Source organism: Trichosurus vulpecula, chromosome 5, assembly GCF_011100635.1.
Source record: "Trichosurus vulpecula isolate mTriVul1 chromosome 5, mTriVul1.pri, whole genome shotgun sequence".
Taxonomy (NCBI): domain Eukaryota; kingdom Metazoa; phylum Chordata; class Mammalia; order Diprotodontia; family Phalangeridae; genus Trichosurus; species Trichosurus vulpecula.
This window is the reverse complement of record NC_050577.1, coordinates 188810881-189077165: the sequence shown is the minus strand read 5'-3', so window position 1 is coordinate 189077165 and position 266285 is coordinate 188810881. Positions and strand designations below refer to the sequence as shown.

General features: G+C 37.8%; 2 protein-coding genes across 2 annotated transcripts; both read left to right on the top strand.

Moving 5' to 3' along the window:
• Positions 1-152: 152 nt before the first annotated feature.
• LOC118851450 (serine/threonine kinase receptor associated protein) lies at positions 153-20477 on the top strand. Its single transcript, XM_036760908.1, has 10 exons — positions 153-636; positions 2266-2401; positions 10769-10850; positions 11809-11881; positions 13148-13244; positions 14203-14340; positions 15146-15282; positions 18069-18218; positions 19150-19215; positions 19915-20477. The coding sequence occupies exons 1-10, from the start codon at positions 525-527 to the stop codon at positions 19974-19976; spliced, it is 1053 nt and encodes a 350-aa protein (XP_036616803.1). The 5' UTR covers positions 153-524; the 3' UTR covers positions 19977-20477.
• Positions 20478-32653: 12176 nt separating this feature from the next.
• Positions 32654-162195, top strand: DERA (deoxyribose-phosphate aldolase). The gene is made up of 9 exons (XM_036761980.1): positions 32654-32816; positions 66252-66349; positions 68176-68323; positions 79667-79762; positions 81456-81590; positions 104604-104732; positions 157953-158065; positions 160866-161015; positions 161536-162195. The coding sequence occupies exons 1-9, from the start codon at positions 32786-32788 to the stop codon at positions 161590-161592; spliced, it is 957 nt and encodes a 318-aa protein (XP_036617875.1). The 5' UTR covers positions 32654-32785; the 3' UTR covers positions 161593-162195.
• Positions 162196-266285: the final 104090 nt, after the last annotated feature.

The following is a 266285-nucleotide window of genomic DNA, read 5'->3' as shown; positions in this document are numbered from 1 at the left end:
AGACAAACCGCCAGGCTTACCGAAGCATTCACCCACTTATTCTCTCTGGTAGATAGATAAAGGAGGGCCAGGGGGTGCGGCCAGAGGCGAGGCCTGAAAGAGCCAAGGCCACGCCCTTTCCACCTCGTCATTTCCAGCGACCCCTCCACGTCATCCATCGTCGTCACTTCCTGCCAGCGCCGGAGTGGACGGTGCTGGCGGCGCCCGGCTCGGCGCTCCCCTCTCCTTTTCTCCCTCCCTCCCTCCCTCCCTTCTCCTCCTCCTTTTCCTCTCCCTCCCTCGGCGGCTAGAGCCCACCCCACGGTGACCCCCCCACCCCCACCCACCGGAGGCCGCTCCCGATCTCAGCGCCGCCGGGCCAGCTTCCTGCCCTTCCCCTCCGCCCAGCCCCTGTGTCGGGAGCAGGGCCTTCTTGGAGCGGTTGGAGCCTCCGCCGCCCCGCGGGAGCAGCCTCGGAAGGACATCAGCGACCCCACCGCCTCCCTGCAGCCGCCCGCTGAGGAGGAGCCGCCGCCCCCGCCGCCATGGCGATGAGGCAGACTCCGCTTACCTGCTCGGGGCACACGCGGCCTGTGGTGGATCTGGCCTTCAGCGGCATCACCCCTTACGGCTATTTCCTGATCAGCGCCTGCAAAGGTGAGCGAGGTTCCGGGCCCGGATTTGGCGTTCCTTGGCCTGGAGGCGGAGAGGAAGGATACAGGCTGTGTTCTGGGCCTCTCCGTGGCCTTGCCCGCTTCCGGGGACCCCGGGCTTAGCCGTGGCCTCATCTTGGGAGGCGGGCCCAGCCACTGCGGCCTGGAAAGGCTGGAAATGATTCCAAGGTTTGGGGGAGGGGAGCCCGTGTGGGGCCCTTCCAGGGAGGCCCTAGAGAGCAGGGTCCGTGCTGCCAGGTGGGGAGCAAAAGAAGCCTTGAGGTGGATTGGAGAGGACCTCGTCTGCTCTGGGCACATGGCTAAGAATCGGCGGGCCAAACTCCCTCCTCTTTCTTCCCAAGTTACTTGGAATAAGTTTGCAATTTAGGTTTTTTTTATTTTATCTTTTATGATCTTGCCCTCATTTCAAGATTACAACTTGTCTATTAGTCATTGGCTAAACTTTAAATACTCTTCTCAAAAGTAAAAGCCCCCCCCCCTTTTTTTTTCTATTTTAGTGTATTCACAAACTGTTAAGGAAATGCCATGACAAACACAATTCGTGGAGTCCTAGACATAGAACCAAGGAATCCATTTATCATGGGGGAATACTCCCTTCATCACAACTGGCATATTGAGCCCTTCCATGCCTCTTCAGAGATTTACCACCTGGTATGGCCAATCTGGTCTCTTAAATGTAATATTGGGCTATTAAAGGCCAAGTTAGATCTAGTGTAGATGGATCCACACTTTCTCTTTTGTCATAGTCTCAGAATGTCAAAAGTTATCTCCACATCAGTATGAGGCATTAGAGGAAGACATGTAACAGTTGCCCCAATTTAAAATACATAGCATGAAAGCTTCTGGAAATTGTTTGAAATATAATTGCCAATTTTCTGTTGAATATTTTTCAGGTTTAAAATATTTTTTCAGTTATCCAATTTTCAAGCTTTCTTTATGGTTGATAATTCTTTTCATAAGCAGTTATGTCTTAAAATACTCCGTAGGTCTATATAGAAATACAACTACTTTGTGACTTTTGGTTGTTTGCTATGTTATAATTTTATCACCTCAGATGTTATGTTTGAATTAGGTATAACAAATTAATAGTTAACTATATCATACCTTTTATGTTCACCTGATGACAAAAATCTTGTAATTAACTTTTTTCCCAAGCTTTTACTCTGAGAGCACCTTTTGGAGATTTGCTGGGTTTCTCATATGACTTTACCTAGCTCTTATGTTTAATTGTGAGATTGGTAAATTATTTCCAGTTACATTTTTTTTCTTATGAGACCTATTTTTCCAGAATAGAGAGTTCCCAGGTAAAGAACTTGTTTACCAATGCAAATTTGGTAGCTTCTTTGTCTTAGAAAGTTGCTGCCTGAGATACTGTAGTGATTTTCCCAGAAACACTTAAGTTCTCAGTTCCTCACACAGCACTAAAATTAGATTATAGAGCAGTTTTTTCTTTCTCTGGGAGTTCATTATGCCGATGAAATCATATGTTCAGACAGAAAAGATATTTACAGCTTCAGCAGAGTTAGTGTTTGAGAACTTTTAACTCCTGAATTTTTAGTAATGTAACACTGATTACTGAAACATAATAATCACTTTTTAAAAATTTGTTTAGATGGTAAACCTATGCTACGCCAAGGAGATACAGGAGACTGGATTGGAACATTTTTGGGTCATAAAGGTGCTGTATGGGGTGCTACATTGAATAAAGATGCTACAAAAGCAGCTACAGCAGCTGCAGATTTTACAGCGTAAGTATAGGCATCTTTTCTCTCTTTTAACTTTATACTTGTGAAATATATTGTGAAATATCCAGAACATTAACAAGTCATACTTTTTAATCATTCAGCAAATAATTATTGGATCTTCTTACATTCAAGGCATTGACATGTAGCATTCATTGGTTTAAAAAAAATTTGCAAGAGAAGTGATTGGATCTGGCTTTTACTGTTTTAAAGTAGCAAGACTGCTTACTATAGTGTCAATAAAATATCAATGTGTTTAAAGTATTAAAGACAAAAGTGGAAAGGTCCCTGCCTACGATTAGCTTAAATTTTTACTAAAATAAGTAAAATATGAACACAGATAAGTATAACTCAATTCAAGAAACATTTGTTAAGTGCCTCCTTAATGGAAAGACATAATTAAAGTCTCTGCCTTCAAGGAGCTTCTGTTCTATTGGAATGTCAAAATGTACATAAATAAAGTGGAACTAATTTCTAAAGTTAAAAAGTGGTTATAACTTCTGATTGGGAGGTGGGAGGGGCCAGGTGTCGGAAAATGACTTGTGGAGGAGGTATAGAGCCTGAGCTGTGTTTGGCAGAGAGATTCTACAAGCGAAAGAATGTAGTTTAGACATCAGAGGAGAGCATATGTGCAAAACTTCAGAAGGGGGGGTGGAATAGCATGTATGGGTATTGGCTAATGAGCTAGTTAGGATGATCAGAATGGAGGATGTAGAAGGACAGGTAATGGGGAATGAGTCTGGAAAGGTGGAAGGGGCCAGTTTCTCTAGGGCATTAAATTCCAGCCTGGGGAATTTGTATTTTATCCTAAAAACAACAGGGAGCCATGGAAGATTTTTGAGTAGGGCAGAGACTTATTAAGGTCACTGAATCATCTTGACAGCTGTGAGGAAGATACATTGGAGAAGGCAGAGAGACCAATTAAGAGGCTATCGCAGTAGTCCAGGTGAGGTAATGAGAAGGCAGTGAGAGACTGAGGGTAAAGAAAATGTGATTACCAAATACACCTGTGAAATGTTGCTACCCATTGTCTTGAAGAAGACAGACTGAGAGATGTTGATACTATTTAATTCAACACAGTTTTTAACTCATAAAGTTCATAGTCTTTTTATTAGGAATTCTAGGTGTGTGTTTATACACACACACAAGCACATATACTCTTATGTCTAAAATCTGTGGTTTTATTGTAGGGGAATACAAATTTATCTTTGATTTAGTAGATGTCGTAGAAAAAGTTACTTGAGATTGAGGTTAGGTAACTTGACCCATGGTCACATAGCTGTTGTCCGGAACAGGATTTGAACCCAAGTCTTCCAGGATAATCCACTATGACACACTGCTTCTAATATATACTTCTAATATGTCTATATGCCTCTAATACATACATGCATATAGATAGATATAAATCTATACACTCACTGAAATAGGGAACTGATGAAGTTTATGTAATTTGAAATCCTTAATTTCATGGTAATAATTGATGCAGTGCTATACATACTCATTTGAGTTTCACAACAACTCTGTAAATGTCAAAGATTGTATCTAAACCTAGGTCTTATTGAACCCCACATTACTTCACATTGACTCTTTTATTTAATACTGTTAATCCCTCTTGAACTTTAATGTTCTTTATTGTGTATGCTCCTCTCCCTGATCCTTATTGGTTCCTCTTTCTATGTGGCAGTGAAGCTTTGGTTTTATAAAGGCATTAGGAATACTATTCATTTTACATCCAGCTTTGGTAGAAGAGCTCATATGGTAAAGAATTGTTTTTCAGCAACCTAAATATGATCAATAAGGTATTGTCTTTTTAACAAATTATCAGTAAATTTGTTAATGTCAGAAACATAAGTATAGACCATGGTGTATTGTAGGCATTCATTACTGTCTGGCAAGGATTGCCAGACAAAAGTTTGAGAACAGCTTGTCTGGAGCTGTGTTCACCTCCTTTTTGGCTAGATTATATTACCCTATCTCTACGCACAGTGATGTCTTTGCCTGCTGCCAGTCAAGTGCAGATGATGTCCACTTGTGCAGAAATTTTATTCTGGTCCTGAAGGAAGCCCATTTCAGCTGTAAAATCCATAGAAAGATTTAGATGCATAAATTTGACTATATTATCAGCTCTTGAGAGGTGTACTGTAAGAGATGGCAATGTCATTATGGGGTTAAGTTGAAGTGGAGGTGTGGAAGAAGAATATGGGGCATATACTAACAAAAAGTATTACAAATACTAATCAGTGTTGAATCATTATCCTTGTGTAGATTTCTGCTTTGAGAGTCAGTATATGCCCTTTTTTGGTTAAATGATTATTATGTTGTTTCCAGTTCATCTAAAATGAGAGAAGAAAATGTGTATGTTTTGAAACATGTTGTTTGTCCCTCATTCTCGAAGAGGACCATGACATGAGGGAGGTGATGTCATGACATGCATGCAGGTGAATTGGATTTAAGCGAGGGAGGGCTGTGCAAAGTCACCAGCCTCACTTTGTCCTCCAGAGTCATCTAGGTCCAGTGGCCAGATACACATCAGACCAACTGTAGATGGCTCCAGATGCAGTGGAAAACCTTGGCCTTTTAAAGCTAAGTTCTTTATCAGGTCTCAGTTTGACTGAGGCAAAGCCCATTAAATGATTAAAAGGCTAGGTAAAAAAATGAGGCAAAGAATGGCCTCTTTCACCTAGTCTGACCCATCTGGGGGTTGTTGACCTGGGACCTATGGTTGGCCAATCAGTGAGAGCCAGAATGATTTGGGTTTAAGGCAAGATCCTTAAGAAAGAAATCTAGCCTGTAAACCCCAAGATATCTTTTGACATTTGAAACCTGTATGTCATCATGAAAATCAGTTTGACATGGGAATTAGACTGAATTTGGATAGTAAGAAAAATATTCTTGTAGCATTTGGTGCACATTTATTAAGTTACCTGTTGTCTTATTCTCTTTTTGAGTTTTGTGCTGACTCCAGCTACAGTTTTAGGACCTGTTGAGATACTTGAGCAAAGTGTAGAAGCTAGATGTCTGTATTTCAGGAAATCTATGTGAAACAGGGCAAGGAGAGTGGTCATTTAATACAATCTGTTGTGCCTCTAAGTTTATCTAATTTTCAAAGTTAGACCAATTTTTCTAGGGTCAGCAGTTGGGTGTGGATATTGGAGGGGCAGCAGTAACTTCAAGGTCACTTAACTTTTGAGTAATCAGATTGCTTTGCCTGTTGAAATTAATATTGGTGTGGTAACTTTTCAAGGAAACTAGCCAAGGTTCTCCCACCTGAACTATATTCATCACAAAAAGCAATTGATGGTTGAGTATTTTGAAGGATAGTTTCTGGTTGTTTTTGTTGTTGAGAAAGTTTATTTGGCAAATCAGTTTTTCAGGACAAAGTTAAAATGTAACATCGAGTTGTGCCAAATTTCAGCTAGGTCTGGTTGTTATTTAGTCACCAGGCATTTTCTGGGTACTCACTATGTGCTAGGCACTGTGCTAAGTGCTGGAGTTAAACGGAAAGGTAAAAGACAGTCTTTACTCTCAGAGTATTGAATGGGTGTGTGTATATTTAAGACATAGTCAGACTTGTAAAGAAGATCAATGTGACAGCTGACTGGAGGATGGACTGGAATGGGGAGAGCCTTGAGGCTAGGCCACCAACCCTAAGCTACACTGCAATAGTCCAGGTATGAGGTGATGAGTGGTGGTAGTGTCATATCAGAGAAGAAGCATATAGAAGAGATATATGAAGGTAAAATTGGCAAGACTTGGCAACAGATTGGATGTGGGGGAGGGGTATGAGAGTTAGGAATTGAGGATGACACTTAGGTTGTAAGCCTGGGCAGCTGGGAGTATTGTCTGTCCTCAGTAGTAATAAGGAAATTAGGAAGAGGGGAAGGTTTAGGGAGAAAAATAATGAATATGTTGAATTTAAGATGCCTATAGAAGATCCAGTTCAAGATATCTAATATAGGTCATTGGAGGTGCTAGTCTGGTAGGGCTGGGTAAGGTTATGTAAGAATCATTAGCACATATGTGGTAGTTGAATTCATGGGAGCTGATGAGATCACTAAGTGAAATAATAGATCTATACTGACCTCTTTCCAGGCATGGAAAGATCTATGCTGATCCAGGCACGAGGAGTGGTCGGTTGGGTGGAAGGAGAACCAGGAGAGAGTAGTGTCATGAAAATCTAGTGAGAAGAGAGTATTGATGAGAAGATGATGGATAATATCAAAGGCTAGTGGTATTGTCCTTGAACATATAAAATAACTACAATGTATGCCACTTGTTCAATCTGACTTTTTCAGTAGGATTGTTAAAATGGAGTGATGAGGGTGTGAAGTGGTTTTCAGTGAGTGGAAAAACTAAGGGGGAACATCCTTAGATTTTGTCATCAACTCAAGTTAGAAGATATAACATTCTTAAAGAACTACTTTCTTATAACAAGTTGTAATGCATGATCCATAGTTAAGATCTTTTTTTTTTTTGAGGGGGGAAGGCAGGGCAATTGGGGTTATGTGACTTGCCCAAGGTCACACAGCTAGTAAGTCTGAGGCCAGATTTGAACTAGGGTCCTCCCGACTCCAGGGCCAGTGCTCTACTCACTGTGCCACCTAGCTGTCCCAATCTTTTTCTTTTTTTAAATGAAGTTGTTACTTTGAACAAAATCATTTGCAATCCCAATGGTAAGAGTGCTGAAATTAGTGTGTGATGACTTGGGTTATTATTCCTGTTCTGCCGCTTACAGCTTGTATGACTTTCAACAAAGCACATCTCTGGGACTCATTTCTCTCTTCTGTAAAATTAGAAGATTGGACTAAATGACCTCTAAGTTTCCTTCCCTATCTTCTAAATCAACAATCCTATGATCCTTCTCATCATCTTACTGTATTTTAAGTTTCTTAAGGATAGAGCCTATACCTTATTTATCTTTGTATTTCTCCCAGTGTCTGGCACAGTTCATAGCAAATACTCATTGCATCATACTTTTTGAACGGATGGATCTTTTTCTTAATAGACTTTGAGGCTTTTATGTACAATAATCTTGCATCTTAGGCCTCTATCTCACAGTTGAAAAGAGAAGTTAAGCAATCTACTCAATTCACCATTTATGTAAGTGCTTACTATGTTGTATGGAAGGCGATATGCTTTAAGACAAAAGTCAAACATGCTGTATTGCGGCCTGCAACACTCCTGAGTGCAGCCCAAACCAAATTAAAACATAATTGGGAAATATTTAACAAAAATAAAACAGAACATAGATAATGTTAGTATGTGGTTTTCTAAGTCAGTATGCAGGAATAGGGATCTTTAGGCTGTAGGTTCCCTTTTGTATAGTGTTTCTTTTTGCTTTAAGGCATCACTTTTTTTTTATTTGAGATATTTTATTTTTTCTGATTACATGTAAAGACAATTTTTGACATTCATTTTTTTATAAGATTTTGAGTTCCAAATTTTTTTCCCCTCCCCAGGAAGGCAAGCAATCATGTAAAACATTTCCACGTTAGTCATGTTGTGAAAGAAGAAACAGAACAAAAGGAAAAAACCACCCAAAAACCCCATATTGAAAATAGCATGCTTTGATCCGCATTCACACTTCATCAGTTCTTTCTCTGGATATAGATAGCTTTTTCTGTCATGAGTCTTTTGGAATTGTTTTGGGTCATTGTATTGCTGAGAAGAGCTAAGTCAATCATAGTTGATCATCACACAGTGTTGCTGTTAGTATGTGCAGTGTTCTCCTGGTTCTGCTGATTTCACTTTGTATCAGTTCGTGTAAGTCTTTCCCAGCTTGCTTTTTTTTTTTTTTTTTTTGAAACCATCCTGATCATCCTTTCTTATAGCACAGTAGTATTCCATTACATTCATATACCACAACTTCTTCAGCCATTCGCCAACTGATGAGCATCCTCTCAATTTCCAAATCTTTGCTATCATAAAAAGAGCTCCTATAAATGTTTTTACACTTACAGGTATTTTTGCCCCTTGTTATGATTTCTCCAGAATATAAATCTTGTAGTGATATTGCTGGATCAAAAGCTATACACAGTTTGATTGCCCTTTGGGCACAGTTGCAAATTGCTCTCCAGAATGGTTGGATCAGTTTACAATTCCACCAAGTGCCCTAGTGTCCCAATTTTCCCATGTCCTCTCCAGCATTTTCTTTTTCTGTCATATGAGCCAATCTGCTGGGTGTGAAGTGGTACCTCAGAGTTGGCTTTAATTTTCATTTCTCTACTCAATAGTGATTTAGAGCATTTTTTCATATGATTGTAGATAGCTTTGATTTCTTCTTCTGAAAACTGCCTGTTCATATCCTTTGACTATTTATCAGTTGGGGAATAACTTGTAGTGTAACAAATTTGATTTGGTTCTCTATATATTTGAGAAATGAGGCCTTTATTAGAGACACTTATACAAATTGTTTCCCAGATTTCTGCTTTCCTTCTAATCTTAGTTTTGTTTGTGCAAAACCTTTTCAATTCAATATAATCAAAATATCCATTTTGCTTTTTGTAATGCTCTCTATCTCTTGTTTGGTGATAAATTCTTCCCTTTTCCACAGATCTGACAGGTAAACTATTCCTTGCTCTCCTAATTTCCTTATGGTATCATCCTTTAAAGACATCATTTTTTTTAAAAGGACTGTTCTAGGGAATGAGATTACTTGACATTTGCATTCCATTACTATTTTAAAGAAAGATAACTTTCTATTAGATAATGAACTGAGTTCTAATTTATTAAAATCTTATTAGGCTAGTTATGTTTGCTTCCTCATTAACAGCAAACATCATGAGTATCTACAGAGTACAAAGTGCTGTGCTAGGCACTTCTATTACAGAATGACATGAGAGGATGGTCTTTTAGAATGGTACAGTGCAGTTGAGGAGACAAAAACTTTGCTTAAATTGAATTAAAAAAACCTCAACTCACAGTAACCTTTATTTTTTGCCTTTTGTCAAATTCTGCTTTGATAAAGTAATTTGTGTACATTTCTCATTTCCAGTATTAGTTAATAAGTTTGAGGTAACAGTAGTGATCTTTCCTTTGCTAGCATTTAAAGAGTCATTGATTTTGTAGATTTTTAAAATTTCAAGGGGTCTTTAGATATTGCGTAGCCTGGTCTCACTTAAAAATGAGACAATGAGTCACTTAGTAATTAAGTGATCTTCCTAGCTTAACTATTACTAGAACACAAAGGTCCCTTGACTTGTAATAGAGTGATTTTACCATATTCCTTCTCAGTAAAGGAGTTAAGTAGCATGGACAATTTAAATATTATTTGTAGTTGACTTTAAATGGTTAAGTCATGGAATTTTATAGCCAGAAGAGACCCATTAATCAAGTATTTACTTAATACCTTCAAATAGGTTCTGTAGGAATATATAAAGGGATCTGGAGTTGGAATCAAACTGGGTTTGGATCCCAGATCTGCCACTTATTTGTGTAATAACTAGGCAGGATGCTTAAAATATCTGGGCATTGGTTTCTTCATCTGTAATATTAAGGGATTTTCCTGAATGATCTCCAAGACACCCTCATCTCTAAACTCTTAAGGAATCAGTTCTCTGGGGCTCAGTTTTTGTTTGTTTATTTTTCCTTAGTAAAATAGGAATCACTAAGGTTATAGATTTAGAGCTAGAAGGAATCTTAAGAAGTTCAACCTCTTATTTTCCTTGAAGTTGGGCTAGATGACATCCAAGGACTCTTCTAATTTATAATCCTAAGTGCAATGAAACTCCCATTCTAATTGGGGAAAAACTAAGGTGCAAAATTTAGAGCACATCAGTCAGCAACATCCTATTATGTCAGGTACTGTAGTGGACATTAGGGATACAAAGGAAAAAAAATTATACAGTCTCTGCCTTGAAGGAGCTTACCTGTTGCTCATAGGTATATTTGGCTATGCCTGAAATTCAGAGTTCAGAGCAAATAATAAAAGCATTTCTGTAATGACTTATTTAGGAAGAATTTGAACTCCAATGACTAACTCATTCAGTGAACTTCTCTCAAATTAGCTATAGTGCCAATCTAAACTGATTTGTTCTCTTTTAAAAATTTAAGTTCATTTGTATGGCTTGCTTGTGTTTCCTCTGCTTGTTCTAGAAGGTCTTAGTTGAACAGAAAAGGTGATAAAGTTCACAGAGGAATTAAAATCAATGTCTTTCATCTCAACCCTATCCATATCTGTGGATATGTGGGTACTTTGGGAGGCCAGTAAAAATCCATAGTGCTAATAAAGTGCTATTATGGTTGTGTTGAACCATATGTATCATGTGTTAGCTTGATGCCTTTTTATTTTATCTTCATTTCACATTCATATCAGTTTATATAGTTAATCATCAAATTTATTCTATCATACAGTTTATCTTTTTATTTTTAAAGCAAAGTGTGGGATGCTGTTTCAGGAGATGAACTGATGACCTTGGCTCATAAACACATTGTTAAGAGTGTGGATTTCACTCAGGTATGTTAATTTAGTTTTGTTATAAGGACTTAGATAGCCACTATTAGAGTAGATCATTAATTTGTCTTTAGTATAAAACATTTTTAAAGGACCAAGTTGCATTTTTTTGGAGGCAGTTGGGCTTAAGTGACTTGCTTAAGGTCACACAATTAGTTAAGTGTCTGAGGTCAGATTTAAACTGGGGTTCTCCTGCCTCCAGGGCTGGTGCTCTGTTCATTGTACCACCTAGCTACCCTGTTTTTCTGCATAAATGGTTAAATAAAGACATTTAATCTGAATCTTAAGAAAGAAAGGAAGGGGGTATATTAAATTTAACATGACATGCCAAAACTGCCATGTGTATCTATTGTCGTTGCAATTTTTTTTTGTTTTCAGTATTTAGTTTTTTCCTTTGTTCTTTTTTGTGTTTTATCACTCACCAGCTCTTCCCTTATAACTCCCTTCTCCCCAACTCCCTTTCCTTTCTTACATCTCCAACCCATTCCCCCAGACCTGGCCAATTAGAAACCCTCCCTTATAACAAGTATAGTCAAAACAAAAACTAAACATCACCTGGGTCAAATATTTGTTTTTAAAACTTTTTTTTTAAACTGGTGATTTTCTTGAGATGCCCTTGAACGTCAAATCTCTAGCAAAACCATAATGCTCAGAGGAACTGGCCTGAGTGTTTTTGAAATTTAAAGTGACAGAAATTTGGAGCCAGAGTAAAAGGGTGTTGAGAGGGAGCCAAGGTCAAGGCCAACAATAAAGGTTTCATATGGTACTTTGGGAAAGGGAACATAACTGGAATTCACGGGAGAAAGTTAAAAGAACAGCACTGTTGACATTATTCCTGTTGATTTGGGCATCAGCTGCAGCCATGTCTGACTTTTGTGACTTTTTATTTTGAGAAGCTTAGTGTTACTTACATGGTGAATCTTAAAAATCCATTAATATTTTACTTGTATTTTTTTTCCAGGATAGCAACTATCTATTGACAGGTGGACAGGATAAACTGTTACGCATATATGATTTGAACAAATCTGAAGCAGGTAAATCTTCTTTTGAAGTGAACTTGATAGCAACTAAAACCAGGAAGAATTTGGTCTAATCGTGTGCTTAATTCATTCAGGAACAATGGGCCTCTTTAAATGTTCCTCTAGCAGTGGAGCCTAACCTATTTCCAGCAGTTAACATTGTTGTTAGGCACTTAATAAATGTTTATTGAATCAACCGGAAATGATTGGGGGATAGGATGGTCTTTGGTCTTCAAATACTTGAAGGACTGTTAAAAAAAAATATCCCTCTTCTGCTAGGCTTTGGTATATAGAACTAGAACTAGTGGTGTGAGTTAAGGGCCTCCACTTGGAATAAGCCCCTGTAAGATAAGGGAAAAGTTTCCTGATAATGGAATATGCGAGTTTGGTGGTCTAGAATTCCCTAGGCCTAGGCTTAATATACTAGTTGTTAAGGTTGTTGTAGGTGGAAGTCATGCTTTGGTCAGGTAACTAATCAACCTCGGTAATTCTGTGATCTTAGTAGCAGTCAGAACTTGTCACAAGAATGAGTAAAACATAGCCCATAAAACTATGTAGTTTTTCTCTGGGCATGCATGTGCCTGAGATTTCATTGGGGTTGAAAAATTCTGATGAAGTTCCCTTTATCAATGGAAATAGACATCTGTTCTGTGATTTAGAGTCTTAAACATTATGCTTTAGTGGCAGGACTCAAATCCACAGAGACTGGATATTTGCTGTCTTTTACTCTGTGTGTGTGTGTGTGTGTGTGTGTGTGTGTGTAACATTTTGAGAACCTAATGAAATTAAAGGATTGCAGATTTAGGGCCAAAAGGGACCTTAGAGGTCATCAAATACAACCTCCTCATTTTATAAATGAGGAAATGGACATAAGACAAAGTGAATTCCCCAGAGTCATGTAGTTATTAATTCCCTCAGGTGAAACTTGAGTCCAGTGGTTCTTCCTGACTCCAAGGCCAGTACTCTCTTTACCATACCACTCTTCCTCAAATAGTCATCATAGTATAGTGAAGACACTTAGTGTTACTAAGCTTATGAGTTACTAGCTATAGATTAATTTAGAAAGTATTAGTAGCATGGCCCATGTAGTCTATATGAATACTATTATTGTAACTCTAGAGAAGTTGCTTAACTTTTCTCTAAGCCTGAAGATGTGATACTTATACTAGCTACCTCATAGGTTATTTTGAGAAGTATTTTACAAATAATAAGGCTATATAAATGTGTATTCACAGAAATATCAACTCCTTTTCCTAAACATTTCTTCTTTATTATTTTAAGAACCTAAGGAAATCAGTGGTCACACCTCTGGTATTAAAAAGGCTTTATGGTGCAGGGATGATACACAGATTCTTTCAGCTGATGACAAAACTGTCCGGTAAGTAATCTATTGAAAGGCAGGGATTCTTAACCTAGAGTCTGTTAATTTAAAAGTAAAATTATATTTGTGTATATATACATATCTCTTTCACAATAGTTTTTCCTTTGTAATCTTTTGTTTTATTATGTGCATTTAAAAACATTTTAACAATAAGGTCTGTACCTTCACCAGAGTGTCTGAGGGATCTGTGTGAGTCCATAAAAAGAGTTAAGAAACTGCCCCCTGTAAAGAATTAGGTATTTTTCATGGTTTGATTTCTTTTGTGTTTAAATTCATACAGACCTCATATTCTATTTAATACTTTTGTTTGACTTTTATGTCTTTAGCTCTACTATATAGATAGAGCCGGGGTGGAGAACCTGAGGCCTTGAGGCCATATGTGGCCTTCTAGGTCCTTGGGTTCAGCCTTTTGACTGAGTCCAAGTTTTACAGAACAAATCCTTTTGTTGAGGAGATTTGTTCTGTGATGTTTGGATTCAATCAAAGGGCAGCACTTAAAGACCTAGAGGGCTACATGTGGCCTTGAGGCCACAGGTTTCCCACACCTGATTGTAGACTATAAAGAAAGGCAAAGTATAGGGAAATTTATGTTCAGAATTTTTTACTTATTATATTTGAGTAATTGGATAGAGAAGTTTCTCATCAGGTTTGAGAACAATATTGCTTTTCTTTTTTTAGTAACTGAATAATAAAGCTTAGCTTTTTAGTTTCTTGGTCAGTCATTTGAAAACTTAAGGATTCAGTTGCATTGGCAGGATTGTAGGTTAGTTCGCTTTACCAAAAGATTAATAAACTATATGAGATGGTAATGCTGATTTGGTATTTGTAAGGAATGTTACACTAGGGGTTATGATTGTACCTTACTGATAACTTTGGTCTGGTTTTATAAACTTTCCTGAGCTTTCTCTCACCTCTTCTCTTCCCCGCCCCTCCCCCCCTTTTTTCCCCTTTATAGCCTCTGGGATAGAGCGACAATGACAGAAGTAAAGTCTCTAAATTTTAGTATGTCAGTTAGCAGTATGGAATATATTCCTGAAGGAGAGATTCTGGTAATAACCTATGGGAGATCTATTGCTTTTCATAGTGCAGCAAGGTATGTCACATTAGTAATGCTTTTTTGTATTTTGTATTTTCCTTTAAAGAAATTGGGTTACTTGGAATTGTGATTTTTATTTAAAATTTCAAAATAATATATTTTCAAAGTGAGCAACTTGGTTTCATTTTACACCTTTTTTGCCTTCACATGCAATCTTAGGGGTACATTTCTTATTGAAACATGGCTCGTGTTCCTCATTTTTAAAAAATGAGTACTTTTTATTTAAATTTAATTTCTAGCTATCATTCTTAGTTATTGTTTGATAGATACTGTGTTAGTTACCATTGTGAACATGTTCTTTACTTTATTTAAATCTTTTGTGATTTTAAAAACTTAGCTGTGATTTTACTTCATTTGCATAAACTTCTTTTAAACACACCAAGTGTCACTATCAAATTTATTTGGATATTTTATATTCTTCTGTTTCTTGTATTTTTCTATTAACAATGAAACAATATGCATGTACTAATCACAACTGCCAGGCTAAGGCTGACTAGCCAGCTTTGAAAGTTTTGATACAGCAAGGTTGTTTCAATACTCATTCTATGATTATGCCTCTGCTGTTTCCACAAGTCAGCAGGAAAATCCATGCCAAAACTGTATAGTTATACTTTATGGAGATTTCCATTTGGTTTTGCTTTTTAGACCATAGAACTCAAGTTTTTATTTTACAGTTTTGATTCTTATATGCTAGTACAATCTTTTCTTGGCCTTGCACTTTGGTATGGGTAATAATTTTTCTGTTGTTTTTTGTTTTTTAAATCAAGAACGGTTGATTTAAACTTTTTTCTCTCCTTTTTAGTCTGGAGCCAATTAAATCCTTTGAAGCTCCTGCTCCCATCAATTCTGCATCTCTTCATCCTGAGAAAGAATTTCTTGTTGCAGGTGGTGAAGATTTTAAGCTTTATAAATATGATTATAATAGTGGAGAAGAGTTAGGTGAGTAAATTTTTTTAAAAAAAATATTAGGGTTATCTTGTATTTTTTAAATATGCATTTGTGGATAGAGTGCCAGACCTGGAGTCAGGAAGAACTGAGTTAGTATCTGGCCTCAGACACTGACTTTATGACCCTGGGCAAGTCACTTAATCCTCTTTGCCTCAGTTTCCTCATCTGTAAAATGAGCCGGAGGAGAAAATGGCAAACCATTACTTTGCCAAGTATCTTTGCCGAGAAAACCCCAAATAGCTTCACGAAGAGTTGGACACAATCGAAATGACTGAACAACAACAAAAATAAATATATGAACAAATGCATATATATAAAACTAATTTATCCAGAGTTGTAATTAGTTGAAAACACACATAGAGATGATATTGCCAGGTAAGTCAAGCTTACTTTTTAAAATGCCAGTGCATTTTTAATTTTTGCCATTTTGAATAAAATTTTTATGAAATAGATGGCATATTTTCTTAAATTAATAGTGCAGCTTTCTTAAATAGAATATGCCAAACATAATTTCACCCTTTTTTAACTCAGAATTAAAAGTGGCAGCATATTATAGTGGAGAGAGCTGTAGACTTGGAGTCAGAAATTACTTGATTGAATCCCTCCTCTAGTAATAGTTATATAAGTCCTTAACCTGGCTGAGGCGCAGTTCTCTCACGATTAAAATGGGGGCAGAAGCAGGTTGCGCTCAGTGGCCTGAAAGGTCCTGTTCTATCCTGTGACCATCATTATGAACATTGTACCATGTTGTGCAATGCCATGTCTTTATGGTCCGTTCCAGTGTGTAGGTGGCAGTGGGGGTGGGGGGACAGGGCGCAGGGATGGGCAGTAGGTTTAAACCTGTCCTAAAGGGCTCTAAATCACATTGCTTTTTTCAGCTGTTAGAATTTTTTTTTCTGTTGAACTGTAACTTCTTGGTGCTGTCAGTGCATCTTTTTCTAGTACTCCATTCACCTCATCAAACTTGTTACAATTGCATATAAAATAAGAGTAAGTGGATTATAGGAGCTTTTCTGTGAATGTGGTGTGGGAGGTCTAGTGGGTAGGTATTAGAATCCTTTTTTGTGCTTCTTAATTTCAGGTGGTTTAGGGTATTTACGTACATAAAGTATTTAACATGTTACCACACAGACTTTTAGTTAGCATCACCTTGTGAGCTAGGAACTCTTAAAATAGGTTTTTTAGATGCTGGTGTCACTTATTTTGGACAGCACATCAATTAAAAATGGAGGTAGTAGAATTTTCTCAAATGTGGGACCAAATTGGATGTGACTTTGAAAGTTCCATCTCAGATTAAGTTTTTCATGTACTTTAAAAAATTTAGCTGATATATCCAGTTTTGAATCCCATATTGTTCCGGAGACTTAAAGTCACAAGAGTCTAAGAAGTCATAACTGTGTGCTATTAACTTTTTTTGTGTTTTTCTTCACTTAGGAACTTTATTCAGTATGGACTGATTTTGTGTCATTATTACCTTGCATGTCTTTCTTTGACTTCAGTTATAAAGGTGGACATAGAACAGGGAAAAATGCAAATTAATGATTGGGCTTTCTATTCTAATTCTGGAGTGTAGGTATCACAGAATTTTAGGGTTATAAGTTGACCCCCATTTTTCCTTTCCTGTATTATATTATGATTGCTGTGGGAAAAGTTCATATGGCATTTAGTTGTTTTACCATTGATTTTTATTTTCTTGAATTTATATAATGGCTTTTGCTTCTATTTTTCACTTTATCTCAGGGTATAGATTAAGAAATGAAGTCACTGAAAGGTTTTGTCTTGTCCAAGTAGGTCTCAACTCTGAGCCTTTATTTCCATGTTCCCCCTGACTGCTATTTACTTACCGCTGTACTGTAATTAAAGAATTCAGGGGACCCATTTGGTTCTGAGTATTTATATGGCTGGATCAACACTTTGTGAATATAAAAATTCATTCAGCAATCATGAGTGCTCTTTACAAAGTACCATGCCAGATTATAGTTGAATAGGACTCTCGGTCCTAAAATAATACGTAAATTGGTATGGATTGTGTACTTGCTATTGCATTGGTGCGATCAGTAAGGGTAAAAGAGGGTTCTTAAGTCTTTGAAATTGAGCAAACCAAGGGCAGGAACATCAGCATAAATACGAAGTTAGGAAAGGGTCTGTGGTAGGAAGTAAATGGAACTTCTTTGTACTTCAGTAATTGACTGAAAATGGTGACATTACTAGATTACATACTTGATTTATTTCTTGTTAGCTGTTTCCTCACTAGACTTGGTGACTAAAGTAGAGGACTAATCCTAATTTTTGTTAGAAGAGACCTAGAGTTGATAGTCTTGAAATGAGAAGATTGAAGCCTTTCCCTTTGGATCGTTGTTAGAATTTGTTTCCTTGTGCCAAGATGGTAATCTGAAAGATCAGAAATAGGGAGCTCCTAGAAGTGGAACTGTTCACACCTAGATCCACATTCTTACCTATCAAATATTGTTACCCACTCCCCTGTGGGAGATGGAACTACATGTTTCGTTTTTGGTTAGGGTTAGTCAGAAGCAAGATTTCCAGGCCGTCTCTAGCCTGAAATAAGCATCTTCAAAAAGAGGAACTTTGGAAGGAAACAGTGTACAATTATCAGCAGCTTTGTTTGCAGAGTATAATAATAGTATTTGTAGATTTTTAAATTGGCTTAATGTTCCCCTCCCCTGCCGTTGACTTATATAAGCTTCTCTCCCTAGATCATCAATTATTGTCTTTTGATTTAACTGTTAAATTATCTAACCAAATGTTTCTTCTTGCAGAATCCTACAAAGGGCACTTTGGTCCTATTCACTGTGTGAGGTTTAGTGCTGATGGAGAACTATATGCTAGTGGTTCTGAGGATGGGACATTGAGATTGTGGCAGACTGTGGTAGGGAAAACATATGGCCTTTGGAAATGTGTGCTTCCTGGTAAGAATTTTATTTGAAATTTTTGACATTAAATGTCCCAGCTTTTTGTAGTAAAATAGGTTATTAGAATAGAACTAATAAAGCTTAATTATTTTTAAAAAGTAAATGAGGATAAAGAACCTCCCACTTGTTCTAACCTATTTTTGTACACTTTTCTATAATTAACCACATAGTGGTGTAAAGTAGGATAGAGAATTAAAAATTGGTCACTTAACAATATATTTTTTAGTTGCTGTACTCTAGGAGCATATAAATATGTTTAGTTATACATATGTACATAGATGTCTGTGTGTGTAAAATTTACCAGTGCTATTTTAGTATGTTGCTATCCAAAGTTACTCTAATTGAATATTGGGTATACATAAGATTCTTTTGGACTCAGAAAAATTGACCATCAGTGTCAAGATGCTTAATTACTGCTCCCCAAATAGTTGTCATCGGACAGCTAGGTGGTGCAGTGGGTAAAGTGCCAGGCCTGGAGTCAGGAAGACTCATATTCCTGAGTTCAAATCTGACTTCAGATATTGACACTAGGCAATTTGTGTAGGCAATTTGTTGTGTGACACTAGGCAAGTCACTTAACCCTGTTTGCCTCAGTTCCTCATCTGTAAAATGAGCTGGAGAAGGAAATGGCAAACTACTCTAATACCTTTGCCAAGAAAACCCCAAATGGGATCACAAAGCGTTGGACATAACTGAAAAACAACTAAACAGCAAAAATAGTTGTCTGAGCCTAAATGATATTTTTGGAGGGGAAGGCATCATATACTGTTTTTAATTTTTCGGTAACAAGAACTTTTCAGTAACATTTCATTACAAAGTTTTCTAGGGCACAGTCTGTCTAATGTTTTTGTTCAAAAGGTAATAGAAAATTCTGGTGACCAAGAATCAATTTTAGTATTATTTAATACTTAAAATTTTGTTTCCACAGAAGAAGAGGGTGGAGAGCTAGCAAAACCGAAGATCAGTTTTCCAGAGACAACGGAAGAGGAACTAGGTATCATTTTAATTTACTTTCATTGAATCAGATGCTTTATTAGAGTCAGTAAGATGTTGAACATCACTGAAGCCGTGTGATTGAAGTTCATAATTAGATGGAGAATCTTGAGGATCGAACATTAAAATTTACATTAAACCTTTAACTTTTAAATGTCTTAGAGCAGCATTCCTTGCTTGTATGTAACTGCTGTTTGTTTTTGTTGCGTAAAATGAGTATATGAACATTATTAACTGGATGATTAGCTGAGTGGGTTTATGGACTGACTTAAGGTTAGGATAGGTGTCATGCTGGACAGAAATATTGATTGAGGTACCTAAGTGTGCTCTGTCTTCAGTCCTGTTCAGCGTCTTTATCATTAACTTGGATGAAGACATATAGAGAACATGCTTATCAAATTTGCAAATGGTACTAAGCTTGGTGGTTAACTAAAATGTTGAATGACTAAATTGAGATTCACAAAGATCTTGGCAAACTAGAGTAGTGAGCTGAATCTTAATAAGATGAAATTTAATAGCAACAAACATGAAATCCCATGTTTTGGTTTGTGTACCAAGATATTGGATTAGATGCCTTTCAAGTCCCCTCTTGAATTCTAAAATTCTTATGATTCTAAGTGAATTTAAATGACTTGTATGAACTTGTGTATATGATATTAAGAACTTCTGTACATGAGTTATTGTTTCTCTTTCGTTGCAGAAGATCTTGGCTCAGAAAACTCAGATTCCATCTATAGTTCAACTCCTGAAGTGAAGGCCTGAGCACCTGGCATATGCCACAGATGTTATGCCACATGTGGACTAAAACAAAGCAGCAATTAGCAGAAGCCTTACAGAGTTACCCTCTACATAAGGCAAACATGGGCAGTAAAATGATGGGGAATGTGATAGCTCCATTGTTGGAACTAGCTTGGTGTTGTCTCTAAGTGAAAACTATGAGAATATCAAAAAAAAAAATGGCGGATAGAATTGTGCTCATTTAGTCCACTATCCTACTGCCTTTTTGAATGAACATGTGCAAGCCAACATCTAATTTCTCCTATTTCAATTAGATTTCTTGTAGCCATTTTACTCTATTATGGAGAAAAAAAAATGTAATGGCCTATTTTACTTTTTTTTTTCTGAAGGCAGAAAGACTTTTGCTTTAGTTGTAAAGAAGGGAGTACATGATAAAGTATTCGGTTTGATTTCTCTTTCATTGTACACTGCTTCTGAACATCTAATTGTTTTCAGTTGTCTAAATAAAATGCCTCTACAATGGTCTCATGTTTTGGTTATTGTGGGGGGAAATATAAAATGAATAAAGTTGTTATCCATTTCTCTTTAGTGTATTTAAAATACATTTCTGTTTAACCAGGATAAAAGTAGTGGTTATGTGTTTTTCAAATTTTTGACAACATGACTTTTTATTTAGTGGGGTTTTTTTTTTGTGCAAGTTATTGATAAAAAGGTTTGAATGGAACAAACTTTTATAGCATAAGTTTTATGTACCATTTTGGGTGAAGGAACAAAGCTTCATCCTCAAGGGCTACATTAAACCTATTCACAGATGACGAAAATAAAGGCTCCTTCATAGAAAATGATGATGTTTTATATAAGGAGTGTAGGTTGAGAGGTAGAAGAGACCTTGGAGGTCATGTAGCCCAACTCCTTATTTTATGGATGAGGATGAGGCCCAGAGAAGTGAATTTGATTCAGTAAAATGAAGTCTTAAAAGATCTTCTGCAGTAGGGTGTTTCATATATGCTAAGATAATGCAAAATGCCTCAGTAAACACAGCTAAAAGGGACACTTAAAGCTGTGAGGTGTGAGACGATGTAGGAAATATACGTCTTTTCCACAGGGGTTGGTCCTGGAGAGTGCTCCACACACAAGGTCTAAATGGAAGGAGCCTCTATATATGGATGCTACAACATATTTTTCTTAGAGGATTTTGTGCTGAGTTCAAGCCCTCAAGTAGAAGACCATGATTATTAAAAAGCAATTGGCCCAGTAATCTGTACGTGAAATGTTAAATGGAAGAAAGATGGCTATTAGCTATTGAAATAGCAGAATCTCAGGAGAGACTTGGCTTAAGTCTGACCCATAGCTTAATGAAAATCTTCAAACTTCCTCTCTGAGTGATTATCCAGATTTTGTTTTGAAATTCTTTCATGAAGGAGAATCCCATCAGCATGAGGTATGCCCCTGTGTCTTTGACTTCCTCTAATTTTTATGTTTTAATAGTGCAGTGGAAAGTACTATAGATACGGAGTCAGGAGACCTGGGTTTGAATCTTTCATATTTCCTTGTGTGACCTGGGTTGTCAGTTAAGGAAATGAGCCTTAAGAGATTATAAATATAGCTAAGTAAAAGTCCAACCCCACCCAAATCTTATGTTTATGATAAGACCACAGATAAGCAGTGCATTTGTGTTTGCCTCTTTCCATGTTTGTCCATTTTGGTTCTTATTTCTCGGACAAGCAAATAAAGCCAAGGATCTGCAAGTTTTCTCTAGGAGAAACATTCCAAGTTTCTCCAATAGAATCTTGTATGATATTATCTTGAGACCCTTTGACGTCTTTGTCACTCAGGTTTGCATAGTCTCCAGCTTGTCAGTGTTTTTCCTAAAAATGAACATAATGCTCCAGATATCTTGATTAGGGCAGAATTCATCATGGATTTTGTCTACCAGTCCTGGCCATTATGTTCCTTACACAGTTGTAGATTTTTTTTCGTGTTTTGCTACTACATCAGACAGATTATTCTTTGGAAGAAACCTTAGCTGTTACCTAGTACAATTTCATTTTACAGAGGAAATGGGAATTTGAGTGACTTTCCCACAGTCACAAGGAAGCAGTAAAGGCTTAGCCTCAGAGGCAGAAATACCTTGCTTCTGGATATGGCTTATGTAACTGAGTAGTCAAATATGGTTAACCTTTTAGTGCTCCAGAATTCTCTTAAGACTAAAGTAAGACATAAGTTAACCTATCCATGGGAGTTTCCACATGAGGAGTCCTCTTGATTACTCCCGCCAGTCCCACAATGAAATAAGTAGTCTGGGGTTTGGGGATGGGAAATCAAATAATTGATTCTTATTTAAGCTCAGACATTCCTGTCTAGTATTTGAGAAATTCAATTTTGGACCCAATGTAGTGTTTCTATCAAATCTCAAGATTGAGTCCAAAGTTACCTTACCTTCTGAGATCTTATTGTATCCTGAATCTAATATATTAGCTTTTCTTCCCAGCTTTGATATATGCCATGTTATTGGTAACACAGATTTGTGAGTTGTTCTACAGGAGACTTCCAAGTGACTGAACCATTACATAAATTGATTAATGGTAGGAACTATAGATGTGTATCTTGGTAAACTTCTAGAAGACTTAGGGGTGACAATATTTTTATTCAAATATCAAATGTCACATGAAGATGTTGCATTGCTACAGAGAAGCAGTGAGTGGAAATTGTAAAGGAATTTTATTTGATGTGAGGACAAACATCCCAACATTTAGAGTTGTCCAAAAGTGAATCTGGCCAGATTAGGAGGTGGTTGGCTTCCTTTCACTGGAGATCTTCATGCAAAATCTGGGTATATGATTTAATTGTGTTCTTCCCTTTTGTTTTCCTTTGTGCTTTTGCTTTGATGAGTATCTGGAAGCTGAAAAAAAAGTTGGGGAAAATGATGAAAAACTTACCACTTTTCTCTGCCTTTTGGTCTCATCAGAGATTACAGTGGCTTCCCATTATTTCCTGAATTACGTGTAAAATCCCCTCTTCGGTTTTTAAAGTGCTCATAACCTGGTCCTTTTATTATTTGTTGTTTTTTGTCAATTGATTTTATTTCCAGTTATGTTATTGAAGCTACTGTCTAAATTGGTTTCTTTCCTGATTATCTGGGATTTTCTTTTTAAATTCTTAAGATTTTGTACCAATTACATGGAAAAACAATTTTTAACATTAACTTTTTAAAATTTTGAATTCCTAATTCCTTCCCTTTTTCCTCTGCCCCCTCCCCACCATAAGCTGGCAAGCAATCTGATATAGGTTATATATGTGCAATCATACAAAAAGTTTCCATATTAGTCATGTAGTGAAAGAAAACCGGCCAAAAACCAAAAAATAGTGTGCTTCAGTCTGCATTCAGATTTCATCAGTTCTCTCTTTGGAGGTACATAGCATTTTTTCTTTTTTTCTTTAGCTAGTTTTAATTTCCACATTTCTATAATATTTTGAGTTCTAAATTTTCCTCCCCCCTCCCCATGATGGTGTGCAACCTGAGAGCGGCTATACATGTACAATCATATTAAACACATTTCCACATTAGTCATATTGTAGAGAAGAATTAAAATCAAAGGGAAAAACCACAAGAAAGAAGAAACAAAAAGAGAAAATAGTCTGCTTCAATCTGCATTCAGACTCCATAGTTCTGTTTCTCTGGATGTGGATAGAATTTCCCATCATGAGCCTTTTGGAATTGTCTTAGATCCTTGCATTGCTGAGAAGAGCCGAGTCTATCAAAGTTGGTCATCGCACTATGTTGCTGTTGCACGATGTTCTGGTTCTGCTCACTTTACCCAGCATCAGTTCATGTAAGTCTTTCCAGGTTTTTCTGAAGTCTTCCTGCTCATCATTTCTTATTTCTTATTCTATTACATTTGTATACCACAAGTTGTTCAGCCATGCCTCAGTTGATGGGCATCCCTTCGATTTCCAATTCTTTGCCACCACAAAAAGAGCTCCTATAACTTTTTGTATATGTGGGGCCTTTTCCCATTTTTATGATCTCTTTAGGATACAGACTTGGAAGTGGTATTGCTGGGTCGAAGGGTATGCAGTTTTATACCCCTTTGGGCATAGTTCCAAATTGTTCTCCAGAATGGTTGGATCAGTTTACAACTCCACGAACAATGTATTAGTGTTCCAATTTTCCCAAATCTCCAACGTTTATCATTTTCCTGTTTTGTCATGCTAGCCAACATGATAGGTGTGATGTGGTGCCTCAGAGTTGTTTTAATTTGTATTTCTCTAATCAATAGTGTTTAGAGCATTTTTTCTTATGACTATAGATAGCTTTAATTTCTTCCTCTGAAAACTGCTTCTTTATATCCTTTGACCATATATCAACTGGGGAATGACTTGTATTCTTATAGATTTGGCTCAATCCTCCATATATTTTAGAAATGAGGCCTTTATCAGAGACACTGATGATAAAAATTGTTTCCCAACTTTCTGCTTTCTTTCTAATCTTGGTTGCATTGTCTTTGCGCAAAACCTTTTTAATTTAATGTAATGATAATTATCCATTTTGCATTTCATAGTGTTCTCTATCTCTTATTTGGTTATAAATTCTTCTGTTCTCCATAGATCTGACAGGTGAACTATTCCTTACTCTCCTAATTTGCCTATAATATAACCTTTTATATCTAAATTGTATACCCATTTTGACTTTATTTTGGTTTAGGGTATAAGATGTTGGGGTATGTCTAGTTTCTGCCATACCATTTTCCAGTTTTCCCAGCAGTTTTTGTCAAATCCTGAGTTCTTATCCCAGAAGCTGGAGTCTTTGGGTTTATCAAATAGTAGATTACTATAGTCATTAACTCTTGTGTCTTACGTATCTAATCTATTCTGCTGAGATGGATAGCATTTTTCATCATAAGTCCTTCAGAATTGTCTTGGATCTTTGTATTGCTGAGAATAGCTAAGCCATTCTCAGTTGAATATCATACAATATTGATGTTACTGTGTACAGTGTTTTCCTGGCTCTGCTCATTTCACTTTGCATTGGTTCATCTAAGTCCAGGTTTTTCAGAAATCATCCTGCTTATCATTTCTTATAGCACAATAGTATGACATTACAATCATATTCCATGACTTGTTCAACAGTTCCTCAGTTGAAGGGCATCCCCTCAATTCCCAATTCTTTGCCACCACTGAAAGAACTGCTATAAATATTTTTGTATGTATACGTCCTTTTCCATTTTAAAAAAAAATCTCTTTGGTATACAGATCTAGTTGTGGTATTGCTGGATCAAAGGGTATGTATTTTGATATCCCTTTTGGCATAGTTCCAAATTGCTCTCAGAATGTTTGGATCAGTTCACAACTCCACCAACAGTGCATTAGTGTCCCAGTTTTTCCACATTTCCTCCAATTGTCATTTTCCTTTTCCATTGTATTTGCCAATCTAATAGGTACGAGGTGGTAATTCAGTTGTTTTAATTTGTATTTAATCAATAGTGATTTAGAGTATTTTTATATGACTACAGATATCTTTAATTTCTTCATCCGAAAACTGTTTGACCATTTATCAATTGGGGAATGACTTGTATTCTTATAAAGTTGACTGAGTTTTCTCTATTTGAGAAATGAGGCCTTTATCAGAGACACTATGTAAAATTCTGTGGCCCCCTGCTACCTTCCCTCTTTCCCCCGTTTTTTGCTTTCCTTCTAATTTTGATTGCATTTGTTTGGGCAAAATCATTCTAATTTAATGTAATAAAAATTATTCATTGTATGTCTCATAATTCTCTCTGTCTTTTGTTTGGTCATAAATTCTTATCCATATATCTGATAGATAACAGATAAACTATTTCATGTTCCCCTAATTTGCTTATGGTGCCACCCTTTATGTCTAAATCAGTTACCTATTTTGACCTTATCTTGACATATATAGCATGAGAGGTTGGTCTATGGCTAGTTTCTACCAAATTGCTTTCTAATCTTTCCAGTAATTTTTGTCATAGTGAGTTCTTGTCCCAAAAGCTGGAATCGTGTTTTTCAAACACTATATTAATATAGTAATTACTGGGTATTGTGTACCCAATCTATTCCATTGATCTGCCACTCTATCTCTTAGCTAATACCAGATAGTTTTGTTGATTGCTGATTTTCCCCATTAATTCCCTTGATATTCTTGACCTTTTGTTCTTCCAGATGAATTTTGTTGTTATTTTTCCTAGCTCTATAAAATAATTTTTTGCTAGCTTGATCGATATGGCACTGAATAAGTAAATTAGGTAGAATTATCATTTTTATTATATTGGCTTGGCCTACCCATGAACAGTTAATATTTCTGACTTTATTAATATGAAAGAATGTTTTTAAATTGTGTTCATATATTTCCTGGGTTTGTCTTGGCAGGTAGGCTCCCAAGTATTTTGTATTGTCTACATTTATTTTAAATACAGTTTCTTTCTCTTGCTGCTATACTTTGTTGGTAAAATGTTAATGATTTATATGGATTCATTTTATATCCTGCAACTTTGCTAAAGTTGTTAATTATTTCAACTAAATTTTTAGTAGATTATCTAGGATTCCTCAAGCATAACATCTGCAAAAAATGATAGTTTTGTTTCCTCATTGCCTAATCCATTTCCTTCAATTTCTTTTTCTTTTCTTATTGCTATGGCTATTAAATGATGATGGTGAAAATGGACATCCTTGTTTCACCTCTGATCTTACTGGGAAGGCTTCTAGCTTTTACCATTACAGATAATACTTGCTGATGGTTTTAGATAATACTACTTCTCATTTCAAGGAAAGCTTCATTTATTCCTATGCTTTCTAATGTTGTATTGAGTATTGCATTTTGTTAAAAAGCCTTTTCTGCATGCATTGAGGTAATCATAATATTTCTGTTGGTTTTGTTATTGATATGGTCAATTATACACATAGTTTTCTGTGGTTCTTTCTAATCAGTCTCCTTGCACTTTATTGCCCTACATAAATGATACAATCTAGTGACACTGGTCTCTTTGCCCACAACACCCTGTCTCCCATAATACAGTTTTATTTGCTATACTTCATGCCTGAAATGCTCTCTCCCTCCTCATCTCTGCCTCCTACCTTCCCTACCATCGATTGTTTCCTTCAAATGGCAGATAAGAGCTCATCTTCTAAAAAAAGATGTGATTTCTGATCTCCCTTAATGCTAATGCCTTCCCTCTGAGATTATCTCCGTTTTATCCTGTCTGTTATCATCCTGTCTACATAGTTGTCTGCATGTTATCTTCCTCATAGATTGTGAGCTTCTTGAGGGCAAAGACTGTTTTTTGCCTTTCTTTGAATACCCGATGCTTAGCATGGTCTTTGTCACATAATAAATAATTAGTAAATGGTTGCTTACTTGAACTTATTTTCAGGCTTTTTTCCAGATTTCTCAGCCAATAACTTCCAAGGCCCTTAGCTGCCTTGTTTGGTAGAGTCATCCATAATATTTTCCAACTTATATGCATAAAGTTTGTATGAATGTGATTTAAGGAAAAAGAAATTTACTGTGAGTTACAGGCATCTGGCAGCCCAATGGATACAGTGCTGAGCCTAGAGTCAGAGAGAACTGAGTTCAGATTTGACCTCAGTAACTTACTAGCTGTGTGATCCTGGGCAAGTCATTTAACCTTTCTATGCCTCAGTTTTCTCAACTGTAAAATAATGATAATACTAGCACCTACCTCACAGGGTTGTAAGGATCTAATGAATTAATATTTATAAAAAGCACATAGCAAAGTGCACTATATTACTACCTGTACTTAGTAGGTGCTATATAAATGCTTATTCTCTCCCCACTCCCCCAATCACTCTCTCCAAATTCCCTCTTCCCTTCTCCATTCTTTAAGGTACTTGAGTTCCGCTCTGAGCTCTGCCCCTAACTAGCCATGCAGTCTTAGACAAGTCACTACCTTTCTGGATCCAGGCTTCCTCATCTGTAAAATCAGGTATTAGAATAGATCTCCAAGGTCCCTCCTAATCCTGCCCTTCTTTCTATTCACTATCTGGAAAATGGAGATAGATGGATAAAGCATTTATTTATTAAGTGCTCCTGTGTGCCAGACATTGTGCTAAGCTCTGGGCATACAAGTAGAAGCAAAAAAAGTTCCTGCCCTCTAGAAACTTACTGGAGAAAGATAACACGGAGAGGAGGACTGGAAAGACACTGAAGGATATGGGGAGAAATGGTCTTATGGGGGCAAGGTTGCTGGGGTGGAAGTAGCAGTCTGAAGAGTGAGGGGTAGAGCTGGAAGTGAAATGAGCATGACCTGGGCATCTGATGAAATAGTGGTCCAGGCCAAGGACTTGCCACTCAGAACTCTTACTGAGCACATACCTTCCCCACAGTAGTTGTTCATGCCCCCAGCCACTGCCAAAATCCTGTTTCAGCAGTTGACCTCATTTACTGTATTGAGAAAGTCAAAGCCAAGCGACCTGATGTGAGCTCTGTTAACTGTCTTCATCTGCACCTCAAAACCCAACTCAGATCTTTCCCTTTGGCTCTGATTTTGACTTTGTGTACTTTGGCATCATAGCTTAGTGTCTATCTTACCCTAGAATTTCCCTCAAGTCTCATCTAGAGAAACCGACTTCCCCCTGTGGCCTTCTCACCATGGAACATCCCTCTGCTGTGCAGGCCCCTTGGTGAATGCCTCCTGGGGCCCCCATTTTGGGGATAGGCTCAGTCAAGGTCACCTTCATTGCCTGCCTGGCTTTGCTTCTAGTTTTCTGGTAGCTCTTCCCATCATTTCCCTTTTCATTTGTTGTTGTCTTCTCCCATTAGAATTTAACCTCCTTGAGGGAAGGGATTGTCTTTTGCCTGTGTTTTTATCCCCAGTGCTTAGCATAGTACCTGACACATGGGGAAGTGCTTAATCTGTGCTTGTTGCCATACTTGCCTGCTGCCTACAAATTCCAATCATGGGAACCTGGCTTCCCCAAGGAGACATTTTATCCCTAGCCAGACTTTCCAATACTGAATGCACTTCTGAATTGCTGATTGATTTGTGGAATTATGAAATGGGGCAGGTATGCCTGGTTCTCTGGGTGCTTGTCAGAAAAGACCACAATGGCAGTCGGAAGTAAGGCTGCAATCATGCTTTATAAAGGCACAGAGGTTTGCTGGGGCAAATGGCACAGAAAATAGAAAGACAAGTGGAAGAAGAGGGGCAGAGAAATGAGGGGGTGGAGGAAGACAGGCAGTATAGGGAAGAAAATGGGGAGGGGAGAAGTCACAGAGAATAACTCGTGTAATCATGGGTCAGAATTGGGTGCACTTGGAAGCATAGACCCAGATAGAAATGGAAGAGTGCTCAGCTGTGGGTTGGAGAGAGGACAGGAATTTGGGGTCTTATTTTCATAGGGTTTTGGTGAGGGGGAGACTAACTTTTATCCATGCCACCACGAGGTTAGTTCATTAACACATCCACATCCTCTCAAAGTTGTCAATAAAACTTTAAAGTTAGCATGTGCACATCATGTATGTGGATGTCTGGAGCTTATCTGAGGTTTATATATCATGGAATCAAAAGTCCCTTACAGCAAGACCTAAATGGCTTTCCTTGATTTAGCACATATTCTTTGTGCCTTTATAAAGCATGATTGCAGCCTTACTTCCCACTGCCACTGTGGTCTTTTCTGTGATTTTTGGTCAATACATGATACAGTTAGCACATTATGCTTCTTTGACCTTTGGGACAGTATATGTGACTTCTAGGTTCCTCTTTACAGTCTTACTTCCTGATGTTGTTACTTTAAACTGGTTACTTTTAAACTTACTTACTACGCTGATTTAGAAAGGACCAGGGTGGCAGAAGGACCAGAACAAGATACAATTTTAACGCAACTTTTTGCCCTCTAATACTTAGCTGAAACTTCCAAAGATAGCCATAGTTCCATCATCTTTAAACAACCGTCATTAGACAATGGTATATGTATTTTTTTCTTTCTCTCTTTCCTTATGTACGTAATACTCTGTGTGTATCTATATGGAATAGTATTATATATATATATATATATGTATATATATATATAATCAAAATTACATAGAAAAAAGGGGGAGACTACATATATCATTATCTAATAAAGGTTGTTTAAGAATGGGGGAGATCTAGATGCGCTTCGTCGTGAAAAGTAGGTGAAAAGCCAGGGAATGCTGAAATTGAAAACTGGTGAGAAGGAAGATGACTGAAAGGGCCTGGTATTGGTGACTTGAAGACAGAAGAAGAGTAGGTTTGGAACAGATGCTGTAGAGAGTGTGACAGAGAGGGTCAGTCAGGGAAGAGTGGAAGAATTAGTGTGCAGTAAAGAGGATCCAGTTAGCCATTAGATAACATAAACTTGTAGTGGATCTAGTCAACTTAGTAGCATAACCTTCTCTAGTTGGCATTAGCAGCTCCTGAGTGCTGAATGGGAGTAGGGAAGTAGGAGTAGGAGTGGTACATACATACATACATACATATATATGTATACATAATGAGAGAGACAGACACAGAGATTCAGACAGAGACAGAGGGATCCAGTTTAGAGATAAATATGGCACTCCATGAAATATACATTTTAAGAAAGTTAATGGACATGCATAGAAGGAGGTTCTAAATTAGATGGTTAAATATTTTTCTGAAATTAGTCATTGTTAATATGCTAATATACATATTATCAAAGAGTAACAATCAACAGAGAGAAAAATAATAGTTTTAACATTTATTTCACAATGCAATTCTGTATCTCCAATATGTGTTTGTATATGTGTATGTGGGTATGTGTATAAACTTAGATATGTATGTGCTGTTAACTCCAAAAGAAGATAAACTTCTTGAGGGCAGGAATTGTTTCATTTCTTGTCTTTGTATCTCCAGCACTGAGAACCATGCTTAGCATATAGTATGTATGTAATAGGTATTGTCGAATTGGTATTGAAACATGATGAATTATATTCATCCCTCCATAAGCCTTCTCTTGAATATTCCACTTCCTTGAGCTACTGTTGCATTTGTCCTTCCCTTTCACCCAGATCCTCCATTGCTTTATTACTCACTTGCTTTCCACAAAATCCAGTCTTGAAGGTTACTTCTGGCCCCCATTTATCTTTTCTCAGTAGTACTGGTCCTTCTTTATTTTCTGTATATTTGCCATGCCTTTTTAACATGACACTCTTGGTCTCTTAACTGCTTTTTCCACCCCATGCCCAGGATCCTCTTCCTTCTTTTATCCCTCAAAAGAAGACAATCCCCAAGGTGGTGTTGTCAGTCCTTTTCTCTCTTTACAATTTTCCATGTTGATCTCATTCGCTTCCACACCTTTTAAGTGTCACTTCTTTGTGAATAACTCCCAAATTTATGTTTCCACCCCTGACCACTTTCCTCACTCCCAGACTTGCTTTTGGAACTGTTTACTAGATATCTCTCAAAGGGAGGGTCTACTGCTATCTCTGACTCACTGTTCAAAACAAACTTTATCTTTCTCTGAATGCTAATATTTGCTCTCTATCTCACTTGGTGGGTGTGAAGATCGATTCAGTGATATATTCAAAGTGTCCAGGATGCCTGCAAATCCAGTTTGGGTTATCTATCCCCTCAGAGTCATTAAATCCCACGGGGATATCTTGTATTGGAACTATGGGATCCAGGATAATTTGGACCAGTTTTCCTAGTCCTGCTAATAAACAAGGCAATCTGAATGGAATCCTTATGAACTCTAGCCTGGAACTGCATTACTGTTCTGTGGGGTCCTTAATGCTAGTTTTTTTTTTTTTTATTCTTTGTTCAGAGAGGAAAAAAGAAAGTTATAGATCACCGCTAGCGACACTTTATATAGTACTGCATCATCCTTCAGTTATGTAATGTAAGGAAAACTGCCTTTCCAGGTTTGTGTATGATTATACATAATAATATTAGAATTTATGTGGCACTTTAAAGGTTTGCAAAGTGCCTATAATATCTCATTTGATCTGCACAATAACCTAGTGAGGTTATCATCCCTGCTTTACAGATGAGGAAAATAGACTAAGTAACTTTCCCAGGGTCAAACAGCTAATAAAGGTTTCAGTCAGGATTCAAAGGCAGGTCCATTCTGAGTACACAACCACTAGTCCTGATCTATATCTCTGGAGGAGAGAGTGACTTTGGTGACTTTGCACAGCCCTCTCTCACATCCAATTCACTTGTAGGTCATGACATCACCTTCCTCATGTCATAGTCCTCTTCAAGAATGAAGGACAAACCAACAATAAACAAATAAACTCCAAATAATTTAGAAAAAGAAATTCTAAGCAAGACATTTTTGGTAAAGACATCCTTATTCTCTTCTTCCTCATCTCATCAACTTAAACTGTTTTCAGTTGTTTTCATTCTTTGCCCTGAGCAGAATTTTTAAAGCAAATGCTGGTGTACCCTGATGAAGGCAGGTGGAAAATCTAGAAAATAGGTTATCAGTGATTTTCGGATTAGGAGGAATTCTTGAAGAATTGATCATGTTCAGCCAAAAAGGCAGTTACAAAGAAATTGAGAGGAGAAAAGATATGTGACCCACTGAGGGATTTTACTTCAAGAGATGGCTAGGGCTTTTTTTGTTTGTTTGTTTATTTGTTTTTAAAGTTTTTCTCCTAGAGAAGACTGAATACAGCTACTATGCTCCGCCTCCAATGTGGGTGGGAGGAAAGTGTAATGTACAAATGGGGAGTGTAGTTTGATGACACGTGGAAGAGGAGAGGAAGAAGGAAGTGCTAGACCAGAAAGCGGGGCATTAATTTAAGCTGCTGCTCCTTCTCTTGGTGCTGCGGTTTACGGTGCTGCTGCTTAAGGTGCTGCTCCCGTTTGATTATGTCTGCCAACAATCAAGGCACAGAATTTGGTAAGGGACCCAGGGCCTGCCTTATTTACAGCCATTGCTTGTCTGCTCCCACCTTCCATCTCTTCCCATGGGCTCCTCCCTTTGGAAATTAGCGAGATTAGCCCCTGTCGGGGAGTCGGGGAGCCCCTTCAAGTCTTACATTCGGGTCTGTCTTTTCCAGGCTCCAATTCCTGTGTCTTAAAGCAAGTCAGCAAATGAGCGATGGGATCTTTTATCTGGGAGCTCTCAGGTCTGTGCACGGTATCCTCTGTGCCAGAGTGTCTCAGAACACCGGCAGGACAATTCACCCTTTTGGACGCTGGAGCCCTAGGGGTATTGCTTCTCTTTGGGGTGTATTGTGGCGAGCATTTTCATCCTTCTCACTTCGGTTAAAACTGTTTCCTCTGAGAAAGCTTAATTCGTGGTGTTTAATCAGTTTTTCTCATTGGTGGAGAATGGTGGTAACTGAGAAAAGGATGCGTTCCCTATCTTAGGTTCCCCTCCCCCATATTAATATTTTAGAATCATTGTCTGTAATACCTGTAAGTAATAACAGCAGCCCACATTATATGAGGCTTTATCTAGTTGATGTCATTTAACCCTTTCAATAATGTGGGAAGTTTTTTACGTTTTACAAGCAGGAAATTGAGACTCAAGATTTAGTGACTTCCCAAGAGCACATCGCTTTCTAAGTGACAGCTGTACCTTGAGTCCCAGGTCTTTTGCCTCCAAGTTCCATGTGCATTCCATTATTTTCAGCCTTTCCTTCCTCTCTTTCAGTTCCCTTGTGGTAAAAGAAACAAACAAATGAACAAAAACAAACCAGTATGGAAAAATCTTAGCCTTCTTTGTCAGGGCTACTCTTGAAGAGAGTATATTTCCAAAGAAGCCAAAGTTAGTGGAAAGGCAGATAGTTTCCTGGACTCTGAAGTTCAACATAGTAAGAGCTGTGTATAACTAATTGTAAAAAAAAAATTGAGCTACATCTCTAGTAATTTTTTTTCCAAAATATAATTTATCTTAGTTTGGTGTGGAAAACATGGGTGACATAAGAATTTAAGTGCAGATTTCCTAAGAATTTTGAAACTAAAATTCAGCAAAACTGCTTGAGCTATAGCTCCACTGTCTTTATATACAATGGTGTTATATTGTAGCAGGTTACTTTTTATAATGGGCTACATGGGTTCAAACGGATTAAAGTCTAGTCTTTAATGCTTAAGAATTTCTGGGAGCAGTCAGAGTCTATTTACTTTGTAAATCCTGCTGCTTTATACGCTATACTTCTTTAACCGTTGCTTCTTAGCATGTTGTATGGTTTTTGAAAACATCAGTCTTATTTCTGAATATTTGACTTTAGCAGATACTTTAAATAGCTTTTAAAGGAGAAATTTTACTGTGAAGGATAGAGTTGGGGTATACTTAATGAGTAGTTGGGAAAGCTTCATTTCCCTCCACCCCCTCTGTCCTTCATGTTTTGACACCTAATATCTGTCTATTTCAAAGGCTTTTGGAGGAAAATTTTCTATTTTATTTTTAGCTGTTTTAGATTTTTAAGTATTTGTTCCTGGCAGAACAAAAGTGGCTTCCTATAGGCCACTCTAAATTACTTTTGGATTATTTGTGTCAATGTTTGGTGATTAATATTATTTCTGATAACTTCATATTATTTAAAATGTTAACCTCTGGCCTTCATCAGACGTACCATAAAACTAAACTTTACTTCTCTTTCTTCTAGGTTTATTGAACAAAAAAGAGCATGTCACTAATTTTCTGTAGAATCAGCAGCTTTCATCTTTTTTTGCTTTAATCTTATTTAATATTTTATTTTTTTCCAAATTACATGTAAAAACAATTTTGCCATTCTTTTTTCCCCAAAATTTTGAGTTCCAAATTCTTTCCCTCCTACCTCTCCTCTCCAGCCCCGCTCCCCACCCCCCATCATTGAGAAGGCAAGCAATTTGATGTAGGTTATATGTGTGTAGTCATGCAAAACACATTTCCATGTAAATCATTCTGTGAAAGAAAATACAGAGTACCCCACCCCCCACCAAGAAAAATAAAGAAAAAGTGTCTTTGATCTGCAGGCAGACTCTGCCAGTTCTTTTTCTGGAGATGGATAGTACCTTTCTTAAGTCATACAGAACTGTTTTAGATCATTGTATTGCTGAGAATAGCTAAGTTATTCGTAGTAGATCATCACACAATATTGCTGTTACTATGCACAGTGTTCTCCTGGTTCTGCTCATTTCTCTTTGTATCAATTCATGTAAGTCTTTCCATGTTTTTCTGAGACCATCCTGCTCTTCATTTCTTTTTTTTTATCTTTTTTTATTATTTAATATTTTTGGTTTTCAGCATTGATTTCCACTAGATTTTGAATTACAAATTTTCTCCTCATTTCTACCCTCCCCCACACTCCAAGATGGCATATATTCTGATTGCCCCATTCCCCAGTCAACCCTCCCTTCTGTCACCCCACTTCCCTTTTCCCTTGCTTTCTTGTAGGGCAAGGTAGATTTCTATGCCCCATTGCCTGTATATCTTATTTCCCAGTTGCATGCAAAAACTTTTTTTTTGAACATCAATTTTTAAAACTTTGAGTTCCAAGTTCTCTCCCCTCTTCCCTCCCCACCCACCCTCCCTAAGAAGGCAAGCAATTCAACATAGGGCACACGTGTATAATTATGCAGAACCCTTCCACAGTACTCATGTTGTGAAAGACTAACTATATTTTGCTCACTCCTATCCATCCTGTCCCCCTTTATTCAATTTTCTCCGTTGACCCTGTCCCTTTTCAAAAGTGTTTGCTTTTGATTACCTCCTCCCCTAACCTGCCCTCCCTTCTATCGTACCCCCTTTTTTGTCCCATTCCTCCTTTCCTGTGGGGTAAGATACCCAATTGAGTGTGTATGTTATTCCCTCCTCAAGTTGAATCTGATGAGAGCAAGATTCACTCATTCCCTCTCACCTGCCCCTTCTTCCGTTCCAACAGAACTGATTTTCCTTGCCACTTTTATGCAAGATAATTTACCCCATTCTATCTCTCCCTTTCTCCTTCTCTCAATATGTTCCTCTCTTATCCCTTAATTTGATTTTTTTTTTAGATATCATCCCTTCATATTCAATTAACCCTGTGCCCTCTGTCTCTGTATATATGTACATTCCCTTCAACTACCCTAATACTGAGAAAGGTCTTGTGATTTGCACACATCTTCTTTCCATGTAGGAATGTAAACAAAACAGTTCAACTTTAGTAAGTCCCTTGGATGATTTCTCTTTCTTGTTTACCTTTTCATGCTTCTCTTGATTCTTGTGTTTAAAAGTCAGATTTTCTATTCAGCTCTGGTCTTTTCAATGAGAAAGCTTGAAAGTCCTCTATTTTATTGAAAGTCCTCGGAGCATTATACTCAGTTTTGCTGGGTAGGTGACTCTTGGTTTTAATCCTAGCTCCATTGACCTCTGAAATATCATATTCCAAGCCCCTTTGATCCCTTAATGTGGAAGCTGCTAGATCTTGTGTTATCCTGGTTGTGTTTCCACAATACTCAAATTGTTTCTTTCTGGCTGCTTGCAGTATTTCCTCCTCGATCTGGGAGCTCTGGAATTTGGTGACGATGTTCCTAGGAGTTTTCTTTTTGGGATCTTTTCCAGGAGGTGATCAGTGGATTCTTTCAATTTCTATTTTACTCTCTGGCTCTAGAATATCAGGGCAGTTTTCCTTGATAATTTCTTGAAAGATGCTATCTAGGCTCTTTTTTTGATCATGGCTTTCAGGTAGTCCAACAATTTTTAAATTGTCTCTCCTGGATCTATTTTCCAGGTCAGTGGTTTTTCCACTGTTTTTTGTTTCCACTGGTTTTTCACATTGTCTTCCACTTTTTTCATTCCTTTGGTTCTGTTTTACAATATCTTGATTTCTCATAAAGTCACTAGCTTCCACTTGCTCCAATCTAATTTCTAAGGTAATACTTTCTTCAGTGGTCTTTTGGACCTCCTTTTCCATTTGGCTAATTCTGCCTTTCAAGGCATTCTTCTCCTCATTGGCTTTTTGGAGCTCTTTTGCTATTTGATTTAGTCTATTTTTTAAGGTGTTATTTTCTTTAGTATTTTTTTGGGTCTCCTTTAGCAAGTCATTGACTTGTTTTTCATGGTTTTCTTGCATCACTCTCATTTTTCTTCCCAATTTTTCCTCTACTTCTCTAACTTGCTTTTCCAAATGCTTTTTGAGCTCTTCCATGGCCTGAGACCAATTCACATTTTTCTTGGAGGCTTTTGATGTAGGTTCTTTGGGTTTGTTGACTTCTTCTGGCTGTATATTTTGGTCTTCTTTGTCACCAAAAAAAGATTCCAAATTCTGAGTCTGAATCTGAGACTGTTTTTGCTGCCTGGCCATGTTCCCAGCCAGCCACTTGACCCTTGAGCTTTTTGTAGGGGTATGACTGCTTGTAGAGAGTGCTTTGTCCCAAGCTTGAGGGGCTGTGCTGCTGTTTTCACAGCTACTTCTACACAGCAAGCTCTGCCATACCAGTGCTCCTTCTCCCCCAAGAATCACCAACCAGGATTGCCACCCAGATCCAGGTAGGGCAAAGCAGGCTTTGTACTCTCGCTCTAATCTGCTGCTTAATTCCTCCCACCAGGTGGGCCTGGGACCAGAAGCAATTGCAGTTGTAGCTCTGGAAGCAGCCTCATTGCTGCACGACTTCTGCTGCCCCTGGGGTGGTGGCCAACTGCGAACTCCTTTCACTCTCTCCCAGAAGTCTTTCCCACTAATCTGCTCTGTTGTCTTTGGTGTTTGTGGGTTGAGAAGTTGTGGGTTGAGAAGTCGGGTAACTGCCACAGCTCACTGATTCAAGGCGCTAGGGCCTGTTCTGCCCGACTCCAGGTCTGGTTGGTCCAGGCGTGGCTCATGCTGGGCTCCGCTCTACTCCGCTCCCAGTTCTGGGTGATAGACCTTACCATATGACCATCCAGGCTGTCCTGGGCAGGAGCCCTGCTTCCCTCTGCTATTTCGTGGGTTCTTCAGCTGTAGAATTTGTTCAGAGCCATTTTTTACAGGTGTTTGGAGGGACCTGGGGGAGAGCTTAAGCAAGTCCCTGCTTTCCAGCCGCCATCTTGGCTCTGCCCTTTCACCTATTTTTTATTAGCCTTGGGGCTGTGTTTGATTCCTTCCTCTTTGTTTCCTCTTCTGTCTCATCCTTTACCAGGCCCTGTTGCTTTCATGCACCTAACATTTCTCAAATCCATTTCTGTCTCTAGTCTACCCCACCACGACCAGTGGTACAGGCTGATTTGGCTTAGACTATCGCAACTTTATAGGTCTTTCTGTCTCCACCTTCTTTCCCTTCTAAACTATATGTTTTATTCCATTGGAGCATAGATCTGGTTATATCCTTACTCTTTCTGGATCCTCTAAAGCTATCATCCTATAATTTTCTTCCCTTTTATAACCAAACTCCTAGCAAAAAAATCTTCTACATTTCCGTTCTATTACTTGCTTCTCAATCCTTTGCATTTTGGCTTCAAACTTCATCACTTAACTGAAATTGCCCTCTCTAAAATTACCAATGAACTTAAAAAAAGTTTTTATTGATGTTTTTTACATCATCATAATTATTCCAGGTGTCCTTTTTCCTCTCCTACCTGGAAAGTCATCCCATACAACAAATTATATTTTTTAAAGAGGAAAAAAAATCAACACAATTGGATCAATACATTGAAAAAGTGAGAAAAAGTGTAATGTGCCAACATTTGTACACCTCCAAAGGGGTGGGCTGGGGGTGTCCTCTCACAGCTCTTCAATGAAAACATTCTTTATTTTTATAATTTTGTTACATTCACTTTTGATTTTTTGGTATGCAGTTCTTTCCATTTACATGTTTGTAGTCATTGTGTATACTGTTTACTTGAATCTGCTTACTTCACTCTGAATCTGTTTCTGTAGATTTTCCACGCTTCTCTGTATTCCTCATATACATCATTTCTGACAGCATGGTGATATTCCATTACATTCCTGTTTAGTCATTCCTCAATTGATGGATATCTATTTTGTTTTTAATTCTCTCCTATTATAAAAGTGCTGCTGTTTGGAAACTTTATTCTTGTTGATGGCTTCCTTGAGGTATAAGCCCAGGGATGGAGTGTCTGGTTCAAAAGCTATGGACATGTTACTATAATTCCAAATTGCCTTCCAAAATGGTTACACAATTTCACAGCTCTACCAACAATGTATTAGTGTATTATCATTCCACATTCCATATTCATTGTATTATCATTCCACAACACCTCCAAAATTGGCTATTGTCATTTTTCATAATCTTTGCAATTTGCAGGGTGTGAAGTGAAACCTCATGATTGTTTTGATTTGCTAATTATTAGTGATTTTAAGCAGTCATTCATGTGGTTGTGAATATTTTGCAATACTTCTTTTGAGAACTGTTCCTATCCTTTGGCTACTTATTAATTGGGAAATAGTTTATATACACATGTGTGTACATACACATATACAAAATAACAAACTCTTAGAGAAATTTGATACGAAGATTTTTTCCCCATTTGACCACTTTCTTAGACTAAGTACATTACTTTTGTCTGTGTAGAAGCTTTTCAATTTCCTATAATCAAAGTTATCTGTTTTATCTTTCGTAATTGCCTCTATTTATGTATAGTTACGAATGCTTCTCCTACCTGCAGCTATCAGATATATATGAGCTTCTTTTCTAATTTTTAAAAATAGAGTATGTTCTGGGGCAGCTAGGTGGCACAGTGAGTAGAGCACAGGCCCCGGAGTCAGGAGGACCTGAGTTCAAGTCCAGCCTCAGACATTTGACGTACTTACTAGCTGTGTGACCTTGGACGAGTCACTTAACCCCAATTGCCCCGACTCCCCTCCCCCCCAAACAAAAACAAAAACTCCTACATAAATATAGCATGTTCTTTAGTGAATGCTTGGTGGCACAGTAGATAGAGCGCTGGGCCTGAGGTAAAAAAAAATTCCCAAGTTCAAATGTGGCCTCAGACACTTACTAGCTGTGTGACCATAGGCAAGTCATTTAACCCTGTTTGCCTCAGTTCTCTCATCTGTAAAATGAGCTGGAGAAGGAACTGGCCAACCACTCCACTATCTTTTCCAAGAAAACCCCAGATGGGGTCACAAAGAGTCAAATTTGTGTGGAAAACAGCTGAATGATAACATGATCTTTAATATTAAAGTTGCATATCCATTTAGAATATGGTATAAGTCAGTCTAAACCTAATTTCTCCACACTGCTTTACAGTTTTCCTAGTTTTTTTTAATCAAATAAGGAGTTTTTTCCTAGGTGATTTATGTTTTCCACTTCATCAGTCACTGTTAGTGAATTCTGTTGATTTTGATTCTCTCTCATCTAGTTAGTCCTATTAATCTATTGACTGCTGCTTTATAATATAGTTTAGGGTCTGGAAGTGGTATTTCACATTCATTCCTATATCTTTTCATTATCTCCTTTGATTGTCTATGTCTTTTGTTTTTCCAAATGGATTTTGTTATTATTTTGCCAAGTTCTATAGGGTATCCCCTTGGTAATTTTATTGTTATATAGAATTACAAGTTTAAATTAACTTTGGAGTATTATTATTTTTACTATATTGGCACTGCCTATCTGTGAACAGTGAATATTCCTCTAGCTATTTAAGTTGACCAATGATCTTTAATTTTTGAATCTGATTGACTTTTCTCAATCTTGGATCTTCTCAACAACTCTTTAGCATTTGATGCTCAACCTCCTCTTCTTGGTTACTTTCTTCTCTCTGGTTTTGGTTTTGTATACACATGGCTCTCTCTCAGTTTTCTTTCTATGTGTATATTCATTCTTTCTCCATCTTCTCAGTTCTTCTCTCTATATTCTGCTACCATTTGACCTCTTCATATCCCATGAGTTTAATTATCTTTATTCAGACGATCCCCAAATCTGCCTGTCTAGTCCAAATCTCTCTTCTGACCTCTCTACTCACACATCTTCCACTACCTACTGGACATTTTCAAAGTATATATCTGATAAATATCTTAGGTCCCTACATCCAGAACAGAATTCTTAACTTTCTCCCCCAAATCTCTCCAGCTCTTGAACTTTCTTGTTGCTGTCAATGGCACTGCTGCCCTTGTAGTCACCAAGATTCACAATTGTGGCATTATCCTCACCTCTTCACTTTCTCACCCCACATGTCCAATCATATCCAGATCTTGTCTTTGTACTTCCAATTCATCTCTCACATTCATTCACATGGCCACCAACTTTCCTGATTCAGGTCCTTATCTCCTCTTGATTAGACCATTCCTATAGCCTTTTCAATGGTCTTCCTCCCTTAAGACTCTTCCTACTCCAGTGGATCACAGATACTAAATTGATTTTTCTAAAGTTCAGGCCTGACAGTGTCACTCCTTTAGTCTGTAAACTCCATTGACCCCCTGTTGCCTGTAATATTGTTTGGCTTTTAGAACCCTTTACAACCTGGTCCCAACCTACTTCTCCAGTCTTTTTCCACATTACTTTCCTTCACACACTCTATGGTTTAGTCAAACTGGCCTTTTTTGTTGTGCCTCACAAATGATACTCTTCTTGCCTTTGAACTGACTGTCACCTATGTCTGGAATGCTCTTCCTTCTCACTGCTTTACCTCTGCCTTTTAGAATCCCTCATTTATAAGGTCCTTAAAGGCAAGGACTGATTCAATCAATGTCTTTGTAAATATACAGCTTTTAGCACAGTGCCTGGCATGTACTGGGCACTTAATAAATGCTTATTGATTGATAACTCTCCTCCACTCAAAATATTCAACGATTCCCCATTGCCTTCCTAATAAAGGTCAGACTTTTCTGCCTGGCATTGGCAACCCTTCCACAAGTGAGGGCTACCACACATTTTTAGCCTTATCTCATATTATGCCTCTCTGGACTTGATGCTTCTGCTAAATCAGCTCTTTGTGCTTCAAATATGAAATGTACTCTCACTCCTCCTTTCCCCAGAATATCCTCTTTTTGCCTGTTAAACTTTTATTATCCTTTAAAAGCCCAACTGCAAATCTACTTTGTCCAGAAAGCCTTTCCTGGTTCCAATCTACCCCCACCACACTGGGAATGACCTTCTCCCTCAAACCTTTTAGGGCTTTGCTTTGTAACTCTAATACACTTACCATGTAATATTATGGATTATGGGTATGTGTTAGTATCCTTTTGCCTGACTAGATCATAAGTTCCTCTAGGGCAGTGACTTGTGTTGTCCTTAAACTTTATGTCTTTTCAGTTCCTAGTACAGTGTTCTGAAATCTAGTAAGCCCTTAATAAATGTTTGTTGCATTTTATAGTGTTAAAAAGCTCCATCAAACACTGGTGTTGGCCCTGCCACCAACTACCTATCATTTAGCCTTTTCAGGCCTCAGTTTCCTTATCTGCAAAATAAGAGGGTTGGGCAAGATGATGATTATTGAGGTCCCATTTACCTCCAAAATGTCATCATGCTTTAATGGACTTTTGAGATCATCAACATGAGTCCTCCCTATAACAATGCTAATTGCCACTTATGCATGCCCTCTCATCCTGTATGACTATTGTTCAAATCCTCCTGTTAAATACACCACAAAGGGCCCACCCAACATTCTGGAAGCTTTGCAGTTCTTTTGATGAGATGGGGTTATTACTGGAGCAAGAGGGCTGTCCATCTTGTCAGATGACCAAGCCACCTTCTTTTCTGTCTACGTATCTCTCTGATGATACTGCAGAGCCTTCTAAGTGAGATCCATAGTCACTTATAAGAGTTAGGTCTTAATTATCTATGGTAGGAAAAAAACAAAAACAAAACCAAAGGGATAAAACACGTCTATTGTCCAGACTTTGACAGGCAACCTTTAGAAAAGGCCCAACATTATTTATGTTAGACAGTGACTGCTTATGGACAGTAAGCTGGGCTCACCATTAAACAAGAGGAGAATAGGTGGGCTTGCCTTTGGGGACATGCCTGCTGCTTTTAGATTCTTCCCTGAAACATATACCCATCTTTTGAGCAATGGTATTCTTCTAGTGACACCATGTGGCTGCTTTTCATGGAATACCACACTCAACTAAAGAATTATAGGTTCCTCCAAGAGGTGCAGAGTTGGGGGTGAATAGGCTGCAGCATGCTACCAATCAAGAATTGTATAAATGAAGTGGAATAAAAGTTGTCATCACAGAGATCTGTTAGCAGAAGATGCTATGTTGTTTCTGAAGTGGATTGATATGTTTCTTCCTAGTACACTTTGAAAATAAATATCTCCCCTTTGTGGATGACATTGTATTGATTCTAACAAATCTGCTAGATGAACTGCATAATCTAAAAAGTCCTTTGTAGCTATCTAAATAGGAAAAACAAAGTGGGTTTTGAAAAACCAAATGCTTTTTGAGCTTGAAATGAACAATGAAGCGGGCCCAGAATTGACTAGGAGGTGGAGGGAGCAGGCTGGATTGCCTTTGGTAAAGTGAACAGATCTTTTCCTGATCTCAATCTTCTTCCTGAAATAAAGGACCATCATTTTCCTCAGATGGCACAGTGGATAGGATGCTGGGCCTGAAGTCAGGAAGACCTGAGTTCAAATCCAACCTTGAACACCTACGAGCTATGTGATCCTGGGAAGTCACTTAACTTCTGTCTGCCTCAGTTTGCTCAACTGTAAAATGGAGATGATAATAATAGCACCTACCTCCTAGGGTTGTTGTGAGGATCATATGAGATAATATTTATAAGTGCATAGCACTTATGTTCCTGGCACATAGTAGGTACTTAATAAATGCTTGTTTACTTTCCTTTTTTTTATATCAATAATGTTCTTCTACTGACACTGTATGGCTACAAATCATGGAATACTACTGTCCTCAAAGTATTGAAATTGAGGCTCACCCAAAGGGCAACGGAGAGGCATGTGGTGGATGTGAGCAAGCTGTAACACATCACATAAAAAAAACCATGGAGGAGAAACCATATGAGAGAATGAAATCAGAAATTTCACCTTATTAGATCTGGCCCAACCTACTAGCTTGTGCACATCTTTTTGGATCCTGCCTGTTATTCAGTATGTTTTCTCTTCCTTTCAATTTTGTGTTGTCTGCAGATTTGATAAAGATGCTGTCTTTTACTTTTCTCTCTAAGACGTTGGTAAAAAGGTTAACCACACAGGGCTAAGCACGGATCTCTGTGATATTACCCTAGAGACCTTCTTTCAAAGTGGTATCAAATCAGCTTGAATTAATGACTGCTTTTGGATTCTAGAATTTAACCAATTACTAATGTATTGAATTGTACTATCATTTAGTCCACCTTTCTTTGTCTTTTCCACAAGAATTGTATGACATATTTTATTAAATGTTTCCCCCAAATGTAGATAAACCAATTCTACAGCATCCCTCTGATCTTTTAGTTTTGTCTGTCCAAAAAGGAAATAAGGTTAGTTTGAAATGACCTGTTATGGATGAAGCCATGCTGGCTCTTTGTGAACACCTCTTCTTTTCTAGGGAGCATTTATTGTTAATAGAATTAAAACAAGTAGATGAATAAACATCCCCTCCCCAGCCCCTCTTTTTTTTTTTTTTTTGCCTTGGAGCCATGTAGATTTTAATTGTTTGGAATTTTTCCAAACAATTTTAGATGGCTTTTCCACTAAAAATGTAATGCCTTTGACAGAAGGGAAAAGTGAATAAAAGTGACAGCTGGCAGACCCCTTGAGAATGTGATGTAAGCATGTCACTAGAAATTATTTAAGTGGAAAGCACTGTCCCTTTAAAAACATGGTCACTGGAGAATTGGTGTACTGAAATATATCCTCTTTGAGTTAAAAGCATGAAAGGGGACTTTGAAAATTTTCAGTTAACTCCACAATATGTACCTTACCTTTGCAGTAATAGTCTGTTTCATAGGAAGTTATGTGGATTCAAGACTAGGATCAGTGTTTAATTTTAGCATTAGGATATAGTAGAGATCTTTTGTAATCTTGAAAAACCTAGGAAATAACCTTGGTTCTGTTGCCGCAGAAGCCAAAGGCTATTTATTTCCCTAAAAGGTTCCATTTATATGATTCCTCAGTCATTTTTGCTTTTGAAAGTATAGAAAAGTAATAGAAATAAATACCAGGCCTTTTTTAATTCAAGTTTCAGATAAGTTTTTCAATAGAGACACCTAGTGGACAAATTTTTTCCTGAGGTTTTGAGACCATTGTATTCTTTCTGAGAATAGAGGGTTGCTTTTCCCATCTTTTTTTTTTTTTGGGCAGGGAGAGAAGAGGAATCATATTAATTCCATTTATCAAAATATGTTGAATTATTGAATAAGGGTAAAGTGCTTTATAGACTTCAAATAAGACAACATTTGTAAAGCACTTTGCAAACCTTAAAGCGCCATGTAAATAATAGCTTTATTATTAGTAGTATTATAGACTTCGAAACAATATAAATATACCAACTATTATTATTACTACTACTTCTAGTACTGTTATCGTAGTTCCGTACATTTAAAATTGGAACATTGATTGGTGATTTTAAGTTAATAGTGTTATCAGAAGCCACGTATTTGCATTTGATAGACTTTCTGTAAAGGACACTGTAGAGAAAAAAGATTTTCATTTTTTGACATAAGGACATGCAGAAGTGTTAAAAGTAAATCTTTTGGTAACTATATATATATTTTTCTTAATACAGATTTCTAAAAATTCAATAGGATTATGTACTTCTCAACCTGAATTTACAAAATCCCGAAATGAATTTGAAAAGGACCCAGTTTTATGAGAGATGTACCATGCCTTCTGGATCTGCATCATCAAATATTTTGTTAAGACTTAGAACTGTGCTCTTTGGCAGCGTGTATTTTAGAGAAGCAGTGTGGTATAGCTGGTTGTAGAGCTAGGAAGATCTGTGTTCAAATTTCTCCTCTGAAATGTACTGTCTGTGTCATTTAGTTGTATGTACTGGCTGTATGTATGTATGCAAGTCATTTAACTTCATGGTGTGTAAGCAACTCTTTACAGAAAAGAGGCTAACTAACAGTGGTAGTGAGGGTATTCTCATCAGGGCATCCCCTATACCAATGAAATAACAGGTCTAGTCCTTATTCCTCATTTGTATTTTTGAGAGTAATTAAAAGTATAGTACTTTGTTCATTGGCACAAAATAGATTTCTTTAATACTTGATATAGTTTTCAGTATAGAAAACGAAAGTAAGGAAAATCTTTTTTAGTCTTGCCTCCATTTGAGCAGAGGCAGTCATAGGAAACTTTTTTTATGCAAATATCTATTCACTTATTTAGAAATAAAAAAAATTAAATATAATTTTGTACTCAATTTATCAATTCTTTTTCTGGAGGTAAATTGCATTTTTCATCATGGGTGCTTTGGAATTGTCTTGATTGTTGTATTGCTCAGAGTAGCTAAGTCTTTCACAATTGGTCATCATTATAATATTACTGTTACTGTTTATAGTTGTCTCCTCATTCAGTACACTTTACCCTGCATCAGTTCATATAGGTTTTCCCAGGTTTTTCTGAAACTGTGCTGCTTGTCATTTCTTATAGCACAATAGTACGCCATTTCAATCATATATTTCAGCTTGTTAGCCATCCCCCAATTAATGGACATCCCCTCAATTTCAAATTCTTGGTCACCACCAAAAGAGCTGCTATGAGTATTTTTGTACAAATAGGTCCTTTTCCATTTTTCTCTGATCTCTTTGGGATATAGACGGAGTAGTGGTATTTATGGGTCAAAGGGTATGCATAATTCTATAGCTCTTTGGGCATGGCTCCAAATTGTTCTCTAGAATAGTTGGATCAGTTCACAACTCCAGTAGTAGTGCATTAGTGTCCCTACTTTCCCACATCCCCTCTAGCATTTGTTGTTTTCCTTTTCTGTCGTATTAGCCAATCTGATAGGTGTGAGGTGGTACCTTAAGCTTGTTTTAATTTGCATTTCTCTAATCAATAGTGGTTTAGAGCATTTCTCCATATGATTATAGATAGCTTTGACCTTGTGCCTTTTCCTTGACCATTTATCAGTTGGGGAATGGATCAAATTTTTATAAATTTGACTCAATTCCCTATCTATTTGAAAGATGACACCTTTATCGGAGAAACTTGCTATAAATTTTTAAAAGTTTACTTCATTGTCTACAGTACCTTTTTTCAAAATATTATTTCCTTTATTATCTCTTTTAATTAGGTATGCTTTTGTCTTTGCTTTGCCTGAGATCATGCTTGCTACCCCTGCTTTTTTTCTTTTTATTTCAGTTGAAGTATAGCAGATGCTGCATTAGCCTCTTATTTTAACTGTCTCTGTGCTCTCTCTCTCTTCTCTCTCTCTCTCTCTCTCTTTTTATTTTCAAGTGTATTTCTTGTAAATAATATATTGTTGGATTCTGTTTTTTAATCCATTCTGCTATCCACTTCTGTTTTATGGGTAAGTTTATCCCATTCACATTCACAGTTATGATTACAATGTATTTCTGTGTCTTCTCTTTTCTTCTATTTATCCTTCTCTCTCTCTTTTTATCCTGTCCCTTTTCAAAATTCTCTTTTGCTTCTGATCATTGCCTCCTTGAATCTGCCCTCCCTTTTATCACTTCCCCCTTTTCTCCTACATCCTTCCCCTCCTACTTCCTTGTTGGGTAAGATAAGTTTCTCTTTTTTCCTCCACTTAATAGTATTTTATTTTTTCCAATTATATGTAAAGATAGTTTTCGACATTCACTTTTATAAGTGAATTAATGAATTATGTTATTTGAATTCCAAATTTTTTTCTACCTCTCCCCACTTTTTCCCCCAAGACAACAAGCAATCTGATTTAGGCTACACATGTACAATCATATTAAACATATTTCCACATTAGTCATGTTATGAAAGAGGAATCAGAACAAGAGGGGAAAACTGTGAGAAAGAAAAAAAAATGAAAATAGTATGCTTCAATCTGCATTCAGACTCTATTTCTTTCTCTGCATGTGGATAGCATTTTCCATCATGAGTCTTCTGGAATTTTTTTAGATCATTGTATTGCTGAGAAGAGCTAAGTCAAAGTTCGTCATTGCACAATGTTGCTGTTACTGTGTACAATGTTCTTCTGGTTCTGCTGACTTCAGTCAGCATCAGTTCACATAAGTCTTTCCACGTTTTTCTGAAATCTGCCTGCTCATCATTTCTTATAGTACAATAGTATTCTATTACATTCATATGCCACAACCTGTTCAGCCATTCCCCAATTGATGGGCATCTCCTCAATTTCCAGTTCTTTGCCATCACAAAAGGAGCTGCTCTAAATATTTTTGTACATGTGGGTCTTTTTCCCTTTTTAATGATCTGTAAGGTACATTTCTCTACCCAACTGAGTGTGTCTTGAACTGAGTGTTCAAAGAATGTTCCTTCTTTGAACCAATTCCAGTAAGAGTGAGGCGTAAGCATTGCCTGCCATACTGCCCTCTCCTTTACCCCTCCACTGTAATACCTCTTCCTTGTGTGCCTCTTCTCCCTTCTCCCTTTTCCCAGTGCATGCCTCTTTCTCACCCCTTCATTTTTTTTTTGAGATCATCCCAACATAACTGACTCCCATTCCTACCCTCTGTCTATGTAGATTACTTCTAACTGCCATAATGTTAAAGTTCTTAGGGGTTACACTAATCATCTTCCTATATAGGAATGTAAAGAGTTTAACTTTATTGATTTCCATTATAATTTCTCTTTTCTATTTACCTTTTTATGCTTCTCCCAAGTCTTGTGTTTAAATGTCAAATTTTCTATTCATGTCTTATCTTTTCATCAACAAATACTTGGAAGTCTTCTATTTCGTTAAATATCCATTTTTTTTCACCCTGAAGGATTACATTTAGCTTTGCTAGGTAGGTTATTCTGGGTCGTAATCATAGGAAACTTTCAAGAATGAAATACTGAAGACAAAGAAAAGCAATTCTGATAGGGAAAAAGGGGAGTAATCTACAGAACCTGGCATGGATGCACAGAGAATTCATCTACTACCTTAGCTTTTAAAAACACATATACAGAGGATGGATGTGAGGGCAAGTGATGAAGTACAAATATGAAAGCATGGCCCGATGTTGTCTGACTACTGGGAGTACTGAAGCTTAAAATGAGCTGAGGCTTGCAAGAAAACCCAAGGACAAAAAAGATTGGCTTAAAAAGATACTGTACAGCTGTTTTAGTAGTAGAGGAAAAAGAGAAAGATTAAAGAAAGAATAGGATGGGATGAGAGAGAGAAGTTGGAGTTGTTCAGCTCTAATTTTGCTTTTGTTTTCTCTGCCAAGGAGAATGGTCTTTGGATTGGAATGGATAGAACAAAAAGTGACAGTCTTTTTGATAGAAAAGACAATTAGGGAGATGCTAAGAGCATCCTCTAATACTTTAATAAAATGAGAGGTGTGAATCCTGAGCCGCTGTTAGTGATCTCTGAATGACTGTGGAGAATGGGAGAGATGTCAGAGTACTGGAGACAAATGTTGGACTCATGGTAAAATTCTAGAAAGTGTTGCAGGCATAGTTATTGAGCATCTAGAAAAGAAAGGAATGATCACAGAGAATTGTCATGGCTTCATCAAGGACACACCATGCCAGACTAACCTCTTTGCCTTTTTTGATAGGTTGGCTAGACTGTTCAAAGGAATTCTGTTTTCAAAGGAATACAGTTGATAGAATCTGTCTGGATTTTAGCAAAACAAAGTCTCTCACACTAATCTTGTGGAAAAGATAGAAATATGTGGGTTGGATCATAATACAGTCAGGTGGATTCTGAACTGATTGAAGAGAAAGTAGTCATTACCAGTTTGATGTTAACTCCAAAGGAGGTAGTGGTAGTTTAGTAGAGTGCCCCAGGGATTTGGGCTTAGCTCTGTCTCTGTCTCTTCCCCCCCCCCCATTTGTAATGGCTTGGATAATGGAATAGAAGACCTTTCATTTATTCATTCATTCATTCATTCATTCATTCATTCATTCATTTATTTATTTATTCATTTATTTATTTATTTATGCCTGTGTTTAAGTGGACTTCAAGCTCAGTGTGATTACACTGGTGTGACTACTAGGGAAACTAGGTGTTGAAGTGGATAGAGAGCCAGATCCAGAGTCAAGAAGACCTGAGTTCAGTCTGGCCTCAGACACTTACTAGCTGTGTGACCCTGGGTAAGTCACTTTACGCTGTTTGCCTCTGTTTCCTCATCTATAAAATGAGCTGGAGAAGGAAATGGCAAACCACTCCAGTATCTTTGGCCAAGAAAACTCCAAATAGAGTCATGAAGAGTCAGACACAACTGCAGTGTCTGAACAACAATAAGGGTGGTTACAGTAGTCAGTGTGCTCTTGGATCAACTTTAGTGCCATTGCACCCTGACTAGGGAGATTATATTCTTTTTGTGCTCTGCTCATGTCAGACTATATCAGGAGTATTGTGTTTTCTTCAGGGTGCCACAATTTTAGATGGATTTTGCTAAACTGGAGAGCATCTAGAGGGAGTTATAGTACATATGTGTATGCATGTAAATGTTTGTGTATGTATATGTACATAAACACAGTGCATCTATATAATACATATACAAATTGCATATATGTGTGTATATGTAGGCAGTGTGTGCATGTATGTATGCATGTTTTTATATAAATTCTCTTTGGGTCCTGATTAGCCACTGGTAGTGAGGCGGCACAAGAGACAGACACATGGGAAAAATTGCAGTTTATTCACTCAGAGTGAAATACACTCTACCAGTAAATGATGGGCGTCTGTCTGTTATAATTCAGTAGGTGACATTTATATAACTCTACCCTTCACATTATGTTAGGCTGAGTAAGGCAGAGGAGATGGTGGTAGAGCTACAACAAAAGAGGATACTTATCATTAGTTACAAAGGAAGGAATGTGTTCTGCTTAGCGTAGCCATTCCCACTAGATCAAAGTGAACCTTACATCAATAATAAAAACCTTTTGTAGAAATCAGAGGTAGAAAGGAAACTGATCCTGTAGGACAGGCTGAGGTAATATGTAGCAAAAATGATGAACACAGAACAAGATGGAGTTGTTATGTCAACCCCTGACATATTAGTCTTAGCTCTTAAAAATATACACACATATGCATATAAAATATAGTTATATAGAGTATGAAGAGTTATATAGTATACACACATATACACACATACACATATGCATATAAAAATATAATTATATATAGTTATATAGAGTATAAAGAGTTAGTATACACACATATACATACATGCACACATATGCATATAAAATATAGTTATATATAGTTATATAGAGTAAAGAGTTATATAGTATACACACATATACACACATACACACATATGCATATAAAATATAGTTATATAGAGTATAAAGAGTTATGTAGCATACACATATATACACACATATGCATATAAAATATAGTTATATATAGTTATATAGAGTATAAAGAGTTATATAGTGTACACACACATATACACACTTACAATTCTCTGTCTCTGACTCTGTCTTTCTCTCTCTATTTATATATGTACATAGAACATTTAGGTGATCCTGGGTTCTTGACTGAGACTTCTAGGTCTATGCTAGCAGCTTTAAATCTGAGTCCAGCAAAGGCTTGTATATCTGCCATCTGAGGACTAGCTGTGCAAAGTATTGAGAGATTCTTTTTCAGAAGGCTGGCAATCAGGAGATAAATTGAGATAATAAATAATGTCTCATAAATTGAGATAATATTTGTAAAGTGCTTTGCAAACCTTAAAGTGCCATGTAAATGCTAGCTATTATTAATTATAATATATAAATTGTTATTAATATAGTACAGGTTTTCCAACCTCTATCAGTCTCCCCCCGACACTACTTAATCACTGAAAATAAAGGACTGGGAACAGCCTTTTGATATGTTAATAAAGAGCAGAGACCTTTGAAACCCTGATATCTTTTTATGAAGTATGAAAAAAAATTTCTATTTAATGGAATTAGGGGCCCACTGCTATGCCTAGCCCTATCATTCTTTTTTGAAATGTGAAGTTTTCCTTGATTGAATTGTAAGAGGCAATCCGTTAGCTGGATGAAGGTTAGTGATACCCGATGTCTCTGAGCTCACTAGCCCTAAGGCCGTTGGGTGGGGAGAAGCTTTGTGGATTGTGACTGTTATGCCTATGGGGGAGGGAATTATTTTTCCTTGACTGCTTCCGGATCATATCCATCAAGGACCATAGATGTACACCCCAGAGACATCTACATTTGGACAGACATAGACATTGAAATGTAAATGCTCGAGACTTATCAGAGACACAAAGATTACACACATATACATACATATATGTATATACACACATATATAATTATATGTTATATATAATATATATTATAATCCTTAATTAAAGAATTTGTTCTGTGAAGTTTGCATTTAGTCAAAGAGCTACACTTGAGGACCTAGAGGACCACATATGGCCTTGAAGCTGCAGGTTCCCCACCCCTGTAGGAGATCAGGGATGGGGGAGTAACATAATTCCACAAGACAAAGGACTTTATGGTCCTGAATACTGGAGGAATGATTTACTTTGACCATGTATGTTTCTTACATGTGAGCTTCACTACCATTGTGTTCTGCTTGTGTCCATGAGTGCCGTGGGAGAGACTGAGGCTTATTGAGAGGGAAAATGTTTTGTACCTACCATTCTTACTCTGCCATCTTTGTAAATTTCTTTGCTTTGAGTCAATTTTGTCTACTGGTTGTTTGTTAAAGGGAAGCTCGCTGTTAAGGGATGAACTATCATTCAGAGTGCAGACTCCCAGAATGCCCCCGAACCTTGGAGTAGCAGCTGCCCTATGGAGACAAGTTGAGGGAATATCCCAGAGGGAGTGCTACAAATATAAAATGCTCTGAGATCAGATGCACGCTATTAACTAGGATCAGAGAAGGCATCTTAATTCTTTATTCCCATACCTTTTTTATTGGACCCCAAAGACACAAATAGGCTGAGGACAAGGCTCAGATACATACTTCAGAAAGCTATCTTAGTATTATAGTTTCCAGAAAGTTAATATTAGCTTAGTGAAATTGCCTGGCAAGAAGTTTCTTTTCATGTAATACACCATAGATGGAGGTGTTTCTCTGAAAAAAAATCATTCCCACTGAGCAATAGTTCTAGAGATAACTTAGACTGCCTTCTGAGTTGGCACGTTATGATCTTATTAAAATACAGTTAAGTTTTTGATGACTTGTTGCAAATCATCTAAAAGTAAAGGAAAAAAAAAGTTCTTCCCGGTTGAGTCATAAAACATGCCACTAAAAATCATTTAAAAGGCACCCCCCACACAGACACTTTAAAAAACTAACCTCTAAATCCTCTATTCTGAAACCTTCCCTAAGGAGCAACTGCACAAGAGAAACAGGTGTTGGAAGCTATGTTTTGAATCTGCACTCAGCAGGTGGTAATTTTCACTCTAATTCAGTGTTTGACAGATATTCCGAGATTGCCTGGCAATCACTGTGCTTCATAATGTGGCATAGGGGTTTGGTGTGTTTGTTTGTTTTGGGAGGACATATAACCTGAAGTCCTGACTGCCTATAGTTAAAGATATTTTAGCATATTAGATGCCTGCTGCTTATGGAGTACACATTTTCCCAGACACTTCTCTCAAAAAAAAAATTACCAGTGAGCCTGAGATTATGGCAGTCAGGGAACAATAGTAGAAAGTATGGAAACAGGTGTGTGAGACAACATGGGTCCATCTCACACTGCTCTCAAACAGAAGACTCCCCAGTGCATTGGGATGGCTACTGCTCACGGGTATCAGGAAGATGCTGGTGAGGTCTTTCTTCTACAGCCTCATTTTCTGATACCTCTAACATGATATGGGCAGGCAGCCATTAAAAATGAAAAGTTATTTTATTTGAGGTGGAATGGGCACTGGACTAAAAGCTTGGATAACTGGGTTCTAGTCCTGGATCTGCCACTAAGTAAAAATCATTTAACTGTTCATTCTCTGTTTATGTAGCTGCAAATGAGAGGGTTGGACCAGAAGATATGTAATGTCTCTTCTAGCTCTAAAATTCCATATTTGCGAGGATTGTGTATGTCTAGGTAATTACAACCAGATTTTTTTTTCCATTTTTGCTTGATGAAGTTGTAACATTAATCTAACTTTTTAGCAGTCACTCTTGGTTTCATTACCATTTTGGGACACACACCTTTTATCTAGATAGAACATAGGATACTACCTGAGGAAGGAGCTTGGTAGGGTTCCCAAGTGGAAATCCCAAGGCAACATGAGGCTGAAAGGGGACATAACTGAAATTTGCAAAATGATGATTATTAATCAAAGTAGGATCGCTGTTGGACCAAAAAAATGTTTATTCAAGCTTGCAAATGTGCTAGTATGCCCCCAAAACATTCTCAGTATTTGGTTGGGGCATGAACTTTGTAACTACAAAAGAAAAATTGGGGGCAGCTAGGTGGCACAGTGAGTAGACCACTGGCCCTGGAGTCAGGAGGGTCTGAGTTCAAATCCAGCATCAGACACTTGACACATTTACTAGCTGTGTGACCTTGGGCAAGTCACTTAACCCCAGTTGACCTGTCTTCCTCCCTCCAAAAGAAAGAGAAAAGAAAAATTGGTCCGAATAACGAGGACTACAAAGGAAGGGGGCTCTGGGGCTTAAAATTATGTAGCAATTAATATCAGCATGAAGGTTAATCTGAGTTGATAGCTAGAAATGAAGAACCAGCTTTATCTGTGGTTAGTAGGTTCGGTTCAGACTATTTGTTGTTGTTTAGACTTTTGCAGTTGTGTCTAATTTTTGTGACCCCATTTTGGGGTTTTCTTGGCAAAGACACTGGAGTGGTTTTCCATTTCCTTCTCCAGCTCATTTTACAGATGAGGAAACTGAGGCAAACAAGGTTAAGTGACTTGCCCCTGGTTACACAGCTATTAAGTATCTGAGGCTAAATTTGAATTTAGGTCTTCTGATTCCAGTCCTGCTCTCTGTCGTTGTGCCACCTAACTGCCATCAGACTACTTATTTGGACATAAACTGGGATCCAGAGATTAATATGTTCAGAATGGCATTGATTCAGTTTGGGACCTTGACAGCATTCTAGGAGGGCAGCATATAACAGCTTAGTGGTGACTTTTTCAGGGGTCACATCCGATCCCCCAAGACAGCAGCCCTTTAGCTTGAGGGTAGGGAAGCTGATACATTAGGAAAGATACAGTTACTAATGTGCAAGATTTAGCCTTGTTACTGTATCAAAGGCTACAGAGAGATCTACGGGTATTACAGTATAAAAAAAAGGCCATTGGATCTGGGGCTTAGTGACCTTGGAGAAAGCCATTTCAATCAATCAACATTTATTAAGCACCTACTATATGCCAGACTGTGTTAAGCTCACACATAGGGATAGAAGCCAGATTGCAGGGAGTAAGTGCGTGGTGAAGAAGTGGCAGCTACGAGTTTACACTACTCTTTCTAGGAATTTGGCAAGTAAGTAGAGAGAGGTAGGACAGTAAGCTTAGTGAGGTGAATGGCTCAAGGAAGGATTTTTTAAAAAATATTTGCAGCCAAGGGGAATACATGGGTGAAAAAGCATTTATTAAGAGCCTATTACATACAAAATACATACAATTTATAAAGCACAGGGAATACAAATTGCAAACCAAGACTGTCTTTGCTCTTAAAGAGCTCATAGGTGAAGAGCTTTTAGGTGAAGGCAACATATATAGGTGGTTTCAGCTGCAGGGCAGCTGGGAAGACCCAGTGGTCCCTAGGATGAAGTGGCAAAGATTACCTCGTGGAAGGTACCTTGTGGTTGTGGAATAAAACCACTTTTCTTTATGCAAAATTTGTTCAGAGTTTTTATTAAAAAGTTTGCCAAGCTGGGAGATACCATTTCTTAGCAAGCGACTCTTGGCTTTTAATAGGTCACAGTGCCTCATATAGATTGATAGATGGGGGCAGGGGTGGGGTGGAGGTGAGGAAGACACAAAACAAAACCCAAATAGCTTTATGTCTTGTATTGTTTAAGATGCAGATTTTCTTCCCCATAAAGTCTACATTTAAATATCCTGCCATAAAATAGAGACTAAGGAAGGACATAAAGTTAACGGTTACCTAAGGGTCATTTTGGTTAGGCTGATTTTAACAGCTGGACAACAACTTTTAGGGCATAGGAATTTGTGGGAAAAGGGGGAAAGAAAGAGAAAACAAAGATATATGTGTGTATATCTATATATCTATATCTATATATCTTTATATATATATGCACGTATAGGACAATTTAAAAATGGAAGTAGTTAAGCTAGCTTCTACAGTCTTCTTTAGTGTTACTTCACTGGTGAAATCATAGCTTTTTCTGACGTTGAACTATTTGGTAGAACCAACACCTTCAGTAGCCCTGGCTTCTGTGGATGTAGAGACTATAGTAAGGGAAGAAGCAGTTAATATTTTATAAGCATTGACCTTGTGTTTCAGCAATCTGGCTAGCAGCTGTTGTGGGGGTGAAAAACCAACACAAGCCCAACAACAAGCATGCTATCTGCATGTTGCAAAAGCCCAGGTTCTTTTGATCTGCTTTAGTAAGGAAAGCAGTGCTAAGGGGTTGACAAGTTCACCTTTAATTTAGCATACAGATATCATTCACTTAGTTCAGGGGAAAAAAGCCAGTACCCTGAACTTCAAAGGAAAATACAAACAAATTACAAACATCGACAGACAGACCCAATACAGTTCATAGTTACCAACATCTAGGTTCAGCCCTGGAGCTCATAACAAGGGCTGGCCCAGAGTCATGCGTGTCACCGTGGTTGTGGGCAAGAGCTCTGAAAAATAGAAAGCCAACCCCTGGTTTTATATCTTTTTCAGGGTCAAGGGTGAGTCACACATGGGACTCACCCATGTGACCTAAAATCATTACAGTGACTCACCCACGTGACCTAGAATCATCACAAAGAGGCGACTTAAACTTATGTGGTCTAAAAGCCTCTGATGTCCCAAACATGTCACTCAAACTCATGTGTAAACTAGGCCCTCCCCTGAGGCAAGGAGGTCACCCAGGACTGCCAAATCTAATCAAGGAAACATAGGCCAAACTCTTCAGGGGCACTTGGTTGAACTGAGTGCTAAGAGCCCATTTTGTTTACCAACACACCTTGTGCAAAGTTCTGGGGATACAAAAAGGCAAAAGACAGTCCCTTCTCTCAAGGAACCCACAGTCTAATTGGGACGACAACAGGTGAACAATACCTCTTCTCCCTTACTTTGAATCTTCTTCATATGTATTGTGCATATTGTTACATATGGACATGTTATCTTTTTCATTAGATGGTAAATACCTTGAGGGCAAGAAACTTTTCACTTTCTTTTCTGTAGTTCCCAGAAACCAGCACAGTGCAGGCACGTACTAAAAACTTGTTGGTTGATTGATTGAAATCATTGGCCACATTTGAAAGTGTATGTTTCATTCATGCAAATGAGATATTATTTGTAAAGCACTTAGCATATAGAAGACTTAATACATGTTTACTGACTGATAAAATGTTAACTCTTAATTTTGTTTCTGGATTATTTGTTTCAGGTTCATTATGTGTAGGTCTGTGTTGATGACTACCCTAGCATATAAGTACCTATGGAGAGAGTAACTAATTTGGTTCTATAATATTAGCTAGCATTTGGCATGTGAGTCAGAAAAGCAGCAAGACAATCTGGATTTAGGCAAGTCCTTCAGTCTTATGATGTCTTATCAAGAAGAGTTAAATGGGTTTTCCCTCAGGCACTTGGCTCCTGGAATAATTGATCAAATCTTCCAAAGGGACTGAAAGGTTGGACCTGTACCCAACAGGGGGCTAAAGTTATTTGGCTTCTTAATGAATTTCACTCAAGTATAATGATTCTTCCTGAACACTTGGCACATATGGAGGCTCAGAGAAACACTTTCATCAGATAGTTTTCTGCCTGTATGTCTTGTTGAAAGACTGTGTAATAGTTCACGAAATCAAGATGTCGTTCAGGGATTCTTTTGGGGTATCTCCTCATGAAAGTCTGTCAGTAACACTGGCATCTTGGTAATGAAGTTCTTGTGGTCTAGGAAATTTCTTCCTTTTAAAAGTGTGCTTAAAGTATTGATTTGGCTGAAAATTTTGAAACAGAAAATTTTTAAAGGGGGGATGTTCAAGAGAGTGGCCATTTCAAGCATGCAGGCTGTCACATTTTCCATTTCATTGTGGGAATGGTGACATAGTGAAAAGATTTTGGATTACAAGTCAGAGGACCTGAGTTTATGTCTTGGTTATGCCAGTTATTATCTTTGTGAACTTGGACAAAGCAGCTAACCTCTCTGGGCCTCAGTTTTCTCATCTCTGTAAATTGAGAGGGTTAGACTAGATGATTTTTAAGGTCTCTTCTTGCTCTGAAACAATGATTCACTGGCTCTAAGTATTAAAATACAAAAGTCAATTGGATGTCCCTTCCTGAATTCGCTGTGGGCATTAAAAAAAAAAAAACAACTTTTTTCTCTATACCTGTCAAAAAGATAATGCCCTTGAGATGCAGTGTGATTTTCTGTTTCAGTGTGAACCTTAATCTTTAAGAAAGAGGTGGCCTAACTTTCTCAAGAGAAAAAAACAAACATTTTCTAAGTCAATTCTTTAAAAAAAAAAAGGTTGTAAGATTATAGAGTTAGAGCTGGAAGCTTAAAGTTTATCTCATTTTGAAGCTAAGAAAACTGAGGCCCAGAAGAGTCAAACAACTTGCCCATTGTGGCATAGGTAGAAATTGGCAGAGCCAGAATTTAAATCCAGGTCTTTTGATTCCAAATACAAAATTCTTTCTGCTGTGTGCCATGTTGAAAAAGGTGGGATGATGGAACTAAAGAAATTGTTAAAAGTGGGATGGTGGAACTAAAGAAATTGTTAAAGATGATTAATAATGGAGCAGCTAGGTGGCACAGTGAGTAGAGCACCAGCCCTGGAGTCAGGAGGACCTGAGTTCAAATCCAGCCTCAGACACTTGACACACTTACTAGCTGTGCGACCTTGGGCAACTCACTTAACCCCAATTGCCCTGCCTTCCCCCAGCCAAAAAAAATGATTAATAACGATAACATATACATATATATGGTTTGAATAATATAATGACATGCATCCTCTCATTTGAGCCTCATAACAATCCTATGAGGTAGGGTACTATTGATATTATTATCTCTGTTTTATAGATAAGTAAACTGAGGCTTGAAGATGTTAAGTGAAAAGGTTTAGAGAAAGGATAAGTTTACCCCAGAACATCTTTCTAAAGCACACATCTGACCCAGTCACTTTCTGCTTAAGAACCTTCAATGGTTCCCTATGGCCTTTAGGACAGGAGTTCTTTTTTTTGTGTCATGGATCTCTTTTGCTGTCTGGTGAAGCCTAAGGATCCGTTTCCAGAATGTTTTTAAATGTATAAAATAATAGGATTACAAAGGAAAGCCAGTTGTATTTACATAAAATTATCAAAATGTTACAAAAGAAGTTCAAGACCCTATATTAAAAACCCCTAAAATACAAAACTCCTTAGCTTGGTATTTCAAGTCCTTCACCCTTCACAGTCTGGCTGAAACTGAGATTATTTTACATTACTCCTTTTCATACACTCACGTTTCTGCTAAGTGGACTGCTTGTTCTTCCTTGAACTTCATTTCTCATTGACTTTGCATTGGTTTCCCCCATATTGGAGGGCACACGATTTCTCATCTCTGCCTCTGCTCAGATTCTTTCAAGGAGGACTAGAGGGAACATACCACAGAAATCCTTTTCTCTCACTCTAACCTACCACCTGCCCAGGACCACTGGGATCTCTCCTCCCCACCTCCAACCCATTGTCATCACTCCTTCTATCCCCACCTCTAGTGGGAGAGAGCTCAGTGCCTGCTTTACTCTAACCTTGGGGCCTACTCCTTCCTTCCTACTAGTTGGGAGTTTGGCTACTTCACCCCACCCTAGCTGTGAGATAGACTTGGCTCCTCAACACTTTGAGCAGGAAGTTAACTATAGTCCTAGCAAGACGGAGGACCATTGGGCATTACCATCTGATGCCACCCCCTCCCCCCCCCTCCCCATGCCCTAAGGACTTCCAGACCTTTCCATCTGCCCTTCCATTGTGCCCTAATGACCTATGCCTCTGCATCTGACTGCCTAATGGACATTACCAGAAGTTTTTTTTCTTCACCCTATAGCTTAATCTATTTTATCCACTGATTAGAATTTGAATTCTTAAGAGTAAGGCCCATATCATTAATCTGTTTTTGTCTCCAACAATTACTAGCTGGCAAATAGTAAGCACTTAATGAATGCTTTTTCATTCATTCAAGGCTCAGTTCACAATGCCACCTCCTATGGGAAAGCCTTTCCTGATCCCTAATTGTTACTATTCTTTCCATCTTAATCATGTATATGCTTATCTATTTACATGTTGATCCCATGAGTATAACGTAAGTTTCTTGTATTTATTTTTTCTTACTGAGTTTAATACCTGGCTCACAGTCTCACTCTCCACCCCAATTCTTTTTCTAATCCTAGAAAATTTCATTATATGTATTTACTTATATGTACATATGTTGAGTTCCTCATTCGAATGTAAACTCCTTGAAGATAAGAACTGATTCATTTCTGTTTTTGTATCCCTAGTGCAAGGTGCCTGGAATATAGGAGGCACTTAATAAATTGGTAGTTGATTAAGTCAGTTGTACAGTTAATTGGGTTCATAACTGGTTGACTAGATGCAAGGAGTTTTTAAATGGGTGAATGTCATCTTAGAGGGCAGTCTCCAGTGGAGTGCCCCAGGGATTTCTTCTTGGCCTCATGGTGCTTAGTATTTTTATCATCGATTTGAATTAAGACATAGAAAGTATTTTTTTTTCAACTTTGCAGATAACACAAAGCTGAAAAAAATAGCTAACAGGTTGGATGAGGGAGTCAGGTTCTATCTGTATGGACTGGGACAATTGGACATATAGAATTTAATGAAATTTTTGAAGGCTGAATGTAAAATTCCACACTTTCAATTTCCTAAGTACAAAATGGGAGAGGATCTCTTGCTGTAAAATTTCAACTCTTTTAACTTTTACTAATAGATTCATATTTTCCAGCCCATTGGTCACACTCCTGTGGATTTGCTTGCTACAGCTTTATAATTACCTTACTGTGTTTCAATATATCACATGGTCATTAAAAAGTAAATTATGTAAGTCCCAAGAATTAGGTCAATTTATCATGAATAAGGTTAGATCTTCAAAACAAGAATGGGGGCTAGAGAATAGAAATAAGGGATTTATATATTTTTTAGAAATTCTGGAGCACATTATTTTCTCCCAGTTCATTTCAATTGTATTATTTTGTTATAAACTTACCACCCCCTTCCTCCCGGGAGCATTTCCATATACATAGAATAAAAAGAGAGAATTGTATATGGAACTATGAATCTTTATTTTATTCCATTTGCCCTTTTAAAAAAGTATATAGTATATTCTACACATTACTTTCAAGACTGTCCTACTTTTCTGTGCTTCTTTCTGAACTTCCTTCTGTCCTATGAATTTAAAATGTTTCAGTGGCCTTTTTAGGAGGGTATCACTCTTATGGGCAGCTAAGTGGCATTGTGGATAGAGTGCCAGGCTTGGAGTCAGGAAGACTCCTCTTCCTGAGTTCAAATCTGGCTTCAGACATTTATTAGCTGTGTGACCCTGGGCAAGCCACTTAATCCTATTTGTTTCCATTTCATCATCTGGAGAAGAGCCGGAGAAATGGCACTCCAGTATCTTTGCCAAGAAAACCCCCCATGGGTTCACGAAGAGTTGGATACAACTGAAAAATAACCAAACAATTACTCTCACTAACACATATTCTGTTTCTCACCCCCTGCCTCCCAATTAAAATCTGAGAACAAAAACATAAACAAAAGCTTACCTTATAACAAATAAGCATAGTCAAACAAAACATCCACACAATGCTCATGTCCAAAAATTTGTGTCCCTTTCTGTATGTTGAATCCATTGCCTGTCTGTCAGGAAGAGAGTAACATGCTTCACCCAAAAGCTCTGTGTGTGTGTGTGTGTGTGTGTGTGTGTGTGTGATCCTCCCTTTATCTGGTTGCTATAAGTGACGTTTATCTGATGCCTGCTCCCCCTACCATGTTTGTATACTCTTCTTCTCATGCTCCCCTGTTAAAGATCAAGTTCTACCACTTTTTTCCTCCTTTCTACAGACTGGTGTATTCCTATTAATTTGCCTCCTTTTCCCCCTTTTTAAAACTCTCTGGGGAAAAAATACTCCTTCTGACTTCTGTTTTTCTTACTTAAGTAAATACCTTTAGAAGATATCAAGGTTCTGGAGGAATACTTGTTTCTTCTCCTGTTAGAATGTCAGAACTGCATCATACAGTTCCTTCCATTTGCTCAAATCTGTTTTTCTAAGATTTTCTTGGCTTGCATTTGCATTTCAAAGTGACTACTCAACTCTGTTCCTTTCATTAGAAATGCCTAAAAGTCTTCTGTTTCATCAAAGATCCATTTTCCCCTCTTCTAGGATTATATTCATATTTGCAGAGTAAGTTATTTTTGGTTGGAAGCCTATCTTTTTTGCCTTTTGGAATATTGTATTTCAATTTTATTTGTATATTGTATTTTTCTCATTTATAGTAGAAGTTTCCAGGTCTTGTATAATCCTGTTTATGATTTCTTGGTACTTGAATTGCTTCTTTATAAATGCTTGCAGTATTTTTCCTTTGATGGAGGAGTTCAGGATTTTGGATATGACATTCCTGGGATTTTTCCTTTTGAGATTCCCTTCAGAAGGTGATAGGTGGATTATTTTTCTGTCTTTTATTTCTTTGTCCTAATAGATATGGAAGTTTTCATATATAATTTCAGTAAATATAGTATCCAGACATTTTTTGTCTTTTTTTGATCATGTTTTTAGAGAGTTTTGTGATTCTTTTAAAAAATATTTATTTAATTTTTGATATACGGGAAAAAAAACAAGCATTTCCATAACATAGTATAATAAAAAAGAATTGCACATGAAACTGTAAATCTAGTCTATATAACTTGCTATTCCTTTTAAATATATAGTAAAATTATTATGTCAATTTCTTTTTTTTTTCTTCCCTCCTGCCCTAGAGATGGCTACCATTAGACATAAATGTGTGTCTATATGTGTATCTATAAAATCATTCTATGCATACTCCTCTTTATTAGTTCTTTCTCTGGATGCAGGTAGTGTCTTCTGTCATATGTCCTTTGCTGTTAATTTGGTTATTTATAATAATCAAAATGACTTCTTTGCCCAAAGTCATTCTTAAAACAATATTGCTGTTACTACACACGATGTTCTCTTGGTTGTGCTTATTTCACTCTTCAGTATTTCATGCAAGTCTGTCCATGTTTTTCTAAAAATCATTGAGTTCAGCATTTCTTATAGCACAGTAGTATTCTATCACAATCATATACCACGGCTTGTTCAGCTGTTCCCCAATTGATGGGCATTTCTGCAATTTTCAGTTCTTTGCCACAACAAAGAGTTGCTGTAAAAATTTTAGAACATATAGATTCCTTTCCTGTTTCCTTAATCATCTTTGAAAATAGATCTAGTAGTATATTGCTAGGTCAGAAGGTATAGGCAGTTTAATAACTCTTTGGGTATAATTCCAGACTGCTTTCCAAAATCATTGAATCAGTTCACAATTCCACCAGCAATGAATTATCCATGATCCAACAATCAATGTCCCAGTTTTTCCACATCCTCTCAACATTTGTCACTTTCCCCTTCAATCATTTTAGCCAGTCTCATAAGAATAAAATGGTATCTCAAGATCTTGCATTTCTCTAATCAATAACCATTTAGAGCATTTTTATATGACAATAAATTGTTTTTATTTCTTCATCAGAAAACTGCCTGTTTATATCCTCTGACCATTTATTAATTGGGGAATGACTCTTATTGTTATCGATTTTACAAAGTTCTTTATGTATTTGAGATATGAGACCTTTATCCAGAAACTGTTTATAAAATTTTTTACCCACTTTTTTGCTTTCCTTCTGATCTTGGCTACATTTGTTTTATTTGTACAAACCTCTTTTAATTTAATGTAATCAAATTATTCATCTTACACCTTACTCTGCTCTCTATCTCTTGTTCATAAATTATTCACCTACCCAGAAGTCTGATAAGTAATGTGTTCCAAGTTCTTCAAATTTTCTTGTAATATCTCTCTTTATATCTAGGTCATGTATCCATTTTGACCTTATCTTGGTAAATGGTGTAAGATATTGGTCTGTTCCCAATTTCTGCCATACTGCTTTCTAGTTTCCCTAACAATTTTTACCAAATAATGAATTTTCATCCCCAAATCTCAAGTCTTTACACTTGTCAAATACAAGGTTATTGTATTTATTTGCTGCTGTAAATTGTATGTCTACTCTGTTTCACTGATCTACTTTTCCAATTCTTATCCAGAACCAGATAGTTTTGATAATTACTGCCTTATAATATAGTTTAAGATCTGGTACTGCTAAACCTCCTTCCTTTACAGGTTTTTTCCCATTTTTCCTTTGATACTCTTGATTTTTTGGTGTTCCAAATGAATTTTGTTTTTATTTTTTCTAATTCAGTAAAATAAATGTTTTGGGTAATTTAATTGGGATGGCATTGAATATATAAATTAGTTTAGGTAAAATTGTCATTCAGTGATTTTTAAATTATGTCCTCTTGATCTCTTTTCCAGGTCGGTTATTTTTGATATCAAATGCCTTAAATTTTCCTTTATTTTTTTTCTGTGTTTTGATTTTATTCTAATATTTTTTGTTGTCTCATAGGCTCATTGATTTCTGTTTGCTCTTTTCTAATTTTTAAGGAGTCCGTTATTTGGATAAGGCTTACTACTTTCTCTTCTAAGCTACTGATTTTCCTTCTAACTCTTTCCTGCAGAGATTTTATTCTTTATCTCTTGATTAATTTCTTTTAGATAATCATATAGTCCTTATAGAAAGTTCACTTTTTCATTTGAGTCTCCAGTTGTTGTGGAGTTAATCTCTTCTAGGTTTTTTGGGGGCAGGAGGGGAAATATTTTTAGATCTATGATAATTTTTCATAGATTCTATATCTTTAGCTTGTTTGTCCCTCCAGCCTTAGTTTATTAATTAGGGATTTGTGCCAGGGTTAGGCTCCACACCTTCCCCCTCCTACTATACTTTTTTGGGGGGTGGGTTCATCAGGGGTGGGGAACCTGTGGCCTTGAGGCCACAAGTGGTCCTCAAGTGCATCCCTTTGACTGAATCCAAAATTCACAGAACAAATCTTCTACTCATGAAGAGCAGTGTATTTTAGCATTTGCTGAAATACCATTCCTGGGTAGGTCTTGTAGACTTCTAATCAGGAATAGTTTTGAGGAGGTTCTGACCCAGACTTTGTTCATCACTGGTCTAGAGAAACACTGGAATATCAGGCTGATTCCAAGATCAAATGGAATTGGAATTAATACTTGATTATGCACAGTGAGACTTCAGAGCAGGAAGTTGGAAAGGTGTGAGTACAGTGTGCTAAGATGTATTCTAGGTTCCTGGGCCTGATCTAGAGTCAACATAATTAGGCCTAGAATAGCCTAGGGTCCTCTTGTATAGAGGAAGGTCCTAGAGACTTTAGGGAAATCTGAACCAGTGTTTTCTCTTGTGGTGGTGAGGATGACCAGTTGGTTGGGGAGAAGATAGTTGTCATTGCTTGACTTATGCCTTCTCTCTGATGCTGACTTAAAGAACAATGAGATGACTTCTCTAAAGCCCTTGTCTGAAGAACTAATGTTAAAAATATCTTTTAGCTTCCCTGATAAGTGATTTTAAAATCTCAAATCATTTAATCAGTAAAATCTCTGCAAGCAGCTATTGCAGAGTTCAGCTAAAGACAGGTATATAAATAAGAATTTTTTTATAAGCACTTAAACCTTAGATTAACTTTGAGATTTCTATATCATTGATATTTTTAAAGACAACAGAAATCAACTAAAACTACTTTAATAAAAATTGATTTTCTTTGTGGTTGATTTAGAAACATTTGTATTTTATTGGTTTAGATGACACACCATCCACTATGGGACAGATAGTTTCTCCTACCTTAAGGAATCATTTGTAATATTTTGAAAAGCCTGGAAACTGCCTTTTGGCTACATATCATGGGATTTTCTTGGACAGTTTTGTGGAGGCAGTCTAACTTATCAAAAAACCCTGCACATCTGATGGATTTTTGTGGGAGTATCCTTTGAACAATGAATAAATCATTTCAGGTTGTTGCCTAGTTTTAGCCTATTCATGAAGTGGTACAATGAATATATTTAAAAACTGAGTTTTTAAGAAGTCATACATAATATATATGTCACATATATACATATTTGCATGCACATATATATCTCTATATTTTTCCCCTCTTCAGACCTTAGCTGGATTTCTAAAGTGCAAGTGAACCAGCCAGCAGTTTTAAGGCGTGCAGAACAAATCCAAACTCGAAGACCTGTGAAAAAGGATTGGCAAGTAAGTGTTGTTGAACATTCTACTTTTTTTGTCTTAAAATACTTAGACTTTTCCTTTAAGGTCAGGATATTGAATTTTACTCAATATTTATTCTGAAGCTAAAACATATGTATATATTGAATTTTACTCAATATTTATTCTGAAGCTAAAATATATGTGTATATATATATATATACATACATATGTGTATATATGTGTGTGTGTGTGTGTGTAGTTATCCATGACTCATTAGTTAAGAGGAGAGTCCTGGAGACTTTAGAAGAATCTGAACCAGTCTTCTTTCTTGTACTCTTGAGGATTACCTCTTCTTGGTCTGTGATGTTTGGTTTGGAGAAAAAATGATTGGATTAGAACTAGTGTATTTTTACAAAGTAAACATTTTTTACTCTTCAGTGGCCAAGCTGCAAATGACTTTGTGATATCTTCATCACAAATTGTATTTTTTCCAAACATACATCCTTTGACTGTTTTGTATTTTAATTACATAGCAGTAAATTCTGAATCTAAGTCTGGTTACTGTTGTGGCTTTTAGGTATAAGGATTGACTTCCTTTGACCATCTTTGTTTCTTCTTAAGCATCTTAAGCACATGTGCTTGTTTTACTTGCTCTTTTTCCACAAATAATTCTTGTAATTCAAAGAGCTCAGTTTCATGAATAATGAAAAAATAATTGGTTAACCACTCCTATTGGGTGCTAGGCCCAGATAATGTAGACTTAATTTCATGAGATGTACACAGTATTTGACCCTTAGGAAGTTTGTGTTTGAGTCTTCTGGGGTACCATATCTTACTTCAGCTGAACCATGTTCAGTTTAAAGTTTTTGAGGTGAAATTATTCCCTAGGAATTGGCCATAAAAATGAGTATTATTTTTAAAGTCAAAATAGAATCAAATGAAAAACCCATGGAACATCTGTGTTCAACCATCTTTTATAGAGTTTATCAGGTCAGGGGTCATGGGATTTTATATCTGGAAGGGACCTTAGAGGTCATCCAATATAACCTCCTCATGTTATGGATGAGGAAATGAGACTCAAAGAGGTTAAAAGACCTGACCAAAATCATGGAGGTAATAGTGACTAGTGGGTTTTGAAAATAGATACTGACTCCACATCCATTGTTTTTTTCTTTATACCCCACAGACCTGTAAACAAAGCACAGCATTAAAATAAGATTGAAGAAACTTTTGTATTTACTGTAATCTCATATTCCGGTATAGTGATGGAGATGGACAGACCAGATAGGCATAGTATATGCACAGTGCCTGACACATTGTAGATGCTTAATAAAGGGTTAATGATTGATTCAGTGATGATGGGGGTGGGGTGGGGGTGGAGATAGGGCATAGGAGACATGATCTAGAAGAGGTTTAAGATTGAACTATATATATAGTCTAGATGTTGAGGTCTACGAACTATATATCTAGAGAGGTGGCTAGATTTGGAATCTGGGGGGTCTTGGGTTTGAATCCTGACTCTGACACTCATTACCTACATATCTTAGGCAAATCAATTAACCTAATGAGACGGTTGGACTAAGTGGTCTTCTAAGTGGTCTGTAGCTCTAAGTCTATGATGCTGTGACTCTTTACTTTTGTCTTGGTTAGTGTGCTTTCATTTTATATGTTTGTTTTCCTTGGCTTTTAACTTTTAATTAAACAATGTTTAAAGTTTAACTTTTATTTGAACAATATATTATACATGTGAATGTTCTTTTGAAGTGAAGATATCAGATTTCAGCATTTATATTTGCTTGTAGGATTCTGTAATAATTTGACCCAAAGTTCTCTTTTTTAATATGAATTTTTCTTCTTTTTCCTTAAAACAGGCTGCTTGGCTCCTGAAAGCTGTTACCTTCATTGATCTCACTACACTTTCAGGTGATGACACTCCCTCAAATGTTCAGAGGCTTTGTTACAAAGCTAAGTATCCAATCCGGGAAGATCTTTTGAAAGCTTTGGATATGCAAGATAAAGGTAAAGCCCTTGAAAGTATATACTTTATAATGAGTAAACAGGAGGCTTAACTGACTTATAAAATAAAATGATAATAATGATAAATTCCTTTTCAATAATCAGCATGAAGCTATGAAAGAACATTATTTCTGGAGTCAGATGCCATGTCTGACATTAAAATATCTATGACCTTGGGCAACTTGCTAAGTCTGGGCCTAAGTGCATCAGTGTCCCAATTTTCCCACATCCTCTCCAACATTTATCATTTTCCTTTTCTGTCATATTAGCCAATCTGATAGGTACGAAGTGGTACCTCAGAGTTGTTTTAATTTGCTTTCTTTAGTCAATAGTGATTTAGAGCATTTTTTGCTCTAAATGTTTACTTTGTCTGTTTTTGCTTCGGTGAAGTGTAAGTGTAAGTAGGACCAGGTCTAGGTTATGTTATTCTACCCTGAGGCCAGAAATTTCTATGCCCATCTATTGCCTGTCTTAATATTCATTCCCACCCCACTCGGGTAAAAATTTCCAACACATCTAGCTAAATTTCAAACATACCTAGCTGAGTTTTACTGCTTCATTTCTTGAGGAAATAGTTTGTTTAGCTTTTCTAGAGAATGGAACCATAGTTTTTCTTGTGGCACCCACTAATACACGTTTCTGTTAGTTGTGAGATTTTTCTTCAGAGGCAGTTTGGTGTGGTGGAAAGTGACCCTTAGAGTTGGAAAGACCTGGGTTCAAGTTCTATCTTTGACATATGCTGGCTATGTGGATAATTTCTTAGTGTCCTGGGTAACTCTCTTAAGACTATTATAGTAGCTTGAGTACTAGACTTGGCATCAGGAGTTTGAATCCAATATGAAACGCTTATTAGTTGTGTGACTTTGAGCAAGTCATTTAATATCTTTGGGCCTCAGTTTCCTCATCTGTAAAATGAGGGGACTAGACTAGATGATCTCTTTGTGAGCCTGTGAACAGTTGCTGATCCCCGTTGTTAGGAGGTGTTTCCTCATTGGATGTTACTTAGATATCCCAAATCTAGACCCCATCCCTCAAGAGCATAAGAGGATTTCTAGTGTAAGGGATAGGGGGATGTAGTTCCCTCCAAAACCCCAACTCAGTTGATGCAGTCATAGGATTTAGTCATAAATGATGACATTTGAATGGGATCACAAAGTATCTATAAGAATGTGACCATACTGGGTGGTCCTTTTATGGCTCAATGGCCTCTGAGGTCCCTTTCAGATCTAGGGCTATGAGCCTGTGATGTGAAAATTAGTCCTCTAAGTTTATCAGAAGTGAAGCGGTGTTATGGGTGATCCCCAAACCAGCCATGACTCTGAGGGCCATTAAAAGGCTACGTTTCTAGCTTGTCAGGCAGTTCCAGTCTGGTAGTCAGAAGCAGAAGAACAACAATGTCCCTGAGAGGGAACTGCTCTTGTGGAAGAGAAGTTTTCTCTCTCTTTCTTCTCTCTATTCCCCTGATTAGCTGTGTTCCTTTAGGCAGAGTCACCTGTGTGGTAGGAGACAACCCATCCAGTAGGGAGCTGAGATGAATGCATGGGACAGGAATATATATGTATGTGTGTATGTATATATATATATATATATACACATAGATATAGATAGATATGTATGTATATGCAGAGAGAGAGAGAGAGAGAGAGAGAGAGAGAGAGAGAGAGAGAGAGAGAGAGAGAGAGAGAGAGATAGTCACTTAGTGGCTTTGAGGAATGAATCCTAGTAGAGGACATAGCCAGCTATGAGAGGAGCAGACCCTGGGAACTTAGCTGAGCAACCCACCCAGAGATGGTGCATATGAGTACAGCTGCATGATGATTCTATGAAGAAAGCAAAGACTAATGCACCTTGCAGTGTCAGGAACTGACAATCTCATTTACTCATGTGTATCCCGTATCTACAATTGATCTCCAAGTTTAACCCTACTCTTTCTGTGACCATTGTGTGTATTTGTGGGAGAGTTTATCCCAGATTCATAAGGGAATGTTTTATAGCTACTCTTTTTGCTATGCCATCTTAGTAAATGTCTTTGCTAAGAGATGATCATGTCTGTTGGCTGATTGTTAATGCATGATACACCAGTTGGGTCTTTTATAAGTACAAGTAACCACTCATAAGGTTAACCCTAGAGCTGGAGCTATTTGCTCTTCCCTGGGGACCTATCCTACAAAACTGTGAATGGGAGATCAGGAGTAACCCAGAGGGGAGGTGGGGTGTTATATTAGAATCATAGACCCCAATTGACAGGCAGTTTTCAGATGAAGAAATTAAAGCTATAGTCACATGAAAAAATGCTCTAAATCACTATTGATTAGAGAAAGTAAATTAAAACAACTCTGAGGTACCACCTCACACCTAGCAGATTGGCTAATATGACAGAAAAGGAAAATGATAAATGTTGGAGAAGATGTGGGAAAATTGGAACACTGATGTGTTGTTGGTGGAGTTGTTAACTCATTCAACCATTCTGGAGGGTAATTTCAAACCATGCCCAGAGGGCTATAAAACTGTGCCGCTTTGATCCAGCAATACCACTACTAGGTCTATATCCCAAAGAGATCATAAAAAAGGGAAAGGGACCTATATGTACAAAAATATTTATAGCAGCTCTTTTTTGTGGTGGCAAAGAATTGGAAATTGAGGGGATGCCCATCATTGGGGAATGGTTGGACAAGTTGTGGTATACGAATGTAATGGAATACTATTCTGCTATAAGAAATGCTGAGCAGGATGGTTTCAGAAAAACCTGGACTTACGTGAACTGATGCTGAGTGAAGTGAGCAGAATCAGGAGAACATTGTACACAGTAACAGCATCATTGTGTGATGATCAGCTATGATAGACTTAGCTTTTCTCAGCAATACAGCGATCTAAGACAATTCCAAAAGACTCGTGATGAAAATGCTGTCCACATAGAGAGAGAGAAACATGGAGTCTGAATGAAGATTGCAGCATAATTTTTTCACTTTTTTTTTTGTTTTTTGTTTCTTTTTTCCTCTTGGTTTTCCCCCTTTTGTTCTGATTCTTCTTTCACAACATGACTAATGTGGAAATTTGTTTAATGTGATTGTGCATCTATAACCTATATAAGATTACTTGCTATCTTGGGGAAGGAGAAAAAAGTTGGAACTCAGAATCTTATAAAAAATGCTTAAAACTATCTTTACATGTAATTGGAAAAAATAAAATACTATTAAGCAGGGCAAAAAAGAGTCATAGAGCCATAACACCTAAGAGTGGGAAGAAAGGAAAGCAGAAGCAAGGAATTAAACATTTTTTTTCCTGACTCCAGGTGCAGTGCCTGTCTATTCTACTACCTAGCTGCCTCTAAGAGGACAACTTAGCAGTCATCTGCCCATCTTATAGATGAGAACACAGGTGTTCATAGAGGACAAATGACTTGCTCACGCATTCAGAGCTGGTTGTGGTAGGGTCAGGACTGGAAACCTCAGTCTCCTTATTTCTGATCTGCTGCTCTTTGCCAAACTGCCTTTTCATTTTTAGGGATAATTTCTTCCAGAGACATTTGAGGTCATGGGGGAAATTTTTGTGTTCCCCAATTCTTAAATCTCTCTGTTTTCCTGTTTCCATACAAATTAAGACATTATGTAACTCTAAATTAATGAAGTTGATTCTGCAACCACATGAAAATCAGTTTTATTGTTTTATGAAGGAAGGCTAAGGCATTTATTAAATGTGATGTGCCAGTTACTATGCTAAGCACTGGGAATAGAAATACAAGCAAGCAAGCCAATTCTTACCCTTAAGGAGATTACATTCTAATGGGGGAAAACAACAGACAAAAGAGAACCATAAAATGAGAAGGAAAGGGCTTTAGAGTCATGGTTTGGAAAAGGACAGAAAATGAAATCATCACCCATATATAAAGTATTTTTTTCTAAAGACTGAGTTCACAATAAACTTTTAAATGTAAAATACCAATGGGCAATATTTGGTCATTTTATATTCCAGCTCTTTAAATGATAGCCACATTTCCCCGTGGGTTATACGAAGGGCTTTTAAAGGGTCCATAAAGTCAGAGAATCCCTTTAAGCCAGAGGCTCTTACCCTTTTTTATGTTTGTGTTATGGATCCATTCAGCAGTCTAGGGAAACTTAGGGATTTCTCAGAGTAATATTTTTAAATGTACAAAATAAAACACATAGGATTACGAAGGAAGTCAATTAAATTAACAGACAGTTATAAGAATATTAAATAACAAGTTCATGGACCCCAAATGAAAAACCCAATTCTAAGAGACCTTTGAATTTGCCTAATTGTTTTATAAATGACAGCAGCAAGTTCATAAATTCAGAGAATTAAAGGATTTCACAGGTAAGTTACTTACCCAAGGTTTCACAGCTAGATGTAGTAGAATTGATGTTAAGGGTAGATTTTCATTCCAACAGTAGAAATGTTTGTTGGCTTGAAATTTTGAGTTATTATGAGCCAGATGCAATTTATGTAGACCTAGGGCTTTTGAAAACTTGATTTGTCATAGTGTTTTAATGAGACCAGTGTCACCTTATAGTTGTAAAGTTTGGCGGTAGAATGCTGTAAATAAACTATGTATAATGCTATAAATAATTTTTATTGTTTAATGAAGACCAGGGTCCATTGTTTTAGATTTTCCATGGGGGTATTCATCATAATGATTAATTGTTATTATGATTTCCATCATAATGGAAATTGTTGTTTCCAGTTTCAAATTCCTTTCAAGCTTCATTTGGGGATCAACAAAGTGCCATTCTGATGTTCAAACTTAAAAGGATATTATTTTACATTTATTCCACTTACATTTCAATTTATTAGATTTGGCTCAACATTATAGCCTGTCAAAATCTTTTTGGATGCTGACTCTCAGCCTGCTCACTGTGTCTGCCAGCTTTCTGTCATTTGCAAATTTGATAAGCATGCCATCTATGACTTTATTACAGTGATTGATAAAAATGTTAACTGGAAAAGGGCCAGGCACAGATCCCTAGGGCCTGGGGAAGAGATACTCTACTGGAGACATCTTTCATAATTGACATCAAACCATTAATGGCTACTTTTAGGGTCTGACCATTTAACGAATTCCAAATGAACCTAATTATACTACCATGTAGGCTCTATTTCTCCATATTTTCTTTAAGAATGGCATGTGAGATTTTACTAAATGCTTTGGTAAAATCTAGGTAAGTTCTGTCTACATCATTCTCCTGTTCTATTAGTTACTTTATAAAAAGAAATAAGCTCAGTCTAGCTTAGATCTATTATTCTTGATTATGTCATTGACTTCTTGCCATCACCATTTCCTTTTCTTGTAAGTTTATTGTCCCAGAATATTGTCAGGAATTGAATGGAAGCTCAATGGACTATAGTTTTCAGAATCCTCCACTCTTTAAAAGAAAAAAATCAGGACATTTGCCCTTTCCTAATCGTGTGGTACCTCCCATTCTCCATGATCTTTCAGAGATCTATGAGAGAGGCTCCGCAATCACATCTGCCAATATCCTGGAAAATATAGTTATCCTTTCTGCATCATAGGAGTTGGGGTACAGTGGCCCCACAATGTGGAAAATTCATGTAAAATTTTTTGGCCCTCCCTTCATACCAGAGAAGAAGTCTTTCCTTCCTTCCTTCCTTCTTTCTTTCTCTCTCTTCCTTTCTCTCTCTCTCTCTTTCTTTCTTCCTTCCTTCCTTCCTTACTTCCTCTCTTTCTTTGTCTCTCCTTCCTTCCTTCTTCAAAATCCTCTAGCTTGTTTTGTTCTTACAGCTGAGGTTGATTTCAGAGGTGAGAAAGAGGTGGGGTAAAAAGAGGACTCAGAAAGTTTTTCTTTTTCGAATCTTTTCTTTTTCTTTTATGGGGTATTTACAGTACCTTATTGTAAAATATGGATTACGTATTTGGTCATAGGCTATATGTCATCTGCAGCTTCTGCAAATCTCCCCTAAAATTACCATTTAATTTCTTATGCCGACTAACGATATATTTAAGGGAAGGGATAACTATAATTCACTTAATACTGGTGACTTGATCTTATCCAAGGCAGCTAATCAAAGGTGGCCTGAGTTCAAATCTGGCCTGAGACACTAACTGTATGACTCTGGGCAAGTCACTTAACCTTATTTGCCTTGGTTTCTTCATTTGCAAATTGAGCTGGAGAAGAAAATGCCAAACCGCTCCACAATCTTTGCCAAGAAAACCCCAAATGAGGTTGCAAAGAGTCAGACACAACTGAAATGACTGAATAACAACAACAACTCAATTTCTTCAAAGACCATAATTTGTGATCTGCTGCTTATAGCATTGTAGCCCCAATGCGATATTCACAGCGCCTAAGGTGGCTATGAATATGCTGGCGTGGTTCTAAATTACAAAATATGACAGACTCTTTACATGGAAGACAGAAGGAAAACATTTATTCAAACACCAGAAAGCCAAATCCATTGTAGCAACAAAGAAATCTATACACGTTATCAATGCAGGGGGCACCGCCATCCCCAAGCCTTCCCTGTGTTAGGGCCTTCCCACAAATGAACACCTTCAAGCAAAATCACTAACAGGCGTCCTTAAGTAAAATGCCCTTCTCTAGTTCATAGCTAGCTGCCTTGCTTCTCTGCTTCTTCTCTCTTTCCCAGCTCTGACCAACTTCATCTCAGCTCTGCTCCACCCGATCAGCAAGCTCCTCCGACCACCGGCTATATGTGACTTAGGCTCCCATGTGACTTAAGCAGGTCACATGGGCCTATTAATGGATGGGAAACATCTTCCCATTAGGCAAAAATACATTAATAATACAAGCATCCGCTGAAAAGTATTGTTGAAAATGTGGGACTTTGTCTCGGGGACGACTTTGGGATCATTAAAAGCATTTTCCAATTTTCCAAAGGCACACCAGCTTACTCATTCCCTTCTGTTCAATTCTGGGCTCGGCTCCAGTGTCCACAAGCAATGTACGGATGGACCAACTTGATGAGTTACCTATTCAGCCGCATGTGATCATCTGAACGCCAGACAGTCTGTATTCGTTTAACTTTTGTAGTGTGGAGGGCCAGACTGAACCCTTGTGAGTGACCATGAGTCTCATTTGGAAGGCTCTTCAGTGTTAGAGAGCCTGTTTGTAGTTAATATTATACTGATGACACCTGGAGGACTTTACCATTGATAGCAGGGATTCTCAGCCTTTTTTGTGTCATGGACCCCTTTGGTAGTCTGGTGAAGCCTGTGGATTCCTCAGTGTGGATTTTTTTTTTGTTTTTTTTGGGGAGGGCAATTGGGGTTAAGTGACTTGCCCAAGGTCACGCAGCTAGTAAGTGTATCAAGTGTCTGAGGTCGGGTTTGAACTCAGGTCCTCCTGACTCCAGGGCTGGTGTTCTACTCACTGCGCCACCTAGCTGCCCCAAGATTTTTAAATATGTGAGATAAAATACATAGGATTACAAAGGCAGCTAGGTGGCAGAATGGATAGAGTGCTGGGCCTGAAGTAAAGGGGGACTTGAATTCAAAGCTAGCCTCAGACACGTACTAGCTGTGTCACCCTGGGTAGATCACTTAACCTCTGCCTCAGTTTCCCCAGCTGCAAAATGGGAATAATAGCAGCACTTACTCCCTAGGGTTGTTGTGAGGATATGAGATTTTCATAAAGTGCCTGTCACATATTAGATACTTAATAAATACTTTTTTCCCCCTTCCTTCCTTCTTACAAAAAAAAAAATCAATTATATTGAAATGAAGGTGTAACTTTTTCCCCATCCAAGTTCATGTTTGCAAGGGGTCTGTGGACCCTACTTTAAGAATTCTTGTTCTATGAGAAATCCCTCTTACATTTGGACTCTGTAGGGCATCCTCAGTAATGATGGCAAATCATTTTGGCAAGTATACGCCTTTCTGATTTATACATCTCTGAATATTAGTCATCAATAGGTCCTCATACAAAGCTGTCTTTATTACATATTCGAGAGAGATGTGTATGATTTTACTTTTAACATGTATGTGGGAAAATTGGTTGGAGGAGAGCCTCTAAAGCGGAATTTTGCTTCATCTAATCAAGTGCTTCTTTAGCATTTCGATAGAGTGTTGGGCCTAGGATTCAGGAAGATCTGAATTCAAATTCAGCCTGGCTCTGTTACCCTTGACAAGTCACTTAATCTTTGTCTGCCTCAGTTTTCTTAACTGTAAAATGAGGATAATGATTGCTCCTATCTCCCAGGGTAATTGAAAGGATTAACTGAGATCAGATTTATAAAGTGCTTAGCAAAATGCCTGGTATATAGTAGGCATTTAATAAATGCTTGTTTCCTTCCACCCTTTTCCTTTCAATCAGCTGTATGACTGTGGAAATATAATCTATAGAATCTTGTTTGTGAAAGCCTTCCTGTTTTCAAGAGAATCACCAGGGAAAATAACTGATTTCTGTGCCAGCATCTGTTGTAGAGAACAGGGAGATATTTGTTTAAAAAAATCCTTCAAATAAAATAAGCATGTACTTTATTACTTGGTGACTTTAGTGCAAAGGTACAGGAGGATAGTGAAAAATATACATGTTGTGAACACTTTCCTTGGACCAAGGACCCTAAAGGGGTCCATGATACAAAAAAGGTTGAGAATCGCTGCTATCAATAGTAAGGTCCTCCAGGTGTAATAAATGTAATTTCAACTGCAAATGGGAGTGTCAGGCCCTCCTAAATGAGACTCATGATCACGTACAAGAATTCTGTGAATACTTTCCTACTTGAGTAGTAGGTTAGGAGGCTCTGGATAGGAAAGAAATGAAATAGCATCATTAAAAATGAATTTTTGGTCAGTCAGCAAGCATTTGATAAGGGCCTATTGTGTGCCAGACATTATGCTAAGCATTGAGGAAATAAAGGCAAAAACAAATGAGCCAACAAAACCCAGAAAGGAAAAAACTGGTTGTTAGTGTGGAAATCATTTCCAAATAAATTTTCTCTGTGTAGTCAGAGCGCCAATTTATATAAGATTGCAGGTAAAACATAATACTCAAATTAGAAGAAATAATTAATATGAGAAGATTTATTGCGCAGCTGAAGCAATTCCATCCACACCTATTTAGATAAGTTCATGATGCTGAAAAATAGGAAATGTATAGTAGAACAGACTTTGACACAGACTAGTACCATTTCCTAAGGAAGCTTAACCAGGGTTTATCAATTACTGCAACAAAGAGAACAAATAAGTCTAAAAACTAGCTCATTAAGCCAATACTTGATGTCTTTGCTAAACAGAGATATGAAAGCCAATGGTGACACTAGTTTAGAGTATAAATTCATTTTTAAGATCTTGTGAAGTAAAGTAGTAGAAAAAATATGAATAGTATACCCTCACAAAATAGAATGAAGTCCAAGAAAGAAAAGTTTATAGAAAGCTGGATGAGACTCTTATCTGAGTAAAGTCATCCTGAAAGCACGTAAGCATGAAACTGGAAAATGGAAGTAGACCAAAAAAAAGAGATCTTTGCAGCTTTTTTATAACATCTTTTCTTTTTACTATGACTGATAGGGAAGTTACCTTGTTAATACTCTGACATCACAGACTTGTATATGCTATATGAGGAAACAGAAGCAGATATGGACTTTCTTTTCTTTAGAAATCAAAGACAGAAAATGTTAGAGTAGACCAAGTATAAACAGTCTTTGAATAGGGGATAACACATTTTTGAGGGTATTGAAGGATAATTTTAAAAGGTGTCTGAAAGAAGGGAGGATGCCCAGACCCCACTGAAGTGGCTGGTCTGGGAGAGCTACTATTGGGGTGGTTTATCCTCTATAGTCTCCAGATCCCATGGGGCTAGGCAGGAAGAGTCACCAGTGGACTGGGTTCTCCAGCTCCTTCCCTTTTCTCATCTTGTGAGCCCCTGAGCCACACAAACTTCATACAGGGAAGCTGGGTGGAAAGAATTACATAGCTGTCCAGACCAATCGGATAAGTTGGGAGTCATCAAATACTGTATTTATGGTAAAATGGAGCACTGTTAGGCCATACTGACTTCCCTGTTACTGCATCCTAAGGTGCTCTCAATCTTACCATCTGCCCTGGTACATCAGCCTTGTTTACATCTTCTTTCCATCTATGTCCTTTTCAAATCTGCTTGTTGATGAATTCCCCAGGCATCCACATTGGTATTTAAGTGGCTCCATTTTCTCCTCATCAGCATCATTTTTGCTTGTCTTTTCATAATTTCATTCTTGAGAACTTTCAATCTCTCTTGGACCTTTTCCCCTGATGAAGGCTAAGATGAAATGATCACTTGCTCCTGAGGTTCCTTTCACATCTGTTTTAGCAATTGGTATTACTTTGTCAGAATCAAGTCCAGAATGACAGTTTTGTCACTTCTGCCTTTTGAAGGATGAAACCCGTTCAGGCAGGTCACAGATTTATCAGCTGCTCTGATTTTGCCAGAGAAAACATGTCAACTGGGGGTGCTCTTTTTCATTACAGTATCATACTTCCCTTCAGGTAACAGCAAGCACCCTAGCATACCCAGGATGGCCTGCTAACACAGGTTCTTTAATCTACTTTTAAAGGAAAGCAACTTTAAAGGGGTCAACAATCTTCTTTAATTACATTCACTAGTTCAGGGGAAAAGTCAGTCCCCTGAACGTCAGAGAAAATATAAACAGAGAAATTAGCAAAGACCAACAGACAGGGCTCTTAACTGCCTGAACCAAAGCAGCATTGCTGTATACTTTACATACACCACTGAATCAAGAGAGCCTTTTCATCTGAGCAGTCGGGGAGCTCTGAACATACTCAGAGTCTTGACCAGGGTATCAAAAGATCCTTCTCATAAGTGAACCCCCAGAGCAAAATACCAACTCAGAGTATATATACACTTCTCAGAGCCAGAAGGCATCACAACTCTTGTGACTTGGTGCCTAATTAACTTAGTACCAAAAGGTATGAAAGCCTTCCTACAAGCAAGCATCCCTTAAGCAAGCTTCCCTCCTCCAATGGGCCCTGTGACTCAGTATGTATCACAACTGTGAGCTGGGCCAGAGCTCAAAGCAGGTCACATAGGCCCATTAATGGATGGGGAAGATCTTTTTGTCCCATTAACATCATACCTTCCAAGTTTGGAATTGGTTTCTCAAATTCCTCATAAATTTTCTCTTTTTCCTCTCCTGTAATTCCACGTAATAATATTGCTCCTAATTCTACCTATCCCGATCCTCACTCAAATATTTTCCGCTAAGTTTTTCTCCTTTGGTTCCTAGATTTATTCACATGAGTATATATTCTGAGACCACATTTGTCCTTGAAAAAATTCTGAAAGGAGAGGTCTTAAACTTGGTGTAGAATGTGTTCATTATATTTACAAATCTTGACTTTTTTCTTTTTAGGCATCACCACAGCAGCTGTTTGTGTTTATCCCGCTCGTGTGTGTGATGCTGTAAAGGCACTGAAAGATGCAGGCTGTGACATTCCAGTGGCTTCAGGTATGATTTAAATACACACACACATATACTTACATATGTACACATATACGCATACATATATACATATACATATGTGTATATATATGTATGCATGCATTCTGATGCACAAAACTTAGATGCATCTATATAACCATGGTGGAAGGCTAATGGCTAGAAGGCTGGCTTTAGAATAAGGAAGACTTGGGTTTAAGTCCTTCCTCTGACACATATTAGGTATATGACCACAGAAAAATCATGTGAAGTCACAAAGCTACGGGCAACTCTAGGATTGTAAGTTACCACTGAGTTAACAATCCATATTAACAGAAGTAGGTTCCATGGTTGGAGTTCCTCCCACTGATAAAATCAAAAGTCTTTATCCTTCCCTTTACCCATAAATCAAACTATAGAAACTGTTATTTGCCTGATATATTCAAGGATGCATTGATGCAGTATGACATAATATTTGTTATGTGGGCTGTATTTCTTAGATGGCATTATTTCATACAAAATTGAAAAAATCTTGAAGATGTGTATCAGCCTAATGTGTAATTGAAAGGCAAGTCCAAGTTATAGTCAAGTTGGAATTCTATATGATGCTAGACTCCATTTGAGCCTATAGTCCTACATTCTGTGAGATGTTGTTACAATATGAGTAATTTACAATGTTTATATAGTACTGCTTTTTCCTTGAGGGGTCCCAAGGCACCCTGCAACTTACGGGCCCATTTCTCTTTTTGTCATATACCCTTGTGGAGCTGAGTTTCTTGGAAGCCTGACACAGAGCTCTTCATTCAGCTCAACTTCCTTAGAATCTGGTGCAGGGTGAGAAATAAGCTTCCTATTGAGAAATTCTTTTCTTTCTTCATGGAAAAAGCACACTTTGCTCTAAGGCAGCAAACCAAAGTTATTTAATGCTTTGAAGTAAACACCATGAATTAGCTTTGAAAGTAGTGGAAATAACAGGAAAAGTAAATAACAGAAGTAAAAATGCACAGAAAACCCCAGATTTCCTCTCCGCTCCCCCCAACTGATTTGAATTTTTACATGTTCTCTGCATTTTTGTAACACGCCTTTTTGATGTATACATTAGAGGTACTTTGTATCTTCCCACATAGCTGCATTTATTCACATAGTCCCCTTTTTTATTTCCTACTCCTCCACAATTTTGAGTCAGTGTGTGATTCATTTTTTTTCCTGCATAATTTCTTTCTCCTCTGCATCTTGTATCTGCTTGGCAGGCTGCTGTGATTATTAGTGGCAGAAATGGCAACAGCATTTCTTAAAGAGCAAGTTGAAGAGGTGAGAAGAGGAAATATAGTCATGTAAGGTTGGTCAACTTGACCCAGCATATGAGCCCAAATTATTGACCATGAATTGCAATAATTACTCAAAAAAAGATAAGCAACACATTTTTGCCATGAAAATTGTTCACCACTTTGGTTAGAACTTCTTTGTATATTGTAGTAAAATTTTAGGTTTTTCAAGAGATGTTAAGAATCAATAAGATGTCTAAGAAGATTTTTTTCCCTTTCACATTTACTTTAGGGACTATATGAATATGAAATTTTGAAGAATTATATCCCTAGGATGATGATTTGGCTATGTTCTAGAAGCATAGGTTTTCTTCTGCCACTTATAGTTGTATAATTTCTTTGTGAGGAGGTAGATCTGTTAACTTTTTTGTTTGTTTGTTTGTTTTCCCCTTTAATAGTGGCTACTGGCTTTCCAGCTGGGCAGACACATTTGAAAACTCGATTGGATGAGATCAGATTGGCTGTCGAAGATGGTGCTGAAGAAATTGATGTGGTAATTAATAGATCTCTGGTGCTCACAGGTCAATGGGAAGGTATGTATTCATGCCTGCTTAAGTTGAGTCACAAATTTGCCCCTTTGACTTAATTGAGTTTTCTAGTGAATGGCAATTCACAGGACCAATAATGGAAATTTCTAGGTTTTATCCTTATCTCTGCCACTTAGTGCAAATCAATGGACTCTTCTCTGTCAGTTTCCTCATCATTAAAGTGGGGATAATAATTTTTGCCTACCTCATCGAGTTGTAAAAATTAAATTTTGCCAAGTATGTGAATATATTTTAAAAAATTGTATCTAAGATATAGGTGTTTTAAATGATCACCACTATTTTATGCTTAAAGACAGACCCTTGCTCCCATGTGTTACATTAGAGTGTGGTATTTTTAAAAAATGAATGTATGTTTATAGGGCAATATTTTCCCCTAAAATTCTTAGTTCAGTTTTAAGCTTTAATAACTTAAAGCTTAAAATTATACTACAACTTTTGGCACACCCTGTATATCCCTTCCCTGCCTCTATCCAGAGAACCATTACTTGTAATAAACAGTATTTTTTAAAAAAAGAAAGGGTTACAAAAGTGCGCAAAATCAACTAATATGTCAACTGAGTTTGAATGATTGCTTGCTGACTGACTATGCGACATTTCACATTTGTCATCCCTCATCTGTACAAAGAAAGGAAAGAGGTGCATTTTTCAAACTTTTCCATAGTCAACCTTCTTGGTCATTATAATCACACAATTTTGGTTCTGTTTTTGGTTCTGCATTAATTCATATGTGTTCCCATGTTTCTCTGAATTCTTCATGTTCATTATTATCATGAAAAAGATTCATTTACAACATTTTGTTTAGCCACTTTCTCATTTAGTGGAAATCTATTTTGTTTGACATTCTTTGCTACTACAAATACCGTACAAAAATATTTTGTTGTATATAGGACCTTTGTCTCTGTCTTTGGCCTCCTTGGGTCCGGGGTATGGATGTTTTAGGCATTTTTGTATTTCCTTTCCAAATCACTTTGGAATTGGTTGGACCAATTCATAGCTTCACAGCAGTGGAGTTTTCTTTCTGCAGCATTGTTGATTATTCCACCTTTTGTCACATTTTCCACTTCTCTGAGTGTGAGATGAAAGCATATAGTTATTTGATTTTCATTTCTTTCGTTAATAGTGATTTGAAGCAATTTTTCATTTAGTTAAGTTTGTAGTTCTTTCAGGAACTGTTTGTTGACATCCTTGGATAGTGATCTAATATATTTGCTACAAAGATCCCCCCCCACCCCATTGTCCATTCTTTTCTCATCCTAGCTTCATAGATTTTATTCATGCAAAAGTTTTACAATTTCTTATAATACAAATTATCTTTTTTTCACCTTTGTGATCACCTCCATCCCTTGTTTGATTAAGAGAGAGCGTCATATATCGCCTTTAAACCTCTCTGATGCTTTGAGAACCAAGGAAATTTAGCTCAAATCTAGATACTTTGACCATTTCTGAATAACTTTTAGGTGTCCTAAAGTCCTATCAGTCAACTCAGCCACAAATGAAAACAAAAAGAAATCTGGTCAGCCATGCCGTTGCAAGATGAAGGCTACCTTGATATCAGATATTTTTTATCTCTACTCAAAGCAGTCTGAGGGGCAGGAAATATATACATGCTGTATTTTCCTGAAATATTAGAGGAATCATGGTACAGTAGAAAAACCCTGAACACTTAAAATTGTCTGAGGGATGTTGCATTGTAGCAGAAAGAACACTAGTGAATAGGGAAGGAATGTTTAAGTGTTTAGTATTTGAATAGGAGAATTATCAGTAAGAGTAACTTAGGCATAGAATTGAGGACATAGTAAATAGATGCTAATTAGAAAAGAGTGTGATAAAAAATGTTATTCAAGTCAAAAGACTGCATGAGTGGGGAGGACTTTGGAACCATATACTTCTCTAGGCAGGGAGAAGGACGGGTCAAAGGTGAGGAGGAAATAAAGACACTATCAATTTAATAAACTCAGGAAACTTGTGATAAAGTAGGTGAGTGGGAGGTGGGGGGGAGGAAGAAGTAGGAAAGGAGAGGAGGCCTTGAAGTGACTCAGTTCAAATTAGTGTAAACAAAACTAATTATGGGGTATAAGTAGTTACTTAAAAGAGGAAAAATGAATCAATAAAAACATTCAAACCTGACAATTACAATCCTAAATGTGAATGGATTCCCTAATAGACAGATGTCAGAATGCATTCGAAACAGAATCCAACAATTAGCTACATGTTAAAAATTAAGGGAAAAAAGGCACAGAATGAGGAATTTTAATAAAATTTAGCATTACTTGGTATTCTAAAAAAAGCAGGATTTGTGATCATGCTATCAGGCAAGGCAATAAAATTAAAATTTGTATTGTCAGAAGAGATAAATAGAGAAGCTACATTATGCTTTAAAGCAAGAGAAAAGGATGCACTATTATTATTAAATGTGTGCACCAAAGGATATAACATTTACATTCATAAGGGAATAGCTAATGATTATAGGAGATTTTAATGTTATTTTAAAGCTGGATAAATCTACCTGAAAGATAAACAAAAAAGGAACTATATAGTAGAAGAAGCTAAAAAGTTAGATTTGGAAGACTCATGGTGTCTTCTGAATGAAAGCACTAAAAAAATACACATTTCCCAGTACTCCGTACTCCATGATACCATTGTAAAAATGGAACAGAGGAATTATTCATAGTTATAAAGGGGGAAATATTAAATACATTCTTTATAGAACATAATACAATTAAACATAATAATTAATACAGGGAACAAAACCAAAAAGATTCATACCTAAATAGAGACTAAGTAACAACCACCTGAATGACAAGCGAGTAAAGAACAAATCATAGAAACAATAACTATGTAAAAGAGAGGGATCACAATGAGGTAATGTACAAAAATTTTTGTGATACAACTAAAGCAGTCTTCAGAAGATAAATTCCCCCTGAAAATATATCCTGACAAAAGTGTTTTTTAAAAGTGGGTTAAGGGACTGAGCCTGCATTTAGAAAAGCATTAAGTTAAGCACAAAATTTTGACAAGAGTAAAGTTTTCAGACTAGGGAAGAAAAAGATAAAATGAAGAAAAAAAACATACAGAAATGATAAATCTAAAAGCTGTTTTATAAAAAGGACTAAAACAAACCTTTAGCTAACCTGATTGTTTTTGAGTAGAAAAGCAAATTGCTGAATTGAAACAAATATAATATTCATAGTGAACAGAGAGGAACTAGAAACAGTGTCTATAAACTGCTACAGTTATTTGGGAAGTAAAACTGGCATAAAACAAATGGATGATAATATATAGAGAGATATAAAATGCCTAAAAAAGCAAGAAATAATAGTCTTAATTCTGTGTCAAAAATGAAATTGAACAAACCATAAATAAGCTACCAAGGTAAGGCATCAGAAGCGGGGGAGGAGGATTTCTGGTCTAAATAGATTTAAAAAGAATTCTATAAAATTTTCAAAAAGTAATTACAATCTGTGGCATTCTGAATGATCAATAAAGAAATCACTCTACCCAACTCTTTTAATGAGACAGATATAGTCTTAATAGCTAAACCAGGGAAGAATAAAGCAGAAAATGAGAACTCTAGATGAATTTCTCTAATGTACAGATGGTATAAAACTTTGACATAAAACCTAGTTAAAAGACTATAAGTAGATATCAATATTATTATTCATTATGACTGAGTTGTATTTATATCAGCAATAAAAGTAGTTCAGTGTTAGAAAAACAGTATAATTAATCATAGTAAAAACATGTAATTACATGAATATAAATATTGTCAAAAATATAGCACTTATTTATCCCAAAAAACATAAGACTAGAAAGGCCATTTTTAATGTGATAAAGAGTATAACTTGAAAATCAAAGGTAACATTATTTGTTGAGGAGAAGTACTAAAAACTTTCCCAAGAACAAAGATGTCTCCTTTCCCCATTATTATTTGATGAATTCCTATGATTGAAATTTTAGCGATACAATAAGATAAAGAATTTTAAAGATCCATTTTTGGCAAAGAGGAAATAAAATGTTACTTAAATGGCATCATGTGACGGTTAACTTAGAAAACTTCAGAGAGGTAGCAAAGAAACTATTTGTGGTGATTAATTGCTTTGGTAAATGTAGAAAGACAAAAAATAAATCCACAATGTCAGCATTTCCATATGTAGTAATAATAAACTCTGGGGGAAAGACAGAAAATAAAATCCCATTTCAAAAATATCTGGGATTTAGTCTACCAAAGACACCCTAGACTCAAAAAATTACATTTATAAAATGCTTTTTATATAAAAATAAGTGAAGAAAAACTAATAGTGGGATAGTTTAGTTATTGCCCATGGTTTGGTCATGCCAATATAAGGATAATTACCAGATTACCAAAATTAATTTGCACATTTAATGCCATTCCAACCAAATTACAAAAGTGATTTGGAGAAGGAAATGGCAAACTACTCCAGTATCTTTGCCAAGAAAACCCCAAATGGGGTCACAAAGAGTCAGATTTGACTAAAACAGCTGAACAACAACAAATAGTAGAAAAATGACATGGTCAGGCTAAGAGCAGTTAGATAAAGTCTTGGTTTCTCCACCTGTTCCTCCTTGGTTGGAAGACACTATAGCCAGGTCCCACAACCAGAAGATGGCAATGGCCAGGGCTTTAGTTGACCCTACCTGCTCCTTTGGTCATTGTGAATGGGGGCAGACTGAGTGGTCTTGAATTTATTTATTTGTTTATTCATGGTAGGGCCCCTAGGTTACCCAGTGGTTAGAACACCAGGGCCTGGAGTCAGGAAGACTTGAGTTTAAATCTGGCCTCAGACTCTAGCTGTGTGACCCTGGGCAAGTCACTTAACCCTGTTTGCCTCAGTTTCCTCATCTCTGAAAAGAGCCAGAGAAGGAAATGACAAACCACTCTAGTATCTTTGCCAAAAATCTTCCAAACAGGTCATAAGGAGTTGGATGTAACTGAAATGACTGAACAATAACATACTATAAAACTAGACACTATAATCACAAAATTCTTTTGGAGCAATAAAATGTCTAAAATATCAAGAGGAATAACACCACCACCACAAAAGAATAAAGGGAGCGTGGCATGTCTACATCTCAATTCTAAAGCAATAATCATTAAAACTTTTATAATGGTGAAAAAAAAGAAAAGTAGATGTGTGGAAGACACGGCATAAACAAAAATCAGAAACAATTAAACTCTTCAGCCCAGTGTTTATTAATTCTAAGAGCATAAATTACTGGAGAAAGAATTACATATTTGACAAAAACTTTCAGGAATGCTAGAAAGCAGCTTGGCAGAAAATAGGTTTAAACCAGCAGTTATACCATGTATCACAATACCGCAATAAGTTTGTAATAGATACATGAATTATGGTCAAATAAAAAAAATGAGGGGAATGGCAGGAGGTACCTTTCACAGCTATAATTAGAGGGAGAATTCTTAATTAAGTAAGCAATAGATGTGATCATAAAAAAGAACATAGGAGATTTTGAATATACAAAATTAAAGGGTCATGGGAAGAGAATCGTAGAGATACACTGTTGAAGCCATAAATTAGTCCAGCTGTTTTGGAAACCACTTTGGAATTATATGAGAAAAGTCACCAAATTAGTTACATATTTTGATACAGAGTTTCCACTATGGGTAATATTTCCTTAAAAGGTCAAAAATAGAAAAAAGGGGTCCATATAGATCAAATTGTTAGTATCAGTACTTTTTGTGATAGAAAAACAAAAGTTGGAAGCAAATATCCATTGATTGGGGAATGGCTGAGCAAATTGTGAGAAATGGGAAGAATATACTATTGGAAACAATGAATGAGACATTCAGAGAAACAATGGATTGACACAGAGAAAACTTAAGCAAGAGGACAATATAAACAATGATTGTAATTATGTAAACAAAAGGAATGCTAAAAACAAAGTTGAACACTCAAGGCCCTGGAGAAGAGATAAGGAAGTACCTCACCTCCAGGTAGAGAAATGGGTGTCAAGGTGTACTGTAAGTGTGGAATTTTGCATATACTGTCAGCTGCAGTTAGTTACTGTTTTGCTTAATTGCTTTTCTTTCTTACAAAGGAATACTAATTTAGTGTTGATAGAGAAATGTAGCTGGAAAGGACAACAAAAGACAATAAAACCTTTTTTTTTTCTTTTAAGGGATGTAGTTCTAGCACCAGAACTGCCACTAATTATCCTTGATGATGTAACATCACCAAATAAATAAATAGATAAAATAGATTAAAATAAAACACCCCTGGATTTGGAGTCAGAGGACCTAAGTTTATGTCCTTGATATACTTCTACTACTTACTTACTACCATTGTAACCTTAAGGAATACTCTTGACCTCTTAGCTTTAGTTTGCTCACTTATAAAACGAGAGGATAAGACTAGAGGACCTTCAGTTTTCCTTCCAATTTTAAATCTATTATCCCATTTTAAGGGGGTTTATCTTTCAAATGTGGACTCTTTTGCTCATTGAAATGGACAAAAACAAGTGCTGAGAGAGCTAGGTGGAGCAGTGAGAGAAGGTTGAAGGTGTAAATATAGTTTTGATGTTTTTTTTTCCTATGATCTAGTTTGTATGACTACTATAAAGATTTTAAAGTTAATATCTGGGAAACCTTAATTACTAGAGTGACTAGGGGACAAATATCTATTGCCTAGTTGTGGCTTGGTTGGCATAAATGAAGATTTTGGTCTATCACCATATGATAGAAATGAGGTATCTCACTGAAGTGACCTTGCTTTCAACCAGTAGGATAGATCACAAGGGAGACAGCTCAGGAGAGCTGAGAGAGTTCAGAGCTTAGAAGAGCAGATCATAGAGTAGCCAGTAGAGAGGTAGCCCTGATCATCAGTGAATTGTTGTATAAAAAATAGTCTATAGACAATGAAAGATACAAAGGATATCAAGGTCCCTAATTCAGAGTGTTACCCTGGGTACCAGTGTTCCCTAAAAGGTTCCTTATGCTTGTGCCTTCCTGTTGTAGTTCTGTAAGTTTATGTCCATTCTTCCACATGGGCACTATGTGTATTGGTGGAAGAGTTTTTGGTTGTCCTTCCTTTTTGAAGAGGACCAGTGGCGCCATGAGGTGATGTCTTCAGTTGCATGCGAATTAGATTTAAGTGAGGCAGAGTTGCACAAAGTCATCAGCCTCACTATCTTTTCCAGAGTTACCAAAGTCCAGTGGCAAGACAAAAGTCAGGATGACTGGCAATGACCTGGGATACAGTGGATGACCTTGGCATCTTAGATGTCTGACAAAGCTCTAAGTACTCCACAGTGGCTACTTCAGCAGCTTTCATGGCTATTGGAACAAATTGCTCTCATCCACCCATTCCACTGGGGGAAATTGTCACATGTTTGGCATAGATATCCCTGTAACTCAACAGTGGGCTTTAGGTCTGTGGGTTCCCCTCAAGCTGGTTTAGCTTGTCCACAAGATGATTTTACCAAGATGTGACCTCTGTGCATGCTACAGCTTCTTGGATGACAGGTGGATACACCATTACAGGTGGGTGAACAGCCCTCAAAAGAGCACGGCAAGCCCTCCCATCAGACATTGTGATCCCATGTTTATGGGTAGAAAGTTACATTATTATTTTTCCTGTATCTTCTGTTTAGTAAATAACTGCTTCCAACCAAGAGTTAATGGAGTTTGTCTTGGTTCAAGTCAACAAGCAAATCAAGGAACTCCTATGTGCCAGACACTGTGCTAAATACTGGGGATACAACAAAAGGTAAAAAGTTTGTGATTTCAAGGAGCTCACAGTCTAATGGAAATGGAAGCAACTATATGCAGACAAGTTATAAATAGGATAAATTAGAGATAATCTCAGAGGGAGGATACTAACATTAAGAAGTATCAGCAAAACTTTCTTGCAAAAGGTAGGATATTAGCAGAGATCTGAAGGAAGTCTGAGAAGGTGGGAGGCAGTGATGAGAAAGGAAAGCATTACAGGCATAGGGGACAGCCAGTGAAAATGCCCAGAGTCAGGAGATGGAGTATTTATGGTAGAAACAGCAAGGAGGCCAGTGTTACTGCATTGCAGAATGCCCAGGGGAGGCGGGGAATAAGATGTAAGAAGACTGGAGAGATAGGGGAGGATCAAATTGTGAAAGGCTTTGAAACGAAGGTAGAAGATTTTATATTTGACCCTGGAGGTGATAGGGGGACATGGGTGCTTACCGAATGGGGAGGGGGTGGGGAATGTAGCATGGTCAGGCCTGTATTTTTAGGAAGATTACTTTGATAGTGAAGTGGAGATAGACTGGAGGGAGGAAAGACTTGAAGTAGAGAGACCAGCCAGAAAGCTATTACGGTAATCCAGGCATGAGTTAATGATGGCCTGTACTGAAGGGGTGGCAGTATGAGAAGGGAGAAGGAGACATATGCATGAATTGTTACAAAAGTGAAATCAGTCGTTGTTGTTTGGTTGTTTTTTAGTCATGGCCAACTCTTGGTGACCTCATTTGGGATTTTCTTGGGAAAGATACTGTTATGTTTGCCATTTCCTTCTCCAGCTCATTTTACAGATGAGGAAACTGAGGCAAACAGGGTTAAGTGATTTGCCCAGAGTGACACAGCTAGTAAGTGTCTGAGGCCAGATTTGAAATCAGGAAGATGAGTCTTCGTTATACATATACTCATGCTGTTTAGGAATAAACAATACTTGTTGGGAAGCCGGGAAGGTTTAAATTATATTTATTCATTATATTGTACATTTATTCCTTCTGAATAAACAGGTACATCCCCTGAACAGAGTGCAGGAGAGTACAAGGACTCAGACAAACGCCAGTCCTTTTATTGACTCCCAATTCAAATCTCTCCCCTGACTCTTCATTGGTCAGATGTAACCCCTGTCTGACTACCCATGCCCTCCTCAAATGGCTCGTTAAGCATGTGTACAAGCCTGTAACCTTTCACGTGATCAGAAGCCAGGTCTCTGCTAGATTATAGCTCTGATTAGAACTGGTTCTAATCAGTCACCTGACTTCCAATCTGGTATCACTAACCTGTGGAAACAAAACTGCTCCCACCATTTCTCAGAGTCTTCCTTACTCCAGGCCCAGCACTCTATCCACTTCACCACCTACCGGCTCAAAATTAAGAAGTCTTGGCAAGAGATTGGATATGGGGATTGAAACAAAGTGAGGAATTGAGGATGATACCTAGGTTTTGAGTCTGGTTAACTGGAAGGACAATGGTACCACCAACAGTAATGGGAAAGTTGGGAAGAGAGAAGGTTTTGGGGGAAAAGATAGGGAGTTCAGTTTTGAATATGTTGACTTTAAGATGTCTGTAGAACGTGTAATTAAAGATGGAGGTCAGCAGAGAGGATAGGTCTGGACAAATAGATCTGGGAACTATCTGCATTGAGATAATAATTGAATTTATGGAATCTGGTGAGATCACCAAGTGAAATAGTATAGAAGGGAAAAGAGAAGTGGGCCTTGGGGGACATCCACAGTTAGTGTGTGTGACCCAGATGAAGGGCCAGCAAAGGAAACTGAGAAAGAACAGTCAGGTAGGAGAACCAGAAGAGAGCATGAAGAGTTCATGAAAGCCTAGAAAGAAGAAAGTATCACAAGGAGAAGTTGGTGAGCAGCAATGCCAAAGACTGCAGAGAGATCAAGAAGGATGAGGACTGAGAAATGGCCATTAGATTTGGCAAATTAAGAGATCTCTGGAAAATGTGGAGAAAGTAGTTTCATTGATTTTTTTTTGGCAGCAAGGAGGCAGGGCAATTGGAATTAAGTGACTTGCCCAAGGTCACACAGCTAGTAAGGGTGTCAAGTGTGTGAGGCCAGATTTGAACTCAGGTCCTCCTCACTCCTGGACTGTCATTGATTTCTTAAGTGGAAAGTATATGGTATAGGGTTAGGAGCTACAGTGTACACTTAATTGTAGGAATGTAAATCCCCTACCACTCTGAGGGAGTAAGTTGTAGTTAGGAGAGCTTTCTCTGGGACATAATGCCAACCAACCTGCTAAAGTTCAAATACAGGTTGGGGTGTGTGAATCAACTTAGAGGGCCGAGATGGAGGTAGGTACCATACAGAACCATGCTACGTTGTTGTTTTCATTAGCATTTCTAGTTCCTTAGGAAGTGTCATTTGGACCAGGATTTCAGGGCAGAAGTATGTGAACAGTCCTCTCTCCCTTAAGCTGTATGGATTCTCAACAAAATTTGGGGGAATTTTAAAAGAAGAGAGAGGAAAATACCTACTATGTGCCAGACATCATACTAAGTGCTTTACGCATATCTCTTTTGATCTTCACAATTCAATGATATAAGTGCTATTAATATTACTCCTTTTTTACAGTTGAGGAAACAGGTAGATAGATTAAGTGACTTGGGGTCACACAGCTTGAAAGTGTCTGAAGTTGGATTTGAACTCAGGGCATCCTGGATCCAAAATTAATTTCACCTAACTTGAGGCTTTCTAGCAATCTCATTTGATAGATAAGGAAACGTAAGATCTGGGGAAATTAAATTGCCTCTCCTACAGAGCCACTTAGTGGTAAAAGCAGGAGTAGAACCCTTGTCTCTTGACATTCAATCTACAGCCCTAGCCATACCATATTGCTTCCTGCTGAAATAAGTAGCAAGAGAGTCCTAATTCGCATTCTTAGAAACAGCTTCAGAACATCAAAAAATGATTTTTTCCCCTGTTGTAGCCACTTTCTAACCTATATTTACCATTTTTTAACCACTTGGTAGAATTCTGTGAAATGCTGCTGCTGATGTTTATAGCGAGAAGGGTGGAAAATCATGAATCAGACAGGTGCTGAGAGTAACAGAAAAAGAAACTGAATTCAACAAATGAACGGTCAGCAAAAACATGAATTACAGATGCTTTTGTGGTGCCAATGATTGAGCAGGTTATCAGAATTATAGGTAGAAAAAATTGGGAACTGTGTGAATGGCTAAGATGGGACTCAGAATCTTAGGTAAGTTTGGAGCCTTAAGTTGAAAGAGACTAAAATTGTTTAGTCCAAAGCCTGCCTCTAGCACATACTTCTTCAATTGAAGAATTCTTTCTCTAGTGATGAAGAACTCACTACCTACCGAAACATTGCATTCCACCTTGGGATAACTAATTTCTTATGCTGAGGAAAAATCTGCCTTCCTATACCTTCCATCCATTGCTCCGAACATTTCCCTTCTTGGAGAAGAAAAGACAGCCATAATTACTATCATCACTCCAAATTTGAGTGTATATGTTTTTTGAGTTTGTGCTATAGAGTAACAATTTTGAAATATAAAAGACTTTCCATGAATTTATTATCGTTGAAAATAAGACTCTAGACCAGCAGGAGATGTTAGGGGCAGGAAAGAGAAGGTGTTGGAATTACAAGGTATAACATGGCCAGCATAGTATTAGTTTTTCCTCTTGAAACCACTCACAAACCTATCAAGTTGCCAACTTATATGAAATTTTCATGCATTCTAGGTGAAGTGGTATTTTGCATGTGTGAATCCACAGTTTTTCCCTGTAGTCTTTTACCTACTTCCTAGCATAAAACATTATTCATTCTAGGAAAGTACTGTCTGTCCGGCTGTTTCTTTCACTGTAATTAAGAGAGAAATTCTTTGTTTCATCCTTATTAATTTGTCTAGATTTTTAAGGATGTGGAATTATTAATATCGTGCATACACTTTGGTAAATGCATTTCTCTTTTTGTTTTTTGGTGCTCCTAAAAGCCGTAGTTCAAATCTGACTGTTAAAATATACATATATTTTATTCACCCTTGAAATTTGTTTACTGCTGCAACAGATTATAATAGGTCATTGTGGAATTGGTGCTAAAGTAGCCTGTCATTTTGGTAATATGCTATAGTTGTTACAACTCAATTTTAAAGGGATTACAAAGGTTTCACCTTTGCCCTGGGTTTATTATACAGACTAAATGAGAAGGTGTTGACAGATAAGAAACAAATATAAATTTTCTTCCTGCTTAACCACTTGACTTGAAAGAATCATTTCAATATATTGTTTGGATATAGTCAGAATGTCTTTGTAAAATCATTTTTTGAAAGGGAACCTGACCTGGGATTTCATTGAGGTAGGGAACTTCCAGTGAATAGACTCCTTAATAATAAGATCAGCAACTGATCAGAAGCTTATAGTCTTGGAGAGTTGCCTAGGGACACTGAGAGGTTAAACATCTTGCTGCCGTCCCATGCGTGTAGATGTCATAGGCAGGGCCTGAGTCCGAGTCTTCTTGACTTCAAGACTAAGTCTCTCTCCAGGGTGCCATGTTGTCTCTCATGAAATCATATAGTAGATAAATCCATCGAAGCACACTGTGAACTAATGTATATTTTAGGTGTTCCTTTCATCTCTCTATATCTAATAAAGTCTATTGGTTAATTGTTAAATAGGAACTTGAATCAAAGAATTTTAAAGGCCAGAAGTTTTTTTTTGAAAAACACATAAGTTGGAAAAAACACTAGAATGTTGAAAATCCAATCATTAACTTATTAACGCATAGCCTGACAATTTAGAACTCAGAAGTACCTGAGATCATTATCTTACTTTGCCGATAGAGAAACTGAGGTCAAAAGCAATTAAATGACTTGCCCAAAGTCACATAGCTTTTTAGTGGAAGAGTTAATCTAGATTTACTTTTGGGATATAATTATCCTAATTATTAGATAAAAATCCTCCAGCAGGTTAAGTGCCTTATGAGATGTTTAAGGTACAGATGTGCAGGTTTAACACTGATGCTGTTCTTTAGAGGTGCAGGTCTACCTGTGCAATAATAGAGATGGATATTGTTTGAATTCTCTCTCTTTTAATTACTGAAAACAATTTTGAGTCTTGACAATGCTAAAATCTTTCTCCCCTATGATTATTAGTTGATATCAACTAGCCAGCCACACTTAATTTTCAGAAATAGCTATTGACTGTAGTGGTACTACAGTGTCCACAAGCCTGTGACGTGCTCTCTCACAAGTACATAAAAAGTTCAGGGAATGGTGAGTTGAGGATTGGAGAGCACAAGTGATGAAGTGGTAACTTGGCCTTTGGAAGGAAGTCCTTATGCTGGAGATCTCAAGGTGTTTCCCTTAGACATTGTGTAGATTTTCTACTGGACTCTTTGTAGAACCTTGAATCTGCTTTCTTCATCTTGTCTACCCTGCCCTTAGCTATCAAGGCAGTCACTTCCGTTAGCTATCCTGAGGACACTGCTATGGTGTTGATGGTAACATAGGAAGTCTGAAATTCTTCAGACCCTTTGAAGCTCAGGAGGTCTTCCTCTGACAAAAGCATGGAGAGAAGGCTAAGGCCAAGGCCAAGGCCAAAGTTCTCACTCCCTCCACCTCCTCCAAGCAGTTCTTTCTCAGGGCTTTGGTGGGAATGCCTTTTTCTGCCTCTCCACTTACCATCAAATTTCTCAGTTCAGAAATTGGCTCAGTATTTTCTAGATGACCCATAGGGCATGACCAAATTTCCTCATCCATTCTGAATATATTTCTTGTGTAGTGTCACTAAAGTTTATACAAGACTTTTCAAGGACTTTTCAAACCTAGTCTAAAATCTTTGATTGATTGAGATGTGTTTTCATCTAGATAAGTATCTGGGTAGAGTACATATCACTTATTTTAAATGAGGTATAGTAATTGATCAACCTAGTCAATAATCTAGTTGATAAGTCAATGACATGATGTGAACAAATCATTTTCAAAAGAAGAATTGCAAACTGTCAACAATGAGCCTACTTTTCCCAGCTTATCACTCCCTTTCATACACTCTGTGTTCCTGGCAAACTGGCCTGCTTGCTTTATCCTTGCTGGTATATTTTCAGTTCTGGAGACAACATTCTACCTTCTTATTCTGTGATTTGCACAGCCTATCCCACATGCCTTTCTCATGATCCTTCCTTACTTCTGCCTCTTAAGATTCCTAATTTCCTTCAAAACTCAGCTGTATGTGTATCCTTTCCTGATCTCTCCCATGCTCTCTTCTCTGCCCCTGACAAAATTACCTTGTATTCTCTATATATTTTGTATTTACTTTTCTTCCCCTTCCTTCTACCTCAGTAGAATATAAACTCCTAAAGAGACTTGTTTTTTGTCTTTCGTATACCCAGTGCCTGACACATAGCAGACACTTAAATGTGCATTGATTAATGATGAAAGATTGTTCCAAATCACAAATAACCATAAATTAAAAATGCAAATTAAAGCAATTCTGGGGATTCATCCTATACCTATTAAATTACCAAAGGTGATCAAAGAGAGAAATAAATTAATGTTGGAGGATCTGTGGGAAGACAGGCATACTAAAACACAGTGCTTGTGGAGCTGTGAATCAGTTTAACCATTCCGGAAAATACTTTGGAACTATGTGAGGAAAAATTGCTAAACTTTGTTCTAATAAATTCTATTGGTTGGTTATTATATAGGAACTGAAATCAAAGAATTATAAAGGCCAGAATTTTTTTAAAAAAGGTAAGAAGATAAGAAGATACACATAAGTTGTAACATACCCTTTGTTCTAGTGATCCCACAAGTGGGTGTATAATTCCAGAGAGTCAATGACAGGTCCACATATAGAAAAATACTTGTAGTAGCCCTTTTAATGATAGTAAAAGAGACAAAAAAACCCCAAGCAAATCTGTTAACAATGTATATGTCTATTGATTGAGGAATGACTGAACAAATTTTGGCATGTAACCACAATTATATATCCTGGTTGGCTTCTCATCATTTGCCTTTGTACTTATGGTCTTTGGACCAAAGACCATACCTTAGATGACTTAATCCTTTTAGCTCCAGAACACTAATCCTGGGGCCTGTACTGCCTTGTTTCAGACTCTACTGTAGTCATCTTCTTGACATCTACTATGCAGGTACCCTTCTCTCCCTCCCCAATTTCCAATTCTGGCATTATAATCAAATCAGTGCTACCAATAATGTTATAAAGGGTAAATAAATTTACTTCCTTGTAGGTCCATTCACAATCCTTCTATGACTTTCTAAGCCAAAAGACCTCTCCTTGACAGAGAGGTTTAAAGCAGTATAATCTACTATTATCTGAAATAAATGGTGTTTTTTAAAAAAAAAATTGAGATGTTAGCACAAAAAGTCACAGAATACTAGGGAATTGCTAGTGAGAAAAAATTTTTGCATATTACCAATTTTATTTTGTATATTGCATTTTATGGGCTATTTCATGGTTACTGTGTTAGGAAAAGTACATATTATCAGAATGTTTTGTTATAAAGAATCACATGCAGAAAAGTGTATTTTCAGCAGTCTGTAGTGAAAGATTGTAGTTTTTGGTCATCATGAGAACCTAACTCCCAACTTCTTATAAACTTAATGTATCAACAGTCATTTTTAAAAAAATTTATATTATTTATTTTCTACAAATGTTACCTCCCTGAAAGTTGAAGATTGATTGTATTTATTTGTCTGTTTTCTGTCTTAGATGGCTAACTTTTATCAGAAATATTTTATGCGAACATTTTAACCATGCAACAGCATCTTTTCTTGTTTTAGCTGCATTGATTTTGTTTGTGCAAAAGCCTTACATTTTTATGCAATCAGAATTTTTTATCTTTTATAATTACCTCTGTTCTTTTCTGAGTAAGAGCTTCCATATAGTCCTACTTGTGAAAGATATCTTCTGTTTTCCTCATTTTTTTATTTTAATGATATGATTCTTTTATATTGAGGTTGCAAATCCATTTGGTGATTAGTAATATATAGTGTAAGATGCTGGTCAAAACCTACTTTCTGCCAAATTTTCCCATTGATTATTGTTGAATAAGGAGTCTTTCTTGCAGTAGTTTGTGTTCTTGGGTTTGTTGAAACTTAGACTTCCATGTTAGATTGTGTCTAAATCTTTCTTATGTTATTTGTAACAAATCTACTTCTTTCTTTTTTAACTTTCTCTAGGCATTAAAAAATCATTCTGCTTTATACTATGGTTCAAGATCTAGGTCCTTTTTGTTTCTACTTTTTTTTCATTATTTACCTTGAGATTCTAATGTTCCTAATGAATTGTTTTATTTATTATTTTGTCTAATTTGTTTAATGGTGACAGAGACAGGCCTTGTTATTTCATTCCCTCTACCTTCTCTGAAATTTATAGTCTTAGTATGTTATCTAAAGAAACACCTGGAGGTTAAGTGACTTGTTCAGGGTCACACAGCCAGGACTGTGCTAGCAGCAGCACATGAGCTAAGATCTCTGAGGCCAGCTCTCTATTCACTCTGCCAACTACTTGACTACAGCCATTATATCTCCCCTATGTTTTCTCAAATGAGAATACTTGTAATGTGCTAAGTATAGTGCCTGGTTAAGTATTTCATCAATGTTTGTTCCCTCCCTCTCTCCTTTTCTCCAAGCTAAACCATCCCAGTTTCTCCAACTGGTTTTAATATGATGTGATCACAAGGCCCTTCATCATCCTATTTGCTCTTGTTCAAATGCTCTCTACCTTAGTTCTTCCTAAAATGTGACATCCAGATCTCAACATGTTACTTTTGTGGTCTGATCACAAGACCGGAGCAGTACAGTTCTCTTCCTAATTCTGGACACTGTGCTGCTTCCAAACAGAAGTCTAAGGAATCAATTAGCCATTCAATTTGCATTTTGTGCCAGGCACTGTGCTAAGAGCTGGGAATATAAAGAAAAAAAGCAAAAATAGTCCCTGCCCACAAGGAGCTTAGATTTTTTTAATTAGTCTTATCACATTGTTTATTAATGTTGAGCTTATAATCACCTAAAACGCCTTAGTGCCTTCTAAAGAAACAGTTATCTCCCCTACTTTATACCCATAAAGCAGATTATTTTGAACGCAAGTGTAAGACTTTATAGTGATCTCTATTAAATTTTAGCTTGAGAGGCAGCATAATTTTGTGGATAGAGGTTTAGCCTTGGGTCAGAAATACCAAGTTCATATCCTACCTCGGACACTTAAAAACTGTGATGACTTACTAGAATCCATTCGACCACTCAGTGCCTCAGACAACTTTCCTAAGATTTTGAACTTATTGGTTTCTAATCTGCTTGGGTGAAAGGAGTTCCTACCCTTGGAGACCCTTATGACAATGAAATCGCCAATCATGAACCACACATGTAAAAAAAATCATAATAATAGATTCAACCCAATATTCTAGCCAGTGAAGACTTTTTTGAGTGTTATCCATGCTTTCCAATGTTAGTTGGCCCTCCCAAGGTTTCCTGGTGTTTTAATTCTCTTAGTTTTCAGTCCTGTATTATTAACTATAGCACTGTTAGTTGACTTGGTGGATGATAACTCTATTGGGGGGGGGGTACATTTTCATGCCTCTTCTAAGTATAAATGGTTGCTCTACACTTTTATATTGTGTTTTACCATACGTACAATTATCTCAAGTGTTATTTTCAGGCCATTCTTGCACTGTTGAACATCTTTCTGGTACTCAGAAAGTAATTGCTTAAACCTATTCTTAAACAATTATTTCTGAAGTTCTTTTGAATAGTATGAAATACAAAAGTAAATTCATTATGTGGTTTTATATCAGAAACCTAGTCTTTAAACTCTTAGGATCTTACTTAATTTAATCCTTTCTCCCTTTCTGCCACCTTCCACCCCCAATCCCCATTAAAGTTTTTTTTTCTAATATAGTTTTCCAGGACTATCAGAACTAGTGTTCTTTGTTTCCATATCTAAATAATTTTGAAGAAACCCTAACAGTAGAGGGTGAGTATATTTCAAGTGAAGTTTTCCATTATTTTGAGAGGGACCTGGAAGAAAAGAAAAAGGAACAGAGAAGCAGTCCTTGATTTTCCCTTCCGCCTGACATGGGGAGATAATGCTATAGAAGATCCAAATCCATACGAGTGGTGGTTAATTCTGATGTACAGTGTTCACTCCTATGTTGTGCTCTGACTGTTATATGCTCCCTCACCAGACCATTCTGAAGATGACCAACTTCTCTGCCACCTGTTAGTGAACACTGATTGGCTACCTGGTGTTAAAACCATGAAACAGCCAAAATACTCAATGACATTGATTTTTCCTTGCCTAGGAACCAAGGGCCAGTGGGTGAAAGCTAGGGTAACTCTAAATGAGTTGTCAAGGGCGGGGTGGGATGGGGAAGGAAGGAGATACCTATTTGATAAATTTCATAATTAGAGTGTTTAAGCATCAATAATATAGTGTACCTTAGACTGCCAGCACACCCATTTTCATAAGGTCATAGATTACTACTTTCTGCAAAGTAAAGTTTGGATGACTCTCTTTCCTTTTTCCTCCCGTTCTCTCCTCCCTCCCTTCCTCTCTTTCTCTTCCTCCTTTCCTCCCTCCTTCTCTCCTTCCCTCTCTTCTTCCTTTCCTTCTTTCCTTCCTTCCTTTCTTCTTTCCTCTCTTTCTCTCTTCTGTCCTTCTCTCCCTCCCATCCACCCTCCCTACATTCCTTCCTTCCTATACCCTTCCTTCTTTGCCTCCCTTACATTATTCCTTCCTTTCCCTTTCCTCCCTCCTTCCTTCTTTTCCTCCCTTCCTTCCTCCCCTTCCTCCTTTCCCTTCCTTCCATCAACCCTTCAATTCCTCCCTTCTCTTCCTTCCTTTCTTCCCTCCTAAGCCCTTTATTAGCAGAATTAAGTCTTCAGCAAATGGGAAGGGGATGTAACAGGTATTTATTGAGCACCTACTATGTGCCAGGCAGGGGCAGCTAGGTGGTGCAGTGGATGGAGTGCCAGGCCTGGAGTCAGGAAGACTCATCTTCCTGATTTCAAATCTGGCCTCAGATACTTACAAGCTGTGTGATGTTGGGCAAGTCACTTAACCCTGTTTGCCTCAGTTTCCTCATCTGTAAAATGAGCCGGAGAAGGAAATGGCAAACTACTTCAGCATCTTTGCCAAGAAAACCCCAAATGAGGTCACGAAGAGTTGGACATGACTGAAAAATGACCGAACAAAAACAAATACACCAGTCACTGGGCGAAATAATTTACAAGTTATGACTAACTCATTTCCTCCTCACAACAACCCAAGAGGTAGGTACAATTATCTCAGTTTTACAGTTGAGGAAACTAAGGCAGATAGTGATCAAGCAACTTGTCCAGGGTCACATAGCCAATTAGTGTCTGAAGGTTGATGTGAACTCAAGTCTTTCTGATTCCACAGCCTAGCACCCTGTCTGCTGTGCCACCTTTCCTGCACCAAGTCTAGTCCCCACAGTAGCTGGGCTTTCCAAACAAACACATACTATTTATGAAATTTTCCACATCAAGAATCACAAGCCACCCACAAAAGGGAACAAAGGGCCTATCACGTCAGTCAAATGAGCTGTGGGTCACCAGTAAACTCTCCTGACCGTGGCTTTAACTAGCACAGAACTAGCCATACCTCCTCTGACTGAGCTAGCTTATATTTATGTAGCACTTTAAGGCCTACAGATCGCATTAGGCATCTTATCACTTGATCCCCACAGCAGGTGCATGAAGAAACAGATTCTGAGAACTGAAGGACCTGCTTACGATCACACATCAAGTGTTTGAGGCAAGATCTCTACCCAGGTCTTCGTGACTACTATTTTTTTTCATTACGGACATTCCCTCTCATGGTGCAACCTCTCAGAATCCAGACAAGGCTGTTGGGGCACAGTAGTCTAAAATAGGGCTGTCCAAAATGTGGCCCGCAGTGTGATTTATGAGGCCCACCTACAAGCATAGAAATTTACATAAATGCTTTAGTAAACGAAGCCAAGCTACTGCAGAGCTCTCACTAAAATGGCAAATCAAAATATATTGTCTATTGTTTCAATAAAAACCTAAAGTTGGACAACCCTGGTCTAAAATATCATTTATTACTGGACCAACTAACCAAAGCAGTGCATGAAAACAAAAGGACAGGAGCAGTCTCTTCAACAATAAATTTCTTTGTGTCTGAACCCCGAATGGACAACTCCCAAACTTGGGAGGACAGTGACACTTACTTCTTATTGGGGCAATGGCATGGTGAGGGGTTTGGACTTGGTAAAGAAGAAATATGGCCATCATCTACTACGCTTGCAGTTCTTTACAAGCCCAGCTTGTCTTTTTCCAGTGTCTTCTCTACTGACTTTTTGTTTTGCCAGTTTTCATTTGAGTTCACTGAGGAATGGGATGTGGTTTTTCTACTTCCTTGCAAAAAACTGTTTGATCCTAAAAGTCTTATGGGAAGAGGTCACTGCTGTAAATTCACTACATTCAGTGACTTTCCCAAGGTCAAACAGGTAGTAATTGGCAGAGCCAGAATCTCACTGTTTCCACACCCTGAAAAAGTGTGTGTGTGTGTGTGTAGACAGGATTTTAAGAAGATATATCTTTGGTTTTCAATAAGAGAAGCTGTGTCAATAACACACACACACATTCAAACATCTATTGCAAGATTTTATTTCTAAGCATCATCTATATCCTAGACATTTCTCAGTTTTTTTACATCACTCTTGCTTAATTTTACATTAGGTACATATCCTAAATTATTTATAACCCTTGTGTTGGAATTTCATTTTCATTTGTCAGTCATCGTCAGTAGCCTTCTAATTTATCTTGTTACTGGCAAGATTTTCTTTTCAGGTTGGCAACAAGAGGTGCTTGTGAGCATTTTCTGCAGTAAATTTGAACATCTTGCATTCATTGAAGTTTTATCATATCTATTGTGTATGTCAGAGTGGGTCCCAGTGAATAAACTATGAAGGATTTTGCCAATCATGAAAAATCACTTTTGAATTAATTCTTAAAATCATACTCTCTTGAATAAGTAAAAGAACCTTATCAGTTTTTTTCTCCAGTCCCTTCATTTTACAGAGGAAGAAACTAAGGGACAGAGAATTTGTCTTTTTTTTTTTAGAAGTCATATCATTTAATTAGTGGCAGGTCTGGGACTGGGCCCTAGGTCTCCTGACTTCTGTTGTGGTCCTTTTCCTTTTAGCATGTTTTTCCTATTCTGTACTCATCTGGAAGATAGATAAATATCATAAAATGTTCTGTATATTTGTTTGCCCAAATAATTTTTTATGATCTATATAACAACCCAAACTTTTTTTTGTTTTGTCCTATTTTTTAAATTTCCAGAAGAAACCTAGCTCTCTTACTAGTGTGGGATGCTACTTTAAAAAATGTGATTGTAAAGATAGATATTATTCTGTGAGAGTTGTATGTGCACATATACGTACATTTTTGGAATAGAGGCATCCTATAATTTAGCAATAAGGTTTTATTCAGTATCTTGGAAACCTGAGTTCTGATTTCTGTTCTGCTACCGTCCAGAGATGAGACCTTGGCCAAGTCACCTTTCTGTGTTTCGGTTTTCTCATTTATAAAATAGAAATGATAGCTTATCATGATGTTCAAATAGTATACATAAGGCACTTGGACCTTTTGAAGAATGATACTTTGAAATTTCAGGAGATTGTTCATTCTGTTGAGCAATTACTTCTCATGAAGAATTTTTTAGGAATGGGAATCTCTTGAACTTATTACTTCATTTGTAATTTCCTCTACATATACAGTTCAGTAGCAATTATAATAAATCTACATCCTGCTTCTCTCCTTTCCCACTAATGTAGAAGAAAATAGGCCATTAGTTTTTCCATCATTTTGCTCATTTATATTGAAAGAAAGTTACAGTTGAAAATGTTAATGGATATTATGATTTGAGATTGACTAGGTTACATTTCATCCATTTAATCTCTGATTGGGATATATTATCCATCTAGTTGCCAAGATACCCATCATTATAATGTCTAGGCAGCATGCTGAAACACTTGGTGACTGATAATGCTTCTGTAGTCAACTGTTAGTCAATAAGCACTTACTGAATTTCCGTGGGGGTATATTGGAAATATGCTGTATATATTTTTTAAGATGTTGGTCTTTGGGAAATGGCTATTTTCAAGAATCAAAGAAATTTTTTTAGTGTTTTAGTTAATGTCATTTAATAAGAGGAGTCTCAGGTCAAACATTTCTAAGCTTGTGATAAGCAATATATAGAAATATAGTAACCGTTTGCTCTGGATATTGCCATTATGCTCTCCTAAAGAGGCTTTGTTTCAAGTTCCTTAAAGTCAAGGGCCATTTTGTCTCTCGCTTCATCACCATTCATCACAGTACCTAATACAGTGCTGAGCATAGTTGGAACCTGATAAATGATTGTAGACTTGCTAATTTAGTACCTGAGTTAGTCTGAGTTGTGTAGTTAAAGAAAGAAATTATATCTTTCTAAATAATGAACCTTCAGTTCTACTCTACAACTTAAAGAAAAAGCAGTCTACTGAAAAGAAAAAAAATCAGAAAATCATTTATGGAATTCATAACTAAAATGTTCACCTTTTCATAAGATATAGGGAGTATTTCCGAAATGAGAAGTTACCGATTGTTCAATTATTTAGTTTAATTAAGTTCTATGTGCCCATTTGATCACAGAGTGGTGGTGTTTTTTGGTTTTTTGTTTGTTTGTTTTGGATTGTGATTAAAAAAGCCCAGCCATGAAATACATTCATAATTGTGTCCTATTGTGTTTGACTCTCTCGATAACTTAAAAAAGAAAGCCTACTTTCCACTTAGTAGAGGCAGTGGTGGGGCTCACCAGAAGACTCTTTGGCCACAACTATCACCAATCCAGCTGGAGAATTCTATTCTCCTTCAGAATTGAAGTCACTGGCTATCAGGGCTTCTGCCTGCCCCATATATGGCTTATAAAGTACCCTGGCCAACTGAGCTCTTTAAGTCTTTCCAGAGGATCTTTCAAGAATGTTTTGTAGATTCAAACCAACATTCTATGCCAACATGTTACTTTTTCTTTTTACTTTTCTTGAAAGCTGAAAAAAATGACTCCTATATTTTGGGATCCAAAGCAGATTTTCTTTGCATGTGATAGGTATTATTAATTTTGCACAATTAAAAATGATAAGTATGTTTTATTTAAATTTAAATAATCTCTACTATCTCTAAACTGCTGACAAGCCGCCTGAGTTTTAGCTGCCAAAATTTTTTCTCTCGACAGCTTTGTATGATGAGATCCGTCAGTTTCGCAAGGCCTGTGGGGACGCACACCTCAAAACCATTCTGGCAACAGGAGAGCTTGGTTCCCTTACTAATGTCTACAAAGCCAGCATGATAGCTATGATGGCAGGTAAGCAATTGTGCTTAAATGCTGTTGGTTATTAAAGCAGTCAGGGAGAATGATTGTGATATCCTTTGTGATATCCTATCAGAATCCTCTGAAAGTGCTAATCATTTGAAATAGATTTTATTTTCTACTTTTGTAGAAATGTGCAATGGTCAAAAACTGACTTTACATTTAATATCTCTATTGACTGTGAAGCTGTAACTTCTTTGCAGTGCTATTTATGTACAGTAGATGGCGCTCTTGTTCATGAATTGTGTTGCATGCTTCTCATTGATTTTGCTTTTCATCGGCTTAAGTTAAGCAGGAACTTTATCTCTTTCCTATTCTTTTTCCCCCCCTATATTTTGCACTTTTGGTATTGCTAAAAAAATTGCACTCTTTGAGATGGCTCATGCTTTTTGTTTTAAGGGATCCTAAAAAGTTCATGGTGATATTTTACTTACCTTTGATTCAAATGTGGGCCTGGGTAATGTTGGCAATAGTACTTCCCATTCCAAACCAGGAGAGTATAATCACTGGCCAAAGGACTAGATTTGACCCTTGGCTCAGTTTCCCCTGACCTTTAGGGTAGAATCATCTAGACCCACATTCTACCTGTCTAGGGAATAGCTTGTGGAACTGGGGGTGTAGAAGTTACTATGTAGGACTATTTATTGTGTCTATACTGTTCAGAGCAGAAACTCTGAAAATCTCCAAAGGAAAGGCCAGAGGAGTTGGGGAATGGGTCTTAGAACACCTGACCTCCATACCTCCTAGGGTTGCTGTGAGGACCAAATGAAATAATATATATGAAACTAATTTTGGTGCTCCAAATTCAGTACAGATATTGTCAGGCCCAGTGATTAACACATAGTAGATGCTTAGTAAATGCTTGTTGAATGGCTCGTTGATTAAGATATTAAGACAACATGGTGTAGTAGATTGAGCTGAGCTTAAAGCCCGGAAGACCTAGACTTAGCCTCTGAATACTCTGCTGTTTGACATTTAAAGCTTTTGTAACCTGGCCCTGTTCTTCGTTTCTAGTCTCCATTACACTCCCTCCCAAATACTCTATGATCCAGTTGCACTGTCTCAGTTGCAGTTCTTCCAATACGATATTTCCTCTCCCATGTGCATATCTTTCTATGGGCTGGAATGCTGTGTCCTCACTTCTGCCATTTTCCCCGTACGTCCTCAAGACTCAGCTCAAATCTTACCACTTACAGGAGGCCTTTCTTCAGTCTGTCCAGTTTCTAGTAACTCCCCCTGTATTAACTTTCATCTACTCTCTATATATCTTATATGTATCTGGTCATGTGTGTGTTGTCCTCTCCCTTCCTCCTATGTTAGAATGTGTGCTTCTTTGAGGCTTGGTTCTACTTTTGCCTGTCTTTGTATATACTTTGTATACTTAACAAAATGCCTGGAATATAGCAAGTGCTTAAAAAATGCATGTCAATTGATACAATGGCTGTGTGATCCTGGGCAAATGACTTAACCTCCTTAGTGAGGAATCATTGAAGTGGATTTTGTTTTATTGCTGTGCAGGCATACCCCATATTCCACTCATGCAGTGAGAACATGCCAATCATATTATTCCTATATTCATAGATTGAGAGCTGGAAGGAACCTTTGAAACTACTGAGTCTAAACCTATTTTACAGATGAGGAAACTGAGGCACACAGAGGTTAAGTGACCTCCCCAAAGTCACATGGCTAGTGTTTGATGCCTTATGCAGACATAGTACCTCTAATTGTCATTATTTTAGAATTGTGGTTTCCAGATTGGTGGGCCTGCTGTCCCCAGGAAGCCATGACATAACCTCATAGGGTCCATGATCAGCTGGTCAAAAGGTACAAAGATGGATCATAGCGCAAACATCCTTGTCTCCAATACAATGATATCACCTCCACCTATTAAAGGCCAGTACTTTCCCATTTCTCCACATCTTTCTGGGCTTTTTTAAGAGTATGTAAGTTTTTAATCTCTCCATAACTGCACATTACCATTAGGAAAATCTCTTCCCTGTCTCCATACACCAGTTTCCCTGGTATACTTACACCTCCATATCACCTCTGGTGTGTGCGTATACACACACACACACACACACACATACACATACACACAAACTCAAAAATACACATATTCAGAAGTAAATGTAATATAAAAACAAAAGGCATAACTAAATTAAAAGAAAAAATGTACTTTCACAGCTTAGTTCCCATAGTGGATATATACAAAAGAGATACATAGTGCTGGGAGGAATCTGGAAAGGCTTCACATAAGAGGTAGCACTTGCTCTGAACCTTGAAAAGAGCTAGTGATTCTAAAAGGAATTGAAGGAATTGGATGGAATTGATTACATTGATCTGTAATATAGTAATCTGGAGAGAGAGAGAGAGAGAGAGAGAGAGAGAGAGAGAGAGAGAGAGAGGGAGAGAGAAAGAAATCAGGTTAATCTGTCATAGTTACCAAATATCTAAGGCCATGTGGAAATGATCACTGCTTCCTTTTCTTGATGTCCACTAACCATTACTTAAAAAACGATCTGAATTTTTGTTAAGAATCACTCAAACTTACCAGCCTCTAACTTACATAATTTATTCCCCTCCATTAAAAAATAATTTATTTTTCAGTCATGCCATACCTCTTCTAATCTTCATGATCTTCCGGACGTCATCAATAGTGACTTAGGATATATGTAGTTTGTTTGAACCAGGTAGCTTTCTGGCTGCTTACAGTATGTTTTCTTTGGCCTAGAAGCTCTAGAGTTTGACTGTAATGCTCCTGGGAGTTTTCATTTTGTAGTTTCTTTCAGGAGATGATAGGCAGATTCTATTTCATTTTGTCATTCATCTGGTTCTAATAGATCTGGACAGTTTTTATTCATGATTTCTTGAAATATGATAGCTGGGCTCTTTTTTTGTCATACCTTTTATGTAGTCTACTTACTCTTAAATTATTTCTCTTTGACCAGGTCAGTTGTTCTTGAAATGAGATACCTTCCAATTTTTCTCTCTTTTTTTTCAGTATTTTGACTTTGTTTTAACATTTTCTTTCTAAGGCTTTCTGCCAGAACTCTTATTTCATTTATAAGATTACTTTTACCTCTCTAAAAATATCTTCATTTCTTCTAGGTGTTCAGGTTGACCCTATGACACTACTGTGCTTTAACTTGAGACTTTTCTTGTAGATGATTTGTAGTTACTCTTCTTCTGGGTTTATGTGTTGGGAGTTTCTGTCTCCATAAAATAGCTCTTTTTGTTAGGAATCTTATTTTATTTACTCATTCTTCTAGTCTTAATTCCTGAATTATGACTTTGTGTTAGGGCCAGGCTCTGCACACTTCTGGAAAGAATGTTAAGGCCTTGTATGGTCCTAATCTCTATTATCTGGGGTCCTGGAGTTGTATTTTCCAGATTTTGAATGCTATGTTCTTCCAGCACGGGTGGCTCAGAATGTCAAGCTGCAAAATTTGAACAGGCCCTAAGTTGTCTGATCTAGGTAATGATCTGATTTCTGCTCTCTTGGTCTGAGCTTTGCAGTCTCTCGTATCTGGTTTGAGTCTGGGCAACACAACTGTAGGTTTGTCCTTGTGTGGAGCTCCCCTAGAAAGTTATTTGTCTCAGCCTTTATGAGCTAGCTGGAAGGCTTTAAAGGTTTAATGGCAGGGTTATTAGTTCAGTCCCCAACTCCCAGACAGCAAATCTCACCTTGGTCACTCACCAGTGGCCTCAATTCTTTATCCTTCTTGAGAGACAGAGTGACCGAGCTGTAGGCTCATCCCTCATCTCTTCTGAGGGCTGAATCTGTGATCTGGCTTCAGAGACAGAGAGATAGAGCTGAAAGTCTAGGTGACTTGTACTCATTGAAATGAGCTTATGTACTCACTTAACTATCATCTTATTTTAGGTATCACCCTCCTATAAGCTATTCTTTCACTCTTAGAAGGCTAAAATGACTCTCAAAGGAGGCAGAGAAAATAGAAGTAACTTAACAGTTTTCTATCAAAAACTTTCACTGTCTTATCCACCCTAAGCTCTACTGCAATCCCTTCCTTTCCCTAGGAAAGCTAAAATTCAAAACAAAAACCATATTTGTTATTGTCCTTAGCTTTCTTTAGCAGCTTCAATTCATTCTGAAGGTTTAGTACTCCTAAAATTATTCTCATAGAGACATGCCACACTTTTGTGTTTATCCTCGGTTAACTTGCCCTTGCTTCCATGTTTTATGAATTAAAGAAAAATCTGTTACTTGTTGAGTTATCTGTGAATCCATATCACTCCCTTTAGAAAGCTTCTCTTTCCCCCCTTATCAGAACTGCCTCTAAGACTGCCTTCAGAATTCATTCTTGAAGACTCCTCCTGAGCTAAATGTCCTACCTATCCTTCTGAAATCTACTTTCCCCAAGTCTAGGGGGCATGCCGTATTATTCTTCCTTACAATAATACCACTTCAAAGATCAGGTTCCCCCCCACCCAGGTTTCTATCATTTTCCCCATAGCAACCACTTCTCCCTTGTGTAGAGCCTGAGGATGTTGCCTTAACAGTTATCATGATACATTTTTAGTTTATTGACTAAATGCTTTTGAGAAGAAACAGAGCTGGTTTTTTTTTTCAGTTTAGAAAGGAAATTTTAAAATTAAAACAATTTTTTTTAATAATTCAGGAGGGGTGGTTAGAAAAAGTTTTTACTTTGTCTGGATTATATGGGTGATGTCCCAATTTGCTTTGCTTAAAATGACTGTTGTAGCCTATACTTAAAAAAAAATTATCACCAACTGGGATGTTGAGTATAAGTTTCCTAAGTTAGAATGCTGCTAAATTGGGCAGGGAAAACAGAGGAGACACTGAATAGTCAATGAAATTTGGAAGGGCTTATATCATCCATGTCATATAAGGCTTTTTAATAGAATTCTAGCAGCTACCATACTGATTTTATGTTAATATTCTAGTGAATAATTAAAACATTCCTGTTTATTTTTTAATAAAAAGAAAAAAATATACAAATTGTCTCTGGGTTTGTAATGTTACTTACCATTGCTACCAAACAGATAGGTGGGGCGTCTAACTAGGATTTTAAGCAAGAATAAGTTATATGCATAATTAAAAAGCAAATTTCTTTTGACTTGTACTTTATTCTTATCTTTCAATATTCAAGATTATAAGTTTTAGAAAAGAAATTAAAGCTCTTAAAACTTTTCATGTCATTTTTTCCAAAGATATTCTTTTAATCAAGGGAGGAGGTATTCAGGAGTGATTAGTGATTTTTTTTAAAATTGCTGAAAAAATTCTTTAACGCAAATTTCTCAAATGTGTTAATATTTCTGACTATAAGCACACATCTGGGGAGAGCAGAGGGTTCTTTTCATCATTCACTTTTTAACTCCCATGAGTGGAGCCTTAGCTTTACTTTAATTGAACAGTATTTTCTTCTTAACAGTACAATTTGTTTTTTTTCTATTTGTATCCTCAGTAACCAGCACAGTATCTGACACACAGTAGGGACTTAATAAGTGGTTATTGATTGATTCTTTTACTAACTCTTGGTTTTTTTCCCTTCTCTTTATTAAGAGTTCCTTTGGATCATGGTATAAGGAGAGAAAATTTTTGTTTTCTGTCTAAGACCATTAACCCACAGAAGAGAGATAGAAATAGATTGACATCTTCAGAGAGAAAAACACACAGACAGACACATACACATATCCTCACAGAGATTTTTGTGCAGTGAATTTTATTTTTTAAATTTTCCCTAATTACTGCTTCTCCCCGCTAAAACCCTTTTATTTTATCCTTAGTTTCCCTCACCAGTCTCAGATCATTCTGAACATGAGACTTCTGAAACTATTCTTAACATGTTATACTATGCATTTGACATGCATATATTTGTGTGTATGTATACATATAGACATGTATGTATATATACATATGTGTGTATGTGTACATATATATATACATGCAAAATAAATTCATTGGCAGTTTCTCTGTGTGTCTACATTGGTGTGCAGACAACTTTTTTCCTTCTTCATTAGAATTGTTTCTCTTTGTGTCTTCAGAATTTCATTCTTGAGAATTTTCCTTCCCTTCTAGGTTTATTTCTCTTGTAAAATTCTAGCCTATAGAATCCTACCTAGCCTTCCTCTTCACCCTTTGAAATCTATTCTCCTAAAATCCAGGATGCATAGTGTTATAGCTTATTCTAGCCTTCAGTAAGTCTTGCTGGTCCATCCCACAGATATAAAAATACCCCAATATAGGAAGTATTGAACAAAATCCCTGTTCAAACAGTTAAATCTGTTTATTGCACCCAGAGCATACTATTAAATGTATCTAGATAGTTAAGGGTTAAATTAGAAATTCAGTCAATGAACAGACTTAATGGAATCTTTGTTCTTTATTTTTTCATAAAGTTCCTTATAAGCTAATGATCACTTATTCAGAGGCACAAACCCCAGGCTCTGGGAAAATTCTTCAGTCTAGCCATGGCCAAAAGAACCAGCCTCCTTCCTCCCCCCCCCTCCATTTGCAAAATCAGTCAGACTCTTACTATGTATCTATCTATCTATCATCATTATCATTTATGAATATTATTACCAACATCTACACTTCAAAAGAAAAAAGAATTACACACAAACATACATATTCAAATGAAATTTAGATGCCCATTTCTTCCCTCCCCCAATTATAATGCTCAAAGACCCCAGTGCTCAGATTTGTGAATATTGGTAGCATATAACATCTTTTTTTCCCAGCAATCACTGCCCTCGAGCTCCTGGGAAGTGGGGAAAACTGTTGAAACATCACTAGCACATGAGAGGGATGAGACCTCTTATGTATAAAAAGGGAGAGCTGGGAAGTCATCTTTGTTGCTGGCCTTTCCCCCATGAATTGATCTGCTATTGATTTAAAGATTTGTAGCATCCTCCTTGTTTGGCCATAAAGAGTATAGATGATAGATTTTGAGCTGGCGGGGAGCCAAGAGGTGATCTAGGCCAACCCCTTCATTTCACAGGTGAGGAGAGTGAAGTCTGGAGAAGTGTGGTGGCTTATGCCCAGTCACATGGGTAGTTGGTAAGAGAGGCAAGATTTTAACCTGGGTCCTCTGACTCAAAAATCTAGTATCTTGAGTCAATTCCATTGAGATATTTGTTATGCGTGTAGCACTCTTTTTCCTTTCCTAGTGCAGATGTTGATTTAGTAATAAAAAAAGAGCTAAGATTTATATAGTGCTTTAAGATTTCCAAATATTATCTCATTTGATCCTCACAACAACCCAGGGAGATGGATGCTATTATTATGCCACTTTACAGATGAGAAAATAGGCAAATAGAAATTAAGTGACTTGTCCAGGTCACATAGCAAGTGATTTTCTAAGTCAGGATTCTAACTTAGGTCTTCCTGATTCCAAATGTAGCTCTCTATCTACTGTGCCACCCAGAACGACCACAAAAAAGAGAAGCATTTGCCACTAAATATAGGAAATAAAAAACACAGAACTATATCAGTTCTCCATTTTAAGAAAAATCTTATGAACTTAGAGAATGACACTAATTTATATACGTCACTTTAGGAGTGGCTTTCCTCTCCTGTATTACAAGTTTTAATGGTAATTTGCCCCCAAACTCTAAGGCTTTGCTTAAACTTTCGCTTTTGCTTAAACTTTCTTCTTCTTCTTCTTCCTCTTCTTCTTCGTCTTCGTCTTCATCTTTTTTGTCGTCTTTGTCTTTTTCTTCCATCTTCCATCTTCCCCAATTCAAATTCTACCTCTTCCACGAATCTTTTCCTGACCTCTTTCCATGCCCTTCCCTGCTCCCTCATCTACCAAATCCTTTCCTAGGTAGAAGTGACCTCTCCTTCCTCAAATTTCTCTTAGCTCTTTGCCTAGACCTGTACTTTTCCCTTATCTCATTCTGTTTATAGTAGTTATTTGTGTAATTTTCCTTTCATTACCTCAACTCCATTAAATTATAAGCTTCATGAAGACAGGACCTATGTCATATCTATGCTTCTTATTACAGTGCTCTGCATTTTCTTGCATTTAATTTAATAAAATCTACTTAGCATTAAAATAGCAACAGAATTAATGAATGTATCAAAACTACTTGAACAACATCACAATTGTTTATCGAGCTGTATTGAGAGGAAAATGTGAGGATTTAATGCATTAGAAATTATATGGAGATAGCTAATTATACTGGTAGTTAATTACAGAATTAAGCAATGTTTAGTTTGATCATTAAATCTTCAAGTTCTGATTTTCCCTGAATAGTGACCTAATTCCAATTTTTTCTAGACCTAAAAACTTCTCAACCTAGCTATATGAGAATTATGTCTTTGGATCTCAATTTACTATTTTCAGTGCTAGTTCTAACTAGAATTCTTTCTTCCAGTTTTTGAGGGAGCAGATCACTCTTGTTTGTTTCTCCAGTGTATTACTTGGATGCATTGACTCAGAGTCTAATTGGTCCCTACTCTTATATATCTCTTCCATTTCCTAACTTCCCATTTCTGGCTTCTTCTAACTCCTAACTGATCTGCTTTCTCTTTTGCCCCTTATATTACAATATACCTGGGTCCTACCTTGTCTTCTTTTATTTCTCTGGGTGGGCTTTTGCACTCATCAGTCTATTTCTTTTCATCAAATTACGGTCCAAATGAATGCATGAATGAATGGAAAAACATTTATGAAGACTGAATTATGTGCCAAGCACACTGTCCCATATATATATATATATATATATATATATATATATATATATATATATATGTATATATAAAAATATGTATATATATATACATACACATATGTGTAAATATATATAAATATATGTATATATATAAATATATATGTATATGTGTATACATACATACATACATATATATTTAAATATAAATAGAGGATATAAATAGAAAGTGAGATGGTCTCAGCTTTTAGGGAACTCACATTCTGACTGGGGGAGTGTTTCAACAACCTGCCTAGCAGCTTCTGTGGGGGTATAAGATTCACCCACAGCCAGCACCCAGAAAGCTGCCAACAGCACAGGTTCTTTCGATCTGCTTAATTAAGGAAAGCAAGGTGAAGGGGTTGACAAGCTTACTTTTAATTCAAATATCATTCAGTTAGTTCAGGGGAAAAAAACCAGCACCCTGAACTTCAAAACAAAGTGCAAACAAATTACAGACATCAACAGACTTTGTCTGATTCAAGTCCCAACAGATAGTTACCAGAGTGCAACAAAGTTTCAACATCTGGGTTTACAAGCTGGAAGGCTCCTTAACTACAGCTGCCCGGAGTCTCCTCATCAACACCATCTCCAGAGCCCCCGCACCAATGGCTCTGTCCTCCCTTCTTATAGGGCTTCAGACATCAAACATCATCTGAATCACCAGAGCTCAGGCTCTGGTGATTGGTTCTTGAGTTGGCCCCTCCCCTTAGGACCCTGGGATGTTCACATCCACATGGATTACATTAACACCTAATGGGGTTTGGGCCTGGGGCTTAGCACCTAGTATAAAGCTCACTGAGATAAATTGAGTCATTCAAAGAAAACAAAGGCCATTCTGGTTACAGGGAGACAGTACATATGGGAGGGTTCAGCTTCAGGGCAGATGAAAGAGAATCTTTTAACATATACAGACATAGGCATTTACAGAAAATATGGAGAAGCTACTGTTCTAGCTCCAGGAAAAACATGTATATTCAACAATATGTGTACACTAAGGAAAGGACTTTTTCTCACCTCATTATAACACCACTTGTCACCCATACTCTTGTATGAGGTGATGGCTTAATCCAGTTCCCTATGTTCCTTTTATAATTGGAAAAGGAAAAACATTACATATCGAGAGCAGTGGTATCCTGGAAGCAAAATACTAGTATGTTATAATTTTGCTCTTATTTTTATTCATATTTGTTTGCCAGAAGTCATGCCTTTCTATTCTATGTTAACAAGCACCTCTTAGCCACTTGCATTTAGAATTCCATTCATTTTTCATTTGTTTTCCATGGGATAAATGTATAGAATTGGACCTGGCCAATTCAGAAAAATCTGAGTTATCTGTATCAAAAGGACAAGGGGCTCTTTGACAAAAAAAAAAAATGACACTGTAAACTGTTCCTAGCCTAGTTTTCTAAATGCCTTTGTATTTTATAGGTTGTCATTGTGAAGCCCATCTCCCATTTTTGGTAATAAGCCTTGCAATGAAATTTTTTTCTTTTATACACTAGGGTTTTATATTTTAAACTTACCCATGTAATCACTTTGGATTTTGACATTTAATAACTCCCCCTGAAATACCTGGGAGGAATTATACATCTAATTCTCATTCAAAAGGGCTCTAACATTTAATTCCTCCCATGTACTTTAGTGGGAGGAATTAAATGCCAAATTTAAAGTAATTATCCATGTAGTGTTAAAAACATCAAATATGCATCAAAAATGGGTTTCAAAGGAAGTTGGGTCAAGACTCAACTTTGTGAACATAAGAACCTGAAGAGTATTTTCTGTTTACAAGATAATCACACAATCTGAATTGGAAGATGGAATTGAAGGAGGGGAGAGACTTGAGGTAGGAACAACAACCAGGCTTTTGCTAGAACTGGTTGTGATAGGATTAATACCTACCAGTGTTTCTCTGCAACATGGGTTAGACCCCTCCCTCTTTCTCTCTTCTTGTGACAGGGATTAGTTTTCCTTATAAGGAGTCAAAGTAGTCCTTGGGCCTGATTGGCCCCTGTTTCCCTGGTCACCTAAAGGCATAAAAAGTCCCACCGAGGTACTGTCAGGTCCCTTCTGACTTTGACCTATTTACTATCCCTCACCTCACATATGCAGTCATTTACCAGATCTTTCTGTTTTTACCTTCACAACATCTTTCCTGTGTTATCCCTTCTCTTCACATAGACAGCTACTACTTTAGTTCAAACCCTACCTCCCTCTTGCCTAGATTTAAAAAAAAAATTTTTCTGTTCTAAATTTTCTCTCTCCTCCCCCACTCATTGAGAAAGCAATGGAAAAATTACAAATTATATATGTATACACACACATATATGAGAGATGTAAAACAAATTTTCACAGTAGCCATATAGAAAGAAAGGATGGAAGTAAAGAAAGAAGAATGAAAGAAAGAAAGAAGGAAAGAAAGAGAAAGAAAGAAAAGAAAGAAAAATATGCTTCAGTCTGTACTCTATCAGCTTCCTATCTGGAGTTGTATAGCATGTTTCATCATGAGTTTATAATTGCTAACGGTACTTTTACCTCCATTCTATTTGTGTGTGTGTGTGTGTGTATATTTGTCTTCCACCTCCCCTTTTAAAAGTCTGTTTTGCTTCCAATACCTCCCTTAATCTACCTATTCTTCCCTTTCTCTCCTATATTCCCTCCTATAAGATGTATTTCTGTACCCATCCGTGTCTGTATGTGTATTCTCTCCTCCTTTAACTAGTTCAGATGACAGTGAGGTTAAGGTGTTGTCTGACATGCCCCCCCAAAAAACTTCTTCACACCTTATTTATTATGAGATAATAATTTTCATCATTCTTCCTCTTCCTTCCTCCTCCTATTATATTTGTCTTAGCCACTCTTTCCATTATTATTATTGTTTTGAGATCGTTAAAACGTAACATCATTCCCTGACCCTCTGTCTAATTGGACTCCTTCTATATGACTCCTGATGATGAGAAACTTCTGAGTGTCTACGTGTATTGTCTCCTTGTATAAGGATGAAAACAATTGTTTAGTCCCTTTTTGATTGCTCACACATATTTACTTTTTTATACTTCTTTTGGCACCTGTGTTTTTGTGTCATATTTTCTACTCAGCTCTGCCCTTTCGATGAGGAATGCTTAGAAGTCCTCTATTTCATCTAAGGTCCGTATCTCCTCCCCCTTCCCCCACCCCATAGGATTATACTCAGTCTTGCTGGGTAGGTTATTCTTCATTGTAAGCCTAGATTCTTTGCCTTCCGGCATATCCTATTCCAAGCTCTCCACTCCTTTATAATGGTCTTTCCTAGGTTTTTGCAACAGTCTCCTTATTGATTTTGGTGCCTCAAGTCTGTCAATAGTTTAGTCCATTCTACACACTGCTGCCAAAATGATTTCCCTTAATCACACCTGACCACGTGACTTCCCTATTTAACCAGCTCCATTGTCTTCCTGTTTATGAGGGAGTGGATAGCATGTTTAGGAGGACTAGTCCTTCTGGTGTCAGGGCTTGCTGAGCCCTTTTCAGGGCTGCTTATTCACCTTTGCTGTTCATCTGATTCACCTAACTCTCACCTATGGCTTCAAGAAGCTGTAGCAGGTGCAGCAGCCTTACCCTGGTAAACTGTCTCAGCAGGTGGGCTAAACCAGGTTGAGCATAACCTACAGGCCTCAAACCTGTTGGTGAGTTAGGGGGATGACTACCCCAAGCATGTGAAGTCTTCCCCGATGGAATGGATGGGTGAAAACAATTTGTTCCGATGGCCATGAAGGCAGTTGAAGCAGGCACTGTGGAGGCCTTAGAGCTTGGTCAGACATAGAACATGTCAAGGTCATCCACTGTTTCCTGGGCCATTGCAAGTCATCTCGACTTTTGTCCTGTCACTGGACTGTGATGACTCAAGTAGAGAGAGTGAGGCTGACAACTTTGTGCAATTCTGCCTCACTTAAATCCAATTCAGGTGCAAGTTGAGACATCACCTATGATGTTATTGGCTGTCTTTGACAATGAAGGACAAACAACAACATTGTCTCTAGTTTAAAATATTAACTTCTTTAATTTTTTAAAGCCTCACATAACTTGGCCCCAGCCTACCTTTACAGCCTTATTGGATATTACTTTCCTTTCTTCTGCAATGTTTCTCTCCAGTAACACTCCATCTTCCAGCTTTGGAGATACCTGCTCCATGTGCCTAGAATGCACTCCTTCATTATCTTTGACTTATAGATTCTTTCTTTTCCTTTAAGATTCATCTTTGACACTGTTTTCTTTATGAAGTCTTTCCTCATTCCCTCAATTGCTAATAGTTCCTTCCCTGCCAAATTATCTTGTATTTAACTGCAGTATGTGGACATATATTAAGATGTAGGCTACTTGCAAGTAGAAGCTGTTTCATTCTTTGTACTTGTATGCCTAGTGTCTAGCACATAGTAGTCACTTAAAAATAATTATTGATTCAAATTCATGGGAGCAGATGAAGTCACCAAATGAGAGTATAGAGAGGGAAAATTAAAGAGAGTTCAGGACAGAACCTTGGGGTTCACCTAGAAACAGTGGGTATAATATATAGAAAATGAACGAGAAGATAAAGAGTACCAAGGAGTGAGAGAGAACCAAAAGAGACCAACTGTAGGACTTATTTATTCTTATTAAATTTAATCTTACTGGATTCAGCCTATTCTTTTTTTGTTTGTTTGTTTTTGGAGGGGGGAAAGCAGGGCAGTTGGGGTTAAGTGACTTGCCCAAGGTCACACAGCTAGTGAGTGTGTCAAGTGTTTGAGGCCACATTTGACCTCAGGTCCTCCTGACTCCAAGGTCAGTGCTCTACTCACTGCCCCACCTAACTGCCCCGAGCCTATTCTTCTAAGAGTAAGTGATAGGAGATAAGGAAGAGGGGAGAAGAGGCAATTTACAGTGAATGGCCTCGTTTTTTTTTCCCCTGTAAAATGTGGGGGAAGGTTCTCAACTGAGACATTGCGAGTGGGGGAGAGGGATCATGGGAAGTTTGAAGAGGGATGAAAAGTTCAGAAGAGTTGCTGTAGAGTGGGATAGTAAGTTCGTAAGTATTGTATAGTAGGATTGTCTAGCATTAGTCAAGGTCCAGTTGAGTTTGTATAACAAATTTGCAGTGAACCCCTTCAGAACAATTGTGTGATTTTCTCCACATTCATCCCCAGAGGAATCCTTATTATGGACATACCCAAGTGGTAATACTGCATCTAGTCAAAGATCTCTAAGGAGGCAGAAGTCACCACTTTTTTGATATCCCATTTCACTTTTCGACACCTCAAATGATTAGGAAGTTGTTCCCAACTTGAAGCCTAAATTGCACCCTACAATTTCCACTAATTGCTTTTGATTCTCACCTATGAGTCCAAGAAGAACAGGTTTGATCTTTCCCTGTGTCAGCCTTCAAACACTTGAACGCTTTGAACACTTACCCAGATTAAAATATCCTCACTTCCTTCAAGTGATTTGTAAAGTGAGGGGGTTTACAGACAAGGAAACTGAAGCCCAGAATCATTAAATGATTTGCCCTTTATAATCTGTCTTCAGCCTCCCTTTCCAGATTTATTTCACATTCTTCAAAAACTACATGTTCTGATCAGCTTGGTCTAATCTCTTCCCAAGCCAGGTCATCTTTCCTATACTTCTTTGTCTTTTCACAGGCCACTCCCCATATTTGGAATATATGAGCCCTGGCTTTCTTTTGGGATCAACTCATGTACTACCTTCTATGAGAAACTCCTCCCTCTTCAAATAATCATGGTTATATTTAGCAAACGACATGTATTTCCTATGTAGAATGTCCTCCTTGAAGGCAAGGACTTTTTCTTTTTATCTTTGTATTAAGAGGATACAATTTAACACAGCGATACATAGAAGATACTCCTGTGAATGCCAGGATTGGATTTTTTATATTTGTAAACCTCCAGGCAAATACATTCTTAATAGCTCTTGCCCAAGAGCTTAACATTTTCCTATTTTGGAATCTGAAAACGTCATTTTTGAAAAATTGAATTTCTGGTCCAGAAATCCAGATTCCGTTTCCAGATATCATCTTCTCAAGCTATTCACTCCCCAGATCTTTCTCTCACAAAGCCTTTGCCCTCTATGGGCAGTATTGATGAAAAAAAGAATACCTCCTATGGCCCTCAGATAGTCTCTTGCCCAATGCTTTATAATCTTTAACAGTGCCTTCTAGATTCCTACTGGCATGATTATGTTATACTCAACATGAAGTGGTTAGTAGTTACCCTTACTCTCAGTTTTGGGTTGTTCTCTGTCACGTCTTGGCTACATGCTTAGAAAGGCAGCAGACCTCACAATTGTTGTCAGGGCAGAAAATAGTTGCCTCAATAGTGCCAAAGACACTAGTCAAAATAATTTTCTTCCTGGGGTTTTCAAAAAAATATGGCTATGGTACCAAAGGATCAGTTGCCTGGCTGTAACTCCATAGGGGATGCAAGATGATGGCTGTGGCAGCTGGGCATAAGACCTCCTAGTATATGAAGTACTGAACAGAAACCTCAAGTGAATATTAACCTTTTTCTTGCACCTATATATAGAAAGCACGTTTTAAAATTTAGAGAATGGCTCAGGAGAGTTAAGAGTTAAGTTGGAAACTCAAGCCATGAACAAACTTAATAGCATCCTTATTCTTTTCTTTGTTGCTGTTTGCTAATGTCAGCTCTGTGAATACAGATAAGAAAGTTTCACAGATTCCAGCCAAGACCATAAAAGCAATCCCTGATCTCTGTGCTTTAAATAATAAGTTTGCAAGGTTAGCTATGGGGTGAGCCAATCCCTCCCCCAACCCTTTACTTTTCTTTCCTTTGCTTTGAGATGGCCAATTATATAGCTCAGATACTAAAACATAGATTTGGGAGTGGAGGCAAGTGATAATACCTTGTCTTCTCATTAATCATTCCCCCAGAATTCCTGGAAAGTAAGGAGAACTGGTGAAGCATTACTATCATGTATCAGATATCAGTGTGCGTGTGTGTGTGCGTGTGTGTGTGTGTGTGTGTGTGTTGTGTACACACGTGTGTGTGATATAGGGAAAGCTTGGAAGCCATTTTTATGCTGCTATATTTCTTAAACTGATCTGGGGATTCTAGTGCTAGTACAGATGGTTGGCATGAAACTCGTTCTAGACACATTTTCCCTAGAAGCACTTGGAAGAACTGTAATGTCTGTGATTTTAGCCTCAGGGCCTTAGCTATCTGTAAAAAAAAAAAAAAAGCCTTCAGTAAATCTCTCTTGGATCCATAAGTTTATTGTGAGTGTTGACTTTCCTTTCTCTGTTATGCTAGCATATTTACCACATAATATCCGTTCAGAGAGCACTTGCTACTAAATGGTGGGTAAAGGTCAGAAAAGCCTGGTAGCTCTTGAATATCTGAAATATAAATTAGTTCCTTCCCTTTCCTCCCTGCCCTTTCTGGATCTAACATTCCAGCTTTCCATTCCTCTGTCACAAACTCTGTGAGGTATAGCGATTTTCCCCAAGGTTCTTATAATTTCCACCCTAGCAATCAATATCTGTTAGTAAATCAGATTCAAAATAGAATTTGCTTTTGTTGGTTCTTCTACCTTTTGAAGGATTAAATTATTATCCAGGCAAATTGAGAAATTGTTAGCTATACTGTTTTTGGTCTCACAGCTCCAGTAGATTTCCATTTTTCTGGATAATTGAAGTCCACTGGCATACTATATTATGCTTTTGTGCCAGGTTTATGATCTGATTCCTAAATTCATCTTTTTTTCTTTTTTCAGTCCAGATTGTTTGTAGTGTGTTCTAGTGATGAGTTGTTTCTATTTCTCCATTAATTTTCATCCAAAAGCTTTCCACTGCTTCTCCCCTCTGATTCCTGGATTCCCTCATATGTTTTCTTAGTATCTACTGCTACCTCTCCTTTTTTTGTTTTTACCTACTTTGTTAGTTTTGAATGAAGTACGTAAACCCAGAACCAAATTCTAGTCATGAGTTTCATCGTATCAAATCTCAGTGAGATGAAACTTGCCTTTCTGCATCAGAGTGTCCCTTGTTCATCTTGTTTGTGACCTGAACTTTATGTGTAAAGATATTTGTATTTGAGGCCATGTGTTTTACTTCTCACTCCTTTCTTAGATTTGTCTCTTATGAATTTCTAGGTACCTTGACTGCAGTTCTTTCCTTTGTTGTAGCTACTTTCTATCGTATCCAACTTGGTTAATATACATCAGTTGTTTTGTCCTTTCATTCTTTTCAGTTTAAATCCATTTTTATCGTGATTTGCAAGATACCAAGCAAGTGAAACCTTTGCTAGTAGCCTACAATTCCTGTATTTGAAGCCATGGTCCAGAAATCCAAATCTAATTCACAGATACTGTCTTCTCATCTTTTTACCCTCTAAATCTGCTTTTCTCTTCTTCATATTTTACTTGAAATGATTATCAGTTAACCCCTCTGTTCCTCAATTCTTTGTCCAGGAGTTCATTACAATATTTTTGAGGTTCATTTTGTTAATATAATTTGTGCCCATGTGAATCACCAAAAGGTGAGTAGTAGTTATCTGTTTTGACAAGTCTTGGGAGATTCTCTCTTATGTTTTGGATACCTGTCCTGGAAACACAACAGACTTTTCTATTGTTATCAGGTTGATGGATAGTTGCGTCAGCACCCTTGAGCAAGGGATTCACTAATTATGCTACTCTCCTCCTCTTCTGATTCTTAACAGATAATTCCTCACCTGAAGCTCATTCAAATTGTTTTGAAGTTTTGAAAGCTTCAAGAAGGCACTTAGAACCTCTGGAGGCAAACGACATCGTTGTCCTTACATATTACTATAATGATTCTTTCATGCAAATAAAAACTTGGTCAAAATCATTTTAAGTGTAGTCTGTACTACAGAAAACCTCCACTTTATTGGTAGGTTGGGTCCCCAGAGCTTGAGTGGCTACTTTTCCCCACTAGATTCTAAGAGTAACTCAGTAGGATTGGGAGTGGAGTGTTATTGCTCATAGTTCATGAACCCCTACCATTATGCTTCCCCTATTACTGATGAGGGGTAACAGTTGGTCAGCCAGACAATTGACTTTTAGAAAGATGTGTTTTCTGAAGTGGTGTAATAACAGTTAGTATAAGCCATTCTCCCTAAAAGTCTTGTATGCACTCTGCCACCAGTGTATCTTGTGCCCAGGGGAAAGTGGGCTCAGGCTTGGAGATCACCTGTGGCAAAGGGTTAATTTGTAGCTCCAGGTTGCCAGAAATTCTTTTCTGCCTTTTGTGGAGTACTTATGAAGTTTCCCTTAGTCATGGTATAACTCCTCTGCTTGGATCCTTGTGGAGTCCTGCAGGGTTTGGTTTGTTTTTGCTTCTTGATACAGGCACTGTATCAGCTGTTCTGATACTTCCAGGGCCTAGATGCTAATGAGAAGAACCCATCTTCTAATTGTCTGAAGCTCACGAGATCCTCTTCCTGCTTGGGAGTTAGGCTAAGAAGACTGCAGTCAAAGCTGGGGTTCTTCCTCAGCAAGCCTTTCCTTCTCAGGGACTGACTGGTAGATTCCATCACTAAGATCTCAGATACTCAGATTCTTCATTCCAAAGTACCTTGCTGGTTTTAGACAAGCTCCACAAGATGTGAGCAAGCCCCTCAACCAAGACTTCTGTTGCACCTGGTTGAAATGCCTTCAGTTGATTGATTGAGTCAACAGAGGTTTCTAGGGTTTGTTCACTTCTGGTTCATGCCTATGATTGATTAACTCAGTCTCACTGTCTTCGCAACCTATAAATGCATTCAGGCTAAGTGATGTGGGATTGATTAATTCAGTAGCCCCACACCTTTACACTAGGTTTACCCATCTCTCATTTACTAATAGAAAAATCAGAAACCTCCAGATACATTGTAAACATTACCTGAAAATACCCCTCACATCCAAAAAGAAAGAAACTCAACTTGCTTTATGTTAGGTAGGCCACTGGAAAAAAATCTCACTATACTTATCATAAAATGTACAAAAAAAAAAGATTTGTGATGACATTGAAGTATGGTAATCTCAAATGTGTTCTGCATTGTTTTTTAAAAGCTTTGTGTATAAAATTCATAGTACTTTCTAATCCTGATAAAGTAGCCTAATTTTCTAGCTTGCTTTTGTTCAGTAAAATGTATTTCTAAATCCATTTTAAGCAGCTATTTCTTCAATTTGAGCAATTTTCTCTTCAGTTAATAGATTCCACACAAGAATATCTGACTTTTAATGTTAATGCATACTCTATATTCCAAACCTTCTATAATAATAGGAAGCACAATCAAAATTAAATCCAGTTGTTTAAAGCATATCTAGTGTGTTATTGTGTTAAAACATTTTTTTTCATTTTCTTCCTTTTGTAAAGTATGATACCAAATACCAAATAGTATTTTGACTTGCATTGAAAGTTTGGGGGTCTTTCTTCCTCCTCTACCCCCCACCAAAAAGTAAAGGAAAAACAATGGGTTGAAGATTTCTATGAATCGATGACATCGATGTGGATATTCCTTCCACTGGTACATATCATAAGCCATACGTGCCTTCTATTCTTTGAAATTCTTACACATTTCCTTTCATCACCTCCTCCTTAGAGGCCCTGCCCTACATGCTAAAGGCCTTTTCCTGGGTCTTTTAATATTTTGTAAATACAATTATGGTGCTGTTTTCCTCAGCATGAACTTGACAGAACATGATATCTAGACTAGCCCAAATGTCTAATCTAGATATGGTTGGTTAAAGATCAATTTATCTTAAAATATGTAACCTTATTCAGTACCTGTTCCATCAATCGTACTATTACATTGGTACATGTTAAATACGGTTGAAAATTTTAAGATAAGTTAATTCTTAAGTGATCATATATCAATGTAAGGTATTTGCTTAGTATAGGAATTCATTTTTTAGTAAGTTCCACTAACAATGTCTGGCTGTTAGAAAAGAAGTTCAGATTTTGAGGAATTTCTTTTCATTAGTGTCTATCATGGTAATTAGTAGTGCAGAAAAAACTTCTGACCAGCTTAACTGAATCATTGCCTTATCCTTTAAGTTCCGAAGTTCCCAACTATAGTGCCACTCTTTTCATGTACTTTGGTTAGCTTAAAACTATAATAATATATAAATGTTAGCCATTATCATATAGCTAGCATTTATGTAGCATCTACCATGTGCCAGGCACTCTGGTAAGTGCTTTACAAATATTATCCCATTTCATCCTTTTGACAAATCTGTAATGTAGATGCTGTTATACAACATTTTAAAACTGAGAAACTGAGGCAAACAGAGAGTAAGTGACTTGGCCCAAGGTTACATAGCTAGTGAATATCTAAGGCCAGATTTGAACCCAGATGTAATGGCAAGCAAAGTGGGACTTTTTGTTTTGCTCCTTTTTCTTTTGGAGTTCTAGTTCTTCTCAGCACTAAGGCAAACAAGTGCCTTTGATTGAGACTCTGTCTTTGTTTGAATCAAGAGTCGTCGATTAATTCGAATTTCTTTGATGACCTGCTTAAGTCACAAGAAGCCTAAGTCACTTGAGTTTGAGTCACATGGTTGTGATGCCCTCTGTGGGCTGATCCTGAAGAAGCATATATATATACTCTGAGGTTAGCATTTTGCTTTGGGCTCACTCATTGAAGAGTATTCCTGTGACTTGGCCACGACAAGACTCTGGGTAGCTCTTAAGCAGCCCCCCGGTTTTGAAAACCCAGATGTTGGTGCTTTTTCTCTCTGGTAATTATGTATGTATTGCTTATGGACAGACAGACGCCCTGTCTGCTGATTTATGTTATTTGCTCTGTTTGTATAATTTCTGTTTGTAATTTCTGTTTGTGTTTTCTCTGAAGTTCAGAATGCTGACTTTTCCCCCTGAACTAAGTGAATGATATATGTATGTTTAATTGAAGTAAGATTGTTAACCCTTTAAAGTTGCTTTCTTTAGAAAAGCAGATCAAAGATCCTGTGCTAGCAGCCCTCCTGTGTGCTGGTGTATTGGCCTAGTAACCACAGTAGCTGCAAGTAACATTGTTGTTACACCAGATCTTCCTGGCTCTAGACCCAGTGGCTTTATCCACTATTCCACCTCACTACCATACGTATACGCATACACATACACATACATATATATACATATGTGTATATATGTATGTATATATACATACACATACACCAAACACACACATACATACACCTCTCCGTAAAGTCCTCCTCCAGCATGTCATGTGATTTGAGGTGATCCTGGATTCTGTGAAGTCTGTTCCAGTTAGCACTAGTTCTGGTAGATATTACCACCCTGAAATTGCTTGTTGTAGAGGCTTCAAAATAGCTATGAGTCTGTTGTACAATGGCCAGCATAGTTAGGGGTGGAAAGACTTATCATAAGAGGCTTGCCACAGGGTGGCCACTTTTTTTCTCAGCCACAATAACTCTTCTACTAGTCATGTAAAGGTTTATGGACGAAGTACCTATGTCACAAGACCCTGATCCTTGAAGTATCATATTCAATTTTTAAATACATAAAGTTCTGTGTCCTTCTTTTTGAAGAAGCCCAGTGACATCATGGGTGATATCTTGACTTGTGTGTGAATTGGATTTAAGAGAGCCGGAGTTGTACAACATTGTCAGTCTCACTCTCTCTTACAGAGTCATCAAAGTCTAGTGGCAAGACGAAAACTAAAATGACTGGTGATGGCTGTGATGCAGTAGATGACCTTGGCATCTCTGATGCTTGAGCCAAGCTCTAAGTGTTCCACAGCACCTGCTTCAGTTACTTTCATGGCCGTTGGAGCCAAATTGTTCTCATCCACCCATTCCACCAGGGAAGGTCTCTACATGCTTGGGGTAGACTCCCCCTAACTCACTGATGGGTTTGGAGTGTTGTATTATTTGGGCAAACCTTAGATATTAGATAGTTAATGTATTGAATGGATTAGTTTCCATGAGTAATGTTGCTGCCTCAGAAGAAACCTAGATTTTTGAGTAAATGAAGCCAAAGGAGAACAATCTGATAGATGTTGAAGTGATAAAGGACCATTGGACAGCTTGCAGGACTGGTATAGTGCCAGAGAAGAACCCTCAGGAGTCTAGGTGGTAGCTGAAGAGCAGAAGAATGTGAAAAAAGGCATTGATGACCAAGTTAAGTTTTGCTCCTTGAGGGGACAGCTAGGTGGCACAGTGATGTAGAGCACCGGCCCTGGAGTCAGGAGGACCTGAGTTCAAATGTGGCCTCTTACAAGTGACACATTTACTAGCTGTGTGACATTGGGCAAGTCACTTAACCCCCAGTTGCCTGGCCAAAAAAAAAAAATTGCCTCTTGAAAAGGACATTTCCTTGAAAAGGACATCTCGAACTGGATTTCCTATAGAGATCTTGAATCCCACCTCATAAACTGTCATTTGGACGTCTTGAACTGGATTTCCTATAGAGATCTTAAACTCAACACGTAAAAAGCATTCCTGACATTACTAGCCTTTAACACTGACGGATGGATTCATCATTCTCTTTGTGCATCTCTCCCCCATTTTTCTACTTAGTATTTTCCCTCATACATCTCCTTTCTGTCCACATCACTCAGACTCAGGTTTGGGAGAGGTTCTAGGGAAAGGTGAGCCTGACGGCACAGAATTATACTAATAATATCTGATATCATAAGAAGGATTTGTTCTAGAAATAAACATTTACATTTCTCAATTGTTAAAATAAAATTACTTTTTAAATTCTATCTAAAGCACTAATATAGTAACAATAGCTTTAAGTTAAAGTTTTGAAAGGAGCCTCTAACACTAATTTTTAATCTCTCATTTGGGAGTCAGAGGATGCAAAGATTTTCTTGGAGTAAGGAAGACTTTTTGGTTTTATGCCACTAGTTTACCATTAATGTGAGGGTACATGGCAAACCTCCTTTGAGATTTATGTATTAAGATACACATTTGATGTAGGCCTCTGAAGCAACTTCTCTTTGGTTTCCTTTTAAACTTGTTTTCAAGATGCTGATCATGTGACCATAAGGAGACACCACCCATAGCAGACTAAACAATTCTCTTTTTCTCTCCACATCTGTTAAAAAAATGTTTGAAGGAATATAAAAGTTGATCTCATTGCAAATTGTATGAGGAGGACTTGTGTCTTGCTATCACCACAAAATTAAGGTAATTCTGCAGTACAGTTAAATAACTCCGCTTTCTTGGTCAAAACAGAGCATGTTTTGAATTACACATATGGGTTATTGTGGCCTAGTGGATAGAGTAGAGAATCACTGAGACTTAGCTTCTAGTCCAGCAAATTACTGAACATTCCAATCTCAGTTTCCACTTCCATGAAGTGGGATAATAATTTCAGTTTCTTCCTTGTCGAATGGTTTGTGAGGCTCCAATGAGGTAATGTTATAAAGTACTTTGCAAATGTTAAAGCACTATATAAATGATAGTTTTTATTGTAGGAAGGAGTTAAGTGATTCTGCCTTGTGTGGTTACTGTAATTATTGAGGAATCCTCTCCAGAGCATGTTTCTGTCAATTATCACGGATTGTGAGTTAAATTCCCCAACTTGTATTCCACGTGAACTATATTGCCTGCATTATTCTAAATGGTTCCTTTTTTTTTTAATTGAGGGTAAGGCAACAGCAAGGAATGTGGTTATCATGACATAATCCCACCCTTGAGGTATCTGGAATGATTTCTAACCCCAAGATTGTGATTATTTCCTGATTGCCATACTGCTTTATCCTGCCATATTGCTTAATTATGGTGCTATACTGCTTTGTATGTGTGATGAATTAGGTTTACTGACTTGAGAAGTATATCCAGTACTCAGAATTCAGATTGAAGAGAGAAGCTGCATCAGCAGGTGTTTTTTTATTTTTTTCCTGCTGCTTATATGTTGTCATACTCCCCCTGAAAGAGATATTTTTTTCCTCATAAGATAGCTCTTATCTCAGATCATACAAATGACATCTTTGTGGTATAATAATCCCCGTAGTGCTGTTATCAACATATATTCCAGGGAAGGGAATTCTTCATCCTTTTTCCAACTGTAAATCTTATGGGATCCCTCTGTAGGTACTTCCTTTCTTTGCCTTTTTTCCCCCCAGTCATGATAGTAGGTCTTTATGTATTTCTCAAACTTTTTCAAACATGTACTAATCTTCCTGATTTCCACTGAGGACACCACTATTCTTCCAGTCTCCCAAGTTCATAACCTTGGCCTTATCTTCAACTCCTGACTTTCCTTCATACTGTATATCCTACTGCCAAATCCTACGATTTCTACCTCCACAACATCCCTCCCATCCAACTCCTTTTATTTATTCATACAGCCACCAACCTAGTTTGGGCCCTCATCATCTCTCTTCTAGAATATTGCAATGGCCTTCTAACTGTTCTCCCTACAGCCAGTCTCCCCACTCCAACATACCTTTCACACAGCTGCCAAATTATAAACCAGGTCATTCTCCTACACAATAAACTCCATTGGCTCCTTATTGTCTATAGGTTTAAATAGACACTCCTCTTTTTGGTTTGCAAATCCCTTTATAACTTGGCCCTAGGACCTGTCTTTTTGACTTCATTATATATTACTCCCTTTTATATACTCTAAATTCCAGTTAAATGGGCCTTGCACTTGAATGGAAAACCTATGGAGCTCATCTATCAAAATATATTTGCGTGGAAAGTACTTTCACACCTTAAATCTCCATATAAATGTGAGATATTATTATTGTTATATTTTGGATAGACATTGCCAATGAACAATTAGCTAGGCCTCAAAGTGATTAGGAGGAGGAGAGTAGGCAGGACTGCCCCTTTGGGAAATTTCAAGGCTTTGTCCTGGGCCTTCTTTTCTTTTTCCTCTATACTATCTCACTTGATTATCTCATCACCTCTCTTGGATTTAATTATCATCTTCATGCAGATTCCCACATCTATATATCCCATTCTAGTCTCTCCTGAGCTCTAATCCCACCTCATAAGCTACCATTTGGACATCTTGAACTGGATTTCCTATAGAGATCTCGAAACCCACCTCATAAACTGTCATTTGGGCATCTTGGACTGGATTTCCTATAGAGATCTTGAATTCAACAAGTGAAAATCAGAAATCATTATCTTCTCCCAGAAATTCTCCCCTCTCCTGAACTTTGCTATTGCTACCAAGGGTACCATCATCCTCCCAGTCATCCTGGGCTTGCAACTTTCCTGACATCCTTGACTCTTGCTTTCATTTCATTCACATATCCACATTACCAAATCTACCTTCACAACATCTCTTTTATGCATCCACTTCTCTCCAATCCTTCAGCTACCCTCTTAGTTGAGACCATCATCACTTTTTTATCTGGAACTTCAAAATAGTCTTCTAAATCATCTACTTGACTCATATCTCTCCCCACTCTAATCCATCCTCATTCAGCTGCCAAAGTGATGTTTCCTAAACTGTAGCCCTGACCATTGGCCCCTCCCCAGCTCAGTAAGCTCCAATGGCTTTCCTGTTATATTCAGTTTTAGCATTTTTACCTTTAGTTCCCTATCTGCACTCAAATCCAACCACATGGTCCTCACCCAATACTACATCTTCTGTCTCCATGTTTTTTCACCGGCTGCCCTCCATGTCTAGAATGTTCTCCTGCCCCACCTCTGCCTCTTAGTGTCTCTGGCTTCCTTCAAGACTCAGCTCAAATGCCACTTTCTACTGGAGGCCTTTCCAGGTTCCTCTAGTTGCTGCTGCCAGGGTTCTGAACCTTTCTTGTCATGAATCCCTTTGGCCATCTTGTGAATCCTCTGAATCCCTTCTCAGAATCATGTTTTTAAATGCATAAAATAAAATACAGAGTATTGCAAAGAAAACTATTCATATAAGATGGCCAGAAGACTTAGTGCAGTTTTAAGCTATTAAAGCGTAGTGTATAGTATTGAACTAGATATGTAAACATATTTTTTTTAAAGTTCACAGACCTCATGTTAAGAACTATGCCTAATTCCTTCTGAGAGATTATGTTCTATCTGCTCTGATATATTTTGGATTTGTTGTTCAGTAACTTTCAGACATATCTGACCCTTCATGAACCCATTTAGTGTTTTCTTGGCACAGATACTGAAATGATTTGTCGTTTCCTTCTGCTGCTCATTTTACAGAGGAGAAAACTGAGGCAAAGAGGTTTACGAGATTTTCCCAGGGTCACACAGCCAGTAAGTTGTCTGAGGCCAATTTGAACTCAGGAAGATGAGTCTTCTTGACTTCAGGCACTCTATCTACCGCATCACCCAGCTGCTCATATGTTTTGTATATATCTAGTTATATTCATGTTGTCTCCCTCATTAGATCTGCTCTCCTTGTAAACAGAAACTATTTCTGCTTTTCACTGTCTCCTCAATGCTTAGTACAATGCCTGACAGTACTTAAGTACTTAATAGATCCTTGTTGACTAACTGGGATTGTTTTTCCTTTGTTGAATTTTTTTTTTTAAAAATATGAATTGAAACCCTCCCCAAAAGTGTATTTCCATACACACAGCTGAATGCAAAAAAGATTTTGTATGAAATCATCAATTTCCATTTTATGCTCCTTTTTTTTAAAAAGAATACATAAGAAATTCTCCATGTAACTTTTAAAACTATCCTGCTTCTCTGTGTTTCCTTCTGATCTTCTTACTGCTTTCTTCTGTGCATTAAAAAAGTTTCTTCTTTTTTTTTGCCAACCCTATTGCTAATCCTCTCTTCCCCCAGTCCACCTTCCCCTCCCCCCATATTAAAAAAACAAGAGGAAACATCATAATTTTTTAAAAACCTTGTAACGAATAAGAATAGCCAAGTAAGACACATCCACACAGTATCCATGTCTAGAAATTTGTGATGCAGAATCTTGTGTCCATTATCTTTCTATCAGGAGTTTGATAGCATGCTTTATCCTAAGTCTTCTGGAGACATGGTTGGTCATTTCAGTGATCAGAGTTCTTAATTCTTTCAAAGTTCTTTTTATTCTGCAGTGGTGCTGTTCTTATATAAATTATTCTCCTGCATTAGTTCATATTACCCAGGATTCTCTGAAATTGTCTTTTTCATTATTTCTTACAGCCCCATAATATTTTTTGAGGCAATCAGAGTTAAGTGACTTGCCCAGGGTCACACAGCTAGTAAGCGTTTGAGACCAAATTTGAACTAAGGTACATCCTGACTCCAGGGCCAGTACTCTTTATACTGCACCACTAGCTGCCCCGTAACCCCATAATGTTACATTACACTCATATGCTACAATTTGTTTACCCATTCCCCAGTTGTGTAAGAGGCAATCTGAAGAACCCTCTTCACCGTAAATTCTTGTTTGTTTCTTTTCTCCCCACTTCCCTATAAAATCTTAATTTTGGATAAGAAAATTTATTTTGTTTGTGATGATTTCCTCCCTACTATTTTCTTTCCTGTTCCCACCCCATTCTGTTCTAATGTTTCCCTGTAGAGTTTGATGTATTTCTATACCAAACTATATGTGTGTGTGTGTTCCACTCTACTTTGTTTCAGATAAGAGTGATGTTCATCTGATGCCACACTCCACTCCTTCCTCTGTGTTTATATGACCTTCTTCTTGTACATCCTAGTTAAGGAAAACAGCAAATTCTATTTCCTTCATTCGTTTTTCTACACTAGTATATTTCTTTTACTTTCTTTCTCTTTTCTCCTACTCATACCCTAAGAATAAAACCAGTCTACCCCCAAAGACTTTGTTTTTTCTTATTTAACTCCCTCAATACTATTTGAAGACATTAAGGTTCTGAAGGGACAGATTTCTTGTCCCTCTTTAGATATTAGTATTATATCATCATACAGCTCCTTACAATTGCTGAAATAAATTTAACTTTCTAGGTTTCTTTGGACTCTTGTGTTGGTATTTAAACTTCCTTCTGAGCTCTGGCCTTTCATCAAAATAATTGAAAGTCCTCTATTGCATCAAAAGTCTATTTTTCACCTTGTAGACTTATACTCAACTTTGCAAGTAACATTCTTGCTTGTAAGCTCCTGTCTTTTGTTTTTTGAATCTTGTATTCCAAGATTTCATCTTGTTTATGGTAGAAGCTGTCAAATGTTGTGTGATCCTTCCTGTGATTCTTTGGTACTGAATTGTTTCATTTTAACTGCTTGTAGTATTTTTTATTTGACATAAAAGCTCTGGATTTTGTCTCTGAAACCTTTCCTTTTGGGGTTCTGTTCATGAGGTGATTTGTTGGATTCATTCTAACCTTTATTTCACCCTTGGATTTTAATAGATGTGGGCATTTTTTAGTTATGATTTCTTGAAATATAGTTTCCAGACTTTTTTTTTTTAATCCTGGAATTCAGAGAGTCCAGTGATTCTTAATCATCTTTCCTTGGCCTGTTTTCCAGGTTGGCTGTCTTTGGTACTAGATACATTGTATTTTTTCTACTTTTCCCAAACTTTTGATTTTTCTGGACTTTCTCTATCATGCCACAGAAGTCTCCTCACCTTGGAAGCTCACTCAACTCCTGCATTTCTCGTACTGGAAATATAACTCTACTCTTGCAGCCCTTTCTTCTGATTGGCTGGTTCCTTGCTGTCCTGCTTTGATGTCTTGTCTTTCTCCATTGGAATGTAAGTTCATTGAGTGGAGGAACCATCTTTTCTTGCCTGTATTCATATTCCCAGCACTTAGCACAATGTGTGGCATGTAAAATATGCTTGGGCTTGGTATTGCTGTTCTAATATTATTATTTCCTTATAGAGTTCTTGACTTCTCTTTAGTCTAGTCTAGTTTCAGGGAAATCTGTTACTTGGGTAAGTTTACCATTTTTCTTTTAAGACACTTAATTTTTCTTCTAGTTCTTTTCTCTAGAACTTAAAAAAAAATCTCTTGCTTCATTTCTTCTAGGAATTCATGTGGTCCTTGTGAGAAATCCATTTATTTCCTTTGATTGTTTGCTCCTTCTTTGGAGGGATTTCTAGATTTACGACACCAAGACTAAAGTGGAGGGAGAGCTGGTATATGATTTTTTGTTTGCAGATGATTGTGCACTCAGTGCAGCCTCAGAAGCTTAGATGCAACAAAGTATGGTTTCGATTCTCTGCTGCTTGTGCTACTTTTGGCCTAACAGTCAACACCAAGAAAACAAAGATGTCTCCACCAGCCAGCACCATACCATCCTTACATAAAACCACTGGTTACAGCAAATGGAGAATTTGAATATTGTGGATAATGTCATCTTACCATTGCAGTATGCATTCCAGGGGTGTATACACATTATAATGAGGCTGACACGCATTGCCAGAGCTAGGCTCAGTGTTTGGAGGCTCCAAGGAAAGTGTGGGAGAGAGGAGGTACTAGATTGCCTACTAAACTGAAGGTCTAAAGAGCTGTTGTCCTAACTTCATTGTTCTGTGCCTTTGAAACCTGGATGGTATACCAGCACCATGCCAAGAAACTGAATCGCTTCCATTTCTTTTTGAGATTTTTTATTTTTAGTTTACAACATTCAGTTCTACATAATTTTGAGTTCCAGATTTATTTCCCACCCCCCCCCCCCCGCCCTGCCAAGAGGTATGGCATCCGACATAGAATCGTTTCCATCTGAGTTGTCTTAGAAAGATTCTGAAGACACCTAGCAGGATAACATACCAGACACTGAGTTCCTTTCTTTGAACTAAACTGCCAAGCATTCAAACTTTTCTGCAGAGAGTACAACTCCAGTGGACTGGCCGCATTGCTCTAATGCCAAATGTAAGCTTGCCTAAAAGATTATTTTAGAGAGAACTCAAGCAAAGCAAGTGTTCATATGGTGGTCAGAAGAAGCAAAAGAAGGACACTTGTAAGGTCTCACTGAAGAACTTTGGAATTGATTGCATGACATGGAGAGCACGCACAAAGGATCTGCACAGTATGACATATGCACATCAAAGAAGGCACTATGCTCCATGAGCAAAGCAGAATTGAAATAGCTCAAAAGAAATGCAAGATATGCAAATTTAGAGAATCCACCCCAAATGGTCACATGTGCCCAACCTGTGGTAGAGCATTCCAAACTCTAATTGGTCTCAGTAGCCACAGTCAGACCACACTATAACTTGACTGTACATAGTGATATTATTTTGGTCCTCTTGAGAATGAAGGCAGCAACCAACCAACCAAATTTATGACAATTTTTTTATGTTGATCAGTGTTTTCTTTTGATTTATTCACATCTCTGTTTTAAAAAGTTCCTGAATAAGAGACTTTGTACATGGTCTAGGATTAGCCCCTGGCTGTGTTGCTTATCAGGAAATCACTTAACCTTGCAGTGACCTCAGGAAACTCTCAGACTAATGAACTAATGGTGCCAATCTGCATTGGTGAAGGTGTTTTCTCACTGGGAGTTCTTTATGAAAAAAGTATCACAGCCCTAAATCAATGAGACATCCTTCTGGGCATGTTTTATGGCTACAATTTGTGGAGCATTACCATCTCCAAAAAAATTTGAAGTTAAGTATCACCCAAAGGACAATAGAGAATTGTAAAATGGGTGTGCAAACAACCTTTAACACATTAAAAAAAGAAATATGTAGAAATAGTATAAAGGATAGTATAACAGAAATGTATGATTGAAAAATAAAGTGGATAGGGAACGTGGGGTGAGAGTAAGGAATAAAAATGGATAGTTTACACTGTACTACTGATAACCTTGTAATATTAAGGGAACATGAGGGAGACATCTCGATATTGGGTGCAATACTGAAGCAAACTTATGGGAGGTAATGGCCAAGAGTTGTACAGGATGGACAAGTATGGACGGACCTAGTTTGTATCATTGGAAAGCAATGTCCCATCTATGAGATCACCAGTTCTTTGGAGTATTGTGTGTAACTGATATGCTTAATATTTCCTACCTTCTTATATTTACTTATAATAGTTTTATGCCCTGGCACATAAATATTCAATGCTGACGAAGTATGATATTCTTTAATATTCCCATTCAAAACTACCATAGGTCTTTCAAATATATTTTTCCAATACCTACAGAGCTTCATAAATTTCTTATTTGACTTTCTATTAGATTCTTTCAACTTCATAGATAAATATTAAATATTTCTATAATGGTATGTAAATATCAAAATAATTTTTTTTGCCACTATCTAGGTTTTCCTTTCCTTTCTTCTTAGGTGTTATACCATCATATATCATATATATATATGTATATACACATACCACATATATATACAACAACATATATATGTATATGTATGTATGTATGTTCAACAACAATACTGTTCATTGTTTAGGGCTTTTAAGTAAAGGGTAGATTTTCTGTTTTCTTGACATATCTATTTTGTAATTTTATTTTGAAATCATTATTGGAATTTCTGCTTTTGGAGGAAATCATAAGAAGTATGATAAATTTGGTTTTTAGCCATTTTCATTCACATGTCTTTATGTCATAAAAATATTTCTTACATGTAGCAGTTTTTCAGTTTGTTTTTTATCGATTCTTTCTTTTCATTTTATTGGAAAGTTTAATCCACTTACATTTTATATTATAATTAAGTTTTTGTTTTCATGTTAATTCTGTCATATTGATTCAATTTTCAGCTCTTTTTTAAAAATAAATCAATGCTGCATCCTTATGATTTAGTTCTTTTATATCAATCGGATTTCCCTCTCCTTCCATGCTGTAATCACCTTCCTTGTTATTCTGCCTCAGTACAAATTCCTTGTTTTTCTCATTCTTCCTTTGTTTTTGTTTCCCTGGTTGTCTTCTTCTCTCTCTTTGACTTTACAGTACTCCTTTCTGAAAATGTTAATTTAATTTATTCCCTTTCCTATTAATTTTGCCCTTCTAGGAATGCTCTAGAATCCTCATTACCTGTTTATGGATTTTGTTCTGACTCATTCTTTGTTCTGTGATAATCAACAAAGTTGGGCCTTTGGAAGACAAAAAGCCTTACCTCTTTCCTTTGTTTAGCCAAATTATTAGTGTGAATATGAACTTTCTAAACTATTTTATTTTCCATCTCTTTTTAAAAAATGGTTCTTCTTCTGAGGAGCCTCATTCTAGAAATATTTATTAATGATGGAGGCGGTAAGGCATGGTAATGGGAATTCTGTATCCAGAGTCAAAGGGCTCCATACAACTCCAATTTGAAGTCTTTCGTCATTTCTTGGCCATCCTAAAGCCAGTATCCTGTCTTTTTGAATCTGTTTCCCATGTCATCTCATTTTCTGTACCAGGCAATTCCCCATTCACTTCAGACTTTCCTTCCCTTAGGGTTGGAGGTGATCTTGTGAACCACAGTTTGTCTTGGGAAGTGGGCAGTCTTACAAAGAAGGCTAGGCAGTTGTCTCCAAATCTCTCTTATTCCTCTTTCCATCCCCCTGCATGAAAGACCTTTTCCCTGTGCTTTCCCACCCATCTCTACCCCTAAAATTATTCATTAATGAAGAAGGATACAATAATCCTTCTTAGATAGATAAAAACAAGTTAGTAGAATTGGGTTTTTTAATCTTGCTTCCATATTTTCCATACTTTCTTTTTTTTTCTTGCTATCTTTATCATTCTCATCTTTGCAATGTAATCACTATCAAAATATATATTAATCTAACTTGTAAGGTCTTATAAATTCTTCACAGAGTTTCTCTAACTCTCATCCTCTGAATCAAATATTAGTGCATAAATTGCAATTATTTTTATGGTAATTTCTTAGCAAATACTAGGAACACTACAATGGGAAGTATGCTGGATTAGAAACCAGGAATGAGGGAGACAAAAAATTATGGCTTACACAGAGTCTTCACTCGTCTACATGGTAAAAACCAACTATCATAAGAAAAAAAGATGATTATTTTAACAGATGGAAAATTATGTGTTACTAATGCGGGAGTCATTACTGAATCAACTGTTTGCATATAGTCAGACCACTGACTAATCAAAATTAGTACAAAGCTAGAAGAATAAATACAAGAAAAAGATATGGTGTGCAATAAAAACAATAACTTAAGACTAATTTATTTAAAAGTGTTATTGATGCCCCCAAAATGATGTGAATGGACGAAAGGACATAGACATCATTACAGTAACTTATATAGAAGCTTAACTGGTGTGAATCAATTGTAACTAAATGGAGACCAAAAGAATCTACAGATCACCTTAACAACCATTTGATTGACTCGACAGGTGGAATAGGGTGGCAGGAAAGCTCATGGTAGGCATGAGCCAGCACATAAATAATATAAGGCTTAAAAACAGAAAGCAGTAACATGATCATCAAAGAAATGTATGATAGAAAAGGAAGATAGCTTGGTCGATATGAGAGAAAGGGATAAGCACCAAAGAGCCTCTGTGCTCTTCTGGAATTCTAGTGATGTTAAGGGAGAGTGAACGTCCAGCACATCAGGTTTCTCCCCATGGGTGAACTTATGGAACACAGACAAAAAATGTACAGGATGGGCAGGTATCTATGGTTGTGATTTTTAGACTATGCGACACTCTCTTGGGGCGTACTCCAACCAGCATTCATATAGGTAGGTTGAGTCTCTAGGGGGCGTTATGCTACTCTCCTGCTTGGCTTTAAGAAGGACCTGGAGGAGCTAAGGGTTTTTTTCTATTGGTGCTCAGAAGCCCTTATTGTTGTGCTCTTTTATAACAATCAGTCAACTTTTACAAAGAGATTTTAGCTTTTACAAAAGGGATTTACTGAGAAAGTTTAAGAACAGTTGGCACAATACATTCCTCCCATATATCATCCCCAAACCAGGGGCACATTCTCCCCTTCTATGTACAAACTTAAATAAAATGGTAGCGAGACGCATATGCAGAAAGAAACAAAACATGCAGCCAGAGGTACCCCCAACTGCTGGCTCTAGAATTCTTCTCTTCTTTCATGTTGTCTTCATATTTATAATGCCTTGGAATGACTTAGGTAATAGACAAATTTCTCCACTGCTCAGTTGGGCTGCTTCTTGCAGGGTATGATTGTCTTTATTGGACAAGAGGCTTAAACTATACTTGTTCCTTGCTATGTACAGTGTTTTGAGACTGGGTAGATCAGTCTGCTGTTGGTCTAGGGTCAGCAGGCTGATTAGCTACTGCTGGGTTGGCCCACTCAGCTGCCATCCTTCAATCTCCATTAACCTGCAAAGCCTGAAAGCATTGGGCATGTCCCTGAGTGTGCCCATCACTGCTCATTTACCTCTGGATTCCTGAGCCTACTGTTCCAGCTCTGGTGGACTTTTCTTCTGACTTGACTTGATGGTGACACCTCTGATGGGATCTATGGAACCACTGAACTTACCAAGTCACTTTAGTACTATCATTCAAAGTACTTGTTCATCTAAAATCAGGAAAGAGGAAACTGAGGGACAGTTTGCTTATGGATACATAGCAGCTGGGTGGGATATAGGAAAACCTTCCTTTCTTCTATCTGGCAACTCAGAACGATGTTGCCCTCTCATAGCCACCAGGGAAGGGTACTGATATGGATAGGTCACATCTTTTGTGTGAATACCTAGTTTAAACTCAGCAACTCAGTGCTTCTACCTCTGCAGCCAATTAGAAAACTCTTTACACAGGACCAGTTTCTGAATCACTTATGAATGAAAACCAGGCTCCCAAAAGTTTCCACGAGTTGAATTGGAAGCAGTCAGAGAGTAATTGTGCATGTTTTAAGTACTGAAACTAGGCAGAGACTATCTGCGCGTACATACTTCAGTGGTCTCCCAATGGCCATTCCATCCCATTACATTTGGAGGGAACATTGACATCAATGAGATCTCAGATCTATTTAAATATTTGAGGGGTTTTAAGAATTAATTTTGCCATTTGAAGCATTCTGAAGGTTCATATAACAACTAATATTTCTGATTGAGTTTATTGTAGTATTTTCCCTTTCGTTCAGGTTTTGCTAGTTAATTTCTTTCAGTGTAGGAATATAGTCATGGTATTGAATCTTCTTCTTTTGCTCACTTTTTTCTTTTTTTCCAAAAATGAGATTTGTTGCTTTGATTTCTTTCCTAGCCCATCTTTTGTGTTTGTTATCATTCCTTTACTTTAACTAGCATGTTTATGGTGAGTTTGAGATGATAGAGGGGAGCTGTGCTCATGTACAACCTTCTAACTCTCTTACTAGAAGACCTCCTGCTTTCCATTCTTTTGGTTGTTGTTTTTTTTCTTCCTTCAGTTCATTGTACTTTACTTGCTTTGGGGAGTACTTCATCATAGCTAGATTTACTTATAAACTCTCACTCTGCCTGCTTCCCAAAAGTCCTCCCTATATCTTCCAGGTAGCACCAAAGAGACCTAGTACTGCTGGGTCCATCTCCATCCAGTTTTCTGCTCTCTTCTGGATTTTCACCTGCTAGGTGATGGGGGCCAGTGTGCCTGGCTCAGTAAAGGGAAAAAAATTGAAATGACATTTCACTATTGTCAAGTGAAACTTGAAGTATAAGGTCCAGTGCAGCAGGATGATGAAGGTGGTGACATTGAGCATGGGCACTGGCAATGGGAACAGCTATGACTGGTGAGTAATAATAGTCAAAGTAGTAACTTTCCTTTTATTTTTGTTTCCTCCTGCAGAACTGGCTTGTGTGGAGTAGTTCCCTTTCATCCTTATCTTGTTCTTGTTTTTAATTACTCATCTGGTGCATTTTTTTTGGTGTTTTGAGCTGGTTAGGGAAATGCTGGTCTTAGCCTCTCATTTTACCATCATGCCAGAAGTCCATCCTTTGCTTATCTAATAACAAATAAAAACTATTTGCCTGATTATATGTATGAGCTATTGTCAGAATCACCATACAAAACTCACTTGCAAACTTTAATTTATAATTTGTTTTAGAAAGGAAGAATATATGGGGCCAGTGAATAATGTGTCCAGAAGCCCTTATTATAGGGTTGGCATGCATTCCACTTAATTACAAGGTTTCTCAAGCAGCACTTGATTTTAATTCCCATTTTTCATTAGTGAAATATAAAATGTTAATAATACCTTTCATTATATTGCTCTTTAGTGGCATCATATATCTTGCATGTTCCCCAAGACTTTTCAGGTTCCTGGTAGTAACTTCTTATATCATAAATAGGAATTGTACATGAAATTAAAATGTACGGTTTTCCCATTGTTAGGAGATGCTGTTAAACTAGCTATATGTTTTTCTAATTATCACATCTGAAGCTGATTATGCTAGTAATAGCTTTAAAATATTATTATTTTTAAAAGCACTACTTTGGTCCTAATACTACTTTTTAATCTCTCCTTGTTTCTATGAAGTCTGAATGAGATTTTCAAAATTGAATAATAATTTGATGCGTTAATCTTTTGAAGCTAGTAATTTTATTTTCCCCTCTTTGCAGTCTCTGAGGTTCGCAAATGAATAGAGCTTCATTACTGCAGTCTGCATTTAATAACCATTATCCATTATCTTGTAATTAAGACTCCCTGTAACGAATCATGAGGACAATGCAAAAATACATAGTACATTTCTTTAATGAACTGGAAAATGTTCATCTTGTTCTATTTAGTAATGAGTTGCTGAATAGTCATTAAATCCACTGGAGAATAGAGCTAGATAGATTTTGAAGACTGTCTTGAGTTTGTGGTTAATCTATTAGAATTAAAATTTCATCTTCTATTTTTATCAACAGCTGATTAGAAGTCATTCTGTTTGACCAAATTGATTAGACGACCATATACAAGGGCAGCTGTTGCTTAATGAAAGTTTTTAATGAAACTGTACCATGGAGACTTGTAATTATGGGACTTATAAAAGCTTTTACTTGCTTTAGACTACAAAAAACGATATTGTACTGAAAGGTTTAAATTGGAAAAGTAAAAAAAAACAAACCACAATTTGATATTACGATATAAATTTACCGAATTTACTTTCAGTCAGTCGGAGTTGATTACCAGTGTATTTACTCTGTAGTCTTGGCTTTTTCCAATCTTTTAAATTTTAGATTAGTGAAACTAATGTAAATGATAAGAAAATGCATGATATACTGGACAGACCTGTTGGCTTGGAATCTAGTTCTACTTCTTGCTGTGCCACTGAATTACTGTGGGGCCTTAGCTAGGTTGCCTGACCTTTTTAAGCCTCCTATTCCTCATCTGTAAAAAGAGAGGGTTGGACTGTAGGCCACTGATGAGAGGACCTTTTTCTGGTAACTTCTATTTTATCCCAAGGCATCTTCTCACAGGGTTGGCTTCCACAAGCTGAGTGGGGGAAAGTGAGATCAGTACTATTCATAGAAGAGCTCTGAAGAAAACCCGTGGGTACTTGGTGATGCTGTGTATTCTAGAAATAAATAGAAGGCATTTCTTTGAGGTGATATTTGACTTCACATGCCAGTGTTTAGAATGGCAGTGTTAAGTTAGAAAGAAAACCCAAGATTAATATAATTAGTAATCACATTGTCCTTTTAACAGTAGTAGAACATTACTGTGTTTTCTGAAGTAACTTTTGGGTATAAAGATAGATCTGATCATTTGATAAAAGATTTTGCCAATACTTCAGTTCTTATTCTACTGCGGTGGCCTCCCAATTAATTTCCCTGCTTCCACTCTCCTTGCTTCAATCTTTGCTTCACACCACCATCAAACTATCCTTTCTACAGCAGTTTTCATTATTCTATTTTCCTGCTCAAAACCCTTCAGGGCAATCCCATGTCATATAAGATACAGTCCATTTTTTTAGCCTGGCATTTAAGGCCTTTCCTTAACCTACTTTTTCAGCCTTATCTTGTGTTAATGCCATTTATATACTCTCTGCTCTAATCAAATTAGTCTGCCCATTGCCTCACCTTCTCTCTCCTAGTATCATGCCTTGTGATTTTTCCACCATACATGTTGTTCCTTTGGCTTTGGAGTACTCAATTCCACTCCTCTCTGCATATCCATGTAAAATTCTACCTATTCCTCCTTTTCTTTGATTACCCTACTTGGAAATAATTTATCTCTTCTACAACAGTAATTTTGAACCCATTATTTACTACTACGTATTGTACTATTATACTAGTATATAATAATTATACTATTAATTATTATTAATTCTACTATGTAGTATAGTTGTCTTTACTGAAGTCCTTCTCTGATGACTCATTGTGGCATGCAGGTGACACTGTGTTCTTGAAGACTAGGCCATTAGGATATAAGTTCCAGAAAGCTTTACCAAGTTGAAAAGTAAGGTTGTGGTGACAGATCATGTCTGGTGTCTTTAAGAGTGGTGGTGGTAGTTGTCCTTTGTGCTCAAAGAGGACCAAAATGACATCACTATGTAGGGGTCAAGGTATAATGTATCTGAATGTGGCTGATCAAACCAGCATGAGCTCAGAAGGCTCTGCCCTAGGTTGGACACAAATAGCCCATATGAACATTTGGAGTGGAGACATCTCTAAATTTTTGCATTTCATTTGAGCTACTGCTTTGCTGTCTGAAGAGCAGCCTCCCCAATAAGGAGAGCTTTGTCACTAGTAGTTTGGCCAACTGGTGATTAATTCTTTGGCCATAGACATCCATGAAGCAAACAAAATTACAAAATGAGAGATTCCCTTTTATTTCTACAGTGATTGTGGCAGAATGGTGGACAAGTGGGCAGTGAATGCTAAAACTTATAATCTTAGGAGTATCTATAAAGTAAACATCTATTAATAGCTAAGAGGAACTGAATCCTAGTATTTTTTATATTCTTACTATATATAAAACTGGAAGAAACTAGGATGTTGTGCTAGATGAATGAAATGCTGACACATTCTCCTTGGAGAAGCGCACATAAGAGTTGGCACACTTGGTTCACTGTGCTCATATAGGATATGAAATTTGTCAGGCTAAACTCTTTTTACAGGCAAAATTAGCCAAAGAAATAAATGATTTGGGGAAGTTGCTCCCAGAATTAAACCTGGTCTATGTAAGCCCAGAACCTGGTGTGCTGGTTCCATTTATATATGTGGATAAATAAAGATTGATGCCTCAGAAGGGTCAGTGTTCCTTAGCTAGAACTTGCCTATGTATGTAGTTGACCTGCATCCAAAGTCTCTCTCTCGAACTGCAATCCAACATCACAAACTGCCTATTGGACATTTCAGACTGGATGTCCCCCAGGCTTCTCAAACTCAGCATGTCCAAAATAGAACTCTGTCTCTCCAAAATCCCATCCTTCTTCCACATTTGCTTATTTCTGTTAAGCATCTTACCATCCTTCCAGTCATGTGGACTCTCAACCTTGGAGTCTCCTTGACTCTTGACTCATTCACTTCACATATCTAATCAGTTGGCAGGTCTTCTTAATTATTCCTCCACAGCATCCCTTACTCAAATAACAACCACTCTACTTCAGGCCCTTGTCTCTCATCTGTACTGTTGCAATACCCTCCTGATTGGTCAGCCTTCCTGAAATCTCTCCATACTCTAATCTATCACACAACTGGCAAAAGTGATTTTCCCAAAGCATAGTTTTCATACACCCCCACCTTCTACTCAGTAAAGTCAGTTTTAAAAATAAAATCATATAAAGGCCTGCAAAACCTGGCTCCAACCTACCTTTTCACTGTATTCTACCATTACTGTACTTCATATACTTTATGGTCAAGCCAAATTGACCTTCTTGGTATTTCTCATGTTGACATTCCGTCTCTCCTTTTGTACTTTTGTATAGGTTTCCTATGCTTGGAATTCACTTTCTCCTCACCTCTTAGAATTCCTTGTTTCCTTCAAACTTCAACTGAAGCACCACCTCCTGCAAGCCTTTTTCTTACCCCCTTACTTACTAGTTTTGCCTCTACTCCAAAAAATTAGCTTGAATTTCTTTGCATGAACTCATATGTCTTGTGTATATACCACATAAGTAGATATTTAATATACTTTAACAACTAGATATTGCCTCTCCTAGTAAGTAGAATATGAGGAAAAGGATTGAGGGAAGGTACTGTTTCATTTTTAATTTTGTACCCCTCCAGTACATAAGGTATTGCCTGTCTCATATTAGGCACTTACTAATTGCTTTGTGATTGACCATATATACAAGTATAGATTTTAGGGGGCAGTTAGGTGGCTTAGTGGATTGAAAACTGGACCTGAAGTCAGGAAAAATTCAGCCTCAGGCACTCCCTGAAAAAGTCACTTAACTGTTGTCTGCCTCAGTTTCCTCATTTGTAAAAAAGAAGCCACATCTATCTGCCAGGGTTGTTATGAAGGTCAAATGATATTTTTGTAAAACATTTTGTATACTTGAAAGCTCCACATAAATGCTATTATTATTATTACTTTCCTTCTTGAAATTACTTTTGTAAATACTTTTTTATTCACTTTTCTGTGTACATAGTTTACCCTCCCATTAATGCCTTAATGCAAGAGCTATTTAAAAAACTTTTTAAAAATCCCTGGTGCCTAGTATACAGTAGGCACTTAATAAATGCTTACTGAATTGAATTATATATCTAAAGGCTATAAGAAACATCACCATGGTGGCATTTGTTCATTTTTTTTTACTTGTGATGACTAAACAAAAAGCACTGTGACCAGTGTAGTGGAAAGGGTGCTCAACTTGGACCCAGTCTGAATATGTATTCTAATACTACCTGCTTGCATCACCCTGGGCAAATCAATGAACTTAATTTCTTAATACGTGACTTCAGTGAAGATATGGACATGGGAGAACACAGCAAAAAGTATTTTATACAATATGGTTCAGAATTAAGAAATGGAAGTGGACAGAAATTTGTGGATTACAGAAGAGTTTCATGCCCATATACCAGGAAAGTTTTAAAAAGAAAGTTCAAAGGTGTTAGATACAGTGAGCACAAAAACATTGATTCTGTATTAATGGAAAGAAATAAATGTTTACTAATGTGGATCATTTTCAAATCAATTGTGTGTGCAGTCAACCATCAACTTGTTAGAACAAAGATTAAACTCAGTACCAAATTGGAAGAAATAATAAAAGGGAAAAGACACTGAATATAATTATCAGTTCAAATCCAACTTATTAAAATTATTGATTAAAATAGGAAAATGGATAAAGGAAAAGACATTGGCATGGATTATCACTATTTCCTATAGAAGTTTAACTAATGAAATGCTATTGCAAACACCAAAACTTTTTCCAGGGCACAGACATCTTTGAATAATATTATATTTCATTATAGCTTTCTGCAGCTCACTATTCTCATACTTCAGAGACTGTCTTCCTATACGACATGTAGCCCTCTGCTAACAAATGCTGCTCAGACAATATAACCTTGCCTTCTTATTCAGTCCCTAGGTTCCCTTTACTGTAGTGCTCCACTCCTGGGGACCAACTTTCCCTTCAGGACCTACAAGGACATGGGCAGGTTTGTCTAAATTAGAAGTTCTTAACTTGGAGTCCGTTAACTCATTTTTTTAAAACAAATATTCTGCTGACTGTATTTTAACAATTGGTTTCCTTTGTAATTCTACTGTTTTATTTTATCCATTTAAAATATTTTTTGAGAGATTCCATAGGCTTTACCAGACTGACTGAGGAGTCCATGACACAAAAATGTTTAAGAGCCCCTGCTCTAAGGTGATAGGCTGCCACCTTTCCCGTCTCTTAATGCAATTGCACTCATTGGTTGGATAACCTCTATGTATATATCAGTTCCCTTCCCCTCATGGAACTATCTTCTAGGCTTCTGGATCTCCCCCTCATCCCCTTTCCCCTGACTATCCTCTGTGCCATTGTTGCCACCACTCTGGCCTCAGCTGTTCTGGGAACCAATATTGGTTCATCATCAACCTCACCTCCCAACCACAGGTCAAATAATCCCTAATTAGAGCTTTAATTGCCATGACAAAAAGGCCAAAAGAACCCCTAAACCAACTGTCAGTAAACTTTTGATCTCTTTGGTTTTTTTAAATAGTATTTTATTTTTTCCAATTACATGTAAGACAGTTTTGAATGTTCATTTTTTAAATAAGATTTTGAGTTCCAAATTTTTCTTCCTCTTCTTCCATCCATTCCCTCCCCCTCTCCAAAATGGCAAGCAATCTGATATAGATTATGCATGTGTAATCATATTAAATATATTTCCACATTAGTCATGTTACGAATGAAGAAATAGAACAAAAGGGAAAACCATGAAAAAAACCCAACAAAAACAAAAAAAAAGGTGAAAATAGCATGTTTTGATCTGCATTCAGACTATAGTTCTTTCTCTGGATGTGGGTAGCATTTTCCATCATGAGTCTTTTGGAATTGTCTTGGATCATTATATTTCTGAGTATAGTTAAGTCAATTATAGCTCATCATCCCACAATGTTGCTGTTAACTGCATACAGTGTTCTCTTGGTTCTTCTCACTTCACTCAGCATCAGTTCATCCAAGTCTTTCCAGATTTTTCTGATATATTTGAGCTCTTTTTTTCTGTAAGGCAACATGAGTTTAATCTTACGTTTGTTTGCAGAATATTATGGAGGAACGTGATGAAAGGTTAGTAGTATTGGGTCTCAGAAAAGAGGGAAAGTGACTTTGAAAAGTGCTTAACCTGACACCCAGTTATGTCAATCCATCCCAAGAACTTTTAAAGATAAACTGGAATGATCATAACAGATGAAAAATAGAACCAATCTATCAGTATTGCTAGAATAAACTAGTTTCACCATTTGCAATGAAAGAATCACCACCGTGGGACTTTCAACATGTTAGTCCCCAAGATGTTAAATGAGGGAAGTATATATAAATGTCTATGGAAAATATTTAGACTGCACCGATGAAGTCTGTGCTGGAGATGACACAGTTTTAAAAATTATTGAGGGATACAATTTTCAACATTTCTGGAAAAAAGAATGATTAGAAAAATTTCAGAGGATATTGGCAACAACAATGAAAAGATAATCATAAGGACATCAAAAACTACTGAACCATATGCCTATTTTCTCATTTCTTTAAAATCTTTGAGAGGCACTGTGCCATAGAAGACAGAGTTATGGACTTGGAGTGAAGAAGGCATGGGTTCCAATGTTGCCTGTACCTCTCAGTACCTGTGGTACCATGGGCAAGTCACATGCCTTTTCTTTTCTTTTTTGTTTAGTATTTTATTTTTCCCCAGTTACATGTAAAAACAATTTTTATAATTTGTTTTTAAAACTTTGAGTTCCAAATTCTCTCCCTTTCTCCCCCCACCAACCATTGAGAAGGCAAGCAATTTTATATAGATTATACATGTTTAGTTATGCAAAACATATCCATAATAGTTATGTTGTGAAAGAAAACATAGACAAAAAACCAACTCAGGAAAAAGAAAGTTTAAAAAAAGTATGCTTCAATCTGTATTCAGAAACCATCAGTTCTTTCTCTGAGGATGGATAGCATTTTTCATCATGAGTCCTTCAGAGTTGTCTTGGATTGTTGTATTGTTGAGAATAGCTAAGTCATTCACAGCTGATTATTTTACAGTATTGCTGTTACTTTGTACACAGTTCATTTCACTTTGCATCAGCCCATGCAAGTCTTTCTAGGTTTTTTTCTGAGAGTATCCTGCTCATCATTTATTATAGTATAATAGTATTCCATTGTAATCATATACTGCAACTTGTTCAGCCATCCCCTAATTGATGGGGTCCTTTCAGTTTCTAATTCTTTGCCCCCAGAAAAGAGCTTCTATAAATATTTTTATGTATATAGGTTCTTTTCCTTCTTTTTTTCATCTCTTTCGGGATATAGACCTAGCAGTGGTATTGCTAGGTCAAAGGGAATACATGGTTTTATATCACCTTGGGCATAGTTCCAAGTTGTTCTACAGAATGGTTGAATCAGTTCACAACTCCACCAATAGTGAAGTAATGTCTCATTTTCCCACATCCCCTCTAGAATTTGTCAAATTTCCTTCTCTGTCCTATTAGCCAATCGAATAGGTTTGAGATAGTACCTCAGAATTATTTTAATTTGCACTTCTCCAATCACTAGTGAGTCAATATTTTTTAATATGGTTATAGATATATTTGATTACATCATATGAAAACTGATCATATCTTTTGATCATTTATCAATTGGAGAATGGCTCTTATTTTTATAAATTTGACTCAGTTCTCTATATGTTTGAGAAGTGAAGCCTTTATCAGAGAAACTTGCTTCAAAATTTTTTCACAGTATATTGCTAACTGCATCCTATTTCCCCCACTCCTGTTTATTCTATTCTCTCTGTCTCCTGTTACCCTCCCCCTCCTCAAAAGTGTTTTGTTTCTTCAGTATTTTGTATAAAACATTTCTGTTGGCCCATTTCGGTTTGTGCCATCTCAGTTATTGGATCATGTCAAAGGGCATTTTTTTCCATGCTCTTCAGAAGAGAAGGAACCCTCTCTGGGGCAATCCTGCATGTAGAAAAGTGTATCTTTTTAGTTATTCATATCACAAATCTGGACTGACAGCAGGGATTTGGGGATGCCAGGAATGTGTTTCAGCATTATACTTGTGAAGAAGAGATAGAATTCAGCCAATTTTTATTGGTATCTGTGTTGGCTTAGGAAGTGTTCTCCTAATGGAGCTTTAGCCCCTGGTCCCAGCTGTTGGGACTTGGTCATGAACCCCTCTGTGGGACGCTATGCATAGGCCCCTTCGCCTTCCCCAAGGGCTGGTTTCCTTTAGAGTCCTAGTCATGGAGTAAGTGTGTTTGTTCATAGACAAGAAGTCAGTCTGAGACCCCTCAAGTCCAGATGTTGACATTTCATCTCCCCACCACTTGGAGGCCTATTCAGTGAAAACCTCTTAGAACTTCTGTGAAACCTCAGAGGGTTACCTTGTTACCTAGTAACAAGGCTTCCCTTGTTGGGGTATCCCCTGCTCATCCCCCACCCCCATACACAAACCCCAGCTTCCTTCCATCCCCCCTCTTCCTATGCCTTTGTGTTAATCTGGGATGGAGTTGGGGTAAGGCCTGAAGGGGAAGTTTGGGCAGAACCATTCAGCTTTTGCACAGGAAGGACTCCTTTTGATATACATTGTTTATGGACCACTTTGTTTAGTCTGATAAGTCCTGGCTCTTTTCAGTTCATATGGAATAATATTTTATTTGTATATTCTGTATAAACTTGACAATGAAAAAGTGTGAATAACATTGTATGAAATAAAAAAAAAGTGTTTTGCTTCTGACTACCCCCTGCCCCAATCTGCCATCCTTTCTATCACACTGCACTTCTTTTATCCCTCTCCCTCCTACTTTCCTGTAGGGCAAGATAAATTTCTATATCCAATTGTGTGTGTGTGTGTGTTATTCTCTCTTTGAGCCAATTTTGATGAGAGTAAGGTTCATTGAGCCCCCTCACCTCCTCTCTCTTCCCTTCTACTATAAAAGTTTTTTTTCTTACCTCTTTTAGTGAGGTAATTTACTTCATTCTACCTCTCTTTCTCCCAGTACATTCCTCTTTCTCACCCATTACTTTTATTTTATAGACATCATCCCTTTGGATTCACCGCACACCTGTGCCTGCTGTCTATATATATATTCCTTCTAACTATCCTAATAATGAGAAAGGTCTCATGAGTTACAAATATCATCTTTCCATGTAGAATTGTAAACAGTTTAAACTTATTAAGTCCCTTATGATTTCCCTTTCTTTTTTACCTTTATATGCTTCTTTTGAGTCTTGTATTTGAAAGTCGGATTTTCTATTCAGCTCCAGTCTTTTCATCAAGAATGCTTGAACGTCCTCTATCTCATTGAATGTCCATTTTTTACCCCTGAAAGATTATACTCAGTTTTGCTGGGTAGGTGATTCTTGGTTGTAATCCTAGCTCCTTTGCCCTCTGGAATATCATATTCCAAGCCCTCCAATTCTTCATGTAGAAGCTGCTAAAGCTTGTGTTTTTCTGACTGTGGCTCCATAGTACTTGAAATGTTTCTGTCTTCTTGCAATATTTTCTCCTTAACCTAGGAACTCTGGAATTTGCCTATAATATTCCTGGCAGTTTTCATTTTGGGATCTCTTTCAGGAAGTGATTGGTGGGTTCTTTCAATTTCTATTTTACCCTCTGGTTCTAGAATCTCAGGGCAGTTTTCCTTGATAATTTCTTGAAAGGCAGTGTCTACGCTCTTTTTTTGATCATGGCTTTCAGGTAGTCTGATGATTTTTAAATTATCTTTCCTGGAACTATTTTCCAGGTCAGTTGTTTTTTTCCAATAAGATACTTCACATTGTCTTCTATTTTTTCATTCTTTTTTTTGTTTTCTTTGTTTCATTCTTATTGTTTCTTGATTTCTCAAAAAATCATTAGCTTCCATTCATTCCATTCTAATTTTTAAGGAATTATTTTCTTCATGAGCTTTTGGACCTCCTTTACCATTTGGCTAATTCTGCTTTTTAAGGCATTCTTCTCCTCATTGACTTTTTGGACCTCTTTCACCATTTTTCCTCATCTGTTTTTTAAGGAGTTATTTTCTTCAATATTTTTTTGTGTGTGTCTCCTTTACCAAGTTATTGACCTGTTTTTCTTGATTTTCTTGCATCATTCTTATTTCTCTTCCTAAATTTTCCTCTCCTTCTCTTGTTTCAAAATTCTTTTTGAGCTCTTCCATGGCTTGAGACTAATTCATATGTTTCTTGGAGGCTTTGGATGTAGGAACTTTAACTTTGTTGTCTTCCTCTGAGTATGTGTTTGTATTGGTAATTAAGGTGGGATTTTTTTACTTTTTTCTCTTTTAGAATGCTAAAGTAATCAAGTGCCTTTGATTAAGTTTTACTAGGTGCAAAGCCCCAGGTCCACACCCTTTTACTAAGTGTAAAGCCCCAGGCCCATACCCTTTTGGTGATTAAGTGTGAAGGCTTCAGGCCCTAAGAAGGGTGTATAAACTCAGAGGATAGCATTTTGTTTGGGGCTCTCACTCACTGGAAGAGTGTTGGTGTAGAGCTCTGGGTAGCCCCCCAGCTTTGAAGAAAACCCAGATATTGGTGCTTCTCTTTTTGGTAACTATGTATGTGATATCTTGATCAGACAAAGCCTGTCTGTTGAATATTGCTATTTGATCTGTTGATATTTTATGTTTGTAATTTCTATTTGTATTTCCTTTGGAGTTCAGGGTGCTGGCTTTTACCCCTGAACTAAGTGAATGATATATGTATGTTTGATTAAAGTGAGATTGTTAACCCCTTAAAGTTGCTTTCCTTAGAAAAGCAGATCAAAGAACCTGTGCTGGCAGCTCTTCTGTGAGCTGGTGTTGTTGGTCTTACATAGCCACAGTAGTGGCAAGCAGCATTGTTGTTACAGTGTTTTGATCTTCCTTATCACCATAGTAACTTTCTATATAGTCAGAGGGTTTTTCTGCTGTTTTCTCGTTTTCCCAGCCTATTGCTTGACTTTTAACTGTTTGTTAAAGTAGAGCTCTGCTTTCAGGGTGGAGGGCTCCCTGTCCCAAGCTTCAGGGGTTTTGTGCAGCTGTTTTCAGAGATACTTCTTGAGTCCATTTTTCTCAATTCTTTTCTTCTTTACATTGAAGCCTTCCTCACATTTAGTCCATCTTTTTCAACTTGTTACTTTCAGTTTACTCAAGTTTTTTTTTTCTTTTTTCCCCTCCTCAACAAAACCATAGAATTTCAGAGTTGGATGGGACCATGTGGTTATCCAATCCAACCTCCAAAAGAACCCCTATCCACCAGACCTCCAAAGAGAGGGAACCTTCTGTTTATGGATATCTCCATTTTCCTGAGTTTTTTACCTTTATATCCAGCCTGAATTTACCTCTCTGTCTTGCATCCATCGTTCTTAGTTCTGTCTTTAGGCCAAATGGACAAGTCTAATCCCTATTGAACATGACTGCTTTTCCAGTACTTAAAGACAGTGTCCTTAAAAGCAGCTACCTGATTCTACCTCCAAGATAAGTAGTCCCAGTTCCTTCAGCTAATCCCCATGTAGCATGAACTCAAGGCCCAGTACCAGTCTGGTTGTTATCCTCTGGACATTCTCCAGGTTGTCCGTTTCCTTCCTACTGTATGGTGGCCAGAACTAAATACTACTAGTTGCGTGACCCTGGGCAAGTCACTTAATCCTGGTTGCCTTACTATGCTCATTTGTAAAATGAACAGGAGAAGGAAATGGCAAACCATTCCAGTATCTTTCTAAGAAAACCCCAAAGGGACCATGAAGAGTCAGACAATGACTGAAAATGATACAACAACAATAAGAGAACTAAACACAACATCCAGATGTATTCCAACCAGTGTAGAATACAATAGGACTATTGCCTTCTTACTCCTACAAGTTGTTTCTCTCAATGCAAGCCTCTAAGTGTTTCTGGAATATGTTTCTATTGAGATGTGTAGTACACTCTGAAAATAAAATCATTTCTATTTCTCCCTCCATTGATCTTTACATAAGTGCTTTCCTCCATGCTTTCCTCTACAGTTCCTGGATTATCTCGCGTGAGTATACTTTCTTAACTTACAGTGTTCTCTCTACCCATGCTTTTACCTGTGCTGTTTCTTTTTAATAACATACCAGTCTAGAGACATTTCCTCATTATGGGTCTGACCAAATGAGGTAATATATGTAGAATATTTTATAAACTTTATTAATGTTACCATTATCACCCACCATGACCTTATGAAATCCAGAGGTCCAGTTTGCCTTCTTGCATAGGTATCTCTAGTCCATCTTCCTTGTTGCCTATGTTTTGTGCATTTGTGGCCTTTCGTTTGAGGCCTTTGGTTTTACTACTGGCCCCATGGTTATATGTTGTTTCTTGTGCCTGATGGTATTGCAACTGCTATTCTTCTCTGTATATTTTATCTACTCGGTGTGGTATGTAGTTTGGTCTTGGACACTTTTCCTCTTCCCATTTCCTTTTAAGTTTATAGCTTTTTGATTATATTTGTAAGACACCAGATGATTACATTCTTACCTGCCTTTGTTGGGCATACTCAGTTCCTAGTCAGGACACTGTCATTCTTATAATTTAAGCAGTAGTTCAGAGCTCTTTGGAATCTTTGGCATTGCTTTCTAGGTCCCTTCTGGAAGTATCATTAGTCCTGACACAAATCACTGGATGTGGGGAATAGTCTTCCTTTCTGACAGATACTAGAAAGTTCTCTGTTATGTTTTGGATAGTACTCCTGAATAGGAAGTCACCAATTATCAGCATTCTGTTCTTCCTCTATCTTTCTGGATGACCTCTAGCTGACAGTGCCTGTGGTTTTGTTATATCTTTTTTCGGAGGACAAGTAGCTGCTTTCTCCTTAGAGTATCTGGTTTGTTCCACTTCAGAATTTCAAGTACCTTTTTTTAAACTCTGAGTATACAGTAGTGCTTCTTATTTTCTTCCTCCACTCTTTAAATGCTTGATGGAGGTCAGGGGTCCTTTCTGCCTCTTCAGATCTCTGTTTTCCCTACTTTTCTCCCTCCTCAACTCTCTTCCCTCCCAGTTGAAGCTCAATTTCTATTTTCTTGTTTGTTTTAGGAACGCTTCATTGTCCCTGATATTTTGGAATGTAGAAATACATTTCTGTAGCCTTTTCACCTCATTTGGAGGGAGACTTTGAAATACATATGTACAAGTATGTGTGTACTTTGAATATAGAAAATAGTCACTTGGCCATGGCATGCTTAATGCAAACCACTCCATATTCTCTCTGTTCTTGCTGGTAATGAAGTCCTCTTTTCTCTTATTTTAAACTGTGTGGGTGATTATAGCCTACCTCCTTTAGTAAGATGTTAACATCTTTCTGTTTTCTTTTTTTTCTTTATAATTTAATTTATTTATTTAACATATTTAGTTTTCAGCATTGGTTTTCACAAGAGTTTGAATTACAAATTTTCTGTATTCTTTTATCATCTCTCGATAACCTAAAAGTAACATCCAATTTCTTTGATCTTTTCTTATTAACATCTTCCCTTGCCGTACCTTTTCTTACCTTCTCCTTCTTGAGTCTCCTCTTTTCTCAATCTTTTTCTTCTTTACATTGAGTCCTTCTTCACGTTGAGTCCTTCTTCTTCATATTAAACCCTTTTTGTCCTTCAGCTTGAATCACTCTCAGCTTTCACTCCAGCTTTCCCTTTTCTTTTTCCTCCTCAGATTAATTTTTGGCCTTCTTCAGAAGACAAAGCCCTTGAAATCACCTCCATAATTTACTCCTTTTTTTTTAGTTTGGAATCCTATTCTGCCTATTCTATTCTTTTTTCTTTTGGAAGCAGAAATAAAAACTCAGTGGAGCAAAACCCAGACTTGAGAGTTCCCCTCAAAAGACATCTCTCATGTATGTGTTAAAACAATACTAGATTTCTTGATAGCTGCAAAAACCGAAATGACTTTGTTAAACATAACAACAACTAGTCATTATATAGTACCTGCTATGTGTCAAGCCCTGTGTTAAGCACTTTACAAATATTATCTCACTCGATCCTACCAACTCTGAGAAGTAGGTGCTATTATTATCACCATTTTACCAATGAGGAAACTGAGGCACACAGAGCTTAAGTGACTTACCCAAGGTCACACAGCTAATTCGTGTCTGAGACAGGATTTTAACTCTGGGGTATCAAGAAGGGGAGGGGGCAGTCAGCAGAGTCAAATGCTATGGAAAATTCAGGCTCCTTGAGGGCAGTTAATAAATTCTTGTTGAATGAATAAATTTGGGAGTAGAGATGAAGACTAAGAAAAGGCTTTTGGATTTGACAGTTACATGATCATTGATGACCCTGACAGTGTAGTTTCAGTAGAATTACATTATGTTCTCAGAACTTTCTGAGTATAGAAGTCATATTGCCAGGTCAGTTAGTCAACAAACATTTATTCAGCACCTACTATGAGCCAGGCACTCAGCCTAGAGCTGGGGATAGAAAAAGAAGCAAAAGACAGACCTTGCCCTCAAGGAACTCACAATCTAATGTGTTGAGAAGTGAGCTAGTGATTAAGAAGAGGAAACAACAAGTATAGGCTATTTATTTGTCTGGAAGTTTAGCAGTAAAAAGGAGAGATGATGAATGAGAAGTCTTTGATTTTTAGGAAAAGGGAGACCTGAAAATAAATGGATGTTAAATGGATCTCTCTCTCTCTCTCTCTCTCTCTCTCTCTCTCTCTCTCCCCCCCCCCTCCCCTCTTTCCCTCTCCCCCCCCCACTATATACACATACCTGACTTTTTTTTTGTCAGAATCTATGATTTCATGTGTGGGAAATGCCCAATGTGGAAACTACCTTTTTCCAATGCAGATCAGGAAGTCATTTTTTTCTTAGAGTTACATGTGGTAGAGGGGCTTAAACCCAGTTCTTCTTGATTCCGAAGCCAATCCTCTATCTACTATGCTGTCACACATTTGAAAAAAATACAATTTTTATTTATTTCTTCATTATTTAGTTATTGAATAAAATGATCTGATTTTATTTTAATTAGTGACATCGTTACAGAAACAGCTGTGAGATTGTGGAATACCATTTCCTTTTTTGAAGGAAATTAATAAACTAATAGATGGGGAGAATGTTTTGGATAAAGTTTACCTAGATCTTAGCAAAACTTTGAATAAAATCTCTCATGCTATTATTGTAGAGAAAATGGAAGGATATAGATTTGATGTTAATGCTATCACATAGGTTAAGAGGTGGTTGTTGGGCTAAACTCAGAGTCCTTGCTAATGGTTCAGTATCAATGAGGTGAGAGGTCTTTAGTGGAGTACCCCAAGGATCTGTGCTATTTAATCTTTTTATTCTGCTCTTGGATATAGGCATAAATGGCATGCTCCTTTGGTGAAGAGACCCAAAAGGCCTCTCTGGTTTTCAGTTTTGTTTTTGTTTTTGTTTTTTTTTTTAATTTTTGGTAAGGGGAAATGTTTTGTTGCAACCCCTTTGCATTTGAGCCCATCCTACTCAGGACCATATGGCTGTGTAAAGAGGAGAGTGCGCTTTCTGGTTTTGGAGATGTTGTACTTTAGTCCTTGTTATTTCTTCTTAGTAAATATCTCTTCATAAAAGGTAATTAACATAAATTTGTTAATTGAAGTTGTGGAGATGTTGACTGATTAAATGATACGGCAGCATATGAGATTTTGTCTTGATAGGGTGCTGATGATAGACCCCTAAGAGACCCTGGACTTTTCCACATGGCCTGGATTCCTGGCATTGGCCTGAGGCATCACCCATCCCGGTCAATAATCCTTTTATCTGTCCTTACATTGTGGCTCTCCAGCCACTTAATTCCCTCCATTGTCTGCACCTGGCCCAAAAGGCTACTTGCCACTCCTTAATCCCATCCAGATCTTCCCACACTCTTTCTGTATAAAATATTAATCTTGCCCCCATTAAATTGCTCAAATTCTTAAGATCTGGCCTGCTTCTATTGGCGGCACAAACAACACAGACTCACTAGGAATCTTGCCCACCCCAACTGGTGTTTTAATAAACTATTTGGACTAGAAAAAAAAATGGCATGCTCCTCAAATTTGTTGATGACATAAATGTGGGAAGGATATCTAACACACATAATTAGGATCCAAAAAGTCTTTGGACATTGGACTTAATCTAATAAGATAAAATTTAATAACAATAAAGGTAGAGTTATCTACTCAGGTACAATACCTCCCCCCTCCTCCGCCCCCAAAAAGAACCCAACACCTCAGCTTCATGAGTATAGGATGGGCAAGGAATGGTTGAGCAGCAGATATGAGGAAGAATATCTAGGGGTTTTAGTGGACTACAAGTTCCTTATGAGTCAGAAGTTTGATATGGTAGCCCCAAAAGCTAATTCAGTCTTAGGCTACTTTGAAGGGCAAAGCTTCCAGGAATAGAGGTGATAGTCCTACTAGTACTCCGCCTTCAGTAGACAGTCATTACCTAGAATATTGTGTTCAGTTCTGGATGCCCCAGTTTAAGAAGGATATTGATAAATTGGAGAGTTTTGAGAGAGGGGCAGCCAGTATGGGGAAGGGCCATGTGTCCATGGGATGTGAGGATTGATTGAAGTGGGGATGTTTATGTTGGTGAACTGAAGACTCAGGGTGTACATGATAATATTTGAAAGGCTGATGTGTGGAGAAGGGCCTAGACTTCAGGTTGGCCCCAGAAGGCAGTACCAAAAGCAATCAGTGAAAGTTGTAGATTTAGACTAGATGACAGGAAAGACTCCTAACATTCAGAGCTGGACAAAAATGGAATGGGTTGCCTAGAGAGATGGTAGGATTCTCCTCCTTGGAGTTGTCCAAGTGAGGCTAGATGACAACTTGTTGGATATGTTCTAATGGGGATTCATTTTGTGTACAGGTTGAACTAGATGGCTTGTGGGGTCCCTTTCAACTTTCCAGCTTTCAAATTCTGTGATTCGGGTTTAATTTGATTACTTAAAAACAACTCCCTTTAAAAAAATTGTATCCCAGACTTAAATAAACCCAATATAATTAAGTCTGGGGTAGAATTGTATAAAGGGAAGTTTAAAAACTTTTTTAAAGTACATGTGTAATACATCTTTAGTGTAGGATTTTTTAAAAGGGAAATATTTTATTTCAGTTTTTTGATATTTTTATTTTTTAAATGAATTTAAAGTAAATTTTTTACTCTCTGTAAACATTACACAGCTAGTTTTTATCTGATTTAAAACTATAAAGAGTTTTCTAATTAGCTTGAAAATTTTCTTTTTGTTTTAGGTTCTGATTTCATTAAGACCTCAACAGGAAAAGAAACAGTAAATGCTACCTTTCCTGTAGCTATAGTGATGGTTCGGGCCATTAGAGACTTCTTTTGGAAAACTGGAAAAAAGGTATCTTTTTGCAAGCAGATCTTTCTACTAAATAAAAATAATGTTGCTTATGATACCAGTAACAGCCATGATAACCATTTTTTTATACTGAAGGCATGAACGACTTACCTTTATTAAGATAAATGTTTAATTTACCTTTCATTACAAAAGAATAAATTTATGGTGAAAAACGTTCCATTAACAGAAAGTGAGTGTGAGTGGAGGTGTAAGTGTGTGTGACCGAGATGTAAACTGACTTTCTCTCCTTTTATTAACTGAAGACAATTTTATCACTGACAAGAGATTCTTAAATGGGTTCTTTAACGAACTAATTTTGCTGCTACACAGAGGCTTTCTGGCAAGGCATTGGCTAGTGAAAACAGGTTAATGCAGAAATTAAACTTCCTTGAGGAACGGAAAAAATTGCAGACTAACATTTATTGAATGATAAGCTGTGGTGGTGATATGAAAAGTATGCAATATAATGGGAAATAATCTTTTCCTGTCATTATTGAAGGACACACATAAATTGGTTTTTCTGTTGGGAAACCCCTGGTCCAGAAAAACTTATTACTTTTAATAATATGAGGTGAAGAGAAAATTCTTGAGGAGATGAACTTATTAAACAAAATAATGAAATACTGTGAAACAGCAGGGAAAAGGTAGCTAGGCGTTATATAGCTCTTGAATTAAATATCCATTTTTGCGTTTTATGGCAGTTGGATGTGCTCTCTGGAAGACTGTTAAGCTGAGGAGGGTATATGCTGGCCTTTGTCAACTTTTGAAAAATAATAATTTTGGGGGAAAATATATGAAGTTAAAAGAGAAAAAAGTGTATGAGGTATTTTTTTTTTTAAATATGCTTAGATTTTTTTCCTTTTTGTATCAAGTTCCTTGTTAGCTGCAAATTATCTTAGGGAATTTTTTTTTTTTACACACAAGTAGGGCAAATGCAGCATGCCTTAAAAATATTTTTACTTTCCCTTCCTGGGAAGCCCTTTAAAACCAATCTTTACACTTTTGCAGAAAGGAAACTAAAAAATCCTTTAATCCTTTGCCAATTGGATGTGACAACTTTATATGTAGCTACAATTCAAGTTCATTTATGCAGAGGGCCCTTTTTTTGGTTTGGATGGGCCTAGTCCTTCCAGAATTTTTTCCTAATGAATAACTCCATATCCTGTCATATTGAGAAAAACACAAAGTAAATATATCTATAAGAGATGTGTTCTTTCCAGCCTTAGGGCCTTACACGTGAGTGCGCAGACACACACACACACACACACACACACGCAGCCATATTGCTTGACAATAATACCTTAGTTAAGTAGAAGTGTGCTAGACTTTGGGGGCAGAATAGCCATAACATAAATATAGATCTGACCTTTGCCTCTTTAAACTAAGATGTCTTGGAGCAAGATTATCCCACTAGTGTATTTATTAGACCTTATGAAAACTGAATAGTTGTTCTTAGAAACTAATAACTTTGACTATTGAGGGCCCAATTCTGTCTCTTGTGACCGTATGGCTGATTTCTTTCTTCAGGCAGTGTGAACAAATTTCTGTCTTTCACTTAGGAAGATAGAAATTCAAGCCAAATTACATTTATGTTTATAAAATGAGCAACTGAGTATTTATCTGCTAGTCAGGTAAAACCCCTTGTATTGGTAACAAGTTAATAACTAGATGCTGTGGCCTAATAGGAAAAAAAAACCCAAAACAAAACTAAAACCCCAAACCAAAACCCAGCAACCCTTGGTCTGGAAAATGAATGTTTTAGTTCTAACTCTTAAGTTGAACTAGATTACCTCTGCTGTCTTTTCTGGCTCTAATGTACTAGGCTGTAAAGTTGTATATTATTGAGGTGAAGGGTATTTTAAATGTGTGATGATGCCTGCCTCACAGTGCATGCTGAGTGATCATTCTGAAAAGTAAAGATTTAGTATTTCATAACTGGCTTCATTTAAGGTTTATGCTTTCCATATTCCTTCTTTTTTTAAAAAAAAATGGAAATGTCCTTTAGATATAGTGCCCAAAAGGCTTACTGACTCGTATTGAATTTGATTGAAAAAAATTGTGTGTGTATACAGAAACACATATACATATATGTGGATATGTATGTATACACACATACACCTACATACACATGACCACTTTTTGAAATCTTGTGCATGCTTTTCATAATCTTTCTGTCTGCATTGTCACTGGTAGGCTATTGATCAGCTGTTAGTCCTGCTTACTGTTTCTCTTTAGATAGACAATGTGATATAATGGAAAGATTTTTGGAGTCAGAAGACCTGGTTTCAAGTCCCAGCTCTGATTCTAATTGCATGAGCTTCCATACTAGTTTTTTTAAGCCTCAATTTTCTCATCTGTAGAATGGGGATAAGGTTATAATAAAAGTGCTTTCCAAATTTAAAGCACTATAAATTGTAGCTTATTCATCTTGACGTCTATTTTCCCTGTTATTTAAAATTCTTCTGCCTCCTTCTTCTTTGTTGAATTCTAGCCTCTCTTCTCAAATGTCACCTTGTCCATGGAGTTCCTCTATTTGAAAATTGCCACCCCCTTCAGACTACACTTTGCTTTATACTTCTCCAATGTCCTTACTGTGCATAGTTTTCAGTGTTTGTGTTTTACCTTTTACAAAACTCCATGAAGAAAGGGTGCTTAGTGTTTGTAGGATAGAACTAAATTGCTGCCAGTGAGTCAGTCTCTAGTCTTTCAGGGATCCATGGACCAAAGATGTTGGAGAACCAGTCCTCAACTGATTTTAAGCCATTCAAACAAAACAAATGGTCCTTTTCCTCTCCTTTTTCAGATAGGGTTTAAACCAGCAGGAGGTATCCGGACTGCAAAGGATTCTATTGCTTGGCTCTCACTTATTAAAGAGGAGCTTGGGGATGAATGGCTGAAACCAGAACTCTTTCGCATAGGAGCCAGCACTTTGCTTTCTGACATTGAGAGACAGGTGAGTTGCAGAAAGACCTTCACATCAGGGCATGGCTCCCCCCAGCCCCTCTTCAATTAAGTCTGCATGGGTTTTTGAGAAACAAATTAAAAGTTGCATATCTCTCTGTGTAATACTTGCAAATTATAGTTTTCTCCAGAGAGGATTTAAAAGTCCAAAACTGGAAATGAAAATCCATCTGTTTCATTTTATTGTCAAATCCCTTTTGTGCCTTTCCTCATCTATCCCTGATGAGTCAGCGTAGTGTGGTGGAAAGAGCACTGGCTTTGAGGACAAAGGGCCTCTTTTCCAATCCCTTCTCTACTCTGTAAATACCATTAAATTATTTAACCTCTCTGGGCCTCAGTTTCCCCATTTGTAAAATGAAGAAATTAGGTTTGAGAATTTCTAACCATTCTTGTTCTAAATTCTGTGATCCTTTACCTGAAATCTGTTGAGAGATGGGTTGGGCCCCATGCAGTATAAGAGTTTCATCATTCATCTTTTGAATTAAAATTGGAATTTAAAATTTTCTGTCTAGATCTACCATCATGTAACTGGAAGATATGCAGCTTATCATGATCTTCCAATGGCTTAAATAAGTGACCAGTGCCAGAAGAACTTTATGCAAGAACATCTTACTGTATGTATATGTATATAAACATATACATATATGTTAACATGTGAATTCTAATCGGTTGCTGAAACAGTCTGATTAAAAAGAATTTAGTAAGTAGGTCAATGGCCGGTTCTTTCTTTTGGGGTTGTCTTTGTAATTAAATCCAAAAATGAAGGACAAAATGTTATGTGCCAGGGGCTCTTTTTTGAAGCCTGAAAGGCTCATTTCTGATGTTCATAATGGTTGTAAAATCTGTAGGGTTTATCTTGAGTAAGCTTTCACAGACCACTCTAAGTAATTTTTATGATAACTATGACAACATGCAAATTCTGTGAAAAATATGAAAAAAGAAATGTTAAGCTCCCCCATAACACTTTGTAACAGGAGATTAATGTACATCCATGAGCTGCAACAGCAGCAAAGTGACTTTGAAGAGTTACCGATTTAGCACTAATGCTTACCCTGTGAAAATGTCTTCAACTTTTGCAATTGTTTTTAAAAACTTAATTGTACTAATCATGTTTCAGGCACTGTTATTTGAAAATTTGAGTGACTGATTTTTAAATAAAAAAGTTCTTGCTCTTAAAATTGGTCACAACTTTTTTAAATCATAATGCATTCATCTTAAAGTATTAGTTAATTAAATGCCTAGAGATGTTTTAAGGTTAATTTTTGGAATCTTTTCATCAGATTCCTTGAGACCATTTTGTAGAGAAAGCTCCTTAGTACATTATTAGATTAAAGTGGTTTGCATGTGAATATTGCAACTATTGGGCAGCTAAGTGATGTACTGGGTAGAGTACTGGGCTTAGAGTCAGGAAGGCTCATCTTCCTGAATTCAAATCCAGCCTCAGACACTTACTAACCATGTGACACTGGGTCAGTTACTGTGACAACAGTGTTGCTAGCAGCTGCTGCGGAGGTGAAAGACCAACAACAAGACCAAAAAGAAGAGCACACAAGAGGGGCTGCTAGCAGAGTTTCTTTGACCTGCTTTTCTAAGGAAAGCAATTTTAAGGCATTTACAATCTCATTTTAATTAAACACACATATGTATATAAAATTTACTTAGTTCAGGGGGAAAAGTCAACACCCTGAACTTCAGGGAAAACACAAACAGAAATTACAAGCAGAAATTATATAAAGAGAGCAAATAACACACAGAAATCAACAGATAAGCCTCTAGCTGTCTGACCAGGACATTACATACATAGTTACTGGAGAGAGAGGCACCAACATCTGGATTTTCAAAGCTGGGGGCGCGGGGCTCCTATGGCTACCTTCGGCTGGCCAAATCACCAACACTCTTCCAATGAGTGTACCCCGCAAAAGCAAAATGCCAACCACAGAGCTCATATACCCTGTTCTGGGCCCTGAGGCCTCAGTACCTACTTAGCAAAAGGGGTGTGGGAAAGATCTTTAATCACTAGCACCATATCATATGCATTGTTTCCAATCAATGACTCTAGATTTAAACAAAGGCAAGACTCAAAGATACCTGATTGCCGTAGTGCTGAGAAGCACTCCAAAACAAAAGACAAACAAAAGGTACACTTTGCTTGCCATTACATTTGAAAGGCAACACTCATCAAAGGTACTTGGCTGAGAATCCCTCCTAAGAAAAAACAAAGGCAGAAAGTCCCACCCTGCTTGGCATTATAGTTACTTAGCTCTGTTTGCCTCAGTTCTCTCATCTATAAAATGAGCTGGAGAAGGAAATGGCAAACCACTCCAGTATCTTTACCAAGAAAACCCCAAATGGGATCACAGAAAATCAGATCTGACTGTAAAGTGACTGAAACAGACAAAAAAAATTGAAGCTATCATGTTCTCTGAAGAAAATAGTACACAGCCAATTGCCAGTTATTAGAGGCTGATGATCCGTTTTATGTATTCCTAAGTCTTCCTGGGCAGCTAGGCGGTGCCTGGATAGAGCACTAGGTTTGGAGTCAGGAAAATTTGAGTTCAGATCTAGCTTCAGATGCTACTTAGCTATGTGACCTTGGGTAAGTCACTTAACCTCTGCTTGCCATTGTAAAAGGAAATAGCAAACCACTGTAGTATCTTTGCCAATAAAATCCAATGGATAGAGGTCCGTAGGATCATGAAGAGTTGAACACAACTGAAATGACTGAACAACAAGAAGTCTCATTACCCTCCTTCTTGTTTCCAGTGCTTTGGCCACATTACTACTTTCTAGCACTTCTGAAAAATCACCATTATCGTCATAAGCAGTTATTTCAGGTGCTTTTTGGTTCAGTGTTGCAGGGTTTCCCATGACACATAAATCTAGTGGACTTCCACTTTTGCAAACCATGTAAATATACCCCTCGTGCATGTGTTCATCTTATCCACAGTGGTAGCAAAGTGCACTTGGCCTTTTCAGATACTCTCTTCCAGGGCTATTACAGAAGTAGCTGGCTTCTGGTTCTGGTTCTAAACTTCTTTGTCCTTTTGGGAGAAGTGATGTATACTTATGTGACATAGAGGGAGAATAAAATTCCATTCTCGACCTCCTAAAGCTTAAAGTGAGAGACACTGGGTAAATGAATATAAATCACTATGATACAAGGAATAATATGAAAATGTGACCAAAGAGATTCAATGGGTTATGGAGTTCAGAGAAAGAAAATGTCTGTTTGGGGAAATCAGGGAAGGGCTTCGTGAAGGACATGACATTTGAGTTGGTCCTTAAGGGTAGCTAGGAATTAGATAGGGAGAGTGAGGGGGAAAGTTACAAATGAGTTGCTAACCTGCACTAGTAGAGAAGTTTCCATATCAGGAATTCTCCACATTGATGAAATCAGAGGTCTGAATCTAAACAAATAAACAAACAAACAAATAAATCTCTATATAGTACTTGGAATGATTACAACTTAAGATATCTGAATAATGTGTTGTTTTTATAAGTTGATTAACTACCTAACTTAAACTATAGGATTAATCTCTACATGGATTGCTTTTGGGACACTGTTTGCTCAGGAGGGTATTATTGATTCTGAGACACTGGATACTGAAGGAGCTGACGCTAGATGGCTGGATATAGAGGAGGGTGTCATTTCCCTCAACAAGCCTTTTACGTCAGCCCCAGTCTGTCTTGCTCTTTACATGAGAACTTTATACTTATCCACCAATAGTGAATATTTTAATAGTGATGGATTTAGTGACTACTGTCCAAGTATCCCATTTGCTGATTGCCTCTGAAGTTATTGTACCTCACAAAGTATAGTGGCTATACTGTCTCTTTTCTGTCTTCCGTACCCATTATTTTTCATTTCCTCCCCTAAAAGAATCCACAGAATTGAGTAAAATCCCTTCAAAAATCATTGTTTTTCTCAAGAGGACCCCTGAAACAGTTTTCTGTTAGGGTCAAACCTCATCATCAAGCAAACAATAGGGTAGCCACAGTAAATATTCATAATAATAATGACACTAGAACAAAAGACAGGGACATTTCCCAAAATAAGTTCTTAGAGAGGGGGACAAGAAAAAGAGGGAGACAGAGAGATACAGACACGGAAAGAGACAAAGACAGAGAGACAACAGGCAAAGTGAGACAGAGAGACAAAGACAGAAAAACCAAATTAGGATGAAAAATGCAGAGGCAGAAGGAAAATAAACTGAGCCAAATCTAAAAAAAATGATCAGAAAAACATATGAGAGTTATATAATTCAAAAATGCTAAATTTTAAGAGAAAATATGATAAGATAATTTAAAGATTTATAAGTCTTCCAGAAAAAAATTTGAAAACAAAAAAAAATACCTAAGAAAAACCACATACATAGGAAAGGAAGGAAAGTCTTCCAGAAAAACAAAACAAAACAAAACAAAGTACTTAAGGCAACCACATAGGAAACTTGCCCAGAAATATTGAAAGCATATAGTACCAAAGGAAGGAAAAACGAAGGTTAATTCACCAAAAAACATTGTAATCATATTTCAGAATTACAACAAATTTTGCAAACAATCAAGAAAAAACACCTTTCATTTTCAAAGGAAAATCAGAATAGCACAGGACTACTCTTTAGTTATAAGAAATAAAAGAAAAAACTGGAATACAGAATTCTGAAAAGTAAATATTGGCTGTCTCCCCAAAATAACATCCTGTAATTCTGAACATAATTATCAATGAAAATAATTAACTGTTTACAAAAGGAAAAACAAACCCTAGTCCTTCAAAAGAAGCAAAAGGCAAGTAGGATATTCAATACACTGGCACATCAAATAGACAAAAGTTAAACAGGTGAAAGACTAAGATGTTAAATGTGTGTTTTCATATGTTGTGATGGACAAGAACATTTGAATTTTCTTTAAAAAAAATCCTTGCATATTTTCTGAAGAATATTGTGAAAGGTAAGAGAGCATCAATGGACAAAATCTATGGAACAGAAGAAAGAAGACTATAGCTATAGATATATAATTCATAATAACTTAATTATATTAATAACACAGATACAAGAATAGCTCCACATTAAGAAAACCTATGAGCTCAGTCATATAATCAAGAGAAATCACGTGATTATGTTACCATATGAAAAACAAGCTTTTAAAAATATATAGCCTTCATTGCTGTTAAACATTCTAAAAGGATCAAGTTTGGAAGTGTCCCTCTTTACTATGATCAAAAGCATTTATTTAAAATGATAAATGCTAATTCTATTTGCACGAAAGCAACATTAGAAGATACTCCAGTACAAACAGGGGAAAGCACGAATGCTTTCTCTCTTCACTGTGATTTGATGTAGTTCTAGAATTGCTAACTAAAGCAATGACAAGAGAAAGTGACAAATACTCTGCTTTGGTTATCAATACGTAGAATTCTTAGATAAGGAAATTCTTCTATTAAGGTAAGCCGGCACCTCTTCTGGAATTTAGTCTTAGAGAATTGTCTAAAGCACTGAGAGATTGTGACTTGCCTAGAGTCGCAAAGCCAATATGTGAGAGACGAGACCTGTGCCCAGATCATTCTGACTTTAAGGCCAAGGTCTGTATTCACTTCACAATACCAAGGGAGTAGACAAGGTATACCTTGGGAAACAGAAGATAAAATTATCCCATCTCCAGATGACATGATGGTGTATTTAGAAAATCCTGGAGAATTAGAGCAAAATTGTTCGCAATGATTTGTAGTAGGATACTGAATAAATCTACAAAAGCATGTGCATTTCTATACAATACCAACAAGAACATAAAAGTAATTATGACAAGAGAAATTACTTTTAAAATAATTACAAAGCACATAAAATAATTATGTGTTAACTATTAAGACAAGAGAAAAAAAACAACCTGAATATAAAAGATTATATTATAAAATAATTAGAAGAAAATAAATGTAGGCTAGGCTTACCCTTCAAACTATGGCTAGAGGTACAATTCTTTTTGGAGGGGGGAAGGCAGAGCAGTTGGGGTTAAGTGACTTGTCCAAGGTCACACAGCTAGTACATGTGTCAAGTGTCTGAGGCCGGATTTGAACTCAGGTTCTCCTGACTCCAGGGCCGGTGCTCTACTCACTGTGCCACCTAGCTGCCCTAGAGGTTGTTTTTTTCTCGATTTGAATTACTATTTTCCCTGGGTGTAAGATGATGATGATAAAGAGAAACTGGTGGAGTAGTCCTCATGATTGCCTTTTGCCCCTACCTTTTCTGTGAGAGCTGAATGCTAAAATCCAGGATTTGCGGCCTTTTCTTCTTTCCATTGCCCTTGAGATTTGGACTTCTTCACCATGCAGACTATAGGAAGCAAGTCATTGTCACTGATTTGAGACACTGAGCTTCCATATAAGATAACTGAGCATCTGGGCTGCTGCTATTATGGCTAGAGACTCAAGTAGCTTGAGGTTGGGCTGGAAATCGCAACTGAGACCCTGTTCTGCTCCTGGGGTCTAAGCCACCGGGAGGCAGTTTGCTTTTGAACTTGCTTCTCATTCAGTCCTAGGACCCAGGACCAATCCTCACCCTGGAATGCCATCTCTGGGCCCAGTTCCCCTTCTCAGTCCACCCTGGATCTATCACCCAGAACTGGGTAGTGAGTGGCAAAGCTGCCAAATGGCACTTGTTTCTGCTCCCTACACAACGTTAGTCCTCTGTAAGTTGGATCTGGAACCTCTTCATGCCCAGGTACACGGCCTTGCACATTTCTAGAATGCCCTCCTTGGTATGCTACTGGCTAAAACTCAGCCTCTGCAGACCTCTAAGTCTGTCTCTCTATGCCAACCTGGACTGGAAAAAGTGACTGATTATTTTTTCTTGGATTGATTGATCAGGATTCAGTCTGGTGCATTTTCTAGAACTGTTTGGAATATGGTAGAGCTCACAGTACTTCTTCCTGCTAGTTTTCCATCTTGGCTCTGCCTGTTCTACCATTACCTTATAACATGTGGTTCACAAATTCCCCTGGGCACACCTAAAGAACTGCAGGGCCACTAGTGAGAGGTTTTTGCCGGAGGCAGATGGTAGCGTGTAGGAGTACTTAAACTTTTTTTTCCCTTCCATATCCCTATGTTCAAGGAAATATATGATCATAGTATATTTAATTTATGAGTACTGTGAATCTGTGTGAGTATGGAAAAACTCTCAAGTATTACTTTACATCATGAAAATTGGCAAAGGTGACCCCCAAAATGGTGACACTCAGCATTAGAGGGGCTGGGGGAAGAAATATACTAATGTCATTGGTAGACCTGTAAAGTGGTCCAAAAATTCTGGATATTCATTTGGACTTTCACAAGAAAAGTGATGAAACTGTTCATACCTTTTGACTTAGTAATCCCACTAATGGCCATCTGAAACTTAACATGCCTAAAATAGAATTCATTATCTTTGCCATTAGAAATACTCTTTCTCTAAACTTTACTCTTTTTGTTGAGGCCACTATCATTATATTAGTCACTTACCTCAAAGTCATAATCTTCCTTAATCATTTTCATTTCACTTACCCAGACTTCCTTATCTAATCAGTTGTCAGAACCTGCTGGTTTGAAAATCTCATTCTCTCCACTGGCAATGCCATCAGTTTAGTTCAGACTCATCATCTCTTACCAGAATTATTGTAATGGTCTTCTAATTAGTCTCTGCTTCTAGTCTCTTTCCAATCCATCTTCCACATGTCTGCCAACACATCGCTCCCTTGTCCCAAAATCCTTTATTGCCTCTTTGATAGAATATCCTTAGCTAGACACTTAAACGCCCTTCACAGACTACTTCCAGATTACCTTTCTAGACTTACTTTATATTACTCCCCTTCAGTCTATTAACATTCTAATCAAACTGACCTACCAGCTGAAATACTTGGCATTCAATTTTCAGTTTATGTCTTTGTGCAAACTGTTCTCCATGACTGGAATGTACTTCTTCCTCATTCCAGGATGGCGGAAAGACTTTGTGTCAAATTAGGATTCATGAAAAGAATTTGTAATGTTTGACTCAGAGAAGAGAAGTTTTTTTGAGGAGAAGGGAAGGAAGGTGAGTTTTAGGTGTTATCTTCAAGTATTTGAAGGGCTATCTTGTTTGTTTGCAAAGATTAGACTTGTTTGGGTTCAGAGGGCAGAATCAGGGGTAATGTTTGAAAGTTGAAAAGTGGCAAATTTATGGTTAAATGTTGAGAAATATTCCTAACAATTAGACCTCTATATGAGTGAAATGGGCTGCCCAAGGAGATGTTTCTCCCTCATTGGAAGTCTTTAAATAGGGACTGGATGAATCTCTGTCATTTAAATTGTAGTGGAGATTCCTTTTTGGCTATGGATTTGCCTGAATGTACACTGAAGTTCTTTCCAGCTCCAAATCCTGTGATTCTAGGATAGGAAAAAATAAAATAACTGCGAAAACAATTGTTGTGTTGTTGTTTTAGAAATGTGGATAAACAATGCAGGGATCTAAGACAACTCCAAAAAACTCATGATGGAAAATGCTATCCACATCCAGAAAAAGAATTATGGAGTCCAAATGCAGATCGAAGCATACTATTTGCGGTCTCTCTCTCTCTCTCTCTCTCTCTCTCTCTCTCTCTCTCATTTCTTCTTTCTTGTGGTTCCTCCCAGAAGAGGAATTCTTCTTTACAACATGACTAATGTGAAAATATGTTTAATATGAATGTATATGTAGAGCCTATATCAGATTGCACACCATCTGGGGATGGGAAGGGGGATAAGAAGGGGGAGAAAATTTGGAACTCAAAATCTTATGGAAGTGAATGTTGAAAACTGAAAATTAATTAATTTAAAAAAAGAAATGTAGATTAGGCCAATATCATGATTATGAATGTTTGTTGATAGGATTTTTCCCCCTGTGGGACTTTTAAGAATGTTAACCAGGCACTCTGCTTTACTCTTGTTCAACAGCCATGATAACCATTTATTTTGGCAGTTTCTATGAAGGATCTTCTCCTGTATGTCTTAGGTAACCAGTGATTAGGCAAGGGTCATACTACTTAGGTCTCTGGTTACATAAAGACAGCAAATGCATTGTTGAAAACTTCGTTTATTGCTTTAAATTTACATGGTTATCCATTTCTACCTTTTAAAATATCTTTTTTTGGTAATTCCATATTTATTAATCCTTTGGAGGATATGAACATATATATCATTTATGCTTCCAGAGAGCTAAATATAAAGACCCCCAGCCTTCAGTTAAATTTCACATTCTAAAAATTTCGGGAAATTTCCTGTTGAAGATGAGAAAATTAAAAGGATGATAAATGTTGCCCTTTCCTTCCAAGAGTTCTTCCCAAGTGATGTGCTGTCACAGCTTGTTTTTTTTTTCAGGTGTGTTACTGATCTTTTTATCTATGTTGTTGCTGGAAGTATTGCTAGAGTATCCTGCAAACTAACCATAGATATATGGGATAGATCCCAGCTCATCTGACTTGGATGGTTTTCACTTGTTTCCAAGGACCTATGGAAGGTACCAATTATATGAAATGAGAGAGATAAGAATAGAATAAATTTGGAGATCCTACAGGCACCAAATTGTTTTTTTTTTCTTTTTTTTTCCTTTTATTTTTTCTTTTTAGTTTGCAACACACGGTTCTATGTAATTTTGAGTTCCAGATTTTCTTCCCTCCCTCCCCCCCTCACTCCCCAAGACGGCATGGAATCCCATATAACTTCCACGTATAACTTCGCATTGAATTAATTTACACACTAGTCAAGTTGTGGAGAAGAACCATGAACAATGGAATGAATCATGAGAAAGAAGAAACAGAACCAAAAAAAAAAAACAACCCAAAAACAAATCTAAAAGAGAGAAAAAAAAAGGAGCGGGGGGAGAAAAAGGCAAGCATGAAGTGTGCCTCGATCTGCATTCATGCTTCATAGTTCTTTCTCTGGATGTAGATAGCACTCTCCATTGTGGGTCCTTTGGAGCTGTCTCTGCACATTGTGTTGCTGAGAAGAGCAAAGTCTGTCCAGGTTGGTCCTCACCAAATCCATATATCTGTGGTTGTGTATAATGTTCTCCTGGCTCTGCTCCGCTCACTCAGCATTATGTCGTGTAGGTTTTTCCAGGTTGTTAAGAAGTCCGTATCATCCCCATTTCTTATGGCACAATAGTATTCCATTACCTTCATATACCGCAGCTTGTTTAGCCATTCCCCAATTGACGGGCATCCCTTTGATTTCCAATTCTTAGCTACCACAAAAAGAGCTGCTATAAATATTTTTGTTCATATGGGTCCTTTTCCCATTTGTGTGATGATCTCTTTGGGATACAACCCTAGAAGTGGTATTGCTGGGTCAAAGCATTTTTATAGCCCTTTGGGCATAGTTCCAAATTGCTCTCCAAAATGTCTGGATCAGTTCATAACTCCACAAGCAATGTAACAATGTTCCAATTTTCCCACATCCTCTCCAGCATTTCTCATTTTCCTGTTTTGTTATTTTAGCCAATCTGACAGGAGAGAGATGGTATCTAAGAGTTGTTTTAATTTGCATTTCTCTAATCAGTAGTGATTTCGAGCATTTTTTCATATGCCTATAGATATCTTTAATTTCTTCCTCTGAAAACTGTTCATGTCCTTTGACCATTTCTCAACTGGGGAATGACTTGTATTCCTATATATTTGGTTCAGTTCCCTGTATATTTTGGAAATGAGGCCTTTATCAGTGATACTAGTTGTAAAGATTTTCTCCCAATTTTCTGCCTCCCTCCTAATCTTTGTTGCATTGGCTTTTTTTGTACAAAAACATTTCAATTTAACATAATCAAGACCCCTCCATTTTGCATTTTGTAATGCTCTCTATCTCTTGTTGGGTCATGAATTCTTTTCTTTTCCATAAATCTGATAGGTAAACTATTCCTTACTCTCCCAAATTGCTTATAGTTTCAGCCTTTATTCCTAAATCATGAATCCATTTTGACTTTATTTTGGTATATGGTGTAAGATATTGGTCTATGCCCAGTTTCTGCCCTACCATTTTCCAATTTTCCTGGCAGTTTCAGGCACCAAATTGTTAGAACAAACACCATTCCTTGAATGAATAGTTAATGATGTCTATGATTCATTTTTTGGTTGTTGGGTGCTTCAAATAGGGCACTGAGCAATTTATTTTGTACACGAATACATGAGACAATTTTCTTCAGACTCATGACACCTTATTTCCCTCTTTATTCAATTTATAGAGTTTAATTTTTTCATAAAAATGTAATTAAAATCAGTTATGGAAATAAACTCAAAATTTATACACCCTCCCTTCCCCTCAAAAGAAAATAATTCAAAGGCACTGGACATGGCAAGCACCAAACAATATGACAAAAAATGAAATTGTTCATAGCTTGACAGACAGGAAATATCTTTCATGGTTACAGATATGGGAGTTGTTTTAGAATGATCATCAACTGTTTGGAAAAAAACAAAATCATTCTTATTTTAAAAGAAAAGGTGACGATGAGAAGAAACTGGATGCATCTCCAACGTGACTTATTTAAACAAGATGTTGAGTCCCCCCAAAATGAAAAATGGACAAAAATAATCTCTTAAGCAATAGTAATCAGTTAATAAAAATTAATTGCAACAATGAGGAGGCCAGAAGCAAGCTCAATAAGCAAGCACTTGATATTCTTTCCAAGGTATCTATCACTCTACATAGAGAGAGATAGATACAGATATGAATAGATGATGGATAGAGAGATAAAGATATAGAGAGATATAAAAACCAAGGGCAATACTTGTTTAGAATTAAATCTAAATTTCTTCCCATCTACTGTCTCCTTCTCTGCTTCCTAAAAAATGCCCAAGAAAAATATATCTACACTTATTGCCTCCAAGTGATGTGGCTGGATAATCTTGGACAAGTCACTTAAGCCCTATGAACAAATCTCAGTTTCTTCATATGCAAAATGAAGTGAGTGGACAAGGGGGCCTTAAAGGTCTCTTCTAGATCTCTCTCAGTGGTCCTAGGATCCTGTACTTTTACCTCTCAGTGCCCCCAGGTAACTCTCTAAGTGTATATTTGTTTGCATGTTGTCTTCCCCATTAGAATAAAAGCTCCTTGATGACAGGGGTTGTTTTTTGCCTTTTTTTTTTGCATTCCTAATGCTTAGCACAGTGCCTGGCATGCCTAGATGGTCACTAAATGATGATTGATTGATTGACCATAATTAACAGAATAGGTACAGATCAGCATTGGTAGAAAGTTTCCTCATCGGGAGTTTTCTGTACCAATTAAATCAGTCACAGGTTCTAACGAGAGATATAGAGATAATAAGTCCCAACTGTGTTTGTTGATTGCCTCCCTTCTTGTCTCTTTTCCTCCCCCAAAAAATTTTGGTGGAGTAAAAAGCAGGATGTACTACTACAGACTCTTCTCCAAAAAGATGTCTTATCGGCATATATTAAGATTAAACAAGATTCCTTGGTAAATGTACAGAAAAGACTTTGCTCAGTAATAAAGATGAATTGATGCTATCAATATCAAATAATGCACAATACAGGGAAACATACCTTCCATTTTTGTGGATGGTGTCTAGTCAGTCTTAATTGGGGAGTTATTGTTTATTGGTCACCAGGTTCTCCAGGAGTGCTTGTGTATCACAATATTCTAATTATGTCACACAAAACACCATAGGATATCCTTAATAAATTCTATGGCTACTGAAAATTTTTGTCCTAGATGGTTAGGTAAGGCACTGGGTAGAATCAGAAAGACTTGAGTTCGAAATTGGCCTCAGATACTAACTGGCTATAGGATTGTAGGCAAGTCACTTAAGCTCTTCCTCAATTTCTTTAACTGTAGAATGGGGATGATCATAGCATGTGCCTTGCAGGGTTGTTGTGAGGAACAAATCAGGTATTTGTAAAGCACTTAGCTTGATGCCTCATAGTGGGCGATATATAAATGACCAATTAGAGAGAGAGGCCTTAGGGCAGAAAGAGTCTTCTTGAATGAAAAAAGGCTTCTGGATCATGGTGGAGAAAGAAGTCTGGAGTTGTTGGAGTGAAGTTCAGAGAGAAAAGAAGTAAGTCAATGACCTTTTTCCGTCTTTATCCTTCATGATTCATCTGCAGTGTTTGAGACTATTGATTGCCCCTTTCTCCTGTATAATTTCCTTGAGCTTCCATGACACTGCTTTCTCCTGGTTCTCCTCCGATTATCCCACCATTTCTTCTCTGTCTCCTTGGCTATGTCATTGTCATTTATGCCCTCAGCCATCTGCATGGTGCTGCCCTAGGATTACCTAGACCCTCTTTATGTTTCTCTTGCTGTTCTCCATCTTGGTCATTTGCTCAGATTGCTTGGGGTTGATTATCATCTCTATGTAAATAAATTCCAAATCAAGATATCTAGCTCTCATCTCTTTTTCTGAGCTCTGGTCCTGCATTGCCAGCTGCTTTCTGGACAGCTTTACTTGGATAACCCATAGGCATTTCAAGGTCAACATGCCTGAAATGTGACTCATTATCTTCCCCTGACCCCTAATCCTACCTTCCTCACTTAATAATTTCTGTCACTGTTCTTCTTAAAACCATTCTTCTATCAATAACCTAAGAGTCAGCCATGTCTTTTCAATCTTCCTTCCTTCCTCCCACCATATGGAATCAGTTGTCAAGTCCTGCTTATTCTTTTTTTTTTTTAAATGCAATTTATTTATTTAACATATTTGGTTTTCAGCATTGATTTTCACAACATTTTGAATTACAAATTTTCTCCCCATTTCTACCCTCCCCCCCACTCCAAGATGGCTTATATTCTGGTTGCCCTGTTCCCCAGTCAGCCCTCCCCTCTATCACCCCCCTCCCCTCTCATCCCCTTTTCCCTTCCTTTCTTGTAGGGCAAGATAAATTTCTACGCCCCATTGCCTGTGTATCTTATTTTTTAGTTGCATACAAAAACTTTTTTTGTTTTTGAACATCTGATTTTAAAACTTTGAGTTCCAAATTCTCTTCCCTCTTCCCTTCCCACCCACCCTCTCTAAGAAGTTGAGCAATTCAACCTAGGCCACACATGTATTATTATGTATAACCCTTCCACAATACTCATGTTGTGAAAGGCTAACTACATTTTGCTCCTTCCCAACCCATCCCGCTTTATTGAATTTTCTCCCTTGACCCTGTCCCCTTTCCAAAGTGTTTGTTTTGATTACCTCCACCCCCATCTGCCCTCCCCTCCATCATCCCCCCCCCTTTTATTTTCTTTTTATCTTCCTCCCTCTTCTTTCCTGTGGGGTAAGATACCCAACTGAGTATGTATGGTATTCCCCCTCAGGCCAAATCTGATGAGAGCAAGGTTCACTCATACCCCCTCACCTGCCCTCTCCCCTCCTCCCATAGAACTGCTTCCTCTTGCCACCTTTATGCGAGATAATCCACCCCATTCTATCTCTCCCTATCTCCCTCTCTAAGTATGTTACTCTCTCATCCCTTAATTTCATTTTATATCTTTTAGATATCTTCCCTTCATCTTCAACTCACCCTGTGTCTGCTCTCTCTCTTTTACATATATATATATATACACACACACAAACACATATATATATATACACATACATACATATACACATAGATATATACATACATACACATTCACTTATATATATACATTAACATATATACATATATATACACATACACACATATATATACACATACATACATACATACATATATATATATATATATATATATATATATATATATATATATATATATATATATATATATATGGATATTCCCTTCAACTACCCTAATACTGAGGTCTCATGAATCATACTCATCATCTTTCCATGTAGGAATGTAAACAAAACAGTTCAACTTTAGTAAGTCCCTTGCAATTTCCGTTTCTTGATTACCTTTTCATGCTTCTCTTGATTCTTGTGTTTGAAAGTCAAATTTTCTATTCAGTTCTGGTCTTTTCACTGAGAAAGCTTGAAAGTCCTCTATTTTATTGAAAATCCATATTTTGCCTTGGAACATGATACTCAGTTTTGCTGGGTAGGTGATTCTAGGTTTTAATCCTAGCTCCATTGACCTCCGGAATATCGCATTCCAAGCCCTTCGATCTCTTAATGTAGAAGCTGCCAGATCTTGGGTTATTCTGATTGGGTTTCCACAATACTCAAATTGTTTCTTTCTGGCTGCTTGCAGTATTTTCTGCTTGATCTGGGAGCTCTGGAATTTGGCAACAATATTCCTAGGAGATTTCTTTTTGGGATCTATTTGAGGAGGCGATCGATGGATTCTTTCAATTTCTATTTTGCCCTGTGGCTCTAGAATATCAGGGCAGTTCTCCTTGATAATTTCCTGAAAGATGGTATCTAGGCTCTTTTTTTGATCATGGCTTTCAGGTAGTCCAATAATTTTTAAATTATCTCTATTTTCCAGGTCAGTGGTTTTTCCAAGGAGATATTTCACATTGTCTTCCATTTTTTCATTCCTCTGGTTCTGTTTTATAATATCCTGATTTCTCATAAAGTCACTAGCTTCCACTTGCTCCAATCTAATTTTTAAAGTAGTATTTTCTTCAGTGGTCTTTTGGACCTCCTTTTCCATTTGGCTAATTCTGCCTTTCAAGGCATTCTTCTCCTCATTGGCTTTTTGGAGCTCTTTTGCCATTTGAGTTAGTCTGTTTTTTAAGGTGTTGTTTTCTTCACTGTATTTTTCAGTATTTTTTTGGGTCTCCTTTAGCAAGTCATTGACTTGTTTTTCATGGTTTTCTCGCATCTTTCTCATTTCTCTTCCCAATTTTTCCTCTACTTCTCTAACTTGCTTTTCCAAATCCTTTTTGAGTTCTTCCATGGCCTGGGACCAGTTCATGTTTTTCTTGGAGGCTTTTGTTGTAGGCTCTATGACTTTGTTGTCTTCTTTAGGCTGTATGTTTTGGTCTTCTTTGTCACCAAAGAAAGAATCCAAAGTCTGAGACTGAGTCTGGGCGCGTTTTCGCTGCCTGGCCATATTCCCAACCCACTAACTTGACCCTTGAGTTTTTCAGTGGGGTATGACTGCTTGTAGACTAACGAGTTCTGTGTTCTACGTTTGGGGGGGAGGTGCCAGCTCTGTCAGAGCCGCACTCCTCCTTCCCCAAGGACCCCCAGTCCAGACTGGGCTTAGATCTTCAGCAGGCTGTTGCACTCCTGCTCTGATCCGCCACTTAATTCCTCCCACCTGGTGGGCCTGAAGCCGGAAGTAACAACAGCTGTAGCTGCCCCACCTCCGCTGCCCCCGGGGGCTGGAAGCCGAACCGCAAACTCCTTCCACTCCCACAGCTTTTCCCACTAACCTTCTCCGCAGTCTTTGGTGTTTGTGGGTCGAGGGGGGTCTGGTAACTGCCGCAGCTCACATATTCAGGGCGCTAGGGCCCCCTCCGCCCAGCTTCTGGTCTGGATCGTCCACGCCGCTCAGGCTGGGTTCTGCTCCACTCCGTTCCCAGCTCCCAGCTCCGTGTGGAATAGACCTCACCCAGAGACCATCCAGGCTGTCCTGGGCTGGAGCCCTGCTTCCCTCTGCTGTTCTGTGGGTTCTGCCGTTCTAGAATTGGTTCAGAGCCATTTTTTATAGGTTTTTGGAGGGACTTGGGTACGGAGCTCACTCTAGTCCGTGCTTACCAGCCGCCATCTTGGCTCCGCCCCTCCAAGTCCTGCTTATTCTAACTCCACAACAATTCATGGAGCTGTTACCTTCTCTCTGCAGTTACCACCCTAGTTCAGGTTCTGTTCACCTCTCCCCTGAACCATTGTATTAGCCCCTTAATGGGTTGCCATGTGTCTATCTTTTCCTATCTCAAATCCATCTGCCACACAGCTTCCAAAATGATGTTCCCAGAGCACTGACCATATCATTCTTCTGCTCTTGTAGCTTCGGTGATGGTTCCCTACTGCTTGTAGGATAAAATACAAACTCCCTTGTTGGTATTAAAGCCCTTTCCAATCTGGCCTTATCCTAGCTCTCTATACTGTTTTCATAGAACTCTGCCTCACAAACTAGGCATTTCAGCCAAACTGGCCTCTTAGCATTCCCCCTACATGACATTCCATTTCCTGACTCTGCTGTCTACTATGCCCAAGGTGTTTTCCCTCCTCACCTCCACCTTGTGGAATCACAAGCTCTTTTCAAAGCTTAGCTCAATGCCACCTACTATATGAAGCCTTCCTTAATCTTTCCTGTTGTTAGTGTTATTTCTATACAGAGTGCATCTGTTTTGTATTCTTTTGTAGATCTTTCTTACACAAAGAATTTCAAAGCTGCTGGGGTGGATGCTTGCAGGCCGGGACAGAAATCCTTAGTTTGCTCTGATGGAACATTTCTCATGTCTTGGGAGATTTCAGCTCCTAGTCCTTCAATGCACACACATTGAAGATTTCTGCCCCATTTTTTAGTATCCACTCCAGCAGCATGGCATCTGCTTGAGTAAGAGGGTGTTATTTGTTTTTGTGAGATGTTTGCTTTCAGTGGAATTTTTAAAAATTAGGGACAAAAGCTTCTTTGGTTTTGTCTTCAACTTTCTAGTACCTAGTATCTAGAACACATAGTAGGGACTTAAATACTGGTTGAATTTATTCTAAATTAAATGTAATAAAAACTGCAGATGAGTGTCCTATTTGTATTCACAAAGTATGAAAGGAACCAAAGGAATGCCTCTAGGTCAAGGGATGGATCATCTATATAGAATTTATGGAAGGGCATGGACAATAATTTAGCAGGATGTGAAAGCATGAATAGGTTGTGATCTGCACTGGTGAATTGAATTAACCCCACTGATGAGATTATGGATCCATTGACATATCAAAGTACCTGATGCATCACTGAGGCTATCCATTTGTTATCTCTCATGCTTAGTACAATGATTGGCCCACCTCCTTCTCTAATCTTCCATGTTCTTTAGCATGTCTTTTACATCACTTCTTCAGATCAAGTAATATGCTACAGACTATTTATATCCACTGTGGGTCTTTCTAATACCGGTAAATTACCCGCAATTCTGACTCTTCTGGGATGATAGTGTTCTATAGTTCACAACCAAATAGCATCACATGTCATAGTAAAACAAAAATAATGAACAAATCTACTTTTATTACCACTACTAAAATGCACATTGAATGCTTTTTTTCCTCCTACAAATCTTATAAGATTTTTTAAAAAGCAGGGCTAGAGTATTAGAATATGAAATGGAGTTAAATTTCAAAAACTTTAGTAATGAGAATGCAAGAAATGTTGTATCAGTTTCGATAGTTGGGGGAAAAAATGATGATGAAATAAAACTAATGTCTACATTTCTGCTTCTTTTTGGCTCAGATTTCTTTCCTGTCATATGAAAATTAGTATTTTATATCTTCCACCAAATGATCTTTTTCAGAAATGACCACAGGTAACATCTGGATGATGTATAAAATATGTAGTAAAAACAATCACTTTTAATTATCTAAAACCTGCTCAAGAAAGGGTTGGAGGCATATCCATCCGGTCAATTATTATTTAATAAGGCAAATGAGGATCAGAATGTTTAATGCCATATATGTTAACTAACTACTGACCTTACATTAAGGTTGAGGAAAAAAGATTGGGAGGGAACTAAATGTGGGGAAGGAGGATTGCAGAGAAAGGGCAAACCTAAAATATAGTTTTAAAACTTGTAGGTTTAAAGTTGGTAGGCTCTTGAAGTATCAGAGTATATTGTAAAACTATAAAATTTAGCAGAGTGTTAGAAAAAACAATTATGTGCTGTTTTTAGAGCTACTATAGCTTAATGGAAGGAAATGTAACATTCATTTGAATATTAAAGAGAAGGAAGGAAGAAAAGCATTTATCAAAAGCATGATGCCTGGTATGTACTAGGTACTTTACAAATATTAGCTCATTTAATCATCATAAAAGCCTGTAGGTGCTATTATTATCTTCATTTTACAGTTGTGGAAACTGAGGCAGACATCAGTTAAGTGTCCAAGAAGTTAAGAGTTGACCAAGGCTGTATAGCTAGGAAGTATCTGAGGCTAAATTTGAAATTTGAATCATACTCCAGGCCCAGAGTTTTATCTACTTTGGCACCTAACTGTCCCTAGGCAGAGAGCCCAGGTAAATTTCTAAAGAGCTACAAAGATCATTAAAGGTTTAGAAAATTGGATTTATAAGAAAAAGTAAAAAGAACTGGGATTTTTTTTCTTCTAAAAAGAAGACTGAGGGGATATGTAATAAATCTTTTTTAAAAAAAGCTACTTCCATATTACAGAATATGGCAACCAGGAGTTCTTTATTTCCACTGAAAACAGTACAAGATTGTTTTAAAACTACAAATGAGGAATCAAGATAAGGTCTGTAAAGTGGTGCAACACAAGTAACACCAACTATGCCAAGTGTCAGGCAGGAGCCACAGGAGCTTTGGACTCCGGCCTCTTGCAGGTTCACTCTTGATCTGGGCGGCCAGAAGGACAGCAATGGAGGCATGATAAGGGGTTATTTGCTTTATTCTCCTCAATGGGGTTGCTGATTATGGGAGTACCAACTCCTACAACATCCCCTAATTACTCTTCTCGCAGAGGCAGGCGAGAATGGGAGTTCTAATTCCTACAGTATCCACTAAGTCTCAATGGGGGCCAGTCAAGACACGCACACCATGCACATTCCCCTAAGTCTGTGCGTTCTCCCCCTATGCTTTAGTGGGGTCTGGTCAAAGCAGACACAGCTTTATATTGCCCTGTGCATTCCCATCCCCCACTTACTGACCAGTGCTCATTTGATTTATAGAGGAGCACGCAAAGAAGACATTTTGCCAAGGAGTAGCTTCTTAAGTTTACATTAAGTTTAGCAATATCATGATGATTCAGCACAGTGCACTCACAGTAGGTGTTTACAACTTAAGCACAAATGTTTACATTATCTTAAGATTATAATATGATGTACAAGCGTGGTGAGATTGTTTACAACCATGAGCCTGAGAACTAATATCTATGATCTTGGAAACTAGTAGATTGTTTATGTCCATGGATCCTGGGAACTGTTATCTAAAAAAGAATAACAAAATCCACCTTACATACAAGTTCTACTTTTCCAAAACTTAAAGTACTATATAAATGCCAGTTATCATTATCATTCTCACAATTAGGAAGATTTTTTTATAAACAATGAAGGCTGTTAAATGCTGGAATAAAGTACTAAGGAAGGTCTTCAGATTGTTTTCTCTGAAAGTCTTTTCTAAAATGAGTAGAGTCTCATCTGATTAGATACAGCTGCCAAAGATAGGTGAATTAATTTGACCACCTGAGTTACTCACTTCTGACCCAATGTTTCCAGGATAAATACAGCTCTGAAGCTGTTAAAATGCATCACCTGTAGTCCATCCTAACTTGTGTTCTTTCTTATGAAATTTAGGGAGAATATAAGAACTTATTATGCTTACTAGTTTTGATTATGAAAAAAAGGTTGGTGAGGTATAATAAAATGCCACCAGACAGGCTGTTTTACAATATGGTGTTTGCTATACGTATTTAGGATTCTTGGAACGACTAAGCTGAAATCACCTATCATAACCCTCCAATCATAAAATTTAGGTGAGATATAAAACAGGTAAATGTACACTCATCAAAAGTGTTCACCACTGTGATGGAGGAGATTCAATGCAGAGTCCAAGTTGAACAGGGAATCCCTGTGAATAATGAGGTAATCCAGATGTTTTTGTTTGCAGATGACATTGTGCTGGTTGCATCAAACCTTAACACATTGCAGAACCTCCTGGAAGAGGTCTGTAATTACAAAAACAAAAGTTTGTATTGACCATCCATATGGGAACAAGACCAATCTTTCTTCTACACATCCTTATGTATGAGTGAGAAGTCCATCCCACCCCAATTAAACACAGCACACCCAAATTTCTCCTTTGAATCAATCAACTAAAACTGCAAACTAGCCATGAATAAGACCTTACTCTGCTTAGGAGGAATGAAATATTTCAATGGTTGTATTAAGTCAGATGACACCAGATAGGATATTTATTGAGGTTGGCTCCAATCTCTGGTCCTCTGGGACCATGTCTATTTCAGGCAGTTTGGAATAGAGATTCCAGGAGGAGCATAGGAAGCTAGGTTAGTGATGGTCAAGATCATTGACCATGAGGGGAGGATTGAGTTATCCTTCTCTATACCTTTAACGGAAGATGATCTTGTGAACTTCTGAAAGGCTGAAAGGTTTGCGCTTCCCATCAGCCTTGGTTTATCTTTTTTCCACATGAGGTCTTCCAGGACTTTGCATATACAAGGGAAGAATATGCCTTTAATTTGGGAGGATGTTTCTTTAACTACTTGCTATACCTGTTTGGTAAATATTCCTTTCACAAGAAAGCTAATTATGTGTGGCTGGCTAATTTATAATCAATGGGGAGCACAATAGATGGGAGTTCATGAATGATAGCACTAGAAAAATGTGAATTTACTAAATCATATCTTTTTAGATAATTATCTCTTTCCTTTAAATTATCCAATGTGTTAGAATACAACTAATATTTTAAATTTCTTTTTGGTTTGTTATTGTTTCAGAGAGGAGGCATGATATATAGTGCTGACCCTGAAGTCAGGAAGATCTGAGTTTGAATTACACAAATTATGTGACCATAGGCAAGTCACTTAGCCTTTCTGAGACTAATTTTCCTCGCATGTAAAAAGAGAATAGGGGCAACTAGGTGGCATATTGGATAGAGTGCTGAAGACCTATCTTCCTGAGTTCAGATCTGACTTCAGACACTTACTACCTGTGTGACCCTGAGCAAGAAGCCACTTAACCCTTTTTGTTTCAGTTCCTCATGTGTAAAATGAGCTGAAGAAGGAAATGGCAGGAGGAAGGATATGACTGAAATGATTAAACAATAATAGCAACAAAAAAAGAGGACAATAAAACCTCTAATAGCTGCCCCTATAGGTCAGTTGTAAGGGTCAAATGGGTTATGTAAAACACTTTACAAACTTTAAAGTACTACATAAATACCAGCTACTTATAATTTTATCATTTTTTATTTGGAATTTTGCTACTTGCATTCTCAATCTCTCTTTAAAATGGCTAACGGCTAAATAAACCAATTTTATTGATTTTTTTCCCCAAAAAATCAACTCTTGGTTTTATTTATCATTTTATATTGTTCACTTTCTATTTCCTTTTTTTCTTCTGCTTTAATGGCATACTGGATAAAGAGCTGACTTGGAAGTCAGGAAGACTTGGGTTCAAGTCCTGTCTCTGACACATACTAGCTGTAATCTGGGCAAGTCACTTAGCCTCTCGCTGCTCCCAGGAAATGCTCTAAGATTATAAATTGAAGAGAGGGTGCCAGATTTTTGATAGAGGAAGTTCTTATCTCAGGTTCGATCACTTCCTCCTCCTTTCTTCCCACCCCCTTCAAGTGACTGTAAGAATAACTTTGGCTATATCCCATAGATGTCCTGTATGGTGTTATTTTCAATGTCTTTTCCTTACACTTTACCAGATGCTCCTGCCTTTTTGAAACTTGCAACTGCATGTTTTATCTTAGACCAAACTCTTAATTTAAATCTACATATATCTCTTTTCTTTAGATGGTTTGTTGTTGTCCTTCATACTCGAAGAGCACCAAAATGACATCACTACATCAGGGTTTGATCAATATGAGCTTGGAAGGGTCTCGTATAGATTGGGCACAAATATGTGAGCAACACATTGATTGGTTCTTTTAGAATCCATTCTGTAACCTTTTTTTTTTCAAGTGGGACAATTCAGAATATTCATATTTCTTTTTAGAAGAAATAAATTGTATTTTTTCCATTAGTTTTATTTTTTATTCTTGATGATCTCTAGAGGGCAAGAAGGCTGTATTAATTATACATAACTATTTCAAAAGTATAGGAGTAAATAAAACAGGTTATATTTCTATTTTAAAACTGTTAATTCTTATACTTTCCTGTTATATATAATATAATAAAGCCATAACGTAATAATATATAGTATATATAATATTTCTGTTATGTTATCCTTATGTCTTCCTAATGATAATAGATAATCTTTGCCTTTGGTATGGTTAGCTCCTTTCCTTTCTTCTCATTCTTTTTTTGTCATCATGGTTATTGCTTTTCATCTATGTTAAACATTTTTCAACATTAGATGAGAATTTTTTTTAGTATTCTTTATTTTTTCCTAATGATTGTTATAGTATACATTTTTATCCTAAACTCTAATTTAGTTATTTATTTTACAGTTAGAATAGTTTGTATTGTTTTTATGTCTCCATATGTTACTCCCTAACAAATTAATAGGAAGCTTGTTGTAGTATTATTTTTAATTGCTTAGTGTTTATTCAATTTGTATTTTTGTTGAATTTTCTGGTCATAATTGTTTTTGAAATCAGTTCTTCTGTTTTCAAGTAATATGGTTATGTTTGCAAGGTATGCAATTTTGAGGTCCAACTATTTTAGGCAAAATAGATCTTTTCAACATTTTTATCCCACGTAGTTATTTTCCCCTTTGTTGTTTTCTAAAAAAAAAAAAAAACCCCACCCTAAATGATAGCTATTTAAATACAACTTTTTTATTTTACACAGAGAATTTTTAGTCTTTATAACTCTATAGCTCTGTGCTTTGGTGGCTCAGTTAGGATCTTGTTTGTTTCCTTTGCATTTTCTTTATTTATAGAATGCTGCTCTAAATCAGTAGTGTCAAAGTCAAATAAAAAGGGATTCCTGCCAGCAGCAATGTTGACTTAATAGATTAATATTATTTATGTTGCATTGTATCTTTATTTATTTTGTTAAAAGTTTTCCAATTACATTTTAATCTGTTATGGGCCCAACTGAGTTCCTCTAGTTTGATACCTTTGATACCTCTACTTTAAATTATTAATAATTAGGAAAATGTAATTTAAAATAACTTTGAGTTTCAACCTCACATTCATTGGGTTGACAAAATTGAGAAAAAGGGAAAATGATAAATGCTAGAGGGACTGGAGTAAAACAGGTACATTAATGTGTTATTGATGGAGTTTTGAATCAGTCCAGCTGTTCTTGAAAGTGATTTTGTCTTTTGCCCCCAAAATTATAAATTGTACGTACCCATTATCCCCATGGTACTGTTATATACCCCAAAGAGATCAAAGAGAAAGCACTTTTTATGGCACTTTTGTCTGTGTGTGCATGGTGGCAAAGAATGGTGAGATTTCCATCAATTGTGGAATGGCTGAACAAGTTATAGTATATGAATGTTATGGAATACTATTATGCTGTAAGAAAGGATGAAGAGGATGGTTTCAGAAAAACCTGGGAAGATTTATATGAACTAACGTACAGTGAAGTGAGCAAAATTAGGAGAAAAATTATACAATAAAAATATTATGAAAACAACTTTGAAAAACTCAGGAACTCTTATCAGTGTAAAGACTGACCATGATTCCAAAGACCTCATCATGATGCAACATGATACCTATCTCCTGAAAGAAAAATGATGGACTCAAAATGCAGACAAAGACACAGATTTTTGGACATGATCAATGCAGGGATTTGTTTTGTTTGAATATATGTTTCTTTTTTAACAGTTTTTTTTCCTCATTGGGAGAGGGGAGGTTGGAGGAAGAGAAGACTGATTTTTTGTTAGTTGAAAAAAATTAATTTAAATAACAGTGATTTCCCTGAAGCACAGATCTGACCATGTGATTCTCGTACTCAATTAGCTCCAGTGGCTCCCTATTGCCTTTAGGATAAAAATATAAATTCTTTTATTTAGTTTTTGAAGCGCTTCACACCTGTTCTCAACCTATCTATATAGTCTCATCAGACATTACTCCTGCTCTCATACTTTGTTCCTCACACAGAACAAACACTTAATCTATCACCAGCAAGATTTGGAAAGATTACTCAATAGAGGGTGCTCGGTGTGAATTTCAGACTCTAGAAGAGTGACAGGGGAGATATGAGGGGCATGTGCTTTGAATGTGCTATTGACCAGTAGGTGTTTGAAATGGTTATCCATCAAAGAGAACTCTTTACCATCTCAAAGTACAAGTCCTTCAGAGCTGAATCACATATGGTTAGAAACAGGTCCGAAAGCTTTACCTGGTAAACTGGAAGCAGGTAAAGCAGTTCCCTGGGTATGATTCCAGGAATGGCCTCAAAAAGCTCATGATCTAATTCAACTCCCATTTCACAATGTTACTTATTGCTCATTATGCCCAATCTTTGCCAATTCTTTCCCTGAAGAAACTATTTATGATATAAAGACATGAAGTTTCTGTGTAGTCAATAAGTCGTTGGCCTCTCTCATTCTTTTTCTCTGAGCTATGTTTTCCTATATGTTTGTCACCATCTTCACCATTTCCCATCAGTGCCTTGAAATCACCAAGTATCTGAGCATATGTTGAATCTACGTAGAAGTTTGTATGTAGTTCATTGTAGAATTCCCCTATTTCATCCTCAGCAATTGGTATTGGTACACAAGCTGCAATTATCTTCATGGAGGTCTTCTTGCAGAAAATTAGAGTTAATACTGAAATGCTAATTAGCCAGGTATTTCTTGAAGTAGTGTTTCTTGTTGCTTTGCTGCCACAAAAAGAGCTGCTATAAATACTTTTGTACATATAGGTCTTTTTCCTCTTTCTTTGATCTCTTTGGGGAATATCTTGGTGATATCTTTGGGGGATAGTGGTGATATTTTTATGATAAAGAATTTACACATTTTAGTAATCAGAAAAGTGCCTCTCTTCCCATAGCCCTTCCAGAATTTGTCATTTTCCTTTTTTAAAAGAAATCAACTTTTCTAGTTTGATGAGTATGAAGTTGAACCTTAAGGTTGCTTTAACTTACATTTCTCTGATTATTAGTGATGAGGACATTTTTATACAAGTATTTATAGTTTGGATTTCTTCCCCAGAATATTCTTGTTTATATCTTTTAATCATTCATCAATTGCAAAATTTTTAAAAATTTGAATTAGATCCTTGTATATCTTGGAAATGAGATCCTTAACAGAGAAACTTGCGGCAAAGATTTATTCCCCAGTTATCTAGTCTCTTGTAAAATTAGTTACATTGTATGTATATACAAAACCTTTAAAACTTTGTGCAACCAAAATGTTCATTTTGTGATCATCTCCATCCTTTGGTCATGAACTAGTCCCCTTCCTAGATCTGAAAGATCTGCCTAGCTTGCCATTATTAAGAAGAAGCTTTCAAGTTGCCATCATCTAGAAGACTAGAGCTGAGATGGTTGGCAGGTACCTTGAATAAATGAAATCTAAAATGAGGAAAGAAAGAGAAGGAAAAGAAAGCTGGAAGGCAAAAGAGAAAGAGAGGCAACAAAATTGTGTAATATAGTCAGGGACTTGCATGAGTTCGTCCAAAGTCCCCTCCAACACAGCTTTAAAATAACACCTCAAAATGAATACTGGAGTGGCAGAACCAACAACAGGATGGGTTAAACAATTTTCCAGCTCAAGACAACTTAAATGGTTGACAGGAAATGTCTATCTCCCTGGGGTGATAGTGGAGCACAGTCCATCATAGGCCCTACAAGCCAGCAGCAGGACTTGGGGATGACTGAATCAGCAGCAATGGATTTCTGGATTGCAACTCCAGGACAGGGAGGAGTACTAGCACCCTAGAGTATGAGGACAAAAAGGAACAGAGACCCTGGTCACAATTCCAGGGCAGAAAATAGTGTTGGTGGTCACTCATAAAAGGAGAACAGTGACCACACTTCTTCTTAAATTATATCACCTTGGAAGAACTGAAAAATTACAAACCCCTAGAACTAGCTCTGAAAATAGCAGTTTAAAAAAAAAACAACTGAAGTTTGGGATAGTGCCTCCTACACCCTGGGATCAGAGCCCAACTTTAAAATAAGGTTTCAAAGCCAAGAAATGGGCTGGAAAAAATGAGCAAACAACAACAACAAAAAGAACCTGACTATAAAAAGTTATTATGGTGACAAGGAAGATCAAAACTCCGAAGACAACAGAGTCAAAACTGCTATATCCAAAGCCTCAAAGAAAAATGTGAATTAGTCTCATTCCCAAAAAGAATTCCTAGAAGAGCTTAAAAAGGATTTCAAAACAATCAAACAAGAGAGGTAGAGGTAAAATTGGGAATAAAAATGAGAGTGATGAAAATATCGTGAAAAAAGAATTAACATCTTGGTAAAGAAGGCTTTCCAAAACAAACAAACAAACTGGGAGGGAGTTTGGAAGCAATCTAGTGCAACAACCTCATTTCATAGGCGTTTGCTCAAGATCATAAAAGGTAGAAAGTATTAGAGGCAGGATTTAAACCCAGGTCCTCTGACTCTAGATCCAATGTTCTTTCTGCTGTATTATGTGTGTACCTATGGGACATTATGCCCTACATTTTTGTGGGGGAGGGAAGGATGTTCCATGCTAGCTTTCTTACCATGCCATTTCATTAAATGCTATTTATTGTCTTGAACTCGTTATATTCTGTGGCAGACTAATAAAAATAAACACATAATGAGGTAGGGGGTTTGTGAAGTATGGTTTGGGGTTTAAATAAACCCACTGAATAGTTTAAACTTGGGGAAGCTTTTCTGGAGATCCTATTTGCGAAAGGTAGAGTCCCTAGATGCTATAATAGTATATTAACCCTGACAGTTTGCTAGGTCTACAGTTTTAGTCCTTTGCTACAATTTCCTTTTCTTACCTCCATCCCAGCCCCTTGAATGTAATTAAACTGGAAACTTTGGCTTGACTTGGCCATGACCTCTTTCCACAAGAGGATTATTTTCCTCAAATCCTCATAGTTATCTCTAGTCCCTGGGACAAACAACTCCATCTTCCAGCTAGTCAGTGGGGATTGATAAGAACACTTGATCTTGGGTGAGGTTGGGGGATCACTAGTAGAAGCGGAAGTGTATAGGACTGAGAAACATCCTTAGGGACAGACACTTCTCTTCCCTCTGCTTCTGACCTGGACATTGCCAGTCCTGTTACTACAGACCTTGGCCTGGATTGATTTCAAGGTAAAAAAAAACAGGGATAGAGACTACTGAGAGGTTTGGAATTCCAAAGGATGGTAGCAGGGAGAGAAGGGAAGCTCTTGAGACCACCTTTGTATCCCTAATACTTAGCATAGGGCCTGCCATATTTTTGTTGTTTAGTCATCTCATTCGTGTCTGACTCTTCGAGACCCCATTTGGGGTTTTCTAGGTAAAAATACTGGAGTAGTTTGCCATTTCCTTCTCCAGCTCATTTTACAGATGAGGAAACTGAGACAAACAGAGTTAAGTGACTTGCTCAGGGTCACACAGCTAGTTTGCAGGCCAGATTTGAACGCAGGAAGATGGATTTTCCTGATTCCAGGCCCAGCATGCCTTCCATTGCTCCACCTCCCTGCCCATAGCTGGCGCTTAATAGATGCTCATTGACTTGACTTGACTTGACCACTGTATGTAAGGAGGATTTTGTCATCCTTTTAGAGTTCAGTTTCTCAGGATCCATGGCCTTGGCAATGTCTAGTTTCCAGGTGTTAGATAATAATTCCCAGAATAGCCCAAGGATCCTAGATAGTAATTCCCAGAATCATAGTGATAGGCAGTCCTACTGAGGCTGCACCGTGAGATATAGGGGTGACATAATTGATATTTACTATGCTTGCACAGAATGACAATATTTCTAAAGTTAACCTGTGAGCTTAACATTGGCAGGATGCCTTCTTTGTCTGTTGCCCTGTGAAGCAAGTAGGCACTGGTCAGTGAGTGGGGAATCCATGGGGAACTCATTCAGGATTTGGGTAATGCATAGAGGAATGCATGTATCTGCCTCAACCGGCCCCCATTGCGGCTTGAGGGGATTTAGGGGAGTGCACAAGCTGTGCCTGTCTCGATTGACCCCATCGAGATGTAGGGATAATTGCCCCACCTTCTCATTGGCCCCTGCGAGAAGGGTGATTAGGGAATGCTATAGGAGTTGAATTTCTCAGCAACCCTTGTGAGAAGACTAGACTAGAATAAAGCTGATTATTAACCCCTCTGAAGCTGTCTGCCTACATGACCAGATCAAGAGTGAACCTATTAGAGGCTGGAGTCCAAAACCTCTAGTGCCTCCTGTGTGTTATCTATGAAACAGCCACCTCTTCTTCTTCGGTGGCTGCTTAGATGTAAGGTATGCTCATAAATTAAGTGTATGTAAATAAATGACTACTTGTAATAGCTTATGTATATTTATGTACAGACACATATATATACCTATATGCATATATATTTCTTTATGTCTAAATGTGACCTGATGTTTGTGTTCATGTAAATAATCACTTATCTCAAATGAGATACACTGTATGCAAAGAATAGATGTCAGTTGTTGTTATTCCTAATACCATTATTTCCACAACAGAAATACCTAATGAGTCTGACCATAAAGAAAACTCCTAAGTTTGAACAAAATCTCCAGTGATTAGAGCCATACATAAGAAAATTTAGTATTTCTCTAAGCATATGTTCCCAAAAGAAGCTATCATAAAAATACAGAGTGATGGCCAAGGTGGCCAAATAAGGAGATTTTGTCTGGAACATATCTCAGAAGTTTGGCTACAGTGAGTGTTGTTTCTAACATTTACATATCAGTGCTTTCCTGCTGTAGAAGAGAAAGCTGTGTGGTGTGGTAGTTTAGGTGGCAAAAAAACCAAAAAACCTTGTGGTCCAGAACAGTTTTCCATTTTGCCTGGTTTTACTTATATACTACATGTAGTAGGGAGGATAAAAGTCTGGTCTATAAATACCACACTGTTATAGTTGTACAATAAATGCATATTTTACGAGCCAGGGTACGATTTAAGGCTGCATCAACCCGTGGAATTCCTTTTATTAGCCTAGGATATCACCTCTTTCCCATCCTTTGGTTGACAGCATTTTTCAGCCTTTCTCTGAATTTCTCTCCATACTTGATAACAACGCTATAACATGAATAGGTAAGAGGTATAGAAGATGGATTAATCTCTCTCTCTCTCTCTCTCTCTCTCTCTCTCTCTCTCTCTCTCTCTTTTTCTCTCTTTCTCTCGGGATGTGCACATTAAAAGCAATTTATACTGATAAGAGGTTCTTGTGTAACTCTTTTTTGAGAGAATAGCATATTGATGCTGATATAAAAGCACTTTCACTTTTTAAAAAATAATGGCGCTCCACAATATTTTAAGTCTAATACTCTAGCTCATATAGTTTTGAAAAGTTTAAAAGTGATTATTTAACAGGTGACATTAAATTAAAGTTGCTTACTTATCAAAGTCATTTACTGGCACTGATATTTCCAAACTCACTGCATCGTTGTCTTTATATCTCTAAAAACTTTTGCACACTAATATAATAATAAGGAAAGTGGACTGAGTTGCCTCAGATTGAGTTGTATGTGATACTTGGAAGAATATGGATGGCCATTGGAGCACTTCTACTTTTCTACACATGGAGTTATTTAAAACAAGATTTACATTTATATTGAGATAATAAGTTGCCCAAGAGGTAATGTGGTGCTGGTCTCCCAGTCAGGAAGATTTGGGTACAAGTTCTGCCTTTGACATTCTGGCTATTCTCCAGGTAACTCTAAGACTCCAAATTGCAGAAAGATTCTGGTTCACATTGGTTGAAGGCAATTCCTTACCAAGATTTCTTGCACTAATGATAACATATTTGAAGAAAGATCTGAAGAAAGAAAGAGGGAAGAAAGACTCACAGGAAATTGATTTAAAGAAGATAAAATCAGAAAGAAAACCTCAGAGTAAGACACATAGAAAAAAAAATTGTATTGGGAGTGACATAGTTTTGAAAGTAATAAGATAAGCTGGGAATTTGCATATGCCTGTATCTCTTGCTACTGAGGGAGGGTTGAACTGCTAAGCTTATTAGGTGTCTGTATGAAGTTCAGAATGAAAATGGTAAGGCCCTGGGAGCATGAGAAGCAAGTTCCCTAAGGAGAGATGAATTGGGAATTGGGAGGGGGGGGGGGGAGAGAGAGAGAGAGAGAGAGAGAGAGAGAGAGAGAGAGAGAGAGAGAGAGGGAGAGAGAGAGAGAGAGGAAGAGGAAGAGGAGGAGGAAGAGGAGGAGAAGAAAAGAAAGAAGGAAGAAAAAATAAAAGAAAGAAAAGAAAGGAAGGAAGGGGGAGGGAAGAAAGGAAAAAGAAGAAAAAAGGAGAAAGAAAATAAAGAAGGGAAGAAAATGAGTAAGAAGGAAATAAAGGCAGATAAGTCAAAGAAAAGATATCAAATGGTAGGGGGGACCCAATTGATAGATTATATTTATTATCTCTCCCCAAATAATCAAAAGGACATTAATAACTGTGAACCTACGTACTACTGTACTTTCTAATCTCTGTGAAATCTATATGAGAATTGTCTTTACATGTATGAAGACTATAATCAGATTAACAAACCTTTGTGAAGAGAAAAAAAGATTTAAATAGTATTTCATGCCGGAGCTTTGATCTCCCAATATGGTTACTCCCTCCCAATGATAAAGATCACAGCTCGTCCATGATTTCCTTTCCTGTAGGATTCCTATGCATGTTATCCCATACATTCATTACTGACTACTTAGTCAGTGAACTGGGGGCCCTCTAGAATGTATGAAATTTCATGGTACTGTTGGAGCACACTGGTTATCCTTCACTCATGTTGTGTGCCTAGACCATCTTTTTTCCCCTCCAACCATACAGCTCTCTCATGTCATATATCATGATGCTCCTCCTATGCAATTCTTCATTACAAATATAAGTGTGATGAGAATTGTCAAATTGAGCCAGTCATACAATTTGAGTTTGTGACCATTGGTTTAATCTAACCATCTTATTTTAAATATGGGAAACTGAATCCCAGAGAGTTTATGTGATTTGCCCAACTCCACACAACTAGTTATTGGCAGAATGAAGAAGAAAGAAAATTTTTTCTTACATAGTTAGGCAGACTTTCAGCCTTTATTCATGTCCACTACCTCAGGTTATCTCCATTGGGGAAGACCTAACAAAATTTATGCAATAGGCACAAGTCATTCTCAATCTGGTACTCAGAAATAAAAGATTGGATCCCCAATCCTTCCTTCCCTAATCTCTTTCATCCTCTTCTTTCATCATACAAATCACCAGACAAGGCTTACTTTCTTACTTGTAAGGATTATTGAGATTGGGTTCTACGTAGTGGTGGAGGCAGAGCTAGAACTCAATTTCTAGGAATGTTCTGGAACCAACTCACACAAGCTCCCATAGATTGTTCAGTTTTCAAGGTGAGCGCTTATACTTTCCAAGTCTGCAAATGCTATAAATCAGAGATACATTTATTGTTTGGTTGATTGTACAAACTTAGGAAGTGAAGTAGAAAATGTTAGAAATATAGATTGAAATTAAACACGTCACACCTTTTTGCAGAGCCAGTTGTTAGAGATTTACCATAATGCCTCTGCCTGAATCCCTCTTCTGAGGTGTTTTCACTACATTGTGGTAGTAGATATCCACTGGTAGGGGAAGAAAGCGGTGGTAAAATATAAAGGAGCAATGTTTGAACTTAACTAGACTATTAGGGGAAGAAATCAGAAGGGTGGATATTTAAAACAAATGACAGAAATTAAGTTTGGGAATTTTAGAAAGCTAGGTGTTGTGGTAGGTAGAATGATTGTCATAGAATCAGGAAGATCAGAGTTCAAATCCATCTCAGAAACTTATTAGCTATGTGACCCTGAATAAGTATTCTTTCAATTTCTATTTTGCCCTGTGGCTCTAGAATATCAGGGCAGTTCTCCTTCATAATTTCTTGAAAGATGATATCTAGGCTCTTTTTTTGATCATGGCTTTCAGGTAGTCCAATTATTTTTAAATTATCTCTCCTGGATCTATTTTCCAGGTCAGTGGTTTTTCCAAGGAGATATTTCACATTGTCTTCCATTTTTTCATTCCTTTGGTTCTGTTTTATAATATCCTGATTTCTCATAAAGTCACTAGCTTCCACTTGCTCCAATCTAATTTTTAAAGTAGTATTTTCTTCAGTGGTCTTTTGGACCTCTTTTTCCATTTGGCTAATTCTGCCTTTCAAGGCATTCTTCTCCTCATTGGCTTTTTGGAGCTCTTTTGCCATTTGAGTTAATCTATTTTTTAAGGTGTTGTTTTCTTCAGTGTATTTTTCAGTATTTTTTTGGGTCTCCTTTAGCAAGTCATTGACTTGCTTTTCATGGTTTTCTCGCATCCTTCTCATTTCTCTTCCCAATTTTTCCTCTACTTCTCTAACTTGCTTTTCCAAATCCTTTTTGAGCTCTTCCATGGCCTGGGACCAGTTCATGTTTTTCTTGGAGGTTTCTGTTGTAGGCTCTTTGACTTTATTAATTTCTTCTGTCTGTATGTTTTAGTCTTCTTTGTCAGCAAAGAAAGAATGCAGAGTCTGAGACTGAATCTTGGTGCGTTTTCGCTGCCTGGCCATAATCCCAGCCAACTAACTTGACCTTTGAGTATTTCAGTGGGGTATGACTGCTTGTAGACTACAGAGTTCTATGTTCCACGTTTGGGGGGGAGGTGCCAGCTCTGCCACACCAGCACTGCTCCTTCCCCAAGAACCCCCAACCCGAACTGGGCTCAGATCTTCAGCAGGCTGTGCACCCCTGCTCTGATCCGCCACTTAATTCCTCCCACCAGGTGGGCCTGGAGCCGGAAGCAGCAGCAGCCGTAGCTGCCCCACCTCCACTGCCCCCGGGGCTGGAAGCCGAACCGCGAACTCCTTCCACTCCCGCAGCTTTTCCCACTAACCTTCTCAGCAGTCTTTGGTGTTTGTGGGTTGAGAAGTCTCGTAACTGCCGGAGCTCACTGAATCAGGGCGCTAGGGCATGCTCTGCCCGGCTTCTGGTCTGGATCGTCCACGCCGCTCAGGCTGGGCTCTGCTCCACTCCATTCCCAGCTCCCAGCTCCGTGTGGGATAGACCTCACCCAGAGACCATCCAGGCTGTCCTGGGCTGGAGCCCTGCTTCCCTCTGCTGTTCTGTGGGTTCTGCCGTTCTAGAATTGGTTCAGAGCCATTTTTTATAGGTTTTTGGAGGGGCTCGGCAGGGAGCTCAGGCTGGTCCCTGCTTTCCAGCCGCCATCTTGGCTCCGCCGACCCTGAATAAGTAACTTAATCCCTTCCAGGCTGAGTTTTCTCATCTGTAAAATGGGGATAATTATAAATGCATCTACTTCACCGGGTTGTTTTGAGGATCAAATGAGACAACATATGTAAAGTACTTTGTATACCTTAAAGCACTATATGAAATGCTAGTTGTTATTATTACTGTTTCATTTATGTGTGCTCTTCAGTAGCACAGACAATTGAAAACTGGCTCCCACATCCTCTGGCCCAGACTAAATAAAAAGAGAATTAGAATTCATTGGTCATTTCCATTTTTCTTGCATTTCCCACAATTGATGCTTTTTACTCATTAACATTTTAACATAAAAAAGAGATGCCATCAAGCACTGTTATTAATACATAAAAGATGGTACCAAGTAAGATTAGCTATGTACTTTCTAGGGCTTGATATGATACAGATTTAGAGATTTCATTGTGAAGTCATTTTAAACTCTCAACTAATGGGTAATTTGGCAACACTAAGTATGAAATGATTATTAATTCCTTTAGTACTGCAATAACATTGATTTAAATGAACCCTTATAACATAGAAATTGTATAGTATTTAGCACTAATTAACATCACTTAATTAGAAAGAGTTGCCAAGTAGTTTTCCTGTTAGTACTATTGTACTTAAGTGCAGCTGGATGAAAATGAATCACAAAGGCAACAGCTTGTGTTTTCTGTTAAATTTGTCTCTGATTGATTAAAAATATTCCTCAGTACTATATTTTACCATCAAAAGAGTATATTTGAATCAGCCATTTTACAGAATGTGAAGAGCCTCAATTGTATACACTTTGTACATAGGTCACTGGCCTAAAGGTGCAGGTATGTACATATTCAGGGTAGAAGTTAAGTAGAGATTTGTCTTTTGGAGTATCCTCAGGGAATAGACTTGGTCTCAAATACCAATTTCGTCATTATAATTACTCTGTAATCACAATGTAAAATTTCATCATTTAATGTCCATTTGTTACTTCTCGTTAACTGGAGAGGCATCTGGGCATTTGTTGGTATGAAAATTGATGACATTTTTGGAATTTCAAATGACAAATGAAGCGCTCCTGTCAGTTTACTGAATAACTCTGTAGCATATGGTGCTTCTGCTGGTGGGTGTTATTTCAAAGTTTGCAAATCACACCATGAGAGAGTCCCTCTGGTGAGCTCCTGGAAACTTAGCAACTGTGAATCTAAAGTGACAGTACAGAGGGTAAAGCACTGAAAGAAAGGGGAACTTTTCTGTCTTTGAGAAGGCAGTAGAAAATGAATAAGTCAATATGCCTTTATGGGGGGCAAAAAAGGCAGACCTAGCAAGAAGAGAAAAGAGAGCAGGTGTTCTTTTCCCTTTGTAAGATAATTCAGCAAAATCCAGAAATTTAAACTTAATAAAAGTAGAATGAAAGGCAGACTGACATAGTATTTAAAGAGCTGGCCTCTGAATCATGAAGACCTGGGTTCAAGCCTTGCTTCTGACACATAATGGCTGTGTGACCTTGGATAATTCACTTAACCTCTTGGTGCCTAGTTTCAAAAACTATGATTACTCAATCAACAAGCATCTATTAAGTAACTGCTCTATTTCTGTTGGGAGAGGGTAGGTGGCTCAGTGGATAGAATGCCAGGCTTGTAGTCAGGAAGACCTAGCTTCAAATATGGCCTCAGACACTTACTAGCTGTGTGACCCTGGGCAGGTCACTTAACCCTATTTGCCTCAGTTTCCTCATCTTTAAAATGATCTGGAGAAGGAAATGGGAAGCTACTCCAGTATCTTTGCCAAGGAAACCCCCAAACGGGGTCATAAAGAATCAAATAGCTAAAAACAACTCACTGAATGACAGATACTATTTTAGACTTTGGGAATACAAAGACAAGATTGAATCATGAGGTTGTATTCTAGAAGAAAACATATATGCATATGCATACATACAAAATAGATACAAGGTGACCCCCACCTCCCACTAGAGATTGGGGCCAGGGTGAAGGAGGATAGGCTTAGTGTAGAAGGTAGTGCTTGAAATAAGTCTTAAAGGAAACTAGAGAGCCTAAGAGATACAGGTGAGGAGGAAATGCATTCCAGGCATTCAGGACAGCTGGCACAAAGGCACAAAGATTGCAAATTGAATATAGAAAGGACAGTCTAAACGACCTGCAAACTGTAGGAAGGGACATAAATAAATAGTATGTCTAGAATGGTAGGTTCCTCCAGGTTGAGAAGGGCTTTAAATGTCAAATGGAAGGCTTATATTTTCTCTTGGAGTCAGTAGGGAGTCTCTGGAGTTTTCTGAAGAGAGGAGTGACTTAGTCATACCTGCACTTTAGCAAAATCACTTTGACAGCTGTATTCAGGATGAATTGGAATAGGGAGAGACTGGAAGGATGGAGACTGTTGCAATAAAGAGGTGATAAGAGCCTAAACTAGGATGGTGGCTGTGTAGGTAGAGGGAGTATAAATAACAAGATTTAAATTGCAGAGATTGTGAATCGCAGGGCACTTGCTAACATGCATTGGTAGAGTTTCCTCACCAGGATGTTCCTACACTGTTGAAATCATAGTTCTGATTCAAAGGTGGAATATGGATGAAAAGAATAGGAAAAAATAGGACAACAGGCACTGTACAACATCTGGGTGGTGGTGGGAATTGTTGTTTCTGGAAATAGAAAATAGAAAACGGTGTTAATGCCAGAGCCATCACAGAAGGCTTCTGAATAATGATGATTTGAAAAAGAAAGTCACTGTTGTTCTCTACTGGGAAGTCTCTTTAAAGTACCTAGATTTGAAGAATTCTTGACCAAACAAGGGATAGGGAGGCTCATAGAAGGTAAAATGGACATTTTGATTACACAAAAATTGAAAAGCTTTTGCACACACATACAAAGTCAACTAAAAAGAAAATTATTGAATGGGAAAAATCTCTGAAGCAAGTATCCTTGGTAAGGTTCTAATAGCTAAGACAAGAAGTTTATTCAAATATATAAGAAATAATTTTCAAGTAAATAAGAATATATAAGAAAGAACAATTTCCTGATAGAAAAGTTATCAAAATTCTTGAACAGGAAGGTCTCAAAAGAAAATCAAACTATAGATTACCTTATGTAAAATGCTCCAAGTTAGTAAGATGAACAAAAAGTAAAATCACTTTAAGGTTCCATTTTACATCCATCATATTTGCAAAGGTGACAAAAAAGGAAGAGGAGAGTAGTTGGAAGGGATGTGTGAGGATAGTTACAGTAATGCACTGTTGGTAGAGATGAGAATTTGTCCAGCCATTCAGAAAAGCAATTTGAAAGTTTAATAAAAAAGAGTAATTAAACTATGAATACTATTTATCTGAGCAATACCACTACTAAGTATATACCTCAAAGAGGTCAATATTAAAGGAAAAGGATCCACATGTACAAAAATATTTATAGCAGTACTTTTTGTCATATCAGAAACTGGAAATTTAGGGAGGCACCTGTCAATCAGGAGGCAGATGGAAAAAATTACAGTATTTGAATATAATGTAATTCAATAATGCCGTAGAAAACGATAAAAGGGATGGATTCAGAAAAACCTAGAAACTTCTATGAATTGATGTAGTGAGGTGAGAGAAATTTATGCAATAACTATAAAATTGTAAAGAAGAACAACTTTAAAAGAATTAATAACTGTTCAATTTAATTTACCCCACAAACATGAGTCCAGCTTCTCATCACTTGATAAAGGGAATGAACATTTAGAATGAAACATATATTTTTGGATATGGCCAACGAGTGGCATTGTTTTGCTTAACTATACTAACTTGTTACAAGAGAGGGTTTTATTGGGATGGGAAGAAGTGGAAGGAAGAAGGATAGTAGTGATAGCAATATTCCTTTCTCCCCCTAAAAAATGGAAAAAAAAGAGAAAATATTGTCAATGAAGCATTTAAAGAAAATGTACAGAAGATCCAAAAAGGCAACAAAGGCAAGTGAGATGGCTTTGGAACTACTGTGCTGAATCGAGGATAAACTTTACAAAAAAAGAACATGCTGTATGTAATGAGATCTACTTGATATGCATACTTTTTTCTGTTCTTTGTCTAAGGAAATGCTCATATTTGTTGGTGTTTGTCAAGTTCAGAAGAACAAAAAATTAAAAATAAAATAGCCAGATTTCTTTCAACTGGATGAATTTTAAATATGCCTTCTTTACACATTTCCGAAACAACCAGACTGAATTGACTGGCTAATCCAGTCTAAACAGTCAATTCAAATAACCCTGAGAAGCAATCTTATTTGCAGTTTCATCTAAAAAAATTTGATGATGCCTTTTAGCTGGTTACTGACAATGAAAATCAGTAGTTATATATTAGGGTCATAAAATGGTTATGACCAAAAATGATGATGTAATGACAGCTAGGTGGCATAGTGATTAGAGTGCCAGGCCTAGAATCAGGGAGACTCATCCTCCTGAATTCAAATCCAGCCTCAGACACTTACTAGTTGTCTGACCCTGGGCAAGTCACTTAATCCTGTTTGCTTCGTTTTCCTCATCTGTAAAGTGAGCTGGAGAAGGAAATGGCAAACCACTCCAGTATCTTTGCCAAGAAAACCCCAAATGGGGTCACAAAGAGTCAGAAACAACTGAACAACAAAAAATGACAGAAGGTTCAATCTATCCTCCAGTAGACTTTAATCATACTTCACATAAGTAATGTACAAGATTCTTCAAGTGTGGAAAGCAAACCACCTTTCCTCTTACCACATTACTCTTAATATCCTTTCCCTTGTTTCTTTGTTCCTTTCTGTTATGGTGGGATAAAGAAATCCAGTGATTATAGCTAGAAAACAGTTTGGTTAGCAATACATGTGGTTGCAGAAACTAATCAGGTCCAAGACTATCAGTAGCCAAGGACATTGACCATTGCTTTCTACATAGTTAATATAAAATTTGGAGGGAGTGAAAGGCAGGATTATAGGGATTGAGACACCTGGTTGATTACTGGTGGAAAGGATAGGGAGACACTGAGGTGAAAGGTATAGGGAAGTTTTATGAAATCCTTAAGTTAGGGGCAGCTAAGTGGTGCAGTGAGTAGAGCACCAGCCCTGGAGTCAGGAGGACCTGAGTTCAAATCCAGACTCAAGACACTTGACATACTTACTAGCTGTGTGACCTTGGGCAAGTCACTTAACCCCAATTGCCCTGCCTTCCCCCCTTAAAAAAAGAAATTCCTTAAGTTGTGTGACTTGTAGGAGAGGGGGCAATCTTGTGACTTCTCTAAAATCAGGTGATTTCTAAGAAGTTGGAACTTAATTTCACAAAATGGAAGATAAGGACAGAATAGAGTTACTCATGTTATTTTTAAATATAACATTCCCCTCTTTGATCTTGAGGTTCTCAAACCCTATGATCACTTATTTAAATGCTTCATCTGTCAGGGATTTCTGGACGGAATTATTGTCTACCTTAAGGGGCATCAAAAGGGTGGGGTGAGAGACACAGAGGATACAAGCAGAGTCATAATCTCATATGACCTCTAAGGAGACAAACCTTGTTAAATAGACTATAGGTACACTAAGTCAAGCTACAAATCAAATTGCTTAGAGGGCTCACCATCGGCTAATTTGAGAGGGGAGATTTGCATGTCACCAAGGTAACCAAGAAAACTCAGCAAACAAAAATACCATGAAACAAAAAGTCAAAGTAATACAGTAATGATGATCAATATTAAATAATATCAAGTCTCCTTATAACCTGGTAACCCGCTCCCAATGTCCATGTAATGAGCATGTTTCATCTTGATTCCCAGATGTCCCAGGAAGTTGTCTGGTCCTTGGAAACATCTTCCCTTGGACATTCTAAAATAGGTCTCATTCTTAGGGCAGCTTGAAGGGAGCTTCTCCTAGTAGACCTGTTTCTCTGGTTCTAAGTCACTTGCAAAGATTCCTAGGGAATTTTGCTAAAATTTTCCGGTAACAAGATTCATTATAATTTAGTACAATCTCCTAAATTTGCTTTTCCTATACCAAATTCATGGGGCAAAAATCAGCTCAAGGCTTATGGTTCTGATCCTATTAACAACAGAGGTATAAGAAGAACATCAAATTAAAAACCCATGATTTACCTGAAACTTCATAGAATTTCAATTTTTACATATCACTTACTGTTCCTATTTTTTGCCTAAACCCTGTACTTGATATGGACACTGCCATCAACAGGATGAAGGAAGAATCTTAAAAAAAATCCACAAGGGCCTGTCTTGAAAAATAAGCCCTTCTGTCTCTTAAAATGATCAAATAGAAATTTCAAAATAGGAAAAATAATTTCAATTTCTTTACAATTATCAATGAAGTTTTATATGTAAAATCCTTAATCCAATTTTGAGAAATTATTACTAAATCATACTCAAGGTTTATATACCTGTTAGAAACATTTAGAAACCAATTGTGTGTGTGTGTTTATAACACACACATATACATATACGCACACATATACACACATACACATACATATATTTATATGTACACTCACATACGTATATACTAGTTTTTAGGTCTGATTGCTTTCTCAGAGTTTACAACTCCATTTAGTTAAAAAACTTTTACATCTTTGTCTTCCCTTTACCTGCTTTGAGGATATATAACATTAAGGCAGAATTCATGACTTCAAAGATAACCATGAATATCCCTGAATGGTCCAGAATCACAGGATATAAGGAATTCTCTAAGTAGAAGGCAGAGGAGTTAAAGCATTTATTGAAGCTCCAAAGTAGCATACCCACAGACCAGTGCCCCCAATTCAACATCCTGGCAAGAACCTTCCAAAACCAGTATGCCCATCTCAAAATAGCAACCAGGAGGCCACAGGAAAACATTATGGCAGCAAACCAAGCCATACTGGTGCTTCTCCCACCAATGCCAGGGCCCTCCAGCAAGAAGACCACCCACTGGCCTCTGCTCAGCACTCTCTGGACTGCGTGAGGGTCAGTCCTGCTTTTTGTAGTGCCTGCCACCATTGCTTCCGCTGCCTCCACCTCGTCCCAATCTCCAAGCTGTGTTCTCTCCCCCCACGCAGTTGCCAGATGTCATCACATCGACAAGAACATCATCTGAGCTACCAGAACTCAGGGGCCTATCATTGGCTCCAGTCCTAGCCACTCCCCCCAGGACCTGAGAGCCCACTCAAATGGGCGGGAAAGATCTTCCCATTCACTGATTGCCTTTATAGGATATTACTGCATATTACTAGAAAGAACGAGATACTTCAAGGACCTAATCTTATATATGGATATATGACTATTAGCAAGTGGATAAGTCCAAGAACTCATTTACTTAGTTGCTCAGGATACGGAACTGGCCACAAATTCAGAATGAAATAGTAATATTTTTCATACTTGCATACCATTGTAGTAACTCAGAGATGTTTCAGTATTGAAACAATAAAACTTTTACTGTTCACTCACCCTGATTATAGAATTTGCAATGAAAGGAAAAGGAGGGATATGGTTATGACAATATTGACTGTCCCTTCAAGGGCACAGACTAATCTGATATAAGCCACAACAGGGAAAAATTCCCTTAGCTCTGTTTGATTCCATGCAAGAGTTATGTTTCTTAGCCAATCATGTAGCAAAGTTCCACATCATTCAAAGGGTATCAAAAGTCAGGCTCGGAATTAACCAGGTGGAAAATTTACTATTTTAAAAAAGGAAAATAGCACAATGAGAAAACTGAGACAAAAGGATCTCGTCTTAACCTATGCAAAAGTGGTCCCCTCAACTTTTCCCGGGGACAGATATCCACCTGTTTGCACTCTCTTTTCGGCCAGCATGTGGCATCCCCCTTGAATGGTAGACTATTGACTTTATGACAATTCAGACAACCATACCTGAAATCAAAACTCAGAATAATATTGAATTACAATTGCAAGAGATTTTACCTCAAATAGCAAAATTTCACTAATCACAGCTTAGAACTAGGTTATTATTTTTCCTGTGTTTCAATAATAGCTAAAGATAAGCACTTATTTGTCCTTCATTTATAAATTAAGAATAACCACATTCTGGAATTTTACAATATAGTGAATCAATGAAATTGACTAAAAATCCCCAGAAAAATGCTGACTACCATAAGTCTCCAATCTTTATTGTCTATTTACCCCTAAGGTAACATTGAAATCTTTGAATCTAAGGTCTGTTGTAACTAAGTTGGCTCAAAGATGTAACTTCATTACAGACTACTTATTGACTGATACAATTTCATAATTTTCATAAGTAATAGCCAAATAATCTACCAGATAAAACTCACTCTTTATTACAAGGAAACCTATAAATTTCCTCACTTTGACTGGGAGAGGTCCTAGTTTCTTAAACTTCAATACTTGATAATTTTATCACACTATTAGCAGGACTGATAAGATCTCAGGACCTTCCTCAAGTTGAAAGTCCCAAGTACCCTCACAGATAAGAATAACTTAAGGGGTCTGTGCTATTTTCTCCCAATAGTAAGTTATTATTATCTTCCTTAAAGCAAATATACCCCATTAAACCCTTAACAGTTTTTAGACATGTTTAACCACATTCTTTTAACAGCTCAATTTATAATGTAACATCCAGATAAAAAGAGAAGTTACTTTTCGAACAGCATTTCTGATACAATGGTTTTCCAGATTTCACAACATAAAAAAAAATTTTTGAAAACAATAGAATACATGACATCTTCTATTTAAAACAGGAAACAAAACATATTATCAGTCAGGTGACATCAATTCAGTAGAATGCATTTTAAAATTTTCTTTCTTAGAAAATCACTCATTTTGTCACTTTTTGCATTTCATACTCATTTCATTCAAGACTCATATAGAGTAATTACATTTACTGACATTTATATAGTGCTTTCCATATGCCAGGCATTGTGCTGAGAACTTTATAATTATGTGATGCTCCCAACAACCCTGAAAGGTTATTGTTATTATTTTTATTATTATTATTAATTATTCCCTTTACAGATTACAAAACTGAGCTAAACAGAGGTGAAATAACATGTTAAAGGTTCCACAACTAATACATTTCTGAGACTGGAGTTTAATTCAGGTTTATTTGATCCATACGTTTTTCAGCATATTGCTAAATAGCAAATGTATTTTGCAGTAGGTTCTGATTTACTACAATTTTTCTAAAAGGAGAACTCATTTTACTGTCAACATAATGATTTAGTTTCAGAAGAAAATTTCAACCAAACCAAATCTGGATTTGTAATCACTAGTAGAAACATTTAAATCTCAATTTTCCCTGTTGGCCACTGTTTTTAGTTAGCTCATGTTAAAACAATTTATGGTGGCATTTTCAGTTCCTCATAAATTTTCTTTCTTTCTTTTTAAATTACCCAAAGAGCCACATCAATTCTTTTGTCTTAATCTAGTCCCACCCAAATACTTTGAGAGGGTGCTTAAAGTGCATGTCTTATCTTTTCCCTAATGCATCTGTCTTAAATTCTCATCCCTCTGCTTTGATTTTTGGGAAGTCATAAGGTTGAGACTTACCTTGGAATGGGTGTCCAAGAACAAAGGTGTTATTATGCTCACCCAAATAATTTTGTGCTGCAAATTTACTTTTAAGAGTTTCCATTTGGTAAATGTTACAATTTGATAGAATATTGTCTGTTTGAAATTTCTAACAGGTATTTCTCTAAAGGTTTTTCAAATCCTTCATATTTCAATGAGATCAAACTCCTTTTTCTGAAACTCTAATTAGTTTACAATGCCGTAATTTATGCAGACTGTGAACAAAGATTCCCTTCCTTCTTATCTGTGTCTAGTCTGCCTCCTAAAATTCAAGAAAGCCTGTATAATAAATACTATACATTGTGTTCAGAGCTATGCATCTTTTCTTTGCTTCCTTGTAAGCTTTCTTTTGTTCTCTATTGTGCACTTTTTACTTTGTTCTTTTTTCTACCTTCCTCCCCCCTCACCCAAGAAGGCTACAATTAAGTGTGAACACACACATATACACACACACCACATATACACATATATACACATATACACATACATACACTTATATACATATACATATACTTAGGCATCTATAATCATACTTATATATAGACATATACATTAATATGCATCTATCTAAGACTATGCCATACTTGTTTATCCTCTGTTTCTCTGAGGGTGGTTAACAACTTCCTTCACAAGTCCAAGTCTTTCCGTATTTTTCTAAGTCCACCAACTCATCATTTCCTACACCATGGCAATATTCCAACCTTATACTGTCTAGTTATTTTAAATAGTCTAAAGCAATATTGATTAATGTGGCTGACATATAGCATAGTTTCCCTATTTTTCTCTTTTGATTAAATCTATTCTAGCTTTAACTTTTCTGAGATCGTGATCACTACCTCTGCTTTTTTCCCCCAATAAATCCTACTCCTTATCTTTATTTTGTGTTTGTGTGTATCTCTTATTTCCTATTCCTCCTTACTCCTCTACTTTACTTCTACCCACTACCTTGCCTTCCTATTACTTAACCTACCCCCCACTCCAAAGATCCCTCCCTTATCCCATCCACCCTTTCCTCTTATCTTCTTGTTTCTATCTGAATTTAGAAGATTTTTATAGCCTTCTAAATATACATTATTCCTTCTTTATCCCATTGCTGTTAATTTAGACCAGAGAGTAGGTTTCCAGAACTACTCCTCCTCCCCCACCTACTTCCTCTGTGTCAGTTTTTCCTCTCACACCTCATTTGTATAAGCTAATTACTTTTTCCCTTTTCCTAAATGGTTTTACTTTTTAGAATCACATCATACTCAGGTTTACCCCAATCTTTCTTACAAACTACCCAATTACTAATAACAATCTTAGGCATACATTTTATATCTCCTCACATAAAGAGTAAGCAGTCTGTCCTTATTAAGTTCCTTGTAATTAGTCTTTGATATGTGACATTTCTCTTGGATCTTATATGTCATATTTTCTATTAAGTTCAGGCTTTATTGCATTAAAATCCTGAAAGTCTGGCAATTCATTGAATATCCTTTTTTTTTTCATTCAGGATTATGCTTAACTTTGCTGGGTATGATATTTTCAGCTACAATCCAAGTTCTTTTGCCCTTCAATATATAGTGTTCCAAGACCTGCAATTGTTTAGGGTCACCACTGCTAGATCTTGTGTGAATCTAATTGTGGCTCTGCCATATTTGAATGTTTTTTATCATTATTGTTGTTGCTCATAATATTTTCTCCTTGAGCTGGGAGTTTTGGAATTTTGGAATTTGGCTGATATTCCTATAGATTTTCCTCACAGGATCTCTTTTAGGTGGTGATTGGTGTGTTTTTTTGTTTCTAATTTCTCCTCTTATTCTAATGCTCAGGACAATTTTCTTTAATTGTTTCTTGTATTATTGTATCAAGATTCTTTTTTTGATTGTAGCTTTCAGGTAGTCTGATTATTTTTATGTTCTCTTCTTGATCTGTTCTTCAGATCAGTTGTTTTTCTTATGAGATGTTTCACATTCTCTTCTATTTTTCATTAGTTATATTTTGTTCATTATTTCTTGGTCTCTTATAACTTTGCTGGCTTCCCCTTGCCCAATTCTAATTTTAAAGAATTGTTTTCTTCCTTAAGATTCTGTATCTCTTTTTCCAGCTTGTTGATTTTCTTTTCCTTATCTTCTTGTTTTCCTTGGATTGTTCTTATTAAATTTTTTTTCCCTCAATCTCTCTCATCTGATTTTCAAAGTCTTTTTAAAGTTCTTCTAGAATTCTTTTTGGGCAGGTGACCATTTGACATTACTCTTTGGGGTAGGAGAGGCTTTTTTTACTTCAACATCCTCCTCTGAAGGTGAACCCTGATCTTCTCTATTGCTTTAGTAACTTTCTATAGTTGGGTTCTTTCTCCTTTGCCTGCTCATTTTTTTTTTAATTTGTAGCAGCTTATTATTGTAATCACCTCTAGTCCTGGAGTGTGGGAGATGGTGCCTCTGGCCTCGGATCCTCCTTCAGTTCTCCCCTCAGGCCAGAACTAAAACCAAGAATTCTGATCTCCTGTAAGTGCCCACAGCAGCAGTGTCTTGTCTCATTGCTTCTGCACTCACTAGGTATGTGCTGGTTCCCTCTCACCCAGGACCATTTCTCAGGCAGCACAGCTGGGCCTGGCATCCTTGTCAGCAAAGGCTCCCTCAATCTTCCCCCACTCAAATACCAGACTCCCCATGCTATCTGGGAGCTGAAAATTCCTGTGGCTGGGGGCCCATCCCAGCTAGCCCCAGGGCTTGCCACTTGCTATCTCAGTGGAACTAGGCTGGAGGTGTTTACACTTCACAGAGACCAAACCTCTGCCCTGGGATTTTTCTTCAGATCTTCTCTGGTTGTCACATGAGGACAATTGTTCTGCCCCAAATCTTGTTTATTTTTACTGCTCTATGTTTGCCCTGAGGTGCTATTTTGTATTATTTTGGTGGGAAATCTGGAGAGGTTGGAACTTTCTGGCCTACTCTGCTATCTTCCCAGAATCCTCCCCAGTGAAAGTTTAATAAAAAAGTCAGTGTGCAGAATTTTCTAAAAGCAATCTCAAAGCCTTTAATTTGTAGTAATTGAAAGTTACTTCTTCAGGCCAAATTTGAGACCTATTGAGATTCTTATATATCCTAGACCAATTTCTGCATAATTTGAGAACTCTATTCTTAGTCATCCCCTTCTAAATGGGGAAGCTTCCTCTGTTCTCGGGCCAAAAAGCACTTCCCTAGGAAGGTATGGTTCCTATAACACCCTGGTTAAGGACCACTCATCTCTAAGGAGGTACCATCTGGATATTCTTTGGAAGGGCATGGAGGTCTGCAGACAGGCAGTCCTTTGCTAAGGAAGTCCATTGGTAGAAATACTGCCCTAGAGTGTTCCTTTGGTGAAGATCCAGTCATCATACATAGATGAAGTCTCAATCTCTTCATTGGTCACCATGACTGTTACCAGTGGAATAAAGAAACTGAGGAGTTTCATCCAGATAATAATTTATTTAGCAATGCATATGGCTGGAGAAACAAATCAGGTCCTAGGTTCTTGGTAGCCAAGGACATTGACCAGTTGATATACAGTTTGGAGGGAGTGAAAAACAGGATTATAGAGATTGAGACACCTTGTTGCTTATTGGTAGAGGGGATCAGGAGACACTGAGGCAAGAGGGAGAGGGGTGGTTTTGTGATAGTCCTTAGGTCAGGTGTGAGGGAGAGTAATCTTGTTACTTCTCCAAAATCAGGTGACTTCTAAGAAGCTGAAACTTCAAAAATGGAGGGTAAGGACAAAACGGAGTTACTCATGCTATTTTCTAATGTAACATTCCCTACATACCCTGGGAGAAGGGTAGCAGATTGCTGCCCATCCATAGGATCATAAAATCATAGGAACTGAGACCCAGAGAAGTGAAGCAACTTGCCCAAAGTCATAAATAAGTGGCAAAGATAGGATTTGAGTCCAGGTCTTCTAACTCCAAAATCAATATCCTCTCTACTGTCCTATGCTGCCCCCCCCCCACTCCTGACATATTATCTGTTATTAAAAACCAAAAAGCAAATGTCCTGGAGAAAGGTCAATGGGAAATGATTTAAGAATCATTAGGCTCTCTCTAGACAACAAAATTTAAAAAAAAACCTGGATACTATATTTCAAGCCAGATCTACTAGAACTTGATGAAAAAGTGGAAATAGGAAGAATCTATGGGTCACCTCCTGAAAGAAACCTCAGATAAAAACACCTTGGAATATCATGGCCAAAATTTGGGGATTCCTAGTCAAAGAAAAGATATTGCGAGCAGTCACAAAGAAACAGTTCAAGGAAGCTTGTAAGTACCTCAGGATCACATAAAACTATGCTACAATTGGAAAAAGGAAATCTTGGGATGTAATATTCCAGCACAGCAGAGGACAAAAGAAAACAAACAAGGAAGCAAAGAAAAGATGGACAGCTTTGAAAATAATGTGTAATATTTATATAGGTTTTCTTGAAGTGGAAATTTATTGCTTTATATTGAACCTTCTCTTAAGTTCTATGTACATGGCAATGTTTTATTTTTCTTTTCTTATTTTGTACTTTAAGTTTAAAATAAGTTCAAATATAATGAAAAAGGATACAAAATTCCAAAAGAAAGCATATAGATAAGTATAAATAACCCTAAAATAAACCCTAAATATAATCCTACAGAGGAAAAATGACTTTTCAGAGTGGAAAATGAAAAGCCCAAAGCTAGGTAGAACATTTGAAATGCAAATGCAGGAAACAAAAGAAACCTAGAAAGGTGACTATATTCTAAGAAATTGGAAGGGCTTAAATGATGAGTAAGTGCTTATATTCTAATAGAGAAAGAATAGAAAAATGTTACTTCAGCATCTCACTGTCTTTAAGTATAACAGAGACAGTAAAGAAAGACATATATGGTTCTGTTGGTTTTAAGCAAGGACAATAAAGAGAAAGTAAAATGAGGGACAAAATGAGGAAGTACATACACATATACATTTTATCATGGTAATACATTAAATTCGGTAGGGAAACAGGCAGTGGTGGGGATGTGGGAGATGGTATTTGAAAGGAAGGATAAAGATAAGGAATTAATCATGAGTGAAACAAATATCAACAATAGAGGATGAATAACAAAGGGGGAGATTAAAATGAGACAAAGAAAGACAAATGTTTGGAGTCTGAGCTATGTGAAGATAGAAAGGGTAGAGGACTGAGATAAGATCACTTTATAGTGTAGATTCCATTTTTTTTTCTTTTCCCATTTTCTTCTTTGGAAAGACTGAGACAGAGTACAAAAACAGGAAAAGTTATAGATGATAAGACAGAGAGAAAAACTTGATCAAGGATATAGTTAAGAATGTGAATTGGATGGATTTACTCATACAACAGAGAATAGTAGATTAGAAAGCAGAATCCAGTTGTTGTTCGCAAGAAATACACTTGAATCATAGAGAGTCATATAGTATTAAAATGAAGGAATACAATGGAATTTATTATGTCCCTGGTGAATTAGAAAAAAAACCCACCCAGATCAGTAAATCATAATCTCAGACAAGACACTAAAATTAGACATGATTAAAAGAGATGAGCAGGGAAATTACATTATGTTTAAAGGCACTACAGATAAAGAAGTCATAGTAATAATATAGATGCACTAAATGGCATAGCATATAAGTACTTCAAGAAAAGCTGAGTTATGGGAAAAGATAGCACAATTATGATAGTTGAGGATTTCAGTGTGCCTTTTCCAGATATAAACAAATATGATAAAAATATAAACAAGGAAAATGGTCTTGGATAGAATTTTAGAAAAGTTAGTTATGATAGATCTTTGAAAATAACTGAATGGAAAATTGTCCCATTCCAGCTTAGTGGGTACCTCAGACTCTCTATCAGAATGAAACAAGACATATCATTTGTTAATGGTTTACAAATGAAGATTTCCTTAGCCATAGCTGAGGAAGAAAATTTTGAGCAGAGAAAGGATAATAATCAAGGATACAAACTTGATTCATCTGAGGATAGATCTCTTGCACTTTTATTGGTTATCCTGTTAATCTGTGGTCAGAAAACTGAGTGAGAAGCTGGACTCTCTTCATATCCTTTCTATGTTTTTATTCAAGTGACCAGGAAACTAAATCAACAGTTTGATCTAATTAAGTCTCAGGGACAGTTTCAGTATCTCTTAAGGAAAGATTAATCTAACCGCAAGGAAGGCTCTGTCTAAGAAGCAAAAGGATTGTACATATGTCTCAGCTTTGCACAGCACATTTACTAAAACTGATCATGGTGTAAAAAATAAATACCTCAAAAATAACTGCTAAAATGAAGAAATAGTAAATATCCTTTACCAACTATGTTATGTACCTGTTATAAGCTCTGGTTATCCTTAACCAAATTCTCACTCACACTTAGTGGGAGTCAGGTCCTTGAGTGAGCCTACATCTCTCCTTTAGAGTTTTAAGGGCACCTTGCAGGGAAAGGGTGATTCTTCTGTAACACTATTACCACAAGTCCACCATTCCATTATGCTCTCCACAATATTAATTGCAAGTATCATTTAATTAACCTCAATTACCTTTTACAAACATATATTTACTGAGAAGATACAGCAACAACAAAAGTAAAAATATTTCCGCCATCATCTGAAGTCATACTCTCCCCTATACCACATCAGTTCCTAGAAAGAATATATTTATATTGTCTCTGCCTCTTTTTCCCTATCTCTATCCCTGTCCCTAGTTTTATCTCTCTATTATATCCCTGTCTATCTATCTAAGATTGTTCTTGAGGTTCTTGAAAAGGAAGCAGTGGTCACAGAGAGCCAAGATTACTTGATGAAGAACAAATTATATTTGTCTAACCTTATTTACTTTTTTGACAGAATTATTAAACTGGTGGATTGAAGGAATGCTGAAGATACAATTAATCTATATTTTTAGCAGATCATTTGATATAGTATCTCATTAATGTAAGGTTCTGTCCCCTTAATGTATGAGCAGTTTGGCTGTAGAATAGAACAGAAAAAAAGAACTTTTATCTAATAAACACTGCTAAAATGAAAGTTTGGAGAAATACAGTTTTCAGAGGCAAGATGCTATGAAAATCAGGCATTGTGGTCCCTCAGCTCATTCATACAACCCTTGTTAAGGTTTAAGGGGTTAAAACTTACAAAATGGCAAATTGATGTTTGGAGACTGTAGCCAGAATGGCCTTTGTTTTCTTTGAATGACTCAGCTTACCTCATTGAGCTTCCCTGGACGCTGGGGCTTGCTCTTCCGGGGCAGGACCACAACTTCCTGTGTGATGAGTCATGGGGCTGGCTGAGGGGAGGTGTTAATGTCTATGCTAGGGGGAGGGGCCAACTCAGGAACCAATCGGCCCTGGTCATTAGGGCGGAGCTTGATGATGTCGAGGACCCTGTGGGAGGGGAGAGGACAGCTTGAGGAGCTTTCTTCTTTTCCTTTTCCGGTTTGAGCCAGCGACAGTTACATCGTCAGTTACAGCGACAGTTACATCGTCAGTTACAGTTGCAGCTTCAGTTACAGACACAGACACAGCTGAGGCAGGAGCTGCCAGTAGCAGAGCTGATCTACGGGAGGAAGCTGAACAAAGACTTCAGGCCAGTGGGTAATCTTATTACCATCGAGGGGGAAGCATGATTTTGCTTTACGCAATCATGCTTCTCTGTAGCCTCCTGGTTACTCTTGCAAGGCGTACTTATTGGGCCTGGAAGATTTTGATCAACATATCAAAATGGGGCTTCTGGTTCATGGGTTGGTTACTGTGGAGCCTAAATAAATGTTTTGATTCTTCTGCCTTCTACTTTGAGAGTTTCTTATATCCGGCGGTTCCGAACCTTTCAGACATGTTTATGATCCTCTTTGAGATTATAAACTCGGCCCTCCTGATACATTTGGCGTCACGAACAGGATCGCTAGGTATAAGATCTCTATTTAGAAGCAGAACAATTCCAGAGGAAGAGATGAATATCCCAGGATGGGAGGATCCATTTTATTCCTCCCTAGCAAAAGAATTGGCTAAAAAAGCTGGACCCTGTGAAAACTGGGAACCAAGGCTACGGAGAGGAGATCCTAGGGATTTGGAAAAGTGTTTACGAGAAGTTGGGATTCAGTCAGGGGCATCACTATCTAGGCAAAGCTGGATAGTGTTATCAGCCTACCGGCTAGTATACGAAAGATTGAGATTAAGTGAAAGACATGGGGGCACTCCTACCCCACAGGAAGAAGGGGAATCTCAGATAGCAGAAGACCAAACTGACTCAAATGAGAACTTTTCTATTAATGTGGCTAAGAGCAACAGGAGACCAAAAAAGCCCAGAGTGCATTTCAACCCAGCCCAGAAAGAGCCTGACTGCCTGCTTCGTCCTAGCCATGGTGGCAGAGGAAGTGAGTGGGGAGAGAATGAGACAATGTTAGGGGTTGAGGCACAAAACACTACTGGGGTTCAGGATGTGCCTCACACAGAGAATAGGAGATGGTTAAATGATCAGACAAGGGCTCGACCCATACAAAGGAGGAAGACAGAAACCCGAGGTGAAGATTCAGTTACAAGGGAAATTCAGGAAGATTTCTCACCGCAAGAGGTCACAGATATTTTGAGTAGATTCAGCCAAAGAATAGGAGAACCATTGATATCTTGGATGGTAAGACTCAGTGATCAAGGGGCCGGTGGAATATCAGTAGATGGGACAGACTGCATGAGATTCATAGGTATCAGCCATGATCCTCTAGTTCAACAAGCTTTTAGGGAACATCATCAGCAAGGAGATGGTGATAGCAGGACTACTCTGTTGGCATTAGCCGCTGTGGGATGCAATAAGAGATATGCTACTGATTCTATGTGGCCCACTGAGCACAGACCCTGGTATTCACTTAGAGATTGTATCATGAGACTAAAGGAGGAGGTAATGAAGACTGCCATTATGACAGGAACTGCAGACAAATATTACAATGATTCAATGGAACTGCCTCATAGGAATTTAATAATTAAGACAGCTCCCCCTGCTTATAAACAACTAATTTTGAATTTATTACTTGGAGAAGTAGGGAGCCGTCTTACAACAGTGATAAATAAGATTTTACAGTTACATGACTTAGGTGACTGGGGAGGGGATAGATCTCCTCGAGAGAGAAGGGTGAATAACCAGCAAACTTGGCGCCAAAGGAGAGTAACAAGGAAAGAAATGTTTACTGCTTTATTGAGAGCAGGAGTAGGTTTTGAAATGATAGATGGAATTCCAACCAATGAATTATATAGAATGTACAGAGATAAAGGCCTTGATAACAGGAGAGATAGGGAAATCAGAACTGCTCCTGCAAATACTACAGATGTTGAACCTTCAAACCCAAGTGAATCATATGAAAGGGAATACTAGGGAACAGGCCAGGCCCCAGTCCAAATTAAGGAAATACACAGGCTGGATTGCAGACCTCACATTAACTTGACCATATATTGGAAAAATGGGTCAAGTACGGTAACTGAGGCATTAATAGATACTGGGGCCGAGGCCACCCTTATTTATGGAAATCCAGACAAGTTCAGCCATGGAACTCCTATTACCATTACAGGACTAGGAGGGACTGAAATATCAGCCAGACAAGTTAAATTGATGATGAAAATTGGACAGTTGCCCAAGAAAGAATATAGTGTGGTTATTGTGCCTATTCCCGAATACATCATTGGAATAGACATATTGAAGGGTATGACCTTAAATTTACCTGAAGGGAAATACCAATTTGCTGTGAGGAAAATAGGCATTAATGCAGTCTTAGTGGGGAAAATCAAGATGGATCCAATCACTTTGCCCGAACCTTCTGAAATAATTACTTTGAGGCAATATCGTGTGCCAGGTGGGCAAGATGAAATTGCCAACACTATAAGAGAATGTGTTGAGGCAGGAGTGTTAGTCCCTACAACTACTCAATGGAACAACCCTGTCTGGCCAGTCCGAAAATCAGATGGAACATGGAGGATGACAGTAGATTATAGACAGCTGAACAAAGTGACTCCTCCCTTGTATGCTGCTGTCCCAGACACGGTTACTTTAATAGAGAGAATACAAAAACGTGAAGGGACTTGGTATGCAGTTATTGATTTGGCCAATGCCTTCTTTACAATCCCAATAGACCCCAAGCAATGGAATCAGTTTGCTTTTACTTGGCAAGGCCGACAGTATACATTTACACGCCTGCCGCAAGGATATATTCATAGCCCAACTATTTGCCACAGGATTGTAGCTGAACATTTGGATGAATTAAAGTTACCTGGTGTACAGCTTACACATTACATAGATGACATCATGATACAGGGAAAGAATATAAAGGAGGTGGAGGAGAGTTTAGCATTATTAATTGACCATATGAAAAGCAAAGGATGGGAAATCAACCCCGCAAAGGTTCAAGGGCCAGCTCAAACTGTAAAATTCTTGGGGATACAGTGGAATAGAGGACTGCGAGAAATTCTCCCACAAGCTCGACAAAAAATCCAGGATTTTCCCACCCCTACCAATAAGAAAGAGGCCCAAAAGTTCATAGGGCTGTTTGGTTATTGGAGACACCACATCCCACATTTGGGACAGATTTTAAAACCCTTGTATAAAGTCACCAGAAAGAAATATGAATTTGACTGGGGACTTGAACAAAGTAGAGCTTTTGAGGAAGCAAAGGCTGCTATTCAATTAGCTCTAGACTTATGGCCTATGCAAAATGGGCCAGTGGAGTTACAAGTGACTGTACAAGATGACTATGCAAATTGGAGTCTGTGGCAAAAACAACAAAGCCGAAGTGTACCTTTAGGCTTTTGGTCAAGGAAACTGCCCTCATCTGGAGTGCAATATACACCTTTTGAGAAGCAGCTGTTAGCTGCATATTGGGCTTTAGTAGAAACTGAGCAACTAACTCTGGGTCATGAAGTGGTATTAAGGCCTGGAATTCCAATTATGACTTGGGTAATGAGTACCCCAGCTTCTCACAGAATTGGACATGCACAAGAGGCAAGCATAATCAAATGGAAGTGGTATATTCAGAATAGGTCCAGAGCAGGCAAAAATGGAGTTTCTGCTCTACATGAATCTGTGGCGAACATTGATACTGAGAGCAATGAAAAGCCCCTTGAATCTAAGCAACAGATGGTACCATCCTTAGTGAAATGGAATAATGGATATGACGGACTAAATGAAGAACAGAAGAAACATGCTTGGTTTACTGATGGGACAGCAAAATATTTAGGACAGAAGAGACATTGGAAAGCAGTAGCCTATAACCCCTGTATAAGGAGAACTCTGGAAAGTTCCGGGATAGGTGGAAGTAGCCAATATGCTGAACTGATGGCAGTGCATCAGGCCATCAGAGCAGAGAAAGGAGGACAGTGTCATATATTTACTGACTCGTGGGCGGTAGCTAATGGATTAGCTACGTGGATGCCTATATGGAGGAATCAGAATTGGGAGATTCATGGCAAACAAGTTTGGGGTAAAGAGTTATGGGAAAATATATGGGACATGTCTTTGGTTACAGATCTGTCAGTTTTTCATGTTGATGCTCATGCAACCCTGACCACACCAGAACGTGAGTACAATGCACATGTGGATCGACTAGCAAAGATTGCTACTGAATGTATTGTCCCTACTCCGACTCCAACTGATGACCCAGCCTTAGCAAGATGGGTCCACCAGACTGCCGGCCATTTAGGGGTCCAGGCCACCCATCGATGGGCACAGGATCGAGGTATCAGTATTTCTCATGCGTTGTTAAAACAAATAACAGAGGAGTGTTGTATATGCCAATTAGAAAAAGAACGAACTCTTCCTAGGATAGTTACTGGAGAAATAGCAAGGGGAAAAGTTCCAGCCCAAATTTGGCAGATAGATTATATTGGCCCACTACCCCAGGATAAAGGATGTAAATATGTATGTACGTGTGTTGACACCTATTCAGGTGTACTAGTGGCTTGTCCTTATAAAGACGCAACTCAGAAAAACACCTGTAAAACTTTAGATATTGTAAGTTTATATTATGGAACCCCAATGCAGATTCAAAGTGACAATGGGTCACATTTCAAGGGCAAAGAAGTGAAAAGATATTGTGTGTTGAATAATATAGAATGGATATATCATATTCCATATTACCCACAAGCATCTGGGCTAATTGAAAGAATGAATGGATTGTTGAAAGAACAGCTGAGAAAATTAAGCTCAAATAATTCATATCGACATTGGAAGGATAATTTGTCTATTGCCTTACGTAATTTGAATAATAGACCCTTAGGGGGGAGTACACCTCTAGCCAGAATGATGACCCCAAATCTGCAGATCAGAGAACAGCAAACATGTGAGATCCAAAACATTGAATTTTGGACTGTGAGGGAAGATGTCCCACTACCAAGTCCAGGAACACCTGGTTCAGCAGGATATGATTTACATTGTATAGAGAATTTTAGGTTAAATAGGAAAGAGATAAGAAAAACCCCTACTGGAGTATGTATGAGAATCCCCAAGAATCATCTTGGACGGATATTACCTAAACCAGGATTAGCGGCTCAAGGAATACATGTATTGGCTGGAGTGATAGATTCTAATTATCAAAAAGAAATTGTTGTGACACTCCAGAATATGGGTAAAAAACCTGTACAATTTTGTAGAAATGATAGGATGGTTCAAGTCATTATTATCCCCTGTGAAAAAATACCCTTTGTGAAAACTGACCCTCCTCCCAAAATAACTACTAGAGGGGCAAAAGGGTCTTGCTCCATTGATAGAATAAAGTCAGGAGCTAAGGTATGGGTAAAACGGAAGCCAGATGATATTCCAAAGGCTGCAGAAGTTATAGCCCATGGGAAGGACAACACTGTAACAGTTGTCTATTCAGGGGAAAATAATTACCAAATCGTACCCCTGAACCATATATTTTACCGTGAATAGGTTATAATAATAGATTCACAGACTATTCTTTTTGTCCTTTGTTTTGGCTAACCTTGTTGCTAGTTTTGTTTCCTTCAGGCTTAAGCACCCTGCACTTTCCGGTGACTGCCTAAGCATGTAGCATTCTTGGAATTCCTGCCAGCTTGTTAAAGAAATGACCTCTGGAATGGGACTTTTTGGGGGCAGGGCCATCTCTACATCCAATTTCAGCATGAAGAAGCTATGGAAAATGAGACCTTCACCCCTCACCCCAAGATTTTGAGCCCCAATCGTTCAAAGGGGGTGGAAATGATGATAGTGTTCTGTTTACTTATTTTGTGTTATCCTTGCTGTGTTGTTTTATTGTTATGATATTATTGATCCTATGTAATGGATACAAGGATTTAGGGATGGACATTTGAATTATTAATAATTATTTTGGGGATGATTGATTGAAAAGATTATCTTGCTGGGACCTAGGGGTGGATCACATTTGAATCGTAAACCAATATTTAGGAATGTCACCAAATGATATGTTTTGCTTTATAATGAATGATATGTTTTAGTTTCCTTTGTAATTGGATCACAATGTATGTTCTAGGATACATGGCTGATTAGATTATGTATCCTATAACAAGGGGTGGAGTGTAGCCAGAATGGCCTTTGTTTTCTTTGAATGACTCAGCTTACCTCATTGAGCTTCCCTGGACGCTGGGGCTTGCTCTTCCGGGGCAGGACCACAACTTCCTGTGTGATGAGTCATGGGGCTGGCTGAGGGGAGGTGTTAATGTCTATGCTAGGGGGAGGGGCCAACTCAGGAACCAATCGGCCCTGGTCATTAGGGCGGAGCTTGATGATGTCGAGGACCCTGTGGGAGGGGAGAGGACAGCTTGAGGAGCTTTCTTCTTTTCCTTTTCCGGTTTGAGCCAGCGACAGTTACATCGTCAGTTACAGCGACAGTTACATCGTCAGTTACAGTTGCAGCTTCAGTTACAGACACAGACACAGCTGAGGCAGGAGCTGCCAGTAGCAGAGCTGATCTACGGGAGGAAGCTGAACAAAGACTTCAGGCCAGTGGGTAATCTTATTACCATCGAGGGGGAAGCATGATTTTGCTTTACGCAATCATGCTTCTCTGTAGCCTCCTGGTTACTCTTGCAAGGCGTACTTATTGGGCCTGGAAGATTTTGATCAACATATCAAAATGGGGCTTCTGGTTCATGGGTTGGTTACTGTGGAGCCTAAATAAATGTTTTGATTCTTCTGCCTTCTACTTTGAGAGTTTCTTATATCCGGCGGTTCCGAACCTTTCAGACATGTTTATGATCCTCTTTGAGATTATAAACTCGGCCCTCCTGATACAGAGACTAGGGGATGATTAAATAAAGTTCTTTTGGTATTTATAAATAACAGAAAAGGGGAGTTTGTGAGTTTTTTTCTTTTAAGGCAAAGGGGGTTATTCAGTGCAAGCTCTGATTATCAAAAGAGTGAAGACTGAAGTTGGAGAAAAAATTTAGAATGGTCTGGGAAAAACCATGTATGGCTGAGTTATGTGAAGAAACCAACAGGAGGGGTTTATTTAGTGCATCAGCAGCCCTTCTTCCTCCATAGCAGTTAGCTATGACCCCTGTCTCCCCAGCAACCATGTTGAAGGGACTCACAGTTGGCACTGTTCTTGGCACCACTTATTCCTGTGTGGGAGTCTTCCAACATGGGAAAATGGAGATCATTGCTAATGACCAAGGAAACAAGACCACCCCAAGCTATGTCATTTTCACTGACACAGAATTTTAATCAGTGATGCTGCAAAGAATCAAGTTGCAATGAACCCCACCAACTTGGTTTTTGATGCCAAACATCTGATTGGTTGCAGATTTGATGATGCAGTTGTACAGTCAGACATGAAGCATTGGCCTTTCATGGTGGTGAATGACGTAGGCAGGCCTAAGGTCCAAGTGGGAGTACTAAGGGGAGACTAAAAGTATCTATCCAGAAAAAGCATCTTCTATAGTCTTGACCAAGATGAAAGAAAATGCTGAAACTTATCTTGGGAAGTCCATCACAAATGCTGTCATCACAATACCAGCTTATTTCAACATTTCCCAATGTCAGGCCAGCAAAGATGCTTGGAACCACCACTAGTCTCAATGTGCTCCAAATCAGCAATGAGCTGATTGCTGATGCTATTGCTTATGCCTTGGACAAAAAGGTTGGTGCCAAGAAAAATCTTTGACCTTGGAGGTAGTACTTTCAATATCTCCATTCTTACCATTAAAGGCGGGCATCTTTGAGGTCAAGTCCACATCTGGGTATACCCACTTGGGTAGGGAGGACGCTGATAATTGCATGGTCAACTATTTCATTGCTCAGTACAAGTGAAAGCACAAGAAGGACATCAGTGAGAACAAGAAGGCTGTTGGCTGTCTATACACAGCTTGTGAATATGCAAAATGCACCCTCTCTACCAGTACCCAGGCCACTACTGAGATTGACTCCATCTATTCTATACCTCTATCACCTGGGTCTGTTTTGAAGAGCTGAATGTTGATCTCTTCCATGGCATACTGGACCCTGTGGAAAAGGCCTTAAGAGATTCTAAGCTAGATAAATCACAGATTCATGACATCATCCTGGTGGGTAGTTCCACTCAGATTCCCCAAATTCAGAAACTTCTGTAAGACATTCAGTGGCAAGGAGCTCCACAAGAGAATCAATCCTGATGAGGCTATTGCCTACAGTGCAGCTGTTCAGACTGCTATTTTGTCTGGAGATAAATCTGAGAATGTGCAGGACTGGCTGCTGTCAAATGTTGTTCCTCTTTTCTTAAAATTAATTACTTTTTTAGTTTTCAACATTCATTTCCACAAGATTTTGAGTTCCAAATTTTCTCCCCATCTCTCCCCTACCCCTACCCCCAAAGTGGCATGTATTCTGATTATCCCTTCCCTGAGGCTACCCTCCCTTCTATCATCGCCATCCCCTCATCCCTTGCCCCTTACTTTCTTGTAGGGAAAGATAGATTTTTACACCTCATTGCCTGTATATTTTATTTCCCAGTTGCATGTAAAAACAGTTTTTAACATTTTTTTAAACTTTGAGTTCCTTCTTACCTCCTCACCCACACTCATTGAGAAGGCAAGCAATTCAATATAGGTTATACATGTATAGTTATGCAAAACATTTCCATAATAGTCATATTGTGAAAGACTAACTTTATTTCCCTCCATCCTATCCTGTTCCCCATTCATTCTATTTTCTCCTTTGACCCTGTCCCTTTTCAAAAGTGTTTGTTTCTGACTACCCTAATCTTTTCTATTATCCCCTAATCTTTTCTATTATCCCCTTCTCTTATCCTCTTTCCCCCTACTTTCCTGTAGGGTAAGATACCCAACTGAGTGTGTATGTTATTCCCTCCTTAAGCCCAATGTAATGAGAGTAAGGTTGACTCATTTCCTTTCACTTCTTCCCTCTTCCCCTCCATTGTAACAGCTTTTTCTTGCCTCTTTTGTGTGAGATAATTTACCCTATTCTATCTCTCCCTTTCTCCTTCTCCCAATATATTCCTCTCTCACCCCTTAATTTTATATTTTAGATATCATCGCTTCATATTCAACTCACCCTGTGCCCTCTCTCTCTCTCTCTCTCTCTCTCTCCATATGTATATGTATATGTATATATATATATATATATATATACATATACACATATATATTCTCTTCAACTACCCTAATGCTGGGAAAGGTCTCATGAGTTACAAATATCATCTTTCCATGTAGGAATATAAACAGTTGTAATGGTAGTGTAAATTTGAAGATCTTCCCATCCATTAATAGGCCCATGTGACCTGCTTAAGTCACATGGAAACCTAAGTGACAATGAAGCCTGTGGTGGGAGGAGCTTACTGAATGGGTGGAACAGGAAAGGGTGGAACAGGAAGGGTGAAGCAGAACAGAGGAAGTTGATCAGAGCAGTTAGAGCTGAGGGAGAGAAAAGAAGCAGCTAGCTGTGAGTTTTTGTATGTGGGAAGGCCCTAGAGGGGGGAGGGCTGGGAAATAGTGATGCCCCCTGCATTGTTTTTGGTTATGGATTTCTTTGTTGCTGTGATGGATTTGGCTTTTTGGTGTTGGGATGTGGCTTTTTGGTATTTGAATAAATGTTTGGGTTCTATCTTCCATATAGAGGGTCCATTATATTTTGAGATTCAGAACTATGCAGCATATTCATGGTTGCTGTTGGTGCTGTGAATATTACATTGGCAATACAACAGTTTGACTTTAATAAGTCGTTTATGATTTCTCTTTCCTGTTTACCTTTGCATGCTTCTCTTGATCCGTGTATTCGAAAGTCAAATTTTCTGTTCGGCTCTGGTCTTTTCATCAAGAATTCTTGAAAATCCTCTACTTCATTGAATATCCACTTTTTCCCCTGAAGTATTATACTCAGTTTTGCTGGATAGGTGATTCTTGGTTTTAATCTTAGATCCTTTGACCTCTGCAATATCATATTCCAAGCCCTTCAGTCCCTTAATGTAGAAGCTGCTAGATCTTGTGTTATTCTGATTATGTTTCCACAATACTTGAATTGTTTCTTTTTGGCTGCCTGCAATATTTTCTCCTTGACCTGGGAACTCCAGGATTTGGCTACAATATTTCTAGGAGTTTTCCTTTTAGGATCTTTTTCAAGAGGTGATCAGTGGATTTTTTCAATTTCTATTTTACCTTCTGGTTCTAGAATATCAGGGCAGTTTTCCTTGACAATTTCTTGAAAGATGATGTCTAGGCTCTTTTTTTGATCATGGCTTTCAGGTAGTCCAATAATTTTAAAATTATCTCTCCTGGATCTATTTTCCAGATTAGTGGTTTTTCCAATGAGATATTTCACATTGTCTTCTATTTTTTCATTCTTGGTTTTGTTTTATAATTTCTTTGTTTCTCATAAAGTCATTAGCTTCTATTTGCTCCATTCTAATTTTTAAATAATTATTTTCTTCAGTGACTGTTTGGACTTCCTTTTCCATTTGGCCAATTCTTCTTTTTAAGGCATTCTTCTCCTCATTGGCTTTTTGGACCTCTTTTGCCATTTGGGTTAGTCTAATTTTAAAGGTGTTATTTTCTTTAGCATTTTGTGGGGTCTCCTTTAGCAAGCTGTTGACTTGTTTTCAATGATTTTCTTGTGTCACTATCATTTCTCTTCCCAATTTTACCTCTATTTCTGTTACTTGCTTTTCCAAATCCTTTTTGAGCTCTTCCATGGCCTGAGACCAATTTATATTTTTCTTGGAGGTTTTAGATACAGGAGCTTTGACTTTATTGTCTTCTCCTGATTGTATGTTTTGATCTTCCTTGTCTCCAAGGATGTAAATAAATACCTTTTCATCAAGAAAGTAAGATTCTATAGTCTGATTTTTCCCATTTTCCCAGCCAATTACTTGACTTTTGAGCTCTTTGTTAAGTGGAGGGTGTACTGCTCCAAGATTCAGAGGTTTTGTGCAGCTGTTTTCAGAGATACTTCTAGGGACCTGTAAATTTTCAGTTCTTCCAAAGTGGTATGATCAAAGGAGAGTTGTTTATGCCTCTCCTGGCCTGTGCTCTGGTCTGTGAGCAACCACAAGCACTCTTCTCTGCCTTGGAACTGTGAGGAGGATTCCCTCTCCACTGCCCCCACAAGGTCTGCCATGCCACTGTTCCTCCTGGCCCCAGAACTGCTACCCCAGTACTGTGACCCAGATCTGCTGCTCAATTTCCCCACCATCGGTAGGCTGAGAGCTCCAGAAGGAGCCGCCTCCCTGGGGCTGGACTACACTTCTTTCTCACCCAGGTGAGAGACCTTTCCCACTGACCTTTGAAGCTGTCTTTGGTGTTCGTGGGTTGATAAGTCTGGAAACCACAGTGATTCATTCCCCAAAGGCCTGCTCCAGTGCCATCTGTGCCCTCAGGGCACTTGCTGGATGGTGCTCCACTCCAAGCCTGGTGCAATAGACCCTTCCTGTTGACCTTCCAGATTGTGTTTGGCTAGAAATTTGCCTGAGTCTGTCATTTTGTGGCTTTTGCTGGTCTAGAGTTTGTTTAGACTCATGTTTTACAAGTATTTTGAAGGATTTACGGGAGAGCTCAAGCAGGTTGGTGCTTCTACTCCACGATCTTGGCTCCACCCCCATCATTCCTCTTTTCATTGGAATTGAAACTCCTGGTGGAGTCATGAGAGTTCTGATCAAAAATAATACCATCCCACCCCCCACCCCCCACCACCAAGCAGACACAGACCTTTACCACCTATTTGGACAATCAGCTTGGTATGCTTATTTGGGTTTATGAAGGTGAGAGAGCAATGACAAAGAATCATAACCTGCTTGGCAAATTTGAGCTCACAGGAATCTCCCCAGAAGCCAGGGGTATTCCTCAGATTGAAGTAACATTTGATATTGATGCCTCAATGTTTCTGCTGTGAATAAGAGGATAAGCAAGGAGCACAACATCACCATCACCAATGATAATGGATGTCTGAGCAAAGAAGACATTGAGCATATGGTCCAGGAGGCTGAGAAACACAAGGCTGAAGATGAGAAGCAGAGAGACAAGGTGTCTTCCAGGAATTCTCTTGAATCTTATGCTTTTAACATGAAGGATGGAAAAACTGCAAGGCGCAATTAGTGATGAAGATAAACAGAAGATCCTTGACAAGTGTAATGAAACAATCAACTGGCTGGGTAAGAACCAGACTGCTGAGAAGGAAGAAGCTGAGTATCAGCAGAAAGAATTGGAGAACATCCACAACCCCATCATTACTAAGCTTTACCAGAGTGCAGGGAGCATACGAAGAGGCATGCCTGGTGGGTTCCCAGGGGATGGAGCAGCCCCGACTAGAGGAGCTTCTCCTGGACTCACCAATGAAGAGGTCAATTAAACACACCAGAGGAAGAGCATTCTACACAGTTTTCCAAAAATTGAAGGACTCAGATTTGTAGCCAAGACAGTAGCAATTTAAAATTAACATTTAAACTATTGTGTGAATTTGGGTATTCTGAATACTGAATCTGTGTAGAGGAAGAAAAGTGAACAACGTTCAGTATTGTAAACAAATGCAAATGCAATTCTTGTCCCGGAGAATAAAATCTACTTAAAATTGGCATCATAAAAAAAGAAAGAAAAGAAGCCATCGAGAGGAGAATAAGCTGATAGAAAGGATTCAGCTACTAGCTCCTGCAAGATGAAATCTGAAGATCATTGGAAAGTAGTCGAATTACTGTTGCTCTCTGCTGCCTTCTCTGTTTTGAAAGGGAAATGCAGAAAGGGGAAATACAGACTTAACAGCTGATGTGCTGTCAGATCACTTGATAGCTGATTAGAGGATACAGAATCCTAGAGAGTAAAGAGTTGACTGGGCTTGTCTACATTGCCCAGAGGGAAACATCTTGATAAGCTTTGAAGTTCTTTGGCATTAAGGGAACTGCTAGCCAATACAAGAGTGTAACACTTTCTCAGAGCACTTGAATGATTGTAATTAACTTACAATCATATTATTGTTTCATCAGTTCAAGAATTGAAGAAAAGAGGATTTTCTTGGTTCCCCCCCCCCATTTCCTTATATTGAGTATCTATGATATCATTATTATTGATTTTGATTTAGTTTTAAGTAAATAGTTATGTTTAAGATCTCATAGTATAACTATTGTGGATTCTATCATCTTGCTGGTACTGTACAAATAGGAATTACACCTGTGAGAGCTCGAGTGCTATGGTGGTGAATAGGGGGAATGTATCTCCCACAAAAGGATTACCATTAGGACTCTAAGACAATTCAAGTGTAGAGGACATGTGAAAATAATCCATTTCTGGTAACTCATACCTGTCAGTTTGAGGGCAGGTTGGCATAAGTGAGATAGACCAGAGAATGGGAGCAAGATCGACCGTAGGGGCCACCCTATGTTTGTATTTTTCTATTCTTGTAGAAAAGATGGATAGATGTCAACTAGACAGAGTACAACTAGATGGCCAAATGTAAAGAGCAGCTATTAGTTATTCCAGATTAATTTACCATGTGGTCTTTAGTGGAGTGCCCCAGGGATCCATGCTTGATATTGTACTTTTTAAAATTTTTTACCAGTGACTTGGATAAAGACACAGAGGACATTCTTATCAAATTTTCATATGAAACAAAACTGAGAAATACCTAATATACTGAAGAACGGATTAAAAAAGATCTAACAGGCTAGAATGTTAAGTTGATTATAAGCAAATAAAATTTAATAGGGATAAATGTAAAGACATATTCAGCTTCAAAATAACATTTTAATAGTATAAGATGGGAGATGATATGATTAGATAGCAGCTCCTCTGAAAAACATCTAGGGTGTTTGTGGGCTACAGGCTCAATATGAGACAATGGTGTGGTATATCAGTTAGGAAGGCTAATGCAATCTTACGTTGCATTGAGGGCCCTAAGATTTCCAGAGCTGGGGAAATAAGAGGCCTGCTATATTCTGCCTTATTTACCTCACATCTCTACTATGGCACTCATTTCTAGGGTTTGCAATAAACTGACTTTGATGACATCATACCCAGGATCAATGAATTTGGATGTTAATTAATACTAATTGAAATTCGCATTAACAAACTCCTGTGATTATTCATGAAGACCTCCTTGACCCTAGCTAGACTTCCATTTTCTATTTTTGTATCACAACTAACTTGGAAAGGCCACAACAAAAAAGAAAGGGCACAGGAGGCTTTACTTTGGACTATTCGGGGAGGAAAGAGAAAGCAACAACAGTTAGAATGTAATACCAAATGATTTTTTTTCCAGATCCCTATGTCAGGGCACCCAATTTTAAAGGGCCTTGACAGTACTTAAACTCTTTCAGAGCCAGAAAAGAAAAATGATCTTAGCACCTAGTTAGCAAGAATAAGTAGTTAAAATAAGAAGCTGCCAGATGGTGCTCTTCCTCATCCCAGCAGCCACACACCAGATGAGATTTTCCCTGGCCTAGCCATCCTCATTCTTGAGGTATCCAGTTTCTGATATTGTCTGGATGGTGTCCTGGGGCCCTATCTACCTGCCTCCAAATGAATTTATCTAAAAAAGTCACCGTGATTTGAGGTCTCTTTTTATGCTTCGTGCCCCAGGGGGATTTGTGAAGCTTGCCCTAGTGCCACAACTTCTAGTTATGGCTTGGAGGGTTTGTAACCAAGGCAACTCTGTGGCTCCAAGTAAGACTTTTCTGTTGATAATCTATTATAATGCCAATAATTGCAGCTGAGAGTAGTTTCTGTTTGTTGTGTGAGACAATTAGCACTTGAAATAAAAGAACAGATTTAAATAAATTGGAGGACTGAACAGTATGACCTGCTCCCTTAGGAACAAGCAACAGCTTTGGAATATGACTGACTGGTGAGTTTTTTGTAGCAGCCTCTAGAGTAAGAGAGAAATGCCATCAAATATTAAACTAGGTCTCTTTTATAATTACTGTAGCTACGGTGAAAACAATTTGTTTCTTCTCAGCTCCCATTTGAAAATACTTTAACAAATCTAGGTCTGCAAAATGGTGATATTGCATTTTAAAGAGTAGTTTTATTCAAACAACTTGTCTTCATGTGTGATATCTTGTGAAAAATAGTTTCCTCCCAATTACAATCAGTATCTCCTTACTTTACACACACATGCACTCACACGCAACCCACCCCCACCCTCACAGTGCATTTTAAATAATTGTTTCATTTCATGTAAAGTATTTGTGGCCCCAGGTCTATACATTCTTTTCCTCACCTATAAAGTGTTTTCCTCTTTCCAAATGAAAATCACTATGTGAGATATTATTACCATCTCCTGACAACAGTGTATTGTACAAACTCATAGCCAGTGTTAATTAACCTTCAGACCCATCACTCTTACAGATTTTTTCTTAAACCTCAATTAATCTTTACTGTTCCAAGGAGAAATACATTTGCCCTGAGTCAACTATGCTTGTTTTCAGTGACTCACTATTTATATAATGCTTTCCATCTTTAAAAGGCACTATATAAACACAGTAATTAAAAAAAATCCCACAGCATTGAAAGATAAAAATTGCCACCTCGATTTCAGAAATGAAGAAACTGAGGCATTTGCCATTTTAGCAACTTGAGTGATGTCTTATTGAGAGGTAAAGTTAACCCCCAGTTTGGAATTCAGAAATAGATTTCAGTTCCAAAATTTGCAGGGTCTGAAATGAATGGAAATAGGAATGTGTATAGGAATATGTGTACAGCGCCGAGGGACAGAAAAAGCTGAGCCTAAGAAACAACAAAAGTTTGGTGACGTATCAGTGGGACACACAGAAATAAAGGGAAACACATGTACTTCCTCCATCACAGCTGATGGACATTGTAGAAGGCTATAAGTTCATTTACTTAAGATGCTGAATATTTACTTTGTATGTAGTAATAGCAATACTAGTCGAGTATGAATGATCTCACTGCTGACCGTACTTTTTATTCCCTTTCCTCAGCAGGCAGGGTGGATATAGTTGGTAATGAAACCAAGAAGCCCTGAAGCCAAGAAGTCCTGAGTTTAAATCTAGTTCTGAAATAGAACAGCTGCGTGGCCCTAGGCAAGTCACTTAATCTCTCAATGCCCCAGGCCAGGGCTTCTTAAACTTTTTTCACTGGCCACCCCTTCAGCACTTCTTAAATTGTGGGTCACAACCCATAGTTTAAAGCTGCCTAGAGAACTTGCAGAGAAGGTGCTGACCTAAATTGATAAAAGAAGTTTCCCCACCTGTGAATTTCCTATGCCAATAAAATAAAAAATCTATTTGCAAATGCTCTAAATCACTTGATTAGAGAACTGCAAATCAAAACAGCCCTGAGGTACCATATCACACCTATCAGATTGGCTAAAATGACAAAAAAGGAAAATGATAAATGTTGGAGAAGATGTGGGAAAACTGAAACACTAATGCATTGTTGGTAGAGTTGTGAACTGATCGAACCATTCTGGAGAGCAATTTGGAACTATGCCCAAAGGGCTATAAAACTGCATCCCTTCAATCCAACAATGCCACTACTAGGTCTGTATACCAAAGAAATTATAAAAAAGGTAAAAAGACCCATATGTAGAAAAATATTTATAGTAGCTCTTTTTGTGGTGGCAAAGAACTGGAAATTGAGGGGATGCCCATCAACTGGGGAATAGCTGAACAAATTGTGGTAAATGAATGTGATGAAATGCTATTATGCAATAAGAAATGGTTTGCAGGCTGATTTCAGAAAAACCTGGAAAGACTCGCATGAACTGATCCTGAGCGAAGTGAGTGGAACAAATAGAACACTGTACATAGTAACGGCCCCATTGTGTGATGACTGACTTTGGTAGACTTAGCCCTTTTCAGCAATGCAGTGATCTAAAACAATTCCAAAAGACTCATGAAAGAAAATGCTGTCCACATCCAGAGAAAGAACTATGGAGTCTGAATGCAGATCGAAGTGAACTGTTCTCTCTCTCTCTTTTTGTTTTTTTCTTTCTCATGATTTTCCCCGTCTTTTCTGATTCTTCTTTCACAACATGACCGATGTGGAAATATGTTTAATATGATTGTACATGTATAGCCTATATCAGATTGCATGCCATCTTGGGAAGGGGGAAAATTTAGAACTCAAAATCTTATAGAAGTGAATGTTGAAAACTAAAACTAAATTAACTAGTTAAAGTAAAATGAAAGGTCTATTTGTTTTCCCTCTCTTTGTCTGGGATGACATATGAATAGAAAATACAAAGAGGCAGATTTCAGCTTGATATGAGTTGTCTTTCTATGGAGTGGGTCTATAGGAGGTAGCTGGCTTCCCCTCAGATGTAGGCTGGAAAAATTTCTGGTGTTTCAGAATGAGACTTTTTGATAGTAGGATGTCTCTGTTCTACAGATGCCCCCTCCTCCTATCCCCATTTACCCCACCCCCACCTCCCTGAAATCTATGCTTAGAAATTTCTACCTGCAAATTTACAGCTTCCTAGGTAATCAGCACCTCCCTGACTGTGTAAGAGAGGGGAAGGAGACGGGGAAGGGAATAAGTATTTGTATAGTGCCTACTATGTGCTTTATAAGTATTATTTCATTTGATCCTCATAACAATCCTGAAAGGCAGGTGCTATTATTATCCTCATTTTACAGTCAAGGAAACTGAGGCAAACAGAGGTTAAGTGACTTAACCAGGTCTACACAGCTAAGAACTTTCTGAGGCTAGATTTGAACTCAGGCCTTCCTGACTCAACACCCAGCACTCTATCCACTGTGCCATCTAGCTGTCTTTAATAGAGGTGTAAAGGTATTCAAAGTGCTTGAGTGAGACTTGACCAGTCCCTATAAAGCAATGACTCTTCTTGGCCTTCCCTGACATGCCCTGATACTGGAGATGCCCCAGTGCATGAAGTGATGGGACAAATCTTGGGAGCTGTCTCTTACAGAATCATCATAACCTCCCTTCTTTTTCCATTGACTAAAGTGCACAATGACTGAGGCTCTTTGGCGACATTCTTTATTGTATCCCTTGTTGCCTTTCTCTGTCTCACTTCAGAGATATCTATCCCAGTCCCAGCATGACTGGGAATTGGTGCACTGCTCTAATTCTGGAGATATCAGTTGATGCATCAATTTGGGGAAGTTGGATGCTATCCTAGTACACTTCCTCTAGTCTTTACTGCCTCCTCCTATGTGACACAGCCAAAGTTTCACTGCAGTTTCATTCCTTCCTCCCACAGCATGAGGAGGCTTTACCTAAAAGAAGATGAAGCCTCCCCTGGGACTTGATTGGCTTTGGCTTCCCTGCCAGCTTTTTGGCTGTCTAAGGGCATAAAAATCTCAGCCAGGTGAAGTATATCCTCACCAGATTTGGTGGATTTCTGAAGCTTGCAAAAGTCAATTTACTCTGCATTTCCACATGGAGACTTTGCAATGAATGAAGGGGGTAGAATGTGTCCAGAGAAATTATGGGTCACTTTCTCCTTATGGCATATCTCTTTGCTCTGTTGGGACAAAGTAAAACATCCTTATGTTAAATATTCAATAACTCAAAATTGCCTCATTTCTTCCCAACATTGAACATGAAGTAAAAGACTGATAGTATCAGCGCTGCATCATCCATGATCTCTTGGGTGATGACAGTTAAGACTGATGGCCTTTACTTAAATACACTGGAATCCTGGAATCCAATGGCACGGTGGGAAAAAAATGCCAAATTTGGAATCCCAGGACTTGACTCAGCTGTTTGTAGCCTCTTTGGTCTTGGGCAAAACTCTCTGAGCCTCCATTTCCTTCATCATAAAATGAAGGGGTTGAACAAAATGATTTCTTAGGTTCTATTCCACTCTAGACCTATGATCTCTTGCCTTTTGTCATTGATCATCTTGCTTAATTTTTCTACAAAAAGTCTTTATGTTCCAGCAATGGAGCTGCCTGGCAGACTTCAGATGGAAGCTGGAAGCACACATCATATTACAGAGGTGATTCCTATCTGTGGACAAGTAGAACTAGATAATAATAGCTAGCATTTATATAGTGCTTTAAGGTTCACAAAGCATTTTACATGTGCTATCTCATTTAATCTCCACAACAACCCTGTGAAATTGGTGATTAATGTTAACCCCGTTTTACAGCTCAGAAAACTGAGTCAGAGAGAGGTTAAATGACTCGCCCAGGAGTTACAGAGCTAAGTAAGTTCCCGAGGTAGGATCTAAGCTCAGCTCTTCCTGATTCTTTTTCTTTTTCATTTTTTGGAGGGGGGAAGGCAGGGTAATTGGGGTTAAGTGACTTGCCCAAGGTCACACAGCTAGTAAGTGTGTCAAGTGTCTGAGGTCAAATTTGAACTCAGGTCCTCCTGACTCCAGGGCCGGTACTCTACTCACAGCTCTTCCTGATTCTAATAAAGCACTATCTATTCATTGTACCACAGAGAGGCAGCTGACACAAAATGACTCAATGGCCTCTGAGGTTCTTTCCAGTTTTGAGATTCCGTGATTCTCATAAGCTTTTCCAGGTGCTAACTATTCCGTCTTTTCCTCCACAAAAATTCTGAATTTTCCCCCTTTCCTCTGCCAGCCAACGTCATTTATGTTGTTTAAAGGCATCTAGGTGGTGCAGAGGACAGAGCGAGGCCTGGTCTAAGGAAGACCTGAGTCCATTCAGACCTCAGATACTTACTAACTGTGTGACTGTCTCTGTTTGCTTCTTTTTCTTCACCCATAAATGGGGATAACCATAGAACCTACCTCTCAGGGTTGTTATGAGGATCAAATAAGACAGTATTTGCAAAGTTGTTAGAACAGTGCCTGGTACCTAGCAGGACTTTAACAAATGCTTGTGTCCTTTCACCCTAAAGAGCCCACAATCTTTACTCTCCCCTCCCCTTTCAGATTAAAAACTACAGAGGCAGCTGAAGAATTGGAGAGATTACTAAATATTCTGCTGGAATACCCCTAGGCAAAGCAATTGTCTTCACTTACCTCATCTTGTTTTAGGGGGAGACCTCTCATTCTTGTCGTTTGTATTTTATGATGGCTCTTAACCATTCACTTAACAAATATTTTCCTTTGCCTATCTTCTTTGTACAAAACACTGTGCTTGATGCTGTGGGGAATACACACACTCAGGTCCCAGACAAATGACTATTAACGTCTCCCTGATATGGTTCTTCACTGTCTAGTTTCTGTGTATTTGCCCAGGCCATTCCTCAAGCCTGCAATACAAAGGGCTCCTTAACTCTACTAGTCAAAAAATCCTCTTCCTTTGAGTTAAGGTGTTATCTCTATGAAGTCTTCCATGATCAACTCCTGACCACCTTCTCTGAACACCAAGGTGAAAGTGATATAACCCTTCTCAAATTTTCTTAAACTAGTCTGTCTTGAGTAAAGGGAGTAAAGTCAGAGTCAGGAAGGCCTGGGTTCAAAACCAAGTCTCTGACAGTTCCCAGTTGTGTGACCCAAGGCAAGTGAGTCATTTAACCTCAGGCAACTCCCTAAGTTTTTTTTTTTTCCCCTCGAGTTCTGTCTGCCTGGAATGGCAGACAAACAAACAAATAAACAAAAAAACCCCCTAACTCCACCCCCTCCCCCACCCCATGTGTGTACACACACAGTGTTATTATGTTGCACCAGCTGTTCCTTTAGAGTTCACCTCTGGGAGTCTCCTTTGGAGACGAGTTAAAACAAGGAAGGTTATTGTGGCTATGGGGCCACCATGGTCATGTGTGGTGGAAAGCCCTACCACTTCACTCCTCTGCAAGTGTCCTCCCTCTCAAGATCTCTCATTGAAGGGGGAAAACTCCAGCCTTCAGCTTTGATCTCCCATTAGCTTCTACTTTTCTCATGTTGGGAGGAAATACACCTCCCAGGGTTTTTACCAACTCAAGCCCACTTGCAAAGTAGACAGCCTAAGCCTTACAGGAAGGATTGTTACATGTAGATGAATTGTGATACGAGTTGCCCAGCTGTGCAAATCATAGGTCCCATATATATTTTATCTTGATCTCCCTTCTGCCTCATATTTATTAATATTATAAGGTTGTATCCTTCCAGTGATGAGAGCAATATTGCTGCCACTTCCCTTTCAAGGTAGGCTAATTTTTCTTGTAAGGTTATTGAGATCATTTTTGAGTCTTGGATGGCTCAGGGGGCTAAGGTTCAGGCTGTTGACATTACTTTTTGGTCACCTAATAAAGCAGCCACAAAGAGTTCCAGATGCTGTCTCAAGCTGAGCTGGTTAATCAAAATGGGCAACTCCGATAAGGAAGCTTAGCTCACCTGAATCAATTTGAGGTGTCTTCAATATCTATACTTGAGGGATATAATTTTCTTTCTATAGCAAAGTAAATATCTTTTTTGTTCACTGTTGAATGATCTACAAATGTTTCATTTTGTTTTGATATTGAACCTAAACTACCGAGAGACTGGCCTGAGTTAGACCCAACCCAGAACTCCGTTTCTAAGACTTTAAGATTGGGTAGAACAGAGACTATGATAATAATCTTGTATAGTGCCCTGCACCAAGTAGAAGATCAACAAATGTTCACTAAATTTAATTAATGCATATATTCTGCCCTAAAGGATCTTATAACACAACTAGAAGAAGCAAGGTATGCCACAAAGCACCCTAAATTTCTAGTTGGAAGACTTGGGTTCAACTAAGCATTGTTAGTAGAGTTGTGGACTGATCCAACCATTTTGGAGAGCAATTTGGAACTATGCCCTAAGGGTTATAAAAATGTACATGCTCTTTGACCCAGCAATACCACTTCTAGGGCTGTATACCAAAAAGATCATAAAATGGGAAAAGGACTCACATGTACAAAAATTATAGTAGCTTTTTTTGTGGTGGCAAAGAATTGGAAATTGAGGGGATGCCCATCAATTGGGGAATGACCGAACAAATTGTGGTATATGAATGTAATGGAATGCTATTATGCTATAAGAAATGAGGAGCAGGCAGACTTCAGAAAAACCCAGAAAGACATATATGAACTGATGCTAAGTGAGGTGAGCCGAACCAGGAGAACATTGTACACAGTTTCAGCCACATTCATTGTGTGATGACTAACTTTGAGATAGACTTAGCTCTTCTCAGCAATGCAAGGTTGTAAGAAAACTCCAAAATGCTCATCATGGAAAATCCTATCCATATCCAGAGAAAAAACTATGGAGTCTGAATGCAGATTGAAGTACACTATTTGCTCTTTCTCTTCTTTGTTTTGTTTTTTCTTTTTTGTGGTTCATCTCATTGGTTATAATTCTTCTTTGCAATATGTCTAATGTGAATATATGGTTAATACGAATGTATGTATAGAGCCTATATCAGATTGCATGCCATCTGGGGGAGGGGGAGCAGAGGGAGGCAAGGAAAATTTAAAACTTAAAAACTTGTGGACTGAATGTTGGAAACTAAAAATAAATTAATTAATTAAAAAAAAAGACATGTTCAGCATCTGGTTGTCACCAATCCTGTTGATAGGAAAGTAGCTTAACCTTTCAATTTTTCTGAGTTTTAGTTTCCTCATACATAAAGTGAGGTTAATAATGTTTATTATTAGTGACCTCTCCTTCATTAACTTATGTTTACTTAATTGTGTGCATGTTGTATCTTCCAGTAGAATATAAGGTCCTGGAGGTCAGGGACTCTTTTTGCTTTTGTCTTTGGATCCTCAGCTCCAAGCCCAGCCTTGCACATCACACATGCTTGTTGAATTACACAGTCTTTCTCATAGGGCTGTTGTTCAAGATGTACTTCGTACACAGAACTATATAGATATCAGGTATAATAATTATTGTAGAACTATAACATAGCCATAAAAATTAACAATATGAATCAAATAGTACAATATCGCTAGACATTGTGGCATGAATACCCCATGATATGTTCTTCCACAATGCAGCAGCCTGCACTGTTAGCATTTGTGCAAGTAAGTGCACAGTGTGTCTGATCCTTCTTTGAAAACCAAGATCCTTCATAACAAGGTAGCTCTCCTCTACAAACCTGATTTGTCCATGAATATGTCTCTTCCCTCTCTCTTTTGCTTTCTCCCTTCCTCCCTCCCTCTTGTTTTTCCTCCCTCCTTCCCTCCCTCTTTCCCTCCTTCTTTCTCTCCTCTCCTTCTTCCCTTCTTTACTCTATCCCTTCCTTCCTCCCTCCCTCCCTCTTTCCCTCCTTCCTTCTCTCCTCTCCTTCCTCCCTTCTTTACTCTATCGCTTCCTCCCTCCCTCCTTCCTCCTCCCTCCCTTCCTTCCTTCCTTCCTTCCTTCCTTCCTTCCTTCCTTCCTTCCTTCCTTCCTTCCTTCCCCCCTCCCTCCCTTCCTTCTTTCCTTCCTTCCTTCCTTCCTTCCTTCCTTCCTTCCTTCCTTCCTTCCTTCCTTCCTTCCTTCCTATTACATTCCCTAAAGGGAATTCAGTAGATATAACTTGTTTGGATCTAGCAAAATTATTTGCTATAGGGACTCTCAAAAAATCATCTTCACAAAATGAATTCATGTTGGATTGTATGTGAGCAGAATATGTGAAAAGAAAATTTTCTGAAGAATGATAACCAAAGGGTAATTCTAAATAGCAATGTTTTGACAAATGCAGCTAACACATCTAGGGAAATGTAATCTGAAGCACAGATATTCAAATGGAAGAAAAAACTTGGAAAGTAGTCATTCTGAAAGGGCCTAGGGGTGATAACAAGCAGCAAATTGGCTATGAGCATGTAATGTGATGTGATGGAGAGAAAAAAGACAATGAAATTTTGGGTTAGCATAAGCAAAGAAATCACATTATATATAAAAAATACTATAGTCAACTCTCTTTATACTTCATGGTGAGAGCACTCCTGTAATACAACATACGGCTCTAAGCATTTCCACACAAGAAAGATATTAAAAACAAAGGGAATTCAGAAATGAACAACATAAGTGATCCTAAAATCCTGCCAAATTGATTTATTAGGTTTGAATGGCAAAACAACAGCCCAAAGATATGTGTGTGTGTGTGTGTGTGTGTGTGTGTGTGTGTGTGTGCACGTGCACACATGCAGATCTGTTATAAATCCCCATTGGCTCAGCAAAACAATTAGGGTCCTTTTTGTAGCTCTGCTGTGAAGGACAATAATTTTCTAGCTTAACTAGGATTGTCTGCTTTCAAGAGAATAGTAGTTAGGCTAAAATATTGAGTGAGGCCCCTGCTAGGAAATCTAAACATGTGCAAGTTGCACAGAAATGAAGCATATTGGTGACAGTCATCAGAGAACACTCAGTACTCACCAAAGAGTACTCTGACAAGAGAAACAGAGAGGTAATTCTAATGGAGAAGTGTGGAGTACTAGGAAAAGGTAATAAATCAAAAATCAGAAGACCTGGGTTAGAATCCTGTATCTCTTAAGGTTTTTCTAAGATCCTTTTCAATCCCAAATCCTGCAAGGACTACTTTATAGTTATTCTTGGACATTTATTTAGATATTAGCTCTATTGTGAGGGTTGACATAAGGTCATAGGTTTAGAGCTGGAAGGGATGTCGGAGGCCATCTCCTTCAATCTTTTTATTTTGCAGATAAAGGCCCAGAGGAGTTAAATGATTTGAAATGTCATATAGGCAGTAAGCAACAAAGGCAGGATTTGAATCCAGTGCCTCTGACTGCAAATCCAGTTTTTTCCTCTCTCACACAATAGCTCATATTTCTATTTGTAGTTTACAAAGCATGATCCTTACAACAACCCTTAAGGAAGAAAGGCAAGAATTATTCTTATTTTATAGAGGAGGAAACAGACATTTGGAGGGAAGAAATGACTTTTCCAAGGTCCCATTGCTAATAATTGGCAGGGCTAGGACTCTTAATTAAACTCTATTGCTTCATGAATATTTGAGAGATATTAATATGAATCTAAGAGAATTTAACAAGCATTTGTTAAACACCCATTATATGCAAAACACTATAGATACAAAGAAAAAGCAAAACCAAAAATCAGTCTTTGTCTCAACAAGCTTACATTCCATTGAAATGTTTAGGGAATTAATATGCTAATAATATTAAAGGAAAGTTACTAAACCATATAAAGTTAAGTACCACTATGAAATAGAAAAGGAAAAAAATTGAACTGAATTGTAGGGTGTATTCAGTCAGCAATGATGTGTCTGTCCCATGAAATGTAGCACACTTTGAATGAACTTTAATGTGTTAGAAAGGTGTAGGAAATGAGCTTTTTTATTCCTAAATGCATTATAGGTGGTTATTATGTAATACAGAAAATACTATTTTTCTTATAAATATCACTTGAGAGTAAAAGGGAATATTACAAGCTCTGATTTTCTTTTTTTAACCTTGTGATTTAAATACTTCAACAGATTTGTGGTTTCATAAGTGTGAATATTTTTGCCACTGGTACGGAAAAAAAATTCCAAAACCTCATTCACCACGTCTCATCCTGTACCATTCTTGTCCATATCTTTCCACAAATCCTCTATAGAGATTCCTTCTAATGTGCAGGAGACCTTCTTCTGAATCTTTTCATATCTCTTGGATCCCAGTGAAATACTCAGGCTGTTCATCTGCTGTCCTTCATCTTCATTACCTGACATTCTAGCCTCCTTTTTCTTTTGCTTTTTTCCTTCTAATTTTTTTTTAATTTAAGATTGGGTTTCTTTATCTTTCCTAGGCTAGAAGTGTAGGGGCTACTCAAAGGACTGGTTCTATTGTGATTGGCATGAGAGCTTTGACCTTAACCGTTGCCAATCTAGGTGACTTAGGATCTCCTTAGGCAGCCTGGTGGCTCCTTGCCCCTTTCTTTCCCCCCACCCCACCACCTGTTCCCATCATATTGATGCCAAGCTTAGTGTAGACACCAGATTGGCTTAGCCAACTGGGGTTCAGAACTTCTGAGCTGAAGACATCTACCAGTCTGAGCTTCCTTAACAGTAGGGATTACAAACTTGTGCCTCCATGTCTCAACTCAATCATATATACCCTTTATGATTTTTATACCACTTATTTCATGTAAGTAATCATGAGAAATATGCTTCAGCCTGTTCATGTGTGCCATGCAATGTTCTTATGCCCTATTTTGATTTTTATGAGATTGTGGTGTTCACTGATTCACAAAAATAGTATAAGCAGAATAATTTGTTATTGTGATAAATCTATGACATTATTAATAAGAATATTCCTTCCAACAGTAAAGATCCCAACTTGTCCACAATTTCTCACCTACAATGTCCCCAGAGGCTCACCTAGGGCTCACTTTTGTATCTCTTGACGTTGCATGGGTACAAGTGGAACGCCTATCCATCAGTTATTCAGTCAGTAAGTCAGTTGGTCAACAATCATTTATCAAGTACTTACAACATGCCAGATACCTAAGCAATGGGGACACAAAGAGAGGCAAAAATGGTATTTAAGGATTCCTATAGGACTGAAGGAGCCTGTAAGAAGCTCACATTCTAATGTAAATAATGTAAATAACTGGGTACCTCCAGGTGTATCAATAAGGCAAGATTCATGATATTGATGGTGATCATGAATATGCCTGTATAGTTCAGAATCGCAAAATATGAGACTATATAGAAGGCAGAAGAAGTAAATCATTTATTCAGACACCAGAGGACCAGATCCCAAAACCAATAATTCCAATTTGACATAGCAACAATTGTATCCCAAAACCAGTAAGTCTACTTCAAAATAACAGTAAGGAAATTAAAACACAATATCACAGCAAGGAGCCAAGCCATCCTGTAACCTTCCCCTCTGCTAAGGCCTTCCTGTAAACACTCACTCATGAATCCTAACTGTGTGCTTGCCTGAGTTCTCTCATCCTGAAATTCTGAAAGCCTTTGCAGTTGTCAGAGCCACTCCATTTCTCTGTCTCTCCCAGTTCTCTGTCTCTATTGTCTCTGTCTACTCTGAGCTTAATGGCTACCCTCAAGGTATATTTACCCTGTTTAGGACTGAGGGTTTCACACCTAATCAGCAAGAGGGTGTGGGCCTGGGGCTTAGTACCTACTTAGAAAAAGGGTGTGGGCTTTCCTACCAACAAGCCTCCTTTAATCAAGCTTCCCTTAACTAGCTCCATCTAAAGCCTATTTAGGGAATGAATGGGAGGGGAAGATCGTTAATCACTACACCAGGATATACACAAAGTAGATGGAAGGCAATCTCTGCAGGGAAGGCACTATTAACTGGGATGGAAGACCCAGCAAAAGAGAGACCTTCTCTAGCAGAAGGTAAGATGTAGGCTTGGTTTTAAAGGAAGCCAGGGAAACGATGAGGCAGAAGTGAAAAGAGAATTTCAGGTATTAAGTACAGTCTGTACAAGGTCATACAAGTGGGAGATGGAGAATTGTGTGTAAGGGAAAGCAAGTTGACCAGTGTACCTAGATCATAGGATACATGCAAGGGAGTAAATTATAGGAAGGCTAGAAAAGTTGGAAGAGGCCAAGTTATGAAGAGCTTTAAATGCCAAAGATGAGTCTCTCTATTTTATTCTGGAGGTATCAGGGAGCTCTTAGAGGATATTGTTACATGAGCAGATCTGTGCTTTAAGAAAATCACTGTGGCAGCTGAGGTCACATTGAATTGGAGAGAAACTTGAGGCATGGATATGATTTAGAAAGCTATTGCAACTCTCTCTATTCCCTCTTTCCCTTTCCTCTTTCTCCATTTCTCTCTCTGTCTCTCCATCTCCATTTCTCTCTCTGTCTCTCCATCTCTGTGTCTCTCTCCCCATCTCTCTCTCTCTCTCTTAATCTCTCTGTCTCTCTCCATCTCTATCTCTTGATATCCTTTTTGTCACTCCTGCATAATTCTTGGTTGATGATACGTTGTAGTTTATTCATACTTATTATGTGCCATTCCATTGCCTTTGAGGTGACCTGAAACTTTGATTTTTGGAAGACTGTGGTATTTCACTTGGATTCATAAAGCATCACCTGAAAAATGTTGATGTTAATATTTTGGGCCCTTATTTCAGAGAAATACTTGGGGTAATTAAATGCATTATTAATTAAAAAATTCAAGCCAATCTACTCTCCTTCTTATGTTCAATTATTAACTAGTCTTTCTGATGCCAAGGCTATCATTTTTTCCACTGTGCCATGTAGTTGCCTGAATTTCCTTTAGGGAAGTGATTTTGCTTTCCAGAATCAAATGTTATTTCATACTTGACAAATAAATGAGATCTTGTGTTTTCAATTGATCTTTCAGTCAAACATTTTGTAAAATGTGATCTATTGTAGACTGCTGTTCTCTTCCTCTCCAATCTCCTTCTTCTACCTTCATCAAGGCTGCTCTTGATGCACTTTTAGATTATTCTTATCAATATTTTGCATATTTGCAAAAGTAGACATGTATATATTGTTATTAACTTTTCCTTTATTGCACTTGTTTCAGTAATAATAAAGTCTGGGATTTTCCCCAAGGCTTTGGTATTTTCTCAGATTATCTTGAGAATTAGTTCTTCAGTGGCAACAAAATTGTGCCACCTCAAGCATAGACCTCAGTTGATGCTGCTTTTCCAATCTTTGTCTTCTTAAGCTCCATTTCTATCTATCTATCTATCTATCTATCTATCTATCTATCTATCTATCTATCTGTCTGTCTGTCTATCTATCTATCTATCTATCTATCTATCTATCTATCTATCTATATGTATATACTCATATAATGTTAGAGTTCAAGTGCTAGCTCCATTGTCACTGATAGAGAAAATGGTTTATTATAGAAATCTTCACAGATTTTTTTCATCTTTTCTTTGTCCAACTTTCAATTTAATCTTAAATGTCCCTAAGATGATTTTGTTTGGTTGGATTTTCTGCCAAGCTTTCTGTAGACTTTATTTTTCCCTCTACCATTTCCGGCTATTTTATGAAGTGAGGCCACTCATGCTATTCAAGCATTCACATTCTCATAAGGTTTTACAAATGAACTTGTATTCTAAATTTGGGTTGTCCTTGGCTGCTCTATCTCTCTGCTTGGCAAGGAAATTAAACATTTTCTGGATGAAGTGATTTTTAGACTCTTTGGTCTCTTTAGTATGTCAATTTATGACTGTTTTTTCATCTATTTCTGATTTTTGTCATCAATATATTGTTTAAATGGATTTTTGGTTAGAGTTACCCTAAGTATATGCAATATCTTTGCATTTTTATCCTTTCTTCTGATTTGGTGTTGATTTTGATCTTTGTTCTAAGAAGTTGGTGGTCTAACTGAACTCAGAAAGTGAATTGAAAAATAGAACATAAGTTTATAACAGGTGGATTTTTATGGCAGTGAATAGCTTGAGATCATTGAAATCACTGCATTTTCCTAATTTTGATTTAGTTTGATGTCCCCTTCAATGGAATTATAGGTTCAGCTCATTGTTCATTTCTAGTCTTTGTACTGATGAACTCACTCAATGGACTATCCATCCAACTACATGACATAATCTGGAAAATATGCTTTTTTTTTCATCCACTCCATTTTTCCTGAGTTGATGGCTAGACTTGTCTCTTTGAAATGACTAATGTTCCAATGTTCAATGCAATTGACACAACGCCATTCCTCCAAAAGACTCATGTACAGAATCTTTCAGCAAAAGTCTTACACATGGTAGCCTTGAAGAAATTTATAAACACCTGGAGGAATCCTGGAAACATGGCTGACAGGTAATGTAGGGTAGAGTTCTTACCCCCAATCCTCCAAATAACAGAATGATGCATGAAGATATGATAAAATCAAGGGTACAGGATGAGGAAAAAAGTAAAGAGGTCATCACAAAGTTATCTGAACAGAAAAAATAAATAAGACACATTGGTCTTGGCACTCTTGCCTAGTTTTCTTTCCTCTATCACACCTGTGGCCATTTTCAATGGGGCTACCCCATATCCTTCATGGCTTCTGCATTTTTAGGCACTGACTTTTGGAATGGACTTCTTAGTAGTGTCCCAGCAAGATTCTCTCCCAGTAAAGACTCTCCCCAGACCAGCTCTTAGGCTCAGAGGGAATGGAAGCTGTGGAAAAGTTAGTGTAGGAAAGAGGTGCCCAGAAGTGCTGCACTGAGCATTATTTCTAATTGGACAGGAAGAAACAGGTTACTAGCAGGGAGATAGAAAGGAAAATGAAAGAAGAAATCCAACTGCAAAGCCTCCTCAGAACCTCCCTTACCCCCAAACACTGCATTGGAAGACCTTCTCCCAATAATCTTCTCAACCAACCCCAAGAGATCATACTGGGGTCTGAAGAGAGTTCATTTCTGAGGATAAGACCAGGAAAAGTGGAGAATAGATCTAATTAGAATGATGTCTCAGACCATCCCTTCAGCAGCATCCAATTAGCTACCAGTACCCTGTATGATATATCCCCATGTATATGTATATATCCTTCTTTCCTTCCTTCCTTCCTTCCTTCCTTCCTTCCTTCCTTCCTTCCTTCCTTCCTTCCTTCCTTCCTTCCTTCCTTCCTTCCTTCCCAAAACCTTAAACCTAGTTTACCCCGAAGCTCATAGATTGGACCACAATAGGTCCCTGCCCAAGCTCCACTTAATGGCTGTATTTTGGGCCATCCTGGCTTAGAGTAAATGTCTAAGATAACTGTTTCTTTTGGGAACAGCAACCCTGAGGGTCCCAGCTTGATTTTTTCTATCTTGTTTTTTCAGTTAAAAGGGCTGTCCCTTGATTCACTTCTTAAAGAGGCCTATTCACTGAATGGGTGCTACCTCACTCTAAATGAGTACATGAAAAGGCCTTAGCCTAAAAGGACCCAGGTGTCCCGTTGCATCTCCAGTCATCCTAATGAATAACTGATCACTGGACCCAGATGGCTCTGGAGGAGAAAGTGATGCTGGTGACCTTGCACAGCTTTCCCTCACTCAAATCAAAGTCAACTGCAAGTCATGTCATCGTTTCGCTGATGCCATGGTCCTCTTTGCAAACAAAGGACAAAACACAAACAGCATGCTATTGAAGATCATATATCCTATTCAACTCTCGTGATGGAGAACTGGCAGCAAACTTTGGGGAAACAGCACGAAAGTGATGGCCCTACAGAATTGACAGGATTGGTGATTAAAAAAAACATGTTTACAACAAGGGAACCATAGAAAAAACAGGCAGAGCGAATGATACAGATCAATACTCCAAAAAGAAAAAGAAAGCAGAAAAGATGCACATGCATAAAAATTGTTAAAGATACTCTTTTTGGGGCAGCTAGGTGATGCAGTGAGTAGAGAAACAGGCCCTGAAGTCAAGAGGACCTGAGTTCAAATTTGGCCTCAGACACTTGACACATGTACTAGCTGTGTGACCTTGGGTAAGTCACTTAACCCCAGTTGCCCCGCCCCCAAAAACACTCCCCCCATCCCCCGCAAAAGATATTCTTTTTGTGGTAACTAAGAAATGGAAACTGAAGGGGTAGCCATCAGTTAGGGAATGGCTGACTAAGTTATAATGAATCAATGTGATGGAATATTATTATACTATTAAGAAACGATGAAGGGGACACTTTCAGAGAAACCTGGAAAGACCTGTAAGATCATGATGACAAGATTAGTTTCATACCAACTGTGTTCTTAATGCAGCCATGTTGCTTCTCTCAATTTTCCTATTCTACGTGTTTACTAACCAATTCTTTAATAATATATTCTAGATTTTTTCCAGGCACAATAATCAAGCTCACAGGCCTGTAGTGTACTAACTCCTTTATTTGAAAGTTGGGACAATTGCCCTTCACTAGACCTATGATATCTCTTGTGTTCCTGACAGTCTTTAAAATATCATATGCAGTGCTTTAGCAATTTGGTCCACTAGTTCTTGCAGTGCCAAGGGTATAATTCATCTGAGACAGATGATGTGAGTGCGTCACATTTAACTAAATTCTCACCATCACCTCCTTATTTATCTTGGATACCAACTCCATAGAAACCATTTTTGTTCTATTCTCTCTATTCTTGTTGGTAGAGGAAAAAAAGAAGCAAAATGAGAGCTAAGCAGCCCTTTCTTTTCTGTGTTGTCAATTATCATCATCTCACCCACCTGGGAAAGTTATCTTATCCCTTGTTAGTGCTCCATATTTACCCCCAATATAGTTTAACACCTTTGTTGTTGTTTTTGTCATCCATAGCTTTCCTTTTTAAAAAGTCTGATGGATGTGTTTTGTTTTCACATTACAAGCATTTACAGTTTATTCCCTCTTCACAAGAGGTTTGTAACAAAGTAAAGCAGTTAAGTAAAATAAATAATATGGTGACCTCATTTAAAAGTGTATGTGACATTTCACATTTGCACCACCCACTCTATTTAACCACTCTATTAAAAAAATAAGAGAAATCTATTTTCTCTACTTCCTACTACCCTCTACCCCACTGGGGAAAAGAAAAAGAAAAAAGAAGATTTCTCGTAATAGATATTCGATGAAGCAAAACAAACTTCCTCATCGGCTCAGCTCTATCCTCTCTCTGTCTCTCTCTCTTCCTCTCCTCTCCCTCTCTTCTCTCTTCTCTCTTCTCTCTTTTCTCTCTCTCTCTCCCACGCTCTCTCTCTCTCTCTCTCTCTCTCTCTCTCTCTCTCTCTCTCTCTCATATATAGTGATATCTATATCTAGAGAGTCATAAAGATTTCACATAGGTGATAGAAAAGACTATATATGTACACACACATATAAAATAGTTATTGATATCCTCTCTTACCTTTTTTTCCAGAGTTGATGGGAATTCTCCCCTCACCCCAGCCCATGTCTTTGTCATCCTCCCTGCCTTCACATACCTTTTATATCAGTCTAAAGCCTGCACAATGTGTCACTTCCAGCGTGGATCTCTTTTATATGCACTTGCTCTAATCAAGCTGTTCTTTATCTTCTCTTGCCTGGCTTTGCTCCCATAGTCTATATGTTTCTTTTAAAAAAACAAGTAGGTTGATGATAAATAGTGAGGGTTGACAGGTGAACAGACAGAGACAGAGGGCTCTACAATGACAAAAGAAAGCAAGGAAAGCCTCTAGCACTTTGGATGGACCCCTTGTACTGCATGTATGAGAAAACATGGCCAATAGTTGTACAGGAGAGTAGGCATAAATAGATTACAACCTACATCATTGGAAGCTACTTCTAAACAAACGAGATCACAGATCTGTTTGTGTATTTGACTAACTTATGGAAACAGTCAATTGAAAATTGGAGGGGTTGTGGTCTGCTTTGGTGAGACAGTGTGTATACTGATGAAATCATAGACCTTTTGATATATTGACGGTACAAATATATCTTTCAGAATAGTGTTTAATTTGGTGTGTGATGTTTTCAAATACCCACAAAAGTTTTATATATAATTTTAAAAATTAAACAACAGCAATGACAAATTGTGCCTAATGAGAACAGTAAAATTAAAAAAAAGAACAAATCACAACTCGGCATTTACACTATTTCTAGCTTTTCCTTCATTATCCCTATCCTATAGCTCTTAAAAAATTACTTGTTTAGGGAAGCCTGGGAAGGTTTATATGAAGCTAAGCCTGGGACATGGTACACACTTATTGCATGTTTATTTGATTGATTGATTATTGCAAACTAAAGTGAGCAGAACCAGAAATATAATATTTCCAATGACTACAACAGCACAGATAGAAAAAAGCAACAACAAAGCAATTCAAACTTAAATGCTATAAAATTATAATGACCAAGCTTGACTTCCAAAAAGACCTATGAGAATGTATTTCTTTCTCTTCTTTAAAAAGGTGGGAGACTATGGGTGTGTTGACTAGTGTTACTGAACTGTTTTTTTCCCCTTCTTTTTTTATTCTTTGTTATAGGGAAGGGCTCTCTGGGGGAAGAAAAGGGATGTAATATATTATGAAATGTAGGTGATTTAAAATCCAGAATACTAATATTTTTATATGATACCTATTTACAAAAAATTCACATAGAACAAATTGATTTTAGATGCTATTAAGTTTTTTTCTTTTTATCAAAGCAAGAAAATTCATGGAGAAATATAACAGGAAAGATATTAGCACATTAGCAGTACATTTGGGGGAAAATTACATTTCAGTGCCAGCCACCTAGGGTTACTGTTTATAAGGCCAAAGTCTAGAGAAACTTTAAACCATGGTTCCTTAACAGATGGTACATTTGTGTTTTCTAATAAAATATCTTACCTGTATATAGTCATCATTTTAAAATAAGAGCTCTGCATCTTCTTTGATAGTCACTGAATCTGCCTCATTTGTATTATTTGTGCATTGCTGAAGTCCTTCCCAAATCACATCTTCATTTAGTTGGTTCATTGACCTTGACTGTGTTTGAATGGATTCATCTCCCTCTCTCATCTCTTTTCTTTCAACTCAGTGGCAATATACATGTTGGTTCTTGTTGGAGAAGAGAGGAAGACTGATTCATGAAGCCTAGGGTGAACTGGAACTAGTGTTCACTCTGGCAATATGCCCAGGACCTTGACATGCTGGACTTTCCTGTTTTCTAAACTGCTTCTGACTTTCGAATGAATGTTGAACTGTTAGAGATATCATGAAGAGACTCAGCCAGATTAAGGGCTAGAGATAAATATTGTCACTTTGTAGACTAGTTAAAACTTTTATCTGTTATGTCTTGTTTACAAATTATTAGAATAAACAATATTTGATGATTTGGTTAAACACATATATTGTTTATCAATATAATTTATATTATTTCTTCATATGTGTACTCTTTAATTCCTGGGAACTTCAAAGAACAAGATGTTAAATTTATAGGAGAAATTGTACTAGCTTTTAGACTAAATGTGAAAGTTATCCCCAAATGTGAGACTTTCTCAGATCTGTACTCTCTGTGTGGCCACCAGACAAATATGGTTGGTCACCTGTGGGATTTAAGGCTAGAGGAATAATTACCTTTCACTCTTATCTCCCACAGCCAGAAGAAAACATCTGCCTTTTGAATTTTGCAATGAAGGACAGAATTAAAACCCTACGGAGATCTCCACTGTTGTTCTGGCCAAAAAGAAAAAGGAGAAAAAACATAAATATGGAAGGCAGGGGAAAATATTTCCAGTTCAAATTAATGGCAAAGTGTTATGTCATAGAGAGTAAGGAGGGATCTTTGAAGTCATCTAGTCCAACCTCTACCTAAAGCATGAATCCCTTCTACATGCAAATGTAATTCACATTATTTGAGGGCAATAGACATAACTTTAAACAGACATTCATTCTTCACTTAAATAAATCAAGACAGACAAATGTTGGCTTAAAAAATACCATCAGTTTTGCTTGTTTATTTAAATAAAAGTCATATAATTGTTATTTTTTACTTTTTGGGGGTAGAAAAGATCACTAAGCAACAGTTTGACCAAGAGCACCTTTTGAATGATAATTAACTTGCTATTTTTTTTTCTGTTTTATGTTACCATAAATATTCATGACACATTTCCTATCAAATTGTAAGTTCTTCAGAAAACACTGTTATCAGTATAAGAAGAACATGAATCAGACAGATAAAGCTAATTGGTTGGTATTTTTTTCTCCTTTATTTTAAATAAAGCTGTTGGAGGTTCCTAGGGTAATGAAGAGCTTTGTTGTTATGACAACTGCTTATTCCTTTCCCTTTGAATAAGCTTGTGATGGGTTAGGCAAATCATCAGGAATAATTAAAACAAATGATAAGTGAAGACACCTCTACTTAGAGAAACAGGACCATCAAAAAAATTTCACTTTTTTTCTTTTCTGGCTTTAGGATGGAATCTACATAACAAGAAATTAATATCATCCGGCTTAAAAATAGACATTAGGATAAAAGGTTTCTTTAAACAGGAATCTCATAGCTTTCAATAGGGTCAGAAGTTCTTCCTGGAATCAGTTAATCCCATGATTATCTCCCATTTTGCACACTATATTTAAAAGCCACTGGAACTGTGCAGATGGTGGTCAGCCAGGGGAACCAAGCACACTGTGGGATTGCTCAGGCAGCTCATTTAGCTTGGATGTTCTTATTTTCATCAGGGAATAGGAAAGTTGCCCTTCAATTTTATTTCCATAAATATATTCCCATATACTTGATTATGGTCATTTCCAGAAGGAGAAGGTATTTTGTATAATACGAAATAGCACCAGATTCTCACAAAATGGCTTCCTCCTCTAATAGCCTTCCTTACTAGCCTCTTCAACATGTATCCTTTTCTGACCTGCCTAATTGGTGGGCTAAGGGGAACAAATTTCCCCCATTATAACTCTATTTTCTTGTTTTACCTTTAATTCTCTCTCTTGCTTATTTTAAACCATGTTAGAACAACAAACAAACAAATCCAGAATATGTTTTTAGTCAATTGATAAGTGTACAGGAGTGAATAGTTAATGTCCTCTGTCATCCTGATAATATTGTGTTGTTCTTTTATACAGGATTTGACTCACCATGAGTAGGATATAAATTTTAAAATGCTCTTCTGCAAATGAAGGCATAGTGGGGCTGGATGTAGTCAGGATTATGGTCAATGGTCATGGAAAAGAGCAAAGTCAAATAGGGAATTTTACTAGCAATATGGAATCTTACTAGCAATGGTTTTCCAAAATGCCAAGTTGAACTGACACAAGCATCTCCTAGCAGAGTGCATTGCCTTCACAATCTGTTTTAACATCTCCAGTGCTTTCTGATTGATGACTTAACCTTTGTTAAACCTGAAAGTTTGGTTGAAGGAGGCAAACAAGCTAGGTGATAGAAAAATCCATGTTGTTTATTATTTTCCCTTAAAGCATAGCTAAGCTAGCTTACTTGTACATACAAGGAGTCAGAGCATAAGCTCTGGCTGTCTGAACAAAGGAATGAGAAAACTTATATACTTATTTTAGCAGACCCAGCCTGTATTACCTCACTTTTATGACCCTCATGTATGTTTCACCATGATACAAGAAGAGGATTTTCCTTAATGGAATAGGTTTGTAAAGACAAGAGTGTTGACAAAGGTCAGTTAAAGTATATACCCGTAGAATATTAAGTGAGGTGGTCTTCTTGGGATTAGGGTCTCATCCCTTAATGGCTAACAGGGGAAAGAATATCCTTAGGTCAGTCTGATCTGGCCTTGTTGACAGAGGTAGGGGTATTTCCTGAGCAAACTTTAGGGAGCAAAGAAGCCCAGGTCCTGGATCTTCTTCCAGTTACTCATTAATTCAGGCTCTGGGTCTGGTTGAAATTAAAAATGATATAAAATGGTATAAAATGTTCTACACCTTTAAAGGCTCAAATCTGTCAGTGTTTACCATGGAAGGATGATGGAATCATAAGAATAAGAGCTGGAAGGGATATGAGAGATCATCTAGTCAAATGTCCTCATTTTTTTTCAAAGGAGACTTAGATAACCCCCCGCCCCAGGCACAGTGACTTGCCCAAGGTAACACAGGTAGGAAGCAGGAGAAGTATGATTTAAACCAAGGTCTTCTTACTCTCAATCAGTCATGCCATTATGCCTTCTGACTCTCAGGATGAAAGAACTGCTTTGAATTGAACAGAGAACACTGGACTCAGAGAACACTTTCATAAAGGGGTGCTTCAGTGAGACTGGCAAAAGCTGAAGGTCTTCAGAAGCTAAAAGATATTGAGAAGTAAAGGGAAAGCCTTCAGATACAAAATAAAAATACTTGCCCTAAAAAGGGTGAAAGACTTATAAATACCTTAATTTCATCTGGTGAGGACAGAAAGACTAGAAACATATCTCCAGGGCATAGATTTAGATTTAATTCACACCGTTGTCCCTAGTCACTCATCTGCATAAGTTTGCCAAAGGAGGTTGAGAGGGGAAAAAGACTAACCACCCTAAGGAAATATAGTTTCATTTTATGGTCTGGAAGGGAATGTAGATCAAGGAAGAATTTATCTAAAGGATAGGCATGTCTACTCTCATCTCTTGCCTGGAGGTGACAGATAACCCTAGAGCTAAGTTTCTGAGAAAGTCAAAGGAAGAAGTTTCTTCTCGTTCTCATCTATGAATCATTGCACTAAATGAAAAAGTTTTCAATCACACAGTTGAAAAGAGTATGGTAATACTCCAGTTGGAGAGAGAACACTATACCTAAGCTAGCCAATGGTTTAAAGATGGAAGAAGGCTCCAGTGGCCCACTAAATAGTGAACCCAAGAAACTAGCAGATTAATCCATCCAACAGAGATACTAAAGATTCCTTAAGAGTCTAGTAGCAGAGAAGTCTTCCTGGCCTAGCCTGGAAATAGCTGCACAACAGCAGAGAGGCCTACCTGGTCATGTCCAGTAGCCACTACCCAGCAGTAGCATAGTCCATTCTAGCAGCCATGTAGCCTAGTGAGAAATTAGTTCTTGCCTGTCCAGCTGAGACACTATGTCCTAAGAGGAGCAACGCCAGGTGGGCTACCAGTCCAGCAGACTGACTTGTAGTTAGCTTTTCAACAGTCCTCTGAAGGGAGAAAAGACCCCAAATTCTGCAGTTCTAGGATTGTGAGTCGCTTTGGTCACTTTTGTTCACTACCATTATACTTTGGGTTCCTGCCTACTCTTTCCTCCCTCTGGACTCTGGGTAATTTTGTTAAAAGTGTTTCTCCATCCTTCCTTTTCACACACAATTCCCCCCCCCCACTTTGGAGGATAAGATATGTAATCACTCTTCTTGCTATTCCATTTGAGCCAATGCCTTTGCTAAAGACCTGAGTTTACTGGCTGATTGTTAAGGGGAGGCACACCAGTGAGGCTCATGAGCTGGTGTTTTGGAGAATAGACATCCACAGGGTTACCCTTAGGAATAAGAGTAGTCATAAATACCTCTTTGGGAAATCAACTATCCAGAAGTGGGTTTAGCTGGGCTTGTGGGCCCTAAGAGGGTATTAAAATAACCAATGGTTATCTCTCTTTTTTTCTCTCTCACACTTTTAAAACGTTGATGAAATCCTTTGCCTTGTTCCTCTTTAATAATTTATTGTTTTTAATTTGTGGAAGCCTCCTCGCATCTGGCATTCTTTGCAGCGGTGTGGAACTTTGAACATACTGTTCCACTCTGTCAATGGCAGTACTGAACACAGTGTCTGGCTTATGGTAGTTTATTGATAGATTGACAGTTTTTCCTCCAGTAATTGTTACAAGGGATAACTCAATAGGTAAGGGAAGAAAGAGGGATGTATTTAGAAATGAAGGTGATATGAGAACAAAATATTAATAAATTAAAAAAATAGAACTAAATATTAACATGAAGAGATCTGATAAAATTTCTCAGAAACTGGAAAATAAATGCGAATAGAATACTTGAAAGGCAAAAATACCAATATCACTTGCCGCAACTTATGGGACACCTAAGTATACCATACTTATAGGCAGTTCTTGCAAGCAAATTTTTATCATTTAGTGCATTATTATAAAAGGGAAAATAAGGGAATCATGTTTGTATCTAAGTGTACTAACAAAGCAACCAAGGACAAAAAAAGTAAACATAAGAGCAAAAAATGAAAGAAAATGGATTGGCAGAAGAGTTAAAACAAATCAACAAATCATTGGCAAATTTAGTTTTTAAAAAGATAAAAATCAAAGTCAGCAAGATTTTAAATGTAAGAGGAGAGATCACAACAAGCAAAAACAAATAAAAAATATTATGAGGAAATATTACACAGAAATACATTTTAACAGTCAATGAATTGTAAAGAAAAGAAGATCATAAAAAATTGTCAAAGTTGACATAGCAGTAAATGAATTATTTAAATACAACAATACCAGAAAAGAGATGATAATAATAATAATGACAATAATAATCAAATGATTATTCCACATAAAAAAATAAACAAAAACTTTTGCTTCAGATGATTTCAAAGTATATTTAAATTTTTTTCAAGAACACATAATCCATATTATATATCTATATAGTTCATAAATATAGATTCATCATTAGCCCATATCTTTTATGAAACTAATATGCTGATTTTAAAACCAGGTGAAGATCATGCTAACAAAGAAAATTATAAACCATTTTATACAATGAATTTGAGGCAAATGACTGAAAAAAGATATTAGAATCACTAACATTGGAAATGAAGAGGGAAAATATCATTAATTACAAATTATATTATAGCAAACCTAGAAAATTCAATCATGTCAAACAAAAATATTAACGGAGCTCATAAATCAATTCAGTGAAAAATCTGAGAAGCAGGATCAGTGGTGGTGGTGGTGGTGGTGGTGGTGGTGGTGGTGTAGGGGAGAAGAAAGTGCCTCACATAGAATAGCTGGTCAATTAATTTTTGTTAAAAGAAAGAATGAACGAATGAATAAATGGGTTAGTTAAGGACTTGTAGATGTTTATTAAGGGGACAAAAGATGAAGATTTACAAATACACTTTCTTAAAACTAAACCTTGTGAGTAAGGCTTCCATTAAGAGATTTTTCATTCATAATTTTTACTATTCCATGCTGAGTACTTCAATATTGTAGTAGATATGGTTCCCAAGAATATTTGATCTATAAAGATAGACTCTAAGTATAGGGACTTCCAGTATTTGTTTGCTCATTTCTTAATAGAGATTGAAAAAAAAAAGATCGGATTTATCCTAAAGAGAGAAAAGACTGAAATTGATTATGAAAACAGTAAAAATAAATCCCTGAACTACATCATAGCATTCAATCTTGAAGGCAGCATTTTGTGAAACAATTTAAGATTGGACAGCATTTCAAAGACAATTTTCCCACTGTAGTGATCTAACACAGAAATCCCTTCCTTTCTCACTGATGAAACAATGCACTGTGTGCATGTAGTAATGGTTGGGAAGAGCCAAGTGAGCCAACTTAGAACATTATCTTTGCTGTGTGTAATGAGGAATCCTGCAGCTAAGGAATGCTTAAAAAAATGGAAGACTGCTGTGCCTACCAGTACTGCTGAGAAGCAGATTTTTTTCTACATAAAGTGAAGAATAGGGCGAGTTTGAATAAAAGAGAAATAGAGACTAAGTTTACTGAGTAGCATAAAATGCTGGAAATGTGTGAACTGTCCTTCATTTTTCTTTGAATTCTGTTGTCTGCAGGCTTTGAAGACGACCTTTAATGAGGCTTAAGGAAAGAACCACATGCAGAAATAGTATGTCTGAAGGGTTTCTCCTCCTATTTTGAAAAAGTAAATATATTTCATGCATGTGAAAGAAAGGATTGTAGAGTGGTTTTGAGTGAAGTGCTATATTTATTGACAGAAAAGAAAACAGACCAGAACAGACCATAGCAATATTCATTCTAGTCTGGACCTATCCTACTCTGAGGGAAGAAAGAAAATTCACTCTCTATTGATATCCTCAGTTCTTCCTTGAGCTGCTGTTGAGCTAATCTGGATGTGGTCTGGTGGAAAGAGAGCTGAGCTTGGTTTCAAATATCACCTCTGTTACTACCCCAGTGTGAGACATTGGGCCAAAAAATTAACTTTTCTGGGCCTTTTGTTTCCTCATCTTGAGAATGAGAGGGTTAGACCATGGTTCCTTCCAACTCTGAATATTTTATCCTAAAAGATTGTGTTAGTGCTTTGGATCATACCCACTGGAAACTGTCCTGAAATACATCTGGGTGTTTTCTGTAATAAGAAACAAACCAGTTTATCAGGATCAACTTTTAAAGGAGGTAGAGTAGTTTTTTACTATGTGGAAAAGACATGAAGTAGCCCTAGAAGGCCCATATGCGAAATATTTCATGTATAATTAGAGTTTTACCACTGGATTCATTGCACTGTGCTCATTTAATTGAAACTTTTCTTGCCAATGTTATCAATGATCAAACTACCCATGTCCAATGGCTTTTTCATAGTCCTCATCTTCCTTGATCTTTCTGCAGTTTTGAATACTATTACCTTCTTTCTCCTCCTGGACACTTTCTCCTTGCTTGGCCTCACTGACACTGTGTTCTTCTTCTTCTTCCTCTCTGATCACTTTATCAATTTCTTTTACTGGAATTTGTCTGCCTTCTTGGCACATATTACTCTGGGTACTGTCACGGGCCTTCTTTCCTCTCTCTACACTCAACTTCGTGGTACCGTCAGTAGAGAAATGCAGTTTGGTGGTGGGGCTGTTTTTCTTTGTTTGTTTGATTTCGAGGCTGAGGTAATAAGTTCCATTTTGGACATATGAAATTTGACAAGCCTATTCACAATCCAGTTGGAGGTGTCTAACCGGCAGTTGATGATATGAGACTGGTGCTTAAGGGACAGATTAAAGCTGCATATATCTTGAAGTCATATGAAATGAGATGGTTATTGAGCTCACAGAAACTGATGAGATCACCAAGGTATGATTTGGAGAGAGAAGCAAAATTGGTACAGGGCAGGTACACTCAGAGGTACGCGTGCGCGCGCGTGTGTGTGTGTGTGTGTGTGTGTGTGTGTGAAGAGATGAATAAAAAGCAGGCTAAGGAGTGGTCGGGCATCTCCTTTACTGCTACTATTAAAAAAAAGTTACATATTTCCAAAGCCATATTCCAGATGATGTATTTCATCCCATCAATCTCAATAATACATATGCATATACATGAACATATACATGTGTATTACTGAGATCATTGTGCTGAAATTCATGATTATATATCTCTATGTGTTAATATATATGATGTATCTATAATAATACATGATCCATGGATTACAGATCATAATCATGGATTTTAATAATATATACATGTATGTGTATGTATATATATATATATATATATATATATATATATATATATATTTTGTGTATATGTATATATCCTTGCATTAGGATCTATAGTTTGCCTTATATATTACTTTGATGAAAAAACATTATTTTATTAACAACTTTCAACCAAAATTCAAATTTCTAATTCATAAAGCATTATTAAATCACTAATTTCCCTCTGATTACTGATTTGTGCCTCCTCCCTGCTGATATTGTGTAACAAGGTCAAGAAGAAGAATACATGTATTTAACTATTGAGACCCAAATTTTTGCCACCCTCTACACAGAACTACACAGCATATTGGCAGATGTGTGACTCTTGTCAAAGCCTAGAGCACTGGATCACACATTTGCCAGCATATGTATATTCTAGCACATTTCCAAATTTCCTTTAACACTTTTAAAAGCTGTCCCATGTTGTGACCTCAGGGTTCCAGGCCTTTAGGCCACATGTGAGATAAAATATAAACTCAAGGGATCTTGAGACTTTCCAATAGCTTTCATTTCTCCAGCTCAGTCTCCTGAAATGATGTAGGATTCTAGTATGATGTTCCAAGACTTAAATAATTCCTTCTCAGCAGGGCTTCTGAGAAGTCATTCATTCTTTCTTTATTCTTCTTAACTAATGAGAATAATTGAGTCCAGCTTTCTTTTCACAATATCCATTTATATTCCATTTTTACATTTTTGGCAATTAGTTGTTTCCTCAAAAAGTGATGTTTTCAAGAGACATTAAGACATCTCTGAGACCCAGGAGTGGTGGATTATTGCTTATAGTAATATCTAGGGAATGAGCAAACTTATGTTTTTGCTCTTTAACAACGTGGTATAATTAATGTTAACCAGACATCTTTTCTATGTCATTTTTATATGTTTACCAGATTGGTATTCAGTGACTCAATTAATGCTTTTCCACATCATTCTCCATTCTCCAACTATTGCCTTTCTCTCTTCTTTTAACAGAGTTGTGGAATATTATAACTGGAAGAGACATCTGAAGTCACCTAATTCAGAGTTTCTTAACTGTTGGGTCACTGACCTCTTTGGTAATCTGCTGAACCCATGGACCCTTTTTCGGAATAATATTTTTAAAGGCATAAAAATAAAATACATATAATTACAAAGGAAATCAATTAAAGTGAAATAAAGTTGTATTTTTCCCTCATCCAAATTCACAGAAATCAGGTTAAGAACCTCTGACCGAATCTAAACTGCCCATGTTATAGATGAGGAAACCGAGTCTTAGAAAGACTAAGTAACTTGCATAAAGGTAAGAGATAGCTGATGGTAGAACCAGAACTAGATCCTAAATGCCCTCTTTTTTCCCTTTTGTCTCAGGTAGTCGATATATTTTACAGCTGTTTACCAGATATGTGTCAGGAACACACTTTTATCTAAACTTCTTTGCTGTGTAGCTCTTGGAAGGCTTTGCAAATAGCAAAGGACAGTTTAAGATTGAGCAATGTGGAAGGCATTGTCAGTGACACTCATATCCACAGAAATTGCTTTTAATAGCATCATCTTTGAGGGGCAGTGATATGTCAAGGTACCTTTTAAAGACTCGATACTTGTGGAGTTTACACGCTAATACATTATGTGGGATTGATAGGTACCTAATACACAAAAATATATGTGTAAAAAGACAATAATTACAAACATATCTATAATTGTATTTCTTCTCTAAATAGGAAGGCATAGCTTTGGAAAGCCAAAAATGCCTGCTAATTTAAATGCCAGTTTTCAAAATAACACATGGATATGCTCATGAAATTAGTTTCCATCTGCAAGATGGGAATTCTGAGCTGAAGCCAACCTGGAGAGAAAGAGAGAGAGAGAGAGAGAGAGAGAGAGAGAGAGAGAGAGGCAGATGTGAGTTATTCTGGAAATTTGTTTGCAGATGACTTCTTGTTACAATTATACAGGGTGAAGCATAGACCAAAAGCTGTAGTTCACAACTACTGATATCTAAATCTGCTTCAAAGTGCCTTGAGCACATTCTCTTAAAAACCACTGAGCCAATTATTTCAATGAATATTGATGGATGCATCAAATAGGCAGTGTAGAATAGTTAAAAGAGTGAGCTGTCCTTGAACCCTGGAAGATCTAAGTTCAAAACTTGCCTACGTCACATACAGGCTGTGTGACTGAGCAACTCTATTTTCCCTTTGGTGCTCTAAAAAGTCTCCTAAGCCTTTAAAGTTGCAGACAAGCTGCAGGTGACAACCCGCATTGGAAGAGGTGGTTTCCATACCATGGAGTTTCCTATAGCAATGAAATCACAGGACCATCTGGACGATTTCTATTATGGATGTTATAGATTCACATTCACCAAATCTATATGTATTCTCCTTCATTAAATTCTATGCTCTGTTAGAGAGGGTCTATAATACACAGTGCAGAACTGTTCTTAAATTCGTTTTGAATGTACTCTATTTACAATGAGATAATATTTGAGAAGTGCCTAATACGGTGTCTGGCACACAGTAGGTGCTTAATAGTTGTTTTTTCCCTTTTTTTCCTCCCCTGTATATGTGATACTAGTGAAATACTAGTATTTCTGTGACTCTGTCAACTATTTCCCCATGTAGAATTAATTCAATAAAAATTTATATTATAGACATGAAATCTCCTTCCTTCCACTCACCATACTTTATTTTTGCTTGTTTTAAATCAAGCTCTAACTTCTTTATAAAGCTTTCTTAAATTTACTCTATTTATTGTATTGTTATGAACACACATAGAAAACCAAAAAAGTGAAGATAAGAAGGGACTATTATGATTATAGAGTTCATCCAGAGGAAGCTAAGTGACTCAGTAGTTAGAGCACTGGACCTGGAGTCAGGGAAATCTGAGTTTAAATCCAGGCTCTCTGTGACCCTTCCTAAGTCACTTAACATCTGTTTGCCTCAGTTTCCTCAAATGAGGGGGATAATAAAACCATCTACCTCCCAGGTTTGTTGTTGCAAGGGTCAAACGAGATAATATTCATAAGGCACTTTGCAACCCTTAATGTGGTTAATAATATTAGGTGTTATTATTATTGAGCCCCGATTGTAGAATGACTAACAGAAGTTGATGTAGGCATTAAGTAGAAGAACTGGTATTCAAACTCAGGCCATTTGACTATAAATATATGTAACTGCTATAGATTATATGCTTGGTAGTCTCATCTGGTCACTCTCAGTTGTCTAGACTTTAGTTAAAATGCTTCAGCCGACCCTCCTGGTTCAGGCCCACTCAATACATACTGATCAGAAGGTTGAGAAGGAGAAGGTTGTATGGGAGAAGGATCTGATGAAGGAAAAAGAGAAGAAGAAATTTAAAGAGGGATTTATAGGATTTTGGACATATGAATAAGGCCAAAGATTGAATTTGGGGAAAGGAAATAGAAAGCTTGAGCATCAATCAAAGGAAAAGGAGAATGGTTTGAGCTGAATAAAGGGGAAGACTCAAGTTGAAGGAGAAGGATGAGAAGAGGACTCTAGTAGAAAGACCTAAGGAAGAAGTGAAGGAGGAGTGGAAAGAGGAGGCAAAGAAAGGCCTTGAGCTGATAAGATGGAGGAGGAAAAGGAGGCACAACAGCAGAAAAGGAGAATGAAGCTGGAAAACAAAGTAAGCAAGACAATGCATGATAGTAGTTAGACTTCCCACAAGAGGGCTTTAGGGAAAAGCTATTAGTAAATGACAAATCATAAGCTATCTCACTTTCATCAAGCATGGAAAGCAGGAGTAATTTTGCTGTGACCTGCAGAGAGCATGTGATGTCTGCATTTCTTTCATTGTCCACTGATAGGTTCATGTTCAAAGGACAGGTTAACCTCACTTCTAGAAGGGAAAGAAAGAGGTCTTTGGAAACACAACTCGAGTATCCAGGTAATCTGAGAAAATTGTATTCTTTGAAAAAAAATGTAGAATTTCAATCTTAATACAAAGGAGAAGGACCTGAAGGGGCAAAGAGATTCTCTTGCTATTCTTCTCCCCATTTTGTGTGTCATCGGCAACTGTAACACCAGCGCTCTTTAATTTCATGTTCAACATTGAGAGAAAATGGAGCTCTCGAGGTCATTGAAAAGCTAATAAAAGGAGGCATACTTTGCTCTTAACACTCTGAGAGTGTGTGACAGTAGTACTTACCTTCTCTGGACATGTTGCCCCTCTAATGCATGTGGAAACGTGTCTGGTCATCAGGGCAGAATATGGTGAAGGACATGGTGGGTTGTTGTGTCTTCAGAAATCCATCAAGTCCAAGGGGCATTGACTGTTGGGACTGGGACTTTTTATACCTTTAGACGGGGATGTGCTAGTAAGAACACATTTTATAATTTATTCTACAGGGGAAAATGTTGGCAAGACACACTTTCAAGTTTAATCTGCACCGTTTTCATTTTCTCCCTCACTTTCTTAAATCCAGACAATCAACAAAACAACAAAACCGGCCCTGATTTGGAACATTTACTGATTTCTGAGTTGTAAATGTTCACACTGAAAACTAAATAACCTGCTCTCTGGGCCAGTAGGAGCTGGCTTCAGCACACTCCTGCCTGTAGGTATGCAATAAGCTACATCAGAAAACCCATAGCCATTCAGCTCTCTGGGACTGCTTTGTTTCTTTTTTGAGGAAACATTCTTCTGGGAAAAAGGACTGAAGAGGGGCTGTGGCCTACCCCATGTTGTGGGTAAGGGGAAAGAAGCTGCCTCAGGGAAACACGGGTAAATATTCGTGCTATCACATTGTGCTAAGAAGTTGGATGATGACGATGTGATACAGAGGAGAAAAGAAAAAAAGACAGACATAAATAAAAGATATGTGATTCTTTCCAAAGAGGAGAGAGCTGCCCCCCTTCAGGAAGAAGCAGCTGCTTGTTCTCCAGGGAATAATGATCTCTTTCTACAGGTATTGTCAGGTGAGAGATCATCCAGGAAGTGTCAGTTAAGCCGGATCCCAGCAGGCTAGTCAGAACAGAAGTGCGGACAGAACCAGAGGGTTACACATTGAAACAAGGCCAACGTAGCACCTGAGCAAAAGTGCCAAGAGAGTTGTCATCACTGTGATCTCTGACACCCTTCTGGGGTTTATCAGGGCAACATCAGGGGAAAGAACCAACTCCTGAGTGAGAGTCATGCAAAGATGACAAAGAGACCAACTGAGACTTGAACCTGCAGTAGACCACCTGAAGGTGGACATATAAACCAGGAATTAAAGCAGAAATGTGAGGCCTAATGCTAACAAATGGGATTAGATTGGCAGTGACAGTGATAGCAACAGGGGCATTCAGATTATTGGGGACTAGGCTGAACTTGGCTTACCTAACCCATCCAAGAGAGCAAGAGAGGATTCCCATTTCAAACACAAAGAAGAAATTTTATCAGGTAAGAGAAGCTGAAGAGGCAGACTTAGAAGAAAAGAATAATTCCACAATCACAAGGAAAGCCTCAGAGGAAAACAAAAATGCTTGACCACAGGTACAACAAGAGCGATAAGGAGAAATTAAGCAAGAGGTAATAGCAAAATTGCAAGTGAAATTAAAGCTCAGGAAAAAGAAACAACTGAGAGAACAGACAATTTAGAGAAAAGGGGCATAAGAAGTTAGTGATTTAAGGGAATTAAAGGAGTCAGAATAGGAGCCAGGCCAGGATAAAAAAATTGAATTAACATTATATGTACTGAACCCTATGTTCCCTTGTAAATTAATCTGTTAACCTCTCTCTCTCTCTCTCTCTCTCTCTCTCTCTCTCTCTCTCTCTCTCTTTTTCTGACTCTCTCTCTTTCTCTCTCTTTGTTTTTTCTTTCCTCCCTGCCTTCCCTCCCTCTCTCATCACTAGTAAGTGTCACTGTGAGTAAAATTTTGCTGTATTAGGGTTTTCCCTCCATAAGAACGTGGGAGGTGTTGAAAAATTACAAAGAACAAGCATGGATCCAAAGAAGAGATGAGAACATGTCACCACCCCAGTACTTTGCAAACATTGGAGTTCATTTATGGAATATTGAATAATATATTTTCAGAGCTGTTCCATCTATTCATTAATTTGGATGACTTTTTTCCTCTTATTTTTTTCTTTAAAAATAATATTTGTTATTTGGGATGACTCTTTGGAAGGGGAAAGGTTGGTTGGTTGTTGTTCTTAGTTCTCAAAGAGGACCAAATTGACATCACATCGGTGTGGGATTCTCTAAATTTGCTCATCTCACATTTCTTTTGAGCTACTTCAATTTTGTTTCACTCATAGAGCACAGAACCTTCTCTTATGAAGGCACACCATGATGAATGACTCTGTGCCAGCATCTCCCATGTTATATTATCAATTCCAAAGTTTTTAAGAGAGACCTTGAGAGTGTCCTTGTATTGATTCTTCTGACCACCATGTGAGTGCTTGCCCTGGGTGAGTTCTCCATAACATAGTCTTTTTGACTACAGTATATCCCTGGAAAGTATACTACCAAGCTAAGTGAACTTATTCACAGCATTCAAAGCTTCTCCATTTGCTGTAATTAATGGTTCCACATATGGATGGTGTGGTGGTGGCTGATGGAGCACCTCTGTTTTCTTGGTGTTAATTGTTAGGCCAAAATTAGCACAAGCAGCAAAGAATGGATCCATACTTTGCTGTATTGTAGCTTCAGAGGTTGCATTGAGTGCACAATCATCTACAAACAGAAAATCATGCACCAACTCTCCCTCCATTCTTGTCTTGGCTTGTAGGCTTTTCGAGTCATTGCTGGCAAGATTCTTGCCAGAGTCCTCTTTAATAGGCTGGAAGATGGTCATCTGCTTGAGAGCCAGTGTGGCTTCAAAAATGGCAGAGGAACAGTTGATTTTGTGTTTGCTGCCCGACAGCTCCAGGAGAAATGCCAGGAGCAGGACAGAGTACACAATATTTGTAGATCTGACCAAGGCCTTTGATACTGTGAGTTGTGAGGGCTTATGGAAAATTATGTCAAAATTTGGTTGCCAATTCTCCTGTTTATTCTCCAAGGGGCCAGGCCGAGGAGTTGGCCTGCTAGGGCTGCAGAAGCAGCAGCGGGGATAGGGAAGAGGGGAAGGCAGGGAGCCAGGGTGCCAAACAGGCTGAGAGGCCTCTGCTGGAACCCCCCACTCCCACCCCTCAATCAGCAGCCACCCCTCCTTCCTACTCCTTTCCACCAGCACCTCAGCAGAGCACCCCCTGGAAGAATCCCTGTATGGTGATGAACTGAGGTTTGGGCCCTGCAACAGCCATAGCAGCCCCACCACCTGTAGGTCTGGCCAGGGTGGAGAAGACTGAGAAAAGAGGATGTTGCAGCTGTTTTCCTGCCTCTTCTAAAACCTTATTTCCCACTGAAAGTCTGATCCAAGGTGTGTTGTTTCTGGAATGGATCCAGCATCTGTCAAGGGGAGGGCCAGTGGAGAAGGCCCTAAACCCTGGGCCAGAGGCAGGCCCCATCACCTTTTCAACTTGGAGCTCCGAATTGACAGTGTTGGCACTGGACCCTACAGGACAATGGCTGCTGCCCATGATATCCCCATGAAGGCAGCTTCAAAGTAATGCTAGACTGTGCCTCACCCTCTAGTTTCATTAGGGAAATGGAAGTAACTGGAGACATCTGTACTGAACCCAGCCTAGGGTAACCTCCTTGGCTGATCCCCAAGGAATCTTGAGACTAGAGACTTTGACCAGGGCTTTCTTCCCTGATTAACCCTTTCCAGATGCCTGCTGTCCCCAGGATTGCTGATCATAAGCATGCAGTTGGTATAGGCCCCACAGGACAATGGCTGCCCAGCTAGAACACGTACTGTCCCCTGATGTCCCCATGATGGCAGCTTCAAAGAACATAATGATAGACTGTGCCTCACCGCCCCCCCCCCTCCCGCCAGTTTCACTAGAGAAATGGAAGTAACTGAAGACATCAGGGACATCTGTATGGAGCCTAGCCTGGGGCAACCTCCTTGGCTGAGAAACTTTGACCAGGGCCTTCTTTCCTGATTAACCCTTTCCAGATGCCTACTGTTCCCAGGAGGGCTGACTGTAAGCATGGTGTTGGCACAGGGCCCTACAGAACAATGGCTGCTGCCCAGCTAGAACCTGAACTGTCCCCTGATGTCCCCATGATGGCAGTACATAATGCTAGACTGTGCCTCACTCCCCAGTTTTACTAGGGCAATGGAAGTACGTGGAGGCATCTTTACTGAGCCCAGCCTAGGGCGACCTCCTTGGCTGGTGCTGAAGGAATCCTAAGACTAGAGACTCTGACCAGGGCCTTCTTCCCTGATTAACCCTTTCCAGATGCCTGATCCAAAGCCCAGAACACCTCCATCCCCACTTGCAGGTGAGAACAGTGACAGTTCATCCTATTGGACTCTACCTCATGGTCAATATGAGACAGCAACCCCCCCTCAAAAATTGAGGACAGAAATTTGGACTCCCCTGTAGCCTTGGTTGCCACTCTCAGATTTGTGCCATTTCCCAAGCAGAAGAGGTTGGAAAGACAGTGACCTTCTGGATCCCTCCCCTTCATGAGGCCAGCACAGAGGGAGGACTTGGCCGCTCCCTTGGCAGCCCTCACTCTGTATCCCTTTAATGCCTGCTTCATCTTGGGTGCTGTTTGGTCTTATGTATGTTGTCCCCCAGCTCCCATCTGGCATTGTCAGCATCTGGTCAGAATGGATGGCCCTGACCTGCAGAATTTCGCCTCTCCTTAAGAGGACCAAGCATAGGGCTTGTTAGGTCCACTTGAAAAGACTCTAAGACTGACCTAAAGGTGAGAGGCCAGGCTCCCTGATACCTCTCAATACACAGCTGAAACCTGGGTCCCTTTTCTCACTGGGCCGCTACTGTAAGCTGCCTGAGAAGTGGTGTCCAGAGTCTCTCCTCCTCTGCTCCTTCCAACACTAACTGTGGTCTGGGCCCCAGCATCTAAGAAGAAAATGTGACTCTTGACCTTTAATGACAAGTACAAGAAGCTTGCCTCCTTTCCTTTGGCTGCTTTCATAGCACTAACTCCTTATCTCCTATGAACCTTATATGAAAATGGAACATGCAAATAAAGCATTCCTTTCTCAGGAAAAAAAATTGGTTGCCTGGAGAAGTTCATCAGCATTGTTTGTCAATTTTACAACAGCATGCTTGCCTGGGTTCTGGATAATGGATGATGCTCTTGTGCTTTCCCAGTCACTGATGGAGAGAAGCAAGGCTGTGTGCTTGCCCCCATGATGTTTTCAGCCGTGTTGTCAAAAGCCTTCAGTGAGGACAAACTTGGCATCCAGGTGTAAGATAAATTGTAAAACATAAAGTTCAGTTTCCACACAGATGTAGCCATAGGGCCCCTCTTGTGAAACGAGTTTCCATACAGAGGGTCCCAACCTTGTGACAAGCTGAGGGTTGCTGAGATAAGAAAAAAAAACTTGAATACTCAGCAACGTATGGGGGGGGGGGATTGGTCAGAAACTTTAGTCTGCAACAATTTAGCAACTGTTTGGTAACTAAAATGGGCATATAGGGAATGATGTAACAGGGGAGGATCAGGACCAACCTTAGGACCAATCCTGATCCAGAGGAGAGGGGTTACTACTAATCTGATGTAGAGGGGAGGGGTTGCACTAACCCTATAAAGCTTGCTCTTGCTTTTGTACCCAGTACACTCTTCCTTTCTGAAGAGTTGTGCCTGCCTCTCTGGAGAAGTGAAGGGGGAAACCCTTCAGTCTCTTGAATAAAAAACACTTGAGACTCCAACTTTGGAATTGAGTCTGGGGTCTTCTTTATATCAAAAGTCAGCAGTTGCACTAATGGAAGGGGAAAGGAGAGTGATGATGAAAGAAATTTCGATGATACAAAAAACAAAATATGTCACTGAAAATTTATTTTAAGAAAAGAATGTAGGAGGCCAGATTCTTTCTAAACCTCAAATTTTTTCTCCCACTATGTGGCTCCGGAGGTGTGATTTTCCTTTGGCCCACACCTCTATCCCTCCCCTTACTCAGAGAATAAATAGTCCCTGAGGCACCTCATTTTAAACAACATGTGAAAGGTCTAAAAAATGACTGTGCTTATTTTAGGGCAAAGGTAGGAAAAACCTTCCATCCAGTTTGCTTCTCTCCTTTTAGAAGTTTATCAAAATGAGTAATAATCATGAAATCCATAAATATGTCTCAGGATTACATTTTGGAACCCTTCTGTTCCAGAGGAAATCCTAATGTTTCAGATCAAGACAGTGTGATTTATGCAGCCCGCCTACAAGTATAGAAATTTACATAAATGCTTTAGTAAATGAAGCACACTTACGGTAAAGCTCTCACTAAAATGGCAAATCAAACTATATTGTCTATTGTTTCAATAAAAACCTAAGGTTGGACAGCCCTGTTTTAGATGGAGGTTACACTCCTAAGCCAGTTAGGCTTGTGCATGTCAATCAAGGTAATCACTGGTGTCTTCCATGTTACTTCCCACTTGCATACAATTAATACACAGGTATATATCACAAAACTGTTATGATCAATCATAGGTTTTTTTTTAAATATGAAACTAAATGAGGAATTAGAGAGAACAGTCTCTATGAAGCACCTGTTAGCAAGAGGCCCTGAAGAAAAATGGGGAGAGGGGTAAAATTAAACTTTTTACTGCTTTTCAGTGGTTCTTGAAAGAATGGTTACAAATACTAGCTTCATTCTTTTTGAATCAACCTTAGACAGAATCTTTGTAATAAGTAGAACACTGTATGGGAAAAGATCTTGTCCTATCAGCACCCTATTGTTAGGCTATTCGAAGCATTCATATTCATATTGCTAGTACTCCACTCACTCAGCCAATTATTCTCCCTTCTCAGTTTCTGTCTCCTCTTCCTCCTTTGTTAAGGACTCATTCAAAGATTCTTGGAGTAAAAATATCAAAGAAGGAGAAAAAGAACCCATATCTACAGAAGTATTATAGTAGCTCTTTTGGTGGTGCCAAAGAATTGGAAACAAAGGGGATACCCATCAGTCGGGGAATGGTTGAACGAGTTATGGTGTATGATTAGGATGGAATACCATTGTGCTGTAAATGATGAAGGGGATGGTTTGAGACAAACCTGGGAAGACTAGTATGAACTGATGCAAAGTGAAGTGAGCAGAAGCAGAAGAACACTTTATACAATAATATAATAATAATAAACAACCTTAAAAGACTTAGGACCTTTGACTCAACACAACGATCAATCCACAGGACTCATGATGAAACATGCTCCTTACTTCCTGATAGCAGGCTTATAGATTCAGAGTAGGAATTGAAATATATCTCCTTTCTTCCCCCCTTTTCTTTCCTCTCTCCTTTCTTTTTTTTTTTTAAAGTTTAATTAAAAACAAACAACTCTTGGAGTAGCAAGTAATTGCCTTAGCCCAAAGCTGATGATAGCCTGAATCTCCCTGGGTGTAGGACATGCATGAGGCCAAAGCAATTCACATCTTTGGTGATTCAGGGCTTTGATACCTTTTCTTTCTCGAGTAGTATCGCAAAGTTTGTTATGAGGTGTAGTGTTTGTGAGGGACCAGTCACTCCACTGATGGCCTGCGCTGGTTCTTTGTAGGGCACAGGTAGGTGGCTCTGGTAGCTAGAGACACAGTGGATTGAATGCTGGGCCTGGAATCAGGAATATCCAAGTTCATATCTGTCCTCAGATACTTATCAGCTGTGAGACCCTGGTCAAGTCATTTAACCTTTGCCTCAGTTTTCTCATCT

Coding starts and splice junctions, on each gene's coding strand:
- DERA (XM_036761980.1), top strand. CDS start 32,786: ATGTCTGCCAACAATCAAGGCACAGAATTTG. Junction 66,350..68,175: donor CTGTGAAAAAGGATTGGCAA/GTAAGTGTTGTT, acceptor TCCTTAAAACAG/GCTGCTTGGCTCCTGAAAGC. Junction 158,066..160,865: donor TTTGGAAAACTGGAAAAAAG/GTATCTTTTTGC, acceptor CTCCTTTTTCAG/ATAGGGTTTAAACCAGCAGG.
- LOC118851450 (XM_036760908.1), top strand. CDS start 525: ATGGCGATGAGGCAGACTCCGCTTACCTGCTCGGGGCACACGCGGCCT. Junction 637..2,265: donor CCTGATCAGCGCCTGCAAAG/GTGAGCGAGGTT, acceptor AAATTTGTTTAG/ATGGTAAACCTATGCTACGC. Junction 18,219..19,149: donor TTGGAAATGTGTGCTTCCTG/GTAAGAATTTTA, acceptor TTGTTTCCACAG/AAGAAGAGGGTGGAGAGCTA.